Source organism: Athene noctua, chromosome 2 (assembly GCF_965140245.1).
Source record: "Athene noctua chromosome 2, bAthNoc1.hap1.1, whole genome shotgun sequence".
In the NCBI taxonomy this organism is placed as follows: Eukaryota; Metazoa; Chordata; class Aves; order Strigiformes; family Strigidae; genus Athene; species Athene noctua.
Window position 1 is genome coordinate 118,518,894 of NC_134038.1, and position 288,358 is coordinate 118,807,251.

At 39.7% G+C, this 288,358-nt stretch overlaps 1 protein-coding gene across 5 annotated transcripts; it reads left to right on the plus strand.

The window, feature by feature from the left end:
- The first annotated feature begins 121,240 nt into the window (after positions 1–121,240).
- On the plus strand, positions 121,241–234,149 carry NRP1 (neuropilin 1). 5 transcript variants are annotated; one of them, XM_074900007.1, is made up of 18 exons: positions 121,241–121,377; positions 121,551–122,039; positions 125,284–125,458; positions 167,511–167,692; positions 172,339–172,566; positions 179,675–179,830; positions 182,558–182,724; positions 200,192–200,347; positions 203,153–203,297; positions 204,921–205,252; positions 209,763–209,907; positions 212,815–212,919; positions 215,920–215,979; positions 223,092–223,229; positions 226,623–226,897; positions 227,402–227,495; positions 229,075–229,134; positions 230,341–234,149. In XM_074900007.1, exons 2-18 carry the CDS (start codon positions 121,973–121,975, stop codon positions 230,628–230,630), a joined length of 2,775 nt encoding a protein of 924 aa, XP_074756108.1. In that variant the 5' UTR covers positions 121,241–121,377; positions 121,551–121,972; the 3' UTR covers positions 230,631–234,149. The 5 variants fall into 5 exon arrangements, with proteins under 5 accessions (XP_074756108.1, XP_074756109.1, XP_074756110.1 ...); XM_074900008.1 differs by having other exon boundaries at positions 226,626–226,897; XM_074900009.1 differs by having other exon boundaries at positions 212,815–212,898.
- Positions 234,150–288,358: the final 54,209 nt, after the last annotated feature.

Here is a 288,358-nt window from a genome sequence, read left to right on the forward strand (position 1 = left end):
CCCTAACATCATTATGCTAATGCTTTGTGAGCATAGCACCTATGGGAATTTCATGTTGTCAGGGTTTTTTCTAAAAGGTATGTGTTATGACAGTGTATAATATACGCTGCCTCTGCTGCAACATTAAACTAAGGGATAGAAAAAAATTTAGTCCGACTTGCAGAGCAATTATTCAAAACTAAATAGAGCAGTCACTTTCAGAAGAGATAAGAACAAACCAAAAAACTCAGGTGCAAACCAAAATCCTGACATTTTATTTCACTCTCTTTCTTTTTCATCACTGTGCATGCCTGATCAGAGTAAATGTGGTCAGGTTGTCCCTTTCCCTCTGCAGAATTTGTTTTCTTTGTTATGACAGAGTTGGCCAAGAGGCATTAAATGACTTTCTGTTATGGATGGGGAACATCTTAATTATATATCCTAGGTTCAATTTTCCTTGTATACAACTGCTCACGTGCCCAGTCTTCCTGAAGGTGTTCCCAGTTACAAGTCCACTGCTCCTACAAAACAAATTCCAGGAGTTAAAACTCGGGCTCTGATTTATTATGCAAAATCTGTGATTACAATGCAAGTTGCTGGCTTCTTGAGAGCATAGTCCAGCTCTTCCATAATAGGGATTCTATGTCATAGAGTATTTTACTGGGAATGTAAGCACTTTAATAAGAAAAGAATTGATTTTGCAACTGGCACAAGATTCTAATGATTGAAAATAATGTATTGATTTTTTTTTAAATTAAAGCCATCTTTCTATTCTTAATGGAAGGTCCTGCCCTTCTTGAGATTTATCACCATAGGCCTTGGGTGAAGCTTGCAATTTTGCTCTTACACAGTGAACATCAGGGAAGGAACAGACTATTAAGATGGATGGGGTTTTTATTTTATTTATTTAAACCAGGTTAATGTTAGCTTTTTATGTGGACAGAGAAGTGCGGGCAAGAATGTCTTGAGAATTAGGTATGAATAGATACACCAAAGGAAGGAGAAGCCTAGACTCTATCCTGCTGTACCTAGTATACAGTAGGACTTGAAAGTAGTCCTTCAGGTCCTTCAAGACTGAAACTTCAGGCTTTCACCTGCCTTCCCACAGCTGTGAATGCCTGGTTGGAAAAGTAAGACTCAAGGCATAAACCTGAAACAAGTCACACTGTGCCTGTGACCTGGCTGTGTATTTGAAAGCACGAGAAAGAAGGAGGTAGAGCACTGAAATGCAGGTGTCTTGTATTGTTACAAATGTAGACTTGATCCTTTCAAGGTAAATTTGCAGGGTTGCACTGGTTTTAGGTGTTTCTCTGGGCTAATGCGTTCACATGTGAAAGGCCTGAGGCTTCTAGGACAGGTTCCCCAGCTGTAATGATGTTTTCTGACCTAAAATAATTCACAAGGAGATGGTGTCCCTTTCCACTCTTCGTTATTGTTGATGACAGCATTGCCTTTTTTTTAAGCCAGCATTTTGTTATTATTATTATTATTATTCCATTTCTTATTGTTTTATCAGTTTACAAGACTTACTTCCCAGCAACAAGTGGCTTTAATTTTTAAAAAAATACAAATTAAAAAATCCACATAAATTAACATGCCATTCCCAACAAGTGGTGGTACTATAACCATCACTAACCTGTCATTAGCTAATGATTAAAGGAAGAGACAGAATAATCATCTGCCTAAAGCAATGCAGCGGCGAGAGACACATACACAATGTTCCTCCCTGCAAACAGTATCACATTGAGTCTAGGAGACAGGAAGCCAACTATGGGAAGAGGAATCTGTCTTTCTGGCTCAGGAACAGTGGTTTCAAGGTCGTCCAGACTGTCTGTGTTATGAAGATGTTTTCCTTTATTCTGCATGCTGGCACAACTACCTAAAGTTTCTTTGCATCTGACACCTGGTGTAATCTACATGGTGAGCATGCTATGCCCAATGCTAAAAGCACCTAGACTGAAATATTCTTGAGCAGAGAGCATGGGTCAGACTTTCTCAATGCTGTAGAGCAGTTCCACTGAGGTAAGGAATGACTAAAAGCCGATCAACCCGACAGCAACGGTGGTGGAGCCTCAGGGTATCTTGTGGTTGTTTCTGTTCCACCGGTATTCACAGTCACTGTGTCAACAACACACAGAGGTCTCCTATTTGCGTTTTTGCCTATCTGTAACTTAAAGGCTTGATCCAATGTTCACGAAAGCCAATGGAAAGCTGCTTGTTTCAATGGGGTTGGTCTTTCACAGCACTTATGGAAATCAGAATTGTTCCACCTACACTCTGCAAGCCATGTGCAGGCTGCCAGGATAATTTATCTAGGCCCTGGCCCCCCCCACACCTCCCTCTTCGCCTGGGAAAATGTTTCCTCCCTGTCATGTGATGGTGATCTGGGAAGAGGGCGGTGAGAAGCAGCCAGGCTGCATTGCTACAGAGGAAGATGTGCCTGCTTGGCTTCCCACTTTTTTGGGGACATGTGATTCCTACCTGTGTTCTTCTACTCTACAGTGTGTGCAAAATCAGTCACGTAAGCATGAGTATATGAAAACCATGCATGTAGCAGCAAGCCCCCGGGAGCCCTGTGAATAGCCTCTGCTACACAGAACGAGGTATGTCCCCTTCCCTGCTGGAAGAGTTGGGTCCCACATGATCACAGTCAGAATATCACGTACCCAGACCGCAGAGACAGTGTGCTGGGTTAGTCTGCGGTCAGAGGGAAGGAGGTGTGTAGCTTTTGCTACTCCTGCTGTAACTGATTTTCCATTCTTTCATAATGCAGAATTCTCCCTGGGTTGCAGCCCAAGCCTTTCAGGAGGCAAAACCACTTGCTGAATGTCATGAAGAAAGCAAGTTGCTATGCTAAAATGCTGGCAGGAGTTCAAACCCAGCAGAAAGTTTAAAGCAGTATGAAAACACAACACAGAAAAATCGTGTGAGCAGCACTTTTTGTCTGCTGCAAATAGTCAGCATGCATTTGGGCAAATTTTTTCTATTATACAACAAAATGTTTTTCAAGAAAAGGAGAAGGAAAGTGAAAGAGCATTTTCTTAAAGGGAGACCACCTGGTATGAACATAGCCATGGTTGTTAGCTTTGGCAGTAATTAAAAGGGGGCAGTTATTCAGCGGCCTTGGCTTGTTGGCAGTCTCTGCTCAGTGCCTATTGCTCTGGTGTTCGTAATCACTGACCAAGGACACGCAGTAGGAAAATTAAGGGTTTGAATGGGTTTGTAAAGGGCTGACCTGTTTTGCTCTCTCTGGAGTGACTCTTTCTAACAAAGACACACAGAGTCTGCTTAACCCTGCAAAGTGCAGTTTACAGATACCTCCAACAAATTAGGGGTATTAGCCCGGTTACATTAATTAAAGCAATGTTAACAAGCACAGACTGCTTCTGAGGCTTGGCTAACTAGCTCAAAGCAAGCTCCTCTGTTTTATGCAGCTCAGACATACTTTCGCAGGGCTGCGTGGGACTTCGTCACTGTCACACACTGAGCACTTCTTCTGTCTTCCAGTGCTAACACTTGCTGTCTTGTGCCAACACTAGCTAGTCCCTCTATAAAAACACTCAGTTGCACATTTTGTAGCTTCTGTAAGCCATGTTCTTGGCTTAGTCTCCAGAGGCTGCAGTCTTCACTGTCTCTCTCCTGACGTGTCAACCTCCTGTTGATTTTTTCTTCTCCAGTTGCCTGCAATGCCTCCTTCTTGCTCCTTCATGACAGGGAGTTGATAAAGATTCAGTTTCCTTCCTCCTTACACTGTTTTCTCCCTCAGTTAGGGGACCTGTAGGTTCTAAATTCATACTTTCTTCTGGACTCCCCCATCCCCTCTTCATGCTGTTTTGACTACATTTGCCTCAGTTATATTTCTCGTGCCCTTTCTTCCTCCATATCAGTGTTTCGATTTGACCCCAATTCCCCCTCTTCTTTTCCTTCTCCCTGGCATAGTTTCCTTCATGTTTTAGATCAAATGATACCCAAATCAAGCCTTGAAGTTTGGCCAGGCGAGCAGTTATCACAAAAGGGAGCATTTATTTGGCCTTGAATTGCTGAGATGTTTACTTCTTTTAAACGAGCTTTCTCTTTTGAGCAGGCATGTGCTGCTAACCAGAGAGACATCAGCCAGTCCCAGGGGTCTGTCAAGGTGGACGGCATTGCAAGTAGCTGACTCCTGAGCACAGCAGTCCCCCAGATGCTGAATAAGGATATTCTTGGATGTGCAGCTATAGGTTTTGCATGCCCAGTAAATACAATTTCCTTTCTGTAGCTCATCTTCTTTTGCTATGGTTGGCAAAAGGACCCTTGATTCTCTTTTCTTTTTTTTTTTTTTCATTCTCCTGTGAAGTGTCTTGGAGGCAGGTCTCAAAAGTTTTAATAGAAACAAGATAACCAGCCTGTGTAATGGGCAGTTTCCTGGCAGATTCCCTTTTCTTAAAAGTACTGAGTTTAATGAGTTGAAACTCACACATATAATTAGCAAAAGGCTTAAGATACTACTCTCTGAACTTAATTGAATTTAATTTACAGTCTGAACAATTACATTTACATGTTGAAGCAACTGTTTGCCTTTATTTTAAAGTATTCCTCTTTTCTTATCCGCCAGGCCTTCATGAGGCAAAAGTTCACTCATTAAGCTTTGTGGTACGGGGACATCTGAATTTACTTGGCTTGAAAACTGAATCTGGGAAACGTGACCGCTGAACATATCATAAAAGGATTTAAGCTCTTCTAATAGAATAAATGTTATCAGCTTTTAAAATATATGTGCTTAAGCCTTAAAGAATGATCTGTGGTATTAGCAAAGCAACCTGCAAGTTCACCAGAAAAAGAGAAGGATTCACAGCAATTAAGCTGTGAACCATGTTTGAAAGAGGTAGGATTTTTTGTTGTGGGTTTGTTTGTTTATTTATTTATTTCTATTTCAGATTACTTTCTAAGCTTATTGCTATGGAAGAATCTGTTGCTTTAACGTATGTTTATTTTACTCTGTCACAAGGGAGTATTGAGAGAGTTTGTAATTTATATCTATATAAGACACAGGACAGTTTGTTTTCCTATGGTATCTCCTATTATACAAGCATTGCAGTTAGCCAAGAACATCATGCTTTACAGATCTGAACACCTTGGGCAGAAACTCTACTTTGCCAGCCAGAAGTCATGAAACCAAAGGCAGAAACCAGCATGAGGACACCAGGCATCTGACTGCAGTGTTGATCTTCAGAGCCCATTAAGGTAAATAAAGGCCCCTTCTGTTCTGTTTTGGACTTGGAGAGAAAATTCAGCAGCAGTTGGGGACTTTCTCCAAAGCAACAAGAAGCCAACTATTCATCAGAATTTAAAGTGTTGGAAAGCTGTAGATGGCAATATCCTGCAGTAGCAGGTGCAGAGGCTGAAGTTAGACCAAGCAGGGGAAGATGGAAGAGGTAAGAAAACATCAGCCTGTGAGGAGCAGAACGGCTCATGGTGGAGGCTGTCAAAGAAGGATGTGCTGAACAGGTTCTCTGCTGTCCTCCCCACACTCCTGTATCAATATTTTTGGAGAGAAACTGCTTCTTGCAAATACCAATTAGAGAGAACTGAATGGAAAAGTGATATAGTTATGTGGTTACAGGCTGTGCAAAGAAAACAGGTTTTACTCTCAGATATTTCAGTTCGGTGCTGCTTTGGCAAATACAATTGTGATCTAAGGTTAGCAGTAAAGACTGCTCTGACTCTGACTTTTTCTCTTGCCAAAGCTGTAAATGGAGCTTCTTACAGCTTCTCCTTACAGCAAATAGGCTACTGGACTTCACAGCTCGCCTGACCGTATTTCTTGCTGTCCCTGGCTCTTCAGAGCTAGGAAAGAGTCTCTGTCCTCTTCCTGAGCGTCATGGGTAGAAATATCAATATTCAGATTCATGATTTCAAATATGGTCAGAAGCCCCAAAAAGGAATCATTAAACCATCAAAGCAGTCATTCTACAAGGTACCTACTGTTTGTCTTGGGTAATCCTGGGGCAAGGTAAAGGTAAGGTATTATTGTTTGAAGGAATATCTTTGAGTATTTCCATGCTGCAACACACCTAGATGCAAGCCAGGTGCCTTTAGACTAGCCAGGCTAAGGGCAGCTGGCAGTGGCCGCAGCAGCAGCCACAGAAGGCCACATCAGCAGCCACAGAAGGCCACCTCTTGGAGTGGACTCTGATGAGTAAAGGCGCTAGAGCTCATTTAAAATTTCGTCCAGGTATGTCTGCAGGACCTGCAGCAACTTTGAAGTGCTGCCTGAGTATATACCTGGAGCAAGTCCACACTGTATTACATAGTTAAAATTGAAAAATCCAGGTGCAAACAAAAGCTGATTTTTTCTGAGATGGGTGAAGGTGCTTTGATTCCTGTCAGTGTCCGTGGGATTTGCTTGGTTGTGTCAATGGCTGACCAGGCCTGCAGATGTTCATACATTAAGTTGTCTCCTTTGCTCATTACACCTATATGAATAGTGACTGAGGAAAATCCCACAGACTCTCATTCCGAGGTACCACATAGCTCATGTCGTAAATGCTGTTGTCTTTTATTATATTGACCATTAGCATCAACATATACAAAAACGCTCATTTTAATTTGATAGCTCTTTCCAAATAGGTGTGCATGGGAAAAGGCCTTTTGGGAAACTCTTTGGCTTCTGGACCTTTGTGCAGCTGTTCTGCAAGTGCTGGTCTTGCTGTGTGGTAGCCCCACTGCCCTCTTTGCAGCCACGGTGGAATTTGCTCTGGGCTTTGTGAAGCCCTCCTTAGGGCTGTAAGGCTCTTACCTGCACACATGGCTTCCTCCCTTTCCTCTCATTTCAAACCCAGGAATACGTTTGCAAGTTTCTCAAGCTTCTTAGTCCTGTTGAAATGGAGGGGAAGCATGCTTACCCAGTGAGTTGGGTCACAAAGACGCACAGTGCCCTGGGATGTCAAGGACAGTTGTTTGGGTGCAAGGAGGAAGGATAGAGCCCTCGCGCCTTCTTTTCTCTCACACCCACACACCTGCTTATGTGCATAAGGACGCAGCTCTGATCCCATGCCTGTGGCTACACTGCTTCCTCTCGAATCACACCACCCACAAAGTAAGCAGGCTTTAAAACTTGGCATTAAGAAAAACAGAAGTAGATTTTCCTGCTGGTAAATTAATCTGCCAAGTCAAACCCGTCCCTTTTAACACGAAACTTTAACAACCTCTTGCATTGAGATGCCCTAATTTGAACAAGGAAAAGTTTGCAGAGAACTGAAACCTGACTTTTCACTCAGAGATGAAGCTATATACCTCTCTGCCTGCAAGCCCACGGGTATTTAAAAAAACCCACAAAACAAAACAGAATGTCTTTACATATTTAAATGAATTAAAATGAGCCTCCTCTAGATGAAACATTCAATTCAATTCCTTAGCTGAGTTTCTAAAGGGTGAGTTCCACTACAAAAGAAACTTATTAAAGAATAATGAAGACTGTCAAAAACCATATGCTTAAAAGCTAGTAAATAACAAAGTAAGGCTTTTAGTCATCTTGACTGGACAAGGTGAGGTCAGAAAGAAACAACAACACATCCAGCACCATGGCAATGGGCTTTTCATGCTTCTTGTCTTCAGCAATTGCTTTTTTAGAAAGAAGTCTTGCTTTTCTTTGGTCATACATTCTCTTCTGTTAATCATCGTCTTTATCCTAACCCTCTGATACACCAATTCTTTTTTATGCAATAGTTTTAGTTGGTGTGTTTCATTTTTCTTTCTTTTGTTTTAACTGAACCTATATTTCTCTCACTTGGAAACACAGACAACAAAATGAAAGAAAAGCATATTCTAAGCCACTGGTGAAATGCTTTTTCAAACAACTATATGTTGGGTGCATCCTGGGGTTGTCGTTATTTTCTTGACAGTCATTTATACTGAATCAGTTAATAAGTCAGATCTTATGTTAAACATTTTTTCCTTGTTTATTTTCCCTGCCTTAATAGCCATACTGTAATTGTACACAATGCCTTGAGCAAAATTTAATTCCCTGGCACTGGTTTACAACCGTAGAACATGTTTTGATGGGGATAGCTGTTGAAAAAAAACCCAACTTTAAAAACATATGCAGACATAAAGAACTGATCAGTTGACACCTAGTTTTGTGGGAATGAAGTAGTTGTTAATTGTTTTACTTTTGTTGATGTTGTTCATTCCTTAGCATATTCTCTTTACTTCTTTATAAGTAGGCAAATGATCAATGGTGATCAGGTGTTGTTTCATCTTAAATACTGTTTGACAGCCTCAGGGTTATCAGGAATCTCACTGCAAAATGTTCATAAACTTATGGTGACAATAACAGAGGCTTGGAGTACTGTGTCAGTTGTGTAAGAATGCATCTGAAATTGAACTTAGAAGCCAGTAGTATCTGAACAATCAACACTGAATATGTTATGCTTTTTTAAGTAAAGCAAATGGTTCTTCAATGTGACCTTGATGTGTAAACAAGAGGTAACTAATGAAGGCATTGGTGCAATTTCATGGAACATACACTTCCACCTCCAAAACCTTAGTAATGAAAATGAAAGTATATTTTGTTATTTTTGATGCCCATAGCATTAAAAAAAAAGAAAAAAAAGTCTCAAGTTACAGAGCCAGGATTTGATATCCAGAGAACACTGGAAGGTGTATAATGGCAGGTTGTTCCTGAGAGGTAGTGCTAATTCCTGTCCCTAGAAATAACATGGTGATGTGGTTCTGCAGCTTGTAACACTCATTTCTACTCCTCTCTTTTTCCAACTCTTTTACAGGAGCCAAGAAAATAATAAAATACTTTTATCCTTACCTTAGTATCCTATGTCTAAGCTAGTAAACAATGTGTCGTTCACAATGAGAAGCTATTCTAAGACTAAAAAGTTTTGTTTGAGTCTAATGCCAACACAACTGAAGATTTTTGATATAAACTTCATACATAAGAAAAAGAAATCATATTTAACATAGGGCTCTGTAATTTCTGTGTCAGTAGGGAGCTACATAATTGCTTTGAAAATATACATCATTCATTATATATGAATAATTATATAACTGAAAAAAGACATCACATAAATCATTTCAACAAAAGGGACCAACACAGTTTTAGCCCTAATGAGTGTGTGAGGTACTCATTTCCAAGATATAAAGTATATTTGAAGATAACCAAGTGAATTTATTAAATGTTCTATAAAGCTGATGTAGTGTTGCATACTTACGGTGACAGAAGTGTTTAAATTTGCTTTCCAGTTGTCTTACCCTAAAATCTTGTGAGGCATCCTGCCATGAAAACAGTGTTTAGGAAAAGGGAAAAAAAGGAAAAAAAGCTAAGGGTGGGAGGGAGGGGGGAAAGGAGAGAAGAAGGGAACAGGAAGAAGGAAGGGAGAGAGGGAGGGAGAGACATGGACAAAACTTGTGGCTCAATACCTAGAAAAGCATTTTAGTCATACCATCAAAGTCAAACAAGGCTTCCTAAGTTTTATTGCACGTAATTATCTCTTCCTGCAAATTTAAGTCCCAAACCTAATTGTTAAGCATCACAGGTAACATTGACAAGCTAGTGCAGTGATCTGTAGCATCTACTTAGTCCGTGTCATTTGAAAGTCAAACTGTGCTTATGAAGCAGGACAGCGGTTTGAAGGTCTCGTGAGTGCAGTTTAGTCTCCCTTTGTTGGTAGCCTAGTGGTAGCTACCTTACCTGCTGTAATCTTATTTGTCTCAAATTTCTGCACTGGAAAGCTAACAGAGATTTATTCTAATTTTGTTTGTTTTTCCCAAAGATGATGACTATTTCTAAAAGGATTTGTATGCTTTCTCACTGGACTTGGAAATTCACATTCAATGGGGTCTTGAAATCTTGTTTATTTTTAATTTCAAATCAGAAAAATAGCAAATGTTCTGCAAAACAGAATTCCAAAACAATTGTACTCTGAAATAGATAGAATTTTACTTTATTTTAATATTCTTTGATTATATTTACTTAGTTTATGCTGTCATGGTATGGCATATCATAATTTCTTAGTATGTTCCTTTAAAATTAAGTAAGAAAGAGCTGTACTCACATTCATTATACTTAAACATCTTTTCCAGATTAGAATCTACTGTTTATTCTTTAATGAAATGGCTGACAAAAAGCAGTTTAATTTAGAGAATAAGTCAAATAGTATACAAATTGTATACAAATTGTATACAAATTAGGGAGTTGATTATATTTTTAATATAATTTTGCTACATATTTTAAGAAGAAAACTTTTAATAAGAATACTGTTACTCTAATTCATACCTTGAATGACTTATCAGCTAGACTGGAGTGTGTGTTGTAGTGAAACCTTGTCAAATTCTTTCATTACAGCACACATGGGTAACACTGTGTTCCTGAAAAGGCAACACATTTCAGTTGGAACTGATTAACGGTTGTTTATAGTTATTTTTAAAATGATGTGAAATGAAGTCTTTTGTTCTATTTTCATATGATGTGCCATAATTTTACACTACTGCTGCTAACATTTTATGAAAAATTGTAAAAAAATAAAAACGAAGACAAGGGAAACCATCTAGAACTCATGCTGACCTGACAGGGAAGTTTTCATGTTGATAGAATGGTGGTAGCTATCAAATTTGTGCTTCATCATTCACTTCATTTACATATCTGCACAAGTGGCTGCACGACCTTGGCCTTTTCAATGTATGACACAAGTTAAGATACCCAAGTATGAAAAATTATGATCAGTGTTAAAAAGAATCAATAAAAGGGAAATCAGAGTTGGTAGATCTCTGTATCAGGTGCATGTTGACACTTAGGTTTAGTTTAGAGCTGAGCAGCAGCCATCAAGTGAGGAAGAGCACCCCCCACCCCCACCCCGAATCTTAGTCCACATTGAAATGAGACATTAACTAATGTTGACACTTTTAACACTTAGTCTTGCTGGCCACGTGCAGAAGGTAGATGTTCCAGCAGGCTGTGAAGAGGGCCATTCCTGCAGTATTTATGACTTCAGCTAGAGAGGAAGACATTTTCATGCAAGATTCTCATTTGAGTTTTGCAAACTCAGGGAGAAACACCCCAATTCAGTTCAAAATTTGAACCTGATGTGTCTGCACAGATAACAGAAACCTCAGTATCAGAAGGACACATTATAACTTGGCAAAAACAAGCCACTTTCCATGGGTTCTCTCAATATTTGTTATCTCTTTCTTCTTTTTGCTGTACTGCTGTAGATAATTTCTCTTGTTCTGTCTCACATTGTTCTTGGTTAGTGGCACTTGCCTGAAATTAGTTTCTAATTGGGATAAATGAACTGCATGTATTCATGGGGCTTGGGCAGTTGTTTTTGGCTTCCAGCAAAAGTAGTGAACAAGCAGATTCTGGTGGCTGCTGACAGCTGTTTCACATAGGCTCGTGTTATCAGGGCAAACACATGTAAACGATATGAATAAATAACATGCAAATGTTTATAAATTGAGTGAATTTAACTTTATCAGATTATCCTCGAGCTAGTTTTAGACCAAATTTAGTGGCACTAAATCCCTTAGCAAGTACCACAGAGTAATGCTTCTTATTAACACAGTGAAAGTATGAGTGAAAGTATGGCACTTTTTTTTTTTTTTTAACTTTCCACTTGATACCTACAGTGCAGGAATTTCTAGTTCAAGACAAAGCAAGGGCAGCAAGCAGGGTGTGCCAGCTATCCCACGTGTGTGCTCGTGGGAGCAGTTCACCATTCCATCCTGCTAACAAGATCACCAAACCCAGTACATACAGAGGTATGTTCTTATTTTCTAGCCAAAAACATTGCTGGTTTTGGCTTTTGGATGTTGTCATCTACAAAATACTGTACAAAGAAACATCTAATATGAACTGCAAATCATAGTGGGTGTTAATCAGTGTCTCAGTTTACCTGTATATCAAGAATGGTTTGAGAAATTGGAATCCTTCAATCATTTTCCTTTTTTTTTTTTTTTTTTTTTTTTGTAGTAGAAATTCACTGCAAAAGAAAGATTCATCCAAGATAAGTGATCTGAGTCCCCAGTGTCCTAAACAGAAATCACTGCAAGAAGCAATCAAACATATTTAGAAAACACTCAAGGTCTAAGTTAATATTCCTGTGGCATCTACCTCCAACTGAAGTATGGTGAACTTACCATTCTCTGGGTGGTATCTGCTCTTACAACTCTCCATCACTTTTCTGTAAAATTACTTAACACCATTGCAGTGGATTGCCAAATTATACAATGTTCTTTTTAGACCTGACATTTACACTGTGACACCTTCAACTGAGTTCTAGGCTGGCAAGTATAGTGTTGTTGCATAGTGATAGTCTTGTGTAACTAGACGGTTTACTTAACAATTTCCATTTTCTGCTTCTGCTGGGGTCTACTTTTGTCTCTGTTTTATTTATGTTAAATTGCTAGTTTCCCTTTAATATGTTAGATTGCAATTTATTTCTTCTGCTAAATATCTTTTTATCCATAATCCTATAGTGGCTAAATTAATCTGTACTGTTAATATCAGTGATACAATTACACCCTGAATGAATATCATGTATGGAATTCTAGTCTTCTTTTTTGTTTGATGTACATGAGAACTAACCATATAGGATTTTGATGTAAGTCAAGAACTAAAATATTAGAAATATGTAAATATTTTTACCTCTGAAAGTCCTTTGAGATTCACTAAAGATGTATACTTGTAGCAGAATTGAGTCACAGTGAGATTCAAAGCTGAAAACAAAACAAGTCTGAGCTTAAATTCCAATCAACAAAACTCCCTTTAAGTCCTTAAAATGAAAATATTACATGGTTATTGGTTTGGGGGTTTCTTAATAAAGATTTTGGATTCTGGTAGTTGGTAGTTGTTACAATAGCTGTTTCCCTTGCATATTAAAAATGTGTTTCATCATTAGCTAACATTTCCTGGCCTTCGGTCTTTTCTTATTGGGACTTCATCTGCTGAACTTAAGAATTTGCTGTAAGATAAACTCGCCCTTTTAGACCAAACTACCTCTTAACTTTTTACTTGATCAACAGAATAGACTGTTCTTTCTGGATTTGAAACCAGTCCAACACTACCTGTTCACATAATGTCTTACCTATGGACTGGAGCCTGGTTTGTTCTCTGCCTCGTATGAAATTGAGAGGAATGCAAATATTAACATGCTGTGCTTTTCACACCCTTCTTCCTTCCTCCTTTCTTTTTGTGTTTACTTTCTTTCTGCTTTTACAAAATTCTGATTACACCTTCTTTGAGAATAATGGTGTCATTGGTTGTTCCTTCTGAGAGGGCTTTTTCTTACCAGAAGTACAGTTTGATGCTTAAATGACCTTGGGAGTTAATCACTTCTTCCCCACTGGGCCTTAGATTTGGAACAAAGTAATTCTGGGAAAAAGATCTGGCAGACAAAATTACTTTCTTTCTTTCTCTGGCATATTGTCAAGGTATATTTACCTGTGATAAAAGCACCAAATGAAACTCTTAAAAAATAAAGTCTGCCAAAGTAACATTTCTTTCTTGCTGTTTGGCTTCCTAAGGGTTATGCACAGTTAAATGTTCATTTATGTGCTCAGAGATTAAAAAAATATTTCTAGTCTTCACTCCTGAGGAAAAGATCATAAATAAATGATCCCTCTCAGAAGAATTTGTATTTGACAATTTTTTCTCAGGACGTCTTGGTTGATACCAAGAAAATCAGATCTTGGGGGAAGACTGGTATACTCTCCAACATGTTACTGGATAAAAATTAGATAATTACTGTTTTCATTAAAGGAACTCATTTGTTGGCCATGCTGAGGCATAGATAGGATTTCTGCATGATACCCCAGTCTACTGATGAGGAGGAGGTGATCGTTGCATTCCTGTGGAATTCTGTGCCCGAATCATGTTGGCACAGACCTTGTGCCTGAAGCTCTGAGCCTGCAGTGCAAGCATCAGTGGATCCTGGCTTCTGTTTCTACATTCATTGATAACAACAATCCTTATCAACAGTATGGAAAAACGGACACTCCTGAAAAGTATATGTGTTATATTAGACATATTAAAGTCAAAATGACATTACAGGGACACCAGAACTTTGTGTTACATTGTCACAAGTATCAGTGTCCTTGCATATGCCTCAAAGTTGAGACTGCACTCCAGCTAAAAAGCACCATGTATCAGAGGTAGCAGATGTTTAATGGCTGCACCATTGACAATGTGTTTAACTGTTATTAATATTTATAATTCAGTAATGATAACCATGGCTCCAAAGTGCACTAAATGCACTATTGTTATTGCTTTAAGTTAAGCTTTTGTCTCAGTTAATTGGCTATGTGTCCCATTCCTGTGTAGCCCATATGGCAAGGCCAGGAAATAATATTGTTATACTGGAAAAAATGAGTGACTGCTCTCAAGTGACTCTTTGGTCTCCAGACAATTATTGAACTGACTTAAGCAGTGGTCATGCTAAACAACCATCGCTCAACTTTAAGGAAAGGAGTAATTAAACTACATTTAGTGAAGTTCCTAGAAACAAAAGAAGTCATTGCCCAAGGCAGCGGGTCACACAGCCAGGCTTAATCGGCTTAATCAAAAGCTGCTACCTGTGGCCTGAGAGGTTGACTGGTTATAACTGCAGGGATATAAGGCTGGCATGGCAAGCTATGGACAGGTATTGCAGCAGAAGAAATGAGTATAAAGTCATCAGAGTGAGAGAAGTAGTCATGGGCATGGCCAAAGAAAATGAAAAAAACATTGCATTGTCATGGAACTCAGTAGAAAGAAAGGCTGGGGATTTCTTAGCAGTAGCTAGTGAGCTCCAGGAACGATCCTGTGTTATCTTTCAATATTAAGAAGATACACCAAAGAACATACACAAGAAGTTTTCCTTCCCTTTCTCCTTGAAAGAGAAAACAAGGCTACTGGCATTTGGCTAAGTGGCTGTGCCAAAAGGGGTAGCAACCATGCAACTTTAACCTTATACAATCCTTTTAGCTGATAGTCTTAAACTAATTACCAGATCATTACAGCAGTACTACATACTTATGTCTAAATTATTTTTTTTTAAAATGTTTGTATTTTTAGTTAGGCTCCATGACTTTCTTTTATATAATTAGAGAAAATATTTTTCTCCCACACAAGACTGGATCTGACCAAAGGCAAAGGAGGACCCAAACATTGGATGAGGGATTGAAATAGCAGACTGCAGTTTTGCTTATATCTGTATTATGTAGAGAACATCCAGTTATGTTTAACATAGAGAGGCCTTTTCACTCACCTCCTAGGGATCTCAAGAGAGGAGACTGAGTTTGCTCAAGCAATCCATGGCAGTTTCCCTTACCAAGGTCTTCTCCCCCCTGCAAATCTTTCCAAATGTGCACTGCTCCTAGGCATCACTCAATGATCCAAAGACTATTTCCATGTCTGTTATATTTGTGGGCTGGACTTGGCATGTCTTACTTCACTGGAACGTTTTGGGGGTGCCATTGCCCTTATTCTGCATGAAAATTAATGCTAGCTGCTAATGCTGAAAAAAAGAAAAACAAAAGAAGGAGAAAAAAAGCTGGAAAGGACAATGCTACATCTCCTACAGAACTTGTTTCTTGACCTTTGTAAATATGTCCTTACTACTTTTTGCTGACTGAGCCCATTAGGGAACAGGTTATAGGGTACCTGCTTACTGCAGGTCTGGCTGGCTAATCCCCAGATGGACACAAAGGGCTTATAAACCAAAGTCTCTTCCTGTCTTTGCCCAGTCTGCTTTTGTCCAAGAATTCCCCTCCTTGATAAGCATGAGGGAGTTAGAGGCAATGATGCAGAGGGATGCACAAGAGCCGGGGGACAGTCTCTACCTGTACTGCATCTGGACCAGCCAAAGCATCCTCCTTGCCACTGGGTCAAGGCATTAAGTACATTGACATTCTGGATCCAAACTATGAAGAATTGTTAGATAACTAACTAATGATCACTGGGGGTTTTTTATAACTAACTTTTCTCCTTCAAAACAAATACTGGTAGCATTATTAATCAGTTTGTTATTAAATCTCACTGCATCAGGGTGTATTTATAAATATGTGACAACTTCATTTGTAAAGACATAAAGAGAAAATGAACAGCAATCCAGACATTTTTAATACTTTAATTAAAAATAATCAACACATAAAAACCAAAACACAAGAGTTAAAAAGAAAACAAGAATTTAGAAACTATATTAAAACAGGTTGTTAGCTGAAACTCTTCTTTTGTGAAGCTCCTGCAATCTGGAACTCTTTTTCTCCTGCCTCATCAAATCTCAATTTAAAACACGTTCCCTGTCCCTGCTCATTTCCTCTATTCCATTTTGGTATATATGAAGAAGTCATGTCTTGTTATTGGTTGAAAAGTGCCCTGTACTAGGTTCATACATTTGTACTTTAACAATATATTTAGCATATTGGTGGAAAATAATAATGAATCACATCTACATATTCATAAATGCAAATAAATGCACTCTCAACAGTATGTTCAACATTTCTTTACCCATGGCAGTCCTGATTCTTGAATGTTATGCTACTAAAATGGAGGGTATAATTGTTGATATTTCTGACATATATTACTCATAGTTCCAGGATCTTCTGAAAGCTGCCAGGTATTCAGGGAAATGTGTGAGTCCTAAAAGTTACATGAATTATGTATTTCTTATATGAAATTTCAGACGATCCAATATTTGTTATACCCTATTTGCTATTCATCATTTGCTATTCATTATACTTGTATTTATAAGTTTGAGTTACCCAATCAGGGAGCACAGACAATAGTATGTGATTTGGTTGACCAGTCAAACACTTCAAATAGTGAATAGATGACACTAACAATTTGAGAACAAAAAAATAGTCTGAAATCTGTTCACATAAAACTGTTCAGTGAATACTTACAAATAACAAATGTGTTTGTAGAAATCAGGATTGTTTCCAGAATGATTCATGAACTGCAAAACGGCCAGATTAGCAACAAACACTATTTGCAATGGATAATTCAATCAGTTATAGATATAAGAGAATTCAGCAAAAGCTGTGATTCTCCTCTCAGGAAATGTCAAGTAGCATTTTCTTTCTCTGCTCCACCATCAAAGCTGACTGGAAAACATGCTCTTTTCTTGCAAACTTCAGTTTGTATAAGATGCTAAGCAGTGCTTTTAATCTTAACAGCATTTTGCAAACCATTGTCATCCCTTTCTGGAGTCCCTAGGTATTTTTTTGCCACATTGATTGGCAATAAACTGAGACTGCATTTATTAAACCTGAAAATCAATGCCCATTTGAGTACCTAAATAATCAATCAATTTTGATACTTAACTACTTTTGGGCATCCCCAGAAAGATGATGTCAGGACTGGATCCTCTCCCCTTTCAATGTTTGTAGATTACCTGTGAGAGCCACAAAAAGGCCACAGAAGTTTGTGACTGTCCCTTGTCTATTCAGGCAATCAGACTAGTGGTATAACCATGGTCCACTGGGATGACTGATGACTGAGCTGTATCGCATAGGTACAAATTATTGTATGGATTGGGCAACTCTTCTTTAATAGCATTCCTTCACAGGGGGCAGGATTGACGCTCCCTATCTTTAGCCATGTCAGGGACTGCTCTACTTAGTCATCTAGGTTCCCCGAGGAAAAATACATCTAGACTAAGTTGCCTGGGACAGGAGAGGTACTGGTAGGGGACTGAATGATAAGCCTTTAGCAGACACATGAGGTGGGATTCATAGGGTTGTGTTAGAAACCCCTGATATTCCATGTGGCTTCCAAGGGTCTCTCCAGAAAGCTGTGGGTCTCTCCTAGGTCCTGTGCCATACCTGCACTGGTGTCCTGCATACCCTGAGTAGCATAAAATTGCATAAAATTGCACTGGATGTCTCTACACAGGCAGGTGAATTGCTCTAACTTTTATATTACATAGGAAACATTTTATCAATGTTATTGAATAACTGTTCTTAAATGTCTGCTCTTACCTGTGTTTTGGTCAGATCCTCAATGCCACTTAGAAATCATGTTCTAGATTTCCCTTGTTTTTTATTTAAAACACACAACACATCTTAGGAAAGATTAGAGATTTTATTTAGCTCTTATGTGCAATAACAAATAACCTGGAATAATATGGTAAGATCACACAGTTTCAGAGTATGAGATGGTGAATTTTCTTCTTTTGCTTTAATGACATTCACACTGTTGCCCCTTTACATGTGTGCAACCACCTGGTTCACAAAGCCCAGGAACAGAGGCTGGCAGGAAAGTCAGGAGAAAATTTGCAGCCATTTCACAAAAGCTGTGAATCAAATGCATGGTCCCACCCTGGCTCCTTACCTGCTTCATCCTCTTTGGAATGCAGGAAGAACAAGGATGTGAGACTACCTATCACTCACCTAACCACAGCTTTTGGGACATACAAGTTATTAGAGACATTCAGGTTACTTCTCACTCCTCCTCTCTCACATGTTTTTCTGCATGTATTGTTTCTTGTGTTCCTTACCAGCTCCCTGTGCCAAGCTAGCAGTAAAGCAGCCATGCAGACTGGGGAAAAGTGACACAAAGTGCTGATCGATCAAATATTTCTCGATTTATTCATATACTGTGTACAGTACCTAGTTCCATTTCCACATAAACTACTCCATCATCACTTTTATATATAGCATCAAGCTGCAAAAGCTGTATTAATTGTCCTGTTTCTTAAACTGTGAGAATGGTTTGTTCTTCTACCTACAGTTTAGATACATATGATTTTAACAAAAATATGCTGTATATTTCTAAATGTTCTCTTTGATGTGCATAACTATGTTTGTTAAGTAACAAACCCATGAAAATAGAAGGCAACAGAATGAAGTACATCAGGACAATACTGAAAAATTGTTCATTTTAGCTTACAGTGCTTGTCACAATGAAATCTCATCTTGAAATTCACATTTACATTTCTTTATTTATTATTTTAATTCTAGGAGGCTTTAATTTTCAGTCCTGGAAATGAGGACAAATTTAAAGTCAATGATTTGCTCACCTATTTTAGTGTTTGTTTTCTTTTTTTAATATATCTGCAATTATATCCTAGCCATGGAGCTATCTTTTTTCCTTTTTTTTTTTTTCAACAGGAACATGTTGCTGTTTTACAAGCCTTAAAGGATTTATTTTTTTTTTTTCCCCCAGATTAATTAAAAAAGGCTTACCAGGCTTGTACTAGAAAAAAACAGATGGGATGACTCTGTAAGTAGAGTCATTCATTTACATCAGAGCTTCAAGTGAGTGGGGCTACTCAAGTACGTCAAGTTATAGAAGTAAAGCACAGTCTGGACAGTAAAATAGACTATTGCAGCTAACCAAATGTTAATACTGGGAGTCCAAGAATGACCTTAGGTTACCAAATCTGCCAAGATGCTTTTACCCACCTTGAGTTGAAAAGTGTCACAGAGGAAACCCTGAATGTTCAGTGGAGAAACTCTTTAAAATAGAAGCATCATAATGTCTCTGAGTCACAGAGCTTTACAGAATGCAAAGAGGTCACGGCGTGGTCATCCCCTTGAGGAAATCTGAGTAATATAAAAATTTTCTGCCCTCTGACTTGACTGCATGGGTGGCTGAGCTATTTTACCACTCAGGAAGTCTTGAACAGCAAAAATGCTGATCAGAGGACAAAAGTTGCAGTACTGTTTTCCTTCCCCATTCAGTTTCTTTCACGTTTATTTTGATATTGGGGGTTTTAAATTGCATGGAATGATTTGGCTGATTTTTTTCCCCAAAATGTCATGGAAAGAAAATCCTGTAAGACTTGTAAAACAGAAAAGGTTTTTGCTTTTAAAAAAAAGTATGTGAAGGAAGCAGAAAGTGAATGAAATTTCAGAGAAAGCAAAGAAAGTAGAAAATGGGATAGCTCAGCCATATGTCGGAAGATGAGTGCTCACACGTGTACGTTTTTAATCGGTGTAGAAATAATATCTAAATATATGCAAACAGATACTCACACAGACATTTGTATAGTCATACAGTGATATTAGCACACATACATCTTTGCATTCCTTGTTCATCATATGAAATGATACATAATCTGACACACACCATGTCATATTCATATTTATTGATCTAGCTAGAAAACTTTTCGTCTAGCATTAGTGTTTTTTGATCATTTCCACAGTTTATTTCTGCCAGAATATAGTGTTTCTGGGAATAATACAGAAAGAGTCTTACTGGTTAATTGGAGGTGGTATATTTCCTGAAAGTGATCATGTTTGCTTTTAGAGTGCTTTTCATCTCAGCGCATTCTCAAACTTATCAACAAATTTCTTGAAATATGAAATTCTTTATAGGGGTGTTTAAGAATGAAATAAAAATCTTAGAAGTGATAAATTCATTAAGAGCTCCTCAACAAAACACATTCTACACCTAATTATCTTCTGGCTCCTTTTCAAACATTTATACATGGTAAAGGCAAAGTGTAGAAGAACTTGTTGATCTGGTTCCTTGGTTAGGCTTCTTCCCATCTACCCATACACAGGTTATATCTTGCCATTAAGATAAGATTTTTGGGATAAGGACTATCTCTTGACTCATATTTGTATGACAGCCAGCTCAGTGACTACTGTGAAACACAGCAAAAGGGAAAATGCTTACTCACAAGTCCATAGTTAAATGAATGCAAAAACAGCTTTTCTGGCTTAGGCCAGTGGTCCATCTAGCTGAGTATCTTACGTCCACAGGTAAAAATCCAAGGAAAAACAAGCATGTGCAATGCTTTGCATATTCAGACAGAAACTATTTTCAGCTCAAGGATTTCCTCATCTTGAATGAGATTTTCCTATTTAGTAATCTCCAGAGGGCAATTCTTGCAAGTATTTGTCCAGCTGCCCATTGATACCATGCCAATTTTATGTACAACGCCCTCTGGCAAGCTGTCCCACAGGTCCATCGTCCACCACATGGAAAACCACCCTCTTTAGTTTGTTCTGAACCTAGCCCTGTGCATGCACATGATGGTCCCAGTTCTCATTTTTCACAAAGAAAGTGAGCTATCAGTCTTCATGTCACCCATAATTATACCAAGATCTACAAAATCCTCCTTAAGTTTATTTTCCAGGCTGAGGACCTCCAGCCTATGCAGCTGATGTTTGTGCAGAAACAATTTCAGAAAAAAAGGGATCATCCTTGTTGCCCTTCTCTGGACCTTCTCAAATCCTAATACACCTCAGACATCATTTTATAAGTAGAACTGGGACTGCTTTTCCTTATGTGCATCACTTTACATATATCTACATTGCATTTCATCTATCATTTTATTGCCCAGTCACTCAGTCTTTGTAATACTTCACATTCTGCCCTTGTCCTACAAGTCTGAAGAACTTTGTATCATCAGCATATTTTCTTACCTTGCTACCTACTTTCTTTTTCAGGTGATTTTTGACATTTCTCTCTGAGGCAGTGCTGGTTTAACCAGCTTGTACCTGCTGCACACCTTCAGCACGGCTGGAACAGGTGTCCATGACCTGGACTGGGGTGACACATTGACCTGGATGAGGAAAGTGACCTGCAATTTTTTTGCTGGGCTATTTTTAAATGGGGAGGCAGGAAGAGCATAGGCTGATACTGCTGTCAAATATGGAAGCTTCCACTGCCCCAATGGTGAGGTGAATGAACAAGCTTAACCTTGAAATCATTGACTTTGCAACAGTCATACTTTTAAACCCTTGCAGCCACTGTACGCGATGCCCCAGCTGACAAGTAAAACAAAGGATAGGGAAAAGAAGAGCAGGTATGTGTATTCCTCCTTAGATTAAACATGGTCATGTGTACATCATAAGAGATTCCAGCTTTAAAAAAGGTAGGACACTAACTGGACTCTAAAAATGTTAACTCGGGGATCTTACAAGGAAGAAGATGGAAGAAATGTGGATCAAAATTAAGATGGGCTGGAGTATGTCTCTAAACTTTAGGCATTTTAATGTAGACACCTAAACTCTTCATTACAATCTCCCTTTAGCCAGCAAAGATGGGTATTTTTAGGAAGCAATACATACAACCTCTTTTGCATGTCTACATTAGAATAGATTCCAATTACCACAGTTCCAATGATGGTGATTACATCACCACTGACTAAAACAGCTGGGACAATTAGTTCAGAAGTAGGCATCTTCTGATGTTCTGAACCCCACCTTATGTCTTTCCACCTTGCTTGTGTCTAGAAAAAACTAAATAATAGTTGATAGCCCATGCATTGGTACTAAAGTTTAACCCCATGGTTTCTCAGGATGACTCCCTAGGTCATTTCAGTCATCCTAAGACATCCAAGGTAGACATCATGGACAACACCTGCAATTTTTCTTCACTTATCACATTTGTCCCAAGATATTTCCTGAAAAATCTGCTCAGCATTTCTAGCATGATCTATTTCATGCTCCAAGCTTCAAAAAATTAAAATCTAATTCAGAATATCTATAGCAATCTCAATGGCAGCTGTTTACCCACAGCTATTTGAGTAGCAGAGCCATTTGAAAGCAGTGACCAAAACTGTTTAGTAATAAAGAAAAATATAGGGTTTTTTTTCATTTCCTTCCCTTATTCAAAATCAATAAATGAAAGCTTTAGAAAGTTATGAACTACTGAAAACAAAGGACTGGAACGGAAAACATTATACAAAATTAATTATAGTGATCACTGTTGCCATGATTGTGATTTACAACACGTATCTCTCCTCGCAGTAAGAAAGACATAAAACAGGATATGAAATTAGTTGGAGAGCAATACTTTTTCTCTGTGTTTTCCTGAGTGCCAGACTTCTAAAAATTCTCTGACTGGGACCAGTTTCCTCCTGTGTTGCAATCACATTGTGGGTAGCTTTATGTCCCAATGTGAAAGGCATTAGATAGCACAAGTGTGTCAAAATATAATGTTAGCTAGTCTTTCTTAAGGCAAGCAAAGGAAGCAGAATAGGATGCTGAAAAGTGGGACAACCTTAAAACTGTGGGACATCTGGCTGCCCTGTACGAGATGGAGTCGAGCAGCTGCTGAACTGTCACAGGAATGCTCCACAAAGGCGCACAGGAATTGTCGTTCCAGATCAAACTAATGGTACCAGTACCAGATGCTTCAGCGGAAGATGTAAAACTTCCATAATAGGCAATTATGCAACAACATGTTGGTGAGGGAAGTTCCTCCTTTAAGTCTCAGACATTTAGCGTATGATTTATATCCTGAAGAATGTGGATTGATTTATGTCCTGGAGAAACCACAGTTATCCTTATAATTCATATAATGGCTAATCCTTTCTTTTGAAATATCTGCATTCTTCCTCTACATGTTAGGGTGGTTGTGTATTGTTCAGAACCAAATATTAAAAAATACTACAGCCAACAAATTCAAGGAAGAACATAGAGGGAGAATGCAGTGATGTAAATTACAATATGACCAAGAGGCCAGGAATAATCTCAAAAAATATGTGACACACATGTTTTCTCTTTTAACCACATGAGAGCATTAAGAATAGGAGAAGTATAGCTAACAAAGCACAGGTTGGAGCATTCAGGTGTGAGGCTGTGCGGATGGTGGGAGATGAGAATAAGCACTTCCAGTTGGCTGGATGAGGCCCCCTTTCCTTCCCTGTATCAGAGCTGCTAGCAGCTGCAGCACCACAGAGGAGAAGCACCAGCAAAGAGGCTTTCAAATCCAGTTTCCTTAGTCATTAAAATATATAATTCTATGATTCTATGATTGAAATACATCCCTAAATATCATTCTTCTCAGAGACAGAGATTGCATACTCTCATCACATGGCACACAGTCTGCTATTACCTTGTAGTCCAGATTTTAACCTGGCCATTGATGGGCTTCTGAGAGCTGTTAAATGATTGACTAAGCCAGTAGAGTTGTGTCATTAAGATGTCTTCTCTAAAGAGGGCATTAAATCACCATTGGTCAGGGTTGCTACAGTAGACTTAATTTTTTTTCTCTCTCAGAGCATGAGCATGTACTTTAAACTATTTATGTTAAGAAAATGCATGCCAGGATCTGAATGTTTGCTAGGGGTATGACATGACAGGCACACATGCTACAGCTGTGTACATCCTGCTGCTGCCAGAGACTGTATTTAATTTTGAACTACTTAAAGGAGTAGTTTAAGTTTTATGGCAACCCACAAAGTGCACCAGCATATAAACACATTCTCATCTGAGAGAGGGTTTGGTCTATGCTACCACTTTTGAGCCAGCACAAAATAGTAAAGATAGAAATGGCAGATATCCATTTAAACTTAAGCAGACTGAATAGCTAAATCACCCAAGTGTTTCTTAGATTATAAAACTGTGAGGAACCACTGTGCTAATCCAACCCAATCTTTCTGAAAGACATCCTGTTCTGAGTTACAGATTTCCAGAGATCCTTGTTAATTTCCATAATCCTTGTTAAATTGTTCCAGAGGTTAATCATCTTCTTCATAAAACTAATGCCTTTAAATCTGAATTTTTCCAGCTTCAGTGTCCATCTACTGTATCTTATTATGTCTTTGTCTGTTGAACTGAAGAACCCCTAATTATCCAGTGTATTTTCTCCATGGAGATACTTATAAACTGTGATTATGTCATCTCTTAACCTTTCCTTTGATAAACTAAACAGATTGAACTCACTGAGTTTACAATCCTTGTTTTCTTGTCCTTTAACCATTCCTGTACTTCTCCTCCAAATTGCTCCTCTCCCTTCCACAGTTTGCAGACAATTGTGTAAGATGGTGAACCCCAGACCTGGACCCATTAATGTAGTCACAGCCATACAGATAGAAAATATAAAGATGATATAGCAGCCCAACTCCTTCTCACTCTTCCAAGGATCACAAAAGCCATATTTGTTCAGTTATGATTCCCTGTTTACATTTTGAGACCTACCAGTTAGTCAGTTCTAATAAACTCAATATGTGCTGTGTTGATTTTCAGTCATTACAGTTTCTTAAAGAGATGTTTGCTGGGCGCTCAGATGAATGCCTGACATAAATCTATGTATATTGTATCAATGCTATTTACCTTTATTAACCCATCTTGTAATCCCATCAGAGAAAGACATCTGGTTGGTTTGACAAAAACTATTTTCATAAACTCATGTTGATTGACATTTAATATATTATGCTCTTTTGGAAGTTGCAGTATCCCAATTGATATAATTTCATAAAGAATTATTCCGCCAGCTGCTGAACGACTGTGCTCTGTCCCTGTGGAAATTCTGTGGGTCATTTTGTATTAAGTTGATTCTAGCTTATATTAAACGTATCTCAGACTTTTGTCATATACTATGTCATATACTATACTGTGCAACTATCACTGCAAAGAGGCTGCCTTACACAAGCGCAATGACTGGGGTAAGAGTGCAAACACTTCACAACAAATTAAACTAAGCAGGTAGTCTTATTTAAGCCTTAGGCTTCCAGAAAATCAGTCTTCCCATGTAAGAAAAACTCACTGCTCTGCAGCCTACATGAGTGTGTTTATTTAAAAAATATGTTAAATACATTATGATAACATAGGTCAGTATATCAAAGAATACATTAAACCCAAACCAGATTTCTCCAAAGCCTATGTCCCAGTGATAATGCTATATTAGTAGATAAAGAAAATTGCCATCATTTATTATAAAATGCTGTACCCCCAAAGCTTCTTAAAGGCAACAGAGGTAATAATCATTATTCCAGACCTGAACTGCAATGGACAGAACTGTAATAGCATGAAAAGTAATCAAAATGCCCAAAGTTCGTGTAGAATAGGTTTGGAAATTGGTAGTGGGCTCTAGGGCCCAAAAGCTTAGACCATATGATCAAATTCAAAATAAATTGATGGAAACTTACTACCTAGGTTTTCCTGGTGTTCCATAATCGTAAAATTAGGTCAATAAGATCATTGCACTTTAGAGCACTGCAGCATTTACTCTTTAAATTATGCATCCAGGTTTACTCTATACCCAAAGCATTGAGATGGATAATCCTGTAAGAAGTTCTACCTAAAACAAAGTGGTCTGCTGAACTGGAGTTTCTTAAATTAGATAGTAAGAAATAACAATAAAACCATGAGTTCCACATCCTCTCACCTTGATCCCCAGGATCTGGGCACACATTGCTCCCATTGCTGCAATGATTTCTCTCTGAAACCTAGCTAAAAACCTGTTTCTATAATGGATTCTTTTAAAAAACAGCTGGAGAAGGAAACACTATTATCCCTCACCCCTATTTTCCAGAACTTTTGGGGGCTGAGGCACTCATCCAGAATATGAGGTTCTGGGTTCAATTCCCCTCTCTGTCTAATGAATTTAAGCCCTGTTCTCCCAATTCCCTGAGGCACCATAGTCACTAAGGGCTTTAGGGGGCTTGTGAAGGGCTGTTTTTGTTCCCACATGCTGAAATTCTTCCACTTTATGTGATCCATTTAAACAATGAAATGGAAGAGAGAGATGGCTCTAAATCCCAGGGTTTAAATCACTCACAGGAATGTGTAACAGTAAAACATTATAGTAAATTAGAGAGTTCCCTAGCCCAAACTCTGTTACTTGCTTTCTCTCTTTCCCAGTGAATGTTTAAGTTAGCCATGTAAAGAAGAAGAACCTCAGGATGAGAGAATGAGGGTGTCCACACCTTCCCACTCAGGTTAGTGGTAAAAACACATTCCGGGAGACAGGAGATGAAGGCTCAAATCCACCTAGACCTAGGAAGTTAAACTTCTGTCTAGATTGGTGTTCTATCCATTGATTTAAAAAGTCACTTGCTGCATTCCTGTTTCATAGCTTTATTAGAGGCAGATATGATGCTAGGTTTGCTCTGAAAGGCACTGATCCTTGTAGGAGAATTCGTATGAGCTATGGCAAGATTTAGGCCAGGGACAGGACTTGAACTGTTTTGCAAGTCTGCCTAGAGTGGGAATTTAAGACAACCAAGGAGGATTAAGCTCACCAAACTTGAGTTGACTAACATGTAACGTGTTTAGTCTAAGTTGTCTGCGTTCACTCTGTAATGGATGTGAAGAAATAGATGCTGTGAGACAGCAAGTCACCCCAGCTATCATATAAACAATACCTTACACACATACCTGCTCTGCTCCAGTGACTATAGAAGGAGGCTAAACAATCCACTCAGATTAGACACCCCATTTTTAATGGCTCAATTAAGGCAAAATGAACCCTACTCTTGAAATCATCGATATACTTCAGGTTTAAGGGACAACTACTGAAAGAGTTGTGGAGCTAATTTGTGGATCTGACTACCTGAGATGACCAATCACATTTAATACTCCTTCTGGCTATGGTTGGATTTAAGAAAAAAAGATCTTGCTTATTTCTTTTGCAGAAATTCAAGATCATCCCTTTGGAATTCACCTTGCAAGTCCAGCAGTATATATATGAACCGTGGCTCGTTTTCTGTCACACATGGCTCCCCTGTCCTTTTCCCTTTGACTGGACCAACATAATCCAAAGAAAATGTTCTTTTCAGGGCTTAACTCCACTGATGAGGTGTGCTTAGTTGTGCCAGACTCAATGTACTTTACTAAGCTTCAATTCAGTTATCAACATGGTTGACCCAAAGCTGACCTGAAGGCATAAGATAAGGTCCAAGACTACCTCGCTAAAAGCAATCAAAATTTCTTTGTATTAAAGATAGCCACTTATTAACTGAATTTTCTGTATCCTTGTCTAATCTCAGTGATCATCAGAAATGTATCTGCTCTGACTGCTGGCCACTGACTGGTAAATTGATTCCCTTCCTGGCTTGTGATGAGTGACCACAGAGAGTGACTGCACAGAGGAGAGATATCTGGAATTTCCATTCTCCAGATCTCCTGAGTTCTGAGACAACTCTCTTTTCTTTCTTCCTTTTTTTTTTTTTTTTTTTTTTTTTTTGAGGGGGGGGGAATAAAATGGAAATGAACATTTTTTATTTTGTGGAAATTGACTTTTCTATTTAATAAATTATTCTGACAAAACATTCCAAAATAATGTCTTTCTTTAATTCAAGAAACCTTTTTTCTCTGATAATGACATAGTGTGGTCAAAGCTGTCAAAAGGGTAAAACATGGAGCAGAAAAAACTCATGCACATATTCCACCATGTTGTTGAGATTTGTTCTAACGTGGTAAAAAAATATGACTTGTCTATGGTAGCACTTTCATCATTGCTCTCAACAGTTACAAGATTACCTAGTAAATATCATGCATGCATGGCCACAGCTAGTGATAAAGAGAAATAAATAGGGTAGGATCAAGTACTGGAAAACCCAAATGATTCTTCCAGCACTTTTGTGTTTCTAAACATCATTGCCAAGGCCTATAATTAAACATATTATATTCCTGCATATGGATTAATGGCATAACCAAGTCTGATAGCCAAGCCCAAATTGTCATGTAGCATAGACTTGGTTGCAAATCACAGATACTCTGAATCAGATAGTTTCAAGAACTTTCCTTGTGATCTATCCAGGAACTTAGCTTGACCTCCATCAACATTCCAGTATGTTATAGTTAAAAAATGAAAAATTCAAAGATTGAAATTAAATGTATAGAGAACTGATTCAGCTATCATTTTCTGATACTGATAAAATCAGGTACAGGACATAGGAAATGCTTAATCTTCTTTCTTCTACCTCCTACTTCAATTTTTAAGGAAAGAAAGTCACGGTTTAGCATATACAGGGAAAAGGCAACTCATTTTCCAACTAAAACAAATATTTTTCTTAAACCAACTTCTATTTTCCCAAATATTTGACAGGACCAGACTGTACAATTCTGAAGAATTTTAGTCAGTTATGCAGATTGACTTTTGAAGTGTAAAATAAACCTTTACTTAACAGATGTCAAGAATATGACTTCGTGAGATAATGACAGGTTTTGTAATAGGTTGGTGGTGGTTCTTTCTAAGTGGAATGAATGAAGTTTTGGTGCCAACTCTACAAAAAAATGACAACATGATTATTAAGAATTGACTGGAATCAGGAAAAAAAATCAACAACAAAACTGACTGTACTTCTTTTTTTGTGTGTTTGGAAGTCACAAATTGCTCACCAAATTGCACAGAAGTAAAATTATGTTTAATTGGTACACTCCTTCTTCATTTGGGAGCTGCAGTGCAACTAAAATCCAGTGCCTGAAAAGACAACCTTAGACCTAGTGTTGAGACATCAGCCAAATCTGACCTCTTCCTTAGGATCATCTTCCTCTACAGGACCTGGATATCTTGATTCCATATTAATTTGACGACAGTTTCAAGAGATGACTCATCCTTTATCCAGTCAAGAACAGTTCACTGCCCCACCAGTTCACACGACTTCTACTTTTGGGGAGAGAAAGGAGAATCTACCATATTCCCATGAAACAGGGCTGCTCCTGCTGTCAGCACAGTCAACAAACACTATCAGAATGACATGAACACCCCCTCTAAATATTTCACACAGAGCCAACCCGTTACTGTGCAAAACACCAGCAGTGAAGGCTTGGAAAAGTTCATGCACCTGAGGTGAGTGGCACTAACTTTCCCTGCTGACTTAACCCACTGGTATTCGGTATGGATTCCAGAAAACCTTCTCATCCTCCAAAAATAGCCTTGTGGACTGTCATAGTGCTGTCTGGTTGCTGCGATTGTTCTATACTATCAGCCAGAGTATATCATCATGAGCTGGAAACAGAAATGTGGGCTTATTGCAGGATTCAGAGAAAAGATGAGGGACACTTTTATCTCTGATGGCCCCACACTGAACTTGCTTGACAGCAGTCAGGAGCTACTCTAGGCAGACCCGAGACTATGAGTTTTCACAGAGGCTGGGTCCCCTTTGGAAGGGAGTACAAACATGGACATGTGTACTGACTCTTTTCTCACTTGTTGGCCTTGTGCCTGAGAGCCAGACCTGCTTCTATATATATAAAAATTTTTGAAGTCCCTTGGGAACAGCTATCCTTTGCCAGTGAAGCCACGTGTTGCTCATCCCCCTGTCAGTGTTATATTGCCAGCTCCCAGCCCTGCCAGCTGACACATTGCTGAAGCCAGCAGTGGAGAGGATGGCCATCCATCCCCACGGGCCTGTTGGGTCACCCAGGGACCAGTGCTCATCACCTCTCCATCTCTCTCATCAGCGTCCTTCAGACTGGCCTCTCCGGTACTTCTCCTGTTACTCCAGCTCATCTCTGTGTCTGCCCATTTTTATTTGCGATCATCTTTCTGTCAGCTCCTCACTGCTTTGTTGAAATTACATATTTTCTCTCATATTCTCTTTATTGCAATTTTCTCTGCTGTTTCTCAAATTCCCCTTCCAACCTTCAGGTTCCCGTAAATCCTCTGGCAGCCAGTTTTATAACTCTCCTCCACACATTACTTCACCTTTCCTTCCATCCTATGAACACACACATGACAGTCCTCTGTTGCTCCCGATTTCCCAGTCTACTATATCCCTGAATATTCTGCACGGGGATGTGAGAAGGAGAATGATAAGGTAAAATCACCCAAAATCTTTGTACATGTGTACAAATACCATTGCAAGTCCAGGGTTTGAGGGGCCTGGTTATTAAAAAGTGACCATTAATACGGAGGTCAAATGTTATTTCAGAGCATCTCCTTCCCTCTGTCTCTGAATTGCTGTATTTACTTTCCAACAGAAGCTAATGAAGAAGCAGCAAATACTTTGCTCTGTGTAGGGAATTAATGAAGCAGGCCTGCAGTGACTCTTCTGGAGCCCTCCTCATCTACAATGAAAATCCATGTAAGTCCCCTGTAAATACACACCCTCAGCATTGCTGCTAAATGCATGCTATTTACACAATAGCCCATTACAACAGCCCATCTGTCAACCCTCTTTCATGGCCACAGGTGGAGGATGAAAAATTCTTTGAACAGAGCACTGAGGGTCTTTGGAGGAAAGCTTGTTTGCCTCTGTATATCCAGGCCTCCCACAGAGCCAAGATCTGCAACCTTCTGGGGCTCCCAGCCATGGCTGGCCTTTAGTCAAACAGTGCCCAGGGCAAGCCAGAATTTCATGCCTTTCCAAAACGCTAATTGATTGGGGATAAACATTAACCTAGAATTTCAGACGTGCACTCCAGTCTTAAGCATGCTGGGCAGCCACCCAGATAGCCCACCCCTCAGGCTAACCCTACTTCAAGAAGGTCACAGAAGTTTAGTTCATTTTATGGTACAGACTACAGACTACAAAGCATCTAAACATTTTTATTTTTAAGAACTTCCCTTTAATTCAGAAAATGATGGTGAAAATATGGCAGACAGAGGCAGGGCATGTCCCAGGCTTTCAAGATGGACTCCCTGGTTCAAAGATCAGAGCAATGAACCAGCACCTCAGTCCGGACTGCAAACTGAAGCCAAGCAATTATTTAGATCACATACACACTTACAGTGGCAGATAATCCACCCGTTCCCTGAACTCAGAGAGACATCTTGCCCTTCCAAAAATGTCATCACAGGTTCTTAGCAAATCTGGCAAAGAGTATGTGCAGTTTGAATACCACTGGCCAGAGTCCAACACAGAGCATGTAAGTCCTGGGCTCTCACCCCATCAACAGTGTGGGAATAAAGTTTCTAGGAGGCGGCTAGAAATCAAAGTAAGAATGACAGTGATTTTTGTGACACTCTAAAACTATTTGCTGAGATCTGTAAGGTTGCTACGCTCCCTTATTTTTTTTTCCAGAATGATTCCATTACTCAATGAAAAAAGAAACAACCCACACTGACACACAATTCAAGCTGAAAAAAAGCCAACATGTGACAGACTGTCCTTAAAGCCAGGTTGTCCCTTGCCTTGGCCATATGGAATGTATTTATTGCATTATTTTTTCCACTACCTTTTTTTTTTTTCTCATTCTGCTCATTTCAATGTTTGTTTATAATTCTGCAATATCCTTGCCCATCCCTTCTTCCTATTTTTTCTTTTTTTTTATTTTTTCTTTTTTTTTTTTTTTTGATTGGAAGTAATTTTTTCTGAGCCTTCTACCCCAGTTTCATCCTGGTAGAATGTGAAACCAGTAACAGTGAAGGTAAACTTTTGAATCCAAAGCATCTGAGTTAGTTCAAAATTAGGTAAAACTACCCAGACACCAAAGGTCCTCCTTTCATTGAAAGAAGAAATGGGAAGATAAGACACGAAGAAAGTGCTGCAGATAAACCCTCATTCAGTGCAGCATCACCATCTGAGAATATGTCCACACCTTCCACTGCAATACTACACCTTTGGCTGTTGCCCAAATCCACCGTAAGCAAAAGCACCCCAACACTGACATCCTAGCTCAGGTCCTGGAGGCAGATGCACTACATTTAAATATCACAGGACCCTAACAAAATAACTCTGCCCCTCAACATGGCTAATTATCAAAGACACAACATTATCCTGAAACCAGATGAGAAGGTGGCTTGGGAATATCTATAGTATGCTGTATAGTATAATATAGATATGCCAAATCAAAGCTACTGTTCGGTACAATCCTTTCTGTGAATGCTACTCCCACAAATGTCAGTCAGAATCATATTTCTGACATGAAGTGCCCAATGACAGCAACTGTGAAGTGTTTGGGAGGGTGCTGCCTTCCAACTTTTAAGTCTTTTATGTGTTTAAGATGTATAGCTCTCAAAAATAGAAGTTTTCCCTTTATTCTTTGTCTTTTCAGTCTTTTATTTTGCAACTAGGCATATTCTCTCCCATCTGCCTTCTCTCCTACTGATAGTTAAGTTTCTGCCTGTGGTGCATAAGTGCGAAGTAGGGGGTTATGTGGGTATGGATAGAGGGTCTATTAGACAACAGAGATTCTGTGAAAACATGCAACCCCGGAATATTCACTTTCATCAACCTAATCACCCCACCAGAGTCCTTACTGGCCTTACTGGCCACTCCAGGAGTGTTGAAATCTGAGCAGTTGGAGAGAAAAGTGTTCTAAAATCTGCCCCAGTAATATCTTACAGGGACATAGCAGCAGATCCATGTGCTTTTCCCAGCAGATTTCCCTCTGTAACTTTTCTCAGATGAATAGAGTTATAGCTCAAAAAAAACATGTCCTGGCTATTTCGTATGGTCTTGGCTATGGATCAGTTCGAGCTATATATACAATTTTGTCTGGGTGCTGCTCAGAGTAGGCTGGTAAACTGTCATACAGAATGCTGTAATTCTTTTATTCTGGGTCTGCAGTGTCTGCCTGTCTTATTTGTAGCTGATGGCTGAATTTCTGATACAATTGCTGAAATAGCCTTGAAAGGGGAACTGCCTGTAACTGATGTAGTGATGTCTACCAGCATTTGCAGAATCTAAATGACAAGCTCCAAATGCTAGCCTCATCTGGAGTAACATGTCCAGTTTTGTTTATCCTTGTTCCAAAAACACATATTAAAGTTGGTGCAGGCCAGGAAAATTACTCCCAGTTTGGCATGGAGAATAGATTTCATTTTAGAAGAGACTGAGAACAGGACTAAGTGATAATACAGACTTAAACTCTCCTTAGAGTACAATAGCCAGATCATGTCACTCTGCTTCCATACCACAACTGAGACATATCTGACCCATTCAGAGCACGGCAAGGGTGATGTTGGTTTGTCTGTATCAACACACAGATGTATGTTGTTTGTTTAGCCCGAGAAAGCAGAAGGTGTGTTTACATGGATGTTTTGATTCAGATCAATTTTGAAGCAGATCTTCTGATCTGATTGCTTCACCTTGCAGAATAGTTTTAGAGGGGACCAGATGGATTCCTTTCAGATTAAATTATTCTGGAATACATGATAAAAATTAATCTGGTGAGCTCCAGCTGCTAATGGGAGTTCAATCCATGGATCAGACTCAACCAAGCAGAGTAGGTAAAATCTCCAAAGTGTTTATAATGTGGATGTGGACTCCTCAACACCAAGTTTCATTCTACAGAGTTGGTCATATGAAACCATGCTTCTTGCTAAGGCAGACAAAGCTAAATAATATGTCTGCTTGCTGAGAAGCAAATAAGAGAGTCCATGCTAAGTATCACTGCCCAGCTAGATTGTTTCAAAGACTCCTTGTTTAAAATTATCTCAAGCATTTTCACACTGCTCTAAGTTGACAACAATGACTGCAGTGAAGAAATTAAAAAAGAATCATTAGAGTGATGAAGTTCTGGATCATCTTTTTAACAAGACCAAAAAAGGATAAGGAGTTTTAAAAAGGTTTTAAATTTATGGAATTACATAATCTGACTGCCTGTGTAAAACAGGGGATGGAGAGGACTTCGTCATCACAAGAGGTTTCTCCCACTTCTGACTACTTAGGAGGTGTCACTTGCTACATTTATTTCAATATGTGCTAGTGAAGAACTAAAAAATAGTGTTACAAATAGCAATGAAACAGGAAAGGATTTATTTGAAAGAGGACTTCAACTTTTTCCCCTTCCTATAGTAATCACCAAAGAGCCAAGACAAGGTCTCTAGCACCATGCAGGGAAAACCTGGGTCAAAAAGCCCTGAAGAAGTGTCACACCTGACTAAGGGAAATTAACTTTGGGGAACCCAAGAAATGCATCTTTGTTCTTAGGCCTGAACTAAATTCAGGCTTCAAGGGAAGCCAGAAAAAATATAGGACCATATGTGAAATGTCTTTGGAATATAGGTAAGCATTGTCACATGTAGATGGATCTTCTTTCACAGACAATGGACTTATTCCCTTTTTCAATCAGGAGAGAGGCATAAGGGAGTTTCCTATGACCACCTAATTCTTTGTCTTTGTTTACAAACAAAATTAGAGCAGCTCAAAGGTTGCTGTAAATTTTATGAACCGGTTCCCAGGGGGTCATATCTTTTGTGTCTTGTCAAAATGTACTCAGCTCTGGCACTTCTGTAACCACTGGTGTGTGATCTTTACCTCTCCCAGGTACATGCCCTGGTCTCTGGCCAAAGGGAAGGAGACCTGATGCCGTGATAAGTGTCTGTCAGGGACCCACCCAGCAGGAACACACCTCTTGCATTTCCTAAGGCTAAGGTGGCAGAAATTTGGTTCTGGCCATTTCACCATTCACCTTAAAACCTTTGCTAGATTATACTTGCTACACAGAGAATTTTGCAGAAAGAACCAAGTACAGAGACACCTCTGAACAGCCAGTTCCCCAGCAGAAATGGAAAAATCTCTGAGGTATGCAGAAGACGTGAGGTTTTATGATTAGTGAGCAGGACAGAGAGGTCAGGAACTCTGGCCTTCTCATCTCTCTCATTGACTTCCTCTGTGTCCTTGGGAATGTCACTTAAACTTCTGCACCTTAGGACTCCCATCTCTGAAAGGCAGATCATGAAACCTACCTACTCATTGCGATCTGATCATGTTTGTAATCACATCCTCAAATGGCAGGACTTTACAGGTCCTAAGAAACAATAATGTGGGCTGAGCAATACACAGAGTAAATAGCTAGAGTTCCACTATAAGAGTTATTTAAGGAAAGTGTGGGTGTAAGCCTAATGTAAGTAAGCAAGCCATGTTCAAGAAACACACTTTCTTTGTTTCATTATTCATTTCCCACTTGGCATTCAAAATATTTTGAGACTAATCGCTTTTAACACTTGTGTATGTTTTTTCCCGTAACTGAGGATGAAGTAGTTCATAAACGTTGGGCAAGTTTTAAACAAGCAAAGTAAAAATCCCTGAACTTTGGAAATTTGAGCAAAAATTAATATATTCTTTAAGGGGGTATTTTTTTTCTACTTACTGGCTGTGCTTGTGAGGAAATTAAAATAGCATGACAACTCATTTTTCAAGAAATGAGGAACTCCAAAAATATCAGTATGATTGTTACTTAATTCGTACCTTTTTTAAAAGTGATGTTTTGAGTGACCTTCTTAAAGGGAATGACACTAAAGAATATATCAGTAACAGTCTTAGGGAATTACATCAAGCACCATGTGTTGGCTCTGCCCGCTGTGTCTGCCCATCTCTTTTAGTGCCACAGCTGTTTAGTACTTGTTCATAATCAGAATGTCTATACGATTCCAACAAGAAGTAGTAAATCAAGTATCATAATCAGAATTATCTCCAAAGTCTAGCAGCAGTCACCAACCCTCTGAATGCTCTGCTACCCAGCATTTATCCTACATGTATGAAGGTCAGAGGTTGATATTAGGTCAAAAGATATATGTTTAGATCATGTCCAAACTGAGTGGATATGAAGAGAAGATCTGAGGCTGAAACCAAGACTCAGCTGGTTCTAGGACTAGTATTTTGGGAGAGGCTTGTAAAACATTCTGGGTAAATTTTCGTTCTGTAGAGGCATAATCTATACAAGCAACAGTATGAGGAAAATTTAAGGCAACACACAGATGTGTAAATATAACTGTCATTTCATATGCACTTTCAGTCAGTATCAGTCAGAACTCATGTCAACAAAAGTGATCTTGCACCTACCACTGTAGGCTGCCTGTCCTGCCTTTATGTCACCATTTTTTTAACAGATGCGTAGATAAGGTGCTTAGGGACATGGTTTAGTGGTGGACTTGACTGTGCTACGTTAACAGTTGGACATGATGGTCTTAAAGGTCTTTTCAAACCTAAACGATTCTATGACTCTATGATTTCTCTGATCAAGTTCATAAGAGTTCACATGGATGATTTTGCCAGCAGTGGGAGGATAGTGATGAAGAGCAGATACAGAAGGATGCTGGGACCTTTTAGTGACATCACTGACTAATGTCACTGTAAAATTGTAGCCTTAGTCTGCAAGAGAAAAAAACCCAAACTGTTTTCATGAAGAGGTAGGTTGTGTGACCTTTATGACTACAAGACCCATCTTTTTTTCTGTTCCTGTACAGTTTGTGACCATGGGAAAAATCAGCAATGAGCTTCCAACAATCAGATGACTTGACACCAATTTATAGTTTTCAATGTGGTTTTCATAAAGACTTTTTTTCTTGAAAAAAAATGGAGGAAAAATAGACTTTCTTTCACATTTTTGAAATCAGGGGAGTTTTCAGTTGTATAGACCTGGTAGAAATCTCATATGCAACACAAAGTCAATTTTTCATTTCAGATGTTCTTATGGAAATTCAGCTATTCTTTATGGCAGCTGATTTTGATCTGGAAAATGTGCTCCTTCTGGACTGAATTCAACCCAAAGCTAAACCACGGGGAAAGCTGAGGTTCAGAGCTTGGACTAAAATCGCACTAAAAGGGCACAAGTGCCACTGCTGAGAATTTTTTTCTAAAAGTCACATTCGGTTGCATCTCAGTAAAATGCCAGGTCAAATGCCTCCAGTCACTGTGCAAGTTAAATTCCAAGCAATATTCTGGACACTCTGAGGTAAGGAAAAGTAAGGACAAGTCAGAGAAGAGTGTGCAGACCAGTCAAGGGTCACACACTTAGATCAAACCCCACTTAGTTCCCTAAATGTACACAGGCAAACAGACCCCTTCCATCTCCACAGCACTGCAAAGCCACACTTCTGTTCTGTGACCCAGGTGCCAGACCCAGCTGGACAGCTGAATCTGCTGTCATCTCTGTTCAGAACAAAGGTGGGATAGATGAGCAGAGAGGGTGAGTTTCTCAGCTGAGCCCAACATCACAGCATGTAGCTGACCACTTACAAGACCTGAAGCTCTACAGCTCACTCACTAGGACAGAAGATCCTGCAGAGCATTGTCTTGGAGTCCTTGTCTCATGAATGTGTCTTCGATCGGCACTGTTTATAGCCCCAAATGAGGCAACCCAGGTGAGACAGAACCAAGGGGATATTCATGGAGACCCAATGATTTTCCAGAAAAAGTATGGATCCTGTACTTCTTGCCATGAGGCTGTGAAAGGGATGGTGTCACCTCAGGCACAGCCACTGCTTAGGATGTCCCTTGAGCAGCCTTCTATGACTCCCAGTGTCTCTTCCTTCATTTTACAGTAACAGTTGATATAGTTGTTTTCAATGCAGAGGCATTCTCCTTGTTTTCTTAGCAACATTTGTGAAATTGCCTCAAAGGATTAGTGTATTCAGTCAGGATTTATGAATGGGCTTTAAAGCAGAAAACCTGCTGTTGAATATCCATGCTCAGTCACACTTTGATAACCAGTCACTTAGACAGTTAAAATATAACTTCTGTGAGATGGGTTTCCTCCCACTTGGGCAATTACTACAAAAAGAGTTTGCTGACAGGGCCCTCTCACAACAGAGCCCTTTCTCCTGCTCCTCTGTCCTATGGCTTCATAAATCTCTGCTTGTGACATCATAATCTGTTGCTGTGGGAATCCTGCTGGTATCACAAACAGGGGATTATGACCTCAAAGTAGGAGCAAACAGAAAGAAGAGATTGGTTCTGTGAGAAACAAAACATCCTCAGGGAAGATGAATAGATCATCCTCCCAGACCTTTCAACATCAGGCTTACCCATGTCCTGGAAACCTGAGATCAGATTCCAGATTGCTGTCTTAGTAACCTCTTCTGCAGTGTCAAGAACCTACTGAAGACTGTCTTCACAACCTCCCACAAAAATCTGGACAGGGATGCAAGGCAGCTAGGCTTTTAGAAACAGTTCTTATGCAAAACATAGACAAAGATCTCTTTTGTGATGACAGTGTAAAACATGTTCCTACCAGGTAGGGTGAACTAGCTGTAATCAAATATGCTTATAAACTGAGCTTATACAAAAAAAGTTCAGTTCAACCTCTATCACCTGCCCATTTAATGACTTTATTTTCATAATTTCATCTTTGAATATCATGCCACAAGCTTTTAACCATATCACTGTGGACACCTATGAGAACGGTTCCCTGTGGGAACAGCTCCAAGAGACACTCTGTCTGAGGAGGGCACTTACACCTGAGCAGTTCAGGGACCCAGTGGGTCACAGGCAGGTGTCAGAGGTGTCATGCTTCTTACACTTGCTTCAGTAAGAGGGAGGAGAGTGCCTCAAGATGTTCAGTGCACTCATGGTATGGCTGATTGAGACCCCTGAGAGTTACTGCAGCTTTGGAGCTGATGCCAGGGCTCTCAGGAGTACTGCAGCTGGAAAAGGAGAAGGGATTTGGCTCTTTCCTTCATAATTTCCACACAGGGCACTTCCAATGTTTATCCTTTACTGCTGATCTATTCTAATAGAATGTGAAGGAAATGCAAGATCAGTAAAGGCATATGCAAATATAACTTTTTTCTTGTAGGTCATTGCCATAGAAACTATTGTTACAGGATCAAGAGACAAGGCCAGATCATCAGGGCACAGAAATTAGGGTCTCAGCCTCTTGGGTCCAGTAACATTAATACTTATGAAGATTTACTCCTTTTTTTAGACAAACTATTTTTTTTTTCTTAGTTTTCCTACCTGCTAAATGGGAATAAAAATCTCAATTCATCTCACTGAAGTCCTAGGAGGAAGCCTCATTATGTGTAGACAGGCAGCTGGAGAAGACAACAGAAGTTCTTTTGAGAGTGACTTTTCAATGAGGTTCCATTTCTATTGCAGGATCAGGCCTAAAGAGACTTTACATAACCCCAGCCTAGGGACCTTCCTCTGTTCATGTCTCAGGGCAATAACTGAGTGTCCCCCAGCAGACCCTTACTCTTCACTAAATATTAGATGTGACTAGAGTAAGTCTGCAATACTCTGTATTGTATCCTACATCATGTGCAATATCTCTGCACCACAGGCAGCACAGGGGGGAAGGAGGGAGATCCCTGGGATTGCTCTTGCAGCAGTGCTATTCTCAACTGTCCATGATGTTACCCCAGGCCCCACTAGGCTCAGTCTGTCTATTTAGTAAAATTAAAAATGTGTTCCTTCAAAGTAAACCACTCTAGCTGAGGGTGTAGTTTCTCAGTGAGCAATCTTAGACTGCACTGTAGCCTAAAACAGTCTTTCCCCCATGCTTTCTGCCTTATGTTCTTTGATACATCTCTTGTGCTGGCAGTAGCAATTGCATAGCCTCACAACACAGAAAACTAATTTTTTTTTTCAGTATGTTTTTCAGACAAATCAGCTTGTTCATATGGTTGATGATATGACAGCTAGCACTGCCCCAAGGGAAGGAAATGTTTGGTTAGAGGCAGAGAGGGAGAGCTGAACTCCTGCTTTTGACAGAAGCCCACATTCAGACTAGCCTAAATTGTTGAGGAAATGGTTCCCTTACCTATCTATTTGGTCATCGTACTCTCACCTTCTTCTACCCTCAGTCTCGTTCCTCTGGATAGGTACTGAAGGACTCCACTTAAACTCTGTTTCATTAGAGTTGCTTCCCAAATTTTCCTGGACAGGTGAACGTACAGGTAATGTGGAAGTCTATATTACATCTTGAGAGACTGCTGGAGTGGAGGGTACTTGCAAAGGCTGAAATAGTTGTTGAAAGCTATTTGCTGTCTGGTTTCTAGGAGACAGCATGACTCATTGCATCATTCCTTGTAGTCTGCACCTCTCAACCATTTATCAACTAACACACTTGATCAAGACTGATAAAAAATCTTTTAGAAAAATTATAGAGAGCTGCACTATAGAATGGGAACATTAAAGTGTGGAAATAAAATGATTGCTGAAGATAAGGTCTGTTCCACTAGCATTAAAAACGTAAGCTCACATTCATCACAAGGGATTTATTGGTGAAACTCCCACTAGTGCAAGTAATAAATGCATGCATAAATCCCTTTGTATCTTGACAATTTTCCCCTAACCATGCTTGGACCAAACTTCACAGTCAGCAGTCTTTTGGGGGGTGTGTGTGTGTGTGGTGGAGGGGGGTGTCTTTCAATTATTATTGACATGATTTCATTCAGCACTACCTAAATATATCAAAACTAGAAAAGAGTCTTAATTTTATTTGAAAAGTACCGTTTACATATGCACGTCATTATAAGAACAATAAATAACTGTAGCATCAATAGTAACAGTAATGGTCCAGAATATGATTTCAAAACCAAAAAAAAGCAGATTTGGTGTAGTAATCATAAATAAGTAATAGCTGGCAATTAACACATTGCATTTCAAGATCTGAAAGGGAAATGACACTAGTGTGATAAGGCTGTTTTCTGCAACTCATTTAAAATAAAGGTGTGAATGGCATAGATGACATTTCATAACTGTATATGCCCAGAGATTAGAATGCAGGAAGGCAGGCAGAGACATCATACCCAGGTTACAAAGGAAAGTTCAGCTACTGCTGTAGAATCTACAGATTCTGTCTTATAAAAACAGCGCTCTGAATGCCTTTTCTGACAAGGAAGAAAATGTTGTCAAACATTTGATTCATCAAATGTTATCTTCACTATACAAGAAAAGTATTCTAAGCCCTGACAAAGCCTAGGAAGCAGAAAATGAAACAAACCAGTACAACTTTACTGCACATCCAGAAAAAAACAAAACCAAAACAATAAAAATTACCACTGAAAATAAGAAAAATCTTTTTTATGCAAATACAGGGCTTTCATTTTGAGCCTGATGAGTCCAAAGGCTCTGTTCATGTTAAATTTTAAAAGGCGCAGCTGAACAATATGGATGACATTTTCCAGTGTGTACCTGCTTTAGAACTGTAAACCCTGGTTTTAGTTGGTTTAGACGGCTATGAGTGACATGTTCAGCATGGAGATGCTAAAAGTCATGGATGTGCACCAGAGAGTGCAGTTTCTTATCAACCAGATCTCCTCCTGAACCCAGGTGGAATCCAGGTAAGGGGGTTTGTGTGAATGAGAAAAATGAAGAACAAAACTCTGGCTGAGGTTACTGCCTTCAGCAGCCCACTCCACCTCAAGTGCAGCTGGTCTTGTAAATCAGGGCTCGACATTGCGGCGTTTCTAAGCAAACTGGAACAGGAAATGGCTTCCTCCTGACCACAGGCTCGGCTGTGCCACGGCCGGGCAGCCAGCTCCGAAAGGGAGCAGCCACCCATGCAGGGCAGCCTGGTAGACAGCTGGGGGCTGTGGCAGCCTGCTCTGACCCAGGCCCTCTGTGCTTGGACCTGATGCCTGTGACTCATGGTGAAGCTTGGCCTTCTTTTCCAAATGTGTTTTTCTTTCACTAGAAAGGCTGGCGAATGAAATGCTTTATCCAGCTCAAAACTTCACTGTTTTGTTTCAGTAGAATTTCTACACACATGCACACAAAAGGCACATGAAAGTATTTTTAAAGTATCTATTAGTTTAACCAGCAAAATGACTGTATCAATTGACTATGCAGACTGCCTCCTAATTGCCTCTGCCACTTTATTGGTAAGTCTTGGGTTTACCTTGGATATTCTAATTTAAATTATTTTAAATTAATACATGACCCATTTTGCTGGCTGTCGCTTAAATTCCTGTGCGTCTCTATCACAACTATTTATTGCTACGGCATGAAATATACAGAAATGGGGGAAAAAAAAAAGGCTGGCGCCTGGGTGATCTGTTCTCCACTAGCATGTGGGAGAAATAGGTTCACTTCCAAGCCTCTTGTTCCCCAGGCTGTCATGGGCACTGAGTGCTGCAGAGATAGCAGCAGCAGCTTCTCCAGCTGATTAACCAGAGACAGTGACAGACTTTAACAGGAGTGCTACCCAGCACTCCAGAGCCAGAAGAATAGTTGCCTCAAAATAGAAGCAGATGGGTCTGCACAAAACGATGGGACTTTGGAATTCAAAAAAGTGTGTTAGTGGGGAGGGAAAGAGGGAATTGTGTATCTCATTTTAAAAAGACTATGTACATTCTGTCTCTTACTATCTTTTCCAGCAGAAAGATAAGGAGGTCAGACTGTGCTAAAATATAATGAGCTGTGGTAAACCATGATTTTAAAATATGTTGAAATCTTTAATAGCAACAGTAGAAGATATTTACAAAAGTGCCATGTTATAGATCATTTATACAGGGAAAATTATCCTGGTAATAAATCCAAATAGGAACAAATGTGTTTTTTCTTTCATATTTTGGACAAGTCAAGTGGACTATGTGGGAAACAGAGAAATGTCCTATTTTACAAATCAAGTCTGAGTATGGAGCTGAATTTGAAAGTTTTCATTGAGATTTCCCGAGTCTGAAAGACATTTGCTGGTGTAAGAATCAAACTCTGAAGTCAGTAGGCCTGAGTCTCCAGCAGCTTTTAGATCAGGGTAACTCTGTAAACCTCAGTGAAACTGCTCTAGATCTGTAACTGAAAATAGAATTATCCTCAGAGGATGGCTTCCTATTCACTGTAGAAAAAACTAAGGATTGGACTTTAATTTATTGATCTGATCTCAGTATAGCATATCTGCATCCTAAGGGCGTTTTGCAGGGCTTAAGGATTGCTTTATACTGCTCTGAGAAGGAAGTCACTTGTTCCCCCACTATATCACAGGCATGCCGTAGCATCCTCGAAAACACTGAAAATTACACTTACCGTAGGATTCGGCTCATCTTTGGTTACAGACCCCTAGAAGTTCACACTGTATTAGAAAATAACATAGGACTGGACCCATTCTCCAGCTGTAGACTAACTTTTTCACATTCACATGATTAAACTCTCTCAGCCCTCAAAGCAGACTGACCACTTATTGAAGATGTGTCAGGCCCATGCTGGGCCCTGAACTGTGTGTGGGCACTGTCTGGGAGAGTGCTGGGATGCTACTGACGGTGCTTGCAGTTCGACCATATGGATGGTCATGCACCGGTGCACAGGGCTGTGTGATAACCTGGCTCAGTTTAGTAGTATAAAAATAGTCTTAGTGTCTGCTGCCTCTTAAATGCCCTTCTTAGATGAACTGATACCTGGAGATGCCCATTTCTCCTTACTGAGTTTAAAAAACATCTATGGTGACTAACCCAGACCTAGGCTTTAACTTTCTCATGCCTAAAGTGAAATGAAGTCTCTGCTAACTAAAGTGTTTCAGGGACACCATATACATCAATGAAAAAGAAAAAGAATGGCAGATTTCTTACTGTGTGTGCCTGGATTTAGTATCTGGTAAAGCTGAATCTTTGTGTAAAGATATAAAGAGTGAAAAAAAGGCAGACTCTGCCACGTGTAGATCGATGCAGAAGTAAGCACTCACTGAGGCAGGCGAGGTGCTGACACCACGCTTTTCTCCTGCCTGCTCTGTAAGCAATATAAACAGTAATAGACATTGTATCATTTTAAATTGCCTCCCCGTACATAATGCTGATTTTAGACCTGCTTTGAGCCTCCTAGCTACCATGAAGCAGAGAATATTTACTCTCATCTTAGAAGATTTTACCTGGCGAGACAGAGCGAGCAGCAGTCAATACCATTAGGGTGAGCAAGACCCTTCTGCACTCCCAGCTATTCTTCAGGGCATTGTCCCTGCAGAGTCCTGGGGAATCTCAGAATCAAGTGGAAAAACAGAGTAATGGCCATGTCAGTGCAGAGTGATTAATCATCGGTCAAGTCAGAGTTTGGGGTCCACACAGACACTTATCCTAATGTAAGAAGAGTAAGCCCCCACTTACTGCCCTTGTTACCTAATGCTTGACATGGTCTCAGTACTCACTTAGACCTGGCAAAGACCCAGAGATGCTGATACTCAAAGCTGCAGTTGCTGATTCTTTGAGTGTCCCTTGATGCATCTGATTAAAGCAAATGATCGATACTAAACTTTGAGAAAAACTAGTGTGGGGATGTTACAGATGACAGCCCATGAATAAATAACTCTGATAATGGCATTTGTCTTACTATAAGGCTCATTCATAATTTAGCAAGAAAAATGCCCATTAAAGAACACCTAGAATGATCACTGCCAATATAAAGAGTTAATTGGTTTCTATCTTCTGGGAACTCTCTCATAATAAGGTCAGTATGGAAAACTGGCTATGAACTCTATATAATGATTATAAAAGTATCTACTCTCCAGGTTACCTCCTCCTCATTTAGTCTTTCTTCAGCATTTTTTGGACGTCTGCCTTTGATACATGTTCTCTAACTTAGAGAAGAGAAACGTTGAGAGAGGTCCCATTTCTTTTTCACAAAAATAGTAAGATTTTGACCCAATCTCCACTGAAATAATGAGAAACTGATTTGGGTCCCAAAGTAGATATCATGGGACCCTTAAAGTAAATATTGCTCCTTATTAAGCAAATCAGTGTTGCTGTATGCTAAATTTAGAGGAAGAAATAACGCAGTTATGTTGGAGGAGTTATGTACTTTAATAAAATGTAGCTTGAATATTCATACTGTACAGTCATGTAACGCCTATAAAATGTTTCCTGCCCCACCACCACAAAAACTGTTTGCAGATGTCTTTTAATCTAGAAATAGTCTGTCTAAGGCAAAGGGAGAATGCCAATACCAGAGCTTTGCTCTAACAAAATACAAGTGGTTTGTATTTTCACATAAGGATTGTGCATATGCACTGGCACATCTGTTCACTACACAGTCCCACAGCCTGGAATGGATAACACTGACTTGGGGGATTAATGCCAGTCTCACTTGAATAACAAACACTTGTACTCTTAACAGTCTTTGCAGCACTAAAACAGGATACTCTTCTTTGGACATTGTGTCAAAATACAAAGTACCATCCGATTCTGCCCTCACTGAGTGATCACATGTTTCCATTTAATATCTTCTATTTAACAAGTATAGTATTATGGTGATGGAGCCAGAGTGTTTCAGAAGCATCCTGGAACAATACTCCATGTGGAAAATTATGGTGTCCCGTAGTGCTTCACATCTACCTCAACTATATTAAACACTACATAAAACAATCCAAATTCCAGACGTTCTCTCTAGATATTGTAAGTATACTATGCCAGTTATTATGAGATCAAAAACATGCCAAGACTTTAAATCCGTATTTCTAAATAGAAACTTCGGTTTCACGCAAGACTGAGCTCTCAGCCTGTTCCCCTACCCTGAACATGTCACAGCCTCAACCTTGAATGTGACCACAAATGTCACCACTGTCACTTCTCTTGAGTCAAAATATAGAAAAGCAAAAGCATGTATAACAGTGCACTCCAAATCTTTGCTTTTAGAGACCAGCCACTTCAGGTATCGAAATCCAGTGACATCCTACAGATCAGCTCATCTGGTACCTCTGCACCCAGACACCGGCAGTGCCTCTTCTGCCTCTCATGTGTGTGGATCAACATCAGAAAACAGCCATTGCTAATTGGCACTTTTTTAGCAATCAGTAAGAGAAATGGTTTCACAGGCCTGAAGGAAGACACCAGGGAGATGTGGCAGAGGGGAGAGAAGGCAGCCCAGCTCCCTTCAGGCCCACTAGCAGCAAGGTTTACTAAGATCTCAAACAACGCCCAGAGTTTGCATTGCTATCCCCTTGCACTATGATGCTTTATATTGCTGAGATTGCCCCCTCTCCTTCCAGTCAATTTCAGTCTCTTTTACCTGCTTAGGTTTGTAGGAGTGCAAAGAGTGGGGGCTGAGGTACCAGGACAGATGAATGGAGCAAAAGAGGAGCCAGGGCAAAGGGTGAAAGCTGTTTGTCCTGGAAGGAAAGGTGTTCCCGTGGTTCTGCCCCCCTGGACAGAGGTATCTCAGGACAGGAAAACACCTGTCCCAATGTAAGGGGAAACATTGAAGGGCAACTGCACGCACACACACACATACAGACACACACACACATATAAACACACACACACATAGCTATTATGGGGGGAAATTATGTAGGTTGGAGCCCCTTGAGCTCAGGCAGCTTCATCTCGGACCAAGGGGCTATGTCACGTGGGCAGTTTTCTCGTGGTTTTTCTTTTCCCCTGTGGCAGATGGGGTTTTCCTGGAATAATATGCATGCATTTACGTGCGCTGAATTACACTTTCCTCCTCTGGCTGTCCAAAGTGAATTGTGAAGGACTGAAGCATGCTAATGCAGAGAGCTCGCACTGCGTATACCATACAAGCTGTACTGGGGAGATTTTAGTCTCCAAGGATAGCAGCCCAACATACTTAATGAACACTGTTACCTTCTATTATTTCCTGTAAGACAAAGTGGAGAAAAATTATTCACTAAGGAGATCTGCATAATTAGGGTCCATCATTTCCTATAGATGGGAACATCACAGGCAAAGCAGAACACTTTTCCCCACGCTTTTAGCAATTCTTCTCAAGTGGCTGTTAGCTCCTTCACCTCTGGGAAGGGAGAAGGGAGAGCTAATGCCAAAGACATCTTCATCAGGAGAACTGCTTCCCCCTTGCTGCAACTACCACTGCTTCCTCAGCTTTCTAACTCCACATATTTTCTGCTTAGGAAATGTTCGGCTCAATTTCATTTTCTTTTATGATGTGTGGCTTTTATGTCAATTTATAAATCATATACTAACCACAAACTGAATTTTGTTCTGGCAGCTCAACAACAGTATGGTGGTCTGCCGAGGCCTGGTCTTTGCCAGGATCTGCCCGCTGCCACAGGAATGGCACAGACTGCCGTCAGATCAGTCTTTGAGAACAGTCTCTCTGGCTTTGGCCAACTTCATATTTTGCTCTGCCTCTTTCTCAGAAGACACTGTGTGAGGTTCACATGGAAGGGATTATTCAGCCAGTGGTCACTAAATGGGGAAGGGGGAGCCGAAGGGGATGTTGAATCATGGTGATAATTAAATTAAAATTGTGAGGGAGAGATGTTAGAAATGTACAGTCACAATTTATATGTTTTGTATTACTTTACCAGAAGTTAGTGGCATACATTTCTTAACAGTAAAATAATTTCTAGATAGTCCTGTAGTATGAGGATTCTGTAGAATTCACTGCTACCAAAAATGGGAGGTCCCACTCTACTCCACCCTTCCCAGATGTGAAACACTACCTCCTATTTAGGGCTAGCTATGGCACATATTTGAACAGCCGTTCTCCCTTCCCTGTGCTGGTTTAACTCACTACTCAGGCAGAAAACTTATTCTAGGAGGGTGGGGAAAGGGAAGGGACAGTGTTGGATTTCTGTTGGCTCAGTCAGTTAAAGCAGCTCAGGGACCCATCTAGAAAATGACAGAGCAAGTGTAAAGGAGAAAGTAAGGCCTTAGGGCTAGGAACGGTGGAGGGGAAGAAAGTGGAGAGGAGATCAACATATCAATAGCAGCAAACCTTTACAATCTCAATTGCTCTTAGGACAAGACTCTCCTTTGTATTAGCATGAATGCAGGTTATACCAGTCTAAAACAACACTAAGTTAGGGCATCATCACAGCAGGTTTCCTTTTAAAATCATTTCAACACAAAAATCACCTATAAGCAAAGGTTGGTGGGAGGAGACTTAAAATGTGCATATCAGGCTTGAGTTTACCTTCATTCTGAAGCGCTGAGCAGCTTAGCAATATCAGAGCTGGAATGCCTCACTTGAGGACGTCTAGTGGTGTGCTCCACCTTCAAAACTTTTCCCAAGGTTTTTCTCAGTTGGGTGTTTGCATTTATGTTTTTTGATCTCTACTGTTTTTCTTACTTCTACTGTTAGAAGCTTGGAACCTTGTTTGCCTGAAATGTTTAATATAGTTTTTTTACTTTTTTATGGGCTTTTTAAATAAATTATATGACAAGTGAACAACATAAAAATCTTCAAAAGAAAATCCTCAGAATATTACACTTTATGTAGAGTTGATCAAATTAGGATATCAAACAGATTTTCTAAAAAGTGTTCTTGTGACAACAGATGATCATAATCTCAACTTTTTGGTAAAGCACATGGACTGTATACTTTCCAGTTTGCTTCTTTTTTTCCTCTCTTTTGATTGCTAACATATTGAGTTATTTTATCTCCAACGTTCATCCACCTTTCTCTGATTAGTCACTCAATATATTATCTAAAGAATCATTTTGCACAGCTCCACACTCAAGTCCAGCAGAAGTGGGAAGTTTCGCAAATCATGTGAGAAAGCCTTTCCCTGTAAAGCTCTAATACTTAATCAGTCTCGATAAGTTTTGTATACAGTCATAAACATCTCATTTTTTTGCGCTAAAAGCTTTCAAAAGTTAGAAACCAGCCCCTCTGCATTCCACCTTTTAAAATGAAGATAATTACCTTCAACTCGACAGTAGCTGTAAACCTGAAAGCTACATCTAAATCCTGTGCTGCGTCTAAAGACAGACTGAAATGTTTTGTGCTCTTTTTTCTTCCAATACTGTTAATGCTGTTACTGCTTTGTAGATCGATAGTAACTTTTCCTACACAATAGTGTATTTTGTAAATCAGGGTCCTCTTCTCGGCAATAATAAACGGTCAGTTTATGTCAGCTATTTTTGTGATGTGCTCAGTTTATTATAAAGTATTCACCAGCCCACGTCTGTGGGGAGGAGTGGATTGTGAACAGGGATAACAAATGGCAGTCTGCCACTCACAGATACCACAGACTTCACTGCTTTGCCCAAAAAGCAGCTGCCTGACATTTCTTATCTCTTCTAAAGTTTCACACTAAATCGAAGACCTCGACAAGAATTTCCTGTCCCCTTGTAAAAACCCCTCACCCGAAAGCTGCTGGAAACTTGTGGCCTTCAAAGGTGAGATCTGAATATCAGCTCTCCCCTTGTGCCACTTTGCAGTACAAAGGAACCTCTGAGCTTTAATTGTCAGACAAAAGAGACTGTCTTAACCTACACTGCCCCTTTAATTAGGGCCTGCATGTGTATACATCAGTGACCTTTAATGGCAGGCCATTAGCACCTTTAAACATTACACCCCGATTGGTTTAAAGTCTGTGTGCAGAGGTGGTTTTCGGTATTAAAGGTCTCTTTAATCTAAAGGAAAGGATAATAAGATCCATTGCCTGGAAACAAAAGTCTGCAGAATTTCGTACCTGCTCGTTTCACATTGAAGACGTTGCCACTGAAACATCTTCCTCGATTCTGGTGTCTTTTGGAAGCTAAAGCCCCTTAGTGTTCACAAAATTAAACTGGTAAAGAGTGGTGAATAGCAGGAAAGGAGTGTAAACTGCAGAGGGATATATGTCTGGCCACAGGACTGTTTATGACTCAGCAGACCTCAGCTGAATCTCGGTAACTAGCTCTCCCCTGGGGCTCCATTACACATATGTGCTGGAACATTTCTCCAGCCCTTTGCCCTATGGTACCACCACAAGTGCTTGTGGGGCTGCAGATTGAACTGAGCAAAGGCAAAATTTCTGGGGAAAGAAATCAGCAAAAAACTCAGCCTAGACTTCTTCTCAGTGAGACCAAACTGGATTTATTCATTAATCTGCTTCATGACAAGACCCCATCAACCACTGAACCCACAGGAGCAGGGAGAGGGCCCTTGCGGTACAGGGTGAGGAATGAGTGCTGCAGGATAAAGTGTTGCAGTATTGTTGCCAAACATTTTGTGTTTAATATGTTGTTATGCAGAGTGAAGTAGTCTAGTTTAAACATTGAAATTATCAACTTAGTTATATGGAAAAAGTGAAGTACAAAACCCAGTAAAATACTGGAAGGATGGCCTTAGTTCTGTGGCTAGGCCTCCCTCTGCTACAGGATTTCCATCACCCACAGCTTTCCAGTGAGAAAGCCCTCCCTCTCGTTGTTGACAAACTCTAGCAAACATTAGCCGCCATGTTCCTGGTGACCATGACTGTTACGGTGATGTTTTTTCAGGCCTTTGACTAGGAAGTTGCTTTATGGTTCATTTAAAGGGAAGTGATCTGAAACATAAAAATTGATGTGAATAAATTCTACAATGCCATAGTAGTAAACTTACTCCCAGTTGGATCAGGAATAAATTTAAATGTAGTATTTTATAATGTAGTATTTTATATTACACTTATACATGGTCCCCTTCTAATTCACCACATGATTCCCCTGATAATTTCCCCACTGTTTTGCACCCTTTCAGGACAGGCCTTTCTGGTCATCTTCTGGTCTCTCATATGCAGATGTCCCAGAGACTAATTGTCATTTCCCACTTTATAGTCTGGCACAGAAGCACTTTCACACACATACCAGTGACAGAGACTCTGGGATCCCACCTATGCCTTTACCTCTCTGATCACTGTGAGTCTCCCATCTATCCCCTCCCAATGCCTCATAAAGATTTTCAAACTTGGTGCTTAGGAGAAAATCAAAGGCCTAGCAGGCCTTAAAACATGATGTTTGCCAAGCCTATTGAACTTCAGGTAGATGCCAGAAGCCCTTGGGCAGGACTTTGAGGAGTTCAGAGGTGCATAAGAGATACTAATCATCATTCCAGTGCTGAAGGTGCCGCAACAACTTTCGAACAAGAAGCTGGTACAGTCTGCAAAGGCGTCACCTCAAGTCATATTTTGCTGCAGATTCTGCACCTGACTTGGAAAAGATTTGGAAAAACATTGTGTGGGGGTCCTCAGGAACCAGGACTCTTCACTAGCCAGGAGCCTTTTTAGCATCCTGATCCTGTATAACCATTAGATGCTCCTTTCTGCCAACACACAAAAAGCTGGTGCCACTTACATTATTGTGACCGAATGTGAGAAAATATTCCTTTACCTTACATTTGCTTCTTATTTTCTTTTCCCCTGGTATCCTTACATAGAGGCTGTGGGCCAAACCTGCACACAAAACTCTCCTCTCTTCTCCCAGACTTGTTATCTGGCTTAGGCAAACACCCAAGTCCCTTCAGACTCCAAAGTTTTCAGTATGCATGCCAGGAACCAGCCACGCTTTGTGCAGTACTTCTCCTCTCAACCTCCCCCTGATTTCCCCAGGCTGCTAAACTCCAAAACAAAGTTTTCAGTTAGCCAGAGTCCAATTGTTTATCATAGCAATACCCACCAGGGTTCCTGGAGGAGTCACGACGATGAGAACCAGCCTTCTCATTTACTACCATAAGCATCAGAGAGAGCAAACATAGGCCAGCACCTGAACGCACATGTGCTGCTGGCCCTCCCCTGCCAAAGCCCAAAATAACTTTTTTAGGAGAGTAAAAACACAGTTAGTCACCAGTCACTACAGATAAGCATTTGTAATCTGACAGTGCTGGGTCATGTTTGCCTGGGAGATAAGTTGAAGGCTGAGGCACAGGAAGTACTCTGGCCAAGCTGTAATGTTTGTGAGGATGCCTGGCCTGTCCCCAGTTCCTGAATTAGGAACATTCCTTTTTCAATCCTGCAAGAGCTCTGGTGGCACCAGCCTAACTAATGCAGGGCAGATCTTTGAAAAGACACCCTTTTGCCACACTGACTGAGGACATGGCATTTATAATAGGAATTATCTATGGTCTTATTTAACAAATCACCTGTAAGGTGTTGGTACAGTCAGCTTGCCTATATAACCCCTGCTAAGGAACCATCACCAGCTGCAAACTCTCCCTTTTTTTCGTCCCATGAAAGAGCATCATTCACAAAGCAGTGTGCATCCCACACTGAGAAATGTCTGGGGCCTCAAGGTGTCCATCCAGAAGACCAGCTGTTATGGCAGAAAAGAACTCCCAGGCATCAGGTCTCTCAGGAAGAAATATTTGTGAATATGACAAACTGGAAATGGTTGGGACATCAAGATTTTCACTCGCAGGCTACTGAAAGAGGACAGAAAAATATCTGTTACACTTCTTACCTTTCAGAGTTGGCAACTCAAAGCATGTTGGTGATTATAGCCACTGAGCACCTTACTAACCTTGAGCCAAATAGGAACAACGGCCAGCAAGACTTTATAGACTCCCAACATCACAGCTTATATTTTCCAGAAAGATCTGAAGATTTCAGATTTCTAAAGATTTCAAAACCCAGAAAGATTTCACCAGAGGTAATGACGAGTCTTAGAGAGAAACCATGGGTCTCTGGATTTTCATTAGCTGAGCTCATTCAGCTGACATGGTAAAGCATAATCAGGTAGATGGAAAAGTCCAAGAGGATGCTCTGCATCCAGTTAGAGGGTAAAATTGCAGGGAAAAACAAAAAAAAAGTATTTTACACCCTGTTGTGAAGAAAGATTTAGTAGTCCTACCTTCTCAGTAAACAAAATGTCCTCACCTTGACTACAGCCTCTGAAGAATTCAGCCATATACAATGGCATACTACACCACTGGTGAGATCACAGCTTCTCTGTGGCAGGCAGAGACAATAAAATCCCTTCCCTGTCTCACTTCTAAACATGTTTGAAGAATTGCTTTTTCAGCATTCAGGGTCTTGGTGCTTGCAGCAGGTGAAGAGGATTTTCCTCTCCATGCATCCACCACCGAAATATCCCAAAGCCCAACTAGTTGGCACTAGGTATTCTGCATTTGAGCTATATTGTACTCAACTCTTTGCTCTTGAATGGGCATTTAAATCCTTCTTCTTGTATTTGTGCTACATCTATATTTTAAAGGCCTGCCCAAGTATTCATTGCCTGGTTTTGTTCTAAACAAAAGTACCTTTCTTGTGATTCAGAAGGCTTATTGCTCGTTTCACCCAGCACCTACAGAAATGAATTGATGAATGGGGGTCCCATGCAATGGCCTGTCCATGTGTAGCAGACAGACCAAATGTACTTGGATTGCTGGCAATCAAAGGAATTTTCCTACAGCAGACACAAATTTCACATGGAAAAAGATCTATAATTACAAATTACAATTAAGGAGGGAAGTAGAATAACAAGACATCCAAAATATATGCCAAGCTCTTTACAATTTATTGGCCATTTTTTTGACAGGTAAAGACATTACTTTTTTCATTATGACTGCCCATATTTTGTAATGGGAGGTATTGTGGCTTTCAGAAAGTTTGTGCTGCTTGGCAAATATTGTCATCCAGTCTGCAGGCCTTTGGCCTTAACTCCATAAATAAAGGAGCTGCTCTTAACCATGATGCTCACCACCACTGTCAGTGACTGTCAGGAGGATATCTCTGCTAAATACAGTCATTTACAGTGACTGTTACCCAGGTTGCCCTTAATAGTGGGTAGCTGGTTAATATGTCTAGTTCTTATGGAAGCCTGGGGTGAGCAGTATGGCTGCAGATGTCTGTTCTGTGGATAACTAGGTTAAGTGAGATGAATCTGAACTTGTTTGTTTGTGGTACAATCTCTTCCAATAAATTCACCTTTATTTTCTGCATCCTGAACAGACCAGAGAGAGTATCAGTGCAAGCCTTCTTCATTAAGTGTCTGTTTACATTCCCATCTTTGGGCAGATTGTTATCCTCCCAGAAAAGGATGCAAATGTCTGGTAAACTGAGTGTTTCAGCAACCTCCATCTTGGCCCCTTAATCTTGGAGATTTCTGATTAGCCACCTCCAAATGTCGCATAAACACTGAGGAAAATTTCCCTTACTGCAGTGAAAGATAAGGCATAATTCATGGGAATCTTTCCTTCAACTTGAATAGATTTTAGTTCACAGCCAGTGCTTTCAAATGGAATTGCAATTGGACAGCTGTCCATTTCCATGACATTTGCTAGTCTGGTACATGACTGGAAAGGATCTTAGATATTTGATTTAGTGGGTAAGTACTGCTTTGACTAATTTGGCTATTCGAGCTCGCCAGATGCAAATGTGGACATTTCAGAAAGCACCTGCTGTCTCCAGGGATATTTGTGAAAATGAGGTGCTGTCTCTCTAGAGGCTTATCTTGGCACACAAAACTCAGTAAACTAAAGCCCGATATTGCAAAACATCTCTTACTCTTTTACATGTCTGCTTTAAACAGAAAAATATTAAATATCTGGGAGACCAAATAGATCTTAATTAAGTTAAATCAGCTGAAGGGTGCAGAGAGAGAAAAGGGAGAAGAATATTTCAAACAAGCTATTTTTGGTTTTGCCCTCACAAAACTCTTTCTCTCTCTTTGTTTATATGGCTGGGCTCAGCCTCAGCTAAAACAGCTGATTCCAATAAAGAAGTACTGGCAGCTTTCAGACCTGCTTTCCCCCTTGAATCTAAGAGAAAAACAGAAAAGTTTGCAAACTTTTCCAAGTGGACCTGGAGGGGCTCACTTTCTAGAATTTTAATGTCTGGCAAGAGAACTCATGCTAATTATAACATCTCAATGTTCTCAGCTTCCCAAACCCTTTCCTGGCCTTTCCCCAGAGCAGGAGAAGGAATGTTCAAGACTTCTATTGCCAGTGAATGGTAAACTCAGGAGCCCCCATTTCTTTCCTTTCTCCAGCCGAATCCACACCTGCCTTGGACAGGTCCATCCATAACAGCTGTGAAATGCATGTTTCATCCTTGTAGCTTGCAATTGCTAAGATGTGAGACCACAGCAAATTGAAAGACTGTATCCTGCTAAGACAATTTGTCAGTCTTCATTTGTAGCAAGCTGTGTGGCAATACCACTGCTAGTTAAAGGGTCAGTATGACTTTCACTTCAAGTTACCTGTTCTTTTTGAGGGCCTCTATGCATTCCCACTTGTGGGATATAGAATTCCTTTTGCAACAAGCCACAGATCTGCCTTGAAAATCTAAGCCTGTAACAGAGTACTTGAGAACGCATGCAAGAATGACTTGATTACCTGCTCCTTATTAGACACTCTGTCTTCCCAACGACTGCATCCCTTCAGCAAAGAGCAGCTGGAAATCCAGTGTATATTTTCAGACTAAACCTTTCCTTTGCTTAGACAGACTGATTATGAGAAAATAGCTAAATGTTTTTGGCTCCTTAAATATTCTCCATAACAATGCATTATAAAGGACATGAATATGGCCAAACAGCACATGGGTTCATTGTGAGAGGAGCATGAGGGATCCTTGTCCCTCTGGAAAGCTGGGTACAACAGGGATATAATACGATTCTGGCAACAGATGAGTATCCCCCCAGGGACTCTGATTTGGACTCTGGGATTGAGATGTTCTGAGGAAGAATTACACAGCTGGCCTCACTTCCTTTTCCTAATGTATCTGTAGCAGATCATCCAGTGCAATCCCCTGGATGTCATGACGCACCCATATGCCAAGAGAATACGTAACTGCCCAGCTAGGAATGCTTTTTACAGTCTTTTCTGTACAGCAGAATAACAGAAGCTACAACCTGACCCAGAAAGCTTATCTTGTAAAAGAGTCTAATGTTCAAGCAGGAATTTTAAAACGCTTTAATTTTTTTTTTTTTTTTACTTTTACTTTCATTTTTTAATTATGCCTTCTATCAAGACCTAGTAGTTTATTTCTCATGTTATGTTTCTCCTCTGAACATTATTTTTGTCCCTTTATTTCTCAAGTTTGATCTTTTTTTCCCCTTGTTTTTGTATGCATAATGGCTTACTTATATGTTTAAAGAAAATGGCAAAGAAACATGGAAAATGAATATGTAGCAAATAATGTTTCAGCAGCTACCATCTCAGAGGGGAAATGGAGTAATCAAACAAAATGGTATTACCTTCCGAGCCCTGAAAATGTCTATATAACTTTGTATGCATTCTTCACCTTTTTTGCTGTTCCTACCTTCTCATATTTGTTTGTAATTTGGGTCCTGGACTCCTAATACATTATTCAAACAATGAATATCTCCTAATTTCCACTATCTTCTCTGATAACCTTGAGCCTCTTTTTATCTCAAAAACTAAGCAAACGAGCCTGTTTTATTTTTATATGCTGTTTGCTGAGCCTCAGCTAAGCTTCAGGTTTGAAATACTCAGACTTACTGGAACCATAGGTTTGAATACAAGCAGGTTAATCTTTCCAACACACAAAACTGAAGTGCAACACTGTTGCTCGAGGAATAAATTCTTTCTGAGAAGCACTCCCAAAATGTCAGGCTTTGCATGGACACCTTAAAATCAGATTTTCTTAGAGGCCTTCTCAAAGAAGATGAGTAAGTTCTGAAGACAGAGCCCCTACAAACCATAATCATCCACTAGCAGGTTCCTTTTTTTTAGAGCTCAGAAGATGGGGCTGCACAGATTTCTGCTGCATCAGTACAGCACAAAGGAAAAATTAGTTTCTCAAGAGAGAAATTAAGCCAGTTAGTATATCGTAAATCCAAACCAACACTCTAAACTCCACCCAAAAATCAATAAGCAATCATCATAGATCACAGGGTACCCAAAATATAATCATCTCAACACTCTGCCAGTGAACAGCTGGAATCCTTTTCTGTGTACCAACAAAATTATTCCAACAGATTTAAGAAGCAGTTTACATAAATCATTGTAGTGTGCGTTTGCACCTATGCATGAAGATCTCACCCTCTTGTCCACGTTCAAAGCTAAGAAAGATGTTCCAGCTACTTCTAAGACAATCATGGAATACCTGAGAATCAAATCAGACTATGCACTGGTACAACAAACAAACAACAAAAAAAGGCTGACAAACACCTACAAACCAACAGAAAGCTTCATTCCTCATAATAATCCCAAGGTTTTTCATTTTAATCTGGTTTAGCCGTAGTGACAGGATGCCAAAGTGGCTACAGTGGGATTGGGTCTAGACTATAGGGAAATCCTCAAAGAAGACCAAAGACAAAACAACCACCTTTTATTAGGGGAAGAAAAAAAAAATAGTAATACTAGTTTTCAAATAGGGAAAACAAAGTAACCAAGGACAAATTAATAGGATTGGGTTTTGTACACAACTTATTTCTTCATCCACTACATCCTTGCTTCCAGGGAACTCCTTTATTATGGAATAGCAATAAACTCTTCCCCCTACCCTTTGGGTCCTAGGAAAGTTATTTTTGTCATCTCTAAGGCCTGGCTGACTTCTCTCAGCACCATGACACAAGCCTCCATCTCCCTGTTGCTTTGCCAGGTTCATCCTGCACTTTCTCCTTCACATTGTGTCCAAATGTGCTCATAGGCCTGATGAGGAGGAGTCACGTCCCCTTTTCCCAAGCCCCACATCACTCAGCCACTCTTTCAAGGGAAGATATATATAATTGTGAATATACTAGTAAAGCAAAAGCCCTCCAACACAAGCCTCAATTAGCTTTCTTACATCCATGTGGCAATACCAGCCAGACCCAGGAACAAGGATTTAACTGTGTCATCCGCAGCAGAGAAAAGACAAACCTAATGTATGTCTGTTCACTGAAGGCAGCCCAACCAGGCATACATACCAGCACCTTCAATAGCTTGTTTTCAAGCTGAGCAAGAAAAAGAGCAGGATAAAATCTTGCAAAAAAGTAATTCTCAGAAGAGAGAAACCAATCATCTGACATGACTCACAAGGACTTTCTCTGGGTAAAGAATAAGAGCAGACCATGCACAGCACTTAGGTTTATAGGTATTTTAACAGTATCCCATGAATAGCTAAATGGATATGCGTAACTGCTCTGACTTCATCCATCAGTAGAAGAAAAGTCCTCTGTCAGCTAAACAAAGTCAGCCTTCACATTGTGCCCCAGCAGGAAGCCTTAATTACATATATATATATGTATATTAGATATGTATATGTAAGTGTACACTGAGATAAAACCTGCAATTTTTGTCTCATTGTGACCTGTCAATAAGCTTCATAAAAATTTAAAGAGCTAACAAAAACCAAAACTGGCCAACCCGCCCACCATGTCTCATTAACACAAGTCTTATCACCGCTGTTTTAAGCAAAGATGCTGGCCTGGGCTCTTGAAGTAACTGTTTCATTTACACAGGACCTAGTGCCTCCTGCTAAGACTTAATAGCTGTGAAACTCATGTTTTCAGCCTCCAAGTTATGGCCCAAATGTCACCAATCTCTTCAATACTACACAGAGCATGACAAGGACAAAAATGAAGCAGAAATATTGTAGCATTTCTGCTGGGAAGATACTGCACTAGTTCCACAGAGACAATGTCCATCTGAAAGCAGTCTGATTTTCTCACAGGTATCTCATGTCAGTCATGAAGTAGAGCCAGGTGGGATTTTCCTCCTAGATATGTGCAACCTAAATCAGCTGGGAGACTTAATAAAGACTACAGGCAATCAATCCCTTCTTTGCTTCCAATGTTGTGGTGGTATTTGCTGCAATCAGATAGCTTTTGTTTGACAATCCTCCAGGGAGGGCTCTGCCTGCTTTCTGGGTCTCTGGAATGGCTCTGGGTGATCCTAATCAATGTGGTCTCCAAGGGCAAAGTCACAGGGGGTGACATCTTGGAGTCAGCTCCAGGTCTAAATCCATCAATAGAGTGCCCATGAGAAGGGAAATTATCTTCCTTGGGGTGCAAACACGAGTTTCCTCCGTCTTTTAGAACAAGCCATCAGAACAGGAGTCCAGTGCTGACAATGGAACCATGACCAAATTTCTGATCAACAGCCCGGAGGGAAAAATATGCCAGTGTCCAAATCAGATCTTAGGTCAAAAAAGCTCAAAGACACTTCAGACTCCAAACGAGAGGTAACTTGCATCATCAGCTACCAGAAGGCCCTGCACCATAGTGAAGCAATGAAACAGAAAGTTTCCCAACTCATACCCCTTTCTCCTTTGGCTCCCCTTCTGCAGAGACTGAGTCCCTAGCCACCTGTCAAGTTTTGCCTTACCTCCTGTACTCTTGGCATCTTGTTCCTTTATTCCTACATCATTTGTGTGCCAGCAGAGCTGGCCACCCAACAACTCCTGTGAGACATCCCTCTGAGAAATGCTGCAGAAGATACCCAATTCTTCCAAACATTTTAAAGAGCCCTTCAATAGTTTTCACAGTTGGTGGTACTTTTTTAAGTCATGATTTTTTTGTCAGTTGCTAATCTGCAAAGAAGGTTAAAACCTCTGTGAATATATACACTGCTAAAAGTTCTATTGCTCATGTATGTTTAAGTTATCACAAAGACCTGTGAGAGGGGAAAGTGTCTCAACTTCTAATTGCGAAAGCAAAAATCTTCAGAAGGGGAGCAACAGAGAAGATCAAGGAGTTTGGCAGTGTATATATTCTGGAAACAAATTATTTTCATTTCTTTCAAGAGTGAATAAAAAAGAAATATTAAAAGAGAGAAAAAATCCCACCTTTTACAATAACTTTAGAGGTTATACCTCATCCTGATATTTCAGTAATCAAATACTTTATCAAGAAAAAGAGATTTTAATTTGCTATTTTAAAAGCTCCCCAGCTGGAAATAGTCTAATCTCTAAAGGAAGGAGTGCCAGATGCATAGGACAAGAACAGTAAAAGCTCTAACCCAGCAGTCTTCCTCTTATCTTCACTGGTAAGAGGAAATGAATGAGTCAGCAGATCAGAGAGGGAGAAATGGAGTGTGTCGCTCCAGTAGTTCTAAAACATATGAACCCAAGAAAGTATGTGAGTTATCAGGCAAACTTTTAATGTTAATAAAGAATTTCACTGGAAGCCAATGGAAGGATTTCAAGTTTGACAGCATAATAAGCCAGAGTTTCTTTGTACCAGTCATTATTTTGGATCTTGATTTAATAATAATACCTAGTTCTCACATTTTATTTTACATCATTTGACCAGAAACTGCTTTACAAGGAATTCAGTATTTTTACTGCTGTTAAACTGAAGTAAAGAATAATGTAAAAAAAATAAGTGAATCTTGTTTGATAAGACATTTCAAGACCTACAGGACAGTGCCATGTGATCTAGACTAAAAGAAAAATACCAGGTTTCTAAGTTCACCTTTGATTGATTACATTGCGCTGTTCTTGCAATGATAAGCATGTTAACTAAGATTGTAATGTGTTTTTTAAATGGCAGCAAACTGTCAAATGCCATAAGATTAATTTAGTATTGTAAAAAATGTTTAAAAATAAAAACTTTCTAGGAGAAAAATAACCAAACCCTGTTTAAAGTAAAATTTCAAATGTTTCATAAAATTTTAGATAAATATTCCATACATTAAAGGGTCAATTCAATTTCTTCTAACTATCAGTCTGACTGTAAAGCTGCAAATAACACAAATTCTCACAAAATTTCAGCTACTAGTTGCTTTTACACAACCTGGAATGTTCTCAAAACACAAGTCTCTTTCAAAGTACTTTGTTATTTTCACTTGCAGTCACAGATATATGTGTTAATTAAAAACATTTGTTCCAATTTGGATTAAAGATATTGACTAAACCATGTCAGGACTGCTAGGAGATTTGAATGTTTAACACCCCTCCTATTTATTTAACTTTGCATGGGTAGAATCTATGTAATATATATCTGATGACCTGTATATCATAGGTACCTGGAATGAACCCAAATAAGGGCCCTTCCCATTTTCTCATTTCTCCACAGTAAATAACTTGACTCTTACTAGTTGATCAACTGCAACAATCTAAACATTGTAGGAGGTTCTTTCCATTCTTAATTTCATATCTTAAATGGCACTGTCTAAAAGAAAAAGAAAAAAAATTACAGAAGATAAAAAATTACTAGTCCAAAAGGTGGCTCATGAAGCATGCAGAACTTTTAGCTTTCTTTGGTGGCCTGTGAGAAGATAAAATTAGGCACCAACAGTTTTCTTTTTGCTGTGGACTGGTTAGAGAAGTGTTGCCCTGGTATTTAGAGCACGTGAATTGCTTTTTCTGAGGAGCTCTGATATACTGCACAGGAGAGAAGACATCACAGATCCTGTTGTTACACAGCTGGTCCTCAGAGATGTAGGGTGAAATTCTCCTCCTCTGCAAAGGTCTACCAGGCAAAAGCCACCAGCTTTTCAAGGACAGTTTTTTCAAGTTCATATAGGGGAATCTGTTACCTACAAAAATAATAGCATTTATATCTCGTTTTAACCTTTTATCCAAGATCTGGTAGCGATCACAGTAGTATGCATTGTGATTGCATTGACTCTGTGCTCTCTGGACATGGATTCCCGTCTGGTTTTACTGGAATCACACTGAGTAGATACATTCCCTTTTCATAATGAAAATACATAAGCCCGCCACCTCCCTGATGCTCACCAGGCAGTAAGGGTGGCTGTCACAGAGAGAGGATGCTGCATCCCACACACACCCCTTGCTCCTCTCTTTGCTGCATTTACTTGACTTTCACTCTCACTGGCAAAGTCAAACATGGAAAAGTGTGGACCCATAAAGAGATTATTTTCAAATTCTTAGACTCAGAGCCATTAATAAGTACACCTTGAGAACCATTTTAAAAGAGCAGCTCCTGGATGTCCCATTGCCAGTAGCTAATTCTCATTCAGATGAAACAATGTGAATGAGACTCTTGGCTGCTTTATTAGGAGTAGAATCACTCAGGTGTGGCGTCAGCTTTTGTCCAAAATGAGCTTTCTCTAACTGAATGGCTTGATTTAACAGGGTAAACAGTGACCACCTGCTATTCTCTGAGCTGCAACCAAAGCACAAGGAGCACTTTTTTATTTTAACTAGCTTGCAGCCTGAGTTGCATATCCCCATGGATATTAATCAGCAATTTTAGAGCTGTAGTGCTATCAAAAAATGTAACATTTTAAATTTATTTTCATAAAGGGTCAAAGTGAATGTTAATCTTTAATGGGATGAAAATATGTCGTTTCCTTGTGAGAATTAAAAAGTAGACATAATCTATAACTGACTTATAAAGTAGATAATAAGGCAGTCAGCTTTAACCAGGAATAAAATATTTGGCATTTTAGAGGAGTATTTTCTATGAATTATTCGAAACACAGATAGAACTATGCCTTGGCTGTGAAATTATTTCCTGGCATTCATCAAAGCTCTTTTCCACTAATTTACTAAATATCTTCAACCAGTGATTTCTCTATTTATTTATTAAACAGGCCACAATACATTATAAGCCACATTGCCAAGATGTCTTTTATTTTAAAGGAATAATATTTAGAAACCAACTCTAGAATTAGAATACCTGGCTCTGAATTTCAGGCTGCCATTCAGGTATTAGTAGAGATCTTAGTATTTATACCTCACTCTTCTGCTACCTGTAGTGTGATTCCCACTCTGGAATTCAGTCTATGCTCTCTTAGATGATCTATTTACAAAACATGAAATTTCTTTACAAAACATAACATTTAAGTGCCTTACACAATTATTTGATTGGTCAGACCTTTTCTATAGTTTGGTCTTCTTAAAGTGAAATAGGCAAGAAAGTTTAAGAGTATCTGTATTTCCTGTAAAGAAAGAGAACATCAGTTCTGACACATACTAGGGAAACTCTTTTAAACTTCATATTAAACAAATATAAAACTGGAGTGGTAGTGCCAGTCACTTTTCCTCATTTTAATTCTGATTTAGGTGGAATGATTGATTCAGGATTTGCTAACAAGATTATGAATTGTTTATGAATTGTTATTTATTAAGATACTTCAAAAGTTCAGAATGCTGCACAAAAATATACACTCCTGCACAGAAATCACTATGTTCTTTTTGACAAATAATAGCCACTTTCTGGGTGAAGACAAAGCTCATGTTCAACAAGGCACGATCCTGCAACACAACAGAGTAAGGAAATGGGGGGGGGTGGGTGGGGCAACTCTCCCTCCTGTGAACAAAAACCTGCTTTTATGCCCTTTTTGTGATGTCTATTTACCTTCATTTAAATAAGGTTCAGCTCCAGATGTTCACAGCTCATGGCTGCTGTGGGACTTATGGTGGGACTTAGGCTGCAGAATGTGATGTTTTCTCAGGTTAGTTACATTAACTACATCTTCTCTGACTCTCTTTGTTTGTATACATCGTTGAGAAAGTAAATGTAGGTGTCAGGGTGCTGTGGCCTGCCTGGAGAGGGTTTGGAGCTGCAGGGCCTCACTGGGGCAGGCAGGGAAGGATCTGGCAGCTGGGGCCCATCCCACCAGCCCAGCCAGGGAGCAGGGCAGCTTCCCTGGGGGTGAGGATGGCCAAGGCTGGGCAGGACATTGGCCCATGGGGGCTCCCCGGGACAGGAGGCCAAGCAGGGCACAGCTGGGGCAGGGCTGAAGACAGCATCCCATGGCTGGGGCGGAGCCTGATGGTCCCAGCCTGGTCTGACATGGGGCCAGGAGAGAAGTCACTAAGGCCTGTGGGTGACCACAGGGCCCTGATGGTACAGAAGATTGCTTGTTACAGAAAACAAAAGGATTCAAAATTATAATTGTGTTGTCAGTGGTCTTTAGAACAAATATTTCTAGGTGAAACATAAGCAGATAGGAGACATGAGGATGAAAGTATTGACTACCCAAGGGCCAGTGGTCTGTTTTGTGCCAGCTGCAAGACAGTGAGGAGCATTTCCAAGCATCCCATTCCAGAGGCGGGAGTCACAGATTAGAGACACTTTCACATGATGAACATCTTCAATCAGAACTTGGAGAAACACTTTGGAAACAGATAAAGAACTTTAGTACACATTTGAAAGTGCACATCTTCAAGCCGAGGAACGACTGGGTGAGTAGAATTTTTTCAAAAGCAAGGGCATACCTATGTCAGTTCAATATGTACATTTCCATCATTATGTGATATCATTAACTAATGATCAGCTTCCATTCTGCTATACCCTATTTCTTTAAATAAGCAGGATACTTTTCCGTCTTTGGGTAGGTGACCTGAAGTGCTCTTAATAGATTTACTCCTTCCTAAAAAAATATGTAAATTGTTCAATTTAAAGAGAGAAGCTTTTTCCAACAGATCTTGTTTTGCTCAATCTTCTATTAACCTTTTTCAGTATCGTTGAGTATTGAGTTGATGCATTTAGAGAACTACCCACAATGGTTATATCTCATAAAAATATGTTTATAACCCATGACTCTGGACCTGGAACAAAACTTTTTGCACACAATTCCCTGCTTTCATTGACACTGAATCTTATATTGAGATGTTAAGTTATTCTCTAGTTGTCATGACTTGAGAGCTTTTGTAGCTCTTCAGAGTCAACTTCAAAACAGACTATGCCAAAAATGTCTATACGATGTAGAGACTTAACAGTGACTGGCAACACATTCATCCTCATTTTCAGATCCAGACTATGCTGAACTCACATATGTCCCAGTATTGATTTTAAGACGATTTTGCAAATTTTTGGGTACCTAACCCTTCTCCATTTCTCCATTGTATAAACATGTCATTTGTTCCTAAGCTTCTTTGATCACCCGTTAATCCATAAGAAAAATTCCCCCGTTATCCCATGAGTGCTTAGTTTATTTAAAAGAGATTTTGTCAAATGCTTTTTGAAAATCCACACACATTATATCCTTTGGATCAGCCATATCCACATGTTCATTTTTTCTTTTCTCAACTATAATAAAACTATGGCTTTCATCAAAAGCCTGTTCCCAAATATGTCGTATTCCTCACTGCATTACTGAATTTATTCATTATCAAGTTTTTAAATTTTTACTGTTTTCAGGAAATCAGATTTACTGATTCATATTTCCCAGGATCATGAGTGCAGACTTTCTTCAAAGTCTGATGCCATGTTTCCCATCTGCTTTTCTCTGACAATAAGATAGATCTAAACAATGATCACAAGTGTCAATTAGCAGGTTAACAATTTTATATTTACCTTTTTTTTAGAGTTCTAGAGACAATGCTACTAAGTTCTAGTGATTTGTTATTCTTGTGTATTATCTTATCCTAAAACTCTTCCATTGATGCATCAGTCTGAAACATTTCCTCAGGCTCATTCCCTTTAAAGAATGATTGTGATATGGGAATGATTCAGTCAGCTTTCCTGCAGTTGCTATATATTACTCAAATATTCCTATTATTTCTTAAGCATATCTTGGAACTAGACTAGCTTTCTTATTCTGATAGATTTGAATATGAAGCATTTTCTGCATCACTAAAGATTAGTTTCTTGAAATCTTTTTGGCATGTTTTTTGTGATTTTGTTTTTAACTTGTTAGGATTACGGTCCTTTCTAGCGACCTTTCACAGACATAATTTCCACTTTTTGCTTTTGAAGCACATTCCAGAATATACCTATATACTGTTAATTTTTTTTTTCTTTATTATAGCTTTCTCATTTATTTTTAAATTCATCCCCTTTTAAAAGGTTCCCTTTATTTACTTTTTTTTTTTTTTTTTTTTTTTTTTTAATTTCCACATTACGTAGAAATTTAGCAGGTGGGGAGAACTCTTTCTCTCTCACACGTGGAATATGAATACATACAATTTCTCCAGGAGAAAGGAGATCCTTTAGGGTTTTTACCTGAACAAAGAACACACAACAACAGGTTTATTCTTTATGTCTTCAGGTATGAATGAAGTACCTTTAAACAAGACTTTAATACATTTGTGGAAATTAATTAACAGTAGGTAGCCTTAAAATCTCACTAACAAAGCTCAAATATCTGAGCTGGAACTTAAGGGTCAAGACACTTCTAATGTCACATGATTGTTAGCTTTAAGAGAGTGGAACCTTACTCATTCCTAATTTTCCCATTCACTTAAGCCTGCTTAAATAATCGGGTTTTTACAGCTTTCTGTATAATTTATAGCCTGATAGTTCACATGTGATAAAACTGCAGAATTAATATAACTAACAGATATAATGGATTCTCTGATTAATAAATTCCCTATATCTCTAGCAATATTTAGCAGGCAGTAAATAGTATACTGCTTTTTGATTAGCATGTACTGAGAGACAATTTTTTCCATTTCAGATTATTATGGTTATTATTCATACAATTTTTAGGGATGAAAACTTCAAAAGGCTGGGCAATCTTGTTTTGCAAGAACAATAAGATTACCATTTTTTTTCTTATTCTTCTACTACCTTTTCACTTCTTTCATACATGCCTCTCAAGGGAGATCGTCCTTGTCCCACAAGATTCTCTACTCTGCCTTCAAGCACTAATCTATGTCTTTTTGTCTTATCTTTGTCTTTGACCTTGCAACCAGCTGTGTCTATTAGTGGAATTCTAGATTCACTAAGCATTTTGGCTGACTCATGTCAGTTCTTCCAGTGCCTTCCTACCCTCTTTCAAGGCTCCTTTTTTACCCTTAACTGCACACTCCTTCAGACAAACCCCATTGAGCTTCTTATTTTTGTCCCACAAAACTGTCTGTGAGACAATAGCAGATGCTGCAAAGTCTGTATAATAACATTTAACCTGTATATTTTTTGCCCTAGATCACTTAGTGCATTTGACATTGGACATCAGCAGCCATCCAAGAGCTGATTCCCTTTTTAGCTAAGGTCCTTCAACAGAGGGATCAAATATCGAAAGGAATGTCTGGGGCAGAGGGTAGGTCAGTCAATTGTGGGAACTAGAGTCAGAAAAATATTCTTACCAGGGCAGATATAAAAGTCGGAGGTTAAAATTTCTACTTCAATTTATGCTTGTGATTTTTCTAAACTGATTTGCCTCTCCCTAATTAATACTGAGAAATAGTCATGAGCAATATTAGACTGCCAACACTTAAGATAATGCTAGTATCCCCTCAATACACATCTACAAAAATTCACTCTTGACCAGAGGTACTTGGCCTTTTGTGCTGCAAAATACAACATTTGCAACTGTGACAGCCTAAGGGTTGAGTTTAATTTGCATAAACATTTAAATACATTTACATACATTTCTTCTGCAAATAAATAGTAAAACCCAATACTTGTTATTAAGACAACTGAAAATAGTAGGCAAAGGTTGTATTTAATGGAAAAAGAAAGAAGACAAGACAGAGATAAATTTATGCTACCTTTAAATTTTATGCAATGTTCTTTCATTGAATATTTTATTTAAAAACTAATTCAGTCTAATGTGAGGATGATTCCATAAGGAACTTTCATAATTTCATTCCAGATCAAATCATTTATAGCTTAAAATGGACTAAAATATGCCTTGTATGTTACTAGAGGTTGATGGATTTAAAATACTATTCACCAAATCTATACAAAGTTCTTATTTAAGTAAGCATTCCTTCCAGGAAAATACAACAAACAAACAAAACAAAAAAAAAGGGCATTAAAAAAAAGAGTTGTCTTTTTAATTTTATTATTATCATCTCTTTCCTTTTGTCCCCTCTCTTACCTTCTTCCACCTATTTCATTCTCACTCTTTTATTTGAAACAGCTCTTACACAGTTGTTGCAATTTCAGCATGAGAACATATTGACATTCCTGGGTAACCACAAGAATATTAAGAAGAGAAAACAGCATCTCAGAAAAGCAAAGCTCATTATAACAGCCTGTAGTGAGACCTGGCAGGACCATGTCCTAGGAGCTGCATGTGAGTGGCTCTTCTGAACATGACTTTTTTCCTCCTACAGGGAAAGGCCAGTTTCCAGAAAGATGCCCACAAAGCCGATATGGACTGGAGCTTAGTCTGCAAATGACAGGGCCAAAGGAATGTGCACCGATGATTTATGAGCTTTGTGATAGAAATGCAATGCAGATGGATAATGTAATAGAGTGCCTCCATAACCCTCTGCTTTATACATTTGATGATCCCTTAACAGAGGTGGAAGTATTGACATCCTAAGCTTGGTTATGCTTGATGGTCAGTGGTTGGTGCTTGCTATAGAATAGATGTCCCCGTCAGATAAATCTGTTTCTGCAAGACGTGGGGGTTGGCTCACTCAGACTGTTCCCCAAAAATAGGGATGTGACCTGTTTCCCCAGTGGAACAGTTTTTCTTATCCCTTTCCACAGACTTCTTTATGGGAAAAGGCAGTCAAAAAAAAGCACCGTGTCTTCAGGCTTCATGTTCTTAATACTCCTTTGCTTTTGTTTAAATCCAGTTTTAAGATATAGGTGTATATTTACTTCCATATACTTTATGTACTTACTGTATACTTTACTTGTAGGTAAATATATCTGTAGATCAGCACAATATATCTGTATGGTGCTGCCCAGATGCTCATAATAACAGTATTTTTTTCTCTGTCTCAGATAGCCTGTGAGTTTAGTTATAGCTTTTATTGTCTTTAGCTGATAAATGGTCTCTTCCCTAAATATTGCTTTCATTACACCAAGAGTCCAAGGCTTAAACCATAACATTGACATTGTCATACAGAGGAGAGCTATTTCACTTTTAGTGAGCAACAAAGTTAGTGATTTTGTTGGTGGGACTAATTAAATTTTTGTTATATTTATGTTGCAACTGAGGTAGCATGATCTGGAGATAATTTCTGGAGACGATCAGTTTTATTTAATGTACTTTAAACATAGTCAAGGGCATCCAGAGCTCAATATTGATATTTTTTTTGTTTTGTGTAGGTAGAAACCTAAGTAACGTAAATTATCTTCTATCAGTGTAATTCCCCTGAAACCAGCAAAGTGAGTCGCATTTGTACAAGCACAGTAAAGGTAAATTCAGACCTCATAATGTCTTCATTTCTATTCCCAATGCCATGCTATGAACTTGAAAAAGATAGATGTGTCTCTGTTTTCCTTAGTGGTAGCTAACAGCATCTTCAACAAGCATGTATGTTCCCATGAACATTGTCATACTTGATAAGGTAAGATGTCCATATTAGCATGGAACTTGAAATTACCACAGTGTGTTAAGTTATCTTTCTAAAATATTTCACCTTTTCAATAGTCACAAATGTTTTGCAAGGAAAAAGTTTTAATTTTTTGAAAATTTTGTTAGTGCTTTTTGAGGATTTTTAATATACATTTTGGCAGATACAGGAACTTGTCAAACCCATGTATCTCCTTTCTTTCCAGCTGGAAATTTTGCTCAAGTGGAATTTGAGGACTGTGCACACAGTAAGATTAGAAACAAGATTTTCCAGCGTCCAACAATCAAGTCTGAGCAGCAACAGAGCAGTATGGAAATTCTGGTTATGTCCACAGCATGTATGGAGATCAAGAGGGCGGCCATTCTTGCTACCCCAGAATGGCCCATCCAGATAGCATGACACTTCTTCCAAACATATAGAATAGTTGTGGGAGCACATGAGCATAAATCACATAGATCAGCTGCTGCCAGGATCTGCTGGGTTTGAATACTTCGTCCTGTCTGAGAAAACCTGGAAAAGGATATGTTGACCAGTCCTTGTCTTCATTGCCCTTGCCAAGGAGGCAAAGCAATGGACTTTCACTGGGAACTGATCCCCTCTTTCTCTCTAATACAAAGCACAGGCAGTTCCCACTGGAAAACAACTTTTTGCATCTAAATTCTCAGAGACTGGAGCACGGGACATAAGAGACTCTGTTCAGTGCCTTTCTCAGACAGAGATTATTCTGACTCCTATTTCTCACCTCCCAGAAGGGTGTCCTAACCATAGAACTGGAAATGAGGAGCCTCTGAGCTCCTCAATGCAACAGTCATGCTGTAGCTGTATTAAAATAAGCCCACATCTGTCTCCATGAACAGCAACCACTGTGATCAGACTGTTTGGCACAGTTTGACAAGGTGCCCAGAATTTAAGATTTAGATTTATAAATGCCTTCTCAGGATTTCTGTGCTTCCCAGGGACCTAGGAGACTGAGTCCCCTAGATCCCTGGATACCACTAGGCATCCAGTTCCCTGCTCCAGCTGATGTGGCTGCTTGTGTGCATGTGTCAGTCTTGTATGTCTGCACAACTTGCCCTGTTCTGGAGAGTGAGATGGGGTCTGGTATTGAATATGCATCAGGGACACATGGATCTGAGCCCATGGCAACCTTCACAGGAGTCCTGTGGAGCAGACAGAGAGGCTGTCAGACTGACACAGCCGAGTGCCTTGCATATTATAATCTGTTTTTTCCAGTCCCCAGCTGCCTGTGTTACTGACGGTGTTTGCCACTGGGGTTTAGATTTGTGACCAACTTCCCCTACCCCACGCCACCCCACCTGAGTCTTCAGATCTGTATTTATGCAGTCAGTTTAGCAAAACCGTATTAAATACACCATTACACCTCACACTGCCACTATTCCTTTATGTCTGTAATAGTTTAACCAGGGTCAATAACATTTTTTAAATGACTTGCAGCGAATGTGCTAAGTACTTAAACAATAGACTCCATCAGTTCCAGAGAAGCTGTTTTATTCTACTAAGTCAATTATCAGTGGTTTCAAAAGTCCCTAAATAAGTAGTTGTCTGACAGATCATAATGGCTCCTTCTGTTACTCTATGCCAACTCATATACTGCTGCAGAATAATTTTTCTTACTCTTTTGTTTAGGATTTGAAAAACAATCATGTTGAAAGGAAACAGAAGAAAAATTATAAGAATAATGGAATAAGAAAACAAAAGCAATTCTGGGAAAAATAAACTTCTTACTCTAAATATTGCTGGGATTTTTTAGCAGTGTATTTTGTTATATGAGCAAAGGATTTACCAAAGCTCTCAGTTCTCTGGCAATCACAGTAGTGTGCCACAGTTGCATTGGCTGAAATCATCTGCCCCTTATCACCGTCAGATTGGTATTCACTGCCAGCCCCTTTCACAACTGATGCTGAGCCTTGGGGAAACCACCTGGTTTCCTGTGCTGTAAGGGAAAAAAACCTCACTTCTTGGATCTCTTTATGACAGAAGCATCAAGACTGGAGGTAACACTGGAAAAAAAAAAAAAAAAAAAAAGTTTTATTAATGGGCTCCCTTCAGGTGTGCTATATCCTTTTACTTTCCATAATTGCTTTAGGGACTGAGCTTCGCTGAGTGTTCACAGAGGCCAGACTTAAGGTCAGACGTACAAATGGCTGTGGTGCTTGATTGTCCAAGGTTAGCTTGTAGGCTGTCCAGTCAAGGAAAGAAAGCACTACTACAAGGTCAGTTGTACCTATCCAAACCAGGCAGCATGCACAGTTAGAAAACCCTGTTAGAAAACATTTCTAACCATGTTAGAAAACTTGCCAGACAATTACTTGGATAACGTCTGCAAAGCTACAGGTTCTCCGTGGATGTCATGGACTATGGACAAGCAGATACTCTCTGAGATATCAGCGACCAGAGTTGTCAGCAACTTCAGGGATCAGGGCCAAGGGAGGGAAACGCTGAAGTGCTGAGGCTGCAGAAATGTGCTCTTTGTAGCCTGTGGCAGCAATAAACTGAATAAACTAAAGTCTCTGAGATGTTCTCATGTGCTGTCCCAGATACAGGAAATTTCACCAATAAAGATGTAGACTCTGATTACATGCATAACCAAGACCAAATTTTAGGTTGTGAAGAAGCCACTGATTCCCACCTGTAGCAAGGATAGAAGAGTGGGGGCTTTCCCCTTCCACTGACCATCCAAAGTATCTGTGACTAATGTGTAAAAGAAACTCAGTCATTTAATGAACTGAGGCACATACTCTTTTTTGGCTCCTTATCCAAATCCATCTGCTCCTTTCAGCCAGCATTATTTCAGTCTTGTATATATTGATCTTGAACCACTGCATCTACAGTCAGTATCTGCAGGCAGTGTGAAAACATTACGGTAGAACCAGTGCACAATGAGGTATCCATTTGGGTGAGGATCACCATCCTTACAAACACTGTTTGCATGGACTTCTACTATCTGCCTTTTAGTCAGCAAGCAGCTGCTAATTTAATAAACTTAGAGGTAATATATTAACTACTATAAAGGAAATTATAAAGTAATACTGAAATGTACATGTGCAGACCCCTTTCCAAGCAGAAATCCATTTCCAGCGGAATAATAAAAGAAAAAATCCATGCAAAATATAACTGCAAATCTTCAAAGAATAATTTAAGCTCGTTCTACCTGTGGTTTTTGCTGAGCAGAGAAAAGCAGCCAAAAATTGGGCCTAATGTTTTTGTTTAGGTTATACTTCATATGCAGTTCACCATTTGCCTTCATACCATAAAAACATTTTCAGAACCTTTCACTCTCTGTACACAATTTTTATTCCTACTATCCCATGCTTGGTTGATTTCCATACACAAATCCAAATATTTCTAGCAACTCCTGAGTCAATTTGTGGACAAGTTTTTGAAAAAAATATGCACTTATGGGTTTGCTTTCTTTGTCCTCAGAAATCTTCCCTCTTTCTGTGTGTATTGTGATAGGGGAAAACTGGAGGAAATAATCTGTCTCCTTCATTAGAATTCAAAAACAAAGTTTCTTTGATGCTTTGCTCATTATTTTTATAAATAGCCATAAAATAGTTCATTCTTTATCCATAATTTAAGAGATCACTGTGTTTATTTCCTTGTATTTTTTTTCCCCTGCAAACTGCAGATAAGGACTCACTCATATGTGGCATAAAGCTCTTTTTAAAAAAAAATTAGTCATGGTAAGTAATAGCTGGAATCTTTCAAACTTCTGGCTATTCAGCTACTAGATGATTGAGATGCAGAATCAAAAATTCATAATATCAAAAACTTTTTGCCAGACTGAGAAAAACAAGGGAGTATAAAGTTATATTATCTCAGGCACAGTAAGACAAGAAACAGTGGCATCCCTCAACTGAGAGTTTTTAAAAGGTTTATCCAACAGTACTCAATGAACATTTCTTTTTCTTAAGGCAAAATTATTTGAAATAGTTTGGGAATACTGCCTAAGGTTACTTTTCAGGGGAAAAAAAAAACAAAAAACAGAGGGAGATATATATTACTACTGCTGTTGTTTTAAATACATTTGACCACAGGCCATGAAGCAGAAGATAATGGGGATTTTTAGCATGAACATGTTTTCCGTGCATAATAACTAATGATCAAAAATGCATAGTCCAGTGATAGGAGACTATTTGTGGGTTTTCTTACTGTAATGGGAAATAGACTTATTACTTCTCTGAATTTAAGGAAGACTATTTTTATCTACTTGGCTGTTGCAGTCCAAGTAACCTCTATGTGAGAGGCTGTGCTAATGATCTATCTCCATACAGATCTCAAAACATCACTTTGGCAGAATAAGTCAAATTTACCTTGGAGATATCTGAGACATCTCTTCTCATTTTTTTTGAGTGGACTTGCCAGCCACACTGGGTTGTATATAGGCTATGAGAACTGTTGTCCATTGCTAACTAAATAGGCTAACAGCTTAAATGACCTCCTATCTTTTTGACAAGATTCAAAACATAGCTTTTTTTGAGCATTTTGAAAAATGTTTCCTGGGAGAACATTTGAACCTCTAGCAGGAGAGCAGGAGACTCACTACATTTTCTGAAAGCTTTTTCTTTCAGTCATTGGGATGCCTTTCATGGAAAGATTGAAATCCTCAGAGTTATGTCTCATGAAACTAATCTTGTGTCAGAAGAAATAACAACAAAAAAAAAAAAAGTCTGAAGATACCACAGATTTCTGTGCCTCACAGGAAGCCCCCCAAGATACAGTCCTTGGTCGTGTTTTCTGGATTTCCCTGTCTGGAACCTCTTTGTACCTCCCTTAGCAGCTTCTCTCTGCATTGTGCCTAGCCTTTCTCAGTCCACCACACTTTTAATCTTCTACTCACTGCTTCTCCCATTGGTTCCTTGGTAATAACCTTATTTCTGTATCTGCTTTCAGGATTTTACCTCTCCACCACGTTCCTCCCTTTACCCACCCACTTTCTTTTTTTCAAGGCATTTGTATGATTCTTTATTTTTCAGGATGCTCACGTGTCCAAATCTCCCCCCGCTATTTGCATGGCCCTTTCTCCTTATGCCCACAGCCATCTTCCAGCTCCCCATTAGGTCCAGTAGTTTAAGAGCATGAACCCTCTTCTCTCTGTATCATCATTTACCTCTCATGCTTGTCTCTCCCTCCTTATGCTGCTCTGCATACATTCTCTGGGCAGCTGCAGGAAAGATGAAATGGCCATCCACTTCCTTGCCTAGGGGCAGAATTTATTAGATGCTGAACCTTAGAAGGCTTGATTCTCTCAAGATAGTTCAAGAAGCAGGGCCAGATTCTCAAGAAATGGGTTTTATGGTCCAGACTACACAAGAGCAGTGTTCAGACAGGCAGTGTGGGAGGAACACAGAAGCAGCGTCTCTCACCTCCTGCAGCTGGGTGCTTGCAGTGTGAAGCAGAGGGATTGCATTCTCTCACTTCCCATTTCAATTAGCCTGTAGAATAGGAAGTACAGGTTTCTCTGATTTAACTGTTAAAACTGATTATGAAGTTGTATTGTACCCTTCCAGTTAGTGGAACACCAACACTTTTTGCCCTCCTCTGGCAGGCAGTGCACTAAAATACCCCTGAATAACCCAATCAAAGCATGATATCTCTGTAACTCAATGTTTTAGAGTTCCTGTGGCTAAAAGTCTGTTATCTGAAGTCTATTATCTGTATGGGCACATCACATGCTTGCAAATACACTAGGCAAGATGGAGAAAAATATGACCCTAAACTAATGTTCAAATTTAGATTAATATTTCCCCAAGCACTATTTCCATTAGTGCTAATACAGGAATGCATAGATCATAAATTGTCCTTTCAGGCTGTGACAATTCTAAATTTAGTGCCAGTGTTAATTAAGCAAGAGAAAATTAGGCAATGAAACAGATTTGGGGAGCAGGCAGTGGAAAGGGAGAGCTGGGTCATCAGTTTGAGGACTTTGGGTGGTAATAATTTGGTGCATAAACAATCACGAGGACAGACCTGAATATTTCAGTGCTTTTAATAATTTGTAGCATTTAAGGACAGCAGATTATTTTTTTAATTATTTAGATTCCACGTGAGTAGGGAATAATCTTGATTTACCCTTCTCCTGGTCTTTTCTGTGTTCACAGAAAGAGTTCATTTGTTACTCTGACATACGTGCTAATTACTATACCCATATGTACATTCTGCACATTTTATTGACTACTGTATGAGAGAGATTTCAGAGGGATTAATAAATGTCAAAAATCTTACATAAACATTTTCTTCTCTTTTCTTTCATGTAATAGAGGAGTCTCTTTAATAAACCCAAAATCAGTATAAGGTCACAATGTGTTTGGCTTTAAAACTGAAGTTAGGGTAAGTAATTACAAAGGGTCCACTGTGTTCCTTATTTAGTTGCATATAACACAGAACTGAATGGGATGATTAATAATCTTGTTCTACACTGTAAGAATGTCATTTATAATAGTTTATGTAAATACAGCAGCAGTATTAGTTGTTCATTTACCATTGCCATGTTAGCACGTATGGGAATTCTAGCATTTTTAGAAAGCAACAAAGCCAAGATCCTCACAGGAGTTCTGTGCTTAAATACCTTTGAGAATGTGGGCCCAAGGTACTAAAATAGCTTATCATTATTGAATGTTTAGTTAAAATTAGACAGAATACTGGCATGTGTAGCAATGTTTACTAAGAAGTCTGGGTTATACTGAGCTATGTTGGCAGTGGAGGAAGACAGGAGAGAATTAAAAGCTTTTACAAGATCACTGAACTAAAAAGAGCGAAATAAATAAAAATTTGTCATTGGCATAGCATAAATTACCTTTTAAAAACGAAAATAACTCAGAATCTAGTACAAGATATTATTTTAATTAATGTCAAAATTTCAATATAAATTAAGATATTTTTTTTAATCAGCATGATCTATGAGAAGCCTGAGAAAAAATGAGCTCTCTCCAGCTTTGTATGTAGTCCATGGTGCACTCTTATGACAGTAGTGAATTGGTACTTATTTGCAACCTTTGATCAGCAATGAAATCAACAGTAATGTTGCTCTATCATGTTTCTAATAGTAAGCTAGGTCATTAATTTAGAGCACACTAGATACGTCTCACCTTCTGCATGAATGCTCTTGTTACACATCAATTCACTGAGGCTAGAAAGACTTTTGCCTCCTAAGTATCAGTGAATCCAAAAGTTCATGAGCACTACATGCAAGGTAGATATTATCTTTTGAGAGAGGAGTAAAACTTGCATCACCATGTCCTTATGAAGACCTGATGCTAAATAAAAAGTATTCAATAATTTTCACTTTGGAATACAGCATGGTTAGTCTTTTATGAAGATGATCAGGTCCTGGGTTCTACTATGCTTTAAATTCATTATATGTTTTACTGCTATTCATAGGGATTTATGTTCAGGAAAAATAGCTAGTTTAAATCTATTTGTGTTTGAGATCTCATTAAAAATGGTGCATAAATGGTGTGCTAAACAGGGTTACTTTCCTGAATGAAAAGCCCTTGATAAGTAATTGATCAGGTAATTAATGGAAAGTGCTCATATTCCATACTGGAATGAATCGAGGCTGGATCATGCACTGTCATGGCCAGTGGGAGTTCTGCTATTGACTTCAGTGGGAGTGGAAAACGAAGCTATTTTGTTCCTCATTCAGTTTGGTTAATAAGATTTGTGCTGCAGGCCCTTTTCATGGAAATGCTGGCAGGCTTCTTATAGCATTACTGAAAACTAGACCCTACACAAATTACTAAGGCCTTTTGTATTTTAATGTCTTTTTTGTAATGATATTCAGTCCTTCGGGGCAGCTGCCTAAGAGACATTTGTCAACTTCACTTTGTTTTTAGGACAGATGAGCCAGAGCCAAAACCATAGACCTGAATAACTTGAAATTCCAGAGGAGTTTGGATCCAGATTCAAGCTCCACGGTTTGAGGCCCTTGCCAATTAGTGGGCCTAGATTTTAGCCTCTCATGGTGTGCCGTGCATTAACCACAAACTGGGCTGGTGCTTACAAAGGGGCTGAACATTTACTGCCGGTATCCTCAGTGCAGTAACCCAGATGTAAGAATACCGAAACCAGCTGAGCAGAGTTGAAACGAACGGCTCCCTAGCACAGCATCCTGGCTCAGACACTCTCCTATAGCCATTGCCCGTAAAAGAGTAGAGAAACAGGGCAAGCACACAGTGATACCTCCCCAGCACAGCCTCACCAACTTCAGCAGCACACCAGGGTGGAGTCTCTGTGTTGGCAAAGAGAATTTTCTTTGTTAGCACCAGCCACTCCTTTCTGAATTACCTATCACTTTTCCTGCTCCTCTTGCTCCTGAGGCAAAGAGTTAGAAGGGAGAGCTTGTGAAATCCCAGGGCTGCTATATATGCATGTGAGTGAGCTGAGAAGGGCAGGTCTGAAATATGGGTCATGGGGAAGAACGTAGAGAGGCAAAGGAATGGCTGCAGAAAGTCTGTGTTTGGAAAGACTCAGATCCTGGGCTCTAGGGTACCCATGATAGCTTTTTGCAAAAGTGTAACTACATCCAGTTACAAAATGTCTGGAGTTAAATTAGTATGACATTCTTGCTTAGATAAACCCATAATTTATAAATGCAATTCTGCATTTTTAGGACAAATTACATGCACACAGACCAAAAAGCAGTGATAGTAAGGGCAAAGTGTCTGAAATGTCTGTGAAATGCATGTGCAAAACTAATTAACTTGTAGATGGCATTTGTCCATATCCCCCATGTGATGCACGGAGAATCTCTCTAGTATTGTAGAATGAAAATGCTTTGAAAAGAAATTGCCCAAGGGATTGAATGTCTTTCCTTTACATTGTTTTTAAAAGGAAGAGTTTCTCGCACTGTGTTTATTTGCTGCTAAGATACTGTTACACTAGCACCATCGCAGCCTGTTTCTCACTGCAGTATCCAATAAATTAGATTGTTGCAGGGAGTATTAAAAATGTGCATACACTGCCTGACTAGAGCAATTTTATCTGAATAATGTTTTGTGACCTTTCTTGCAACAAAGTCCTGACAAGGAAAGCATAGATTTACCAGGCATCCTGGCTGTACTGAAAGACTGTAATTACTCTTCTATTTTATCAGTATTAACAGAAAGAGTTCCTGCCCTGACATCTCCTCTCCAAACACAAATGAAAAGTTGGGAAACTGTATGACTCAAGTAACGAAGTACATTAAATCCAGGTACTTGTTTCAAATCCAACAGTTGTGGAAATCATGGAAGAGCCGTTGCCATCAAGATGACTTTCCAACAGGCTCAATGAGATGGATTTGTGGCCTCAGTCCAATTCTTAATGGATAAGAGTCCACATTACAAAAAGGCAACACACAACTGGCAGTAATTGATACTCTTTGGGCACTCAACAGAGGAGCAGAGTATTGAATGAGCATGAAGAATGGACTAACCTTTCACCTCTCCCCCTATTCCAGGTCAGGGATGAGACATCTGATAGAGCCACATAGGAAGCTTGGGCTGCTGCTCTCTGTGCCATAGCCAAACAAAGGACTTCTTTCTTAACAAGCACCAGGCTGACACTTTTCATGAACTCTAAATTTATGTGAAAAATTTGGAGGCTTGAAAGTTAGTGTTTAACCTCAGGATTCTGCCTAAAGAGTACAAGCTACTGCTCCGCATAAAACCATGTTTCTGATTGCCAGCTGCATTAAAAGCTATTACACTAATTCCTGGTTATACATATGCATATATAATGTGTATGTACATGCATAGCAGGAGTAAACTTATTAGTTATTCATGTATGTGTATACATAATAGGAGAAGTAATGCCTTCAGCTAATATTGGCCAATGCTTATTTATAGGAACTTGCTTTCAATTACTTAAACAGCTTGCCAAAATTTAACTGTTACAGCTTAAATTTTCCATGGTGGGTGTCTGTCTCTTACTGAATTGGGTTGGAAAAGTTTTCACTCAAATGGCTCAGATAATTCCAAGAACATAGTTAGTAAAAATACATCCTGTTACTCATGTTAAAAACTCTTGCAATCATCACGTTGAGAGACTCTATCATGTCTGAGCTTTGGAGCTAAGGTTTGAAACTCCATAAGAAAATTGCTTTGATGTCAAGACTTATCTTCTATTACTTCTGTGGAAATCTGATCCATCTGTAATCTCCTACAAAACTAAATTCTCACACACTCATGTTCTGTTAAAATGTAAATTCTCCAAATACTCTATTTGCAGTAAGCATGCTGTCTTCTCATACAACTATGACATCTTGGGCACAGCGTATATTTGCCTTCTCTGTGGAGAATACCCACATATATATATATATATATAGTCCAAGGCTGCTCACAATGTCATTCATGCACATTGCATAAATCAGTCATGATAGCCCTATAGACCCATCTATCAGTAGTATTAGAGTCCAGCTCTTCTCAATGACAATGTAGTTTATTTTAGTTACAGCAGTGAGGACAGAAACACTTGCAATAAGGATCAGGAAGCACTTGCATCATGGATCAGTGCACTTAAGTCTATTCTCAAGACTTCTCTTCATCTCACAGTGAGCCCATAAGATACCAAATGCCTATTGTCTTAAAGAAGACATGCCCAAAACCAGCTGGGGGATGCCCTGATTAGTCTGTATGACTACAGCAGCCAACTGCTTTGACCTGAACTTTGCTAAACCCTCTGGGTGGATTGGATATTGCTCACAGGGTGCTTTACAAACAAGTTTAAGGAACCGCATAGTAAAAAGGATGAGCAGGAAACATATAGAAGGGTCATTAACTTCTGAAGGATTCTAAAGTGAGGAAGTGCTTGAATTAGCATTGTCCTTTCAAGAATCCCAGTGTGAAGGAATGAGGTAGAAATCTAGACTTTTGTAAGCACTGAAAATGAGAACGAGAAGCCACCGTATCCCAATGGGCTCTCAACATCTGATCACGATACAAACACACTGGAGGAAGTGTAATGACTTTGTTGGTGATAAAGGTTTGAGCAGTGTGTATTAAAAACAAAGGGCTTAGAGACATCACAAAGGGAATTGAGTCAGCTTTAAAAAACACTAACATCTAATTCTTCTTCTGTGAGCTCTCTGGATCCAGTATACTAAATAATATGAGGGCCAAATAGAAAAAAATAAGTTTAACACATGTAATCAAAGCTCTGTTTAAATGTATACTCAGGGGAAGGGCAAATTAAGGTTATATAGACTACTTGAAATCTGATATTTCCTCACTTTTAAATCCTTGTCTCTGCTAAAAGGGTTGGACAAGATGACCTCCAGAGGTCCCTCCCAACTTCAAAAATTCTGTAAGTCTAACATTCTCTTAATATAGTTTTTGGTATGATAGAGATATGTGTTTAATCTCCAAAAAAGGGCCATCTAGAGCAACTATATACTAATCCTAATGTTTCCCTTTCTGTGCCATGTTTTGAATTTCTTTTGTTATGCAAGCTAACCCTCAGGTTGCAAGCACTTTCCCACTTTGCCAGCCAAATTAATATGATGAAAGCACACCTGTAGGCATATACAGAAGCCAAGAACATTCTGTAGATCCACTATTTATTTAGTTTTCTTCTTTAGATCTTGTTTATTGAAAGAAAAAAAAAAAAAAAAAAACAAAACAGGTAGAAACAGGAAAAAAGTTCATCTGCTATATAGTTGCAGAAAAAAAAAAAAAAAAAAAAGCATAGAAAAGAACTAATTTTGTTACCTTGGCAAATAAAAAAGAATGTTCTCCACTCTGCAGTCTGTGCAAAGTAAGTCCCATAGGAATTATGCAAGCACATTCTCATGATAGTTATGATTTAGATTGCATTACAAAAGTAAAAACAATCATTCAAATAGACTTGGGTGCAGTGGTTTGGAGAGAAGTTGCCACTCTGCCAAATAGAAAAAGAGAGTGAAGGGGTGGGGGCAAGGGAAGAAATAAATCCTGCCAAAGTGAACTCATGTGAAGGTGAAGCCAAATTGCCCAGAGGTACAGATTAAATGCTCTTATGAATGTCCCAAATGTGTGTAAGCAAACTGCCCAAATAAGGTTTTGAACTGAAAGCTCAGGCTTCTGCTGGAAACACCCAGAAACACACAGATTAGATATTGTTTCAAGAAAAGGATTCTGGTTTGGTTGTCTTGAATGAGCGTTTGAAAATCACACATCTTCTGACCAGAGCACATTTTAATGCAATAGAAATGTTTCCAGGCTTTTTCGGTAATTGAAAATCAGCCCTTTAGTAATCCCACAACATGAGAGGTAGAGTGCAACAGAATTTGCTTCATTTTAGCCCCAGTTGTTCTCCGTTTGGGGTTTTTTTTAGTTTGATGTCCGTAACAGCCATTTTAAAAAATGGAATCATTCAGATAATTCTTTATTGGCCCCTGACTTTAATGAAAAATTCACAGGAGAAAAAAGTTCTTATCTTAAACATAGCTGCTGACTTCCGATATCTCATTTTTCTCTCACAATAATCCCAGTGTTCAAAGTAGGTATTGTATTTATCATCTTTGTATGGAGCTGAATTTCACTTCACTTTTCTTTATGGTCTTATCACATCGTTTACAAACACTTTATCTCTGTAACTGAAAATAAATGAAATCCTGGACTTTCGATGAAATGCCATGATGAAATGGATGGTCCAAAAATCTATATTTAGATGACTGACTCCTGTTTGTAGAAGACATGATAAATGTTTCATGCATATAAACTGAAGGATGATGGATTTAATGATCATAGTCTAACAGGGAAATGTTATTTCTGAATAATTAAGTGTTCTGTCATTTGCAAGTCTAAATAGTCCGTTGTTAGATTGTGCTTTTGTCTGTCAACAAACCGTTCCATTTTGTGAGGGTTATTTATCATTAAAACAATTGATGCAATGGAAACACGCCACCAGTATGTGTTGTTAACACATTTTGTGATACCTTGATTTAGATCCATATTTCAGGGATAGTTAACTGATGTATGTTTCTGCCTTAGAGAATAAATACATGAAAAGAACCATTGAAGGACTGGAAATAGATTCCTCATTTGAAGTGTTACATGTGAATTGTATTTTGTCCTTCCTAGAAATATTTTCAAAGCTAAAAATATCTTGGTTTTATGGCTCACATGGGCAAGGAGTTTACACTGGGGTGTACTGCCCAGTTTCCAGCTGTTGTTCCAAAAGGGTGTAAGTATCTGCAGATCATGATTTGTATCTGCTGGTTCTTATAGCAGTCCTGGGCACTTCAAATGGTATCCCAAATGGACATCTCTGTTTAGACAGGTTAATCTTGCCATGAGGAATACCTCAATGGGAAGTAGAGTGTGTCTGTGCTATTTTATGATTTTTAATATCTGCATCAACCACTGCAATCAAGACAGTTACAGTACTTTGATTTCCCCTGTTGTGCACACACAATTTTATTGACTCTGTGTAGAACTGAACGCCTTTTTTCTCGACATTCAGCAGTAAAGCAAATAATAAGAAACATGTGATGGAAAGTAATATGAAAAATTGAATTATTTTAACAAAAATAATCTGTGGCTATACATTTGGTTGTGTAAGAATAGGGTCTGATATTTAGTATCTGAATGATCATCACACCATGGGAAGGTATAAACAAAAGATTAATTTGTATTTTAATCACAAACACTATTTTCTGGGTTGCATTATATTTATAAACATTAGACCACTTTATATATCTTCTTGTCTCCTGTTTTTAATAGCCAGCTACTTTTTACTACTCAATCCCAAAACAATTTTAAAAGCATTTGGTACCTTTTCTTCCTGTTATAGGTTCAGGACTGAAGCATATGAAGGTGAGGTGATTTGCCCAGGATTACTGATAAAATATAATGAGGGGCCTCGATTTCCTGACTCCCCAGTCTTTGTTCTGGTCAGTGTGGCTATGTGAAATCTTCTCACACCAGTTTCTGTACTCTGCCAGACATGGAAGCTTTTTATCACAGCTTGGAGAAGAAGCAACAGTTTCTCCTTTTTACTGGCCAGTTAGTTATCTTTGCCATGAGTCTCTACTCTCTTCAATCATACATCCACTTGTGAGACTTGTGACTTCTACTAGTCAAGTAGAAATCTCAGCATGCACAAGTGCGGAAGCTGAGAGAGATACATCTGATCATCAGTGATTTCTCCCAGACTGTGGGCAGAAGAGAATTACTGAAAGTATTCCCATAGGTCTAGCACTGGGATCTATGGTTCAGATCTTGACAAAACTGGCTGATATACTGTGGCATATATACTTAAGTCTCAAAACTCTTTAGAGATTCTTCTAGTACTTTTCCCCTTGAGAGAGTCTTCTGTGTCACTGCTTTCCAGGTCATTTTCTTAATCCTGGGTGTAGACAGTAAAGAATGTCTTCAGCAGACCCTTGAGAAAACAAAAAGGGGAGGCAAGGGGGAAGAATATCCACTTCAAGAGAACTTTGAGTAGAAAAGTACTGAAAGGGTTGATTTTTTTTCTTTCTTAAGAGTAAACTGGTTTTGGAGTTTTTCTACAGAAGGACTTCCTCCTAGTCCTAAAATATACTAAACCCTCTAAATGATATTAATCATAAATCTCGATTTAATAAATGATGGAATTCATCGGGCCTAAGTTACACTTTTTTTCTTAAAAAGCATTTTGTCATGATTTTTCTTAATTGTTCCACAAATGTATGTAAGGTTAGCAATTATTTAGATGCATTTTACTGTTGAGACAAATGCCCTGGAGCTTCAACACTGCTTTCAGTACATAATTTTGTTACATTATAATTCTTCATTTATCTTTTTTTTTTTTTTTTCCATAATATAAATTCCTCGTTAATAGCAATTCTTTATTTATGGGAATAATCTATTCAATTCTATGCTCCATAGCCTAATTACCTAACAAAGATAAATTTTGTTCCTTTCAGAGCAGACTTCCCTGAGAGCCTGGATTTCAGCTCCATAAAGCCAGGACAGTTCTATAGAAATCTGACATGATTTGGGGGGCATCACCCTGAATTCAGAGCCATTACTTTGAAATTAAAGCCAGTAAGGGTGGTTGCTCCAACTGTCAGCAAGCACAGTTCCTTAATGACAATAATATAGGAACAGCGCAGTGTCTGATCTGTTCATTCAGTCCACCCTGGTCATGCTGAGGCTGTTTCCTGGATATCCAGGGACCTGAGCAGAAGCAGATTGCTGCCAGGGCATTGATCAGCTTCCTGATTGTTCCAGAATATGGGCCCTCATGCCCATCTTCCAGCCAACAGAAGAAATTGCCACTTACAAGGGAAAAATCATTTCTAGTCTCTCAAGAAAAAAGTAGTGAAATGTTGCTACTATTTTACTCATTGCCTGTACTCTAGGACCAATCACAACTTAGTTAGACAAGGCCCAGAACAGTCCTGATGACCTCTGTCTGTGAAGATATGAGCCTATAAATATCGAAGCAAACAAATAACCTTTGAGTTCCATTAGTCACAGAAATTAAGAGGCTGGAATGCTCAAGTGCTTGCAGAATCAGACATTTTGCTGGTAGTGTCCTCTAAATATGGCATAAAGAGTAGGTCTGGAGGAATGATTTCAGTAACAGTGAAAGGCTTACCAGCAAACCCATTAGAATTATTTTCAGAGCACATAGTGCATACTTTGAATATATCAAGTCAAGGTTTCAGTTAAATATGTTCATATGGTGTCAAGCTTAGCAATTTATTAGAGAATCTTTACCTAATTTGATGTAATTGATGTTAAAGCCTTTTTTTTTCTTTGCCTAAATATGCTGTTTGTGTATTCCTTTTAAATGAGAATAAGAAGCGGATTTGTAGAAGATGTTTTTAATTGATTCCAAAGGGAATACCTACAATGGAATCTGCTGACGAGTTCTGTGGGGCTCTAGACTCCAATCATTCAACATCTATATATTTAATGACAAGATACTGCAATGCTTAAAAAACTGAATTTAAATTATAAGCACAGATAATTTATGTCTGCTCTCTCCTAGTGTCTTATCAATAACCACCAAACCTCCAGCTAGGGCAGGGACCTGTGTTGTCTTAGAGACCCAAATTGCATAAAAAGCTAATGGGAGTAGAGCTGCTATGCGGCTCTTTAAAAGCTTGTCAGACACTGAGTGTTAAATCCTTGATTTTCAGTTACAGGGTGGAGATATCAGACAACATATACAACATACTGTATCATTTGCCACCCCTGGTTATCTTGGCACTTGTTCTTCCTCATTTTTCACATAGGTCAATATTTGTTAAAAATTAAATAGGGCTAATCCTTTGGCCAGCTTCGTGGTAGTCATCCTCTTTGTGTGAAGAATCCCACTAACTCCAGGAGAAATAGTTGCATGACTGAAAGTTGCTCAGAATTAATAATGATCAGGCTTGGCATTTGTAGCGTGATTTAAGGCTACCTTCAGGCAATAGGAAGCAAGACTCTTGGGATGCTGCTGGTATTGATTCACTGTGTAACAACTGGGCAAGGTGTTTAACAACATAACTTTAAAACAAAACCAGCAATGGAGTTATGCATCACATAGCTGTAGCATGATTTAATGAATGCTCCATATTACATTCTGTAGATTCATCTGTACAAACTGTATGTATTTTATTAGGATATATGAATGCGTAAGCAGGAATGTAGCCTATAGGATACATAAAGTAATCCATCACTTCTCTGCTGCAGTGACAGGAACTAAGAAGTATTTCTTCTGGTTTTGGTTACTATACTTCAAAAAGAGCTATGGACTAATTGCAGAAAGCCCTGAGGAGAACAACAAAAGCAATCAGAGGTGTGGAAAATATGATCTGTGAGGAAAGATTGGCAGAAGAGGGGATGTACAGCCTAAAGCAGGGAAGACAGGTGCAACACAGTAACAAACCTCAGGTGAAACTAAAAAGGAGACTAAAGCTACATGCAAGTAAGCATGTTCTAGCGATATACAAAACAGGGAAATGCAACAGATTTCTTGGGGATAATGTGTTGTTTCACCAGATTTCTTGAAGGAGAAGACATCTGCCTGGAAAGGCAAGTATAGTCAATGTGGTCTTTGGACAGGGACAGAGTAAATGAAACTTCACACTGCTTTGTAGCGCTACAATTCTACATCTTTGTGATTGAAATATGTTCACAAAAATTTAAATTGCTTTTGTGTTACTACGTTTTCACTGTTCTTTATCAGGTAGATAAAATTACTGGAGATATAGGCATCATCTGTACATGGAATCTGTAAACAAAGTCCTCTGCACTGTTTAGTTGCTATGCCAGGATCCCACCTATCATTGCAAAGATATACTGTGGCTAGAGAGTACCCCAGAAAAACATAGCAATTATACGTCTGTAGCTTAGAAAGTAGGGCAAGGCACTCTGCTACTTCCACCTCGGCAAGGACAGATGGAGATGCACTCTATCCATGCAGGCATGAGAAGAATAGGAGTGACCTGAAGCAGAAGGCCTGTTCAGACTGTCTGGCTGTGAAGCCCTGGTGAAATAACAGTTCACTTCTTATTTAACTCCTTATCTCCAAAACGTTTCCAAGGCCTCAAGTATTAGTCAGGTAAAGATCAGACAGAGTATGCCTTTAAAGGGTAAGCAGATGGGCACATCTGTTTGTTTGACAGGAAAACATATGTGTTGCTTGACCCAGCAAACGTTTCTTAGTGCAGTGGAAGAATTGCACAAAATATCTCAGACAGTAACCGAAAAGCATCCCCAGAAATAGCTCAAAAATTGGGATACGATGGTACAAAGCCCACATCAAAATGAGTTTGATAGTTCCAGCTCAGTTAAAGCAACACTGTTCAGCTTGATAACTGAAATTAGCTGTGCTACCTGTGCTAAGTGATTCTGTCTTGCTGTGTTACTCATGAGAGCTGTTTCTCTATTCTTTTTTCTTTTCAGTGGAACAGGTTGCATGAGAACACACTATGGTGGAACGAAACCAGAGCCAGCATTTTCCGAAAGGTATTCTACTCATCAGGGATTTTCTGTTTGTTCCTTCTTTCTGTCTCTGACAACAATTTTAACAGGTAATTGGGCATCCTTCTTGCCAAAGTGATACTGCAGAAGTTAGGTCTTAATGACTCAGGCCTAGCAAAATGTCTCCAGTCTTAGCTTTCAGAATTATATCATGCAGCTAGTTTCAATCTAAGCCTTAGTTAAGGAAAAAAAAAAAATTAAAAATCTATTCCTAGCCATCATAGCTCCAAAAGAGAGATATACGGTGGCTAGAGAGTACCCCAGAAAAACATAGCAATTATATGTCCCATGTCTAACCCTTGCAGTGAGATCTGCTGATAGTCTCAGTATCAGTAGCACAATTGCCTAGCATCAGGTGTTGGCACAGAAGAGAAAGATATCTTGCCTTGTATCCATCAGAAGAGATAATCTTTATTCTCTTTCACAAAGAGATTCTTGAGCTAGTCCTGGACAATCTGCTGTAAGACAGATCTGATTTCTGTTGGAAATATTAGCTCTAGTCCTACAAGCTGTATAATTACATTAGTTTGTTCCATGCCTGAGGTAATAAGCTCTGCCTTGCTGCTGCGTGACCAGCTGAAGCTTAGTACCACTCTAACTGCTGCACTAAAAGTAGTACCCGGCACTGGCTCAGCAATAAAAGCCTCACCCAGAAGAGTTTTTACAGCTTTCTGTTGGTGCCACTTTTTGACCCACAAAAGAAACAGACTGGGTTTTTGGAGGTCCAGAGTACCCAAGTTTCCCTGTAAAAGCAGTAGAAACTTTAATATTACTGAAAATCAGATCCAATGCCCATATCATGAGGGCATCTGGAATGCTAGTCGTGCAAGTCTTGCTTACTCACAGCACTGTCTCTGGATATTTTTACAAAATCTACATTCACAGCAGTAAAATATCTGTTGCTATGGGGCATCTGTTTATGTTTTTATGTGAACTGATAATAACACTGAAGTTCCTTCTGTCTGTAAAACTGGTAGAGCCTTTCAGTGAGTCTACAAAAAATTGCCAGTCAGAAGTAAGGATACTCCTGATTTTATATAAGAAAAAAAAATATATATGCGATAAATCAGTGAAAGCAGTTATCCAGGCAATTGCAAGTATGAATTGTATGTTTGGCACGTGTGCCAAAATACAGTTTTGTCCCTTTATAACTTTGTAAACCTAGCTCTTCTGTGAGCTCAGGACCCATATTACTATATTCAAGTGTCAGCTTTGAGATCTCATAGGAAAGTATCCTATGCTGGGTGGATCTCAGCCTGCATTTCTCTGAGCAACAAATGCCAAGCAAGTGTTAGAAATATGACATCATTCAAAACAGATAGGTAGATTTTATATGTTCCAGACAATTCTACCATGACATTCCCAAACCTCAAGCACTGCAAAAATACAATACTTACTATGAATAAAAGAGCAAAAGGAAAATAAAATAAACCAAACTGTAGTTACATGTAACTCACACACTGCAAACATTAACCCTGTGAGGCAAAATCCACAGGAACAGAGAGTTTCTTATAGTCCAGCTTAATTTGCGTTTGATCTTTTTGCCCCAAAGACACCTCAGCCCTACCATAGCCACGGGTACAGATGCTATTTGTTAACTGACCCCTTACTTTTACATTCCTTTAGAGAACCCAGTCATACTTCATATGACATTTGTCTGCCTCCATTAGCTCACCTTCAAAGGCGATTACACAGAAGTTCTCTAAAAATGCTACCAACAGTGTCACAGTTATATAAGCAATTTGTGATCCTGAATTTTTGGCACTGCCATGGAGAGTGTCTCTGAAACTGAACAAGGATAATGCCTTTACTTCAGAGCTGGATTCCACATTTTTTTTCCATTCACCCTGGGTTCCTGCCTTAAAAAAAATATGGATTTACAACCTACTTATTCTGGTTAGAGGTTTCAATTTGTGTCCAGTTTTTTTTCCTTTAAAAAGAGATAGGGTTCATGTTTTCTTACAGCTTCCCAACTTTGTTCTGTTCTGTGTCCAATGTAATTGCTGACAGATTAATGCCCATCTGTCACAGTTCCACACTGTTCATTTTTAGTGAAAATATTCTGTACTTACTCTTCTGGGTGTTACAACCTGAGAAGAACCAAATACAAATCTGTAATAATAACATCACCAGAATTAGATAAATATCAATGACAAGTCAAGGAAGTATTACATAGGCTGACATATGTGCTTTGAAACACCATAGTTGAGCAGAGTAAATTACCAGTGGCTCTAGGATAAGGGTGTGTGTAACAGAAAGAAACCACAAAGCTTGGGAGCAAAGACCTTGTAAATACAGGAAGAGGAAGGGGTCAGAGACCCAGAAGACAGACACATGTGTGGTCATTGATACAGACATGTAGCAGCCTAATGAATCTGCCATAATGGATAGCATAGCTGGAGTGTCTTTAAGATCTATCTATAAGGCAGCCACAAAAGCAATTGGTTGCCTTTATTCTGTACTTCAGAATCAAGTGTGCAGAACATATGGCTTAGATCCTACCCTGAACTCCCGTCTTAGTGCTTGGTAGTAGCATGATAGTACTTAGTACTATGGTAATACTGTCTTACTACCATAAACATAACTGTGTTTTGGTACATGACTGTGCATGACTGATCTGGTTACCTACCTCTGAGGACTGGCTGTTAGTTCTGAATGCAGCAACTGATGGAGGATGTAGGTAATCCATCATGAGAGCACATGATCTAGCTGCATTTCAGCCTCAACAGCCTAAGTACCTAACTGAAACATTTGTCTTTTCACCTTCACCATTGTAATAACAGTTTTAAGTATCCAAACTGCCTATGTAATCAGGAATCAGTTAGCCAAAAGGTAGTAACCAGACCTGTAATAGAAAAAATTGAACAATGGATTGAAAGGATCACAACCTTTGTTGGATAAAGGACATGGGAAAATGATTTCTCAACTAGAATCACAGATCTCACAATGGGGTCCAAATCCATGGACAGAGGATGTTTTCCATGTGTTGTCAGAAAATGCAGAACGAATTCTTGATGTCTAAGTGTTAATATGAAATGAGAAATTCAGTTACAGTAATCCAGTGAGTTCAAAATGTGAGCCATTTGGGTATTGCAGTGTACAGAAGAAGAAACCTGAGGTAGAATAGAAGATGCTGAAAATAAAATGAAACAAAAAACTGAGAAACAGAAAATGAGATTAAAAAAATAATTTTTAAAATGTGAAATAAAAGAAGCTGAAGATTAAACAAAAGAAGATTAAGTAAAATTAGAACCAAAGCCCAGAAGATGAACTATGGAAGTTGAAACAGAAGGTAGAAGAAAATTAACCCAGCTAATGTAACACAAAAGAATTCTGAGCAGCAGAAATGCTGAGGTTTCTAGAAAAAGGAACATAACATAGAAAAAAAGAGTAATCAATTCCCGTAAGAGGAAGCAAGAGCTAAACGAAAAATTAAGTGAAGCCCAGCCTACATTTCAAGTTGTACTGGAAGACAAGAAGAGAAGAAATCTGATTATATGCTGTGTTACCAGGAAATATGACAGTTTGAAAACATTTTTTAAAATACCAGCCTTAGAAAATAAGCATAAAAAATAGGTATTGCAACAGCTGTACAAGTGAGGAATAACTTAATTTGAATGGAGATGTCTGGTATGGCCCAAATTTTGTAGGACTTAAGGAGAGTTCACAAAAACATAATACAGTCTCTTCATTAAAAAGAGAATTCAAATTAGTTACTTTAAAACAAGCAGAAGAAACAGTAAAACTTGTGATCACCAAATTAATTTCCTAACCAAGGACAAATGAACAAATCACTGTTAAAACAGAACTGGACACCAATCATGCTAGAACAACCAAAAAAGGACTCAGCATCCTTAAACAGGAAAAACATAAAGATTGGCTAGTAGCACTGGAGGAATATCCAGAGCTAAACAGTGAAGATGAAACTTTAATTGATCAAGAAACCCCAACAAAGTTTGGCTGGACTTTACTTACTCAAAAATGCAAAGCAATACTAAAGGTAAAAGTATATTAAGGAAGGGAACTTGACAGGTATGACAGTTCATTTAAGATGCTGGTAAATTTTTGGTAAGTTGTTTCACACTGTGGAACAGAGCACAAATTAATATGGCCAAGGGATATACACAAGAAAAGAAATTATTTGGGACTGCAGCCAGGTTAGTGACTGAGAACACTGGGGAATATTTATAAAGAGGGTTTCAAACTAGCCGTGTATGAAGGACTAACCCAGGCTGAGAAGACCACTAAGCCCAGTAAATCCAGCAACCATGAAATTGGAGATTTTTGTGGATATTATTTGAAGAGATGAAGAAATTCTACAAGAAGGATGTGAGAATTAAAAACTCAACAGGCTAATTGGGGAGGGGGGGGGGGGGGCAGGAAACCTATTCAAGCGGTAACCTTTTCTAATCAATGACTAAAGGATCAAAAAAAATTCACAGACAAACATAATCATGGAAAAGATCATAATAGAAACAGCTATGTATCCAGCAAACAGGGTGAAAATGTTAGCCTGGTCCTTAAAGGTGCTGCAGACAAAAGAACAGGATGGCAAGAGGAACAGGAAAGAAATAGAGTGAGGAATTAAATGATTGATCGTTATTCTGGAAGGCATGTGAAATTCATGGAGAGAAGCCTACATATTTGAAGCCACCATGGAAAGCTGAAAGGTTTTTCAAATTTAAAGAGTTGCATACCACACAAATCAACTTAAATATTCCTCTGAACACAAATTTTTGAATTGTCAGCTGGAAAGTATCTTGGGCTAAACCCATGAAGACATTGGATTAAAAAATATATGAGTAAAATGGAAAGACAGAGACCTAAGTACTTTACTGAGAAGTGTAGGGGTGGTGAGAGGGACATTAAATAATATAGATCTTATATCCATATCTAGTGTATTTGCATTTATCATTGATGGGCCATGACATGATGAAAGCATTCTTACAGGGAAATGGACATTTACACATTTTAGAACATAATGAAGGAGACCCATGTTCTTTCTAATATCCACTTCTTCATTAGTTTCAAGTGTCATAAAAACAGCACAAGAATCAAACTGGATTATTACCTGGTCTATGTGATGTGCTGTTACGCAAAGCTGTTACAAAACATAATTTTCTAAGGCTTAAAAGAAGTGAAAATGAAGAAAATTCTGCTTTGGTAAGTTTTATTTCAGAAGGTTGCATACCTTTACATGAAATTTTAGATCATTGTGATTGGGAAAGAGGATAGTTTGTATAGTGTTATATTGGGAATATTTTAAAATAAGTGTGTATAAGTTAATGGCTTCATGTTTGTCTTAAGAAAATGAAATGGTAGGGGCCATAAATCCCCTAACTTTGGAAATATACTAATAATCAGAACACTGTAATTTTGTGTGATATGCAAGCATGTACCAATTTAGTAGAAAGATTCTTTTGTTTTCAAGAAGCTAATCAACTAGCTTTAGACATATCCAACATTTGTTCTTCTGCTTCAGGACAACAGCAGCAAATATCCATCACCATGAAGAATCACTCAATGCAAAAGTTATCTTTTCTGGTCTGGAAAAACCACATACTTTATGTACTTTGTCATGTGGTATCTTGGCAGTTAGACCACACTTTGTAATTGAAAACCAAAATTTATCCAAAGGTATTTGGTGCTCTGTGCACTCAGTCAGATGGATTCAAGTGCACAATCAAACATACAATTCTGCCATTACAGTAATTGAAAATAACACACAGGCTTTATGCTTGTTTAACTACTCCAACAGGGCCAATAGATGGAAGAAATTATGGAAAAAAACCTCATACTTACATCTACAGCGTATTGTTAAATAACAAAATTCCAGCAAAATTAGAAGATTGAACAAAACCAGCAAAATGTCACAACATGGGCATCACAACTTGAAAGAATACATGGTGATTTTTTTATGGGCTTATATATTTTACAGTCCCACAGCATCTGAACTATTACATGTTTTATATCCATTTACTGTATTATTAATAATAGAGGGTGAGGTCCTGCTGTGTACCTGCTGTGTATTTTGATAATAATTTATAAAAAACATTTGCATTTTATAGCAAGGTTTTTTGCAAATAATTATCAAAAAGTCAGTACCTGATGAAGCAAGACCAAAGCATTCAAAATACACTGTCCAGTCAGCAGGCACATAGCAATAGCCAGTCAACGCAAGTCAGGGAGTATACAGTTTAGCCAGCTGAACCATAAGACCACAGTGACCTGAATATGTCCCTGTAAAGGAAGAGATGTTTGTAACCTGAACAGAACCAAATTCGAACCCTTTAACTTTTCAATAATGAAATAAATACCTATAAATAAATGAAAGTGATATGTTGTATATGTATATGCTTTGAAACACCATGGCAAATTACTGGTGACTCTAGGATAAGGACATACTTAGCAGAAAACAATCACATGGCTGCATCAGAGACTCCCAAGAAAACCAGTGAGCAGAGACCTTGTAAGTACAGGAAGAGGAGGGAGCCAGAGACCCAGCAGACTGACAACATGGCCACTCATTGATACAGACACGTAACAGCATAATGAAGCTGCCTATAACAGGTAGCATATGTGTGGTGTTTTAAGGTGTATTTATTACAAGACTGCCACAAAAACAACTGGCTGCCCTTACCCTATACTTCTGAGTCACACATGCCCATTACATGGGTATGTACTGTCTGTGTAGTACCGTTGAAGTGACCTGTGTTTTGGTGTTTGGTCTAATATTTTGTCAATTGCATTTAGTTGGTTTGGTTGTATGCTTCTGAGGACTGTCTGTTAAATTTAGATGCGTGGGAGATGACTGTCTGAGGAGACAGATTAAAACTCTGCTTTTTGTCCTTTGCCTTTGAAGTTTGCAGTTTTTGAGGCTGTGTAGGTCAAGAAATTCAGAGTTCTATGTATAAATGTTAACCTGAGAAGGCTGGTCACCTCGAGACAAGGACAGATTTGAAGGGTTCAGAGGGCAATACAAATGAAAACACGCTGTTTTAGTTGTGGTGAAGCCATTGGCTTGGCACTATTCATCTAAGAGTAATTTATCATCTGTGTTAGGAAAACTGTGTTGCCGGAGCATTTAATGTGATTGCAGGGATGTTTTAAAATGACTCCCAATATGAAATGGAATCAAAGAAGCTTGTGGAGCTCTTCAGCAGAGAGAAATCCCTACTGAGTTGTATAGAAGTGCATTATAAATGAATATGGAGTGTCTGAGCTCTGACCAAATGCCCATTGCTAGCCAACTTTATTTTGTGGTGGATTGATCTTTCTTCTTCCAAAGCTCAGCATTCATAAATTGTTCTGGAAAACATCAAAGTTATTTGAAAAGGTCTATAGCAGTATAAGTTTCTCTATGCAAAATGGCTATTTAACAAGATTGCCTCCTTGAACTTTTCACATGATTGTGACAGCCACTTTCATTTACTAATGGAAGTTTTATAGCAGATTTTCCCACTACTCCCACATTTCTGTTTAATATTATTTTATGGAGAATACTTTACAAATTGGGTGTCTGAAACAAAGGAAGAGACATTTGGTGACATTCCCAGACTGCTGTGTGGCTTGTTAGCAGGGCTGCCCAAGAGCTAGTGCGGAGGAGAACCCCAGTTCACATAGACTGTAACACGGGGACGCACCTAATGGGCCCATGTACATGGGCATTAATTCAACAGTCATTATGGTCATTGCTGAGAAGCTCCTTTTGTGTTAGCCCTGCTTAGATTCAAATTAGGAAGAATAGAAGGTTCATGAGGAATTTTTCCTCATTATTCATGGTGCAAAAGGATGGGATGTGCGTAGTTAGGTTTTACAGTGATAATCGTCATTTAAGTGAAAAAGGAAGAGAGAGGATTAAAGAGTAAGTGATTAGGAAGGCATCTGAGGCTTCATGTACCCAACATCCATCACATTGTACCTGAATGAGTTTTGAAACTGATCAGGAATTATTTTCTCAGCTCACTATGCGTAGAAAGCATTCACTAGGTATCTTAGGAAACGTCTTGATTCTCCATCTGGAGAATCCCTGGGTAATTTTATGTTAAATGGTTGAATTCCCTCAGGGCAAGAAGTAAAAATGTTTTCAATTGCTTGATGAGAAAGTAGAGAGCAGAAAGGGGGAAAAAATATCTGGAGAAAAGAAGAGACAGCTAAGTGTAGAGTAACATTTAGAGAAACAGAAGTGTAAGTAACAGAAGTGAAGGAATTATTTATCTTTTATTTTTCCAAGTTATATGTGAAGTCTCTGTTGCAAAAGACAAACCTCAGGTTTGCCTGATTTACCATTTCTCATTTTGTGAAGGTTCATATTTTTTTCAGAGAGAAAGACAGTGATATTTCTCCCAATAAATAAGATTTTTTTTCACCAACAAGTTATAAATGTGTATTAAAATAAAATTGTGAAATGCTCTGACTTTACAATTTGGTGAAAACTCTCATTTTCACAGGCAAGCATCTTCTTTCTGAGCAGTATATATATATATATATATATATATAAAAATATCTTTTTAAAATTTTTTACCTTTTGTTCTCAGTGAAGTTCCAAAACTTCACAGAAGTTTGGTTTGGTTTGGTTTTTTATCAGTCCAAAATAATATTTTGCACATTCCTAAATGTGACATGATGAACACATCTCAACTTTTGAAGCTGGGTCATCCTTCTGAATCAGGGTCATCCAAGGTCAATGCACTATCCTCAGCAGTGACAGTGTGAAGCTTATGATTAATCATTTCTACACATGAGATAAAGACATTACACTGCATTTTTCTTCCAGATGCTCTCATTAAATTATACAAAAATTAGTGGGAAAAAAAATCAGTCTTGAGACACACAGAATGTCATGGCTCTAATTGAGATGGCTTGTGCTTACTTCAAGATTTAATTTGATATAGTGGTTGTACATTGTTGACTGAAAAAATGTTTTGATTCTGTCTGTGTGGTTTCATAGCAGCAACCTTCACTTTAATGCATACTGGCATCACTGTAATTAAATGTAATTCATAAAAGAAAGCTAACTTTAAAATAATTTGATTTTTTTTTTGTTTCTATATAAGATATAACATTGAAAATTTTAAGCACATAGTAGGCACAGCAGGAGCCAAACAACTAAATATGCAGTTCTGCCTCCAGACCCCTTAAATTGCCTGATGTTGAGGTACATCATCTACATCAGAAGGACAGAATTCCGGCAGAGTATGTCCTCATTCATTACTGTGGCAAGTAAGGAGATGCATGATCAGATTACAATTATACTATGTAAATGAAAAGGATCAGAATAGGACCTCAAAGACATATACTCTGGGCTTCTCAAGTAAAATAGTTCCTAAACATTATTAAAAATAATATGTGGCATTTAATCTTCTAAGAGTTGTAAAGAAAATGTCTTCTACTTTATACATTTAAAGGGAAAAGTCTTTTGTTCATCACATTGGACAGAACTTTTATCCTTAAACTGTCAAGATGATAAAGGCATCAGAATACATTTAAATTCCTTACCTCGGAAGATGGTAAATGATGTATGCAAAAGAAAACCAGAGTGCATGAGAAATTTCTTTACACAGTGTTTGTACCATGGAAGAAAGTTAATGTAAAAAAATAAGTGTGTCTTTTTAAGCTAATGCTAATGCATGATGAGGTCAAGTAGCAAGCAAATCCAGCCAACTACAGGCTTTTTTTTTTTTTTAATAAGAAAAACGCGCTTTTTTTGAGACACAAGATTTTTTTCTTTGCTTTTGCTTATATTGATGGACTGTGAAGGTCAAGAAGAGATTGATCCACAGAGGCCAGTAAAAGTTAGAAGTAATTTAATTAGAGTTGTCCAAATCTGAAATATCTTCTAATCCGATTATATACTTATTTCTTGAGGGATTGTGTGTGAGTATCTGCTATAGAAAGATGCTTTTTTTGTAATCTAAAAGGATTCAGTTATCAACTCTTTTTTAAGAAGCAGAATGAGTCAAGGAAAAAAAATTCCCCGGGTATTTTTCCATAGTTAAAAAATATAATATTTTATATTAATTTATGTTTCAAATTAACTCTGTGTGTGTATTTGTGTATATTATATCTACGTTACATAAAACAGTCTTCTTGAGTCCAAGTAAACGGAGACACTCTTGGTTAGATGTGTCATGTGAAGATCTTTTTTAGTGCTGTGGTACCTGCCTTCTGTAGCTGGTGTGATTCATCATAACGAAGGACATACTCGAGGACATTTAAAGAGATGTAATTTTGTCTAACTGTCCTAATATCAAACAGAAAAAATGCTTTCTGTGAAGAGGAAGACTGTCATCCATCAAAGATTTTTAAACCCTGTTTTGCCATGGTCATCCTTTTAAGGTTTTAAGGGTACAAAATGTACATTAAGTACAAAAACTGAGATGACACTTAACTGTGAAAGCAAATGAGGCATCATGTGAAGGTGAATACTCTGCAAACGAGAGCAGAAAGGCTGGGAAGCAAATTGTAGTATCCACTGAAGGGCAGCACAGTCTGCCTTGCAGAGCCCTGAGCTGCAGAGAAAGGACTTCTTCCCACCACCCCAAAACAGTGATGTTACAGAGAGGTTTCTAAGGATGCATCTCATCCTCAGTTAAGCAGGTATTGTGGCCCTTCCTAGCCTTAGGATTTGCCTAAGGTAGAAATCTTGAGGTAAAGTAGGTTTGGGTGTCCAGAAAGCACCGGAGCATGGGCAAATCCCTTCCTCTCCCTGTGTCTATCTGTAGTACCGAAACAGAAACAAAGTGGATTTTTTAAGACACTGAGTTACATTTTTTTAAATGACTCTCCCTTTCATTTCTTGGAAGCAGTGCTGAAATTCTGTGAAAAAACCCCCTTCTTGCACTTCTGCGAAATACCATTGTTATCTCTATACTGTCTTGCTGTGAGATTTGGAGATGTTTTGCTGACTGTAGAGATCTGGATCTTCCTCAGATAAGGAATTGAAAGTCCATCTCATTACCAGATGCAAATCTCCACTCTAAGGTCCACCCACCAACAGGTTAGACTGTTGAAGTACATTGAAGTGTAACTATCATACAAATCTGGTAGGGTCTCCTTGACATAAATGTTTGCAACACTGCTTTCAAAAGATTTATAAATATGAAATGGACTGGTGATGTTACCCAACATGATTAAGAAGCTCCCTAAATCAGCATGGCCACTGAGTTGTCCACAAATGGCACAGAAATACTTTCATTTTGATAAATAAAATATCAGAGATAAAAAGCCCTGTGCACTGACTGAGTGCTGTGCCTCCTGAGCTTTTACTTTTTTACCTTAGATGAGCAGTTGATACAAACAGCAATTAATAGCTTACTTTAAACGATAACTTAAGTTCCATGTGCTCAAGTGCTTTGCCAAGCAGGAGTGAGGTTAATCACATACTTAAAGATTTGTCTTCCTATTAGACAAAGAGTTCAAAGTTTGAAACGTATATCCATGCAAATCCAAGCCACACACCACAGTTTTGCAAATCAAGAAATGTGCCATGTTTTTTGGAGCTTGCTGCATCCTGTAAAGCAGACAATATATTTTTCTGTCTCACTGGTTATTTCACCAGGTGATTGAATTTCTTGAAAAGTATTGGGCAGACAATGCATTCCTAATGATAAATATGCCTGCATGATGACAACTGGTTTTACCTTGAATGTTTCTCTGGGTAGTGAATTTTTTCTAAACTGCTAATTAAATAGAGCTCAGTCTTCCAGAGGGGGAAAAAAATACTTTCCTAGGAGCTGTGTTACTCTATGCTGAAAGAGGGCTCTAAGAACAACCCCAGTGAGAAGTCGCACGAAAGCTTTTTTAGTTAAAAAAAAAAAAAAAAAAAAAAAGGCTGGCCTAAAAGAGTTTACACAGCTGTGAGTGATAAAATATAGCAGCCATGGCAACCCACTCTACAGTATTCTGATAATGCATCAGAAATGAGGCTATTAGAATTATTAATTCACATTAGCGGCTATTAAAATTACTACCTGCAGATTCACAGCCTGAAAATCTTTTTCTATTTCTAAGAGAAGGTTCAATTGCAGAAGGAACCTTTTTGCTAAATAGGTGCACTGTATTGTATGCTAGACATTATGGGAAGTCCAACAGATAATAAAGCTCACATTGAGCTTTATGTAGCTGCTTTGTAATGCAAGGGTAGCAGATGTAATACTTTATTCTTTTAATGATGGCAAAGAACCAATACAGCCCCAATAGCAGTAACAATAACTGGACTCTTACTGATTGCCTGGAAGCTAATACTAGAAATCCAACTTACTGTAGGGTATTTCATTAAATAGCAAGTGTCATACAAAATATTCTACTTTGGTAGGTAATAAACAAAGCCAACAGAAATCATCAGAAAAACTGAGCCAGACCCATAGAAAGGTTTTGTAGAGATGCTGCGGTGAGACTCAGGGAGTCCTGCAGAGATTTGGCTATATCCTTTCCATCCCCCATTAACTTAACTCAAAATGCAATTGCATGCTGTTTTAAGTAAAAGAAGAAACACTATTACACCAAGGCCACAGCGGGAAATAATCAGGGGGAACAGCAACATGGCAGAGAAAGAACATTTTATTTATGGAAATGAGCAGAAAAAGTAACACACAAGCTAGAAGCAGCCAAGTAGGTACCAGTAAAAATAACAAACAAGCAAAGAACATGAGCTTGGATCACAACCAGTTTTTAGGAATTCACATCACAGTCTATCTCCTTTAAGATCCCATGTACTAAAAATGGATATGACATCCAGTGTTCTTTCTAAAAATTATCGTTCTCAGAAAGAGAAGTGGAAAACAAGGGTGATTGCAAAATGAAATTTAGCACATCCCCACAGGCTAGACACAGCAAATGATGTAGGCATATACAATGGGGCTTGAGTAGCCTTTACACTAAATGCTATCCTGAATTCTCTCCCCCTGGTTGCCACCTAACTCAAGAACAGTCTGAGTTCCTTAGAGACTTCATTTTTTTACAAAGTTCCCTCTGTGCCTACAGGCATTCCTATCTACATATCCACAGAATCACAGAATCATCTAGGTTGGAAAGGACCTTGAAGATCATCCCATCCAACCACTGACCTAACACTGAGAGTTCCCAACTACACCATACCCCTCAGCGCTATGTTGACTCTACTCTTAAACACCTCCAGGGATGGGGACTCCACCACCTCCCTGGCAGCACATTCCAACGCCTAACAACCCGTTCTGTAAAAAAATACTTCCTGACAACAATATCCATATTTTTATTTCCTGTAAAACTCAATCAGTAATGCCAACAGGTACCTGGAATTAGATATTTATCCACCTAAGCTTCCTTTGGAGCATGGAATCAGGCTCTCAACAAATACAGACACTCTTCTTTTCAAACATGGTGGCAATTACTTTCCTAACAAATAAAAAGATAGCAATATGGTAATGAATTACAGACCTGGGGTTCATATCTTCCTGGGGATCTTCCAACTGACAGACACTGAATGTCCGGATAGCAGTCTCCCCAACACTCCCAAAGCTGTACATAGAAAAGTTTGTTTAGCTTAACTGTGCCACCAAAAAACACCAGCTGTGGGTGCACTTAGAGTGTTAAGAAGGTGAACATAGAAATCTGGTTTAGTCCAGTTTGGCCAACAAAATCAAAGAAATATTAACTCATTGGGTATGCCAGAAAATGTTTCTGATGGTCCTCCCAAGAGATGACCCAGTAACAAAAATATTTGTCAGTGACCTTATTTGTAAAATTTCCAAGGACTACGATACTGTGGTATCAGTTCCCTGCCCTTTTCCCATTTTTCCTCAGGCATTCAGACAAGCATTGGTGGATACGGTATTATTCATACAGATAACAGTGTCCCTGCACAACCAAAGGGCTTCATGCATGAACAAAAGTATTTGTTGTTTCTGTTTCACCACTTGCTTGAGTTCATGTCAGCAGGATGACTCATGTGCTTCTATTTAGCACGTGCTTAATGCTCAGCTGAGTGAGGCAGAGCCCACTGTTGCCAGCAGAGCCTAGCTTGCCAAGGAGGAGGGGAGAGGAGAACGGCTCATGCCCCATGGACAACCACCACACAAGCAACTAGGAGAGCTGCCACGGACGAAGTCCAACACTGCTCCACGCAGTGGGGACTGCTCTCCCAAGTACCCTCAGATGCAGCCATGCTTTGTTAGGTCACAAAATTGTCAGGAAAATATTTTTGCCTAAGAACTTACTGTCTCATAAAAGATGAAAGATCTGGCAGAAGTGGTTTGGTTTTGACAATGTTGTGACAGAACCCTGACCAGGTCTCAGACCTACCTGGCTGCCAAGTCTCTGTTGGCAGTCTCCTTAGTTTCCTGCCATTGCAGCTGCCCTCCTTCTCCGTAGCTACTATGGATCGTGGAGTCTCAGCACACCCCAGCAGGAGTAGGGCCCATCACCAAATATATTTTCTTTCCTCCTTTCAAAAAATGTGAAATTTTTTTTTGCTTTTTCCAAATTGCAGCTGGGAAAAAAAAAAAAAAAAAAAAAAGTTAAAGTATTAAAATATTCTACAAGACAGAATCACCTTTCTCTATTAGGTTGTGTGTAGTGGACTAATGAACAGTTATTTTTTCCTGTGTCAGAAAGGAGATTTTTGGGAAACATTTGAAGTGAGAGACAGAAGAAACTTTGCAGGGACTGGCTGGGGAGATCACATGAATCAGAACAGGCAGTAGAAAATGATACAGTCATGAGTAGGCGAAAAACACAGATGGAGACCCCAAAAAGCAGGCTGGAGCGGGCAGAGGAAATAGTGGAGGTGATAAAGCATTTCCCTTTTTCTTCTCACACACCATGTGTACATTCGCAGAGATCATCAGTGTGCCATGATGAGCCCCCTAAAAATGCACCAAAGTACATACCCCGGAAAGCAGCCCTGTACTGCAAGAACAGTCGAAGTATCCAAATGCATTCTTATTCCTTACAAAAGTTTCCATGGTTTAGAGAAAGAGTCCAGTTTTATAGTAAAATTTAGGTGGACAAATGCTGAAGGATATACCATGAAATTCTTCAGTGGGTCAAGGGAGACCAACTCAATGAACACATGGGATGCTCCCCATGATCCACACATCGCTACTCCAGAGCGGTTTTGCAGAGGGGGCAGACACTTCCACAGAAAAAGAGGCTTTCCCCACGAAACTATTTCTGCTAACAGCATCATCTGACCAAAACAGTTTAAAAATCATTAACTCCTATTTTAACATTTTCTGTGTGTTAGCCTTCAGATCATTCTCTTTTAAGTCACCACAAAGGCACAGCTTCCATACGTTGCCCATTGACTAAATGACTGCTGCTACTTTTAGTCATTTTGATTTTAACTTGATCTCATATTAAAATCTAAATGAGGGATGATTTCAATTTCTTCTTGGAGGCTGGAAGGAACAGCAATGTGGGACTGTACCAGCTGCAGCTTTAGAGCTTTATTTGGAAGGCTACAAGGACACACTTTATTTCCTTATGGATCTCAAAGGCCTGGACTAATTAGTACTTATTAGAAAACAAATTAGAAATGCATTTTATTTCTCCATATGGTGAAAGCAGGAGCTACAGTAAAGGGATAGGATATCAAAAGAGCTGAGGTAGTGATTTGCAATGCATAATCTATTTCACTAATTTTGCCTTCTCTTTTATACCTATGCATAGTCTATGAACAGGTAACAACTTCCTTGAATGTATACATTGTTCAAATCAATTCATCAAGTAATTTTTTGGTATGTAGCTCATCTGTGAACAATTCATTGCATGTATCTGATCACTAAAATTTAAAATTGTAGTGCCAAGAAATAATAAATATGGAGGTGACCTGATAATTTTTTTATTTGATAATGTGGATACCACTATGACCTTTTTTATGTGAGGGTGCTTGATTTGATTTTTTAATTTTCTGTCAGCATAAACTCTTCAAAAGTAACTTTAAACTGCTTTATTGCCAGTAAAATTGCTACAGAAGGAAAAACAGGCACTACCAGGATTAAGCAGAATTCAGAGCAGCTTAAGCCTTATCCTCACTGTTTTGTGAATGTTTCTCCCATGATGTATTTTATGTATGTAGAAGGTGATCCTGGCAGGTGAATAAACACAGTTAAAGCAATTTGATCTTTAAAAGTTAATGAATACCCAGAGAAAAAAGAGAAGTAATCCCCGTAGCTACTGTCAGAGACACATTATGGCAGCTCTGTCATAACCCATACACTATTTCTGTGTTTTTAAAAGACAGGAGCTTTAAGTATTTTGTGGCTGGAATAAAGAACTAACTGTTCATTACACTTTGCATAATTACAAACAGGAACACTGACCACTTTGGTGATCTCCTTCTGATACCGTTCAGCAACAGGACAATTCCAGTAATGACACCTGCAGAACACCACCAAGTAGATAACTGCATCCTGGTGATGCTGGAGGTCAGAACAACTCAAATTCACAGCTCTTACCTCTCTTTCCTGACTCAGACGTAGTGGCCACCAAGTTAAGCCATGCTTCTAAGCCCAAATCTTGACCTCTAACCTTGTGACTAGTATAGGTATTGAAAGTTGTTCTTTTCTACATGCCCGGAGTTCAGGTCTTTAACTTCTGAGTAGACTACTGATAAATAGGCTTTTATATGAACTGTTTCTAGTAACCTGCCAACCATCTTTGTTGTGAAAGTCGTGTCATGTGGAGGTCAGTATTGCCGATGTGCTAGGTGTGCTTTCACCATGCCCACCTACAGAACAGAGTGCCTTAGGGGAGCAAGAACAGAAAAGCCAGATTTGTTCATCCCGAACAATTTATCCCATTTGTCTGTTCTGAGCAATTTAAAATAGAGAAAATTATGCACAGATCGAAGTGAACAGAAGTAATTATGTCTATATGCATGCTGACCATGCAATTGCATGAACAATTGATTCCAGATATTCCTTTTATAGCCCCTACACCTGGCTGACTCTAAACTGTCATCTTTAGACCCCAGTACATGGAGGTCACACACAGCCTAGTTCCATTAGTAAGATATGTAAGTCCTTTGGAAACAACAATGTACCCCTCACACTACTAAATGCTCCAAGAAAAGGCATTCTATATATCTACTGGTAGAAAGAAATGTAAAAAGAGTCTATGTAAGCATGATAATTTGGGGGAATTGATTTTATCCCTGGATTAAATATTTTCATTCACTAGTTGTAGATTCCAGTCAGACATAATCTATTTTATTCCACTGAGAGGAAAAGGATAGGAGATCTGTTATCTTCCTTAAAATGTTTTTTGGCTAGAAAATGCTTCTAATTTGTATGAAGCATTACTCCATCGACTACATGCTTAATTTATACAAACTGTGCTTATGCATGGATCATACGTAGTTTTTCAAATTATTAGACTTCTCGACTTGTTTTTCTCTGTTGGTTTCCTTTACTGACAGAATAGAACTCACCTTTTAACCATCTCTTTTAACAGCACTTCACTAATCTGTAGGTAGTTTATAAACTCTCTTCTCTCTTTGAAAATGTTTTCACCAATATGTTCCACATTCAGAGCTGTATTTCAAAGTGCCACTTTAATCCTTTTTATCTTTCTGATAACTTAGAGTATTGGTCATTACTTGGCTATTCTGGTCACATTTCACTGTTCTTCACGGAAATCTCAATAGAGGAAGAATGCTTTAGGCAAAATGAACCCTGAACTTTTGTGTCATCAAAATCTTAATGTAAGTATATTGAATACAGCCTGCACAGCTTAACCTAAAATCATAAGAAACATATTCACATTATAAAGTTTGCACTAGCACACAAATGGAAGTTTTTGTTAAAAAAGAAATTTCATTTGTCAGTGTTATTTCTTACAACCCTGGGTACTTCCTAAATCTAATAATAAAAAAAATAAAAAAAAAAAACTTTGAAAATATTTATATAAAATCAAAGAATGTCAATGCAGATAAGATAACAATAAGAACTCCCTGCTCCTTCCTATACAAACCATAATGCTTTTTACTGTCCATAAACTATTAAATGATTTGGCTTTCTACAGTTACAAAGCTAGGACATTGTCTTCATGTGCCATATTTGAATACTTACAGGTCATGATGACACCATAAAAATTAATGTGCATACTCTATTTTAAATACCATTACTACTCAAAGGAAGCAGTGCTTACCATAAAATTGTGTTTAAATTAAAAAGAGGTATTAGCATGAGTTAAAGTGTCCTTTTCTCTTTTATTCTTTTAATACTTTATCTCTCAGGGATCATCAGAATACTACTTGTTTTCTAAAACAGCCATTTCTGATATAGGTACTTTGGTTCATACATTTCACATATATCCCCACATCATTATTACATTATATCATAATTTTTGTAGAGAATTTTGTCTTCTTCGCTTCACCTTCTGCATTAGTTATCAAACCTGCTGCTGTCTTCTGGTACAGACCTATTTCTCACATCTTAATACTCAAATTATTATCTTAAAATTCCTAGAATGAAGTTTTACCATGGCTTAGCTACTTTTGGCGCTTTTAAAATTGCTACTTATTAATGTTAATCACGTTAGAATGCTGGGTTTTCTTAACTAGTATAAGAGCTTACGTTTTTAATCTGAGTCTTTTTTTCCCCTCACAAATTTCCAGAAAATTGCTAGGATTAAAATACCATAAGATTTCCTTTCAACTCATGTGAGCCTGTAACACAAATTGCTTAGAAGAAAATCTTTTATCCCATTCAAAGGACATATGTGCAGACTGATGTAAAGCATGATCTGTAGTACATGTGTGTCCACTCCATCAGGACATTTGCACATTTTGCATGCTGCCATTAATAAAAAAGTAAGAACTGAGGGAATTTTGTTACAAGCAGCTATTTCTTCCCTTCACCTTCATCCTGTATCTATGTCATCACCCGTCTTTTATACACCTTTTGAGTGTCACCCTAGGTGAAATATATAATGCTTTTAAGATGTGCAGACCCCAAAGGGTAGTGAAAGCTGGGTCTCCATTCAGAAGAGTGAAGGTGACCCTACAGGGGAAGCCAAGCCAACCTACTTCATTGCAATTAATTACCTGAGGGAAAAGGAGATGGACAAATGAACTCTTCACCCTCAATTCCCTCCAAGACAAGCAGTGTTTCCACCTGTGGTCACACAGCTGGAATTGGAAGAGATAAATGTGACCTCTTCTCTGGCAATATGTCAGTCAGTTTAAGAAACAGCAGTTTTGAAGTTTGAAGAGGGACTTCATTTTGCAACCTGGATTTTGGAACAAGTTGAGCACAAATGCATTAGATCAGATATTTTTAATTCCTCATCATAACTGAAGATAGCATCTTTGCAAAACTGTATAGCCATTGATCTTCTTAAAAAGTGCATGTCTCAGTATTTGAAATTCTGTTGCTCTTACATTGCTCCACGATCTCCTTTCTAAGGGTCTTCAAGAAGGAAGATGAGGATAGATAAACCAGTCTGGAACCTTAATCTGTCCTTCATCCTTTTTTTCAGATTAATTTGTGTTAGGAGAATAGCACATAAACTGTTCTAGTCTCACTGATTGTTGGTTTCTCCTTAGTAATGGGCAAAATCTCAGATGTCTGTTTTAATTTCTTAGATCAGTCAGCAGACTTTGACACCTGTGGTCCTTGGTTGTGATAAACAGGATAGCTTTTATACTATCACTCACTTGAGTGATTTTGTTCTTTCCTCTCCAAATGTCAACTCCAGTTCCCACTGAACTCAACAGCAAAACTGCTTTAGGCTTCAACTAAAACAGGTTTGGGCCCCAGGAGATGAAAGAAAGTGATTTTGATCAATTGCTCATCTGCCCAAAGAACACTTTCACACAGGTTCTGCCAGGCTATATTTTAGCGCCCCTCCTCTATGTGATGCCGAGAGAGATAATAACACAATTTGGGCTGTTGTGCTATCGAGATGCAGATGACACGCAGCTCTATGCCTCATTTTCATCAAACCCAGATGGTGCGGCATCTTTGCTTTGCCTGTGCCTGGCAGAGATTAATACTTAGATAAGGGCAAGCCGACAGAAGCTTAATTTGGACAAGATGGAGGAGGTGCTATTGTGTAAGGGAAAATAGGTGTGATCTTTTTTTCCACTTCCCATTTGGGAGGATTTCAACCTGTAGTGCATTTGGATTCCTATTGCTATTTGAAATCACAGGTGGTTTTGAGGGCCCAAGACAGCATTTCATATCTGCTTCAGTTAGACATCTATCACATTTCTTCTGGCTTCAACAGTGCCACCTCCAATCCATGCCTTTGTAAATTCTAGATTTAATTATTGTGATGCGCTCTATATGGGGCTACAGATGAGAACCAACTGGAAACAATAGCGCGTGTTGAAACCAGCTGCTTGCCTGTCTGGCAATGGGAGCCGCTGAGCACATACTAGATAGCTTCTCTGGCAAAAATTCTGTCTCCCATCCCACCAAAGGGATGGTTCCCTCCCTGTTGAATCTGGATCCTACACTGAATTATGACCTGGGTCCTATCTGCTTGAGAACTCCTGCCAAGTGAAGTCTCAGAGCAATTTCTGACAATATAATATTAGAGCTCTAGAATTAAGCAAATAGGAGGCAGTAGCAATGCTTTTAAAACAAACAGCTCTCAGCTTCAAAATTGGCTTCCCCAATTACTCCAGCAGAGCTCAAATGTGTTAAGCTTGGCACAGTAAATGACCCTTCACTTTTCCCTAGCTTTGGATTAGCATCATGCTTATCACAAAGGACTGGTTGGGGAATCTCATAGTAATTGCATATGTATTCATGAGCTTTTCAACTTCATCATTAATATTGCACTAGAGTTATGGGCTCCCCATGAAATTACACTAAACTGACACCAAGAACTCGATCTAAACAGTCTTGAACTTGGGATTCTTATTTTAAAGATTCCATACGTGACCTATTGCTCCTAAAAATGTGTGGTTCAGATAAGCACTCCCAAGATTCAATAGTTTTCTGACCTGCCTCTTGGGTGAGCAAAAGTGGTTTGGCAAGCTCGAGAGTAGCCTTGTGTATTACATTTCAACACTTCTTTTTCTGGTTCTAGCTAAAACCAGGACCTACACAGAGGAATTCTTAGGACATTAAAGAACTCCTTTCGAATTCCAGAAGGACTTTTCCTTTAGTTCTAAGATGGGAAAAGCCTGTCATTTCTTATTGCAACCAAATCATCCATTACAGGGGCAGCTTAAGTAGAATACTGCAGTCAGAAGTTATACTACAACGTATTTAATGCAGAATACTGAAAAATCTTTTCTTTTAGACAAATTTTGTTATCTGTGTCCATGTCAGATAGTGCTATTCTCCATCAGTAATGAAATTGCCAAAATGGTGTAACATGCTGAGGACTAAGCTACAACTTTATGAAAGTAACAGTGGCAGAATCTGTTTTTTATTATAACACACCAAGAATCGAATTCCTTCATCCGTTGCTCCAGCTGATCAGTTCAGACTTTGTTATCTGAATACAATATCTTTGTCTCAAATATTCTGAGTAAATGGGATTTAGATGTAATTTATTATTCTTGGAAGGGAAAATATGTCATTATTTCCTATATAGACTACATATACCAATAATAATTTAAATTCCTAAAGATATGCAGGTGCTTGGATGGAAAAAGGAGACATTTCAATTCCTTGGTCTCTACTTTGCTTAATTGGATTTTACCGAGCACTTTAAATCGGCTGAGACTTTTGATCAACTGCACATCCACCGTCACTTCCAAGAGCTTTCACAACACCACAGACCTGAATATCTATCTGACAGACATATTTTTGAATCTACTAACAGTTCCTTACTAAGATATTTTCATCAAAAATGTAAAACCTTATAAAAAATTCAAATGTTTTTGTTCAGTTGAGGCCCTCAGCTAGAATAATGTCATTTCATGTCTATACAGCACGGTGTTGTTTTTATTTGGAGGCTTTTAATGCTACAGTGATAGTGATTTCAAAGGTTCTAGCTCCTTTTTAAGAGATAACTGCACTATTCTTGATTTTGATCTGTCACCACCTTGCCACAGTATGATATTCCAGGTTTCTTGTTTTGAGTAAATGTATTTTTTTATCATTGCAGCTTGATAAAACAGACGCCCATTTTGAACAATAAAGCATAAGTAATGTATTTCTATTTTTATATGTTTTCTTGGATATGATTGCAATTTATGAGAAAACCCACTATAATTATGAATGCAAATGATTTCACAGTTACTGCAACAGATTTTGTTTATATATGTTAAACTATGCTGAGAAAGAGCCGGCTTTGATCTGGGAAACTCATTAATGTCTTTGCAAAACAGCAATCAGAACATGGTGTACAGCAGCGATAGTGACCATGGTTCACCACCATGTGACTCAAACCACACCAGCTCTGAAATTCAGACACCTTCTTGTGTCAGCACAGAGGTGGATCATAGAGAAGATAGTAAGGCTTTTTAAATTCAATTATTTTTAAATTGTGTTTCTAGTCTGATACTCATAACACTGTAATTTATTAAAGAAATAGAACTGTGGTTTCTACCAAGGAAAGGCAGAAGTTCTTGTGAAGACTGATGGCGCATATCCATATCCTATGAAATTAAAAAGGACGAGTGTGCAAGCTTGAGCATTCAGCCCTTGACATCCGCTCTGCATTCTCCTTTGTAGTAGTTTGGACTACTCCCCTTACATCTCTTCAAGACAGAGCTTGGGTTCATCCTGGGGTTATTTCCCACCAAGGAACAGTATGGATGAAGCCATACCATGTTTAGCTATCTCCATCTGTCACCATCCTCCAACATTAACCCAGAAGACCTCGTACTCTCACATGCAACCCAAAATATTCACACAACACTCCAGGGCATGTGTAGACTCTCCACATCGCACTTATTAAAATCCCACTCCTGAGTCTGTAAAGCAGTTTCCTCGTTAGCAGCCTGGCCTATGGACCCAGTCCTGATGACAAGTGTTGTTAACACCACGTCAACAAATGTCTGTGGAGCCTGCCTGGCCCATACAGAGCAACTCTGCTTTAAGCATGCAAAACGAAAGCCCAGGAGGGGACGGCCAACCAGACATCCCAAAAGAAACATCAGGATATTGCACCATCCACAGGCCGTACTGGTAGCCCCACACAAATTCAGAGAACAACAAAGTTGTCCTCAGAGTGTCTCAAAGGCAATGTCTAAAAGACATTCCTTGCTTTCACCTTGCTCAGTTTCCTGATATCTATCCACATTCCAGTGCTTAACCCATTCATAATTTGACAAGATGAGCTTAGAAGGATCTACCTATGCCTTACTTAAGGCGTAAGGGATATCTGTGGGTGATACAATATACAGGGGCAAGATGGGCACCACACTGGAAGATGAAGGCAGGAGATATGGCATTAGAAGGGTCATCTCCCACAGCCTTCAGTGTTTCCTCAGAAGTTACCATCACACAGATAGGCTTCTACGGTGTGGTGGAAACATACGCATGCCCTTCTTACAGCAAATGTCAGATCCACTCCTGGATGTGGTGGGGGAGCAGACTGGTGCAGGAATATGGGGTGGTGCCCCTCTGTTCCTCTCAAAGGCACCCCCCAGCCTCCAGGTAGGGCATCTGAAACTATAACAGACACCGGCACCACTTCCCATTGACAAAGAGCAGTTCACACTGCTGGATGCTGAGACACTTCCTAGACCTTCTGCTAGCAAGAGCAGTTGGAAGCCCTGTGCACCCCAGCCTGGGGACACAGAGGAATATGGGCTATCACCTGGTAGCTGAATTTGGATGAGAGAGGCATGATGAATCCTTTGCATGTCCTCGTGCTCAAGACCCTCCCAGAAACCCTGCCTGGAGCATCTGCAGGGTCTGATCCCTGGGTATCAGCACAGGGACTGCTCTCCACACTGGGGAGCTCAGCAACAGGTTGTAGTACACAGGGCCACCCTTCACTTTGTTTGCTTCCTCTCCATGGCAAAAACCCTTTATCCAAAAAAGTAGCCCTTCATTTTGGTTAACTCTTACTTTTATAGTTTTCCATATGCTGGATAGCACCAGTTTTTGCAAAGGTGTAATAATTATCTGTACAGCTACTAAAACTATATACTAGCTGATGAAATGGGTCAGGAACTGTGCTCTGGCCTGATGGCAACTAATCCAGTCTCATTTACTCAAGACAGCTTTGCCCAGACTTCCTATGGGGAACGGTCCCTGGCCCATGCTAACTCCCAAACTCCACACAGGCATTGCCTGCAAGCACTAGCTCACACTGACCAAAACCTACTGAAATCATGCTGGAAATTGTCAGTAGTGTTCAGGTCCACACTGCACCCTAATTAGTTTATCAGTCTAACTATGGTCTGTTTAATTGACTAAAATATGAAACTATTTCAAGTTGATATAAGTAAGGATTGAAATGACTGTAAGGTGCAGAGCAAGACTCTTTCCTTGTTCTATCCTTTAGAAAAATAAACTGTTCTTTGGACTCGAAAATATGCTGTCAACTGAACAAAATTATTTTAAACTGTTCTAATATATATTGTTAGATGTCTTTATATTTTCCATAGGGCATAGGGAAGCAGCAGTCTCCCAGAAAAACTGATTTATTTCAGTGAGTATTTCTCAGGTAAATTTTCTGATTAGTTGCCAAGGAATTGTTTCTTTTCAATGTCTGTAATACCTTACTCTTCAATGAATGCTGATTATGGCTGGCAGCATTCTCATTCTGGGGCAGTAGGTCAATAGGTTAATATCTTGGCTAAAGGACATGAGTGTGCTTCACTTGGCAACGCTGCAGCATGCTGCCAGAATGCAGCAGCAGACAATAATAGTGAGCTTAACTTCCCGAGTAACGCTCCTCTTCACCAAGGGAAGCATCACACACGAATATCTCCAGCCTCCTTTAAATATCTGCTACTGTCCTTCTGCTGGGTTTTAGCATCTACATGCAGTCTTGCCACCATGTCTAGAGATACTAAACTTTTAAGCTACATTTTTATTTCTGAAAGCAGTCAGTGTTCACATTTCATCTGCAAAAATGTGGGCCTTTGGAAGGATGAGCACCAGCTCATCTCTGGTCTTCTTTAGCCATAAAATATAACATTTAAAAGGAAACGTTTTTTGTCAACACTGTCTCATCAAGAACTCCATATTTTTACTCAAAATACCACATTTACAAAATTAAGAACCATTCATACACTTTGTGTTAAAACTTTAATTCACCTCAAACTCTCCAAAACAGAGTGTCTGTACTTTACTTCAATGGAGACTTGAAGAGATTTTGAATATACTGATGAATGCAAAATGTATTACATTTATACTGATTGCACCAGGATCATATATGTATGCCGCAAGTTTATCCTGTAAGTCAAAACTCAAGGCAGTAAATATAAAAGAGGCATTTTCAATAAATCCAGTAAGTTCCCATCGTTCTCAAAAATGGTATTTTAATTATATTCAGGGAGTGATGCTGCGCATGTCAAAAAATCAATTTCATTAATTTTTGAACATTTCATCCAGATACTGTATCACAAAGGTCTGGCAGCCCTTTTATAATTATGGGTAATTGGGTGAAAGAACATTTGAATTTATATTAACATATGAACTTTCTGCATGAGGATGCAGAGCTTTCCAGCAAGAATGCTCAGTGTTTTACTAAGGAGCTGAAAAACCATCAGCTCCTATTTCGTGTAGTATGGCAGCTGAGGCTACTCAGTCTTCTTATAAGATTGCTTGATATCTTGCAGGATTAACCTGAAGTGGGGTTCTTGGCCATTGGTCACACACAGCATGGTATTTTCTGACGAGCTGAAATTATCTTCATTCCAGTCAATAAAAACCAAGCACCTTTTGGATTCATTACATGTATTTGCCAAGTGATTAAAGTGGGTTTTGACCTTTTTTCCAGTCTATATGTGGTACCTAGGTTTTGTCTGTTTATTACTCATTAAGATCTTTGTGATGGAAAAATTTGCCTCAGAGGAGAAGAAAATAATTGAAGGTTTTATGACATGCTATGGCATGATGAACAAGCCATGAAGGAAATTTTAAAAAAATCATAACATATAAATGTCAGGGAGTTTCCATTCAAACACAACTCTCACCAGAATAAATCAATTATTGTTACTAATCAGAGTCTGAAATAATCTTAAAGAACAACAGTGTGTGTAAGTTTATAACTACAGGGATGAAAAAGAAGACAATGTCATGTTTATAAATTCTGCAATGCTGACAAAGAAGCTTCAACACAGTAAAGCCAACGGAGCACTTGAGAACAAAAAAGCAATGTCTCCAGATAGATTTAGAAAAACATTGAATTTAATTTTTTCTTTCACAGCAAACAAGATGTTCTCTGGCAAATGAGATGAATCCTTTGTCAAGGCTGTCCAGATGGCCTTTGCGAATAAAATACTGCACACAGCAGTGACATACTTGTTGGACAGATAACTTACAGATTTGGAAACAGCCTGTTGGAGAGCTTCTTCATTAAACTAATAATGTTTCTGGTTATTTGGTTACAAGAAGCCAAGGCCCTGGTGACAATTTCACAAAAAGGAAAGTTTTAGCTGCTATGACAACCTGGGCAATCGTGTTTCTCCTCATGACAACCTGTCTGAATTACATAAAATCATGAACGCACAATGGAAACTAGATTCCAGAAAGGTCTCTAAGAAATATAAAACCATACCAGGGAGATTACAAGAAGTCTAATACAATGATTCTGTTACCCTTTTCATGAAATAAGATTGAGAAGATTGTGAGACATGTTGAAAACTGCTTTGGTTATTGCTTAGAAGCTTCTTCACAAAACTTTTTTTTTTCCACAAAGTACGTAAAAATTATTAAGTAAACTTTCCTCAGAATAAGAGTTCTTCAGTTGACTTTATTGGCAACTAAATGGTCCCAATATAGGTAAAAACATAGCAGGAAAAAAAAAAAAAGAAAAAAAAGGATGGAGAAAAAAGGGAGAAAAAGGGAGAAAAAAGACAAACACAACAAATTTCCAAGAAAGGTGAGGTCTTTCAAAACATAATTTCCTATTCAGTGAGTCCTTGTTCAGGCTCTCTTTTACTTTCATTTTCTAGACATATACCAGGGAGTCTCCCAGTCCAGTTTTGTATCACTCCCATTGGGTTTCTCTAGTGCACCCTACAAATTCAGTTTTTAAAAAATTTCCACCCATATTCCATAGTCAAAATGTCTTTCTGTTTTAACTGCATCTTCTTGATAAAGAAACAAAACAAAATACTACTCTGTGGGGGTTTTATCGAAGCAACTTGATGAGATACAACATTTCAGAGTAATTTTTCTACAGACATGGCAATAAGAAGAAAACACTGAAACATTCTGAAAATGAACCCATTAGATCAGATCAGTTATATTTCTTGCTTTCCACTTTCATGCCCCTGTAAATTTGCCCTTGTAGAGGCCTAAGAGCTTCTTCCAGATCTCAGTACATATTCTTAAGGTGAAAGACCAACAACTGCAAACATATAAACTGATTATATTTAATTTATTGAATAATACTCCTACCATTATATGTAATCACCTGAATAAAGATCTGTGTGTTAGGGTTTGCTTCCATCTCCTCCAATGAAGCTAACCGGTTGGAGGTAATCCATCGCCTAAGAGTTAATCCCTTTGAATATGATTCCCCGAATTTCTAGTTAATCCACTGTAGTCTACAAATGGGTTCTCCATTTCATGTATAACATCAAAGTATGCCAGTGTGAATGTTCTCTAGTTAATAAATAACCTAAACAAGCATTTAGCTGAAAAGCCATTTAACATCAGCTACAATAAGTGACAAAGAAATTTATGATAGAGAACATTGAACATCTCTTGAAGAAGATGAGAGATGACTGAGAAAGGGAATCTGATCTGTAACGAATGCAGTATGACTGCTTGTTTACAGCGACTGCTGCATTGTAGCTAAAGGGAGTGCATGACAGCCATGCAGTGTCCCTGTGACAGCTTCCATTTCCCTAATAACATCGCACCCTTCCTAGTATTATTCTATCAGATGTAACATGTATAAAGTAGTGCATATAATTTTCAATAATATGATATAATCATATGGGCCTTTATAGATGAATAGATTACATGAGCAGGACACTCATTTTCCAGCCAAAAATAGAGCAAGACAAGAAATACAAAGATACACCTAACACTAGTTTCACCTACTTCTTAATGATTACAGACCTTCAGTCTGGTAAAGCCTTACTTTGAAAGGCACTGCTATTTTGGCTTTTTGCAGCAGTTATCTTAGTGTAAACACAGAAATTGATATACCCATTGTGCAACCAAAGGGAAACAACTGAAGTTGATAAAAACAAGTTTATAATCTAAGGGTCCATTATCATCATACAGATCCTGCTTTTCTGCTTTGATGCCAGTGGAATTTTGTCATTGCCATCAAGGGAAATATAATCAGATTCTTAGTCTGTATGGGTAAGTTTGTTATGTATTACTTCCTTCATCACAGAAACAGCTACTTCAGAACCCCTTGAGTTGATCAGGAATTATTATTAAGGACACTACCATTAATCATATGCTGTGTATGTCCCCCACTTCCTATTTCAGATAAAAAGCAGATTACACTGAAAATATACAAATATTACTGAACACAGGGAGTGGGACAATCTGGAAGAAGATGGTGACCATACTTACATTCTGGCAGCTCTAACAATGCAAGCAGAAGAGGAATTAGGCCTAGGAGAGACCTGACGAGTTTGTTGTCAAATTGGAAATGGGAGTAGAATGATATGTGTGATGATTTGCCTTTGACACAGATGAAAACATTTGACTTCTGATAATCAGATAATCAGATAATAAAGCCTTGGGCTGTGCTAATTTGTTGGAGTGGAATGTGTTTAGACAGGATGATGAACATGTTTTGATAAGGCATTTCTGAGATGGCACAGTTGTGATTCTAAGGAGTTTGGTAAGATATTTGTAAAGTCACTCTAACAATGTAGTCAGTGTGGAGATGATGTAAATGCAAATGAATCTGGTCTACAACCAATGGAATATAGGATCTGAGTGTATTTTGCAATACATGACCATATGTAAATTTAAATAATGTATAAATCAGATGGCATGATTTATAAAAATACATGTATTTGCCATGGTTCTTTGGAGAAAGGTAAGATGTGCAGTGAAATAAGAAGGATCATTTAGATGCATGTGGTTGTGTGTGGAAAAGAGGTGTAATGTGAGAGGACGGGGTAAAAAAGCGTTGGGTGTGAGAGACTGAGTAGGAGGATAAAAGATGTAGGAGATAAAAGGGTTGAGAGAGGAGAGATATAGACAAGGGAAAATGTATGTCTGATCTTAAAGATAAGGGTAAATAGCTTTGGTTTAGTACAGTAAGCAACAGGAAGCCAAGCAGTGATTCGTATGGCCAAAGCAACAGGAGAGGAAATGACACAGAAGCCTAATTTTGGAGAGATTGTTGGGGAAGGTAGGTGAAAGAAAAGGAAAACATTAGAGAGAAGGTTATTGTGGCAAGGTTTTGGTAGTGGGGGGGCTACAGGGGTGGCTTCTGTGAGAGGTTGCTTCTAGCTTCCCCCATGTCTGATAGAGCCGATGGCAGCCAGTTCCAAGACAGACCTGCTGCTGGCCAACATCGAGCTCATCAGCGATGGTGGTAGCACCTCTGGGACAACGTATTTAAGAAGGGGGGAAGAAAACCTGTGCAGCTGCAGCCGAAGAGAGGATTGAGAATATGTGAGAGAACCAACTCTGCAGACAGTGCAGGTCGGTGCAGAAGGAGGGGGAGCAGGTGCTCCAGGCGCTGGAGCAGAGATTCCCCTGCAGCCCGTGGTGCAGCCCATGGTGAGGCAGGCTGGGCCCTGCAGCACATGGAGGTTAAGGGGGGAGCAGAGATCCACCTGCAGCCCGGGGAGAACCCCATGCTGGAGCAGGTGGATGTACCTGAAGAAGGCTGTGACCCCATAGGAAGCCCAGGCTGGATCAGGCTCCTGGCAGGACCTGTGGACCCATGGGGAGGAGCCCACGCTGGAGCAGGTTTGCTGGCAGGACCTGTGACCCCCTATGCTGGAGCAGTCTGTTCCTGAAGGACTGAGCCCATGGAAAGGATCCACGCTGAAGCAGTTCATGAAGAACTGCAGCCTGTGGGAAGGACCCATGTTGAAGTTCACAGAAAACTGTCTCCTGTGGGAGGGACCCCACAATGGAGCAGGGGAAGAGTGTGAGGAGTCCTCCTCCTGAGGAGGGAGGAGTAGCAGAGACAACATGTGATGAACTGACTGCAACCCCCATTTTCCATTCACCTGCACCACTTGGGGGAAGGAGGTAAAGAAATCAGGACTAAAGTTGAGTCCAGGAAGAAGGGAGGGGTGGAGGGAATGTGTTTTTAAGATTTGGGTTTATTTCTCATCCTACTTCAATTAGGTAATAAATTAAAATAATTTTTCCCCAAGTCAAGTCTAGTTTGCCCATGACAGTAATTGGTGAGTGATCTCTCCCTGTCCTTTGTCTCAATTCACAAACCTTCTGTTATATTTTCTCTCCCCTGTCCAGCTGAGGAGAGTGAGTGATAGAGTGACTTTGGTGGGCACCTGGCATCCAGCCAGGGTTAAACCACCGCAGTTATAAATGAGCACCAGACTATATATGAAGATATTAGTAGGTACTACTCATAAAGCAAATGTATTTCTATTCTCCACTAAATATTGGTATGAAGTCTCCATTTTCAGACATTTAATATTATGGATGGGTTTAATTTGCTGTGTTTCTTTTTCAGAATAATACCAAATAAAGGTGTCTCCATCCATTGATTAATCATTTGCCAAACTTAGTTTTTAATTAAATGCATTACTGTGCTATATGAGCGCATAAAGGAGTAAACATCAAAGTTGCTCTGTTCTGCTATTGTTAAAATGGGAAAAGTGTTTTTTCCTCTGGAATTTTAAGTTTTGTATTACATGATTTAGCCCAAGGCAAATATTTTTTGTGGCTGAATTATAAAGTTCTTGAGAAACAGGTTTATAACAGAAGTGCAGACAATCTTCAAAAAAGCATTATAAGCACCAAGTCAAATAAGCAAAGATGGGCCTGAACCCAAACCCCAAAGCTAGCCACTCCATTAACTTTTGCATACACTGGATTCAGATTCACTCTTTGTAACACTAACTCATCCTTGCCATAAAATCCCATTACTGATGTGAAAATGGAGAGCTAAACAAATGTGTAAGCAGTTGCAGGATCAGGACCTAAAATACCATGACTAAAATGTGAGAAGTGGATTATAAAAAGAGACTTCTGAATGTTTCATATGATGCCAGTTTATATTCAAGATGATTAAAGATTAAATATTTTCAGATAAATATATGTAAACCAAGGATAGAATGTCTCCACTCATCATTTCAGTGTAATTCATACATGGAAGAAACCTGTGCCTGTATCTGTGAACTAGAGAGATAAAGATGAGTAGAAAAACTAGATTGATGCCACTCATGGTATGATAAGAAAGAACATTAGTGTATCAGACTGCTATATTTCCTAGGTCTTGAGAATTCAGCAGAAAAAAAAAAAAAAAAAAGTCCCAGTGTGAAATTCAAAATAACCACAGAGCACTGAGGAAGGGCAGAAATCCTCTTCTGTGGACCACATTAGCCACAATAGAGGCCATTCCTGTTCAGCTGTCTTTGCAGCCTGGTGCACATCTCTCTGTGCAAGAGGAGAAAGCACTGATTTTTTGAGACATGTGCATGTTGAAATAAACCTTGGTATATGGATTAGTGGTTACAAGGTAGGCTGAGGTGATAAAAGCAACCTTCATCATTAGTCTTACAACTTATCACATTGTACCATCTCCATTAATGTACATGTTCTGTCTGCATTTAAGTGTTTGATTTTTCTTTCAGAGAATGGAAATTCTTTAAAATACAGTAGCTACTAACACACTGTGCCTGTAAATGCAGAAAGTTATTTGTGAATCTGATAGGAAAACAAACGGAGAAAACACTATGGTTGGTTGGTTGGTTTGGAGCATCTTTACAGCATATGACTGGAAATGAGTATTTCCTCTCTGCAGATTTATAGAAATTACCAATGATCAATGAACAATGTTAATCCCAAAGCAGGAAAGCCATCATTGTCATGCGTCAAGTGTAATTTTTCATATACATGCTCTCTGGGTATCTGCTTACTACTTTTCACTTACAGAATTAATCTTGGCTTCTGAGAGGGAGTTTTTAAAACAAACATGTATGTATATGCTTCTGCAACCCTCCAGTAAGCTACCATCAGCAGGTAATTTCTGTTTTCAAAACCAGATGTACTTTATTTTAAAACCTATATTGTCTCTCAGTCAGTCGCAGACTACAACGTGCTTCAGGACAGAACCAATTTATCTCAAGGACTGTCCAGCAGCATGAGAGTTTTAATAATCAGAAAGCACTGTTAACTCTCCCCTTCCCCCTTGTTCTGGGAACTTCTCTAAAAGAAAAAAAAAAAAATAAAAATAAAGGGGGTTTAATGTGCTAGCCATAAAATATACATCCCAATCAATCAAGGAAATGCATAAGTATTGCATATGATGATCCAGAGACTGCCTAAAGATGGGGAAATGAGACTGAACCCAATAACTCAGTCTGACTAGTTCCAGCCTGCCGGGTTTCCAGCCTGCCTGCAGACACAGGCATGGGCAGAAGCAGGGGCAAGGGCAGGGGCAGAGGCAGAAGCTAAAGCATGAAAGAATGCAGTGTACAGCGAGTGTAACAGGATCAAACTGCACTTTAGTGCACAATATTACAGAACTGCAATCATGGAAGAGAAAGGGAATGTCTGGCAAAAACTCAGAAAGTAGTGATGAGAGAGTATGCAGTATGAAACCGGCAGACAGATTTCCTACGGACTTAATCTCCAGACTTCAGCTGACCTTAAAGTCAGGGCTTCAAAAGGGCAGCAAGGGAGAGTGAGAGTGGAAGGCTTAAACTCAGGCCTGGAGACAAAGGGATGGAGGAGGCTGAATCTGTGTATGATTTCTGAACACAGATGTAACACATTTGTAGTTAATCTGTGTGGCTGCAGACTTATAACTATGTTTGAAAACTATTTCAAACATAGTTACATCTTCAGAGTGGACAGGGATTTACTGCTGCGGCTACACTTGGAGGATGACCCTGCCCCCAACTCTTTTCCCTCTGCATCCTTCAGAAAGACTGCTTGTGGAGTAGGTCCTCTAACAGGCCCTTTTCCTGATGAAACCTTAAGAGAGTTTGCCTCGGCTGTGCACCGGTATCAAACTGTTTTCAAACTCTGCCCTGGGAGAGTGGCTGACATCCACTGTCGGCCTCAGGTCCTTTTCCGAGGGCAGACCCATCTTTGTGGACCGTTTAACACTGTGTTTCAGCCTTAGAGCTCTTCTTCTAACCCCTACTCCAGCGACTGGCTTGCCTCCACACTGAGGGAGCTCAAAGTGCTCCACATGAAAGACACGGTGGGGTTCAGCTAGGCAATCCCCTCCTGGGTGCTGGGACAGCCTGTAAGGTAGGGCTGTGGGGTGAGGAAGGGACAAGGCCCCATAGCTGGGGACCGCCAGACCGTGCAGCCTAAGCAGCAGGATTCAGAGCCCACTTTGTGCCTCTCCCCTGGTGCCAGCGAGGCGGGGGGTGCAGATTGCTCAGAAGGAGACACACAGTCCCCGGTGGGGTTTCATGCCGCATAGCCTCCATGGGGAGCAGAGCTAGCCCCTGGGGCCTCCAGCACCATCTCACAGCCCCCCAGGAGGCTTCATGAAAGACAGACAGACTGGGGGGGCAAAGCCGCTAGGGAAGCTGAGAGAAGCGTGAATGACAGCCAGGGTGGGCGAGAAAGGAGGTGGGAAAAGGGAGGAGAGGGTTCGGGAAAGCCCCCCGAGATGCAGCAATGCAAAGGGGAGAAGGGCGGTGGGTCCGGGGCAGCCTGCCGCCTGGGGGCCCCCACTGCGGGTCCTCACAACTCACCCCACACCAGCGCAGCCAGCAGCCCCCAGGATCACAGGGTGTGGTGGCGTCCCGGCACTCCGAGGGACACTCGTGGGGCCGGGCTGCACACTCGCACGGAGCGAAACGGCGGGGGGAGGTGGCAGAGGGGGAGGTGGCAGAGGGGAAGGCCCGGGAGAGGACGGGGCAGGGTGCGGGTGTCTGCCTGCCTGCTGCCTGCCTGCGGGGCCGGGGCGGCGGGGCGCAGGTGGGTGACTCCGCCTGGGTCGGCTCTACCTGCCGTGGCGGGGGAGGCCGCCTCTCGTCCCCCCTCTCCCCCCCGCGTCCCCCCGAGGCAGCCCCCGCCCCGCCCGTGTGTCAGGGCTGGGGCTTGCCGTGTTTGTTTGCTGGTTCTTCCGCGCTGCCGATGTCTTGGGGGGCTGTGGAGGGAGGGGGGGGGGGGAGGAGGAGGAGGAGGAGGAGGAGGGCGGGGAGGGGGAGGGGACTGGGGCTTGGGAGACGGCGGCTCCTCGGCCTCTCTTATTGCCGCTGAGTTGCGCTCCTCTTCCTCAGGCTGCGAGCGGGAGTCGCCTGGGCGCTTCTCCCTTCCGCGGCCGGCCAGCCGGCAGCCCCCGCGGCGGCAGCTGCGCTCTCGCCCGCCTCCCGCCGGGGCAGGTGAGTGCGGGGCGCCAGGCACCGCCGGGCAGCACCGCCCCGGGCTGCCGGCCCCGCGGGAGCCGCGGCCGCGGGAGAGCAGGGCAGGCGGGGGGGGACGCAGTTCGCCAAACTCCCGCGCCCGGCTGGTCCCCGCTGACGGCCGCTTTCCCTTCTTTCTCTCCTCTCCGCAGAGCACACCCGCCCCGTCTCCCGGAGCCCGCCCCGGCAGAGCGCTCCCGAGGTGCCAGCAGCCGCCAGGATTTTTGTCTGTCTTGTTTGTGTGTTTGTTGGTTCTTGTTTTTTGTTTTTGTTTTTTTCCCCTCGTTTTCATTTGGCTTTGTAGTCTCGCTGGGAATGGCAGGGGCAGCGGCGCCGGGAGAAGAAACAAGTGTGGGGAGAGGGAGAGGGAGCCGGAGCTAAATGACAGGATGCGGGCGACTTAAGGCACAGAAAGAAGCCAGCTTCCCTCTGCCCCCGGGACTGCCCTTGCGGACCGTGCTTTCTGCTCCTGACTCCGGCTGGAGGATTTAAGACCTAGGAAGAGTTGTGCGTGGAGGGCTTTTTTTTTTGTTTGTTTTTTCTTCTCCTCCCTTCTCTGCTCTCGGAACGGAAAATGGATTGGGGACTTCTCCTGCACTGTGCAGCCCTCACCTTCACCCTCGCCAGGGCTCTGCGAAGCGGTAAGTGTCACGGGGGACGTCGGGTCTCAGCCTGGGCGGGCGGCTCCGGGGCTGGGCTCCAGGGGGCGGCCGGTGGGGCCGGCACCGACCTGAGCCCGGCTGGGGGGAACTTTCTGCCGGAGGCGGGAGGTGGCGCGGTCCGCACCCTTGCTTTGCCTTCCCACTTTATTTTCTGCTCTTCTGGCTTGTTGTATAAAGCAGGGTGCTCGTTCTCACTAGATCAGGACAGCCAATTATCTTAATAATGTTTCCTCCCGTAGGCAATTAAATAAGTCTCGCTTTCGATATCTGAAAGATAATGACCACCTTAAAGGGAAGCCTTTTTCTCCCCCCTCCCGCCCCTTTCTTTTTCCAAAGATTTCAGATTATCGTGCCTTCTGCTAGCTGTGTGCGTACCTGCGAGCAGTCTTCAAACGGAGAGCTCTCTAGTCTACCCCTTTCCCAAGTCCTCAGTTTACGTGCAACTTGCACAGTGCCAAAAGAGAACCTGAGCTTTTCTATGAGGGCTCAAGACTCCCTTCCAAGAGAGAAATCCCGTAACAAATGACTGATGTAGCTGGTGTACTATCAGGCAGCCCTTGAAAACACAACTAATTAAAAGCAACGTGCTCCTCCTTCCCCGAACAATGCCAGGGCACCGTCAATATTTCACTGCATGATGCATTTTTAAAGACGGTCTAAGTGTGAGACTGCTTGACGTTTAGCTCTCGCACATGAAACAGCTCGTGCGAGTTTTCCTTTCCTGACAGATCCTGAGCAATTATTATTAACTAATTATCAAATATTTACTTTTGCCTGACTGGGTCTTCAATCAAAGTAATTAAAAGAGAGCACCCTCCACTACGCTGGTATATTGTTTTAATAAGGGACCGCAAGTGGAGCGTCGTGGAAGAGTATTAAAATCGCGTGGTTTATGATGGAAGTTAATCTCTCAATGTGTGTTGAGGAGGCTGCTTAATTTAATCGGGACGAGCCGCCTCCCTCGGCGCTGTGGGGCTGTGGCAGAGGCGTGCGCCGAGCCCAGCCTGGGGACGCTCCCAGGGGTGCGCTTGGCTCACCCACCCCACACCCCCCAGGTGAGGGGCGCGGGCAGCCACCTCCCTGGCTCCCACGTAAACCAGGGCTACCCCGAGTCCTGCACCCTCCGAGGGCGGGGAGCGCGGCCCCCGGTGCTCCCGTTGATCATTTCTCCCCGTGGAAAGAAGAGGAGGAGTAGGGCGGGTTGCTGGGCAGAAGCCTCCACGGCGAGCGGTCAATGGGGTGGCCCTGCTGGAGTCACCAGGGCCATTAACCTCCCCTGTAACCTACCAGGCCCGCTAATGCCACCCTCACCTACATGCGGTACTAGTGTCCGCTAAATTAATTCATTAACCTTATTTAGAACTAATGGTCCGAAGTCATTAGAAACTGCTTCTCTTAATCAAGTGTGAGAGAGATTGCACAGAGCCAGGGAGTCTAGCAGACCGCATTATCTTATTACACTGTCACTTTCCCAGAAGTCGCAGATTAAGGAGCGCTGGTGGTAGCGAGTCCACCTCAGCGTCCTCTGAAGTGACTCTGTCAAGTGACTAGGAGCAGCCCTGCTTTATTTCAGGCATTTAACAGATGCCAGACTCTGCCATGTTGTTTGCAGGGCTGGAGTGGGCTTAATGAGACAGGATCACTTTCCGAGTGTGCTTACACAGGGAGGAAAAAGCAAGATTCCCTGAGAGCCCCAGACAGCGGATTAGCAAGATCACCAGTGACAGCTTTTGAGCTTTGAGCTGCAACGCCTTTTGTTCTGGTCAGAGGAAAACAGCCTGTTTTGCAAAAGCAAAGCGGAAATAAATAATAAGATAGCCTTTCCCAGCAACATGCTTAGCAATATGTGGGTCTTGACCATACGGCTGAGTACATATCATCCTCTTCCTTCCTAATTTATGGCAAATAATTTCTATAAAGAGGGTAGCTTTATGCAATTTTGATGTGCACTTCCTCATTCTTTTCCATCTGACCTGTTTTTCCTATAATAAAATCCTGTACATTTATAAATTCATGCTGAGAGCAAGGAATGCCATTTTGCTTTGACAGGGAATGTATTAGACACAGCACTGCAGCGTGTACATACCCTTATTGGGATGTAGTGATATATAGTCTTGCTTTTTAGTGTGGACATTTTCCCTGTGTGTAGTTTACTGCAACATTTTATTGCTCAAAATTAAACAATGTGTGGAGAAAGTTTTTTCCTCCCTGATGGTATATAGAAAGAAATCCATAGTAGTAAAAAAGTGGCAACACAAACCTGCACTGGTCAGTGAAGTGAGTGGCTGTGTAGGTTGGATTTCTTGTCCCTTTTTAGTATTCCTATAAACCTTAAAATGCAACCCTGACAATGCTGGCCAAAGGAGCAAGATGTAACATACCACATTTCACGCCTGGTGATTCTGGAAACTTTTGCAACTGTTTTGCTATTAGAACTAAATGTTTGTTGTTGTTGGGGGGAGGAAGGGACAGAGGGAAGAGGAAAGGATGTTGTTCTGGTCCATTACTTTGATGCAGTCTCCAAGCTTGAATAAACTTCCTTGAAGGAATAAATAGTGGATGATTTCTGCTTCACTAAAACCGCTTTGTTCTCTGCTACCCTGGGTTTGAAGGGCACAGATAGTTTCAACCTGCCTAGATTTATGGACTGATAAAACAAAGGGAGGGTCTGCTGCAAATGAGCTTGATCCACCAAGACAATCCCAGTGGTCAGTGACACAGACCAGGCTTATCCCATAGCTGGGTGGGGGGTCAGATGGCATCCTTTTAGCTCTCCTCTCAGCTTTCCTTAAAACTTTATACTTAAGAAGATTATACTTTTTGGAGATAATTGTTTCTTAGGCACCCTTCTGAGACAACACTAACACTGCTGGGAGGATGTGAGGTTTCAACACTGTCAGGGGCACTGTTTGCTCGGGGTGGGGGGCTTTTTGAAAGGATACTCTTTAGAAATGGGGTATCTTCTGCTATCTGCTCCCTGTCCAGGAGCTGGACTTAAGGATGCACGGAGAGGCAGGCCTCTTCCCTTCGGTAAAAAGTAGCAGAGATGCCTTTGCGTTAAAGGCATAAGGGTGCAGCAGAAGTTTGCTTGAAGGCGGCTGCACGCATACACACACCCGCACCCCGCGTTCCCGCGGCGGTCTGGTGGTTCGCTGCTGCGGGCTGAGCGCGGGTGAGTGCCGAGGAGAGCGGAGAAAAGCCACTCTGTTTGCTTCCCCTGCAGATAAGTGCGGCGACACGATCAAAATTGTAAACCCGGGGTACCTCACCTCGCCCGGCTACCCCCAGTCCTACCACCCCAGCCAAAAGTGCGAGTGGCTGATCCAGGCTCCCGAGCCCTACCAGCGGATCATGATCAACTTCAACCCCCACTTCGACCTGGAGGACCGCGACTGCAAGTAAGTGCGGGCGCCGCGCTCCGGAGCGCCACGGCGCCACCTGCCGGCCCGCCGCACCCCCGCGCCCGCGGACACCCCCCGACCCCTCCGCGGGGCTCCGCGCCCCGCCGCCGCGGCCGGGGTTTGCTGGGGCGAGGCGCAGGAGGTGCTCAGCGGAGCATCCGGGAGCCGCGGGAGGTTAAAAATACCTTTGGAACTTTGAGAGCTTCGTGAGATATATTTGCGTTCTGCCTGCCAGACGGGCACGCGGGTGGGTGACGGTGGTGATGCGCGTTCTGCGGGTGCGGTTAGGGTGAGGGGGTGAGGCACCGCTGTTGTGTTTGTTTGCCTGCTTGCTTTTTTGAGTGAGTCTCTGGACTCACTTCCCTTTCATTTTGTACCCCCACAACTGCAAACAGCCTGTGGCAGAAACGGGCAATTTCTAAATTGCCAAATCCTCTTAGCCTAGAGTTAGTCTGGCATTTACTCTCAGCCGTTAAGGGGCAGCGCACTGCAGGACTGATAGTCCTATTCCCGCCTTTCTCGCTTTGCTGCTGATTTATATAGCCAGTAGCTCTTCTTTCCCCTCCTACTGTTCTACAGTAGTACCCTGAGCAGAGGAAGGGGATGGCTGAGGTTCCCTTTGCTCCCCTGTGCTTGTGTTCCCTTCGACCATCTATTTCCAAGAGTGAGAAGGGGAGTCACAACCTCCCAGAAGCTGTTCCCTCCTTTTCCCCAAATCTGTAAGCCATGTAGCTTGCATGAAGCAAGGAAGATGGTCAGATCATTCCCCCCTTCAGCATGCCCTCTGAATTCAGCCTGCTTGTTTCATGAAGAAACTATTTTAGTGATTCATTATTTAAAAATTTCTGGAGAATCACAGGTTTTTTTATTCCCCTTCTGACAACTGCAAGAGAGTTATTGTTCATGAATGCTACTAGTCAAGGTTTTCTCTGCATGTCAGAAAGATTAAACTCAATAGCCATTGGTGTTTGGTATTTCATGGAAGTATTCAAGATTTTACAGGATCTGACCCTCTAAAATGATTCTCTGCATCGTCAGGAGTGGTTGTAACAGACCATGAGGTTAGGGTGTGTTGGACTTAGAGAAAGAGAGCAACTGTACTGGAGCACTTAATTTTTACCATGCACATCTTTGTTCCTATTATTTTATATATTGATTACTTAGATCACAGTGATTGATTTCCCTTAAAATTAAGTTCTTTAATGATGCAGTGTGGTGCTTAGTTGCTTTTTTGTTGCTTTTTTATAATCTGTTGTACATCAGCATTTCAGTACCATAGCTGAGTAATAATGCCGGAAAAAACCTATGCTCATAAAACTACACTGTCTCTTCATTAAAATGAGTTTTCACTGTGGCGTTGGGGCTGCAGCTCATATTCATGCCATATGTTCACACGCTGACTTCCCATTCTTTAATTCTTAATTTGTTGTACTCAGTGATTCAGTTCCCTGTGTGTTCTTGATACAGGTTTTGCTTTTGTTCTGTGGGACAATGCTAATGCTTTAAAATGTTTGTCTGTCTCTCTTTCTCTCTTAGATAGAGATTAGGAAATTAAATGAAGTATATTTCTGTGTCAAATCCTTTTTGTTCCTTGCTAGAATATATATTTTCCAATGCTGTAAAACCAGCATGGTCTTTGACAGCAGTAAAGTGGTGCACAGCATACAATTATTTGAAGAACAAGTAATCTTTGTGGCATAGTGTTGTGCTAAACAGTGCTGGGCTGAGCTGAACTGGGTCCAGCGAAGGGATTGACTCCCTCCCTCCATCCCTCCTTCTCAATATTCATTGTCCACTCTCCCCCCTTCATTATTTCTTCCTCTGAAAGGGGGCCCAGTGCACTAATGAGATGGTCATGGGTGCAAGGAAGTCCCTAAACAGGGTTGTTTGCATTGTCTTTGCAGTGTGCAGTGGTGATGCCTTTACCGTTACTTGGTCTATTCTGAAATGCTAATCTTCCAGGCTATGCTAAATTACTCAGCTGCTGCTTCACTTATATTTAAAATTGCTGTTTTTAACTTGAGAGGGATTGTATCTGTGCCAAAAAAAATTAGGACCAGAATAATAGAAAATGATTGCAGCAACAGGAATTTGTCAACAATCACTGCATTTTGAAATTTCAGTGTCTACTGACAAAATTCACATTTCTTGTACCAAATATTGGATACAACAGATTAATGCAATAAAACTTGTCACAAGACTTTTTGGGTTTGCAGCTAAGTACGTTTTGATTTCCTAATATACTTAGTTTATTAGCAACTCAGTTTGCAGTCTAGAAATGTGCAATTTAGGTTACACTCCAGTTTATTGAAAGGTTTAGCGCTGGAAATTAATAAGCACTTAAATATGAAATGCAGATAGAAAATGAGAGATAGGGGAATTCATGTCTGGGAAGAAAAAATGCCCCATACAATTAGAGTAGACTAGAAGAGAAGATTAGCTTGCTGGCCTAGCTCCCAAAATCCTCTTTATAATTCTGTTCATTGCATCTTAGACCTTAGTTAGTGTTGAAAACAACTTTAATAACAAGGACCCCCTGAGCCCAGGGAGGAAAACTGTGTGACTTTGGAAAGGTTACCTTCTTGTTCTGTAGTGCCAACAAGAAAATCAAGAGACCTTATCTAACTTTTAAAAATATTACTCCATACAGAGGGCTACATGTATTGAAATGTAAAACTGGTGAAAGGTTGTTTCTCTGAGGAGAATCAAAAGCAGCAAATTTAAGTATTAGCTGTTCTGAAGCTGTTCCCAGTTAGTCTCTTTGTATGCTAGTTTGGAATTAATTTTAAGAATATGCCCTTGATTTACCTACTTATTATGCTATGCCTTAATGAATAAGTATTTCTCAGATGACTCCTAATAAAATTCATATATGTATGATTTTCTGACGATCAGAACTGTTTGAGTTGTTTTAAATTTCAAGCAAACATGGTGAAAATTCCTGTTTCTCTGGAGGCATTCCAAAGGACTCAACTTTCACAGTTTTGAAGAATAAAGATACGCAAATAATTAAAAATATGTTCACACAAGCTAGGTTCATCTAGTAAAAAATCTTCTGGCCAGAACTACTGAACCAGCTTAGTGGAAATACTGGGTCTCAACAGGAAGTATATAATCACGTCAACCACAGATTGTTATCAAGGACACACATAATGAAAAAATACATAGTCTCTTTTTAACTTTTAACTTTAATGAGTGTTATGCCTCCTCTTCAGGAGGCCAAGAAGAAGAAATTATGGTTGTGCTTTAAGAGAAAAGTAGTTTGTGTTTGCCATTTTGCCTTTTCTCAAGCAAGCCCCAATAACAGCCATCCATTTTTGGAGTCAGCAACACGGTTAGAATGAATCCAAGAGACAAAACATATGGCTACATATTAGTTAAAATGCTCCAGTGTTTGTTGCATGTGGTAAATGCTTTTCAGCACTTAGCGCAAGCTGTACAAGTCTCGTGTTGCTGAAGTATCCTACTGTGTAAATGTAGCCATCTTAAATCTAGTAAAACTTTATACCTAGATAATAAACAAGAATGTCACTGATACAGTACTTTGAATTTATGGAACTTTTCCGGTTTCCCAGCAATGCACACTATCAGCATGATAATTTATAATGGTTTGTGACAAATGTTGCTGAGCAAAGAGGTGTGTGGTTACATTCAGATCAGATGTCATTATCTAGGGAGCAATAAAAATTTCACAGACACTAGGTTAAAAACATTAAGAAAATGAATGTGAAGCTTCAGAAGAAAAGGGCTTAAGAAAGGTGGAGGGTTGGGTAGAGAAAGCCCAATAGCGGTTTCCTTACTGACAAATTATTGACTTTGTTGCCAGACTTGACTGTATTGTTTCACAGGGTTTTCATAGATATACCACACAGCACAATTGTTTTATTGGCCATCATTTATAGATGTAGAGAGTAAACATCATCCTTGCTTGACAATTATAGAGTGTATACACAATGCTGTCATATCACTTGGAAAGGAAAAATTGCCCAATTTGGAAACATTCAAGTTGTAGAAGGAGAGATGTCATAGATAATTATTCTTTATATTGCATTTACCAGGGATTGGTTACACTGACGAGATTAGAGCTGTATAGAAATTGCAGTCAGTTACAGAATACAGAGCAAAAAATACCTATGTTTGTTTATATAGAAGAAAACAGCTCCTCCAGATCCTTGAATAAGGAAGAAAACATAGCTATCCAGACCTACAGAGTGAAACTGTAGCCTCATGGAACTCCTGTGGACCTTAATGACGTTAGAAATTCATCCATCCATTTTATTTCTAAATAATGTCAATGGATTTATGCTATAAATCTGTAGGTATAACAAACTGAGGCTGGTAAAATAAACAAGAGCAAGGCAAGCCATGGCTCAGGCTTTCTCTAGTTTCTGTGAGGTTTAAGCTTTCGTTTACTTTTGACTAAATCCTGGGTCCTATTCTTCCATGCAGCGACGTCTGCTTTGTGCAGATGTTGTGCCTCATGTTTCTCTCATGCAGAGGTGGTTTGAGTCCTTTGGGTTGAGCCGATGGGAGTAAGAGGAGCCCCGGATGGCAGGGAGCTGCCATGGCAGTGGAGTGGTGCTCATGTCCTAGCTGCCTGTCTGGAGGAGAGCCATCTATAAAGGGCATCGCTGGGCTGCCCGTCAAGCCTTGGCCATCAGAGGGGTCCTGTCAATGGCTGCACACACCATAGCTGCTTTCTGACTGCCCAGATGTGTGGCTAGAGCCTGGCTTCAGGTTTACCAGCCCTGAACTGCTCCCACAAACTGCATCAAGGACATCTCAGGTGTGATAGAGGGTCTGAGCCAAATGCAGACTTGCTGTTGTTGAAAGCGATGGGAATGTTGCCCTCTGCTTCCACAGAGCTGTCTCCTGGTACTCTTTAAGGCTGTGGGGAAGGGTGCAGCACAGGCCTTGTACGACTTATTTGTATCAGTTGTTTTGATGGCAAACATCAGTCAGAGCTTCCTAATTCCCTCTCTCTCCACCGCTGTTGAGCGCAGCAGGCAGTGAGGTGACTACAGCTGACAAAGCGAGTTAAGCAGCAGAGCTATCAAAGAGACAGATTCATTCAGGCCTGTCAGAGGCAGGGACCATATTTGACCACGGTTGAGCAGAGAAGTCTGAAGGAGCCAAGGCCTCTGAGCTTTCAAACAGAAATATGGTTTTAATGGCCTGGCCCCACAACTCTGGTCATCAGTGTTGGGCTTTTAGCGATTTGCCTCAGGACAAGGTACTCAAGTCAGGCAAGAATGCTCCCTCCTCGCTTGCTGAGGGCAGCTGGAGGAAGGCCCAAGCTTCCCTGTTTGTTCTGATATGAATTAACTGAATCACCCAACCCACACACCTTCAGCCACCACTGAATGTCCCTCTGCCAAAGCCAGGCTCCACACAGCTGCCATCGGGACGTGGCACCCAGCACCGACACACTGGGAAGGCTGTACCTGCCGAAGGGGCGGCATCTCCACCCCCTCATCTCCCTCAAAAATCCGTCCCTCAAAAGCTGTTTGGGTTTACCGAGAGATCATTTGAGAGTACTAAAGGGATGAAGGGGAAACCCTTCATTCTGTCCCCAAAACAAGAAACAAGTATTTTTGGCACACTTTAGGATGAGTCGTTGCAGTGGATTTGGGAGGACGTGATACCTCATGATTCTGGATGCACTTTGAGGGCAGTTCTCTACTTTACATAAAGCACACAAAAGGCTTTCTCAGGGAGCATGCTGCTAGACTCCAGACAGTCCTGCTGGTGACCAGGGCTATTCGATACCCTCTGGAAGGCTACAGTAAGCAATGCCAAAGGAAGGAGTCAGCCCAGAGCCTGCGCAGGGTCAGGGAAGCAAAAAATGCTTGTTGCAGTAGCCATGGAGCACGCTACCACACAGACACAAAGTTTCTTAACTTAAAGGTTTTGGATCATGAAAGTGTATGCAAGTATGTGCTCTTTGCTACAGCATTCAGCATGTATTTGCACATAAGTATTAGATGCACGTATCTAAAGATAATGCTGCTATTTTATTGTGCTTTAGAGACTAAATAAGACTCGAAACAAGTTGAAAATTATATTGTTTTTCTGATTACACAGTGTAATAAACTGACTCTTTTGTTGCTTATCCAAGCAGTTAACTCTTTTCAAAGTCTCTGTTGTCAAACTGTTTAACAATTCTTTCCTTTAGCGTAGCATTTTGGGTTTGATTTTTCTGAGGAAAAGGTACTGGGGAAACCATGACCAAACTGCCTGGTCATAGCTATAGAATCTGTGCTGGAGCATGTTCAGGGCTGAGATGTTGGATGCAGAGGCTGGTTGGGTGCATTCACTGGCACATAGAGTCTTCACTTGGGTCTCTGTACAGTAGCACATTACAATTATAATAACAAGCATATGCAGGTGTTTCTATTAATCCAGACAGTTAAGTGAACTGTTGCGGAGAGTTCTGTCTTGATGTGCTACAACCAGATACCCTTCAGAGAGGAAAAAATTTGGGGGTCAAATATGGATTCCTATGAGCCTAATTCTTCATCTTTTCTGTGGACAGAGATAGACAAATTCAGAACAGAGGACTGAGTCCTTTCTAAATTGAAACACAGAGCTGCTGGCATTAGCCCCATGAAACTCTCAATATGCTTTCAGTCAACCCCACCCTCTCTCCTCTCCATTCCCCTCTCCTGTGCTAATGGAATTAAAACAAAAACCTATGTGTTGCTGAAAATTAGTTTCTTAATTATAGCCTATTGCAAGCTATAACACTGGATCATAACTTGATAATTATGATGTAGAGATTTTTATACAGCTGATGTAAAACCAAATTCAATTATTTTCTGTTGTATATATTTCCAAAGAATGAAGTTATGTCTGAGAATAGGATATACATGCACGCACGTGTATATATCTAGACTTCTATATCACACAGAACTACTTGGATATAGACATATGTGTTACATGCACTTCTTTAAGACTGTGCATATATACACACATCTCTGCATATAGTATAGATTTCTTAGTTTATGTAGAAGTTCCTAAAGTAAATCTACTAATTAAAGCACTAATACCCATCTTAAGGCTGATAATTAGGTATAAAGAGAAAAAGAGACAGGATTAGTGTTCAGATCATGTTCCAAATGCCTCTTAATTGGGTGTTTGTAATCAATCCTGATTGCAAGAGGCAGTGGTTTGGCAGAATGAAAGAATGAAAAAGGCTTAGCCCTACTATTTTCCTGTTAGTTGACTTGGCCATAGTATTTAGGTCAGGATCCAGTGTCAAACAAGGTAATTTTGTCAGCCTTAGTCATCCTCATAAAACATAACAAAATCTTTTCTAATGATATTTTTTCAAGCTAAAAACTCTCTCAGGCTACGGAGTTATTTTTATCCAGAATCTTAAAAAGTGTTTTCAAGTGAACCACAGGAAAGACTTTGTTCTCCTGGCTTCTATCCACCACTGACTTCTGAAATCAGGTCTGAGTTCACTGTGGGTCTTTCATTGCATTGACCTTGGCACTTTTCTCACCAAGCCACAGTCTTCCATCACAAAACCACACAGCTTGGTATAATGATTATTTCTTATCCCAAGTAACCAAACAATTTTTTAAACAGGGTGACAGATTTCTCTCTTGCACTGTGGGAAGCAAGCACCTGGCCATTTCCAAATAGAGTTTTAATGAACTTCCTGAAGGAGATTTGAGAGAAGTTTAATAAGTCACCTGCCAACTTTTTGGGAGCATAGGTCATTTGCTTTTCTGTAGGAATTCACAAAAATGTGAGAATAACCCCCTTCCCAAGATCTAAACTTCCATGGAAGAAATTGATTTTCATGGGCAATATCAAAAGTTTTTAAAAACATAACCTCAGAAAATCATATTTCTGATTGTCTCTCACACATAAGGTACTGTGAAACTCTGTGATCCGCAAAGCTGGTTGTGAACTTTGTGAACTTTATAATAATTCATTTAAACAGAAAAGGATTGTGCATATTTAGACTCATCGTGTATGTTAATAGCATTACAAGTATTTTACGTAATGCTATAAAACGAAGAATTTAGATGGCTCAAAAGGACCATTGAGAAAACATGTCCATATGTGGAAGATACCCATTTGATGTGGTGATTTCTTTCAGAAGAAACTATGCACATCCCAGAAGCACAATAACCAGCTGTTGTACAGGAGAAACTGGGCAGTTGTCTGCTGCCTTCCATGCTGATGCGGACCTGCAGTGACCACATGCCCCATGCCTCCCCTAAATACAGATGGGCCGACACTCACACTGAATGAGAGCCTGGGCTAATCCCTTCCTTACAGTCCCAGCAGCTTGGGTTCCATTGCACATTTGCACTGTGGGCTGCTCCGTGCCCCCATGTGATGACACAGACGATCAGAGCTGTGGGGTGGGAGGGGGTTTGGAGCACCCCACTGTCAGTGGGGGTCATGCACTGCCCTCACAGCTCAGCCACTGCTTTTCATGAAGGAAAAGAAGATACAGATAGTCCTTTTTTTTTTTTTGTCCTTAAATTGGAAGTTGGTAACCTAGAGAAAAATAGAGAGGTCTGTTCACATCCTTGTGATTATTCTGCCTCAAGCTTTGAGAGATGCTCCCTCACAGCCAAAGTTTTGCTCATTCACATAAACAGTCCCGCTGAAGTCAATTAAAACAACAGACTCGCTTGTGCAGGGCTAATAGCTAGTACATACATTTATAAGAAATTAATAATTACTGTTTGTAACAATGGATTTCAGATGCTTGCAGAGTAACTTACAACACAGTAGAAAATTCAGCTTCATTCTTTTTTGTGCCCTCAATTCATAAATCACCACAAATAAGTTATCATTTCTTCTCCAGGTCCTTAGCTCATAATAGTGAAGGTTAGGGACAAATTGCTGAGTGCCTGGGTAAGAATCAAAGTTTGTCTTGTTGTAGGATCTTGTGCCAATCTGTCATTAAGCCAGACAACTTCTACTGACTTTTCTCTGATGTATTCATCTGTAACAAGGGAAGCAGATCAGCAATTTAGAAAAGCTTTAGCTTGATCACCATGCAGAAACGTAGGCTATACTGCCTATTTCCATAGTGATCACTCTCTTTGCCAGATGCAAAATGGGAGGCTTACATCCCTCATGCTAAAAGCCCTTCTTAGAGGAAATCCTAGGCTGTCGCTCCATTTGAGTAGCTTTAGTTAAGTCTGGAAAAATATGCAAAGGTAGCTCTTAAATAAAAGCTCTTTTTTCTGTTTCACAGCCATCTCCATAACCTGTTTTGGAGACAGAGGCATAAGATGTATTAACATGGCAGGCATGTGTTCTGATTGCTGAGTGTTTTTTGATATTCCCACAAAACCCCTGAGACTTTGTGTCAAAATTCTATAAACTTTATCTATTTGTATATTCATATCTGGGCTTAAATCCAAAACTTCTTTACATGCATTTACAGCAGACAATTTAGGTTCATTTCCCTGTTTTTCAGATGGCAAGCAGTTAAAGCAGGTACATGTTTTAACCACTCTATATAGTCTAACCTTCTAATGCATTTCAAAAGTTTTCTGTTGTATTTCAATAGCACATACACGACATAATGTAGGTATATAAAATAGATACAGGACAACACTGAGCTGCGAAGCAAGTGAAGACAGCTTCACTGATGCCAATAGTGTTGCACCTGCTAATAGCTCAAATACAAAATACCATAAGGATATCGTATTATGTTCCTTACTGGTTTCCATTTTCATTTATCCTCCACAGCTATACTAGATGATGGCTTTCAAACAGTATAATAGTCTTCTTTATCTCGTTTCTCTGACATCATTTTCAAGTTCCTTATTACTCTTGAACAGTGTAGCTAATAGTACGCAAATTGCTTCTCATTCTTCCTATCATAGCATGTCATTATTCAAGAAACCAGTGCTCTTCAGCCTTTCCCACACAAATAGCTCTCCTGCAAACTAAACTTAAAACTTACTTCCAAGAGCCAGTCTCACATTTCCCAGGCAATTAGAGCCCTTCTACTGGCTATTACATTTTTACTTTGCACATTTTTACACCTTTTTAACTAACTGTACCTGTGTACTCCTTGAGATTTGAATCTTTATCTTCTAAAGCCTAGTCTTCTTACACTGTTTTTTGTACTGATTTAATGATTTCAATTAACGTTTTGTTTGAGTATAGTTAAAACAACTCAGCACACACTGGGGGATACATGTATTCTGGTATAAAGATGCATTGTGTCGGTACTTTTGCAGAAATAAACCTTGCTAATGTCAGCAGTTTGTAGCAGCAACTATACTGCATTACCTATGATGGTTTCTAAACTGGTATAGCTAAAGCGGCTATAAAAACAATGTATAAACTGACTTCTGTTTTACATAACTAGTCAGAAATGCTAGTAGAGGTTTTTGGATACTGTAATAGGTAAATTTGTTAGCTAAAATTAATTCGATTGCCTTACTGATTGCAAGTTACAAATTGCAATAGAGACATATGTGTGTGTGTATATATATACACGCATTCATATTGGGGAACTTACTGAGACGTCCATTTTCTCCCAGCTTTTACTTTACAAAAAGCTTAGGCAAAGTCTCTAAGCTAAGTAGTTCTTCTGCCTACTGTAACTTATGCTTTCCAGGAAGGTTTTTTTTTAACTTGCCTCACTAGGCAGATAGATAAATTACTGTGGTGTGACCTTCAAGCACCTCGCTTATTCCATGGAAATTGTCCATATGCACGCTCTTACCCCGTGATATTCCATATGACGTGCAAGGTAGTTTATCCCTTTTCTTAGTTATTCCTCCCCCACCCCCAACATTACAAAGTAAAAACATGCTTATAGGTGTAACCGCAGCTCAGCTGACACTCTGAAATCAAACTCTGAGTGCTCTGAAAATAAACATCTGATCACTGAGTAACTTTTTCATGTCCCCATATGCTCAGCATAGAAAGGAAAACAGATCCTTCCTTGCCACATCCCAGCTTCGGCTCTTTCTCATCTGAAAGGTGTCAGATAATTTTGATTTAAATATGTAAAGAAAGGAAGCTGTTTTTCATGGGCCATATTCTTAATTTGTCCGAAGATCATTCTGCTGAAGTTAGTGGGGTGATTTGTATCAGTTGAGTGAGGAGCTGACTCTACATTTCTACAGTTCCCTAGAAAATTTCAGAAGAAAAGCCAGTATTGTAGCTGAAACAGCATTAACTCAGAGTGAAGTCAGTTAAAATTTTGCCATTCAGCAAGATAAGACTTTAATACTTGAGCAGAATGGGTAGGAACTTCTTAAAAGTAGGTGGAACAAAACCCAAAGTCCTTCTGTCATGTATACAAACCATTCTTTCCACTAACATCTTTGAAGTACACAGGATGGGGTGCTAGTACACTGTGGCTGTTTACAGTGCTAACTCTCTCATACTGCTTGATCTCGGCCCAGACAGTCATCATCTTTGTGCCTCAGTTTCCTTAGAGAGGATAATATTTCTCTGGTTTGCATATATTTGAGGATGTGCTTATTAGTGTTTGTGAAGTCCTTAGAGACTGCTGGGTGGAAATGTAGTGCAGTATAATAGTTATTTGCCATTGTTTTGTATTTGCTCATCTTCTAGCTGTTAATTTTTTTTTAACAATATACTGCTGTGTAAAAATGCATGTGGAAATCTTTTGACTTTCACAGAGAAGTGTTATCCAAACAAAAATAAAGAATAGGACTCCTGCTCACAAGAGACACATTTTCTGTGATGAGAAGAATCTATAACAGACACAGCACTAACTCAAAACTGAGCACCAAACAGCATCCAAACGCAAGCAATTCCAAATGTGTGCATATTGCCAGTACAAAACCAGGCCATTCTGCAAACGCAGCGTCCCCCTAGGAGTAGTGAACCTAAGCAGCAGCAACGCTAATGGCTGTCTTCTCATGTGCAGTGAGGCAAAGCAGCACTTTAGAGCTGCCTTGGGCAGCTGTTAACTTATTCATTCTTAAGTTCTATAAAGCTGTTATTGGGTGGAAGCAGATGACACAAAGATTTTGGGCCTGCTCTGTCTGCTGTTGGGAGAGGATTCCCCATCCTTGCACATAGAGTGAAATTCTGGCTTCCTTCAAGTCAATGTCAAAACTTCTCCCCAGTCTTGCTTGGAGTGAAAAAAAATATTTTAGGCTCCAGAAAACCCTTTTTTGAAGAGCACTTTTCTGGCACCATTGTATCTTGTACAATTTTTCTCAGTTTGGATGTTACTTTTCTTTCAGTGCACACAGTGCATGTAGGGGAACAAAGAGGCCCATGAGTTTTCAAATGCATTTGTACTGCTAGAACAACAATGAAATAAATAAAAAAAACCCCACAAATTTTCTGTTGTTAGAGTACATGTAATGCATGAAGTACTCTGCTAGGTCATCTACCTTGTTTCTTAACCTCCTTTCAGAACATTTCAGGTTGTTTTGTGGTTTGCTTGTTCCACTTGATGCCTCGGGCTTCCCTATCTCCTCTCTGTAGGTGATGTGAAAGCTCACTCTCATATGTAAAACACAGCGGTTTGCTTTCTCAATATTACCCACTAAAAATTTTGGACATTGTAAGTCAGGCCTCAGAAAATTGTAAAACTTTATAAAAATCCTTGTATCTCAAAAATTTCTATTGCTTTCTTTTTTTTTTTTTTTTTTCCCCATCTAGTATATTTTGGGGGATTTCCTCTGTGATAATAATAGCCAAAAAATTCCTCTGCTTTATATGAGGAGTTTGGCAATACCATGATACCAGCAGCTGGTGCTTTAAAACCTGCGACCAAATTTCATGATACTCGTGATAAAAATCATGAGAGCTGGCAACGTTGGATTCTTGCTAAAGTCCCAACTTCCTGATGCTGTTTCTCTTTTCAGTCACAGCCCTGAAACTCTCACTCAAGTGACAGACTTATAGAAGAAAAATAAAATTGAAAGGAAATGGAAGTATTAATTTATATTGATTTCACTGCTTGACTGTTTCTTTACCCCTCATTGCAGGATTAAACTTTCAGAAAGTAAAATTAATTCCATCAAAAACACCCCTTTGTTTTTACCACTCTTTTTTCTCTGAGTACACATGCAGTAGCATTAGGAGTGCTATTGTTATGAAGGCTACATGTTTGCTTGGCTTCAAAGCCACATTACACCAATGAGACGAAAATGGTTTGAAGGCCATTAAACAGAAGGGCATGACTTTTGTCTCAGGAAGACCCTGATCTGCAAATTGCTGGCATGTTTGTAATAGAGATTCCACTGGCTGCTGCAGGATCCTCACACTGTCCCACTACTATCCTCCAGCAAGCGAGTTGGAGGTAAATGAGGTGGACTGACAGAAAAAACTTTCTTATGCCATGTTCTTTTATGTATTGTGCAGGCTTAGGTTTTCATGGGATTGTTCTCTTGCAAGTAGTACACAAAACTACCGTGCAATATAGCTAACAATGGCATTAAGGGTCCTGTCCTCCACCTAACTATACCATTTTTGTGTCTGCATGTTTCTAGTGAAGTCAGTGACTGACTGCTTTGTATTTCCTTTATGGTTTGCATCCTTCTCTGCTGCAGTTAAAATAACTGCAGTGAGTCTAATCTGATGTGCACAAGCTGAGAAGTGGTCATATAGCTCTAAACTCACGAGCTGTTCTGAGGACAAAGCTAATTTTCAAAACATTTTTATAAACTCAAGGAAATCTTAATGTCTTTATTCTGTTATTACTTTAAAATAATAATCCCAAACTGACCTGGGAGCTATTACTCAGTGAGCACTGGCCCCTTGGAAGGTTTCAACTTGTCAAGTTTAGCCATTTTTTGAATGCACAGAGGAAGTCATTAAGGCACATCAGGCTGCTGATTGCTATTAAACTCTGCAGAGAGTTCTGTGTAAAAATCAATGCCATAACAGGGCTACAAGAATCTAAAAGGCAGGAAATGCGTTTCTTTACCCTCTGGTAACTCAAAAATGGATTAATAGATTTTGTGAAGCCTCAAAAAAAAAAAATCACCTATGAGCTAGGGGCCCAATGTAAACCTCTGTGACAAAATAATACCGCTCAGAAAGCTCTGAGCATGTGAAAATGGAATTAATATGGAATTGTCACTGCTGTAACCTCAACTGTATGTTTCTGTGCTGGAGAAATCTCACACATCTGCACATACGTGCATGCACATGCTTATTTATTGTATCCCAAGGAACACCTTTTTTGCTGTATCGCCACTAAGGAACCTGGAGGGAAAATGTATTTTTAGTAAAGTATGATCTTATATAGCTTTTGCCAGAAAAGTACTACAAGAATTTTCCAGATGAGTTCAGTCTCGGCATCAGCAAAAGTGATACTTAGATGTCTGGTGGATTTTGCCTGTGTGGGAACTGCACTGAAAGACGCAACAGTTCGCTACTAGTCAAAGACTTTTGTAGAAAAAATGTTTCTCATGGGAAAACCAAGTTTAAATCACAATAGGAAGTTTTATTGTAAACATGTAGTATATAAAGCAGGCAAAGTCCACTGTCAAGCTCTGAGGCCAATTGCCATGGAATGGCTTAAATTCAAACTGTCCAGTTCTCTTCCCCCAGCAAGAAAAGTGGTGGCATTCAATTCAATTTTTGGCATGCATTTCATTCAATTTTGATGATAAAATGTTGAAAATCTTTTTAATTTGCTTATTTTTCTTTGATTCTTATATGAAAATAAAATCTTACTGAGCTGTATTAAATTTGCTTCATTCTATCAGAGGATAATTGGGTTGGAAGGGACCTCAGGAAATCACCTCATCCAAGTTACTACTCAAAGGAATTGCATTTTATATAATACAAAAGCTAAAATGAAGCAACCCATGTAAAAACAAATATTTCCATAAAACCAAAGACCTAGTTAGGATGTTTCAGAACCTTTATTTCATGGCCTAACCCAGCCTTTCTGTTGAAGTAAATACTAGTTTCTCACCAGCTCTCCTTATTAATTTTAAAATTTTAGACTGCTTGCTTTTATTGAAAAGAAGGTTCCCTTCTGGTTTTCCATTTTTAAGGTACATGCAAATATCATGTACAGTTGACCAATCCTAGGAGGAGGGCTGAGGGGTAGGGCCATAAGCATGTCCCTACATGGTGGCTGCAGGGTCCCCGTCTGCCATCTCATCTAAGCCCAGAAAAGACCTTTTTTTAAAAAAAGAGCAGGAAGGTGAGCCATCTCAGTATCAGGGCTCAGGGCAGACAGGACTTAGGACCAAAATAGCCAGCTTTGGTCCAGATGGAGGTACGTTTTGCCCAAAGCTCACCAAGGCTGCAGGGGTCTGCCAGTTTCCACCCTGTCCTGGAGAGCCACCACTGTGCATCTCCCCAGATGCTTGTCAAGAGGATGTGGTCGTGGCCACAGCCAGCGTGGCAAACTCTCCCAGAGTATCCAGGCCTAAGGCTGAGATCTGGAGAGAAGGATCAAAAATGGGCTTTCTGTTAAGGACCGTATCAAGTGCATACAATGAAAAAGCTCTTAACAAGCAAGTTGCTAATGCCCGTTTTAGTGCATATGGTCTGGATCGGCTGCAGCGAGGGGGCAGATTGCGAACTGTTTCCCCAGCACGGCACTGAGGAACGAGGCTCCTATAACTCTCAATTATAGCAGGGGAAAATCCACTTTTCTTGCATGGATAATTTGGAAGTTATGAATCAGCCTGTTGTTTTTATTTCAGTGGAGTACAGACAAGAGTTGTGTAAAATGAGGCTGCTGCCTGTCTGTCAGGCAGCTGTAGTTTTTTACCCTGCAGCCTCTTTTAATGTGCATTCTTGGCGAATTCTGAAGAGAAGCAGTCACAACTGTGCACTCAGACGTTAGAGCAGATCTCATACGCTAGTCATTGAGCCGAGGACTTCACTCATGCATCGCCCTGTGTTTGACGCAGCCATTAAGCATCCTGACCCAGTAAACAGAAAACTGAATTGGTGTCTAAGTTAAAAGGCACTGTAAAAATAGTCTCTTGAATCATCATCTGTTTTTGAACAGAGATTAGTATTTTCTTGCAGTGTATCTACTTTTCCCAGGTGTTAAATAGACCATTTGCTGTCTGCTGGTTTTTAGGGTTTTTTAAAGTAGGTGTTAAAGGGTATTCTAGCCTAACTCTACAGGGTTTTAAGGCAAGAGAGACAGTTATCTGCAGAAAAAATGCCCATCTCTCTCAAATAATTAGCAATTATCTGTCAAAAAAGCTTCTGAACCAACTACAGTAAGAAAAACACTTTTCATCTTTGGCTTTTTCTGTCTCCCTCTTTCCCCCTCCCCTTCGCCTCCCTCCCACCTTTCCCCTAGCATTTTCTGAGCAGTCTTTGCCAAAGGAAACACTGATGAAAGTAACTTTCAGTGGCTGAGCAGTTCCCTCCGTCACCTCCTCCCTGTCCGCCCCCTAGATTGCAACAGACATCTGCCTTTGTACACACCATGTCAGAGTCCAGCAGAGACATTTTATGTTCGTTGTTTCTCCAACATAAATAAAAGCAGCTCAGACGATGCAAACTGGCTGTAGACATCCCATTGCTAATAACAAAGCTACGTTGGTAATTGCTAATAATGATGCAGTGTTTCAGCATGGGAATGCCGTTCTGGCTGTAATGTGGATCTGGCCTGAATAAAGTGACACAGATGGTAACATTATTGCATATTTCTTTGCAGTGGAAGTTGAAATTTTAGTGGTGGTGGTGGGGAACATTCCTACATTTCCTTCCAGTTATTTCTTTAATATTAGCAGCAGTGGCATACTTGATCTGTGAACTGTGTCAGTGCCACCTAAGGAACTTGAAGAGGAGTCTGCAAAGTGAGGAGAAGCAATTGTTTCCACTTAGCAAAGGAAGCACTTAGATGCTGTTTTGACAGAATTGCATTTGACTCCCTTGGCAGGGATGACCCATTTTGATCACATGCAACAGCCAAACAACAAACATTCAATTTGCAGTAAATCAGACTTTAAACATCTCTGTAGCTGCTATCTGAAAGACTGGTTGTGGAGTCCTCTTTCATGAACCAGAGCTCCCACATTTGTACCTCACTTGTCTGGGAGTGCTTCATTGCCTTTTTGCAGGCTACAAACAGCGGGAACACGTGGTTTGTGGGCTGGCTCCTGGGTTTCAGCTTCCTTTGATGCACACAAAGTACGTGCTCCTCTGGGAGTACCCAGCATCCTCCGTGCTTACGTGCACAACCACTTCAGCACCCTGGTGAGCCAAAAGCAGTGGAAGCACATGCTGCTACTCTGGCCTGACTGTAGGGTTTCCTTTGAAAGGTGTTTGTAAAGCTGTGGCAGCATGTCAAAGATAAGAGAGGCGGGAGTTGGTTGTACTTGCCAAGTGCCTGCCTTTGTTGGCTCAGTCCACAAGAGCGTCTATCCTCACTTTTGAACTCTCCGAACTTGCTGCATGTTCATCCACAAAAATCGCTAGCTCACCCAGACCTGGAGTGTCAGGGCCAGAGTTGTCTTTCCTGCAAGATTAGGTCACAGTATTAGATCAAAGTCCTACTATGCCGTTTTACACCACGTGGACGCAACAGCTAGCCAAGTTTCAAGTCCCAAGCACAGGTGTCTAGTAACTGTATGATGCACACATGAAAGTTAGAGACAGAAGCCAAAGTTACAAGCTAAATTTCATCTTTTACACCAACATTACACCCTTCTCATCCACCCTTGTAACTGCATTCTCAATTTAAATGTCGGATCACTGTTAATGTCTAAAACAAGCCAAAGAGGCTTTTTCCTGTCAAAAAAAGAGTGCTGCGTAGTATTAATTACCATGTGGAGGGAACATGTAGCAAAAAGCAGTTTTAACATGTGTAGGAAATAAATGCAGTGTATTTGCTGCAGAACTGCTGTGTAGCTAGAAGTGCAAGGCATGATCAGGAGTAATAAGGAAGTGTCATTTAGAAATTATTATGAGCTAAATAGTGAGAAAGTGCAGAAAGAGCACCTAATTTCACCTAATTCATCCTTCTAAAAGCTGTATGTCTCCTCTAAACTGGATATCTGGGCTTCTCCTGTGGCTTATAGGGAGGGAGATACCTCCAGCAAAAATACGTCCCACCTTAAGACTGATCACCAGGATAAATTATTTTTTCAAGGGGCCTTTATCTCTCTCCCCAGACTACTAAGGAATAACTAGCTCAAAGTATTTCCCTGGGTTTTACACAGATACTGTAAGGGGAATTGAATTCCACTCAAAGTCCTCAGAAATGGCTGCTCAAAGTGGACAGGAAAGCTGGCAGACTTAGATAGCTGCAGAAGCTCGTTTCTGTCATGGTGGTCACAGAGCTGATTGCCAGGGTTGCTACAATATGGCCCATGTCAATGAGGTAAAAAAAATCTTGCAACTGCCTGGAAATTGGTTGCCATGTCACAGGCTTAATGCACACCAAGCTGTACAATTGGTATAACAGAAAATGAGCACAAGACCTTTATGTTCTGTTCATATAGAAGTAAACATTTTTTTCAGGAACTGAAACTGTTGTCTCAAAATATATCGCATGTTGATGTACTTACAGTGTAAAATAGAGCTTGCTTGGGCAGGGTTACCTGCAGCTTCTATGGCTTGGCTCAGAGCCTTTTTGAATCTTGGTGGGGCAGGCTGACAGACCTGTGCTCACTGGTCTGTGGCATTCAAGGTCACTCCTGCAGAGCACATGCCCCACAGGAGCACACTCGTTAGAGATCTTCTATACCAAAGAAGGTACTTGGTAGGGCATGAGGATATGAGCAACATCCCTGAAGTGGAAGGGAATGGAAAGGTAAATACCAGAGTATATGTGCACATCACATAGACTGCCTAATTCAGCAAATGCAATTCATTCACTTGAGCTTCCTCATTCTTCTCTCAGCACACAGCCCTGTTTAACATATGCTTGAACCCTGCTTAATTTAATGTAGCCAACAGGTGCTTACAATTAGGCACATGTTTAGTAACGTGACTGAATTAAGGCCAAAATATTCCTGCTTCAACACATGAACAAGACTGCTTTTTTTAAGATGGAACATTGCACTCTAGGATTTGTAACCACTGCAGACCACACCACATTGATGATGAGGCACTATGAAATGTTTCTGTTCAGAAGACTGTTCACATGCATCCATTTAGATCTGAGTCCAAACCTTTTTCTTAATCAGGGTCAAAGCAATGGCTGTGTCTTAGGCCAGGGTATGAAGCCCAAATCCTGAAGTTCCTGTTGCTGCAAAACTCCCACAGACTTGAAACATGCAAATTGGATGCAGTTCATAGACTCCTGGCAGATTGTCAGAGCAGTGTCCTTAAGCTTCTGATGTTTTGTTAAATTGTAGTAAGTAGTTCTATAGTTTAAAATTCAGGAAAAATAGAGGACACTGCATTTTCACTTACAGTCTGATTTGTTATCTCTATCTTGTGTAACTAAAATAGGGTGGACTTAAGCAGACAAAGGTTAAGCAGTAAAGACACCAGCATTTTCTTTTGGTGAAGCTTTAGCCAAGCTAAGAATGCAATGCTAATCTAGAGTTGTTTCTCTTTTTCCTTAAATAATATTTTTATTGAGCAAGAAGCGGATGCCAGAATGGCCTTTTGATCAGCTAAAAACAACAGTGTCTCTAAGGGAATCTTTCCTGTTTATTGTATGCTGCTGCATTTGAAAAATGCTAGCCTAGCCTACAGCAGAGCTAGACTCCTTAACACACAAGAAGCAGGGCAAAACAGGATGAGGCCAAAATGGGAACTGTGTATCACAGGAACTCAGAAAGTCAGGAAGTAACAAAAGTAGAAATTCTTGATTAAAAGTGTAATTATACCAGCTTGTACAAGAGGATAATGGCTTTCAAATGTCAGCCTTTGTGCCTGTTTATAATGATACAGCTATTAAACCATATGTACTGTTCTTAACTCCATTTCTCATGTCAAGTCATTTAGGATCCACAACTATTTTGTCCACTAAAATCTAAAGTATTTCTTCAGCAGTGTATTCAAACAGTAGATTAAAGGAAGTGCCAACTAAAGCAGTGCCAGTCAGAACTGCTGCACAGTAGTTTAGAATGTGTTGGAGATTCTGTTATAAACCCCTACTTTCAAGGATTTAAATATGAGCCATAAAAATTTACTCTCAGAATAGAAATCAGCCAATGAGTGAATATTTAAACCTAATTTGTTAAAATAAAAAGACATAATTTTTGTAGTTTAGAAGTTTTATGTGTAAAAAGGAATAAGGTCTTAAAATATTTTTTGCTTATCTGTAACTGAAAAGTAAATCTATTTCAGAAAAAAAATCAATAGAAAGTTAACTCTTAAAGCAGTCAATGGCTTTGTCATTTCAGAAAATTAGTTATAGCAGAGATAGTCACAAACAAGTTACCAAGTTTTAAAACCACTGCTGCGCTGTTGAGCTTGGTCCAGCTCTGCATTGCTAGTGAAAAAACTCCCTTTGCTTCACTGATAATTAGATCAAATGCTAACTTCCTCACCAGGAAGTTAGCTTCTGGAAGGAAAACTAAGAGCTCTGTTTTGCAATCACAGCACTTGGTAAAATGCTCACCTATAATGTCAGTAAAGTTGCCTCCAAAGACAGGAAGACAGACCTTGTGCTGGTGTCACTGTGGGTGCTTTAGAGTTTCCCAGCATTTTGGTCAGTGTCAGTGCTTCTGATCCCGGGCCGTGGGATGGTGTATCTTCCAGACTGAAGCTGGTAATAACATGTTTTATAATTATAGGCACATGCCAACAGAAGAGCTATAGAATAAATTGTTATTACCAGATGGTTCAATGTTTCAGGGGGGGAAGATGTTAGCAGAGAATTCTGCAGCAGCTTCCGCAAGTCCTACCCAGTTGTTGATATTTATGGCCTGTTTACAAGATTTTCACATATGGCATTCTAAAGAGGTTTGTAACTTTTATACTCTGCTATCCAGTTTATTTATTTTACAAAAATTCCGCTCCAAAGGTCACCTATGCTCTGTCTGTCTCAGCAACGCCAGGCCTAGGGAAAAATACTGAACATAATCTCAGCATGGAGTAGATAAACAAATGTGCTTTTAAACATGGTAGAGATGGTTTTGTATCTTGTTCTCATATATCTTAGGCCCTCTGTCTCTTGGCTTTAGGCATGATTTAAATGAAAGCACTGTTTAGCACCTCTTTCACATTCAAATGATATATTTGTGTTCTTTTGTGTGAAAATGTCTGTGTATTTTCAACACTGCTCAGTTCATGTGAAAGCAGACAGGAACAAACCAAGGAGACAAAGGTTATGTCAAAATGGGTGAATAATACTGAAGTGATCATGATGCATCTATTCTTCTTTTCAAGATCTTCAGAAGAAACCCTCCTTTCCTTTTCCAGCTTCCAAGCAGCACAAGGAAGCTCATTTCAGACCCTTCCACCCTGACACTGAGTTTCAATCTCTGAGCCTCCTCCTCTGCTCCATCCAGTTCAGGCATGGAAGCCAAACCCAGTACTGACTTCCCTCCTTACTGACAGCAAAGCAAAATACCTTCTCTTTTCCTTTCCACATCTTATCTGTATACCTGAGTAGATCCTATGCTAAGTAATGAGTTGCAGGTGAAAGTCAAGTAATGCAAATGCTGCTACTCTTGTCTGGTCAATTCATTTTGCGGGTGCAAAAAGTGCTTGCACCCAGGGAAACCACAAATCAGCTTTTTTATTTGTATCCTAAATGTCACGGTAGCTGGGAGATATTAGTACCTCAAAGTTATATTTAATGTAGAAGACCGGTGATAAAATTTCCACAATTGATTGAATAGTTGAATCTCTTATTCACAAAAGCAATATGATTACAGGCCAACTATTATTTATACAATGTCTGATTTGTGATATATGTGTGTAATCAATTGCAAATTATGTGCTTTTCAAACATCTGCTGTAGTTTATCGTGAGTCTATTAGAGGATATCTAATATCCAGTAAGAAATGATGTGTTAAGAAATCCATCACCTCATTTCTGGCAGGAGGGCCTTCAAACAGAGACTGTCTATCTTCTTTGTTTTATCGACCCTCTGGATTTGAGGATCTGAGGCTTTCTGCTGAACCATTGTGAAAATACCATCATGATATTTTCATGTCTGCCAGAAAAAGCAGATATGAAAGTGGACAAAGCAGCTATACAGTATGCAAAAATGGGCACAGCTGTAAAACAGGCATTAGTTCAAAGCTATGAAATAGTACTGCTAGAAAAGTTATGAAATCCATGTTTTCAAGTCAGAATCACAAAATTATAATTTTCATCAGCTGGTAATATCACAAGCACTATTTCTTTTAGGAATACTGTCTGGGAGTATAGAGTCACTTTGCTCTTGGGAGTCCAACGTCCAGACTTTGGAAGTAAGAAGGGCGGTTGCTCATAGGATACATAGGGAGGTTTGTGATTTCTGGTCTTATGCAAGTTTTGTCAAAGCACCACAATTTACAAATTCCACACTCTTCACTGGAGGAAGAACACTTGAAACCGCTGTCCCATCTGCAAGGTATAAAAGCAGCTATTAAATATACCTACTGCTACATGTTTATAGGTGTACTAAGGAGGACTTGCCTTGGGCTAGGCCTCAGCAGGTTAAATTGCATCCACTTAAATTAATAGAGCCGTGTCAGTTTCCAGCTTCGGTGGAGCTGGAGCAGCAAGACAGGACACCATGCAGATCCTGCAAGCAGGACCAGAAAAGGTCTGTGAGAAGGACTTGAACATATTTTCAAATTTCAGATTTCAAATTGCTCTTTAAGAGCTGAGATTCTTCAGTTGGTAACACCTTTTCTCCTCCTGAGTATATTTGGCTCTACCAGCAGAACCTGCATCTTGCCATGCCCTCTGCTACCAAAGTCTGCAGAGTTTCACAAAATGCCAGAGAGGACATGCGATTGCAGAGTGTAGGTTTTTGGGGTTCCCTGTTGGGTAAGGTGTCTGCCACAGTCCTGTGCACAGGACAGCTGCTGCGTGGCTCCCTTGGAGCTCCTCATCTCAGCTGCGTGGCAGATTGTTATGGGTGTTTTTTTCCCTTTTTCTTTTCTTCTCAGCCTGGAAAAAGTTCTATTATCTCTGTGAGAATTTAACTTATGCAGAGACCGTGGGATCAGGACCGTGGCTTACTCTGTTACACCTAATTAACCCTGGGAATTCATTTCCACAACACAGAACTAGGCCAAGAACATAGGTATCTTTATGAAAGAAAATGAAGGATTTACAGTGAAGATGTGGAATATCCACAATTACATTTCATATGATACAAAATAATTAAGGGATATAAGCCATAATGGTTCATGGCACAATCCAAGTTCTAACAGATGGGGATACGATGAAATTTCCCCATGGGAAAGTGATTTTGTAATTGTAGAGGTGGGTGTATTCCATTTACTTCTGTATTTATTTTAGCTCTGTGTTTATATTTGTATAAACATTAAGAAAAAGTGTCAATCTATAACCTCTGGGTATTTTTACCATTTCTTTAAAACACAGAAGTAATTGCTGCATACTTCTTAAAGAATAAAAGGGGAAAAAAAATTAAACCCCTCATTTTTCCCCACCCACACATTTCTCTTCACTTCATATATCCCAGCCCTCAGATTGCCCCTCCCTCTGCAAAAGCCTGGGAAAAGATTCACAAGCACATGTGAAAAATGATAGTTTCACATGGCTGTAGTAGGTTCACATCCTTATTATGTAAATGAGTGGTTTTGGTTTGGGCGTCTCTTTTGTGGTTTTTGTGCAGATGGTTAAATACTTAAACACAGTGGGCCAAATTGTTCCTACTGGAATTTCACTGGCTTTGGCTAAACTACACCAGGAGTTGAAATAGGCCATGGAACCAAAATATATTTTTGCATATAATGAAATAGCCAAATGGATAATGGGATTGCTGCACAGTAGCAGAAGGGAAGAAGCAGCCATGAACAGATATCCCTTTGTCTGTTGGGTAATTAATGAAGTACCTGGTGAACGACAGATCTGAGAAACCTCACTTTGCTCCTGTGATCTGCACTTCCTCCAGACAGGTAAGCACAGAGCCGTGTGTGCTGGAATCTGATTAATTAGCCCAAGCCAGTTGTAAAATCTTTAGGAAACAAGTGGTGTCTGTTTTCTTTTGCACAGGATGCCAAGAGATGTATTTAAAGTGTGAGAGTCAAAGGTCAGTTTGACATCACATACTCTAAGAAAGAGCCCTCGCTTGGATCCCTGTTTCATGTTAGAAATACTGTCTGGGAGCTGTGAAGCTATTGTACTTGATAAGAGAAGGAGTGGGATTAATCTGCAGCAAGGAAAATTTAGGTTAAATATTATGAAAAATGTTGTAACTGTGAGATCACTTAAGCAAAGTAGCAGGCTGTCAAGGGAGACAGTCGAGGCTAGAAGTGACACTTTTCTATCAGAGCTGGTTTGGAGAATAATTAATAAGCATTTCTCTTTGAACAGGGGGAGGGGCACCAGGCTCCACTAGAGCTCTCTGCCAAACCAAATGAGCCTACGAATCTCACAGACACGCTGTGAGTTAATGCCTATGTACAGATAAAATGGAGCTTTCTGAAAGGACTTTTCCAGCCTCTTCTCAGCTTGTGTTACATATTCTAAATGTAAATTGATGCAAATACTTTGAGCTGTTCGCCACAAAGCAGTTTACAATCTCCTACACTCAATCTGACCCACTGGAAATTTAAGGGGTCGTAGTAATGGTTTATATAATTCTTTCAAAGCTAATTGGGTTACAACAGTGAAAAAGTCTGCTCCAATCTCTATGATTTCTTATGCCTGTTTCATATTTATTTTCACAAATGTCTTGTTATAGTTTAATATTTCTAAGTTTTTAACCAATCTCCTCCACTGTCAAAGTTAAAGAATGTGTTAACATTACATCCTGTGAGAAAATGCATGAGCTAGATGTATAGCTCAAGTTCTAAATATTCTGCTAAGGTTTTTATCTTCAGATTGTTCAGGCTTATCCGCTTGCACTGAACCAGCGATAATAAGGTATCTTTCTTTCTGTCTTTGCTCTGGAAAGATAAAATTTGTCATTTCCTAGCATTATATCCAAGAGCAGCGAATTGCAAAACAAATGCATTACCTCTACATTATTTTGGGGGTGCAGTGTGTGTTAAATTCATTTTCAAAATCAGATTACAGGAGGTTAAATCTCAGTCCTAATTTATGACAATGAAATTGGCAAATCATCTTAACAAAGGGCCAAAGAATTATTGCCTTGATAATAACAGAAAATTTTAACTTGGCAGTTTTATAGATTGACCCGTGTCTAAAAAGCTTTAGTAAACGTTGTTCTCCACCATCTCCAATGGAGTAGTGCTTCATAAAAGCAAACGTTCATTGTGCCCACTAACAGGGGTTTTGGCAAAGTAAAGGGAGGCACAGGCAACATGAAATTTAATCCATAGCTTTCCATCTACTGCATGCACCCTACAGAGCCACAACCCAGGGAATCAGAAGAAAGGGATCAAAAGGCTTTAAAAATGTCAGGCAACAGGATCTTATTTAAATTATTAGGTGAGATGCCCTCTTGCTTTTAACAATGGCAAAACATATCACATAGCCTGTTTTCTTCTCTCCTTTTATGCTGTTTTTGACAGGCGGGTGCAAATTGCATGTAGAAATTGTATTTTTGCTTTCCAACACCACTTTGGACAACATTTTAAAATATGTTTTTTGTAAAACAATTGGATATTCAGAGGTATTTGAATCATGTAGAAGCTGGGAGATTTGTAACAGGTTCTTAACCAGTATTGACTGAAATAAAACTAATTTGATAAAAAAACCAGAAACCTGCATTAGGTGAGACTGATAAGCACTTAGGGATTATAAGAAGGTTTATCTGTAACTCTATTAAGTGATTCAACTTTAAGAATTGTATATATCTAATTCACATATATAAGCCAAAAGGTTTTTTGAGTTTCCAACAATTGAAATTGTTAAAACCATGGAAGATGAGATTTTTTTTCTTGTTATTTATGTTCACTTTATTGCAGAAAGATAGATACTGTCCCAACTTGATGTCAAACTGCAGAATAGTAAGATCTTTCTCCCAGACTTTATGTGCAACCTCCATGCTGCTAAATCCTTGTGCACAAGTAGTCTCACTGACGTCAGCAAAAGCAGGGCTGTACAGTCTAATTCTTAAAATATCTCATGTACATGTCGATTTTTGATGCTGTTGTTTTCATCTCAGATTTTGTAAGGTGAAGCCTATGACTTGAGCACAAGACTGGCTGAATATTAAACTTCTCTAGGTTACTGAGTAATTCATGTTTCTAAATCATATGAGTAGTGGATAGTACTGATTTAATAAAGCACCAATCAGCCAATACTTATGTGCTTAAAATAGAAGAAATACAAATAGAAAGTCATCAATATACACACGATTAATGATCACACTTAAAAGCAGTTTTCACCATGCCTCCTAATCATGGATTTGCATGTCCTGTGAAGGATGGGCTCAAATGAGGGAAAAGAAGATCTCAGCATCATTCCGTCTTCCTCACTTATGTTAGTGCCTTTAGGATTCTTTTACAGAATAACACAGACATTGCAGATTAAGGAAAACAGGATGGGCTATGTTTATGATTCAGTTTGTATGAAACCATATTCACTTACCTTATAGCAGCTCCCTGATTTTCTTCTCACGAAGTGTGTTGGCTTAAGGTAGATGTGCAGGGGACTGCAAAATTGAACAGGACTTGCATCTTTAAGGAGTAAAAGCATCAGGAGGCAAAAAGCGTGTTGGACAGGAGCAAGCTTAAGTTCTGAGTGTAAAGGGCACTGGTCTTACTGGATGAAAGGTATTTCACATTCAGAATGACTTGCCATCGTGAAGTGTTTGCTAATGTGCTCGCTTCCTCTCATGTTGCCCCAGGTATCTAAGACAGTTCCTACACGGCAAACAGGGAGAGAGTCATTTATAATGTGACAGACTCATGCTAAGGCTGGCAGGGAATATCGTTAACCTCACAAGCCTTGATGTGACTGAAGAGGCTCGAGATCTGTATGGGAGACAAGTCTGAAAATTAACAGCCTCATTAATCAAATCACAATGTTTTGACAACTTCGTGGTGTGTATGTAATCTATCCTGTATGTGATTTTAGCTAAGGCTTTTATGCAACAAGACCTTTTTTGTGATAACTTTATGTGAAAAGACTCCACCCCACAGCACAATTACTGGATTGTATACTGATTTTCAAAGGGTGAAAAAGCATGATCAGCTGAAATTCAAATAGAAAATACAGGACTATGAAGCAGGTAGCACATCTCCTTGTTTCCTATTCTGTTTTACTGACTGAAGTATAATCACCATCATCACTTATTTTAAAAGTCTAGGGGAAAGGTGGCCAACTTCTTATACCTGAGCTCAGGTACAGGAAATACACTTCTTCAAAGAAAAAATCCTTTGAATCCACTTTCTCAGTGTGTTTAGTCAAGAGTGAAACAAGTGTGGATAACCTGTTGGGGCACCCTACCGCAACACACCAGAGTGTGTCCTTCAGATAACCAGTTGTTGAGAGCAGCAGGATGCTGAGCACAGGCTAACTCAGAGTCACTCAGTCTCTCAGATGTCAGACAATCATTTTCTCCCTAAAACCAGACTCTCCCTCAAAACCTTTGTTCTTCAGGCTCCTTGTAAGTACCCATCTTAAGGAGCTTAGGGATACATGGTGGCCTCTTTCCACACCTAGGGATTTATGGAGAAGGCCTATTAATACTTCTGAGTATTAATTGTGTAAATCCCTGCACATCTAGACAAGACAACATCTATGAGTATTTCTGTGTTATAAAGAAATGTTATTGCTTGTTATAATGTGCTTAGTAGAATGAGATTTGATGTAGTGGCAAGAGTAGCGAAATGCTGTATTTCACCATGAAAATTTTGAAAAGGAGGCTAGCAAAAAATGCATAGCATTTTAAGTCTCTTTGTCCTTCTGCATTGTCCATCTGCAAAGGTAAAAATTTTAAATCAAAGCTAAAAAGGGTTAGGAGCAAGAATGCAGAGCTGTCAACTATCTATTTACAAAAGATGTATTAACTCACAAAATCAGTGACGGTGTCACTAGTATTGTGGCCATCTCAGCTCATCCAGTGCCTTCAAACTCTTCCGGATCGATAGCTGATTTACCAGACTAGGAAACTGAGGCACATGGAAGTTAGCTTTACTGGATAGCGATGGCACAGGAACAGAGCCTGTTTTCAGCCTTCCAGTCCAGTCTCTGCCCACTTTCTCCTATCATCTCCCATCTCCCTAGGTGACCTAAGCCCCATCATACCAAGGGCCATCTAGGCTCACATTTGCTTGCATTTGAAGCGTGAAATCTCAGATCTCTAATCTCACAACATTATGGCCCTGTTAGCTACTGTATGGACAGTACAGAGCTGTAATGACACAGAAAGTTTTTAGGTGACTAAACAGGCAACCCCTGGTCAGCCCAGTTCCCTTCCAGTGCTCCTGCCTTCCCAACCAGAGGCTCTGATGAAAGCAGAATGACTCCCAGCTTTCAACCTGCTGCGTGGTGCACATATGCATCCACGCTGCAGTTGAAGGCATGACTGCGACATCCATAATGGTGCCAAATCCTTACCCAGTTAGTGGCAAAGCTGTGGTGGCATAGATTTTATTGTCCCCAGTGGGAACATTCAGCACTAAGCAGAGTCTATGACATTATTAGTACCTCACCCAGTTAAAGAAAAATAGTTCAGACATGTGTTCCTGTGTTGTAATCACATCTCCAAATGCAAGAATAGCAATTTTTGGTAGAGTTTATCACTGCTCTGAGCAGCACCATTAACGAGCAATGCTGTGATTCTCCCAGAGCATAATGCTGCGATTTTCCCAGAGCATAATGCTGCACAGAAACCTTACTCAGGTTCTTTCCAGCTGATACGTCCTTTTGCTGCTGGCATGAGAGGCTCTTCCATGATCCTTATCCCTATGGGGAAAATAGAGACAATCCTTCACCAGTTCCTCTCTTATCCCCTCTGCTAGTTCTGATTTTTGTGAATTCCCATGCGGAATTTTCACGGGGGGGAAGAGACAAAGGTTTGAAATATTTCTCAAAGTTCTCTGGCTGGTGTGGTTCCTACATTAGACATGTGGCAATCATGCAAGGAGGACACTTCATGGTATCTGTTTGAGGAGAAATGTACAGTAATTGAGGAGAAGCTGAAATATGGAATGTTATACACCAAATACGTGAAAATTCAGTTCACTGGAGCTGTTTCAGGAATCTGTTCATCTCAACATGTATTGGTACGATGAGTCAGGCAGAATCTTTCCTCCCCAATAGGCTGTTAGTCTCTTAAGATCTCTTTGTTCAGCGAGAGAGAAAGAAAGACTGGCTTTACAGTGCCCGCGAGACCAAATCCAGGTTAAAGCTAATGAGGAATGCATACATTTAATTTGTTAAAGGGTTTTTCTGCATGTTTCAGGAAAGAGGGGGGATTATTACCATTTCACCCCTGTAATAAAAAACAGGATCCTGTATCTTGGAAATGTTTACAATGTAACAAAATGAGGTTATGTTATGTTGTAAAATTTTAAAGGAGACTACGTGCTGACACCTAGGTTCAACAGCATGAAAGACGTGAGCTGTTCAGACAGGAAGGGCTTGTATTTAAAAATTATGAAAATAATGTTTCAGTTTGAAAAAAAACAAGTGCTTTGACAAAAAGTTTGAGATTCCCTCAACTACAGATCCTCCCCCCTGCCAGGTACCAACTGTTTTATTCAGAATAGAGGATGAACAAGATGAAAGTATCATCTGGTTCAAAACTGGGTGTGGTGGTGGTTATTTGGGTATTTTAGCACTGAGAGAGCAAAACTGCAGGCTTTCCTTTCATTAACGTGCTACAAGGTGACGGTGTCTGGCTGTACTGCTGGCAGAGGGAGCACAGCTCCAGGAGGGCACCTTGTGACCTGCAGTGCACCCCGGGAGCTGCACCACTTCAGACACAGCACCGGGAGCGTTTGCAACAGGACAGTGGAGGCTACACTGACAGAAAAAAAGTCCCTGATTCCTTCTGTGCAAGCCAGACATCTCTGTGAGCCAGCTCAGGGGGCTCGGAGTGAGGAAAGGGATGGGGCATTATCTCATTTCCTTCCCAGACTTCCTACTACTGTTTTGGGCAATTTATACCTTTAAGAATGCATAAGGCAAACAAACCTTGTTCTCCCTAGTGTGTGAAAGCCTGTCTTTTGCATTATTAAACTGCAAAGGGAAGCATGGCATTATCTTGCTCAGATTCTTTGCACGTACGAGAGAATCCAGCCCAAATATATTTCATGGCTTGTCTGTCTGGGTTAGCATGCTGCTGGCCGTGAGTAAAGGAGAGGAGAGAATCAATGCTTAATACCACAGAGTCCTATACAGATTGTTCTTGTATGCTTATCACTGCTGAGTAGACAAACAAAAGTAAAAGCATTAATAGATACCTGACTAGAAGTGTAAATGAAACAAAAGCCATCAAATCGGGATTTTATCCATTTAATTGCAGAGTAGGTGTTTTCATCACCTGTGTAATGGTTTATTGCTTTTCAAGGCTTATTTATTGTGACTGACTAATGAAGACTTAGAGCACCACTTTCTTATGGGTAACAAAAGGAAAGAAGTTGCAGCACCATTTATGTGTGCAATTCATTGAGTTACTACAGGTCTCCTCATATATCAGGTAATACATTATTACAGCTCCATGTCACACTGTCCATTTCCCTGAGTAGAAAGCAAGGACAGAAGCCTGACCCATTAAATCCAGAAGACAAACCAACATCACTATCCCATGCTTTCTCTGACCCAGTAACAACCCTTTCCTGAGACTCTGTTTTTCTGGATCACAGCTATCGAAGCAGCCAGGACAAGGAGCGGAGAGAATGGTTCTAGGAGAACATTACTGCTGACCTCAAAACCAGCAATTTCTGTGTTAGAGTGTCAGTCCTGACTTGGGTTTTGCACTGCCCTGATTTCAAAGGCAGGGGTCACCTCACAGCCATGCGACACTAGACAAGATTTAGCGTTCACTGAGCATAGGTCCAAATGCTCAGCAGATTCAAGAGAGTATATCTCAAGAAATTGCACTGATGAGGAAGGAAAAGGAAGTGAGAAGAAGACAAACTCGGTTCCGTCTAATGAATACTTCCTTGACATTTGTGCAGCTCCTGCTGGGGATCTGAGCTGGCGTGCATGTATGCAGTATGGTCCCAATTACTGAAGCCCACGAGCTGTGTATGTGTTTGTGTTGTGTGCATGTTCATTACCCTGCTTGCTTTCACAAATAAGTATTTAGTCCCAAAAGAAAAGTATGCAAAATTCTTTAGCAGATACTTGTGAATTCTGGCAGATTTTCAACTTTGTTTTCCATTTTAAAATAACATAGGCCGATGCCCCACTGATGCAACTCTACTAAACTCTCTAAATCTGTACCAGGGATGATGCTGATCTGTTGTGCACATTTTCCTTCCTGTAAGTCATTATCACATGCCTCTCTTTCTAAGAAAGACATTTTTATGAGAGGTGGATCACTGGGGTGGGTTTTTTTTGTATGGCTGGTTTGCCCCATGCTCCAGCTATAACAATGCAGTTTCACTAGGCGCTGGGTCATATGGCTGACCTCAACTAACAAGCTGTTCCTGTTTTTAGGCTACTGGGAATGTTTATTGGCCACTGTGTTCCTCCATTCTAAACACATAGTTATTTCTCAAGACCCATATAAATCATAAGGTCACAAAACTCATAAAAACTGTGACATTCTCTGTGATATAGGATACAAATGAACTAACTTCAGGCTTAGCAGCTTTAAACATCTATGGTATATTTTATCATAATATAAATACATTCATTGAGCTTATATATACTTTTTAGTTCAATGATACACACAATAAAATGGTAATAAAACTGCTCAATGGGACAAACTTTTATATACTGATGTTTCAAATTGGTACAGTTTAACTGGGAGCTCTATTACAAAAACAATGTACTGTAACTCTGTATGAAACTGAGTTTAAGAGAAATAGCGATCTGTTTGCAATAAATGTTAAGTATTCACGTACTTTATATATAAGAAAATGATGCTGAAGATGCTATTCAATTTCCTAATGTAGATTTCAAGACCAGAAACTCATGGAGAGGTCTGTACTAACATGCTGGATTGACACAGTGATGTGTGCAAAACCCAACTACACCTATAAGAAAACACATTATCAATAGGATTCATAAAGTCTGTACTGAAATTGGACAACAAATTAATAGAAAAGGATTGGCAACAATTACTTTAGTTAAATTTGCATAGAGGTTTCCGCTCTGCTTCCCTGTTCTCATTTGCTTTAGTTGTTTTGAAATGCACATATTATAAGCTGAGAATTTCCCAGGTTGCTCCTCTGCTTGAGAATGAACTTTGGAAAGAGACAGCTAAAATGATTCAGGTCTTCTTTTGTACAAAGAACGTAAAAATACACACAGAGAAACACACACACATACATGCATACACATGTCCACATTGCAAGGTAGAGGAAGAACTGTGGGACTCTTTCAGGCAGCTCTTCAACCACACTTACTAAGATCAGAAGGCTGGAATATGGAAGCACCATCCATGAGTAAATGTTCCTTGCACTGCTCTTGTGAAATATCATTTAGATTTCTCAAAGCCAGGGCTTCTTTAAAGTTGCCGGCTATGCGTACTACTCATGCTGCTTAAGGGTTGTTTGTTAAAGTGGCAATGTACACAACCAAATGATTTTGTGCTGAGATAAAGGACCACCAGGAAACGTGCAGACATTGTAAGTGGGTTGATCTATGAACTGCAAATGCTTTTTGTTCAGCTTTGTGTGCCTCCTGTGCCAGAGAGCGCTTCTAGGTGCTATGGCTAGGCACTTTGTCTTTCCAAGTTTGTATTGTATGAAAGTAAGGAGAGATAGTTTTCATCTTCAAGTGTTACAGCAGACTGCAAAAGGTCTTCTCAGCATTATGAGAATATTTAGCTAATAATGCCACACATTTCACACACTTTAGGACTCCATTTTCCATCCAAAAAAGCCTTGGAAGTTTTGTTCTCCTTTTTGTAACTCTTTTTTTTCTTTGGTGATAGCTTAAGAGAGCCTGCCCCCTTTCCCCCTAAAAAACCACAGGAAAAGCTCTAATATGTGTGCATGATTAAACACTGACAAGTCAAAACTTTCAACAACAAAGCTGTATTTTTTCCAGTAATTACACTTGTTTGTACATATGCCTAGTCATGAGGCTATATACAGGTTTCAGATACAGTCTCAGCAAAAATCAATCCACTCATTTACATGTGTCACACTTTCAGGCAAGGAAGACCCGTAGCAATCATTTTTATCAATACAGCCTAGGTTTGTGAAGACACTCATTCCACAGTGGATTTTTCACTTGACCAACTGTCTGCCCAAAGGGAATGTGGTGCAGAAATCAGAACAAAGGGAACAACATTGAGAAATATTAAGTTCAAAGTGCCTAATGCTGCATCCTGAATACTCTCTTAATATAGTTCCTAACTGGAAATAAATGAAAATACCCATCATTTTACTGCCTTTACAGAGCTTCAGGACATGGTTGCCATGGAAGAAAATTGCCATAACTTGTGTTCTAAAGCTGATACGTATGTCTGCAATTTCCTTTCTCCTTTAGCCTCTTTTAGTTTCATTAATTATGGGTGTTGCTTGGAGAGGTTGTAGACAGCACACAAGGGGCAAATATTTGAGTTTCAAAAGCATGGAACTTATTTTATGTTCTGAACTTTCACAGTTTCTGTGAAAAGCTAACATCTACCTAATACTTTTAAAAGTCAAGTTCCTAAGGTTATGATTAATATACCACATAGATCCCAACAGGATAATTACAAATTAATCAGCAGTTCAAAACTCCCAAATGGAGTATTATAAGGTTGCCATCACTTTAAAGCATTCCTTTTCTACTTTCATGGAAAGAAAAAGAAATCACAAACGATTCTGATCTTCATTTGATACAACTCTATTCTGTAAGCATTTGAGAAAGCTAAACTGAAGCTTCTATAACTTACCAATTAAGCAGGCTTTTTGGTGAATTGAGCAGAACATGCTAACAGCACTAATCCAACCACAAATCATTAAACTAGTTAGGCACATGAAAACAATGTTTAATGGATATAGAGGTGTACAGATAGCGGTTGACTCTTTGCAGCAGTGTGGGTGTGTATATATGCATGAGTCTCTGTATGCAAGTAATTTAGTCTAGTTCTCCTACAGAAATCACACAAATGTATTTGTGAGACTGTGCGAGACTTTGCAGTCCCTTCTTCCAGTCATTCTATCGCTTAAGAAAACTTCCAAGTTTCGAGCCTCTGTTAAGAAGCTTTATTCGAAACCCACAGAAGCCGTTAGGAATCTTTCCATTATTTCAGAAAGAGCTAGACTGGGCTCTTATATTTAAAACATGGTATCTGGCTATCTAGGCTTTGTTCCTTGCTGTTTGCAAAATTTCTGGGAGACTGTTGGCACTCAGTCTCTCTCTTCTGTCTCCACATATGTAAAATGAGAATGACAACTTTACCTCAGAGGAATGCTGCAAAGCTTCACGTATAAACAGATTGGCATACTTGGATGAAGTTGCTCAACTAACGAGAGGTTTCCTGATTGATGGGCATCTCTTGGGAGGTCATAAAAACAAAAACAAAACTGTGTAATTGAGTTTTCAGAAATAATTTTTTTTGGCTTACAATATCCAACTCTTACGCAAGATGACTGCTTGTGCCATCTTTTTTCTCCCTCCTATCACCACCTATCTTTCCAAATCTAACCATGCCAAATTAGTGGCTAGATACCAAACTAAGCCAAGGGATAACCCTCACACCTGAAATGTCCATAAGAAAGAATATAAAGCTTGAGATATAGTGAGTAATAAGAACATTACCTTTAAAACAATATATTTTTTTCCAGTTTCTTAAGCCCTTAGCTGACTCAGTGTAGGTATAGTAACTATGAAACAACCAGTAAAAATTAGACTGCATTTTATTTTGTGAACACTGGAAAGTTGGCAAGCGGTAAGATTTTGCAGTGAAATAGGGAGGTGAACAAGTTGTAAATGACTCTAATATCTTCCAGATGGCATATTTTACTTGGGAACTGAGTTTGGAGTAATTAGTGGCATGCGAATTTCCTATAAATACTAAACTTCACCAGTTTGACACTAGAAAGCTCCTTCGTCTCTGAAGTCTTTAAACTGCTAAGTGTTTCTTTTTCCCCCACTTAAAGTGGAAGTCATGGATTTGTAAATTTGTCTTATTTGACAGACAGAAACCTTTTTCCATGAAAAGATAGCATTTTTCTATGCCAGAAAGTTATGAACTGAAGTTCCTCACTGAAGAGGTTTAAAATTGAATGTTTCTTCCCAGAAGAGGTTTTCATTTTTATATACTGGGATCATTATATTATAATTTATTACATTATGTGGCAAGCAGTGAAATCAGTAGAGTTTGCCCTAACTTCAAGATCAAATCTTTTTCATTGGTAAAATGCTTTTTGCAGCTAGATGTGCTGAAGACCTTAGCAGATGAATTTTGCTTTTACTTCCCCTAGGACATGACAATACTAAAATAGCAAAACCTGGTCCACAACCTCTGATTCTTCTATGTTTTCTGCACGACATTGTTTCATTCATTCCTGGAGTGAATCCTGGTGTTCACATTTCTGTTGAGGAATTTTCCAGGTTTTATTTGCTGTAAATAGAATAGAACTAAGTAAATACAAGGTAAAATATTCTGTCACCACTTGCACCCTCTTTAGCCATATATCAGTGTAAACTGGCTTAGATCCATTGACATGAAGGGGCTAATCTCATTTGCAGCAGCTAAAGATCTGTCTACTGTTCTCAGTGGAGCTGTATAGATAAAACTGCAGATATAATATTGCTTATTTAGTTCAGATCTTCAGTTCTGCCAGTCCCAGGTATTCAAAAGGCATGAGCCAAACAACCAGAAGCATGTGATAAGATGAAGAATGATCAGATTTTAAAATAGTAGTGATTATTTTTATTACTTCTGGGTTTTGAACTTTTATTGGTTAAGGTGTGTTGTATTTCAGATTCCTCTGTTCAGCGGAGAATTAAAAGCTTAATTTTAAAATGAAAGGGCAAATCCCAATGCATTAGAAGATTGCAGAAACCAATGTAATAACAAAACTGTTGCTAACATTAGTCACCATCAAACTGTTACAGTGTGTAACTGTAGATCTTCATCCATGTCTTTGTTACATCTTTTCTCTTTTTCACAACAGCATTGTCTTCTACTAAAATAGACCCTCGCTAGTTCATTCTTAATGGAGACCCACTGTCAGTTAATGGCATTAGTAAATTACTGAACAGTGCCAAATTCCAATGGCCTTATTCCCAGAAATCTCTTAGGTTGACAGGGCCTTTGTATGAGTAACTTCACTGAATTTTGGCCCTGGGTGAAGACCATAAAAACACCAGCTCACAAAAGATCAATGGAAACAAAGGCCCCCCAAACTGACTGGGATTTCAGTAAATTACAAGTCGTTAATCGATTGCAAATTGTGTATTTAAATATCCAGCACTTTAGAGAACTGTGGGATTCAAATGATATGTTGTCTCCCTTACAGGGCTTCGTCTGCACCATGAATCCAGTACAAGCAAAACCAGTTTAAAAGTCTCCTACCATGGGCACTCACTCCCACCTCCCGCTTTCTCACAGAGTTTGCACTGCCTGACTGGTGCTAATTCAACTGTATGCTTGTCCATGCTCGGAGAAATGATCTGTTGCCCTTTTTAATAGTGTGTGATGGGAGTGAGCAGCCAGGCAGGAATGCACCATGCAGGACCCTGTGGCACCAAGTACACTTGGAAGGGGCAAAAAAAGCAAAGAAACCTGCAGTTCCCTGCAGTTCCCATGCCTTGCCTCCTGGTGTTCAAGGAGTACCTGTGCCCTGCTTAGGCCAGGTGGCTTGCTGCAGACCCAGCAGTCACCCAGGATCCTCTGAGGGCCATGTGTTGCTTTCATCTCCATCGAGGTGTGTTTTGAGGCCCATGCATGAGGAATTATATCCCCTCCGTATGGATACCTGCACTGACAGTCCCAGCTGCCAGGGAAGTCTGACATGTCTCTGGAGGAGGAGGCTGCCCCTCCAACACCCATTAGACAGGTCACCTTGCCAGGGTAGGGCACAGGAAGACCGGGAGAGCAGCCAGGCTGCATGGAGGCTCAGATGGAGAGCAACCCGACAGACACTAATGTTACAGGCAGAAAAGCAGCCTCTTTGGGTCTGTGCTTATTTTTTTATTTTTAACAGCATGTACTTCTTTTTCTTGTTGCTAATAAATTGGGATTAAGGTTGGTGTCCCTTGAGTGCCTTCAGTTATTAAGCTTTTAGCTCCGGGATACAGATTGCCTTGTGCCACAAGCACTGCAGTAAATCCCACACCTCTAACCCTCAGTCACTAATGGGGCACAAATCCACAGGGTAGAACAACTTGAAACTCTTTATTTAGATTTTCTCTTGCAATGCCTTCTGTTCAGCTAAAATGGAGCCTTTCAAGGAATAAATAAAAATTCTCTATAAATGAAAGGCAAAAGAAAGATGCATACTAAAGCAAATTCTCAGAACCAAAGATATCTGACCAGGGTGGGTAATTTGTGTCAGGGAGAGATTTAGCGTCTTGGTGGAAGTGGAATCAGAGTGATAAAAGAAACAGAGAGGTGGAAAACATTTTCATTCTAACAGGTGAATAACTGAAATACTCATAACCACCCTATAGGTACATATCTTAGTAGGCTGCAGAAAAGTATGGTGTATTCAAATGTAAATTATAGTTGTATACACTTCACTGATTGTTTCATGAGGTTAAATGGGAGTTATTTAGAATTCAGCTGAGTTCTGCATATGTCTTGGGAAGGAATTTCTTTAGGCAAAAGGTATAAGATCTCACTGTCCTAATAATAGGAAGTAAAAGTATATAGCTTGGCAGAGTGGCTGGCTTCAGCAGCAGGCAGGGCTTTCCAGCACTTTCACTTCACTTTCTGCAGCACAGCGTGCTGTGGTGCATCTCAGGGGTCACCAGCGTGTTTAGAACTGAAACCAGATGTAAGCACTGTTATCACCTCCTTGAAACTGAAAATAGAAAATTCACCAAAATCTGTACTCTAAAACTGTTTATACTTTTCATTGCCCACTGCTCATTTTATAGGTGTTGCTTGGCCTTTTCCACAAACTCATAACTTACACTTTCCAGGAAAAGAGAAAGGTTTTTGCAATTCCTTTAAGAATTTGTAGAGGAATTCTAGATCCCGTCATCTTTCTGATGGAACTCTGTCTCTGACATTGCTTTACTGAACCATAAAATTAGGACTGTCTAGTAATGGCATGTTCAGGCACCAGCTGGGAGGAGTGGGGGGAGTGTGTGAGCTCTGCAGTGCATTTCAGTAGGCTCCCACCCCAGAGCCTTGCGTGGTCCTTGCACACCCCAGAGGTGCAAGCAGAAAGCAAACAAAAATGGGATATATGGGAAGACACAGACAAGCAAAAAAGGGAATGCTTTCTGCATCATGGCTCCATGAACTGATCTGCTGATTACCCCCTCTTCTGGGCAGGCAATCTCCTGTTTTCACACATGGACTCATGCTTTAGTCTTTCACCTGAAACTACACTCAATGGCTAGTGCCATGTTTATATTTACATCTCTGTGCCATAAACCCTAAAGAACTATAATATTACAAGAAATATTTGCCACACCATTGACAGCAGTAACTGAGTGAAGAATTGCCAAGTGGGAAATCCAAATTTGCAAACTCAGTATTCTGGGCTGCACGCCAAGACTGTCTGGGCGCTGCGGAGGTGACACATTCAGTCTCCTCACAGGGATGCCAATGTGCCAACTGCATCCCTGGCACAGCATCTTCTCCTGACAAACTTATGGAGAAGAACTGCTACCAAGTCCAGAGGGAGATGCAAGCTGCTTTCTGAGCTTCCTTGGCAGCAACTCCATTTTCAAGTTGTGACTGTACTTTCTCCTATTTACAAGAACAGTTGTTTGTGATACTCTATGGTCTCTGGTAGGATTTTGAAAAGTGCAAAAATGACAGCAGGACGTTGGCTTCCAAGTATAAACTAGTAAAATCCAGAGTAGTTTCATTTCCCTAAGAAAAAAATAATATAGATACTCATTTACTGCAGCCCAGATATCAGATGTTACCGCCTGTGTGGGAGAATCTAAATCCGTTTGTTAGCTGCCAAGTGAAAGACTTGATCCTTAGAACATGAAGGTTGTAGCGCTGTTCTCTAAAGCTTCCCCTTTTCAAATTGTACTTTGTACCCATTGTCTCACAGGTGAACTTCTCTTCTGTCTGTCAGTAATTTTTCAAAGCAAAAGAAAAAAAATTGAGAAATTGTCCAATCTTCCACAGGGCTGAATGACCTATAACTTTAAAAATCCATTAGAAGAGAGCCTTTTAGTAACCAAATTGTGTCATTTACAACTGCACAGCAGCCAGAAAGAGCACCATAAATTACAATTCTGTCACTGTAAGAGACAACGGAAAGGTGTGGGCAGGCTATCTCTATAAAGGAGGAAACATACGAGAGTGATAGAATCTAATGTGATTTTTTTGCAAATTTATTTCATATAACAGCAAAATTGGTACTTACAGGTTAATTTTTTTTTGGCTGTATACAAAAGACTTAGTAAGACTATAGAAGATTATTTTTAGGGTGTTGCAGAACAAAAATACTAAATTCAAACCTTTTGGTATGTTGGGTTTTTTTTTTCCTTATACATGAAGTAAAAAAGCATGTAAAATTTTGCTTAGCATTTTCAGTTAAAATTTTCCATATAATTTAATAATTCAGAAATAGGATTCTTCTTGATAATCATTTGAAAATGTATCCACTGTTGAGGTCTGAGCAAGGAATGGTGCCTGGGAAACTGGTGAAATAATGTCATCATGGGGAGAAGAGCAAAGACTGTCGCTCAGATGCTGTGGTTTTATGTGATTGCTCTTAATGAGCAGTTAATTATTTGGAGAAAGGTTGTCTTGTTAAAAATTCTCAACATTAATTTTTTTCGTAAAGACTAACAGCCTGCATTCCTGAGTACTTCCAATAGGTTTTGCAGGATACCTAGAGCTGGTATTTTTAAGGATATTTCTAAAAAAAAAAAAAAAGAAAAGAAAGAAAACAAACACAGAAGAACTATTCTGAGGTCTTTTTACAACTCTCCTCCTAACTTTCAAATCCTGTTATACATATAAAGAAATTATAGAAAGAAGTCTTAATTTTTAAAAATGTAAAAAATGAAGTATCTGTAAAATTATCTCAGAAATGAACATTTCTTCTGTGTATTCCCTCCAATCTGAAATGGGACAGTGAAGCTAACTAGCTGAGCAATTGCTATGAGAAAAATGAAATACATAAGAGGAAATGCAGTTAACACAGTATTTCACATATGTTAATGCTTACAGTTCCATCAGTGTCAGCTTTATTTTCTACTTGATATACAGCAAAGCTGGCACACAGTTTTAACTGATGAGGTAATGTCATTTTTAATTTAAGGAGCCTTAAGCTGTCCACTTTAACTAGTGATATCATCTTTGCAGTTGTCTCATGGGACTTCATGTAAACATAAGTAATGTGCCCTGGACGGTTTGGAGCAGAGTTGTTAAAAATGACATTGGTCATCATGAAGACATTTTTTTCCTTTGATCTCTTTAAAAATGTCAGACACACTTTATTGTCCTGTCATTTTTAGGTCTTCCTTGTATATTAATACACTCAGAAAATTTCAGTGAATGTAACAGTAGAATAAAGGTCTAAGCAAATTAATGGCAACATTTTAATGTCAGTCGTAGTAGGATAATGAAAAGTAATTGAGATTGTCTGGCTAACAGCAACTTGCTAAATAAAATGGCAGCACGGGTGAGACACGAAGAGTCAGGGACAGAGAAAAGCCTCTCGCTGCAGTCCGAAAGAGGCCCAGAGCAGCACAACCCAGGCTCCAAATGCCACCACCTTTTAGGAGAAGATTAAACTGATTCTACAGATTGTGTCTGCTCCTTCTTCCTGTCCAGGGTCGAGTGAAATCATCTGCTAATAAAACTTAGAAAGAGACCTGTCTCTGCACCTGCAGCTTCTGCCTCCCTGTGACTTTTATTCTCATTTGTATTCTCTCAGCTGGCTCAGAACACCAAGCTGCTGGGCTCGCCTCAGTCCTCTGAAACCATATCTATCAGGCCAGTCCTACATATTGACATTTCTGGTGACAGGGCTGAGGAACCTTAACGTGACTGTTGCTCCCAGGCAAACTTTTTTTACTACCAATCATTATTGCATTATTGTATGCTTTTCATTTTAGAGCCCTTAGGAATGAAGCAAGTAACCAGCCTGTTCAGTAATCACATGCTGTACAAGTATGAATATTTTTATAATATGCGCTTCTAGATTCAAATACCTAAGCAAAGATGATTTGTAACGAAACAAGTTTTGTCTGAGCACAACCAAGTGCTCTGACATGTGGATTTTGTGATTTGCTCCAAACTATTTGTCCAGCTAGCAAGGAAAATAATACATATTTTTCTACCACTGATCTGAAACATGGTAGAGTTTTGAACAAAATCTAATGTTTAGGGATTTATTTATTATTCTGTGGACATATGTTTGGAGGACAGCATATGGAAATCAAAGTATTGTTCATAAAGAGCTCCAGCCAAAAAGACATTTTTGAATTCATAACAGAACTTCACAGTTTGAAAAGAATGCTATGCATTATGTATTGATAACAACACTACACAGACAAAGGAACACAATTTAATAATACAGAATTGTGCTCATGAGATTTCCTTTTTTTTTGTTAATTGGTTACTTTAGCTGACATTGTCTGCAAGCATAATGGACACCATTCTTCCTAATAGTTCCATGTTGCCAGATGATGTCTACAGACATAATGTAGTCCATTTTAATTATTTCATTTTGCTTACATCTTTCAGCATAATGCATTTTCCAAGCAAGCTAGCATTTTTCTTGATTATCTATGTTGTGTTATGGTTTCTAAATTAATTAGGTCTCCTTCTTTCCTGGAAGTTAAAAGTTTCTTCCTTCCATTTATCTACCAGGTATGATTATGTTGAAGTGATTGATGGAGATAATGCTGAAGGACGCTTATGGGGAAAGTACTGTGGAAAAATTGCTCCCCCTCCTTTAGTGTCTTCGGGACCATATCTTTTCATTAAGTTTGTTTCCGACTATGAGACGCATGGAGCAGGATTTTCTATCCGTTACGAAGTTTTCAAAAGAGGTGAGAAACAATTCATTGTTATATAGCTCATAGTCTGTGGTTTTGGCTTGCATCAAAAAGTTCACCATAATTCTTTGGAATGGGGGGAATCCATGGAAATGCTTGAAAGAAAATTTTATTACCCTTGTCATTCCAAGGTGGGGCATGTATTCAGTGGGCGTAAATCTTTATGAATCTAATGGGTCAGCTTCATCTGAGGATTGACTCCTCTGGCTGTAATGTGATAGTCTTCATCAGCTGTTTGCTTTGACCCTCTTAAAACCTTTTTCGTGATAATAATTACGGTATGATTTACAATGTTACTGCCTTAACAGCACTGCAACCTTCTGAGTCCCTGACTTATTTTGGTTAGTGCTTTGCTCTGCATTCCCAAGAGATGGCTGTGGGCTTGGAAAGGACCAGAGTACACATGGACAGCAGATGATGCTGCCGTTGCTTTCACAGATCATGTCTGGGAGGTAAAGGAGGGGAGAAGCTCACACTCACACTGTTCACAGGCTTATCCTGCTGGATGCTTGTGCTGGTGAGCACAGATAGGTATATGGGGCACCGAGAAAACCCAGAGAAACAAACAGTTCATGATTAACCACACCTATAGACAGTTCCTCTTTGATAACTCCCTTTCTGAGTCAGTTGCTAGAAGGGCAGTAAGATTTTTTTTTTATTTTTTTTTTTTTGCATACACTTTACCCTATAGCTGGATGGAAATAAGTAATTCCTATATTCCATGCCTGGAGAATACAGGACCAGAACCCATAATATATAGAAAGACAATAAGCTTAACTTTATAGAAAAAAAATACTGACTTCAACATCCATTTAAGGTCATATTTACAAAAGCAGGTCAAAACTCCAAATTTCCAGTGCACACCACTCCAAAACAGCGCCCATTTTCAGAATCCATTCAAGTCCCTTTTACACACCTAAACCAGAGCCAGATTTTCAGCTGTGTTCAGCACATGCGCTTGGTGGCAGCTGTACTGTTAATGAGGAGAAGTACCGTAGTAAAGTCTCTTTCTATTGCATGCTATTGCTGCTCTGCACAGTGCTAATTGGGGCCACAGACCTCTTGTTCACCATCTTCCCTGTCTGTAAATTCACTCTTGGCTCCCAGAAATTCTTGTGGTGACCTTCAGGGTCACATTTTTTGAAAGAACTCAGCATCCAAATGACACCAAGCTTTCCTGAAAAAATATCTCTATTTATTTTGGTGTCTTTAGGAGGTTAAACTCTTGAAACTGTGTCCTGAAGTTTCTCAGTGCTTATATATACAGTACCATCTTTCACAAAGAACAAGGCTGAAACACAAGAAGTAGTGAAAGAATGATCTGTGAAACAATCTATTTTAGCAACTGAGTGTTTTCAGGAAAAAAGCTTTTATTTATTTCCTAATAGTGTAGTAACAACTCAGAGCTCTGACAGGAACGTTGTGTTTATTTCCTTGTGTGGTCATTTACATCTCTCAATGATATACATTAACCATGTTAAGATGGCATTATGAATGTGATTTTACACACACAGAAGTCAAGAAACTCAAAATTATGGCTCCCAGAGCAACTTTAACTCTGGTTCATTCCACATAAACTGTATATTAAGGCAGGAAAGTTATCACCAGGTACAGTGTTAGAAAATGCTGTGTGTACACAAAGGATACAAGTTATAGTTTCTGTGGGAACACAGCCCTTTTTAACTTTTGAGTTAATGCGTATACGCTATTCCAAATTTATATTTTAGTATCTGTACCAAATAAAGCTGACAAGTTCACCCTGTTATGCAGGTGAAGCTCAGTTGCTCACACCAGACTAATACGCTTCATTTTAGCATATTCACAATTTAGCTCACCATTTCCCGAATGCGAGAAGTATTAAAATGATCCCAAGCTCAAGGTGCTGTGGTGCTGAGCTCAAGGCTGAGCTGCATTCCAGTACACAGTTTATTTTTGCCCATTATTCCTGTGAGAGCATCCTTAGTTTTTGAAAAGAAGAACTGCATTACAATACTGTATCTTAAGCTGAATTCTAAACCTTAAAATGTTGCATGCCATGGAAATTGTAAGGAGAGACCAGCACACTGTGACTATGGTGACTATGATAAATGAAGTATGGGCTTTGAGACTAAGAACTGCCTTTACTTCTCATCCAGCTCCTTAGCCAGAAAGACACCGAAGAAGTTGAACACCAGACTAAAACAAGAAATCCATATTGCCCAACTTTTAGCCCACCCAAAATGTTGATAATTTTTGCTTTGGTAGCCAGCCTATTTTAGGATGGATGAGTGGCCTGTTCATTAGGAGAGGATCTATACGGTTCACATTCAACATTCCTAACTGTAGTTGACTAAATTTATGGTGTAAAAAACAGTGTCAACCAAGAAGGCAAATGATTTTCTGACTCAGTGACACCTACAGAGAGCAAATTAAATTATCCCCAATGTCAATTCTTTTTCTTTGCTTTCTCTGTTGCCTCCTCTCTCACTTTCCTTCACTTCATATCTCCTTCTTAATTTCATACACATACACACATGTAGTTTCTCTACCTCAGAAGTATCTATTCTGTCAGGTCTCTGCTAGAACCCTTTCTGTCAGTTTTCCATGAAGATCACCCCATGAATTTCCTCGTACCCTCAGTGTTGATTTAATTCCTGAAGCTTCTTTACAGTGTCAATAAAGGGTCAAAATCTGTGGAGGGCATTTTAGTGAGGCAGCTCTTCTGAAAACAGTTTTTGTTTCTTGCACCAGATTGACTTGAACATGTTTAAAATAAAGCAAGCTGGTATTGAGATACCATGTGTGAGTATAAGGAGCCTGACAATTGTGCGCTCACAGAGACAGGATCTGGCTGTATTTAATAAAGCAATAATGATCCTGGCTTACATTTTATATTGCATCTTTTATTGGATTCCAAGAGGAGTACAGAGCACTTTATGCTATGAATGGCATAGCAAAGCTATTTTATTCTGCAACAGCAGCTACTGGTGGGAGTGAGGAGCAACAATCAGAATATAACCCTCCCATACACGACAAGGAGACAACGGAATGACAGGGAGAGAAGAGAAATATCCAACTAATGTGTAAGGGGGCAATTTAATTATAGGCAAAATGTAATTTCCCAAATTGGAATGGGTCAGGTTACGTGAGCATTAATATCTACATCTTCCAAAAGATGCCATGAAGTGTTCTGAATATTGATGTGATAGCTCAAGCATTTCCTATCAGTGTCTGCTGAAGGACAAAAATACCTGAACTGAGTAAATTCATTCAGACCTCTCTCTTGCATGCTGAATTTAGTTGGGAGGTAGCCAAATCTGTGGGGGGTAATATGTTTGGCACATTCACAAGGGAAACATTTTCTATGGTGAAATAAGAGTATTCATATATTCAACAAGCCAGACTGTTTTCCCTCATTGATCTGTGTTAAGCATTGGAAATCCTCTAAGGCTTCTGATGCTGGGCATCCTCATCCAAATTGAAACCTCACACACACTCATCCTCCAGCACAGACCTGCCTGTTGCAAACCGGACTGTGTTGCCTGTGTTCTTCCTCTACTCCAGGTCCAAAGACCTTCACCTGAGTCATCTTACTCAAACTCCCCAGGTCATCTGCTATCCAGCAATGCCCCAAATCCTGTAAATCACTTTCCATTAAGTTTGGAGTGTCAGAAGTCAGAGAGGGGTACCTGTGCTGACCTTGTGGGAGGATGTGTGGGCAGTGCCTGCAGCTGACTTCTGAGCACACCTGCAGATGTGGGATCCACAGAGAGGATTCCTGAGGGACCTAAATAAAGGAGAAAAGCAATCTGTCAGCAAGAGAGGGACTCCAGTTTTAGTCCCCTCTATTCACAAAGGCAAATCCAGTGTTCTGGCCTTTTATACCCTTGCATCTTTATTGCCACTTTCCTGCTCCACCAAGAGCATTGTTTGGAGCATCCCATTATGCCATGGTGGGGACATTGGAGAACGCTGGTGTGTCAACACTGACATTAGGTGACTTTTAGCAACACTGCCTGTAATCACACAGTTTATCATGCCTGCACTAACAGCAACATTTTACTGGTGCACCTGTGTCAACACCACTCAGAATGAGTCACTCACCCTTGGTACATGTACGAATTACCTTTCACATTTAGTTTGTCAAGGAGGCATAGGTCACATCTGGCAGAGTTACTGAGTCAGTGCTCCAGGAATCTGAAACCACTACTCCCTCTACTGAATTCACTCACCCGCTTTCGTAAAAAATTCTATTTCACCAATAAAAGCCTGTCAGCCATAAGATTTAAAGATTTGAGCTTGAAGGGACTATAATTATTTCTCTAGGGCTCTGTCGAGATTTCTGCAGCTTACACTTTCATTGTTCCCACATGACTTTGTATTTGTCATAATTTTTTCTAGAGCTGGTACAAGTTTTCATATTGTTCCGTACAAATTGAAAATTGGAGATCCGACAGTATACGTGAATTGTGCTTTAAAACCTGACTATCAATAATAGGAACAAGCTGGCTGAATGATTAATGCAGCGATTAAAATGAGGTGTTTCATTGAAAAGCCACCTTTGCTGCTGGAGAGACAATACAGCCTAATTTGTTTTCCAGCTAACTACTTTGCTTAGTAGCATAGTGTTAACCCAAATGATTTTTCTCTTTCTCTTGCAGGACCTGAATGTTCCAGAAACTTTACTTCTTCAAGTGGAGTGATAAAGTCCCCTGGATTCCCCGAAAAATATCCTAATAGCCTTGAATGCACTTATATTATCTTTGCACCAAAGATGTCAGAGATTATACTGGAATTTGAAAGCTTTGAGCTAGAACCTGATTCAAATACTCCAGGGGGAGCATTCTGTCGCTATGACCGACTGGAAATCTGGGATGGATTCCCTGATGGTAAGAGAAAAATGGACTGTGATATGCACAACCATTATTCTGTAGTGGGCTGCAGAAGGCATATTCTCATTTTCTTAAATGTCATCATGCCTGATTTATGTGAAACGAGTTGAATTAAAGAGAAATGGGGAAAATGCTCTGTAAATTCATTCAGTAAAGCATACCACAGTTTGAATGTTTTTTTTAATTAAATATGTTTAATTTTGAACAGTTGGCTTGGGGGAAGCCTCTGTTTTTAGAGGGAATATGTGGTGGACCTCCTACTCTAAAATAAATTAAATATGAAGCCTTATAATGGGTCCCCAAACTTTCACAGCTAACACATGAGTATTGTCCAGAAGTTTCCAACAACTTGCACAAACTGGACTTCAGGTACTAACCCTCCAGCTTATGCAGGAATGGGGTTACAGACCAGCTGTCAAAGAAGATAATTTCTTTGCCAGAGAAAACACGGTATCCATACAATTGAAATCACAGTGACTAAATGATTACCCAGGTCAGTAAACAGTCATTGAGTTATTCATTCAGGTGGCTTTGGTGACTGGGCACTGCAGGGTTCCTCTGTTATAGTGCTCTCTCTTCCAGCAGTATAAGCAAATCAGAAGGTTTTATCTTTATTTGTTAATTTATAGTCTGTGATTAGCTGGGCACATGTGTCAGGGTGGGTGTGCTTGGTACCCTTCTGGAACTTACTTCTCTGCCATCTCAGTAATTTTCCACTTAGCTGTTGACCACACTTGACCTTGTGCAAATTCACTAAGTACATAGCTAGATATTAGCTAAGCCTATAGAGCCAGTGAGGCCCGATTTCACCCTCCACCCTCATATCCCTGTTTTACACTGGGACTGATGTACAAAATTTCTGGTTTTTTCATATATGGCAATAGGTCCGCAAGATCAAGTCCCCTGTAAGTAGGGCAGCCATGTACCAGTTCTTCAAGGACCCCAGCTTGACAAACTGTGGCTCCAAACTAAAAGGGACTGTTCAAGCTGAATGCCTAACCTTTAGGATGCCTAAATGCCTATACAAATTGTGCAAACAGCTATGTAAAACTGATTGTGATGCCATTTTCAGTGTTTCTGTCTATGGCATAAGCTGATAGAAGCATCTTGAAGCTGTCCTTTTTTTCTTAATTTTGTAACTTGTAGCAAAATTCAACCACTGGAGATTTATACTGTTTGTGTTGGGCACTAATTACAGCTATTTCAGTTTTCCACTGGTGTGATAACCCATATTAACAGATTTTTTTTTTTGCTTTTATGAATAGCAGTGGCAGTTTCTACAAACTGCTAATCCTACATTAATATTTCATTTAAATGAAAACATATAACTTAAGGAACATATTTTAATAAGACATTTAAACTTCCCTGTTTCCCTAGATAAATCTGAATATAATTTTAATTAAAGCTTTTATTGATGCTGCAGCAAATAGGTATGTGCTTTTAAATGTATGTTTGTTTTTCCTTTCTCTTTTATGTTTAATGGGTTTATCATGGCTCTTTTCAATCCACTCCAATAAATAGTGAAGAAAGATCCATACCAGTAGCTGAAAGACTATTTAGTATTTAATGCCTCAGTTAGGAAAACAGTATTGTAACACTGCAATAACGATGTCTGGAACATTTAATAATAGGTTTATTTGTATATAGGCCAAATCTGTCCAAGCTGAATTCCTGCAGAACTTGCATTTAAACTGACATGTGAAAAGATGATCCAATCAATCAATTTATGTGTAATATTACCAAAAAGAAATGCATTATTGTTAGTGTCAGAGGGTTTCAAAGTGGTAATTTCCTGGTTCAAGAAAGTGATTGAGCCATACTGAAGAGCAATTAACAACAGACATTATTAGCCTTCCAATTCGCTCACAAACTGCCTAAACCCAAAATGATCCCCACATCCAATAAGGGTGTTTAGATGTTTGTAAATATTCAGCTGCACTTGTAGATTCAAAAGAAATGTTTTCTTAGATACAAACTGTTCGAGGTTGCAGCAGTTATAGAGAAATATTTGCTGCATCATTTCACTGTAGGACAATCCCTAGCCAGCAGTCAGTCTCTCTTATTTAACCTAACTTACACTACAAAGGCAGGAGAATGTGATTGCTTCTCTATAAATGCATCACAGGATGAATCCCTGGGAGGGAGAAGAGCTATTTCAACCTAAGAGCAAAGCTGACACAGGAAACCACTGGTATGACCTGGCCATAAACTGAAGATAGAGATTAAAAATTTCTAGATATGAAAAAAAAAAAAAAAAAGAGTATCCAGATAATCTTGCAAACCAAACCAAACCAAACAAAAAAAAAAAAAAAAAGGTGGTCCCTGGCCTGTTCTATTTGGTGATATAGACATAGCCATAAAAAAGGAAGCTGCATTGCTGCTCCCATGCCCAGTTGTGTTAGAGGTCAGTGCTGCCCTTGCACTACACTGATATAAACATGAAGTAGAAGGATTTTTTAAATGTTTGGAAAAAATTTATATCCTTCAGTTCAAATCCCCTGCTCCACAGCAACACAGCTGTGGTTTGCTGGGATGATGGCAGTGTTTTAACAGGACACAGAAAACAGTTAGTTGTGGCGGCAACCCAGACAGAATCAGATAGACAGCCCCCTGGACAAGCTGTTCTCACCCAGCTCTGGAAATTACGTGTCAGTGTTTGAGCCAGGCACTGTCAGTCCCTCCATTCTCAGAAGAGAACTGCACCCTACTCTGACCCGTCTCAGACATCTACTTTAAGGTGCAGTTAATTGATCTCTGGAGGTTCTTATCTCATGTGACTGTACTGGGAGCTATGGCTCACTCAGACATAAACTTTAGATACCTAAGTTCAATCAGATGAAACCCAACAGAAGTGAAAAATCTTTTCACTGCAGAATTTGACCAGCTACAGTCACTAGACATTGGCAGGAAATTAATTTTTTGTTTTCTACAGTTGTGATTTTTTTCCCTTCCTCTCTTAAAAGAGCAAAACAAAAGAGAAACGTTGTCTTAAACAAATTTTCACAGTGATGTTTAAAAGGATATGTCAAAATCAGTATGCTTCCATTTACATTTGACTTCTATGTAATTGCCATTTTTTTTTATGGAAAACAGTTTTCTGATAGACAATTTGCCAGAAACTATAACAGTCATTCACAAAGACATTAATCCTCAGCCTACCTGGTTGTCCTTTTATTGGATTGAATCTGTCAAGTGCTGAGTACTTGTGTCTGGATTCTGCAAAACATGTGCTTATCTTTGAATCATGTGAGCAGTTACATTGACTTCAAAAAGAATTCACCAAGGACACTTACGATTCTGAAGTTAAACACTGGTGCAAGTGGGTTCAGGAGGGGAATGACAGGCATTCGGGCATGCCTCAAAAATGGCATTTTGTTTCTGCGTAACTGCACGCCAAGGAGATCCTTTGGTCTGTTCTTTAAAACAAAGCAGTAAATGAAACAAACCCTGTTGGAGAATATTTGGGAACTAACAGGTTCACGTTGCAAATATTGTGCATAAAAGGGACCATGGTTTGAAGGATATAACAGGTGGAGTTAGAGCAGGAGAGTGAGTAGATCACAGAATAGAAATATGTGATTTTTCATGAATAAACTAGACACCTAAAATATCTTTGCCCAAGGCACAAATATACCTCAGCCAGCCTTGACTGAGAACAGTCCATTGATGATTTTGAAGAAAAAAAGCCCACTCAAAACAAGAACTAGCTTAATTGATAAATTGCACATATTCATCATGCAACTCTCTTTGAAGCTCTGTAGACTGTCTACTATGGGCTTAAAAGTAATTTAAAGTTTACATATGGTTTGAGAACCACAGGCTAAGCATTGCTGCTTCGGTCAATACCACGAGCGCTTCCACTGAATTACAGAGCAAAACAGAATGCTTTACTTCAGTCATTAACATCAGTGCAAATGAAGGTTGCTATTAATCTAAGTGAGTTTCTCTTCTGTTGTGGTTCCTTTCTACACTCTTGTGAGAAGCTATTAAGATCCAAGACTATACACAAGCTCAGTGTAGGTGACTACTGGATTGTGAGGATGAGATTAATTTTTCAGTTCTTTTCTCTTTAGCATCCTAAATTGTATGCAAATTTTTTGTCAATAACAATCATACTGCTGTGAAAATACTATCCACAGCACACAAGCATACTTTTAAAGATCAGCTTTAAAATTCAGTCAAATGGCTAGTTAACATAAAATTTCTTTTAATATTTTGGAAGTCTGATATACCATTTTTCCTTGCTTGTGTTTTGTTTTTTTTTTTTTAACTGAGTTACAAAAGCTAAGATTTCAACTGGATAGGCAAATATGTATTTCAATAAGTCTCAACATTTCATGATATGGATCCTCTTTGTCCAGAAGGGCAAACGGTAGAAAAGAAAGAAGAATTAGAAGGATAAAGCTTCTGTTTAGTCTTAAACCACCAGCCATATTCTGTATGTTCCATACTCAGATCTGTAAACCTTTAACATACATATTAAAGAATAATCAAGGATTTATTCGAGTTCTAGAATGGGACTCAGCATTTTGTGAAAAACAGGTTTCTTAGTTGCCCCTCCATCTTTTAACCTGAAAGTTAGTCAGTTTTCCACTATGTCATATTACACCAGTGGAAAGAGGGGCCAGGGTCTCAGAAATAGCTACAGCATGGGCAGTCAAATGAAGTAGCTGGCTCACCAAAATGCCTTTGTTATGTGGGTAATGTAGAAGTGTCCTTGAGTGAGGACATTTCCAAGTGACTCATATTTGGAGTAGGTCTTCCTTGGAGATGCTGACAAAGTGACATGATGGCCTACAGGTAGAGGCTGCAAAGATCTTTCTGGGCCTAATGCCTTTTCAGTACCTGCCGCCCTAAAATTCCCATTAGGAACTGTATATGGTCTCTTAATGGAAGCCCATCTCAGTTCATAAGGAAAGATCAGCAAGATGGTAAAAATAAAGCAGACAGCAGTATCATTCTCTGAATGATTCTCCACACAGCATTTAGTTGATGTGGTGACACCTGAAACATTTGATAATTTATTGTCATTCAAAAGTTTTCAAGACTTGAATGGAAAAGAACTTTGTATTAGCTATTTATGTAAGAAGAATAAGAATCTTTAGTTCATCCTGTTCTGCTCAGATCAATACTGCATTAGCTCAGTAGGCTAAAGTTTACATGTTGTGCAAAAAAACTCAATACCTCTTTGTGTTATATTCTTCAAGTTTTTGGCTCTTGCATCTACATAGCTAGCAAAGGGAATAGTACTGTGATAGCAGGGCCAATCTGTAGAAGACTGAAATGCAGAATCACTAAATATGTCTTAAAAATTATAAAACAGTGAGTCATGAGGAATCTTAAAGCCTGTCTGCTTTAAACAAAGTTCTCTTCTGTTTGTCATTTCAAAGCGGCTTCCCTACAGGAAATGGGAGGAGGGAGGCTCAGAGTGCCAAAACATGGTGGCCTTATCCTCCTTATTTTTTTGCAGTTCAGAGCAACATCAGCAGCTATAATGTTGAAAGCCATCGCAGGAAAGAACAGGGTTGGAGCTGTTTGCACACAGAAAATAAAAAAACAAAAGAAAAAAAACCCCACCTGCAGCAATCGGAGTGGGGACATTATTTTGTGGTTTTAAAAAGCCACTAATGATAACAGTGTAAAACAACTTTCTCACTCCAAATAATAAAACTGCAAAGCTTTAACAATTTGTAGGATGAGGAAAAATTCAACTGTATCCTCTATAGGGTGTTTCATTCTGTCAATACTTCATTGAACAACCCTGGTGGAAAAGGGTTGAACTGGCAGGTATTTTAAATGCCATGGGATTGCCAAGGCAACTGAAGACTAACTATGGCCAGAATATGGATTGAAAAGCACATGCTGGCAGCAAGAGCTATAACATCTGAGCTCCCTCTTTCTGGCAACTCTAGGGCCTTACAGAAATGTGTAGCTTACATAATAAAGTTATTCCAAGCTGGAACTGTTTTACTTGTTGGAAAATGCCAATAAATGACTAGAAAATTATGTTAGCTGAGGATTTTCTTTGAGCTGTGAATAATTAGGATATATAAACATTTTATATTTTAAACTGAAAGTGAAATGGACTTCCTAGAGAAATGACAAGGTGTTAATTTAGACCTGGAAAGCCAGTGGTGTAAGCATTAGAATGACATTTTGTGGTTATTTTCATGATTGACTCCATGGATGGGCTTTAACATTATCTTTTCTTATTGTTTGTAAGCACAGATGTACCACTATTCAACAGCCTAGGGACCTATCTGTAGGGAATGTTCAAGTGCTAGAAGGCCACATATGTTGGTTGTGAATTGAGTAGCTTAATTAAGGAAAAAGATTATCTCACTGCACAGGAAATCCAGAAAAATATCATAAACTGGTTTATACATTATTAACACTAAGAGAGATCATGTATGTGTGTATGAGTGTGTGTTCTGTGACATGGAGATATACTTAAGAAATCCTTGCTCTTTTGAAAGGATTAAGATTTTCCTCTTTAATTCTTTTATAGTATTCTTTAATATTGAGCATATGGTCAAAAGATCCATGAGGCTGTGCTGAAAGCCTAAATAGGAGGGCATAAAGAGTCATTGGTCATAGCCTCCATAAGAGTGCAAAAATGTTTTTCTAAGTTTGCTGTAAAATGAACAGATTATCTGCAGTATTGAGCATAAAACCTGGAAGGTGCTGTTTGAACTTCTGTTCCCAGAGCATCTTGTAGACTGGGTGGGCAAATCAGGGCGTTCAGATGTCCTTGTCATAAATAGGTGCTTCAGTAACACTTCAGAAGGTACTTCTGGTGTTTTGTGCATGTAATTTTGTGCATTGTTGCCCCCTCTGCACATTTTAAAGTACACATTTTGAAATCCTGGTTCTTTACATTTTCAGAGGTTTATGGAGTGCTATCTGGAACATTTTAAAAGTAAGATTACTAGGGTAGGATAAGCAATTTATTGTTCATTGCTATGTTATTGATGAGATTGTGATTTTGCAATGTTGTAGAGGTTCACTATTTCCTGCTGAGGGACTCTCCTTCAGAGGCTATTGTAGTGGCATCTATTGTTGTAGTAGAACTGGTAGTTTACTATTATATCCTGTTTCTTTGCAGTTGGCCCACACATAGGCCGTTATTGTGGGCAGAACAACCCAGGACGTGTCCGATCTTCAACAGGGATTCTTTCAATGGTATTTTACACTGACAGTGCAATAGCAAAAGAGGGATTCTCAGCAAACTACAGCGTGTCACAGAGCAGCGTATCAGAAGGTCAGTATTTATCTATCCTGCAGAGCTTCTTGGAACATATTCTCTGTTATGTCCCTTGCACACCAGGTGTTCCATGAAACTTTAAAGAAACCTTAAATAAATAAGATGGTGGGGAAGTGTTGGTTCTGTTTTGCCTCTTTTTTTTTTTTTTTTTTAAAGAACAGCTGCCCTTTGAAAAGCAGTGCAAGAAGCAGATTTCTCCTTACAGTTTTATTCTGCAGTATTGCCAGGAAGTTGGGATAATTATTGTGAAAAACTGTGCTGACCAAGGAAACGCAGGAATGCAGAGCAGTTGAACACTTGCATTAAAACAATGAAACATGAACAATGAATGCACTATCCAAAGCCTTCTTTTATTACATGGAATAAGCTTTGATGATCGATTTCTTGAATAAAAAGAACCCATTTAATATATGTGCTCTTGTTAAACCATTTCATAAGCTATCTAAGCTTTGTTCTCTGTCTTGTTTTTTTTTTCCCAGTTGCCTCATTTTCATGCTTAGCCCTTGGACAGAGAATGAAACTAAGTGAGGGAGACACAGGAGAATAACAGGCTGTGTTACACCATGTCCTTGCAGATTTCCTTGCTTTGCTCAGTGATAAAACACACACTTTAAATCAAACTCTCCTCTCTGTGACTGAGTTTTAAGCAGATTCACCCAGATTTTATGTACTTGTTTAGTCATAAAAGGAACAAAAGAAAAATGACTAAACTGAAATTATCCTCATTATTCCCCACCTCTCCTCTGCCCCTTGCCTCTTTAATAGCTTTCTTGTACATTCATAACCAGGAAGAGGGACATACCCAGCCTCTGTGGATGGGAAGCATCCTTCTCCATCTCTCTCAGATTGTACCTCCAGCTGGTTTGGCTTCTTCTTATGTAGGTGCTGCTCCTACCTCTTCATTAGCTAGCACAGGCAACTTGGATCCCCAAGTTCCATTTCCTCCACAGTCATCCTCCCTGAGCTGTAGAGGCATCATTACACTAGAGCCAGAATTAATACTATCTGCTATGCTGGGATACCTTCAGTTCTTAAACACAGGACAAGGGAACAGGAGAAGTTAGTGTGTGTGAAAACCCTTTTTGATGATAAGAGGCAACATTTTCTAGGATGCAGGCTTAGACAGCAGAATGATTCCTCTCACTTAATTTGAGTCACCCTTGTTCTTTGAGTTGTCAATACAGAGAGGGTCACCTCCAGAGTTACAACTCAGCCTACTTATCTCAGATATGTGAGATGTCTCCAGGAGGTGCAGGGAAAGACCACATGTCTAGACCTAGACACCTACTTTTCAGATATTTTAATGCAACTGCCATCTAACATGTCTTGTGTTCTTTGTAGTGGCTTATAACTCTCCTTCTGATTCCGAGCAGAAGTTAATTTGCTTAGAATCTAACCCTAATGTAATTCAGCTTCAGTACTTCACCCAAGACCTCTAATACACTGGAGCAACGTAGAAATGGGGGAAAGGGTGGTACGCCCTGGGAAAGGCAGTTTGGCAACAAGTTTGATAATTCTATTATGGCACACCCTAATTACAACTCTATAAAGCACCCTGATAGCATTTCTGAGAAGAAGTTTTTGGTTTCCAGGTAAAAGATTAAAACTTTTTTTTTTTTTTTTTTTTTTTTTTTTTAGAATATTGTAATGTTCATAGAAAAATCAGAACTCTGCTTATTAAAAGCTCATTTTTCCAACTCACTGACTTTGAAACCTCTAGCTCAGCACCCACCTCTCTGTTAGAGATATGTCAGCTCCAGAGAAGGTGTGATAAAAAGAAGTGTGTACCCAAATGTCAGGGCCTCTGCTTCACACACTGGTATTTTACCTTAAACTGTTAATGAAGGAATGAATCATATTTATATACTATGAAGTCCCTGAACAGAAGCATAGCCACATGTTATTTTCTCATGCCCTTGCAATAGGGTTGATAAACTTATGACAGCGAGGTACATGAGCAGCTGAGTCTGAGGATCCGCCTACTGTCACCATCCGCTCTTGCTTCACTGGGGGTTGGAGCCTTTCTTTTTGAAGAGAGAATAATTTAGTCTCCATGTCCTATCAGCCTGTGAACTCATTATAGCGACTAGGGTGTCAACTGATTTTAAATTATCTAGGTAATTTTTGTGTCAACAAAAAGGGATTGGATGGAGACAAATCCACTCATTTAAAATAGAGCATGTTACATAAGAGGTAATAATTCCCTTAGGTCAATAATCTTCTGACCTGGATTCAAATTCTGTTGATCTGTTTCTTTCCAGTGTCCAGGATCCACAGAGAATGGCTAGAATTTTAATACTTTTTATACTGCAGTAAATAGTTTTAAAATAAAATTATTTTATACAGTCATCTGGTTTGTCTTTCCTCGCTTTATGCATAATTATGAGTTGAACATACATTGCTTTATATTATGAATCCACAGAAATGCCTGTGCTACCCTAGAAAAGAGAATTCTATTGTCCTATATTGAAATGGCTACAATGCTGGGCTAAAAATATTTGTATAGCATTATTATTGCAGGAATTGCCATGGCAACTCGAATGACAGTATTAAGAATGAGACCATAAGTCCAATACTGCCTCACTTAAAGTTGCTAAAGAATTCAAAGTCACATAAAAATAAATTCTTTAGATATTCATATTCAAAGCAGGAAAGCGTTCTCATTATTCAAAGTCTAGATCAAAAAGCTGACCATAATAATGATGGTAATTTATTTTTCTTCAGATTTCCAGTGCATGGAACCACTAGGTATGGAGTCAGGAGAAATTCACTCTGATCAAATCACTGTCTCCTCCCAGTACAGCGCTATCTGGTCTTCGGAAAGATCCCGGCTAAATTACCCTGAGAATGGATGGACCCCAGGGGAAGATTCTATCAGAGAATGGATACAGGTAAAAAGATAACATTTTAAAGATATTATTAATAATACTCTGTGGAGTTTATTGAATGTGGAGAATGCAAAAGAAAGAAAAAAAACCCCACAGTACAGTACTTCTACATAATCTAAGAATCATTGCAAGTGAATAGCTCACATTCTCTATTAGACACACAAAAAATGCCTGACTCCCAAAGGTATAAAAAAAGAAAAGGTCAGGAAGATTAATTCTTCTGCTTCCCACATCTATTGTTTTTTCAGTCTTCTGGGCACAAATAACAGAGATTTTGGTTTAGTGGAAAAGTCAATATTAGTTTAACATGCACTTAAAGTGGAATGTCCCAGTAAACTGAGCATGTGCTATGTCTCTAGCTGATTGCAGTTAAGCATTAATACGGCATGGTGTTTTCGTGCACTCAGATTTCACCTCAGAAGACCTATGTCCCTTCTAGAATATGTTTCACATGAAATTAGTTTGGTGGTCTCTGTCTAGTAGCTATTCTTCCACATCCTTAAACACAACATTCATTAGCAAGATTGGCTGCCTCAGCTTTGCTCTGTTAATACAGGAGAAATCGTGCAAACATTTGTTGCCACAAAAAGACTCGCTTGCGTTCAGTCAGTCTTCTTGGGTTTGTTTGCTATTTGTTATCAGGTCCATAGCTTAATGGCACATGATTCCTGGACAAGTTAAATTTCTTCATAGGAATTACTATATACAAATAATCTATACTAGCAGGCAAGTATTAATATCATCAGGTGAAAAAAATTGTCTTAATTGCATGTTGACTTACACTTCTTAGTTGTAAGCTAGATCCTATTTTTGTTGTCAAAAGCTAAGAAAAAGACTTGAGCATATTAGATCAATATTACTGATATTGAAAACTTGTTCATATAGCTGAAACATTCCTCCTGCTTCTGTTGTTTTTTATAGGAAATTACTAACTGACATATAAAAACAATGCCTTATTAGCCGTCAATATGAATGTTCACATTGGTGTTTCCTGTGAGGTTTGCTGTCTGCAAGAAAGCTTAAAAACATGTTGAGCTGTAGTTAGTAAAGGGAAGAAAGAGGGGGAAATCTTTCATTTCTGATCCATGTCACACAATGGGACTCTCAGGTGTCCTGCTTAGGGGCCCCAACACATCCTGAGCTCTTGGCAACTTGGTAATAGTGTATGATGGAGCTAATTAGACTTCAGAGTGGCAAAAAATATCCTGTTGATCCTTTTTCCTTACCTAGGAATAAACGTTAAAATCTCCCCATCCTTATCTAAGTGCAAAGCTTGTTATTAATCATTGCCACTTGCAATCCATGGAATGCACATGGAATAGGGTGGAATGCATCAGAATCAAATTCCATCTGTTTCATCTGGCCAGAGGGCCGCCACTTTTTCTTTATTTCCTTCTTTTCTGCTGTCACTTACACATTTATGACTGGATAATCAAAACAAGAGAGCTAGTCAAATCTCATTCATGTGTTCTGTGTGCTTATTAACTTTATTAAGTTATGATGACTACGTACATATACATATAGCTTAATCCTTTCACTTAGAACTAGATCTTTCTCAGAAGTTTCAAAGGACTTTTTTTAACCGTTAACTTTTTTAATAACAAACATGTAACAGAACCCAAGCTACTCTTGGGTTTATGCTTAAAACAGCTCAGGGTACTTCAGGCCTCATGCCTCTGAATTTCTCAGCCTCCTTTGTCTTCTGTCATAAACCAGGGTGCTCAGGGGCTGAAACAACCACTGAGTGCAATTTTTAGCATCTTTACGCTGCCTCCAGCTACCACATCAGCCAAGAAGTTGGTGGCTATTTGTATGCTGTACTGCTCACACCAAAGCTCACACCTACTTCACCCAGTCCCTGGTTTGGAAAAGGCAGCATGAACCATTTCTCTGACCAGCCTAGCCCTAGGGCATCTCGTCCACTGCCCAGGGCCCATGCAGAGGGACTGGCACCCCCAAGCAGACTTCATGACAGAACAAATAGGCTGTAGCCGCCATGCCATCGCTGCAGAGCTGGGTCTTGTTTCTAAGACTGAGCCTACAAAGTCTTGCTTGAAGATTCATTGCATTGAATAGGTGTGCTTAATACATGTTGCAGAAGAACTGTTAATCCTTTCTACCACTCAACCTACTCAGCAGAAGCAACCGAGCTAGTTTGAAGATCGAGTATGCCATCCCCTGGCTTTTCACAAGGTGCAACAGATCAACTCATCTTTGGTTCTGTTTGTGTCAGGAGAAAGTTAATTCTTATACTTATTTATTATGGTTTAATTCAATACTAACATTGCTAATTCAAACTTCCAAATGTGTTCTAAATGTTTTCCTGTTAAACTTAATTGACAATCTTAAGGCAGGTACTAAGTGCATCAGACAGCTCAATAGCAGGGTCCTTGCACATGTAAACCGCCATCTTCCACAAAGGCTTGATGCCATTGGCAGTAAGCACATCTTGTGAGTTTGCATCTGGATAAAATATTGAAATCCTGTATTTTCTCTGTACAAATATCCCCAGGAACAGATGTTCATCCCCATAAGAGTTTACAGACAACCAACCAAGGACATGCAACTAATAAAATACTCTGAAATTACTTGTTTAAAAAAAAAAATCATCATATTTTATAAAAGGAGGAAGACACTTGTGTATGAAGGACTGAGGTCACTGTTCTGTTTTGTTCTGTATGCTATTGTAAACTAGTCATTTATGTGAAGTATTTGCTTTTGTGCGGTACAGCGTAAATGTATTTTTCTTGCACAGTGCAAGAACTCCAGAAAATATTCAACAGCAAAAAACAGTCTGAAGGATACAGCAATGCTGAAGTTGGAAGTTTTAAAGTGAAAATTTCAGCCTATATGCCCTTGTCTGGGAGACAAAGATTTTGTGCATATCAGTATTCATTAATCTTTTCACGATTGCAGGTTTCCATACCTGCACACACACGGCAGCTGGATAAGGAGTGATGTTTGCCTTCAAACTGTTAATATGCATATGCAGCTATGACATATATATGAGATATGTACAATCATACATGGGCAAAGCAGCTTGAAAATTCAGCTCCAAATTCTAATTTCCTTAGTGTATAATTTTTTTTGCATAGGGAAAATATTATAGTTCTCCTTTCCCTTCCTTTTACCCCTCCCTTCAAGGTTAATGTTTTTGCTAAGACAAAAGAAACAGAAACCCTCAGTTAAGTATCAGCAAAAGGAGATTGGTATCTACAGAGGACGTCTAGAGGGCATGCGATATGATTGTGTCCTTTGAGGTGTTGACGTCTTTTGGACCATTTCACTGCAAAGAATTAGGAAAATAGTGTTGGCTTGTTGTTAGTAATGGATTTGCATGAATTCCATCTGTGAAAGTGGAACCTATTCTTTGATGGAAAAACTAGATTGCTCCTTTGTGGCTTACAAGGTACAAACTCCAGAGTTCATCCGAGTGCCGCCTGTTTACGGGGCTCTGCTAAATGAAAGCTGTCTGTCCATTCCTTTCCTTGTTTATTCTGAAATCAATGTCAAACCTTAGATTTAAAATCTGCACAGTACTTTCTCCATTTTATTTTTACACTCAAACACACTTTTTAAAATTGCTTGACTCACTTGAGATTTGGAGTGACTCCATAATCAGAAACAGAGTCACTCCAGATTGAATTTCTTCTTTAAAAACACATTAATAAAGTCTGTGAATTTTCTAATATGAATGGAATAAAGATATGCATGAGGCAAGGACTGCCAAAAATAAGCATGAAGTCAGTTTACTGTCATATGGGATGTTATTAGCTCCTCAACCCTAAGCTCAGCCTACTTGTTTATTACACTTACATTTCACACACTTGACTGCCCTTCAGTGTGAAATAGCATAATTTAAAATAAAAAAATTAAAACAGCCCTTAATTTAATCAAGAGCAGGGATCTGCCTTTGCAACATAAGTCATTGTCCCTCATTAACGTATCCTTTCCCAGGAAAAATAGTATAGTGTTTCCATTTCTGTAATCTGAACAACAAACATGTTAATAGGTATCAATTACCAGCCAGTTTCAGTACTCAGAACCAGTAAGAAGGCTAGTGCAAGGGCTTCACATCTGGTTTTAGTGAAACTGTTCCTGTCTGTGGTATTTAAAATTTAAAGAACTCCTGTTATTGTGCAATTGGGAATCCTAAGGGAGTACAATGTTAATGAAATCCATAACGTGCAGGGATTTTATGATTACATTTTCAAGGCATTCCTTCAAAAGGGACGACTGATTTCTGCCATGGCAGCAGTAATTGTGTTTTTACAGAGTAGATTTAATGTTTGCCTTTAAGAACAGCAGTTTCGTTTACACTCATCTGAAAAAGTAACATGCAAAATCTTTATATTTAGGGAACTTTTTGCATCTTATTTTTGAAGCCTTTGAGCAGGACCCATGGGCTGCTATTCACAGCAATTCCTTGCACCTTGGGGACACCCTGATGGGTGGTGGCCAGCAGCCCCCCAGGGCAGCACAGGCGCAGGAGAAGCTCCAGGAGGGGTGCCTGACTGGATAGGTGCCGTCAGCTAAAGGCACTTGAGACCCACGTGTGTGTGGTTTTGAAGGGAGACTGATTGCCTATTACCAGGGTCCCTGGGAACCTGTGCTATCATCAATCCTTATAATGGTGTGGGTTTTCAAACCCGCAAGGAACAACACCTTCTGGGTACTTTTACTGCAGAATCTGTATGTTTTCTATCAAAATGTTTCTTCTAATGCGTATAACACAAATCTTTACACTCCCGCCAAGCTGGATGATGGCTTCTGGGTGGCACAATTTTTCTCTTATCCTGTAACACTGAGAAAGACCTCCAGCTTGCCCAGAAAGCGAAGCATGTTTGTTAATACCACAAGATCCTCAGTTCATATTGTGGCTGGGGTTGGATAAAACCATAAATCCAGCTTTAAGAATCCTAGTATCAGGTCAAAACTTTGCAGCCATAATCCAAAAAGCACTACTGTGTTATAAACACCCTCTGTCAGTTCAAATTTGTTCAAAAAAGTTTAACAGGGAGTTAACATAAATAGACTCTCTTCTCTGGATTGGGTATTATCTGTCATTCTGCAGCTGATATAGTATGCTAAGATGAACTCTTTATTGTGTGTTCTGGCTGATATGACGTAAATGGTTAATCTAGCCCAAATTTGTACTGCTGGGTTTCTCAGCAGGGTCCAGATCTGGTATCACATGGAAGCGGCTGGAGTCAGAGGTTGGCACAGGGAGCAGTTCTGGTCACTCCCTCTGGCCCTTGCCTGACCATCTTCACCTTGTCCCCCACCCATTCCTTTGGCACCTACGACCCTTACAGAGTAATTCTCTAGACCTCTAGACTGGTCAGCCCTAGAAATATGAGCTGATCTGGCACAAAATTCTCCCTATGCATCTTGCAGCATTTAGGGACCTGGAGAAAGGCCAGAGAGGTAAGAATAGGCCTCCTCAAAAAGCAACCTGGGAGATCCCCCTCGCCTCCACTGATTGAAATATCAGTTGTTTATTTAACACTAACTCTCCCATGCAAGGAAAATATACTTCCATTGATTTAAAACACTTCTATGTATACACTACTTCACCAGAATGAGAAGGGACCTCTGAGGTGGAATTTTCCTTCCACATTTGTCTTCATTCCTTTACATTTGCAGTAACCTACGTTCTTCATTATTTGCTCCTTTGTAAGTGAAACCCAGGAGCATGCATCACTGATGTGAACTGGTATATAGATTAGTACAGATTTATTCCCGTAGCACTTCTGAAAATAATTGCCGTTCATCATTTGGTGTCTTGACCTTTCATCTGTCTCATAGCTTATTTCCTTATCAGGTATTCACTTGAAAATATAGTCAGTCTTTATATGTGCTGCTGCACAGCACATTTGTTTCATTAACAGATTTATTCTTACATCAGACAACTGTTTAGGTTGACTTTACCAAGCAAGCTTATCTAAATATTTCACATGAAAGCTCAAGGAAGTGCAAGTCAACAATGCCTGTTATTTTAATTTTTATTATTTCTGTTTCTTTTGGAGTTTGATATTGCAGTGAAGTGCATCATATTACTGCACAGAATAACATGCAACCTGGGAAACCTCAGCCTCCCAGTTCTCCTAGCCTTTGAAGGACTGCCTGAGAGCTGAAGTTCAGAGGCTTTGTGGCAGGGCTTGCCCATCATTAGGGAGCATACTGACATGAAAGCACAAAAACTGTCAGTCCTTTGTCTTCTCTACCACTTTAGAATACAAGTCATGTATTTGGTTCATGTCATTTTACAGTTCATAACTGCACTCCCAAAATTACAAAACGCACAGTTAGCTTTGTGTAGAAAAGCGTTACAGTTATCTTACGGTCTTAACATACTTTGCACATGGGCAAAGAATGACAAAAGAATATTCCTTTCTGGAAATCACAGCCAGTACAGACTATGACACAGCGTAGAACTGGGGTTAATTGACCCAGCAGGATACATTCATACCTTTATTTACTGTGACATGGGAATAAATGGTAGAGTTTCACAAAGGCAAGTACTGAAATTAGACAAGAGGGAGAGGGAGAAATAAAAGGGCCCTACGAAGTATGAAGGTTTTTTTGATTATTCAAAGTGCTTTAAGAGCTATTTTAGTACCAGAAAGTTCCCAGCCATAGATTTATCACTCTGGGGAGGCTGAAGAGATGCTCAGAGAACTGTGGAAAACCATTGGCAGCCTTATTGCTCCAGAAGTGCAGGTGCAAAATGCAGTTTAGAAGAAAATCCACTCTACCTCCCTCTGACATGTTTCAGCATCAACCCTAATACAGAGGGGAGTCCTGCGTGGCTTTGAGCGATCCTGCGTGCAACATATGGAGGAGCAGCAGAAGCAGAGCCCCTCCGAGCCTCCACTACCAGCCTAATCATTATAATAGTTTCAGTTCTTTCAGGGGATCCATTATGCAGAGATCTGAGTAGTTTGTATATAACTCTGTAATTACTTATGCATCCACTTCCCAGTCCAGCCCTACATCCCCTCAACGGCTGCAAGACAGATGGCCCTTTAGAGCTGAGATAGCGAATTAAAAATGTGTCCAGCAAAAGCACTGATTCAGCATCTACTGAAATAATTTTGTAAATTTATCTCACTTTCACTAGTTGGTTCCAGGAGGGAAAGAAATTAAAACCTCTAAATATGTTTTTAAACTAAATACCACAGGTTTTTTTTAAATCACAACTTTTTCTTCTATTCTCTTTCACAGAAATTAAAGCCACTTTAAAAACTCTGTGCAAAATTATGCTTCTCTCTTTCTTTTTCTTCCATTCACCAGGTTCACATGTTTGGCTTGACTCAAAACATTTGTTATTGTTTTCTGGTTTTCAAACTGCCATCAAGCCAAAAAAATCAGTTGTTTGTGCCATTCTGCTTGGTAGGGGAGTTCTCTCCCAGATGGCTTGCAGACCCCATGGGGGCTGAGGCAGCCTTGCCCACCCAGCTACCAGGCACTGCAGCACATCTGCTCCACCACAGCCGGGACTTTCTGCAGATGTGAAACAAGCTATCTCAGAAGGAGATTTTTCTGAGTCCAGCAGAAATAAATTAATCTACAAGACCAGGCAGGTGTCAAACTGCGGGTGAGGTAGAGCTCAAGGCTAGAAGTTAAGTGACTAAGGGTAGTGGCTAGAAACACAGCCTTGGGTAGGAACGCACAGCTGAGGCATGTTACAATAAGCGGAGTTGTTACTGAGCTAAAGGTCTCTGTTCTCACGGGGCCAGCCCTTGGTTGGAGATGATAGGTGTGCTGCTGAGTGCTTCGCAGAGACGATTGTGCATTTTTATTCACTCTTTCCACACCTGCACAGTAGTATAAAGCTGAAGAGTTCATGAGTCCTGTGGGTCCTTCCCTATTCCAGCATCCGTGCTCCAGATTTTCTGTTGCTGAGCTATTATTTGCCTCCCCTGTCCTTGTGTCATCCTGATTTTCTGTCCCAGTTTAATTCTGTTCTGCCCGTTAGGTGACATTTTCACAGCAGTAGCAAAATAGGTAAAGTGGAAGGATAAATGAGATTTCTTCCAATTGGTAAATACCTGCCCTTCAGGAAGCAATTTTTCTTCTTTTCACAAAAAAAGAAAACAAGGAAAGGGAAAAAAAAAAAAGAAAAAAAAAAAAAGAAGAAAAAAAAGGTATATTTCAACAAGGAAATACTTCCATTTTTGCTTTACATCTAATGTTTTCATTCAAGATTTTAAAAAGGCATCAGAGTAAACTCCATAGCTGTCTGGTAAACAAAACCTACTAGCAGAGAAAACACAGTTGACCAAACATTAAGCTGAGGTTCGGTTCCTCTGTTTTCAGGAACAACTGGCTTCTCATCAGAGAAGCAGTGTTTACACATAACATCCACCAACCAGCTGTACCTATGTAGTCTGGTCTTTCTCTTCATTGCAGCCTCCTGTGTTGAACACTTTGGGCCAAACTCATTTGTGGTGTTGATCCTCTGAAGCTGCTAAAAAGATTGATTTGTCCTATCATGTATAAAACCAGGATGTATTTTAACTAGCCGTGTTTAGGTTATAGATTATTGTACTATCGACTAAGGTGGCTTTCAGCCTTAACAGAGACAGGTTCAAGCTCTTCCATTGCACATCATATTAAATTCAAGCTATGGGCTGACAAGCTGACATAGCACAGAATAATTTTTAAATGCTCTTATCAGGCCATAAAAATTAACTGTCTGTAGGAGTGTTCCCCCCTTTCACAATATGCTTAAATAAGAAAATACATCCTGTGTTTATTTTAAAAAGCCACAGCACTTAAAAATCAATAACTGTGCTCTTTACATAGCTGAAGGTAGAGCAACTTTAAGAAAAGCAGGGTGGAGGTAAACAAACCAGGCACCATTAACTGGCGGAAGAAACCCTGGAAATGAGATTCATTGGCCAGAGTTTGAGCAGTCTTTGTTAGAGAACAGAGCTGGGGGCAGCCAGTCTCCCTGGTTTGCTTTAGTACCAGGAGAAGTTATCTTGGTAGTCACTGGCCTGCACCATCCCCTCTGCTGTCCCGCTTCCTCCTCCAGCACGGGACAAGAGCACCATTCGCAACAGCAGGTCTTCCAAATCACAGCCTCAGAAGTAATGAATCTATACGTGTGTATTTCCTCAGAGCTATGAGGGACATACCAAGGCAAAAGCAAAATGACCTTTGCATGTACAGTCTTAGTCTCTCTTTTTGCACCATACATTTACAGTACCCTCACTACACCACCTAACTGCAGCTACCTGACATTCTTCTAGAAGGTAGCAGAAACTCATATTTTAAAAAAGCAGTGACTTGCTTGGTGACCCAGTAGTAAATTAAAATCATCATACACAATGTGTATGAAATAGAAAATCGAATTTTGGTACAACAAAACTGACAGTTCCATTTAACAGAGAATAAATGAATGCAGAATTCTGTGGTTGACTGACTGATTTAAAGAGACTGTGACGATTTTCCAAGATGAGAAAGCTGATCACAAGAAAATACATACATTTCTATGTGACACAGGTTATACACCTATTCCAAGTGCCAGTGAAATTAGGCTTAAAAAGTATTAAATCTTAGACACTGGCACTTTTTCCTCATTTTGTTGCTATTTTTAATAGAAAATTCAAAGTCTGAACTTTCAAAAATATCTAAGTGTAGCAGATTCCAGTGATTTCAGTGGAACTTACGTTGAATGCAGTATTTGCAGCACCAGATCTATCTACACCATCAAGGTGTGTCGTCTGAGACAGCAGACGTTTAATTCTGCATAGTATATCATCTCCTCACCAGTTTCCTACCCAATTAGCGTAGGTATGCTACAAAACAGGAAGAAGCAGAGGTTATTTCTGTGTGTTTACACATGTGTAATATTGTACTTACATTCAAAATACCAAAATGTATTAGAAATCAAGCCCTTCTGCCTGTACTCTCTGATGTTAACAGGACAGCAGCTGGCAAGAAAAAAAAAAAAAAAAAAAAAAAAGCTACAGAAGAACTTATAAGGCACAATTCAAGGTTTTCCACCCAAAGCCCCATTTTTCACATGTGAAGCACTCTGATAGAGAAGCTTTAGATTACTTGTTTGTCATTTGTGCATTAGTTGCTCAGTACATTTAGGGGAAAAAAAGTCCTACAATTATGTCCTTCTCTCAGAAAAGAGTGGTTCTGCAAGTATTGCTATAGAGTTTCCCTTTTCTATAGTTTCTAACACAAACTGGGGAAGGTTACATTCAAGCTGCACTAAATAGTTGTCTTCATTCCAGATCAGAGGATTAAGCTCAGGTTTAAAATTAAATGTAAATTACAAATAAGTATTCAGAAAACGTTAATTAAAAGTATTACGTTCCTGACTCATTTATTGCTCAGCAAGGGTTCCTAAGTATCTTAGCTGGAGAAAGGGGCCATTCACATTCCTCCTTTTTTGACCAAGTCATTGTACATGTCTTAGGTTATCCATTTGCAAGTTAATGTAGTGCCAAAGCGAAGGTTTTAATTTTAAAGAAGTAATATTTCACAGCAAGATATGATCCTGCAAGATGTAAACCAATCTTTTTCTAAAGCACTGGGAGTTAATCAGCCTTTCTCTTCATTGCTAGAGAGAGGGTTCGAATGGCATAAGATGCTGATTACTTAGACCCAGAGTCTATAGAAATCTCAATACGATTACATTTTCCTCCCTTTGTTATCAGAGTTTATTGTATCTTGGTGTACAGATTTTAAATAGTTTTCAAGTAAAAAAAAAAATTTAAGAAGGTATTTTCTGAGTCTTCTGAATAACGGTCGTGTTACATCAGAGCACCACAGGAATGCATAAGGTGGAGCTTGCAAATGAATAGTAGAAGGATCGTTCCCTATCACTGCATGTGCACTGGATGCATTTCATACAATACAGTGAGCCCATTTCAGGGGAGCATTGCAATGCCCTTGCTTTTAAACCAAACTCCTTCAAAGTCTCACATTTAAAATATCACACAGAGCTAATGTGTACCAGTGGCCCTGCTTCTCCCGGCCCACTCGCAGCATTTCTCTTTCACATTTGATCTTTATAGTTTCCATACTGGAGCGATTTGGTTTGCTGAATTCTGGAAATGTCTCAAGTTGAAATGCTAGTGTATTAACCTGCTGTACTGAGTCTCTTTTGTTTCTCTTTACCAGAGTGCTGCTTGCCAATTTTTACAACTACAGCAGATTTTACTATTCAAACAGAACCAGATGGAACACCAGTTCAAAGAACATGTCAGAATTAAATATTTCTTTTTTAATTAGTTGCTTCTGATTTATGCAAAAAAAAATTAACATAAGAGTGGGAGAATGTGCCATGAATCCAGATGCAACACAGCCCACACAAGCATTATCTTTCCTCTGTCAGAGACACAGAGGCCCTTTCTTTCATTTTTTTCTTGTCTTTTCTTTTCTCCTTTTTGTTTCTTGATTTCATTTTTCTTACACTTTCTGCATCTTTTCCTTCTTGAACCAGCCCCGTAATGATGACTGAGGTTCTCTTCTGTTCATCAGTCATACTTTTTCATCGTTATCTTAAATTTTCTCTTGTTGAAACTGGCCAATCTTCTTCTAAAAAAAAATTACTGTACTCAATACTTCAATCCCAGCACCAGTATCTGAATGTGATAACAACCTTCAAGTCTATTCCTTGTTTTCAGTTGGGAGAATCTTTACACTTACGTTTTTTCTGCTGCAGAAAAGGATTTGGGCAGAAGGTGAAGATTGTGAGGAATATCTCAGCTGCTAAAGAAAGTTCATTTCCTTTTTGCTGCCAAGCATTCCTATTTCTTTGGCATGAATGTTTGCTCATCTTCTTTTTCATGCTTCCCCATTTTTGCCAAGTCACATAAGTATCAGTTCAGTAAAGCATACTGACTGAGGACAGTTGTTAGGCACAGACTAGAAGCTGAGTGTGTGATTAGCTGCTTTTTCTTCTGGGACTTGCAGGATGTTGCTGTCAAGGTCAATGAGAAAGACTTCAGTGACTCAGGAGAGATCTTACTAACAGCAATATTTTCTCTTCACTTTCTTTATGGAGCTGCCACAAATATCACTGAGAATTTTGCACAAAGATCTGAAATGGTTTACAGCCTGAACTATTTTCACTTAAACCCAGGATGAATATTTACACCTTGTCATTAATCAAGGAGTTGTGCTCTTGTAATGACTACTCATTTCAAGGATGAAGACTTTTGGAAGTAATTTTCCAACCAAATTAATTAGACTATTTTCAGAATTTCTACTAGAACCTGTGCCATTTTACTTAGCATTATAAGCTTCTTTACTTAAAGCTCAATAAATAAAGGAATTAAATGATAGTTGTATATACATCATGGGAGAGAATGATTGGTCAAATCAACAGCAACACCTAATAAAAAAGATCAACTCTTGCTTAATTAAATATTTGACAGAAGAACAGTGAAGCGTCACAACAGTTAATCTGACTCAGAGCACTATATGCTATCTGGGGAAATGACACAGTTCTCTAAAAATATTTACTTTGGTATGTTGTGTCAAGTGATGGATTATACAGCTTTTCAAGCCACAAGAGATGCCCACAACAAAAAGCTTCCTGTTGTTAATCAAACTCCAGCACTTTATCCTTTATTTTCTCAGGCTGTTGAACAGACCTACAGTAGGAGTGTTAAAAGCTGGTAAAACTGCTCCCTTGCTACAATTCCCTCAATGACTGTATTTTATTTAGCAAGATAGATTTTCATTCTGAAAATAAGGTCTTCCATGCTATGACATATATGACGACAGGAAGCAGCTATATTAATTTCAAGTCATGTATGTTGTGTGTTGTTCTTTATCCGGCAGTTTGCTAAGATCTGCTACATGATACACTGTGCAAAGTTAAATGTTATTCTTTTTCCTTCTTCTTAACTGGTCTCTAATAAAATGTGTATGCTATCCCTTGCATATCTATGTCTTGAAAATGTGTCACCCACCCACATTTTTTGGAGACAGTAAGACAGCAATAAAAATATTTTTCCTGGATGCTGAAGATATTTCACAATAAATACAGAGGAAGTAATTCATGCGTAGAAACAGCTAGCATCTTGTAATATGGTCTTGCAGAAAAGAAATTGATTTTAGAAGTAGGAACAACTGGGGCTTTTTTTACATGAACACTTGTCTCCTGAAAAAAAAATACATACTTGAGATGTTCCTCATTTCTTGTAAGTTAGAAGCCCATTCCTATAGGCAAGTCTGTTCCCAGTCATGTACTTACGAGTAAAGGTGGTCACATTGCAGCACAGGCAATTATCAAAGGCTGTGTTTTTGGCTAAGGCCCTAAGGCATCATTTTCCAAGAGAGAGATGCTTTTTAATCTGAATGAAAGTGAACAAAATTTGAAAAAAAAAGAACTAGCAAGATACTGCTGTTAGTCAAAGCTGAAACTCTGGCCATGGAAATGAAATGTCAAGATTTCAGGTTTGGAGACAGCTGCCTATCTCAGATCACAGACATATAGCATGCAGTAACTTACAAAATCGCTTGCATCCTCTAAAATAAATACCAGATGTTTGTTTATCATACGCGCAGAAAGTTAAATGTCAAATAATTGCAGGGAAATGCATTTGATGTTCATCTTCAAAAGTACTGTATTTCATCACCACCTCTCTCCACAGTTCATTTTAACATGAAACACAAGTTCCTGAAACAAAAAGGACAAGAAGGCCAAAACAGAAAGGTAGTTGTTAAAGATTTGTATTACTGTCTCAGCTGGAGGAGGCTGGATAAACGGGTTACCTCTGGTCATGTTAACACTTGGAGACCTCTGTGGAGAGGACATACTAAACTGACTGGAAATTACATAGCCAGTCAGACCCTATAAGCAAAAGCCTCTAAAAAGCATAAGAATTCCTATCAGTTAGGTGACACAGCTGTACTAAGGCTACGGCCATCTGCAATGATTCCTCTGGATAATGTGGTACAGAAGGGCTGTGTCTTACCACAGCTACATTTTCGTACCTTCAGGTTCCAATTGTTAATAGCAGTTGATATGGTTGAACGTCAACTCTGAGCAGTCCCTGGGACATTTAGAATGTTTATTTTATGCACAATTTTGCATCTTACAGAAAGCCAAGTTTCAAAAGACATCAGAAAGGAAACAAAATACACCACAAAGTGATTAATGAAGGTGAGCTTAATAGCCCCTTAAGGTGTGTCATGAAGTTCCCAAGGTAGTATTCTACATAATTTATTTCTGTCACTTTACTTAGAGAAGAATATTGGTACTTTTAGAGCTTGATTTACAAACATACTTAGACACCACAGAGGGGTGCTCAGTGTTGCAATTCTGTTTGTATGCACCTGGAGAGGAGGAGTTGCTCTCTGGACAGAGACCACTGCAGAGGACTGTCAAAGGGAGGAAAATGCCTTCAGATCTACCCCTGTCCTGGACCCCTGCGCTGACGCAGAATTAGTACTAAAAACTGCAACTCTTCTGCTTCCCTGATGCTTAGCTCCACCTTTCTTATTTGCACCGCTTCTTTCTCACAAAACACTGATGGAGGAAGGTTGTTCTTTTTTCTCTATCAGCTTGTGGGCAAACACCCCCTCACATGTGGCAGGTCTGGGGTTACAGCTTGCTTTTGCAAGGTGTTTAAAGCTGTGGCACACAGCTGAACACTCGAGCCATCAGCCTTCAGGCACTCCAGGAGAGGACTGCCATTGACATACTTCCAGTTTTCAAGAAGCACGTAAAGATTTGCTGATCCAGAGAGAGCACATCTATTTGAAGAAATGTTCTCCCTAACGACAAGAGATGCCTCCCTCCTCCTGTACTGTATTACACAGCTACTGGAGCCAGGACCACTAATGAGTTTTCCTCTTCCCTACCTATAGGTAATAAATTAGAGGTCTTCTCAGAGTTTCTCTCTCTTTCCCAGTGAGCTGTTAACTACTGGCAGGAAAATTTCTGCCTGCCAGGTTTTAGGCATGAAGGTAGATGTCTATATCATCTTTGTGTTTAGGACTTAGTTCTGGGCAGTGGATAGATGCTGTAGGATATTCAGCACCCCAGAAGTTAAGGGGGTGTATTGAACACCAGCATTTGGGATCAAGCAAAACTGGGGGGCCTGAAGTTCTTTGATGGGACAAGCCCAAGTCACCTGAATGGACAGTGACTGATAGCTGTAATTGTTAGCTCAGGCATCAACTAATCAAACCTTCCCCTAAGCCGCTAATATTAAATTTTAAGTTGGCTTCAAACACCTAGAACTGTTGTAATAGGCCATTGCTTGACTATATTCACAATGAAGTACTTACTGTATATTAAAAAGCCCCTACTAGAATCATTTCAAATCAGCTGGAATGGTACAGGCTTGGGACCCTAATCATTTCAAAACTGAAGAGCTGTTTCAAATTGTAAGAGAAGCAGATCATTTAAATAACTTAGCTCTGCACTCCCTCAGACTTCCAGATTTTCAAGAGCACTTCAGCCTGGAAGTGAATGTAGTATTGGACATAACTCAGTGCAGCACACTTTACAATCAGCAGAGTACAGTTTGGAGAGCATTTGAAGTTAAGCTGAGATTGCTCAGTGCAATGATGCCCAGATTCCCCCATTAACTTTCAGATTGCAACAATCTAACATCTGAGACTCTCCAGTTACTTTAAATCACTTGATTGTTTTTGTAAGGTGGTGCTGGGGGTTTTTTATTTTTTTTAAGACTGATTTTTTTTTTATCACGACCAAAAAAAAACCGTTGCAGTATTTCACCCCTAATGACAGGGGCTAAAATGCTACATATAGACTTTACCAGCCTCAAAAACTGGGGCAGGGGCTTTGCCCTGAAAGCTAGTTCTATCTGTCACACACAAGGCTGCTATTCTTGTATTGGAAGACTTCAAAATGCCTTGCATATGACATGGGCATTGAGAGAGCAGCCAGTCTGTCCTCAATAGCACTTCCTTCAGCCTTTTGAGAGAGAATGCAGAGCATGTTGATTTAACTGCTCCAGCGCCTTTGGATATATGACATACATACAGGAAAAAGGATGCCTGTGGGACACAAGGGACATATATTCTGCATCCTGCGTACTTTGGAAATAATGAAAAAGTCTGAGACATTCATGGGGCATTCACTTGAGAAGGGTTAATTCAACCTATTATAATCCTACTAAAGTCTGGACAACTGAAGTTTAGGGGAATAAATTACTCTGATTAATAGTTTGTGAATGGTGTCATTTTATATTGAAATTAAATGGTTTGCTTTAGGAAACAAAGAGAAGGTTCTAGCTGCAGAGAAAGAGGCTGATGAATTTGATTTTAATTGGTTTGTTGTTATGGCCATAAGGAAATGGCAGGTGTTTCAAAGCTGTGATCACCAACCTGGCTGTGAGAAATTTCTGTGCCTAGTTTCAGCCATTTGGCAGCTGGACTTGTGCAGCGGGACAAAGGGGGTTTTTGCCAGCAGAACTGACTCGAATAGCCGTGCTCCTGCACCCCACATTATCCTCCCAAATATGCCTATACATCTTCTGTGATGTCACGTGATGAACTAGATAAGGAAACAGATCTGGGTGACAAATAACTGGTGGAGGGGAAGGTTAACCTTATCACTTGTCCATTTGGTTGCAGTGCAATTTCATGAGAGAAGGAGAATGCGTGGAGAGAAGGCCTCTAACATGCATTCATGTGCACACCATAGTGTCCATCTGTCCAGCAAGTTCAAAACACCATTATCTTCTAATTATTAAAGTTCACTACATTTGACAGTTGGAACAGAGCTATTGCACTTGTGCTAATGTTTCTTTCTGTTTTCTTCAAATATATCATAGGGTACAAGCAACTCATTTGCATTTTTCCCAACAAAATCACACAGTGATTTGTAATTATCTTGTGACTAGCTAATACACCATGGGATTCTTTTCTCCTCTTCTCTTTGCAAGTGATGAGCTCCTGGGTTTTAGCAGAATTCTTGTTATCGTTCCCTAAGTGCACGACTTTGATATTGTATGTGAAATTTCATCCCAGTTCTAATACTGCAGTCCTCAGGGTCATTCAGTTCGCACTGCATGACTCTCCTCTGTATTGACAATGCCTTGCAGCTTTGTGGCCTTAGCAAATTTCATTAGCATGTGTGCAAGGTAGTTAACGAAAGTATTAAGTAAGATTGTTCACCCGACTGGTCCTTCAGGAACTTCTCTAGTAACTTCTCTGCAGTCTGGTGGTTCCCACTCACACTGATGGGGTCTCTGGTTTCTCCCCCACAGAGGAAAGATAATTCTCTGACACGTGAATTGCCCTCCTGGCTAATTAGGCAAATGTTCCTATCTCCTGTGATGACATTGTTTACAAAAGAGGACATTATGACTATGTTACTATCAATAATATGTTGCAATTTCCTTTATATAAAATACTTATTTTTGTAAAACATAGGGGAGTGGGAGGGGCTTGCTTTTGTAGTGTTGTTGTGCTCTGAACTGATTGTCCTCATGTCTTCATTCATTCATTACCACAGGTAGATCTGGGTCTTCTCCGCTTTGTTTCTGGCATTGGGACCCAAGGAGCCATCTCAAAAGAAACAAAGAAAGAATATTATCTGAAAACATACCGCGTAGATGTCAGCTCCAATGGAGAGGACTGGATTACACTGAAGGAGGGAAACAAGCCTGCTGTAAGTCCTTTCCCTTTTATTTCTCTTCAGCCAAGAAATAGGTTGTTGAACTGTTTAGTTACTATCATTTATTAACAAAAGAGGAATAAGGTATCACAGGTTTAATCAGGTTGATCAGGGTTAACAACATCCCAAATCAAAAAGATTATTTATCCAAAGCCTAGAGCAGCTTAAAAGGGTGCAAAGTGCTGCCCTGTCTGTTATACCCACCATAATTTGTGTGATTGCTGCTGTTTCCCAGTTTGCCAGAGATTTTCTATGTGACCTTGAGAAAAACATTATGGGAAACCTTTTAAAAAATATGTAGATGTCTTATCTGCAGTGAAGCTCTGGATATGCAGTGTGTCAGTGCCTCGGGTCTCCATGCGTAGCTGTGATGTTTTGTAGGAGTGCTAGCAAGTCATTAGTAGTTTGTTAGGCTTCCAAGCATCTCAATGATGGGGGTCATGCAGACAGATAATTAGGCACATCTTTCCATCCTTATAGATTTTTATCACCTTTCCATTTATCAGTGGATTTGCTCTCTGTGACCTCCCAAGGAAACAGCTTTAGACACTTGTAAGAAAAATCTTCATTATCCACCTACCATGAGCATAAAGCTCGTTATTGAGAAGTCAATTCTGCTCGAACTCTCACATGAATAGTCCCAATGAGGCTGTGCCTGCCTTCCCACCTTGCTCAGAATGTGCCCAGGAGCAGCATCCCCAGAGTCTTCTAGGGGCTGATGCAACTGGAAAGTTTTTTGTGGTACCTCTCTTCAAAATAGCTTTTTTGTGACCCTTCTGTGAAGACCCAGAAGAGCTGTGTAATATTAAACTCTATCAGTGCAACCATATCTAGCTCTAAATATTTGGTTACTGCCTTGTCCTTGATTCATCTGTAAGTGCTCTGCCAAGTCCACCACATTTATCTAATCAAAACAGTAGCAGTGTTTAACACATACATCTTTCTTCTTTGAAGCACTTTGTAAAACAATAAAAAATGGATTCTGAAAGCTTCTCTTTGACAGGTATTATCCTCATTTCACAGAGAAGAAACTTTAGAAGGTCAAATGCCACAATATGGGCACTATATAATGATGCATAAAGTACAATAACTGGCTTGCTCAAAGTCACAAGAGGACCCAAATCTGTGGTTGGTATGAGACACGGGGTTTCCTGGCTCTGGCTCCCACAATCTGAACAAATGCCCCTTTCAAAATTAGACCATAGCTGTTTTTCATGACTAGCTTCTATTTGTAAACTCTCCAAGAGTGTATTTTACATGAATTTCTCTTGTACATGCTGTCCTTAATTAGTGAGAACACTTCCTAAACCTGTGTTATTTGTTCAAAGGTTTCGTAAAAAAGTCAGGTTTCTAAAATGTTAATATTTTGTTGTTGGATCAGGACAAGAAAAAACTATGCACCAATCTCCCTCTGACATCTTTATTCAAATGAAAAGTTAAGGAGACTTGGCTACTGAAGGAACAGCGAAAGCAGGCAGCCACAGATCTCTTCAAGGCAGCCCCACACCAGCATTGCGCTAACTACATATAAGGAGCTGTGTACTTCTGCGGAAAAACTCATTTTCTCTGTCAGATGCAGACCTTGAGAAAACTACAGCAGGTCCTCCCAGAGAAAAAAAAAAAAAAAAAAAAAAGTTGCTGAAAAGAATGTAGCTCTGTTTAAAATCTTTTGCTAGATATGAAACTCCTACATTAAATTACTTGAGATATAACTGAGCCTGATGAGTTGACAGCTGTGCGCTGCTGGCCTCTGCTCCAAATTAGTGGAGTTATTGCAAGTAACAAACAGGAAAGTAGACAGTGTGTGTGAGAAATCTTCCATAAAAGGAGAGGGGTTTGTATCCATGAAAACAACAGGAAAGTGGTCCTCTCTACGTGAGGAAGAAGCAGGAAGCTGAATCACCTTCTTTGGACTAGAACATTGCAAAGTTTCAGCTCTGCTAGGAAGGAGCGCATCTGCAGGATCCTCAACATGAAAGCACAGCACAATCATGTCCCTTCTTGTGGAAGTCTCATTGTTCATCTAATTTGACTGTTAGCCTCAGGGGACACAGAAAATCTTCGAGCCTGCTGTATAGATTTTAAATAGACTTCCATCTCAGTATGCAAGGAGAAAGAAAGTCTGAGTACTTGTTAAAAAGGATTTTAAAATGGAAGGTTAACAAAGCAAGGTTTGCACGATACACTCTGCAAAAAGCAAAATAATATATGCTTTTATCCTAACTCCATATAGGACTTTATGTGGTCTAATTGAAATCCAAACCTTTAATATGGGCCTGAGGTTCTGTAGCTTTTTGCATCATTCTATGAGCGTACAAGGAATAAAACTGCCCTAATGGGCCATTGAGGGATTCTTTCGGGACATGGCAGTCCTTGGGTGTCAAAGACCAGTGTATGTCATTCCTGCAGACAGATCTGGGCATTAGGAACACCTCGAAATAGGCAGGGAGTGGACAGACCCTTGTTGCACTCAGGTAATCTGCTCTCAAGATGGCCCTGAGCTCTCCTGGTCTGGTCTGTAGCATTATGGTGTTTTATGGGACTCTGCAGGTGGCAAGTATTTTTTAGTATCATTGAACACCTTACATCTTTTTTCTTCCTCCCCAAGGAAAGCTTATCTGTCTGAACAATTGTGTTAAGAGTTTAATGAAACAGTTCCACATGCAAGTCTTTTGTCTCATCCCTCTCTCCAAATAACCTTGGTTAGACCTTGTATCATAACCATCTGTAAAACACAGAATTCTAAACAACATTTAAGAGAAAACCTAACAAATATATACTTTTTCTTTCCACACAAAGGTGTTTCAAGGGAATAGCAATCCCACTGAGGTTGTTTACAGACCTTTTGCCAAACCAGTTTTAACACGGTTTGTGCGAATTAGACCTGTGTCTTGGGAAAATGGAGTATCACTGAGATTTGAAGTTTATGGCTGCAAGATAACAGGTAGGTCTTGGGAACGATTTTAAAACCAAGAGAATTTATTATGCCTATGCTGTGGGTTTATCAGTGAAATGCATCTTCACTATTTCCACCGTGGCCTGAATGTAGAACTGTAAAAAAAAAGCATAGGGAAAATAAAACACGACAACACAAACATTGTGTTATCTGAATGTTGTTCTGGCATTATCTTTTAGATGTTCAGCTTTAAGTGGGGAAAAAAAAAAAAAAAGGTTTTAATTACTATTCTTGCAATTATTTTACAGCTCCATGCAAAATACATGAGATACACAGAAATTTTGCAAATTACCATCTTGTTTTTCCTTCCTAACCCTCTAGTCCCTCTCTCTCATGCCTGCTATTTGTAGGTAGTTCGCAGCAGGTTTCCCAAGGAACTAACATACATAACTAGGTTTAAAAGCATTGCAAGGTACACTTAGATCTGAAGCCTATTAAAGCAACTAGACATACATAGTCAGGTTCCTGCTAGTGATCAGTATTGTAATGTAACTCCTTTATATCACATAGTCAACTACCAAAATAACTGTTCAGAGTGCTTTCTGAAGTAACGCAAAAGGCATTATTATCATCAAAATACTATTCAGAAAAAAAAAAAAAAAGGCACAAGCAGAATTTTTTTTAGAAGTCTTTTTTTTCCTAGTTTTAGGCTTTCTATAATTTCTACAAAATGGAGGTGTTTTTATATGTAAAGTAAAAAATACAAAAATAGAAAAGTTATAGATTAAATAAAATACTAATGATTTAATATTTTTTACAAAGCGATTTTTCTAAAAAATATCTAGCGTCATTTTATAGCACTTAATCCAGTTTATTTGCACTGCTTTTTCATAGTTCTAGGGATTATTTTTTTTTCCCCTTAAGGTGTTTCTTGACTTTCCCCTTAAGGTGATTCTTGAAGATGTTCCTGAGGATGGGTTTCCATACAGCAGGAAAATAAGAGTACCGATTACTCTGTTATAGAATTCCAGGTCATTCTATGAAATTTTTTCAGATTAGATGAAGGTAATGTCAGCTGAACTGCTGTTACATTCTATATTGGAAATCTTCATTCCTTGTTAGTAGCTTTTCCTACTTCTAATTTATATTTATCTGGGACCATAAAAGAAGCAACTATTTATCTTCTGTGTCATTTGAAAATGCCTGAGAGTTCAAAGAAATACATTTGGAAAATCTCAAGTAAGGCAATAAATTTTCTTTTACAGAATGTACAAAGATTTCCATTTCCAGTGTCACCAAAATTAAGTAATCTGCAACCAGGTTTTGGCTGACTTTGGAGGTTTTTCTCTAGGGAAATATTCACAAATTCAGATGTGACCCTGCACTCTGTGCCTTAACAAGAAGAATAGAAAACAAGAATAGCATAGGATTTTCTGATCCTTTTGGTTCCCATCAGGCCAGAAATACTTGTGGTATTTTGGTACTTCCTGCCAAAACTAGGATGTGCAAGTTTGAACAAATGAAAATTATATACAAATCCAAAGAGATTATTTTGGATATAAAAAAGAAATAAGTAATTGCTTATGATTGTTGAATTAACTGATGTGTCCTGTTTCTGTTTTGGTGCTTGTTCAGAGTAACTATTTAAATTATTTGGTTTTTTCTCTGTAGATTATCCTTGCTCTGGGATGCTGGGTATGGTGTCTGGGCTCATTCCTGACTCTCAGATTACTGCATCTACTCAAGTTGATCGAAACTGGATCCCAGAAAATGCTCGCCTCATAACAAGCCGTTCAGGTTGGGCACTGCCACCAACTACTCATCCATATACAAATGAATGGCTTCAAATAGACCTTGGTGAAGAAAAAAAAGTGAGGGGCATAATTGTCCAAGGAGGCAAACACCGAGAAAACAAAGTGTTCATGAAAAAATTCAAAATTGGCTATAGCAACAATGGATCAGATTGGAAAATGATCATGGATTCCAGCAAGAAAAAGATAAAGGTAAGGAGGAAAGCTCTGCACTAAAAGAGGTTGCATTAAAAAAAAAAAGTTTACCTTGAATTTCTACACATCTACCTCTGATCTTAGAAAAGGCACACGGTTGAGATGAAGCCAAGTAGGACTCCTAGGGCAGCAGCCCTGAAGGGATGCTGTGGGAACCGTCCCACGCCTGAAGGCAGGAGCTGGCCTTAGGACATTCGCCTCTGTCTGTGGCCAAGGTTTTGTTTATTCAACAGCTAGCTCAGACTTGACTTCTGACAAGGGTGGTGTGCCTCCGTGGCCGCTAGGTTACTGCAAAATCCCATGCAATGGTAATATGCAACACTGCCAAAAAAGTGGAGTTTCCTCTGCAGTTTTTCCACTGACTGAACAAACTTACTTGAGACACTGAATTACTTTTCTTTTGCTTCTCTTTTGTCTGAGCTGTAGAATGAGAATGGTGTTATTTAACTCAATGGGGTACCTGTTGGATTTCTGAACTGCCTGTAGACTGCTCTGAAAGCTTCACAGGCTCTCTGTAATGGTCTGATCCAAGTCTCTCCGAAAGAAAGTAATGAAGTTTTTGATATGTTATCCCATCCTGAGGGAAAAGTACTGTTGTACTGTCACAAGTGAAGTATTTTGGAGGTTGCTTGGCAATAAAAGGCAGCTGGTTCATAGGTTCAAGCAGAAACTGCAAGACAGGGGAGGGCCAAATGTGTTGCTGGTTTAGATGACAAGGAAAAGAAAATCAGCATGACTCAGAAAAATTTATAGGAATTTGCCTATTTTGGTTTGTCTTTGAATGTATGCTTTTCAGGACAAATTGCGTTGTTTAGCTTATTTCCCCCAAATCCCATTTGTTAAGTCTTCCATCCCATTTTGCTATCATTGCTCACAAAGTGCATTTTTGCATCAAAAAGACACAACCCTTTTTTAGTCCCCCTACCCTGTTCCTTGAGGAAACCAGTGGGCACGCAGTCCCATTCATGAACTGATGCTGCAGTGATGGGACGTTCAGGGAATAATATACCAAAATGTTCCCTCAAAAGGCAAACCGATGTGGTGCTTGGCAGATGGGAATCCTGAGAGTTGCTCATCTGTGTTAGTCAGAAAATTAGATGTAGAAGCTGTTTTGCTATATAGACTCATCCATTGGACAAACCTATGTTCCCTTAAAGGAAAATCTGAGTGGGCCCATGGATGTAGCTTTTCCAGGCACATTTGGTAAATATTGGACTTCATTCCCTCCTGTTTTAATCTCACTGAATATGTCTGCATTTTCTCACTTCTCATCACTTTTCATCATTTGTTTTGGGGATTAAAAGTAAATGAATTCAGCCTTTACAGTCAGCTCCTTTCTCTTGTTACCATGAGTTTTGACTTCATCATAAAGTGTGAAGAGAGTGTAAATCAACAATGGGATCTAACCATTTTCTTTCTAAAATAGATGTTGTTTTGACATGTACTTCTACATGTGGCTCAATGAGGGAAAAAAATAATGCCATATGCTTTCAAAGCAGTGTGCCGTCTGCTGCATGGCTTTCTGTTTTCTAATACAAGCACTTGCCATCATTGTCAGAAGTTAGCAGTTTGACAAGAAAACTAGTGTGCTAACTAATGCACTGAGCCCATCCTCAGCTTTCATCACTACCAGAAATTAACTTTCAAGATTAATGGAATGGAGAGGTCTGGAATTCAAATCTCTTGAATCTCTTGTGGTATAATTATAATCCTTCCCAAAAATTCAAGACATTTAATAAACTTTCTTCCGAAGCACAAGTTTCTTTAAAGAGAATCAGATAAATCCCATGATTTGGGAGTCTGAGGGATTTAAAATGTTAATACTGGAATGAAGTATTTTTAAATGTAAGTGGAGCTGGATGGGACAGCATGCTTTAATGAGACACAGCAGGAATGTGGATTAGAAACAGCCCTGTTATATGAAATGAAACACATCGTTTCACTTGGCTAAAGTCTTGACTTTCAGTAAACAAACAACTGCATTTTAGGAAAAGAAAGAACAATGACAAGCTAAACATAACAACAGAGTATGTCCAAAAGATGAAACATCACCTTGTTTCTCAACATGATCTTGTCATCCATGCCTGTAGTTCCTTTCACTAGGACTACAAGTCCTTCCTCTTTGGCTGACCCAATTTCTCCTGGTTTTGAATGTGCAGAATGTTTCCCGCTTTAGCCTAGCTCAAGCACTCAGAGGAGTGAACATCACAAATCCTCAAACGACCATGCAGAACCCCATTTTCATTCCAGACCCAATTTGTATTTCTTGTCCACAGTTTCACTCAATCTTACTCCATAAAGTCATCTTTCTCTTTCATACTTCTTTCCTCCTTCCACTTTTTTTTGGTTTCTTTACACCTCCTCTCATCATTTCTGGTAGAAGAAACTTCTGAATATCCTGCCATTTGGAACAACCTTTTTAGATTTTTCTGCCATGTTTATTTTGATTTCAGAAGATATTAAAAATATTTTTTTCCTCTCACCACTTCAGCTTCTCATTTGTTTAGCTATTATTTATTATAACTTATCTTTGTAACAAAGTAAAGCAATTTGTGACATAGCCTGCATAAAAGACACTGACAAAGTGAAGCTTTACTGTATACTCCTCCCTCCTCCCCCGCAAAGAATATCAGTATGTGTTTTAAATGAACAGTCAAAATTGAATCACAGGCAGCTCTGCACTACAAAGGACAATGATTCAATATAATTCTAGATGCTTATTGAATTCTAATGTCTATGTGTCAGTACTCCAGTACTGATGTCTTTTATAAAACAGTTTTCATTATTATATGTTGCTATTAAGACTACTATTAAAAAGGAAGCAAGGATTCCTCAGATACATATGTCTGTCTACTTTTTACACATAAAATGGCATTCATTCTTTCTCATATGGTTGGTAGCTTTTCTGATCATTTGCACTATATTGCTATTCAAATACAATAATACACAATTCCATGTTAATTAGATCTGACAGGCCATCTACATGTGAATTCTTGACAGCTGTCTTCCAAGCACTGGCAGAACACCAGGTCAACCAGTGCACCTTGAAGCTACCTTGGAGGCACAATTTCCCCTAGGAAGTAGGAGCAGAAGTATTAAAGCTGAAATTACTTTTTTAATTTAGTTAGTCATAGTCTGACGTCATCACTGACTTTTGCGACTTGCACTCCAACCAATGACCAGAAAGGTTTGTGGACCATTGGTTCATAATACAGAGGTGTACAGTAAAAACAACCAAGGCTTTTAGGACTGCACTGGCAGCAATCAGTTTACCTATGACTGTTTTGTGCTTGGGAAATACAGTCAGCTTTTCCCATGGCCTCTGTTTTCTTTGCCCCTGATCAACTTCTGTTCATTGCAGATTTGTTCTCATCCAAAATGAAGGGTATCTGGTGGTTTGTTCCTGAAGGCTTCAGGCTTCACAGCTATGAGTTGGAAGTATCTTATCATGGCACTCTAATGCCAAATTTGAACTCTAGTTCAAAGAACTTTTTAATGTTTTGCCATTTAACTAATTCATAGAAAAGTAGAAAATACTTTACTTTTACTTCATTGTCATATATGTTTTCATATTTTGTACTTTAGAGTGTTCTATACATTATATTCTGAAGCCATTTTTTACCATAAAATAGGGTAAAAATAACTCCTTTTGCCTATCTTGGTTTATAAACTCTTCATGGCAAGGACTGTTTCTTTGCACAGTTAATTCATTCTAAGGACCGATCATCTCCATGGAGGCACCTGAGGTGTAGCTATAAGTACAAATTATAACTTGTTCTATATGCAAAAGATCACTGACAAGAGAATCCAAAGGTATCAAAAAAATGCCATTGAGAGCTGCATTATGGCTGAAGAATCCAGAGCTCAACTCAGAGAAGAGATTTTTGTCTGAAATGTAGATTTGCTGACCTGCCTTGCCTGTTGGATTATATTGCAGTTTTGTCAGGAAGCAGCTTTCTTCTTTCTTTCTTTCTTTCTTTTTATTCTTATTCAATAGCAGGCTCACTGGAAGAACTCTTGCAGCTACTGTTCCTGGAGTTTAATTTATGCCTTTTGAAATAACTACAACTTGTGAAATTGTCACTGGGGGAAATCAGATTGAAATTTTCTCTTGAATAGTTGGATTATTATTGTAACCACTTAAAAGGTGACAGGATCTTCACCTCAGCCATTTTTTTTTCCCTGAGAAGTGTTGAAAATGTCACCCAGTTAAACCCCAGATCAGAGCGTCATTTAAAATCATGTCTCATTAAACACTCAGCTCTTGTTATGACCCTGATGGATTGGTTGCTACTGAGTTTATGAAAAATGAAATGTATTACTTTTCCGAGAAGCTTTAACTATGCATTTTCCATTCTCATTTAGGACAAGAATGCCTGACACTTATTAAGTGGTTAGAATCTGGCCTACTGCTCACCTAATTCAAAGACTAGAGAATGAAGGAAAAAAGATGATTGCTGCAAATAGCATTTTTATTTTAGCAAGTAACATTTGTCATGCTTTGCAGACTTTTGAAGGCAACAACAACTATGACACGCCTGAACTGCGGACTTTTGAACCTGTATCAACAAGATTCATCCGCGTCTACCCTGAGAGAGCCACACACGGAGGACTGGGTCTGCGAATGGAGCTGCTGGGCTGTGAACTCGAAGGTAATTGCTCTGCTAGAGATGAATGCACTTTATTATTTTCATAAATACATTCTCTACTTGGACTACTGCTGAACACTGCTGTGTTGGTACAGTCAGCATGTCGGATTCTCACTTCCATGACTGCCATTAGTGCTGTTTCTTAGCCTAATCAGTTCCTTCTCTGCAGACATTTGAATATGCCCAAGGCACAAATATTATTCTTTCTCCCATTCCTTTGTTGAATCACAGTGATATTTTCCACATGGTTTTCTGTTCCCTTAAGCAGCCTTATGATTATACTTTCGAGAAGCATAGAGCTATTAGGAGAGAAAAAAGACAGGAACTTAAATTTTATGTTACCATGATACAACCCTGGAAGAGATGTTTTCTGAGACTGCAGAGGGAGCTTGGCACTAAATATAGCAATTATGTCCCTTGTTCCTTCAAAGGATGTGAAAGTCACACCAGACACTATGATGGGCCATGATTCCTTGGCTGGACAGTGTCTGTGTTGTTCCTTTTGGGGGGTAAAGGGGCCCTCTTTGTTCTTTACCAAGCTTTAATTTTGCAAGAGTATGTAAGAGGTGAAAGACCAGGAAAAGCAAAGTTTAGACATTTATCCTTGGACTGTGACATGAAGTCAAGCTTTGACTCCTGTTATATAAACAATAATTATTTAAGTTCATAGATAACTACAGATAACGCTATGTGAATTTCACAATTTTATCTGGTGGATGGTGGTATAGTGACATGGCTTATAAACCACACAGCTTAACAATACACAGAATAACAAACTGTTTTATTCAGGGTTTCATATGATACCTTGTACAGAAGTAGCTGAACAGGCTCCCAAGACGAATGGAACGGACTGCTCTGCCTCCATGTCTTTCTCACCATTTCTCCCCCAAAGGCGGAAGAGTGGGAGGCATTTGCTGTGAGAACTGATGAGTTCTGTGCTGTTTTTTTAGTGAAGGCCACACTGAATAAGTATGCTTTTTACTTGGCCCGGAAAGTGGGGAGGTTGGAAATACTTCTTAGTTCCTGCAGGAAGTCCTCATTTCCTGTGGGAATACTTAGTTCCTGAGGACTACTGTACTACTTGCTCAGAAAAAAGAAAACCCAGCACCTGTCTTATGTAAACTCACAACCTGTGGGCAAAGCCCTTTTGGCCACAGGGCTCCTGTAGCCACCTAGATTTTGAGAAGTGAGTCCGTAGACCACCTTACAAGAACACATTGCTCAGTGAGCTGGGGGAGCCAAAGAGGAGACTGACAAGGCAAAACACCTTTGCTTTTAAGCAAACTGCAGCAGCAAGTACAATTTTCCTTGCATTTTCCTTTTTGCCGTGGCATACTTTTGAAGGGTGTTCACCTGTAGGTCACTTATGGGCAGATGAGGTCAATTCCCATTTACCCATGGGAGAAGCATAATAAGAAAACTTTGTTGTATAACTCTATCTTAAGGAGGGAGTTGGATGAAGAGAAGCCACTTGAGATTTACTGAGCAAGAAAGGAGTTGAGATGAGAACAGAAGCATGGAGGTGGGCACAGACAGGAGTAGAAATCAGCTCTCCAGCAGTAATGAGCAAGGGGAAGTTTTTTGTGTTCAAAGCATCCCAAGGGGCTTACATGAAATGATGGCAGAGATCTAGGCAAGCTTGAGGCTATAGAGGGGCATGAAGATCAAGATAAGAAAGTTAACTGGATGTAGAAAACTAGAGAACGCTCCAGAAGGGTTTTTAAAATGATGTGGGGAAGAGACACTCTGCATAATTCATAATAGGTACAGAACTGTTTCTTTAACTAGGGAGGAGCCATGTTTCATCCCAGAATATAGCTACTTCAGAAACTACCACCCCTCCTGACATTTTCAGGCCAAGTTGTCAGTGTATATGATCTTATGTGGCCAGCAGGCTCTGGTAGCAGTAGAAGGGCAAAGAAGAATTGACAAAGGGATGCATTATTGCATTGCTTATAATGAGAGTAAAAGATTGTTAATGAAAATAACAGTAGGTGAGAACAGACAAAAGCCTGCATCACATTCCCAGAGTGGTTATCTTAAGCCAGGGAACTATACTTCCAGCAGAAAACATAAACCTAAAATAACACCAAGTATCTGTATTCTGATTTTCCAGATGTGGTATGTTTTGCAGATACTGGGGTATAGATATGTTTTCTGGTATCTTGCACAAATCTCAAGCTTTTAACTGTAATAACAAAGGTCAGACTTTTACTGGTTATGCAGCAGCTACCGGAAAGTCATCACCGATGAGAAGCAGGCAGGTGGCCGGGAGGAATGACTGACATCACTGATGTCTTATTTATTTATAACTTCAACAAAACCAAAAGAAACTCCTTCCAGATCTCCTCAGTGAGCACAAAGTGATTCTACATTACACTGCCTTCCTGCCACTGTTACCAGGACTCTGCTCAGCTATTTCCTCTCTTACATGTGCTCTGCAGAGGGGTTTCTTCAGCAATGTTGCATGTGCTGGAGAATTACACCTTGAGCATGCACGCCTCCTCTTCCTTTGTACAAGTCCACTCACAGGCACTTTGGCCTGCAATAAAACGATGGGTTTTCTACCCCACACCTGTGTCCCAAGACTCCCATTCTGCCTTGCCAGGCTTTCACTCTTCATTGGTAGGAAAAACAAACAATCATCAGCCAGTGAATAGACAGTCCAGGGCTTTGCTGCCCAGCTCCACTCAGCCCTTGAGCTCAGATACAGCAGAGTGCCTTAGTGCAAGGAGGCAGAACAGATAGGTCCCATTGCAAAAAAATACTAACTAACCTGCAGAGTAGAGTGACTTCAATCCTCATATGCAACACATGAAGACAGCATATGGTGCTCATCAAAATGTTACTGCCAGTTGCATGCTGATTCTCCAGCACATGTTTTAACTGAACAACTGGGTTTTGTTTCAGCTCCTACCGCTGTTCCTACCGTTTCTGAAGGCAAACCCGTGGATGAGTGTGATGATGACCAGGCAAACTGTCACAGTGGCACAGGTGATGACTACCAACTGACAGGTGCAGAAACCATCCTCATTCCATTGCAGCTTCACTGTAGCTCATATCCATCACCAGTTACCAGCTAAACGCTTGCACTGATTTAATCACTCCACATAAATGGACATTGGTATGCAGTTCATATTGTCAGTGCTGTCAAAACATAGGCATCTGCCTTTTACATAGGACAATACTTTTGATTGTTTTCTCAGCTATGTAATTTTTGAAGCAAATAATAGTGACTAGCTGGAAGAGAGGGCAATTTTTTTGAGCAGGAATTGTGTCTAATCAAATGTCCCAATCAAACTTTCTCTTATTAAGAAAAAAGCTGGACAAACCTTTTGAGGTTTATTGTCTGAGACTGAAGAACTCAAAATGAAATATTATTTAGCTTCAAGATACGTATACACTTCCATACCTAAAATTTAGTATAAGACTCAAATCTCAGCCCCAAACCTTTCCCAGACAGAACAAGGTAGATTTGTTTCATCTAAGCATACTCACACATATACAACCAGAAATATTTCCATGAGCTTCCCCACCAACACTGCATTAGAGCCACAGAGGACTGATGTTCTCCAAGCTGCCACCACTAGCAGAAAAATAGGAGGGAGACATAACACAGTCTTCATCTAGAGCAGAGGAAGCTTGATAGTTTTCATATTCTCCCACTTTTGCACAGAACCACTGTCTTTCTGAGAGACCTGACACTGCACCACTAGGTTTTTGATCTCTTCCTGGAAGTCACTTACTCCACAAAGCTCTGGCCCTGTTTGATGAGATAGATCTTCCTGTAGCAGGTCTATAGATCTACAGTAATTGAGCTTATTTTTGGGCACAGTGACACAAGTTATTTCATCACTGCTCTCTGGTGCGCTTATCTAATAAATGTTTATTGCTTCTTATATCCATGATATAAAATAGCATTAAAATCTGCCAATAGCTGTCCAAGAGGACATTGGTAAACCTTAGGTAAGAGATTGGCTTTTTGGAGCAGCCAAGTAGAACATCCAACAGCAGATACAAATGGAAGTGCAGTTTCAGCACTGAACACTTTCTGAGCTTTGCCAGTGTCTCCTGTAACTGCATGTTGCAAATCATAAATTGAAAAACAGTTCTTGAGTGGAAAAGACACCGCACAGTCACTGTCACTGCTTTTCGAGTCAGTGTTGCAGATTAATCTTACTCTTTTTGAAAACAGCTATGCAGGGATTCTGATAAATTAGTCTGTATTGTGCTAAGGTAGCTCAGAAAGTTTTCAGTGTTACTAAACATCGTCAGTTTAGTTATTTTTCTGAAAGGAAAGAACCAGGTCAGGAAACACTGGGGCTTCCAGTAAAGCCCCGCACTGAGGGCTGTATTGCAAAACCCAGTAGGTAGAGACATATTTCACATAGATGGAGGCAGTGTGAGGGAAAGAGATAGATTTGTGCAAGCATCTTCCTGGTTCACTCGTAGTCTCTGCACTTCAGGGAGCTCAGGACTGCATCCCACACATCCCTTAGGGAAAGCTTATTGAGCAGAAGAAAGTCCCTCTGGCAATTTTTGCAGGTTGTGCCTAGGGAGCGGTTTATAATCTCTAAAACAAGGGAAGAGCCACCAGCCTTCCTGAGCACCAGCTCTTTGGGGGAATTGAACCTATTTCAGTACTAAAGTTGAAAATTGCTACATTGCCCTTCTGCAAAAGTGTAGACACTTTAGTATCATTTTTTGCTATACTACTTAGAAACCCTGAGCTGTGCATGCGGACACTGTAGGAACACTGCATTGTATGTATGATGTTACTTGCAACACTAAAATGCAGAGAAGCGATTTTACCAATAATTTAGTTGTAAACGTTCTTTTCTTCCTCCAAAGTGCATAGAAGGAAAGTATGTAAATCTCATGGCCCATTGAACGATAGCAGTGCAGTGCAGAGGGGGTTTTCTCAGTGCTTTACCCTCTTTCATCCACTCCCAATGCAAGTGTGGTGCCCGTGTTCTCATGGGTATGACTGTTAAAGTCACTTCCCAGATAGCACTTGCACATATGTGAGTATCACAATGAAGCCTCCCTCGCAATTAACTGTAATTGTGCTGTAGGCCAGATTCCTTCCTGCTCTATTTGGACCCCATACAGAGCTACTCTATTTGTGTGGCTTATAACATTTCCCATCAGATCATTCTCACAAACATAAAGCTGATATAGCTTGGGCATTCATTGTCATTGGAAGTCATCATAGTCATCCTTTCTATAATGCTTTAAGCACTTGTTTGCTGGAGAAAAGAAAAGCCATTGACTGGTAATCAGCACCCCACTGCGTATTTATATTTGTGCTAATTTACTTTTTGTTTCCTTTATCAATACAAGGCTTGCTTTAAAAAGTCAAGTATTTTAAAAATATCAATTAGTGAGTTTAGGAGAGGGCCATGACCCCACTCACCTCTTGTTCATCTGCCTGAAGAACACAAATGGGAAGTCCTTAATTCCTCCTGCTCTTTGAGACAGAAGTGAAACCTGCCTTAGACTATAGCCTAAAGTCAGGCAATTCCCATGCACCTCTCTTGTGAGCTTGGCTCACAATGCGGCTATGACACAACACACAGGGAAGACCCAGCATGGCAGAGGCCAGAGGACCTCACATCCCTGATATAAGAAACAACATGTCATGGGTGAATGCACAAACTCGTGACTGTTCGGAGGTGTTAATGGAGATCAGCTGCTGACTTCCCATATGATTTGGAGCAAATCAGTGTCTATTAAACAACAACGGCCACAGGGACAAGGTGAGGGTTGATCAATTGGTGCTCGCAAGGACTCCAAAGATATACAGCTTTATTTAATGATGACTTCTTGTTTTCTTTTTTGATAAAGGAAACCAGATCTTTAATGTCATATTTTCATGCTGAAGCTCACATACTCAGTTACCTGCATGTCTAATAAAGATGGTAATATTTCAGATTTATATATAAGATATTCCAAATGACTGCTGTGTCCTTTGTTGTGTCCCGTGTGTCATGATATGCATAATTTCTTTTCCAGGTGGTACTACAGTGCTGAATACAGAAAAGCCAACAGTAATAGACAATACAGTACAACCAGGTAAAAAAAGAAGTTTTTTTTCTTATTAAAAGCATAATAAATTCCATACCCAAATTTCATGCCAGAGACAAAATAATGAATTGCAGCACTTCCTGACTTCCCATTCACTAAAAGTCTCTGAAGTAAAGAAGCATCTGGTCTCTCAGCTCTGTACAGTAAATATTTTATTCCTTTCATCCACATGTAGACACAGCAGAGAACAAGATTTCCTTCTGCATCAGCAAATGCCAAATGCTGACAAAATTAAACTAACTTAATCACACAGTGCACTCTGTGGCATGTCAGTGACACAAAGTGTGCTTGCAAACTCCAGGAAAACAAAAACAGAGCCACACAGGCCCACTCACTATTTATATCCATGGTTTTACAAAACTAAGTAAAGTTTGCCAGTTTTCTCCACCAGGGAGCTGGCAGTTTTACAATGTTGTTTTCTAGCAAGTTTTCTCAAAATGGGGTTACATAAACTGCTACCATGAACTTGAAAAGGGAAAACCAAGTTGTCACTGGCAGCAGGTCCTTTTCACTTAATCAATAACTAACAGCTTTTAAAATCCTTAGTTTGCCGCTTCCACAGCTTTCATACCATTTTTTAATATCCTGTACAATTTACTGCGAGTGGGGGAGAGGGTAGATTTGGACAGAAAACTCCAAAAACTGTGAGCACGAGTTTAAAATCTTTTGCATTAATAATTGTGGAGCAGTAAAGAGGTCAGTTTTCAGTTACTCCCATTTCCTCCACTAGAGCACAGTCAGGCATAGTCTTGCAAGTGATTTATTAACGGGGTTGGGTAAGTGTTTATCATTGTTTCCTCAACCGTGTGATACAATCCACTCTTGCTTCAAATAAAAGAAAGGGACTAATGATGCAAAAGTTTCCTAAAGGACACTGATGGTGTCGACCTGACTAAGAGATAGAGGTGACTTATCTCAGATGTTGTTCCCTTTCTTGGTCTCTGCATTCTGATATTGCAGAGGTGAATGCTTTTACTCCTCTCAAAATTTGTCTCCAGGGTTATCCTGTTGGCTTAGTCAGCATACACTATTTCTAGATCTGCTCTGTTTTACGAGCAGAGGGATATCGTGGAGTACCAGTGCAACGAGAAACACGATGGCAGGCTGGCCTGCCTTCACAGGACACCTCTCCACACTGTTCTTCCACACTCAGCATTGCTGAAGGGCTGGAGGGCTGCTGGTGATCCCACAGTTTGGAAAGGGGTGGGGGATGCAAAGGAAGAAAGGATGCTGTGCAGTGGTTTATAGAGTGAAACATTTAAAATCTATGTCTGAAATTATCTTTTCGTTTTGTATTTTGCTGAAATGAAGGATTTTTACAGGTTTTTTTAAACTATCTTCTTGCTTTTAAACAAATTGCCAATTCATAAAGTCCCTCTGTGCAATGCAGTTTCCCTCCCTCCTCCCCAGTGCCAGCTGCATTTGCAGGTTGTGTTTAATCCCTTTGGCTTGGGTGGGCCTCTCCAGTAACAGATTGACTGTTTCTGCCAGAGGTTAAGATATCCTCATTTTCTCTCCTTACTTCCCTCCTGCACCACCTTTGCTTACTCTGTGATAAGCCAAGCTTTTTTTCTATGCTAAAGGAGTTTCTGAGGTTCCCTTCAGAGCATGCCAATGTTACTTCCCTGCATTGTGCTGGTAGGAACTGTTTCCTTCCGGGGAATAAGGGACAAGTTCACATTCCAGGCTCCCACATGGCAGCACATTACAAAGATCATAGATAGAGATCAGTCAGATGCTAATAAATAAGAATAAGGTTTCCAGAATCTCCAGTTTAAGATATAAAGGTTTCCAGCTGTTTCATAATCCCTCACTGAAAACCATCCAGAAAACTCTCCAAAAGGGGCAGACAGAAATTCCCCTCAACATGGGGAAACCCTTCCTGGCGTGAAGGTGGTGTAAGCATTTCCTTCTGCGGAAGGGGCATGGCTGGACCTGGCTGGCATGATGAAGCACATCAGAGCAAGGGGCCATGCAGCTGGAAGCAAGAGCCTGCTACAGCAGCCACGAATAACGTAGTTTAAACTGGTATTGAAGTTACAAAGCTGCTCCAGGGGCCCCCTGGCCCTCAGCTGGCTGAGGATAAATGCACTCCAGCTCTTTCAGCTATTCTCAAGCTGAACAAAGTATGAATTTAACTCACCAAGGACTAAGCCTTCAAGCTTCACCCTTAACTCCTTCTAAGGGCTGGTTTACTTTAAGATGCCAATACACCTTGAGGTAAATTATGAACTCCAAGCCAAAGAGCTGTTCCAGATCAGTTGCTCATTGTAGGCTCCAGTGGTAACCCAGCACAAGCTACACCTTGCCAGTGCTAGCCACAGCAGCTTATGATTGGGGACAGAGATTTATCAGCCCTCTCAATAGCAACACCTGCTGTGGCACAGGTACTTCTGTGATAGGTGCTAACGCCATGTATTGCTGTCCTCCTGCCTGCATTCAAGCCTGCAAACACTGCTAATCTTGTTATCCCAGACTAACATGCTTGCGTGTGTCAAAGCCTGAGATTATCCTATTCCAAACAGCTTTCATACACTATGGAAACAGTTAAGAGCAAATAACTGGAAAGCCTCCATGTATAAACAAGATTTCCATCACGGAGACTTTCACAGTTCATTTCTAAGGGGACTGAATTATAAGAAAATTAAAAAGAATCATGATTTCAAGCTGCTAAAAATGTTTAAAGGTTTGGGGGTTTTTTGAGAGGAACCAGTTTCCTCCTCAGAATTAAAAAGATGCTTTTAACAAATCTGTCTGTCAAGGTAATACCTTTCAGGCCTTAGTCCTAAGACTCAACAACATGTAGTCTTTTTGAACACATCTTTTTCAGTTCCAGAAGACTATTTGAAATGCTTGACTCTTAGCTATTTCCATACAGAGCAAGCTGTTCATTTACATTATGTGCTCTCAGGATGCAAGCTCAGTCCTTTGTAAAGCAGACAGTTCAAGAAGTATCTTGGTTTTCACACATGTAATAGCTATTTCAGAAAAATATAACTAAGAAATCCTGAGGTTAAAAACTATGCTAAGAAATCATTTAAAGGTAGAATAGGTCTGCTTCTCATTTTCGGTGGGACAACTTTGCATCAATACAGGGATATTAAAGCAGTTAAATTATCTACTATCATTTAAGGTAATTCTGTGCTGCCAGCATAAGTGATATAGAAAGGTGAAATGCAAATATGAATTAGACCAAATATACTACTTTGAAGTGGTCCAAATGCTGTTTGTAATTTCCCATTTTAATGTTGATTTACCCTTTGGCAAGAGCATCCTATAGAGAATTTTCATAGCATCTTTAATGCCATCATGCTCCTTCTTGCCTCTTGTTGGAGGAGTTATAAAAATATGTCAAAGTCTGTGGGCCACAAAAGATTAATGGACTTGCAAGAAACTCACTCAACTAGATTTTCAAATTACTTTCTTATTTGTGTGCAGTAATGGTTCCAGCTGTGAGCAAGATGTGGTCAAGAAGTACAGCTGTTGGTTATTCTTTGAGAGGATAAATCTGTTTTAATTCAGTATCACGTACCCTACATTTTGTAAAAGGCATATGGGATTTCACCACACCTCCCCCTCAGATTCTCATCTGAACTGCTGCTATTTGGTTACATAATAGCTCGTTTTCTTCATCTTCTCAATACACACAAACCCGGAATCAATCACCTATTAACAGGATAATTATCCGAGCAGGGGAATGGGCCAGCGCTGCAGAGAGAGCCCACCAAATTCTACTTGTCCCTACCTTCCTCCCTTCCACCGAAGATGCCAAGCTATAGTTCAAAGACAAAGAGGACAAATTGCTCATAGCTTACTGTGAGCTACTGTATCAGCCCTCTGGGACCTTTAATATAAGTGTTGAACTATTCTGTCTTTTGCTGGGGCACATCCATTGTCCTTACAACTAATGTACCTATCCTGATGCTACAAGTGCCCGTTATTAATTGACTAGCAGTTCTAATTTTTCTATTTATGGGTCCCTGGGAGAAGCATTGGAAGAGACATGAGAATAGACAATAAGATGGCATATTTAAGGAACCCATAAAATAAGAGCACTCTGAAATGCTTTGCCTTTGACCTTCAATACCATTGCTGTGATTTTCTAAGGAATACATTAACACAATCACTTTTAAGAAAACTATAGGAACCTAACAAGAAATAGCTCCCTGAGAGCAGGTTACTGGTCAAATTCTAGTCTATTTCAGGGGATTCTCATTAACTTCTGCATGGAAAAGAAGTTCATTTTTATGCTACACCATGCTGTCTGTGAGTCCAAAGCCAAGGAACACAGACATGGCCAAAGCATATCAGACTTAGGCCCTTTGCCAGTTTCCTGGACTACATATTTCAAAATGAAAGTGTAAGAAATTCTTTATTAGATGGTGCTGTGAAATTTATGTTTTGAAACTCTCCTTCTAATCCTAATGTCCAGAGCTGACTTCAGACTATGAAGCAAAAGGATTTTGTCACTCTCTGCACTTTAGAATTCACGATTAAATTCTGGATATTTTCCTTATCCATTTCAGTGTCCAGTTCTCTTTGACTTGTGTTCAGCCTTAGCAGCGTTCAAGGGAAGCAAGTATCACGCACATCATATGAGAAATTTTTTCCTTTGATCTGCATTGAACTTGACTGGATATCTCACGGTTCTCAGGCTATGAAATGGAGAAAACAGAATATTGTAATCTTCCTTCTCTGGATTCTTCACCCATTTACATATTTCTCCTGTGTCTTCTGCTCTTTGTTTTTATTCAGAATTGAACAATACCAGTCTTTCAATGTCTTTGTACTATGTGCTCTTTTATGCTGTGTGATATCTTCAGACTGATGTGATCTATGTACCACTGTTCTCCTTTCCTGTCGTTTGAATACCACACAGGCTATCGCTACCTTTGCATGATATAATCCTTTGGGATTAATAAATTTAATTTTGTTTTACATTTTCTAAGACCTTTTCTAAAGTTCTGTTTCATGGCTCTGATGTCAAAGTCATGCAATATAGCTCTCCCTAGGCCTCCTTGACAATGAAAGATTATTTTTCACAAACTTAAAATCCTTTAATTCATCTCAGTGTCACTCTGTTTCTTTAGAAACTCACCTTGATTTTCATATGTCCCTTTTTGGGCAAGATGTCTTTGATCATGGCCTCATTGTCTAGGAAAAGAACACCATATACTGAAGTAAGAAACGTAATAGATTGCCTTAATGCACGCACGTGCACACAGACTGAGTTCTGCTTCTTCAACATTTTCAGCCCAAAGAGAAATGATTCACCATGATCTGCCCCTTTCCTAGAAAGAGCTAGAGTCCTCCAGGAAACATGTTTTCTCCACATTGAATTCCTGTGTCAGACATTATTTGTTTAATTCATTTGTTCCAGCTAGGATGCTGTATTCGTGACAATGCGGAGTAGACCCCTCTGGAAGCCAGCGGGAGGGAGGGGGGAGGCGAGCAGGATGGGGCAGATGAAAGGAAGGAGTGAAGAATGAGGGCTCAGTGTGGAGGGATGCCACAGCACAGCCGAGGTACTGACAGGCGGAGGAGAGGGGCAGGAGCTGCCATACACTCAGACCTCTCTGCTAACAGAAAGAAATTTTCTAGGGGCCAGATGGGAGAGGGACCAGTGCCTGCAATGCAGAAATCCAGTGAGCTGAGTTAAAACTGTGTGTGGGATCAAGGACCCACCAAACGAGGACACAGCAGGCAAAGAGAGAATGATAGAGGAACCCTCTTTATAGCCATTCTGTCTCAACCTCCTCACCTGAGGTTTTTTCTGGTTGGTAAAATAATTAGTCTAGTTTAGTTGTTATTAAAATCTGGGTTGTCAGTTCAAAAGCCTTTGCAGGCTTTCCTGGGCAGCTCACTAAATGGAGGAAGTGTTTTCTTCTTCAGACTGGAATAGCTCCATCTCAAAGGTCTGGCCAGCCACAGGTCCCAAACGCACTTCCCATATTTCTCCATATTTTCCTACAGTAAATAAAACACATTCTAGGGGTTGCATTTTCTTTCCTGGCTTTTTTAAAATAATGGGCAAGGAGCACAGTTCTTCCCCCAGAGCTGATACTGATGGAAGCATAGAGTCCTTTGTTCTTAGTTCATACTTGCACAAAGCATCTCATTAAAGTAAACCTAAGTTATTTTTTTAATAAGGCTTGAGTCATGCCTGAGAAAAGACTTCAGGATTTGGTCACATTGCTGTGGGAAGGGTATTGCTCTACTGGGAGTTGTCATTGCTCAAGGTGAAGTGAAAGTTCATACCAGTGGGGTAGGAACCAAAAGCCCAAAAGATTTCAAACTGCTTCTGAAAATAAGAAATGCAAGGGATTTATATGCTATCTTTGTATAATCTTTCCATTCAAATTCCAAGTTCTATTGAAGAAAATAAGCTACTATGTATTAAACCTTTGGGCAGAAATGAAGAGAAGCTGAAAACAAGATATGATCTCATCCTGACCATAATACCAGACTTCCCTTCTTTTACATGGAGCTCATTTTGAAGCTTATTTTGAGTTCATTTGGCAATCAGCCACATTTGTTCCTTTTCTGTCTCAATTTGTCCATTTCAATGCTGCCATCTTGTGGGCCTACTTATCTGTCTGGAAGATGCTGAAGTAAGTTCCTTACTAAAGCCACGTACTATACATTTTACCAGAAATCCTTTCCTGCCAAGGACATTCCATTAGTGTTTCTGTCCTTTCTTATTTTTGTCCAAATCTTATTGTGAGTTGTTGCAAAACTTTGCACTGTTATGGTTCAAATAAATATTAACAACCAGAAAATATATCTGATAAGCAAGCCAGAGCTTTCTTTTTGAGTCATATGTGTTACAGCACAGTTATCAGCTAACGTGGGCAAATCAGAAGTGTTAATCTAACCACAAAAAATCCCAAAATACAGGTCATAAAGAGATAAGAAACAACCACATCGTTTACAAGAAACAGTCATTCTTCATGTGTTTTCCAATACGGCTGCTCTTACTATGGCTTCTCAGAGTTTCAACTATGAGTGGTCAAATGCATGCATTTCATTTTGAAGTACAAAATCTGCATTATGCAATTAATAATCACATTTCACCCCTCCTTTTCTCTCTTTTCTTGCAGAGCTGCCACTATACAACTTTAACTGTGCCTTTGGCTGGGGATCCCAAAAGACTTTGTGCCACTGGGAGCATGACAACCAGGTGGATTTAAAGTGGGCAATCCTGACCAGCAAAACTGGGCCAATTCAAGACCACACAGGTAATCATGAGTTCATGATTTAGCCATTTTACATAGGAAGAGGTTGTTCTGTTTCATACCAACCTTCCTTCAAAAACCATAGAAGAGTGAATTATATCTAAAATCTGTAGAGTTACAAAGATGATTAGACAACTTAATCCAATCCATTATATGTAGTCACAACTAACCATAATTGTCCTTTCTTTTGGGGAATAAAGACCATTTATTGTTAGAACTGAAGATACTCCCTTCCCCTGTCTTGCCTTTCGTTAACCATCATCTGGGGTAGAAAAAAATTCTGAATGACCACGTATTCTGCAAATATCACTTAAGTAATACAGTCGTGAACAAACCTCACGTTATTCCTGTTTGTAGTTACAGGGACTGCCCACCACAGAAAGGAATTGTAAGTGAAATTTCCCAGATGAACATATTTCCATGCCCTCCTCCTCTCCAGCAGGAGTTGCAGATTATAGCCATTACTTTGTTCACACACAGTTTTTTCAGAAATATCACCCGGGGAAATTGATTGGTTGGTTTTGTAGTATCAAACTCATGGCTCTGCATAATTAGGCAATAAATATGCTGCTGGCTAGTGGCGAAGGGAGGGCACTGTGTGACCTGGACTGCCTCTTGCTTTAGTGTTCTCTCGTGCATACGTGCAAATTAATCAAATGTGTTGAGATAAATCCCCCTTCCCACTTCTGCAACCCCTTTGCCTAATGAGAATGACAAGGAAATTAGACAAAATTGGACTTTTTAAATTCTGAGACACTTTCAATTGAACCTTAAGACAAGTACAGTAGTTTCAGGGAAAAAAAAAAACTTATAATACTTTGACTATAAATGGCATTGTACAAATAAATGGCATCAAATTAACTAAATGCAGTTAGCTGAAGTGAAGGCTGTAATGGTGGAAAAATTGATGTAGAGAAAAGTGAAATGGCTCCGTAGGCTCTGACATTGAAAGGAGGTTAAAAGCTGTGTTAGCCAGAGACTGACAAAATCTAGAAGGCATGCATAAGTAAAGCTCTAATTAAGACAATGAAGACAGAGTTCCTGACCCAGCACTGCAATAATATTCTGGAAATGAGAGCTATCTGCACTTTGCCACCAAGGATTATAGAGAGACTGAACCTGTCTTCAATCAAGAGATGAAGAAATTATATACTTCAAATGAGATTTTGTTGTTTCTGCTGGGCCCTGCTAGTGCAGAAGATTTACTTGGTCCATTAGCTGTAGCCTCAGTAAGTCTTACAGGCAGGCCTTTTTTCTCCTTACCACAGTCATTGACAATGTTTTCCAAAATTTTCCTTCAACTATAAGGCCACCTTCACCTGCCAGGTTTGTCATTTGCCTGCCAGCAGATACAGAATGAGTGGGGTGGGTGTGAACACAGACCACGAGCCGCCTGAATGGCACTGACATCCCAAACAAGCCCCTCAGTGTCATCGCTACACAGCGAGGCCACCCTATATATTGGGAGAACCAAAGTGAGCAACTTCCAGGCGTATCTGGCTCTCAGCTGCACATGTGTAAAGCTGAAGAAACTCCACAGAAGTGATCTTCAACAGCAGTTGCTTTAAGACAGCAGGATATGCTGTATGTCGCTTCAAATTATACATGTTATGATTACATCTGTCCAGAGTTAGGTCTTCCAACTGAGACAGCCATCCTAATGCTGATTATTTTCCTTTTTACCTCCCTTTGGATTTTCCTGTCACCATTCTTTGATGAGATTTGCACATGTTGTACTGACCTCTGCACAGAAGCAAAGTTGGAAAGAACGTACAGGCACAAGCACTCCTGCTGAAGAAGCTGGACAAGATGCTACCACAGTAAGATAGGAAAAAGAAATAAAAAGCCTAAATTTTTCGGTCAAGTTATCATCATCTTCCCCTATAAAGTTCTTTCAAAGTCCAGATACTTCCACATGCATACTGGACAGGATACCTCTGACTGCCCACAGAAAAGTCCAAACAGAAGAAAGTGTCTTTTTCTCATGTTAGAAGAAATACTTCTCTCGCATTTATTTAGGCCCATTCCTTCCAGCCACTGGGTTTAACCCACTCCCCTTTGTTCCTGGTTCACTTTTTACTACCCTGCCCTTCTTATGCTTCCCAGAGTAGCATTGTTCATCTTCCCTTCTTCACTGGTGCAGGACTATACCATTACAGTCCAGCAAGTCTCAATTATACATTATTTCAAATGTAACTCAAGAATATCATGTATAAGCAAAGACCAATTTGATAAAACATCAGCCTTCTAAAACATCTTCTCTTGCCTCTTTTTACTTTTTTTTTTTGTTTGTTTAAGCATTGGTATAAAGAGAGATATGTACACTTGTTTCAGCATTTGAAGTACAGTATTTCTTATTGTTACTTTTCTCCTTCCTACTTTCAAAATAACCATACATCAATGCCAGTAAATGCTGTCTCCATCCTTTTGTATGAGTGCATTACACATGCAATCTATTCTTACACACACCAGGATGAACTTCATATTTTTCCACCATAATTATCTGCAAAGAAGCTGTTCAAAAGCTGACTGGAATGAATGCCTGGCTGGTGTACATCAGAAGCACTTCTCTGTAGTCAGTATCTTACTTAGCAATTTTCTGTTACCAAACTAATCACACTCCCACGTGCTTCTCTCCCAATGTGATTAAGCAAGTAATTTTCCAAGTTAGTTATTAGGTGTTCAGATTTCAGTGTGTATAAATCCATTATGCTCTTCAGAAAATACCAGCCATAAGATTACTCTTTCAGGAAATGGTTCACAAATCTACAGAGCCCAATATATTATTACAAAAATCAAGGGAATAACTCCAGCACCATTTGTGACTATGCTCAGACTCTATTTAGGATCATTGTTTATATCTCCGTTCCTGATCTCTGACCATGGCTGTTCAAAGCTATTTTATCCTCCAGTGTTCTTCCCATTCTAATCTTGCCTTCTCAAGCACAGATTACTTTAAAGAGAGATTAAAAATTCCTCTTTGAACAATTAGTGTAAAGTAGGCCCTAGGGATTTCTGTCTAGCCTGCTGAACTAGGGTTGGTTCTCTTCAGGAGATGCACACTGACTAATGGAGCATATGCTGTCACGCTAAACATGCTTTCGCCTCCTTCCCTGAGCAAAATCAGACACCTTGTGTGTGCCCTGTAGTGAACATGTTGTTATGGTTCACTCTTGGCACAAAGCATCCCAATGAACAGCAAAGGAGACTTCCAAAAGAAACAGAACTCTCCTTAGAGCACATCAGCTTTCCTGGAGCTCCCAAACCAATGCCCCCTGAGGCTTGACCCATTAGTGTTGGAAAGAAAACAGAATGATCAGGTCTGGTTGGGGCTTCTTAGGTAAACAAAGAAAATGAAAGCTGGTGGCTATTCCTAATGCAGTCCTTCTGTCACAGTAGGAGATGGGAATTTCATTTACTCACAAGCTGATGAAAGCCAGAAAGGGAAAGTCGCCCGACTGCTGAGCCCCGTGATTTACTCGCAGAACTCTGCCCACTGCATGACTTTCTGGTACCACATGTCCGGTGCACATGTTGGCACCCTGAAGATCAAACTGCGGTACCAAAAGCCGGATGAATATGACCAGGTGCTGTGGACCCTGAGCGGGCACCAGGCAAACTGCTGGAAGGAAGGACGTGTTCTTCTTCACAAGTCTGTTAAACACTATCAGGTGAGCTTGGCTGCTTCTCGCTAAACTAAGAGCTGAGGCCAGTAAGACCTTGCTGGTATTGCGGGTTTTTATACACCATAGGAGAAAATGTCACCGAAGAATTTATGTAGACAATATTACACCTACAGATGAGGTGCTGTTGCTGTGACAGTAATAATAGTGGCGTATTTCTTGGTATCTCAGACAGTGATATAAGTAATTTGTTGTCGAAGGCCAAAGAAATAGTTTAGGAATCATTTTTCATCTGTCACAAAACTGCATTCTTGCCACAGTTTTGCTGCTGATGTAAAAGTCCTTAATGGAGTTATGACATTATATAAATTCACATTTGCATCTATAAAGTCATAAAGGCATGCAGTGCAGATTGGCAGGCCACAATCAAAGTACATGTAGATGCGGCATCATGACAAGTGAAGATGTGTGTTAACAACTAATTAAGATATCCTGAATGCTGCAATTGTGTATTAACAGGAAAACAATGTGAACATTCTCTTATTTTGCCAGGTGGTTATTGAGGGAGAAATTGGAAAAGGAACTGGAGGAATTGCTGTGGATGATATTAAAATTGACAATCATGTATCACAAGAGGATTGCCGAAGTAAGTATGAATAGCAAGAACATATAAGAGATCTCAACCAAAGCATTATTTATTTGGTTTTGATAGCTGTTTTTTATATGTGAGAAAGGGATAGATAATCATTGTCTATACAGCAAGTTTTGCACTGAAAACATCCTGATCTGACCCATAGCTTTATTCATAGTAAGTGCCACTGGTGTCACCTCAGTACCCCAGCAGCTGCAGTCTTTTGGATCAAAACTGGCATCTTACTGCCATAAGTCACAGCATGTTCATATTCTCACATCTCTCTATATATTTTAGGTTCCTGGTCTCTTTAAATTTCTCTGATTTTCCAAATGCTCTTTGCTGTTTTAACTCGAATCTAGTTTTATTTCTTCACCCTTTTTAGATGACTTACTACCAAGCCTACTTGAATTCTATTTTGAAGAACCATATCAAACCCTTACAGAATACACAGATAGGGTGAAATGGCCCATGCTCTGTCCTCTGCTGTCCTGTAATTCTGAGTTTGCTGGACTCGTTTGCTGTGGTCACCCAGACACATAGGACATGAAGTAATGTTAGAACATGGTCTTTTCCACATCTGAGCCAGGCTATTCCTGAGACGTTCTCTGAGTCTTTATTTCTGGTCAGTCTTGTGTTATTCCAGTCACTGCTGATCATATGTGCATTGCATACTGCATGTAATTTGGCAGCTGCAGCCTCAGATAAACACAAGCAACTGAACCCTTCATGATGGAGATGAAGCAATGACTTTTGTGTACGAGAGGGGATAGAACTGAGAACCGTCAGCATTAGAAATATAAACATGCCATGTGAGTTGGCGATACAACTGAGAGCAATAATAGAGGGTGTTCATCGTGTTTTGTAGCTAGTAGCCTTTTGAGGCTAACATGACAGACTCAATGGTAGTTTCACTGCAGGATGAGAAAATTGTACAGTCTCTTTTTAACACACAGTCCATCTCCTAGAGTTCATCATATGCCACCAGAGTGACAGTTACCAGGAAAGAGAGGCAGGATGCACTGCTTGGTCCTCCTGCAGTGTCCTCTGTGCCAAGAAGGGTGCTGGGACCACACTGGTGATATTCACCTGACTCCAAAATGAGGGAGGAAAGTAACTTCTTTCCTACCTCCACATGTTTTGGTTGTTCAGACCAAATCCTGAGCAAAGGCTTTGGCCTGTGGGCACTAAAGCCAAAAACTCAGTCTGAAGCTCAAACACAAGTGGTCTCACTGCAGTCAGTGAAATTGTTCTGGTGATTAACTATGCCTACATTGATGAAGTGTTGTGGAATTGGGCTCCAAAATTGTAAATACAATGAATGAGATGCTAATTCATCACACTGATTTCTCTTTCCCAGGCATGGAAAACCCCTGCTGATAACTAAAACTGTGCCAAGACTGGGCGGAGAGGAGTTTTTAAATCTTTCTTTTTTCTCCATTCATTTTCAGAGCCCATCATAATGAACAGTTCTGTCAAGCTGACATAATAATGCTCTGACACAGGAAAATCTGCTATACCATTATTGCCAGCATGATAGTCAATCAGTGTTTGTAACCCTAATAATCAATGTCAATTCTCTTTGCTTCATTAGAATCAACTGATGTGGAGAAAGAAATGGATGAAGAAGACGACCCAGAAAGTAATCAAACAGGTAAAAAATGTGTTATTGTTTAAAGGAATGCATTTTAAAGGGCATTTTCATGTGAATTTATGTATTCTATTTATTTATTATAGATTAGTTCACTAACTGCATATTGTATTAAAGTTTTTTGATTTATCTAGATCAGATTCTAAGAAGGCTTACATTTATTTGAAGGATTTAATAGTTTTATTCTTCTATGTTATATAATGTTATGGACCTTGTATTATTTATACCTATCTGAAACCTATAAAATTTTATATACTTGATTTGTTACATTGTATACATATATGTGCATGCACACTATAGCTCCTTAATATTTTGTTATCTAGAAGGCTTGTCCACAGCTGAAGAAACAGTTATCATTATATCTTACAATTTATGACTCAGTGTCATTTTCAGACCTGTCTGAAAATGTCATTTTCTGACCAGTCTACCAAAGTGTTATTATTTTCAATGATGATAGCTGTAAATGGATCGTTAAATGGATCATAATTGTCATATTATCCCAATAATGAAATATATTTGCATTTTTCAGGCAATGAGCTTAATATTTTTTCTGCTACAATCAACAGGATTGCTATCATTGATTTTGGTGAAAGTAGGGTTTGTCCAAAGACTTTTTGGCTTTTCCTGCAACAATTAGTAGGGTTTGCAAGATTATTGATACATTTTCATAAACTGAAAGGGTTGAGGGAAAATATTGATACCTAGTGAATATTTTACACAAGGGGGCAGAGCACTCTTCTATGTCTGTTCTGTCACTATTTCCATTTCAAGGTCCAAACCTGAAGTCAGTGAAGTGGAGATGGGTGCAAAAAGGCTGGAGATTCCCAACCAGTGTCTAAGGCTATAAACATTCACACTCAGCTGAGCAAGATTTAATTAAAGATTTTTGAGCTAAATACTGCAAACTGGCAAAATACAATCAAAAAGTCTGGTTATTCATTCCCAAGACTCCCACTTAATCCAAGGCAGAATCAGACCATTACTAACATGCAGCAGATTCAAGGATTGCAGAATAGTATGAAAAAAAAAAATATTTGATCCGCATTATAGTTTTCAGCTCTTTATGACCACCTTCTAGAAGCTAGGTTTTCAAATTATGTAGCAATTTATGTCAAAAACTTGATGTCCTTGCTCCATATTTTCAGCTCGTCAAGCCAAGTTCTAACTAGAATCAGTTCTGAACATTTTGCACTTCTTTACTCATTTCAGGGTTTACGCCTCCATACCATACAGGTGAGGACTATGATGATAACATCTCCAGGAAACCAGGCAATGTCCTGAAGACCCTAGATCCAATCCTTATTACCATCATAGCCATGAGTGCACTCGGGGTGCTTTTAGGAGCCATCTGTGGAGTTGTCCTGTATTGTGCCTGTTGGCACAATGGGATGTCAGAGAGGAACTTGTCTGCACTGGAGAATTACAATTTTGAACTGGTCGATGGTGTAAAACTGAAAAAAGATAAACTAAACACACAGAATTCATACTCGGAAGCATGAAGGTATAAAGCGACTGGAGAAGTTTCAGAGAATCGGGATGGAAGGACATAGCTCGGTCGTGCTGGGGAACTGTTGATCTTCTTTTACTGTACAGGCTGAAAAGTGCATTGATGACACTGAGCCAAGCTTTTCTCAGGAGCTTCAATGAGTGTGTAACCGATAAACATGGACAACAATCTGTGTTAACAATCTGAATCATGTACAGTCTGCTTTTTCTGTTGGTTTTATTTGAATAATCAAATGCTGGTGTTGAGACCAAGTATGATTGACTTATAGTTCATTTTGTCTTTCTTTCTCTCCCTCTTTTGTTTTCCGTTAATGGATAATTTTGTTTTTACTGTGCAAAATCCAAGATGCTGTCACAAAATGTATTCAGTAGGGTCCTTTGGATGGACATGCTGTCTGTAGCTCAGTGCCCAGAAAATATTGGAGTAAAAGCAATTTAGTGGACTCCTGCACCTGTATTTGTGTATAATTGCTCGTGTTGTGCATAGGCAAAGAAGGGTTAGGATGTTTTTGAAAGTACTGCTGCATCAGTACCGATATAGTGTGTCAGCTCTGTTTACGAAGCAATACAGTCAGATTTTATTGATGTTTTTCAGTGTTGTACTAAATTTTGTGCTTGTGAACTCCATAAAAGAGTATGTGCCATCATCAGACACAACTGGTAACCAAGTGTACTGCCTAAAAACTAAACAAAAAAAGTCCTTGGCACTGGCTAGTGTATGTCCTCTCAAGTGCCTTTTTGTTTGTACTGCTTCTCATTGTGTTAACATTAACTACAGCTCTGCTTCTCTGCAGTTATGCCCTTGTCTTTAATCATATTCTAATGGCTCACTGACTAAAAGAAAAGTATATTTTAGTGTAAGAAAGTAGCCTCAGCAAGGCAAGGGCTAATCAGATTTGACAACCTGGCTCGATTGTTCTGCTTTCTGTATTTCAACTTCATGTCTCTTGACCCTTTTGTATAAAGCTGCAATATTCCCTTTTATTGTTCTTTCATATAGAATGTATTTTCAAATGTAAAATCTCTCTCCCTTTCTCTTCTCTTTCTCTGTCTCTTTCTCTCTCTGAGTAGATTGCATAAGCATTTGCCATTGCCAAGGAAAGAAAACTGCAGCTTTAACTTGCTGGTAATGGCAAAGGATTTTATTAGAGTTTGTGTTAAAAAAAAATAAGGGAAAATTCTTAACTTTACCCTCCAAAGTCGAACTTTGGGTTTCTTCTTAACAGCATAAAGTGACAGTATCTTTTTTCCTGAAGTCATGAAACATGTCTTTTATTCTGAACAGCTTGCGTGTTAATTACACTAGGGAAAATGATTCCCTTACTGAAAAGATTGCCTTTAAAATGAGAAACTTTCCGCCTCCTGCCCCTACCTGAACCCAGAGTTCTGTTCTCTCGGTAAACGTGTATTTTCATGCTAATCAATGCTAATTGGGCTTACTCATGGGTAGTGAGGGCAGAATAAAATCCCACAGTGTATGTAGGGTATGTTCTTACCATCCTGTTATATCCAATTGGCATTTCATACCAGGAGGTTTCTGTTTGACCAGAAGTGCAGATAGTGACAGATTCAGTGAGCTGAGTAATGTAAGGTGTCGGAAAAAAATGTGTTTGATAATTATGTGGCAATTTTTAAATATTTTAGGACAAATATTATTGGACAAATAATATTCAACAGCCTATGCAGCTGGTCCAACAGGGTAAAGAGAAACAAGATTTTGTTTCCTGCAGGGGTCCGTAGGAGGAGGTGAGGGACCAGAGGGATCGCTCCCCTCCTGCAGGTGCAAGGGGACCCAGGGGACCCCCTGGGTTTTCCATGGTGACCCTCACGCAAAACAGCCATAACTGGGGAGGCAGTGGAAGAAGGCAGCTTTAACATTTCCCCAGGTATCTACCAACCAGCAGATAAAACCAGAGCAAACATGGGGAAAGGAATGTCCTCAAAGTGCTGAACTCATGTTTTTCCTCACTGAATTCCCCAAGTAGAGTCAGGGAAATGATTGTGACTTTTTGAGTTAGTCTTTTCCAAAATTGCTTTTGTAGTAGAGCAGTGAAGTATCCTGTCCAGGATTAGGGCTGAAGAAGGGCTAATTTAGCCTTGAACTACATAGAGTTACAGAATCCACCCTTATTTATCAATTAAATGTTTTGAAGCATATAATTTCACCAATATGAACCATTGGTAAAATTATATTCTGGTGAAACCAGAAAAATCTGTAGAAAATACACCAGTAGCCTAGAAACTGAAGAAAATGGAAGAAGACTGAAGGTAAAAATATGAGTTTTGAAGTTTAAAGGAACTTTAAAGGAAGACTGAATAGAAAAAATGGTGGACAGTTGCTACTTCAAAGGAGTCCTAAAGGCAAAGACTATAGTGAAAATTCAAACAGTCACTTCAGGTCATCAAACCTTAGATGCCTAAATCAGAAGAGTTACCTCCCCAGGCTCTAGACCTTGGGTCCTCCAGAAGGTGAGACAGAGCACCTAAAGCCTGAAAGTTAGTCCATGAAATGTCCCATGTGACAAACTCACTTTGGCAGAGGTAGAATTTTCATATGTATCTAACACTGACGGTAATGGTATCACAGCAGCTAGCTAATTAACCCAAAGAAAAAAAGGATTTTTCAAAACTATTTTCAGCACACCATCACCTTGTGATCCAGGTGTTAGGGTCTGTTCTTAGCTGAAAAAACTTCTAGTCCACTAACTTGACTGAGAGTTACATGCATATATTCACTTGAAGAGAAAATCCCACTGGGAAGCCCAAGCCCAAAACCTTTTGAAATATTCTTATGGATTTCAATAGATTCTGGACCAGCTCTTGGTCTTGATCTGTTTGAACAGTAAAGCTGGTGGTTGGTGGGTTTTTTTCTTCTTTTAACATACTGAGAACAGTGAACATAAAAAGAAATGTATCTCCTTTGTGGTCTTCAGACCTTAGTATGATAATGAGGATCTAGCACTGAAGATTTGATTTCTCTGAAGGTAATAGAATGAAAGTTGCCCTTCAATAAAGGAAAAATGATACTGCAACTTTACATTGAAAAGTATCTTGCACTGATAAATATATTTAAAAAAATTATATGTTTATAAAGTTATTAATTTGTAAAGGCAGTGTTACAAAATGTTCAGTTTATATTGTTTTAGATTGTTTCATAATTTTTAAAGTGTAAAATAACATATTTTTTTCTTTATTGAAAAACTATAAAAAATCTTCTGTAGTAAAATGATTTCATTTTACTGGTATATTATTGCTTCATGTTTTGTACCATCATAAAATTTTGTGCAAATTTTTTTTACAGAAATTTTTATTTTCTATGACAATATGACACTTGTAAATTGTTGTTTCAAAATGAACAGCGAAGCCTTAACTTTAAATGACATTTGTATTCTCAGACACTGAGTAGCATAAAAAAAAAATCACATAGAACTGAACTGTAACTTAAATTTCCAAACTATGACTACTACATTCCAAAGAAACAGTTGAATTAAACATTTTCATAAAATATCCCATACCTGATGTATTTTATTATACTAAAATGAATTGGTTTTATTAAACGGCTGATTTTATTTAGCATCTTGCAACAAGCACAATGTTTTAATCATGGTTACATTTGTTGGTAGCCAACAGACAGCACTTTGGTGGAACCATACATGGTTTAGGATGGACGGGCTAACCCTCTGTCTGCCCAGTTCTCTCTCCCTGCTGGAAGATGCTCCCACTACATGCCTAACTTTTAACCAAACAGCAGGAATTTAAGAGGACAAATTTGCCCCCACTGCTCTTAGGTTGTAATTCACCTTGCTGTCATGCGAAGCCCAAGCTGCCCACCCTATGTAGGTCATTGTGGCTTGCTCTTATGGCGGGTGAGATATACTGTGGAGTTACATCCATTTTTGACAAGTTGCCCCACTAAGTCTCTGCTCCAGTAGTAAGGTCTGTATGGATGAGCTCCCTGCAAATTCCCACTGAAGTCACCAGGATTTACCCAACCATGGCCAAATCTCCCAATGCTGCAAAGTACAAGTTGCCGATGGAAGCAAATGCTGCAAAGGCAGCTTCTTGGGCCTGATTCGACATTTAATTGGGTGCTAAACTCATCTGTGGAACCTGTGATCATGGGTAGGGTGACCTTCAAGAAGTTTTCATCCAGATCAGAAGCTTTAGACTGCCCATTTCCTGGTTTATCTAACACTTAGATACTTGTTTCTTTTTAATACTGAGCACTCTGTACATTCAAGTTTGTCAAATCCTTTCTTTACATGAACAATGCACATACTGTCAGTATGTCATTAGGTTGAGTACTCATGGAGATTTTACTTCAGTGACTTTACTACTTCTAGGAGAAATACTGTACTTATTACCACATATTTGATGATTGCAACACCTGAAGAGAAAGTATCAAATCTTGTGTCCTCAAGAGAGTGGTGTTGTGGGTACCTGTTTAAAATATGAGATGGAAGTACAGCAAGGCACCTGAGCAAAGCTTTCCTTTGTGGTCAGAGTAGGGCTTGCTCTCAAAAGACAGATGTGAAGGCTATTGTCCATATAATCACTAAACCTAAATTCCGTAGAAATGTACTTCATTGCATTCTGTTTGATTCTGTGGTAACCAGCCACAGGGCTCTTAAAGGGAAAATAAATGGCAATGGAATTAATTAGTGAGATAAAGAAATCTATAAAGGGAATCCATTGAGGATGAAGTTCAGAAAAGAGAAAAAAGTATTATAAGTTAAAAAAATTCTCTTCCTTTCATTTTGGGGAAATTAATTAGCCCAGGAGCTGACAACTACTTAGCACTAAACCTTCAGTTTTCCTTAACAAACAGGCTGCATAAAGGAAAGACAAAATGGTGCAGTGGGATCTGAATTACATTTCAGAACATAACTTGTAAACTTGAAAGAAAAAGAAGAGCAGATGGAAATAACAGATGGGTCAGCTACAGGCAACCAGTGCCAAGAGTGCACAACTCTGAGGCACAGATATTAGGGTCATAGTCTGCAAAAAGGGTCTTTGGCAGGTAGTGACAAGCAAACCCTATTATTATTTCACCTGTATATTCAATCAAACATACTAACCCTGAGCCAGCAGATACACAGCCATAGTGCTGAGCCCAGTCCCATTTCCTTACCTTTTGGCAGATGTAAAATACAATTACACAGCAAAAGGCAGATGTACAGGAGAGGCAGGGGCAGCACAGCTGACGTTTGGCTGGGTAAGGCCCACTGGCATCACAGAAATGACAGCAGTGCCCACCTGTACAAACCTTCCCACTGGACCAAAGCTACCAGTCCCAGTGGAGATGAAGGCTCCTCAGTCCTCATAAACTACCTTTTATGAGGCATATGAAGACTTAATGGGTGCATACTAATATAGCTCTAAATATGACCCTCATAAATCTTATCTTATGTACAATTAGTCCATTTCTAAGTCAATTCTCCTAATCTGCTTTGCTAAAGTCAAATGTTGAAGCTGGTTTCAATTTTCAGATCATAGCATCTGGATGTTAGATCCCAGAGTAATTCCCTTCCCATTCCTTAATTGTCCTCTCCTTTGCAACGTGTTATGCTTAATACCATATTGGTTCAAGCAACATTAATTTATTAGAACTTTAATTTCTTCTTTTATATCATTTTATGCCTCAAGTCACCCATAACCACAATTTTATCTACAAGTGTTTGTTAAATTATAACAGAGTGTATCTAATTTTTTTTTTGCCGTGGGATAGTTTGTATAGCTGTTTTATTTGCCGATTAGTCCCCCTGTAGACCCTAATTGCTTTTCTACAGTAGGTCAGTTCTCTATATACACTTCTATTCTCATAGCTACACACAATCAAACTCTAATCTTATCACCTCAGGACTGATAGTGTCTCAACATTTATAACTGAAAATCTCATTAAAAAATCTTCTGGCATTTTTCACAGATGGATGAAGTCTTATCATGTGTCCAAACCTAATTTCGCCTTCAATAATCATATTCTCCTATTTAAATTTATATTGTTTTTATTCATCTCTCAGACATTTGATTCATGTCCCTGTCATTGTACAGCATCACTGTGCACCATGCACTGTGTTTTATTACAGACAGTTGTGTTTCCATAATGGGTGAGGTGGGTCCTGGTTGAAAAAGGGATTGCAGTCTTACTGAAGCACCTTCGATACCAGAGAGAGATTAGGTGGTGCTCTCAAGGGGACAAGGTAAGGAGAAGGTATCGTGATTTTAGCTCAGAGGGCAATTGAGCACCGTGCAGTTGCTCACTTCCTCCTTCCTCCCCAGTGCTGAGAAGGAGAGAAACAAAAGACCCAGGAACTTGAAATAAAGACAGAGAGGGGTGATCTCACCCTTTAAGGCACAGGCAAAAGACAGACTTGTTAGGGGAAGGCAAGAAAAGAGGACATAAATTTAATACAGACACTAATAACAACACTTAACAGACAGAGTAGAACCACAAGAAGCATTACCACATCCTGAAAACACCTTCCCCCCACCCCTCCTTTCTTGCTGGGCTCAGCTTTGCTCCCAATATCTCTACCTCCTTCTCCCCAGCGGCTCAGGGGACAGGGAATGGGGCTTGCGGTCAGTCCTGCCGCTTCTTCCACCTTGAGGCAGGGGTAACTTCAGACATTCCTCCCCTGTTCCAGCACAGTCCCCCTCTCACAGGAGACAGTCCTCCACAAACCAACTCCGACATGAGTCCCTCCCACGGGCGTGTGGGTCACCCCCGCGTGTTGCGATCCTCCCAGCGCCAAACTACAGCAGTGGAGGCTTCTTCCCGTGGGGTCCCGGCCTTCTTCAGGCGCAGTCACCTGGGTCGGTGCAGGGCCTCCCACAGGCCGCAAATCAGCATCTGCTCCACTGTGGACCTGCGGGGGGGGGGGGGGGGGGGGGGGAGATATGGGGGATTCTCTGCTCCAGCACACCTCCTCCCCTTCTCCCTCCTTCCTTCCACTGACCTCAGTGTTCACACAGATTTTCTCCTCGCACCTCCTCCTCACAACTCCTCACAGGTTCCGCTTCTTAATAAATACGATATCACAGAGGTGCAGCTAATCGGCCTGGCCTTGGCCAGAGGTGAGTCCGGCTTGGAGGCGGGGGAGCTTGGAGAAGCTTCTCACAGGGGGCCACCACTGTAGCCCCCTCCTCTGCTACCAAAAAACTCCCGCCATCCACGCAAACCAGGACTGAAGGTTTGGTGGGGTCTGGCAGGTGTTGCCATGAAAAACACTGAAGGATTTATTGATGAGAGGCTGGAGGATGAAGGGCTTGCCTGAGGAAATAAGTATTTCAGGTGACATGAGCTGCAAAGGGAATTACCAGAAAACCCCCTTGTTCATTTCTTTCATTTTTCCCTCCCCCCAGTAAAACTTCACACTTCTGGAAAAAATGTCTGCATTACAGAAATGTCTCTGGCAGCTGCCATGCACTTTTAAATCCTCAGGCATGGAAGAAGGGAGTGGGGGTACCAACCCGTCTGTCAGCTGAACCTAAATGGTGGATTTCTACACTCAAAGGGGCAACAGGTATGGATGTGTCTTTGAAGACACAGGCAGCACCACAGGACTGTAAGCTTGGCATTTTTCATGCATCATTTTCATCTTGAGTTCCTTTATTCCCTTTCCTCTGTAACATGTTGGTTTATGTCATTTGTTTCAGAAGTACATTGCCTGAGCTGAACTACTGTTTTTTATGATTTCCTACTGTTAGTATATTTTTCTTTAGTGCAATTTATGCTTCCCTCACTGTTCAGACACTTTTATAAACATCTCCCTGTGCATTACTAAGGCATGCATAACATAAAATAACCCCACCCGGTGACACTCATATCCCATGTCAGAAGAGAGAACAGCCCACCTCATCCCACACCTCCTCTTCCACATTCCTGCCCGGGTTTTGTTCTCCACGTCAGCAACCCAGACACTATGCCTTTAATAAATAATCTACCTTTCAAGGAGCCAAATGTTTTCTACATCAGGCCTAATATCTTTGCATTAATTCATTAATTAAATATTGAAACCAATTTTCCTACTAAATATTTACTTACCAGCTTCGTAACTGTTAGCATACCGGAGTGGGTCACTCTCATTTCTAGATCCCAGTGTTTTATCTTTCTCTCCTTTTAACCTTCTAATATGATTCTGTGTCTCAGCTCTATAAGCAAGGAAAAAAAAAAAAAAAAGAAAAGCAAAAATTAAGGCATAGCTGTGATAGTCCACTTTCTATCTATGTGACTGAAAGAACTTATTGAATATGTAGAAAAAATAAATTTCTTTTAATTTTGAAATATGTTTTTGTGGAGTGAAGGAGAAAGCCACCAGACTGGTTGGAGGTAGTATTTGAGATGTCTGAGCAACAGTACGGAGGCAGACACTGGATCCTTCTGTAAACTGTCCTGTAACATCTGAAAAGGCTTAACTCCACAAAGTGGTGGGAGCACAGGATTATCAAAGTAGGCAGGCTGTGAAGGTAATGATTTACCCCAAGCATGGTTGACAAAATGGAGGAAAAGCAGGAAAATACTTAGTGTTAAGAGCAGAACAGAAAGGACCTCTTTATTCTAGATTCTATTAATTTCTCTTTTAATCAGTCCTCAGAAGATGGGAGGCAAAGCAAGGAATAAACTCAACTACAACACAGTCCCAGCTACAGCTCATGTTGACTAATTCATGTCTTACAGTTATCATGCAGCTCTGATACTGAGACAAGGAGAAGCTGGTTGGCACCACCCTCTGTGTGAAAGATCTCTGACCCTCAACACCAACTCCTTTGCATGTCCTCCAAACGGTTACATGCAGGAAGCGATACAACTTTGTACCCATTGCTTCATATTCAAATGCATTTTTTCTTGCTGTAGGCCATTAATATCTTCCTTTTGCATTTCTTTGGCCTTGCTTCCTCTTAAAACAAGTCCTGCTAAACAAGTCACATTTCCGCAGACTCTCTGTCTTGTGTGGTGCAGGGTATCCCAGTTCCCATTTATCAATTTAGGAAGCCCAGTGTGGGACCAATCCTCCCATTCTCTCAGCTGATGCTGCTCTGCTGCCCCAGCCCTCGTGGCCTGCTGGTTGTTTTGCATCACTATCTTGTTTGAAGTAGGAGGTCATTGAAAGTTCACTTGAAATCTAGACTCTTATTTCAATGCCATAAACTGTAGGCGACTAAGGATCATCTTTGCTACTTTTAACAAGCCTTTTCACAATCTATTCCCTTTTCTTCATGCATACTGAGGTCTTAAAGTGGTCAACTTAAATCCATATATCTTGATAAAGTGGCTGAATTACTGCCGCTGAATGGTAGGCCATTATCTACAATTAGTTTATGGCTCTTAATAGCTATTATTGAAAAAGATAGATTTCTCTATAGCAAAAGTGTCTTACCAAAGATCCTGTTAGTAGTCTTGCTTATGAAAAGTTAAATGGTAGCTGCTTTCTGGAAAAGATCAGGCTGAAATAAACCAGTAGCAGTTTATTACTATGGGTAATAAATAGTTTATATGCATTATGAAGGATGATTTGGTTCTTCTTTGACAGGTACTGTACGTAACAATGTAAATGTGCACAGTACTATATAGACAAACAGACTGAAGAAATGCTGTGAGGATGTCACCATCTAGTTTAAGAGAAAAATACCAAACACTTGTCAGACACAAACAGAGGACATCGTAACTTGTCTCAGAGTATCAGCTTTTCTTTTTCTGTTTACAGAAGTATGGTGGTTAGAAAAGTTAGAATAAGTGTGTGCCAATTCATTGGAGAAAACTATGGATTTATGAATCTCCTTGAGGAAGTATCTTCTGATGAAGGACATGAAGGAGCAGAGAGTAGAGGCAGAGTAGATGGGGTCATGAACTTCATTTTACTTCTCATCATGAGTAATAGTGCTAAACTGATAGTCAGTCAGATCTCTCATTTTCTTTAATTTAACGCTATTCTTCTTGCTCCTTGCATTACTGACCCCACATTATAACTGAACCATGTGTTTTATTACAATGCTAAGCACTGCTTTAAATGCACATGAGAAGATTTCAGTACTTTTTATACTGCACATTTATGTGTGGTGAGTTTTGTTCTTTTCACATAAAGAACCATTTCAGAGCTAACAACTTGTATTATTTTAATCAAGTCTCGTTTCACACAGGTTGTGAACTTTAATACAGATTGCCATTTCTTCTGGTCTTCAAATATAATGCACAGCTCAGCACAAGTCTGACCTTTGTGATTTCATATTGGCTCATACTTGCTGAAGGCCCTTCATTAGACACCAATAGCGACAGAGCTTTCAGCCTTTTTACCAGCTTTCTTTGGAGCTGCTGGTGATTACCAATATATACATTTTAGCAAATAACACACTGTGTGTGTATTAAATATAGTAAGCACACATATATACATATCTTCTGAGGTGCAACCATGATTCTACAACAGAAGATGAAGAAGCACTAGAGTAGAGAGTTTGCTTAAAGATAAAGGTCCATATGATTATTAAACATCTGAAGGGTTTAGTCAGGTTTGGGAATTCCTTGTGACAGAGTAATGCACTTAGAAATGCAAAGAGCATCTCTATAGGAAGAAGCATTTTCAGGCTGCTCTTACGCTGCTCTTCTACTCACTTCCTAGCTCAGATTTTACAGGCTAACGAGAGAGTTTAATATTTGGCAAATATTTTCACATACTACTTTATGCATATAATAATTTTTGTGCTAAAGAAATTTGTATTTAATGTTTATATTGTGATAGTGCCTACAGAATAACAAAATGTGGTCCCATAGTGCAAAACAACATGAAAAGATATGGGAAATGTACATTCCTACCTCACAGACAGTAATGTGGCTGCTGTCAGTGTAGATGGTTCTGAACCCAATGTCTTCATCAAGTGCCTTTATTGCCAGCTCCGTCTCTTGTATTTTCCATGGTTGTTGATGTTTTTTGTGACCAATACATCAAAAGTATGAGATGTTACTACAAATGTGGTCAATTAGCCTTCAAGGGTAGCATTTATCTTATCTCCCACTGGCTAAATTGGACATCATCTCTGAAGTGCAAGTTATATCTGCTGTTTCAAACACCTACCTGAGGATGGGGTGAATTTTCCTCTTACAGTATCAGTTTTGCTTGTCTAGAGAATAGTTTAAAGGCCTATATTTTAGATGGGTAAAGTGAAATGAATAAAATTTCCTATTTCTAATTACAATCAAACAAGTGGTGATTTTGTTTGGTTTACCCAGGGACAAAGATCTGAACTGCTTTGACCGGTTTTTGTGATAGTTGATTTTGACATCTGAAAGCCAATGAAAGGTCCACCTGCTAACCAGCTAGCAGAAGCAAAACTTAACCATTTATGGTAGGAGTCTAAAAACCCACTGGTTCATTTTCAGTAGTGGAGGCAAATATGTAGTGTGGAGGTAGGCAAACCGATGTGTGAACATTGGTGGTTTTATCACTGTGTCCTCCACTGCTACTTACAGAATTATGATATGTCTTGAAGAAGTCTTATCCTACCTTCATACTTAGGCAGATTTGGATATGGTCATGTCTTTATTCAGAGTCTAGAACTAAGAATTAAACCCAGATTTTTATAGGCTTGTTAAAGTTACTTCTTAAATCGGTTTTGCTCTGGCTGCTACTAGCTAGCTAATTATACTGTACTCCTATAGTGCTGCAGTTCAGACTATCTCACAGTCATCTATTCATTTTCTCACTTCCTCATGTTGTGTTTTGGTTTCATTCTGATCTACACGTATAACTTCATACAATGCTGTTTTAGATATTTGATCCACCTACAATTTTTTTCTCTTGTACTCCTTCTGACTACGTGAATAAAAAGCATGTATTTCAGAAGAGCAGCTCTTTATTCTCTCTAGGAAGCCCCAAACTTCCGCAACTTATAGCTGTATTTCATAACTTCCCTTGCATTTCCAACCATTATTTTAGATGATTCGTTAAGTATTTTTCTCAGCAAGAAACACACTTATGTCCATGACAGGCAGCATGAAGGATGACCGAAAATCACTGTCTACTTTTGATACAGAAGGAATCCTAGTGAGCATACTAATGAAACTTGACAGAACCCTGAAATGACCTAGAAGAAACTATCAGAAGTGTTAGTAAGCATTATTATAGATATTATTATTGACACCTCTGTGCTTGCAGTGAACCTCAAGATCTTTTCTGATTACGTTTTATTAGGAAAACTCTTTTTTTTTTACCTGAATATGCATTTTAACAGAAGGGTCATGACATGTCTTCCTTCTTTTTGCATTTATGTGGGCAAACATGACAGGCCCCAGTATATGTCATGTAAATCACCATTCTGATGAAGTTTGTTCTGAACTGTTTGGTGCTTACTAGACCAAAAAGACAGAGGCATCCATATTATCTCCATGTTACTCTTCAATATATTTGGGTATCTCCATATTTAATCTCTTCCAAGCCCATTTTCTGTTTCTCTGTCTTCACTGAAGATAAAGATTTTCTAAGTCTCTCTTCAATCATTCTTTAAAAATACCCTTTTTCTTTTATGATTATTGAGTCAGTGTATGTTCTAAAACAAACATAAATGCATACAAGAGGCAGCTGTGATCCCTTAGGTGCATATGTTCTCAAATGGCTGGAAGATATTGTACAAACAAAATCTGCAAATGGGAAATGGCTCATCATTTCCAAGCCCTTTAAATAGGAGTAATCAGACATCCCAAAATCTGCTAAGCTATGCTGAAGCTAGAGAAAGCACTGGGCAATCAAAACATGCCTGCTATTCCTGATAATGGCTCTGTCAGACCTAATTCTATGGGCCTTACTCAAGTAAAACAGCCCAGAAAATCAGATGGAGCTTTGTGTGAAGGGGAAATGTTCAGGGCCACTGTCCACTGTTGCCAGCTGAAAAACAATGCCAGTGTCTTAGAGGACTATTAGCAGATAAGTAATAAGTGCCATAGCAAAAGAAGACTGTAGAAAAACATGAAAAATGCAAAGTAAATGTTAACCCATTGTAGAAGCAGAGAAAACTGGTCATTAGTAATTCACACAGACTTTCAAATATGAAATAATCATTATAATCTTTTGCATAGAATGCAATTTTAGCTTTTATCTTTACAGCTTAGATATAGGTCCCAGCACTGAAACTATTTTTTATATTAAATGCAGTATAGTAGTTGATGTTACTGTATGAAAACCAGGATCTGTAAGTTCATAACATACATTCAGAATGTAGGAAAGATGGCAATGTAAAAAGATGGCAAGTTTCAAACACGTACTGTTGCTAACAAATATATAAAGCTACTTTTTACATAATTTCCTATAGCAGCTCCTCATTCCTCAAGCAGTTGAAATAAATTCTAATCTCTAGACATGTTGTTAGGAGCATAACTGCGTGAAGATACTGGTTCTCTTTAGGCACCTAATTCACAGAACTCATTAAATGTCCAATGTAGCTGTTCTGAATTACTGTTTGTGAGAGCTTATTTCTCTCAGTACAAAAGAAACGTTAGAAGACAAGTCTCCTCCTCTCCTCCCAAACCAGTTCCAGTGCTCAACTCCTGTTGTAAATGTAAATGTAAATTACTGATGTAAATTACTATTCAGTGTAAGCCAAAGTCTCAAGAACTTGCTGGCTTGTTTGCTATTGGCAAACATATTGTGATCATTCAGCAGTTTTTCAGATTTTTTTAAAAACTCTTTTGCTCTTTATTTCACTGGAAGGAATGAAAACAGAGGCAATAGATTAACATGCACATAGAATTTGTCCAAGATTTTTGACCCAAATGGCCATCATGTACAGGAGCATAAATAAGTAATTCTTTAAAATACATCTGTAAGATCTGGCATCATCTCAATAGTCCACACACAACAAGACTATATGACTGTAAAATGTATTTGATGGCCATTGGTAGTGACAGGACTTGTCTTTTTAAATTTCTTCTCATCTCCAGAGTAATTGAACTCTGCTGCAGCTATTAGAAGCTCGAGTTCCACCTTCCAATACATCATTATCTTTTGATTGTAAAGACTTCACTCTTTTACAAACACCGAAGAGCAACACAGGTCCAACTGAGAATTAATATTCCAAATACCATGGCTATGTTTAGACCTCTAAAACTAGCTACCCCTGTGGACAGAATAAAAACATATCTTGTCAGCCAATCAAGACTGAAAGATCCCCTGAAGCAGGGGTTTGGCATTGTGAGAACATTTTTAAAGCTTAGTTTGAAACCTGCTTGAGCACAAATTAAAGTACATTGAAAAAGTTACTGAAGAGCACTTAAAATACTATATATTTTATATATGACCTTAGATTCTACATGGACAGAATGACTAAATGAAAGTGAAGTAGTTTATTAAGCAGAGTGTGACTGCAGTTTCCTAACATATGTCTTCATCTCTGTACGGATGATGGTTTCTATTGCTTTCTTGAGCTTGTGAAATAGAACCAGTTGTCATCAATGCTGTTGGCTTTGCAGTGAAAGCATTTGGTTGTGTCAAATCGTCTAGTTTTTCTAACTGTTCAATGCACAGGTTCATCTCTCTCTTTTCTGAAGACTTTGCACTGAAGGCCTAACAAGAAGATACACAGCTTAGTCATATTACTGCCTTCAGCACTTAATTAAAGAGGGTGCTGCTAGAAAAGTGGATTTAATCCCAGTGTTTTAATTAAATTCTGGCTTGGCACAAATCCATCTGTCTGGATTCAATTGGATATAGTTCTCTTTCCTTCTTGCTCCAGACATTACCGTTGCCTGCTCCCATTGAACTGCTGAAGTGATTCTCCAATTGCATTCGAATGCAAATAAAGGCAGCCCTCAAATACAGAAGGCCTCTTGCATATAAGGGATGTAACATCAAAGCTACTATTTAAGACTAAAGTGTCCCACCATTTACATGTTCAAATTGTCTGAGGCAGGCAGCTGTGTTCACAATCTGATCCCATACTGAGTGTGAAGGTGTCCCACACATGGAACTCAGCGCAGACTACTAAAATTAGTTTGGAAGGGCATCAGCTGTACTGAGAGCAAAAGCCAAGTTATCATTTCAAAATTGTAATGGACAAGTTTAGACAAGGTGCAATGACTTCATTATGAATTACAGAGGGGACAGAGATTTCCCCCTCAGAGTGCCAGAGAGGGTGAAGCCAAAATCCTGAATGTATTGAAGGTGGGCAGTATTTTGCAGCTTTTCTTTCAAAATCCTACATGGTTAAACGCAAAAGCTTTCAGAGAAGTAGATTTCTTGGGGGCAGGGTTGTAACAAGGAAGTTACAAAACTTCTATTAAAACATGTCAGTAGTCTATAGGTGGTAAACCTCCTAGTAGTGGAGGGGAATTGAGTATGACACAAGGTCACAGTTCAGTTGATCTTATGGTGGAAAGGGCTCTGAATCATGTGGGTAAGTATAGTCACCAGGCTACCATTCTTTCACCAAAAAGAAAACAAAGCAACACCAAATGGAGGTCTAATTTTTTTCCACCACATACAACAAATTTTAAACCCTGATATTATTCTTGAAACAAAAACCAAAACCAGTTATTTGCTGTCGCTTGCCAAAGAGTTGGTCAGGCGTACCATAGGGGAGAGGACAACGGTGGAAGGAAGCAGCAAAAGAGGCTTAGAAGCAGGAAAACTGAAAGGACTAAGTTAACATCCTCCACAAAACACCAGAGAAAGAGATCAAGTGCTGAGTCACAGCAGTGGGATTCATCTTCATCTTCTCTTGCCATCCAAAAGTGAGGTCTAAGCCAGCCATCCAGATTTCTTCTGTGAGTAGAGATGGGCACCTCCAGATGGCAATTCAGCTCACGATTCTTGGATGTCTATCTTAGGAAAAGACGAAACCCCGGTGTGCTCCAGCAGCCGTGTGGCTATATGCCATCACTGAGTCAAGGCTTCTTAGTTAATTAGAGTTGAAATGTCAACATATGCATCGCGCACCACTCCCACAGCCTTAATACTCTCTCACATCTAACTGTTACTCATCTTTTTACTCCCTTCTTCAGGCATAGGAAACAACTGTTGAAAGATATTTAAACTTTTAGAGAGACTACTGCTGGTAAGGAAAGAGCACAGAGCATGTGATTCATTATATTTTAGAACTACTGAAAAACAGACTAGTCTCAGCACAGATACCGGTCTGTACCAGTATGATGGCTCTGTTTCCCCTTAGGTGACATATGTGAAATATTGAGACTACACCCCCTCCCCACATGAAAGCAAATACTAAGAAGTGCACATGTTTACCAGCCTGAAAGTTGTGCCACTTAATACCGTTACAACCTGTCAGGCACTTGCCAGTTTCACTCTCTGCAAAGAGCATTTTGCCACTCTCGGTCTGCCTAACCATACTGATGTTAAAAAGAAGACTTTTTGCCATACAAGGAACATTAGTGCCCAAGAACGAGATATTAAGGGGGGGGGGGGGGGGGGGAAGAGAAAAGACATTTCTTACTGAAAATAACTGCATAATTAAGGAGTAAATCCTACCACAATGTACATTGTTAGGCTTGTTGAACTTATGTGACTCCAGCACATTATGAAACCTGGCAGGAGGCAAATGTCTAACTCAAAGTTGCATGTGCCCAGATTCATCTTTATAGAAAATTATAAAATAGCCAGAGGCATGTTTTGTTTTGTTGTTTTAATTTAGGGTTTGAAAAAGCTGATAGATCCACAAGGCTTCATACTGAGCAAATTCTGGAGATTAAAAAGCACCTTCTCAATTCACCTAAACCTCAAGTGCCCAATAACCCGTGCTGCTAGGAAACATCCCATTCTCAGTATTCAACCAGGTGGTCCAGGGAGTGTGTGGTTAGCTTGCTGCTCCCCTCTGCACAGAGCCACTTGAGGCATCTTCCCAAAGGTGAAGTGATGATCCATGTCTGTGCTTTTGCCATACTCCTTCATGACTTCTACCTTTAAGAAATACCAATGACACTGGCAGGCAATTTTCTTTTCCTTGGTGAGGCAGTTCCCTCCTCTATATCATGTTGTAGACGTCTTGTTACTTTATGAGTTACTTTATTATTGTGATTAGTCTTCAGTCTCTTGGAAGGCTGCAATAGGGGCTGACTGCCCTCAGAGATAAATGATTTAGAAGTATTTCTATGCTCTAAGCTCCTCTAACATCAGTTAGACTATTAGTTGGGCTATTTCTCATTTTACACTGGTATGGGGAGGTGTCACAAAAAAGAAACTGATAGCTCTAATCAAATGATGACCTAAGAATTCTCTGTGATCTTTCACCCACAAGACCAAGAAACAAGTTACAGGCACTAAACATGAGTCCTGTCAACTTTCATCGATCATTTTTCCCCTGCTCTTGGAATAACTATGCCATTTTTCCACTCCTTCCCTGCCTACTAATTCCACCATATCTGCAGGTGGGATTGATTTGATCCCACACCTTCCGTGGCAGTACTAAGAAAGACCACAAGAGCATCTGAGAATGAGAGAAGCCACTGACAGCCAGATTCCCTGCCTGTGCCTAGCACAGAGATCAGTCTAGCTGTGTAAGAAGATGAAAGCACTTCTCAAAGTGTAAATAGCCTCCTCTCTTCAAGAGCTAACCTCCCACAGTGGTGCCTTCACTTTGCAGTCCCAGCACTTTGGGACCACAATACAGGGTGGCCAAACAACTCTGTGTGATCCACACACATCTTGCCGGCATCCCCAGCCTGCTCTCATTTTCTTACACCACATGTCCCAGAGCTGGGGGAAGAACAGCAGGTCAAACCACAGGACGGGGAAGACTGCAGCTGGCAAGGAGGCCCCTTTGCTCATGGAGGTCTGCTGGAAGCAGGAGGGATGATTCACATGTGTTTGCCTCTCTCCAGCTCAGGGAGCTCCATGAGACATGCAAGGAGCCAGCAGACTGCAAAACATGCCTGTGCCATGCAGTGCCTGGAGGGAGGCAACATGTGGCACTGTGGTTGCTGAAGGGGCTGCCTGCTGCCACAGCCACTGCTGGCCAAGCAGGCATCAGCAGGGATCTACAGCAGAGGTGGTGGGCTGGCAGCTGCCAGGTGTGATCACTCAAGCTGTTTGGAGAAGTGCAAATTTGGTTGAGATGGTGAGGCCTTCAGATTGTTGGGAGGATTCGGGGAGGTAGAGGGGTATTGTGGCAGGGTCTGGGGGGACCTCTGAGTTAGGGCAGTGGGACTCACAGGGAGGCTGAGGGAGACACTGCGGGGGAGAGGGGCTTGGACAGATGAAAATTTTGGATTGTGGCTTGTAGGACCTGGCAATCTGGGAACCCTGTCATAAGCATTTAGAGGCACTTGGGGTTCTGTCTTTCCCAAATGAGCACTTGTAAGTCGCCTTGATGTTAATGAGAATTACATGCACACATCAGGGAAAGAATAGTCCCTCTACAATGGGCATGTGACAGCTAAAGTGCATCAGTCAGCAGGGAAACAAAAGAGGTCATAATTTATGTAAAAGGTTCATTTTTAATGTAAATTCTGCCCCCAAATTCTCTGCTTACCAGCCTGAATCTGTGGTATTTGGCAGTGGAAAATGAAAGGGGTGAAAAACTCACTGCTGGCAGGTAAATGCATAATGTGATAGATTGATTTAAAATCCTTGTCATCTTTCTTTTTCACCTGCATACATAACGATCCTCTGTTAGTCATTAGAGCTCCTTGTACCTTCAGCACTCTAAAAAAATATTGGCTTTGAAATGATACTTCATTGTTAAGGAATTTTTGTCAGCTAGTTCCATTTATCGACGTATCAAAGCCATTTTACAAGAGATAGGCTCCACTTTGGCACCAATAGCGCATACATTACGTGCCTTGTGAGGAGTTGCATCTCATTCCAGCACTGAGTGGAAGTGCCAAGTGCCACCGCGGTACATAATGAGACATGTCACCCGGCATTGGGGACAGCAAGGAGACATGAATGAATCGGTCCCCGATGTTTCTCCTGGCCAGAGATGAGAGGAGCAGGGACATGAGGGGTCGTAGCTGACACATGCTTAGGGTGAGACTGCACAGAGTAGCTGAGGACTCTGCTGTCAGAGCCCCTGGGGTGGGGGTAACATATGCCACCAAGCTGCATTTTTCTGTTGATCTATTTACACCTCTTCCCCAGACAGCAAGAGCCAAGCCAGGAAACACTTTTCTGTAGCCATATGTGTGTCTGCAACAAGGTTTTTTTTCAGCATACCGGTGATAACTGGGGGTGTCACACTGTTTTGTGAGCAAAATTTTGTAGCATAAACCACAGAAAGACTACCAAGCAACTACCTCCAAAGCTGTTCAAGCTGTCTTGTGAATTAAATAATTTTCCTTTGTCCTTTTGTTTAGATCTTTACCTTGTGTTGCCAAGCAACTGCAATGGGAAAGTTAATGGCAAAGCTCCCCTTTTAAACCAGGCAGGTAGGAGGTCTTTGAACTGAGGCGATCCGGTATGGAAAAGACAAGGACTGAGAGAGGAGAAGCAGCCCACGGTCGTCTGGATCTTTGTGTATTTTCCATGCATCCTAGAAACAGAGGATTCTGCAGTAGAGATAGCCAAAGACAGGGCTTTCCAGTGCACAGTTTATTACCATGTTACTTCAAAGAAACTGAACCCAGGTGCAGGCTACACAGTGAGAATGTCAAAAAGAAAATATCATCACACCAGTGATTTCCACTCCAAATTATGCCACCAACAGGATATCCCCTTCAAAAGGAAAATCTCAACCCAATTCACTGGCACTCAGATACCCATAGCTTAATCCTCTGTATCCCAAGAAGGAATTCCTGCCCCCATTAAATCATACTGAAACTATAAACGATGCCACAGCTTCCTGCCAACAACACCTACTGCACCTTCCGGATTATAAACTCAAAGCCCACAGGATCCCTGTGAACCGGGACATGTATTTTTCAGGCTGAAGGTTCATCTCTTAAATAGTAAAAGAGGGCCTCAAGACACAGGGGAACTTCTGCATCATACTGACTCCCACACTCAATTTGCACAACTCACTGAACACAGTCACAGGACTCAAGGAGTCCTGACCATTAGGCACTTCTACCCACCACCATCAAAGACTCCCAAGCCTGGTCCTTTCCATTCATTGCCTTGCCTTTTCTTCTAGGAATATTATTAATGATCCCAGTCCTGTTTTCTAGTTATACCATATAACATCCACGCCTCTCAAGACGAGGATTTCAAAGGACTGGTATTACTTTTAATTACATGCTTCATTTTGTAAACTCTTGGGTTTAGAAGGCATTAATTAGATTGGCCTAGTTAGCAGTATTTTCAATTCATGATTTTACTATGCCTTGTACATTTGGCATTTCTCCCAGGAGCTCAGCTGCTGGACTCAGGATGCCGCACAGGGACACTTGCAGCTCTCTTCGCACAGAAGGAACCCTGGGAAAGTCAAGTTTTGCACCTGAAGGCTCAGAATAGCACCAAAAAAATATTAGTTAAAAACTAGCCTCTTGAGTTTTTAAACTAATCAGGTCAGTACAACAACATTAGAGGTCCTGTTTGACCTTTTTTTAATACCAGTAATACTAAGTTGATTCAGTGTGAGCTCAAATTTTTAAACCCTGGTCTAGACAGAGCCAAAACAGAGCAATTAATCTCCAAAAACTATATGTGCTACTTGTGCCTCATTTAATCTCTGAAGACCAATAAATGCATTAGAAGGAACATGCAAGAAGTGTGCATGGAAGTTAGACTCAATAAGAAGATGGTTTAGTGTCTGCTGGGAACCAGTGGAAGCATGGAAAAAGACAGGAGAGAGGCAGAGAACTACTGAGGGTTCATGGGATGAACTTAGCAGTCCCAAATGGAGGATGAGAGAAGTCATCCTTCATTAAGGGTGCAGACCTGGAAAACAACCTCTCTCTCTCTCTCTAAGTGGCAAACTTATTTTGCAGTGAACATTATTCTACGTTCATCATTCTCCATGTTTGAAAAAAAATTACTACTGCAGATGAAAAACCGTATCATGATAAATAGAAATTGCAATCAAACCTAATTTTTGTCACACAGTGTTATGAGTGCAGTTGTGAAAGTTGTGCTGAGGCTTGGCTAAAAATATTCCTATTGTATTTTTTGAAGTTTATAGACTGATCTGACCCGGCAGTTCCTGTGTTTCTATCTACTCTAGTATCTTGTCTCTGAGAAATGCTAACACCAGCAGCTTCAGAGGACAAGAGATGAAACCTGTCACAGTCAAGTGGCACAGTTTACCCTATAAAAATATAACCCAGAGCCGTAACAGCAAAAGATTGATTACTGAAGACAGACTAGTTCAGCTCTAACACATGCCCCATATGCAATAATAGCATACTATTTACAGCTCATGTGCATTAAAATTCAAAAAGTCTTTGCTTTATTACCAACGGCATCATGGACTTCCAGCAGCCATCTTATCCACAAGCTGTCAACTCTCTCTCGCTACCTTTTTCTGAACACAGTAAAGGTTGAGTTATTTAACCTAGCAAAGTAAATTCAGTTGCAAGCTATAAGAAATAGGAAATGCTCCTGTAGGTTTAAAATCAAGGAGATCCAGATTTAAGATCTCAGCTAAAATTATAGAAAGCTGTCAATGTGCCAACATTATAATGTAATTGTATACAGCCCAACTCACATTACTAATATGGTCTAGTATTTCCTGCAGATTTTGTTGGAAATGATCCAACATTTTTTTTCTAGTTTGATATGTTTGATTTTTCTTTTAACTGAAAGTATTTGTGTGCATATGTATCATAAATGACTGGTAGCCCCTTAGTTCTCTTACTTCTAAACAGGAAACTACACTGTAGATTTTTCCTCTAAGATCTCTGATAAGGTTCACACATACGTGTACATTTGCATATATATATATATATATATATATATGTCCTGGTTTGGGCTGGGATAGAGCTAATTTTTCTTCTTAGTAGCTAGAATAGTGCTGTGTTTTGGATTCAGTATGGGATTCGGTATGAGAAGAATGCTGATAGCATACTGATGTTTTTAGCTGTTGATAAGAAATCAAGGACTTTTAAACTCCCCATGTCCTGCCAGTGTGCAGGTGCACAAGAAGCTGGGAGGGAGCAGAGACAGAGGAACAGATCCAAATTAGTCAATGGAATATTCCATATCGTACAACACCTTGCTTGTGGGCAAGGCCAGGATGTGGGCTGGCCAGGAAGCTCACTCTCTCTCTTCCAGGACTGCAGTTTCAGGATTTTCTCTGCTCTGGGATCACTAGCTGGGAACAGGCTAGACATCAGTTGGTGGGTGGTGAGCAATCGCACTGTGTGTTACTAGTTTGTATATTCTATTATTATCTCTCTTTTTTTATTTTATTTCAATTATTAAATTGTTTTTATCTCAATTTATGAGTCTCCTTACCTTTACTCCTCCAATTGTCTCCCCCATTACCTGGAGCATGGGAGGGCAGACAAGAGGCTGCGTGGTGTTTGGCTGCTGGCCAGGTTTAAACCACAACAATATACATATGTACATGTGTGTATATAGTTGTTAAAGCCTGTGGTTTTTACACTTGTATTTCTGTGTGACAAGATGTGTTCACACCTGACAAGCCCCCTTAGCAGGAAAGACAGTAATAAAATTCTCTTCACAAGCATTCTACATCTTCAGAAACACCTATCACCCATTAAAGCCTTCCTGGTGCTTTGCTAACCTACCTTAATTAATTATATATATTAATAAGAATATTCTGTGGCAGATATAGAGATTCCAGACAGACCATAGACAAATCAAATGGGATATTCTGTGGCAGATACAGAGATTCTAGACAGACCATAGATGGATCAAATTGGATCCTTAATTGTATTTTAAAACGTGCAAAGTATAAATAACACTCCTGAAGATAAGAGGGCTAGGAGTATGTTGTGCTGGGGTCTGTCCTCCCCAAGAGGCATAAGATAAGGATGCTGGAGGTTTCCTGGAGGCTGGAAGCTGTGCCTGGAGGCTGACAGGAAGCCACCAGGTAAATATATGCACAGATCTCAAGAAAAGTGCCTCATGAGTTTCATGTTGATTATTCTCCCTGCTCCCATACACCAGTTCTCAATGGACAAAAAAATCAATGTGAATGACCGTGTTTCAGGTACACATAGGTTGTTTGCCTAGAAGCACCAAAGATCTCCTCTGAAGACACCAGACTTAGCCTGAAAGAGGCCTCTGCACCAGGGCCAGTTGCCACAAGAATGTGGAGAAGACAACAGGCCACCTCCAAAGAAACTTGTGGAATAAAACAGAAAGAAGTCCTTGTAAAGCCTGACATGCTTCTGCTTTTCTCACCAGCTGGCAGGCAGAACTGACAGTCTGTGTTTCTGGAAGTCTGAGCTGTGGAGCCTTCTGGTGCTTAGGAGATAAGGACAGCTACTGAGCCTGTGGAAAAAACAAGATGCACGTTCTGAGGATTTATACTGAGCAATTTCCTGGATACATCAACAATTGTATCACACTATCTGTGGCCAAGCATACTGCCAGATACTCTTTGAACCTCATGGTCTCCTCCGATGAATAAGATATTTTCTTTAGGTGGTAGACATGACAGGTGTGAGGAGCTATTGGGAACACAGGAATGAGCTATGGAAGAGTGTGTGTGTAGCCACGTCAGCCACCTTTGTGTGTCTGCAAAGAAGGATGGTATCCCCCTCTGAGAAATGCTGTGCAAACAGAATCACAGAATCATAGAATCATTCAGGTTGGGAAAGACCCTTGGGATCATCGAGTCCAACCATCAGCCCTACTCTACAAAGTTCTCCCCTACACCATATTCCCCGACAGCTCATCTTAACGACCCTTAAACACATCCAGGGATGGTGACTCCATCACCTCCCAGGGCAGCCAGTTCCACTGTCTGACCACTCTTTCTGTGAAAATTTTTTTTCTAATGTCCAGTCTAAACCTCCCCTGTTGGAGTTTAAAGCCGTTTCCCCTTGTTCTGTCACTAATCACCTGTGGGAAGAGACCAGCACCAACCTCTCTACAATGTCCTTTCAGGTAGCTGTAGAGAGTGATGAGGTCTCCCCTCAGCCTTCTCTTCTTCAAACTGAACAGTCCAAGCTCCTTCAATCACTCCTCATGGGATCTGTTCTCCAGGCCCTTCACCAGCTTCGTTGCCCTCCCCTGCACTCGCTCCAGCACCTCGATATCTCTCTCGTATTGAGGTGCCCAAAACTGGACACAATACTCCAGATGTGGCCTCACCAGTGCAGAGTACAGGGGGATATCACCTCCCTACTTCTGCTGGTCATGCTATTTCTAATACAAGCCAGGATGCTGTTGGCTTTCTTGGCCACCTGGGCACACTGCTGGCTCATGTTCAGCTGCTTGTCAATTAGAACCCCCAGATCCTTCTCTTCCAGACAGCTCTCCAGCCACACCTCCCCAAGCCTGTAGCGATGCAGCTGAGCACCCAGTTCCCCCTGACATTTCTTCCGCTGGCTTCTCACACTAGTAATTTTGAATTTATCAGAGTGAACTGATTTTGCTATTTGAACCTCCCAGTTATCTTTGTGCCATTTTTTTATTCCCCAAGAAATGTAGCTGGTTAACACAAAACACCATAACCAGGAAATAAAGAGCTTTTCACTCTGTTCCCAGTTCTGGCACTGCCTCCCTCCGTGCCACTGGCATCATCTCAGGGCTCTCGCCCTCACCATGCATACACAAGATTGTAACGCTTGCACAATTGGAGGAACTTGCTGATTACATTTGACCAGCCCCATAAAAATACCAGAAATTTTAAGAGCAAGGAACTCTCTATATGCCATATGGCATTGATATTAATATATCGATAAATTCCTCCCTAACTGCAACAGATGCTCAAGTCTGTAGTTTCACCATACAGTACAATGAATGCACTGTTGTGTCTTTTTCTGTGATCAAGAATAAGCCAGATGCTTTTCCACAACATATTGGCAGAAATATGGTGCTATACAGCCAAAGAAAGCAAACTTTACCTCCACTACAGATGAGCCTATACAGAACAGCTTTTTAAGTCTTGCTTTCTTAAAGCTGATTAATTCTGACAAAGGATTTACCTACTGATAGCTATCCAGATGATCAAATACTGCTGGAACAGAGACTGATGTACTGTCAAGGAATATGAAACTCCCCTAATGTCACAATTATATTTTTCTTATTTTTTCTTATAATGCCATTAGACAAAGGAAGCAAATTAGTGATTTTCATTTTTCCTCTATTAACTATTTCTTTGCTTTTTTATCATCTTTATTCACCCTCATTTATCTTCCTTCTCACTTCCTCAGAGAGCAAACAGAGCTAATCTGCTTTCCTGGTTCCCTCATTAAATATAATTTTAATTATTTTTACTTCACCCTTATCCATTAGTTCTCTAAAGTTCTCTTCCAGCTGCATATATTAACACCTCACTATTCTAACCCATTCTCTGCTGCAAATATCATCACCTAATTTTGGCACTTGAATCTTTGCTCGTTGATCCTTTAATTGGCATCTACTGCTGAATTCCTGTGGGGCTATGCTCTTTCACTACTCACCTCCCCAATAATTCACATCACCAACTCCTAAGTCTCCCTGCCTGACTATATTTCAGGATGTACTTTCACAAATGGTTTAAGCCACCTGAAGACTATGTGGCCACCTAGAAAGAGTTATCCTGCCATCCCAACGTCCTGGGGTGTGTGTTCCCACCTCATTGCTGGTACTGGCATTACCACTTGTGCAACCACACAGTCAGCTGGACTACAACTGTTCTTTCAGTTCTTTGTGGGTTTTTTGGTAGGGTAAATTTTCTGGCAGATCAGTTAATGCCTGACCAAGGGAGACAGGAGGGCTATGAGCAGAGAGAGAAAGGCAGGGCTGTCTCTTTTGGCCTCAGGGCACGAGGATGGATTTACAGCATGCATGAAACTGCTGTCTGATAAGTGCAAAAACCGCACAGTGACAGGATGAAATGTGCATTTAAATTCTTTCCAGATACCACATTTCTGTTTTAATCACAGTCACAGTTTTATGCAGGCAGTGCATTACCCTTTTGGGTAGGGGGTTGCTATTTGCTTCACTGAACTGTTGAATTTCACCAGGCCTTCAGTTCAGCCAAAAGCAAACTACACAACAAGAAATGGACAGGTCTTGCAATCCTTAGCCATGAGCTTCAACAAGAGTTTGTCTGGATGGGAGGAGGGAAAACCGCTAACGAACAGGTCTAAAAATAAATGCAAGGGTTTCCTGACATTGTTTGCTGGTCTTCTTTATTCCGCTTATGAGGGAAAAAGAACAGTGGGATTCAAACTGCATTTTAGTTTGTTGTTAATATTCAGAACCCAAGAAAATATGTATGTTATATCAGGACTCAGAAATTAGAGTGGGTCTTCACTGTAGCCATGATGACCTTCACTTCTATTGTTCCTGGGGTTTGTGAGAGAGAAAAGAAATCACTCACCATTACCAATACCCCTTCAAATTATGTTACAAGTTTAGATATCCAAAGACTTAACACTTGAAGGATAATTTTTACTCTGAAAGCTAGACCACTTTTATAAAGAAACCAGTATGCTACATTTATATGTAACATCTTAAACTCCTACACATCAGAGAACATAATGAAAGCTCTAATTGTTTCTTTCAGTATCTTCAGAGAACCTGTCAGAAATTCTCCCACATCTGCAGCAGCCAAATACACAACTTTTCTAGCAGTGTATCTATCTATGTCTTAGGACAGGCTTAAAAAAGAAGCAGCAATATTGATTTTTCAGAAATCTATACAAAAACTATTTAGGTTCATCTATCTTGGATTCCATAAATATAGAGCACAGCTTTGGCTGTTAGATTCCCTGATACATGCTGAAAGCTAGTAGTCTGAGTATGTATTTTCTCCTTCAGAGTATCTCATCTGTCCTAAAGAGGTTCAAAGAAATCCACAAGTTTTCCTAATGGTTTGCAAAAATGAAAACGGCCATTTCTTACTTTTTTTTTTTTTTTTTCTGTTGCACAAGAGGTATATAACAGGTGAACTCCATTGGGGTCTGGAGGTATCTGGTGTCTGTTGTACTGATGTAACAGTGTACGAGTTATCTCACTTTTGCCCTTCTGATGCTCTCCCCTATGTTGCCATGGGGGAGCGAGTGAGTGCCTGTGTGGGGCTGAGCTGCCTACCATGCCTACCAGGGTTAACCTATAGAACTTACTCCACTTTTTTTGCTCTCCCAGTCAGCTTTGACTTCATTTCACAATTTAAGATCCCAAGAGATCATTGGTTCACCTCATATGACATTCAGTACACAGAAAGAAAGTATAATTCACTCACAACCTTAGGTCAAAAATAACTTGCTTGACTAAAGGTTTCCAGCATGAGGAACAAGGGCCAGTTTAACTGGTGTAATTTGCTGCAGGGACAGCTCCTCACTTGGCTCACTGCTCCCAGGTGCTCTTCCCCTGCCCCAGCAACACCCACAGGTGCTCCAGCTGTTCCCCACAGTGCTCTCAGGTCTTTTGCTACATCTCACACTTCTGCTGGGATCCTGCATCCTTTTGGCCTGGGTGAGCATCTATCCATCACCACCCTGACTTCTGCTAAGCAGGAATTACAGAGGCCCAGGGCCACAGTGATGCATTACCTGCTACTCTTTTATCCTTTAGTTCCTACACATCGAATCACACTACTTTTGTTTGTGAGGGGGCAGAGTGCCTTGAACACAATATGAAGATGCTATCAGCATTATTTCTGTGTACATATCCTGTTTTGGTCCCTTTTTCTTTTAGATTCTGCCCTCCCTGTGACTTCACCATGACCTTACCACTTGCTCTGTGTGAGTGCCTCTGGTTATCGTGTGTCTACGCTCAGATGCTTTCCTGTTATTGCTTTACCTTGATCTGCTGTGTGTTTTCCCAGCAGACAAAATACAAGTAGGAGAAGGCTGAAGCTGTAATCAAAATACATTAATTTGGAAGTATAGTATCTATCTGAGGTACAGGGGAATGAAAAAGACCTCACAAACAAAAAGGTATACTAGATAGAAGAGAGTATGTCCACAGGTTCCCATTTTTCTTTTCATGTAGTTTAATGTGACAGTTCAGCTCACAGTGACAATCTGGGTGCTATCCTTCACCACTCTGCTCATTAGCTCAGGAAACTGGCTAAACATTACATAAGACAACTTCAGAAAAAAATCATCTATGGACCTAAGGCTGCTGCCATTTGCCTGAATTTTTACTCTCCATCTCACCAGCTCAAAGCCTTTGTTTTGCTGGAGGGTAGTGTGCACCTGGCTGGCTGGTGAAGCTGGCGCATCCTTGATGGGGGGCAGAACACAGAGAGGTGCCAGCCAGCCCAGAAGGCCACTGTCTCCTCTGCATTGATGCAGAGCCTGGTCACCAGCTCAAATCCATTCTCCAGCTCCTGTTCCTCTTCTGATGATATAAGTACTTGATTAAGCCCCAACTATATCAAAGACAAACTTGATCTCTGAACCATGACATGCTCTAGGGACAGTGAAGTTTTCACAGTCAGGACAAATCACACAACAGAAGCTTTTACAGTCAGGATGGAGCTGGGAACAGAACATTTTTGGATGCTGAGCACTGACTACAGACATTCTTCTTCATGAGAAAAGACCAGTCTGAAGTCTGATTCATTGCATAAAAATAAAAATTATACACAAATATGTCATTGGGGGTTATCTGCTATAAAGCTATGAATATAGTTTAAAGCTGGAATGGACTTTGATCATCTAAGCTGATCTTCTACAGGGCATTAACTATTGGAATTTCCTGAATTCTTGATTTAAAGAAATATTTTTACAAAATTTATTACAAGCCTGTGACTAATTATCCTCCTTACTACTAAACTGTACTTTTATAAGTGAAAACTGAGATAAAATTTTGTTGTTCTATAATGAATGTAACACAGTAAGACATGGGTTCCTTTTCTCATAAAACACTGAATTTACACGTTAAATTAATATCAAATTGTAAATATGTAAACAGATATTTTTATTGTTGTGACAGCCTTTAAAAATAGTGAAATACATACAGTGTTGGCATTACTGAAAACCTGTGTAGAAACCTGGTTTGTATCCAAAGTAACTTAATCTCTTTCCAAAATGCATTATAAATAAGAATTGATTTGGTAACATTTTAAAATTGTATTATCAAGAAAGCCAGGTCTAAACGTACCATTTTAACTTGATTTGCCATTTCTCATTATCATTTTACTATTTATTTTGTCCCATTTTTCAATTCAATGACTTAAGTATTGCCCTTGAGATGCTCCTATTTATAGCATATCTTAGAATTTATTAGGTTCACAAAAATTCAGTCGATGATGTTGACCTTTACAAGAAAGAATCACTCAGACTCCTTAATTCCATTTCTCTGCATTGCAGTGGTAGATATCTTTCTCCATTTTATCCAAATTTTACTTATTAATTTCACTACCCTAAGGCTGCCTCAAACTGGAGGACGTTTTCAAGCGTCAGTTTTTCATAGCTTCTTTATTAAATGCAAATTTTCTCCTTTTGTAGTTTTTCTTTTCAATGAACATTTAGAATTACAGACAAATAAACTATCTAAGAAAAAAATGCTAGTTAGTGAGCTCCCTTTATAAGGTATATTCTGCAAAGACAGAGAAGCCTTACCTTCCACAAAAGCATGGCCAAGTCCAAACCAGGGCTCAGAATCAGACTGAAAGAATGACCATCTGGGTCACCTTACAGTAATGTAGATTATCTACTTCAAAATTAATAGAAAGACCAGGAGCACTAGAAATACCAGCATACAGGGGGAAAAAAATCATCAAAACTGAATTAATTTAGTAGATTACAAAGAGGTTAAATAAAATGTCAGCACAGGGAGGAACATACATCAGTGAAAAACTTCAGCATACCAAGTAGATAGTGTGACTACTGATTCACAGAAAAGAAGGTGATGGCAGGTTAATTAACGACATTTCATGTAGCTGTAGAAAGATCACAAAAGGAGCAGAGGCTCAGAAATGGTAGTAAAAGCTGCTATATTTTAACTTTCAAAGCCAGAATTGGCACGGATTTTGTTTGTAATTGCTGTCACTAACTGCTGTTTCATTCTGTCTTTTGGGAGTATGTGCCCAGTGAGCAATGCCTCAACACAGAGGTTCATTTAACAACTCAAGAGAAGCTAGAAGGACCCTGAGCCCAGACAGAATCGCATTATTTACTCAATCAAAGCCAAATGCAAACTCAGAAGTTCCAGTGAAATAACATAACACAGAGAAGAGGCAGGTATTTACCATGATCATAAGGTGATTTTGCCACATGGAAGGGTCAGGACTGCTCATAGTTCCAACCTTCCTTCTCACTTTCTTATGATTATGAAAAAAGAGGCATAATAGCTTCCTCTTTGCAAATATAACATCCTTTCTATCTCTCAGGGCATCTCTGCTACCCAGAGTCACACCACAATCTTGGCTACTAGGAAAGCCACCAGAGCAGACAAGTATCCCAGCCCCACTGAGGCATCACAACACAAATGTTGTCCAGATCCAGATGGCGGAAAACTCCTCTCTGGTTTAGACAGTCAGACTTACCAGTTTACAGCATGTATTTTCAGATATACAGCTGCTACCTTACAGAATCTGGGGGGACTTGTAACCATGCCTACAGTATGTGGTACTCTAGGAGAAATCCAGCAATGATAATGATCGCAATTACAGTACCCAGTGTCTACCTGGTAATAGTAAATCAGTTTATTACTATACAAGATAGGGATAAAAGATAAGGACCATTTCATTTTGTAATACACAGATTAAAACAGAGATCGGCAATAATAAAATTGCAATCAAAAAACACAAGGCAGGAATATATCCTTCTAGGTTATACTTATCAGTCAAGATTTCCCCAGTTGCTTGTGTGCATGAGTTAGCTTGTGAGGCTGGGCTATTTGTCTCCTCATCCTGAAGGCAAGGGTTTTCCAGAAAGGACAACACCTTCTCGGTTGTTATGGTTAGAGATGGCTGACCCTGCCTGACACCTTTGCCAGGCTGGAAAAATCGTTTTTATCAAGGTTTGCCATGCAGCAATGTGAAAAACTAGGTTATTATCCTTTCCATTCTTCCTTGATGTTTCCATGAGTCACATATCCATTGGATCACCCTGCTACTTTTCCCAGGAGGGTTACTTTTAGGAGGGGAGGGTGAAAAGGAAAGAAGGGTGAAATTTGTCATTTCATAGGCAAGTCTCTGGAGTGTGCTATTTATGGGACACATCTACCTTCTCACTGACCTTGCCTCCTTTGCACATATATATATATACATTAGAATTTATTAACTATGAATACATTAGGCTCCAGGTGCATAACAAAGTGTCTAGAAAACTTATTTTAATAAAGTATCCAAACAGCATGTCCAGATAATGCCTGCAATGTCCCCATATGTCTCACTGCACAGATCACACAACTTAGTGTGTCCTGGTAGTACGACCTGCAATAGGTATCATCAGCTACTTTCATTATCATTTAAGACAGGACAAAATAGCAAGCTACTATTAAGTTTTTTCAGTATCCTAACTGTTGTCTTTGATACTTAAGAGCATAATATTTTAATTAAGGGGTTTTTTTCCCATTATGGAAATAATTTTGAAGCAACTTTCCTCCTGGTTGCTTAAGCAGGTTCATTACAATGCAATGCAATTTACCCAGCTGGACAGGTCTGCAGGTGGCCAGAAACCCATTAGAGAGGTATCTACCTACTACAGGGGAAACTAATATTCAAGAGACAGGAAATCTCACAGGGACTTTGATTTTGCCAGGCATTAACACAGTTGACTGGGTAGCAGGTGGCTGGAAGCATAAATTTCCCTGTAACTTATTTATTAGGACTCCCTTGCCTCTCTTCTTCTAGAATTATAACATGCTCTTGGCATTGATAAACCCCAGCAAGGGCACACTGTAAAGACACAAGTAGCAAAGTCTTCATAGATATTTTTTATCTATTTGACCTAAACTATTTGAGCCATACTGGAATCTTATGTGGATAGGGTTTTTTCTTTTCTGAGGAGAAAATAAAGTATTTCTATGATGCGAACCTCCTCATTTAGAAATAATATATAACTGCCTGTCTTCCTGAACAGAACAAGAGTCAAATAGGAATTACATTCTTCTGTCACAGCTCCAAACCTCCTTTCAGCCAACTCTGCTTGGAAAGCTCTCCATCAGCTTTTTTTTTCCTACACCATAATCTGTTTTTCCTCTGTGGCTTTTTCCCCTCTTCATGTTTTCGTGACGTTCTCTCTTCCACTAAAGCTCGAGCCCCAATGCTCCCCATTTCATTCCTGTGAAAATTATTTGAGCCATGACGTTTGGTTTTCACTAAACATATACCTGTGTACTGTTTATATGTTTCAGTTATCTAGTGCCCCAGAAGAGCCCATCTGTAGTTTACACTTCCCTGGAAGGAATGCTCATAACCACACTCAGCAGCTCTAAAGAGGTTTACTTTTGTGTATAACGAGAACCCAGAAAAGAAGAACATTTTCTGTTCATTCTGGGAGGAAAAGCATAGAAAGCTCTCTCATGAGTGCTTTGGGGCTAGTTATTCAAATTCCCTAGAATATTCTGAAAATTTCAGCATTAATTCACAAATACCAAGGTCTGTGTGATTGCACTGCATCACATATACAGTACCTTGTGAACCAGCACTCACAACACCCTCAGTTTCACAGCACATTCACCTGTTCTGCTAGAGCAAAGTAGAAATGATACATCTGGACATTTTTTTCACAGTTCATGCAGGACAACCTCATATTCTCTTTCCAGTCCCAAGACCACAAGTGCCACATGTGGTTGTCTGTGGATTTGTGTAGGATGTGATGGGCTGATCAGGATAGGATACTGCAAGGGTCCCTGCTGGCTGACACAGAGCTGCCTTAGTCCTCCCCGCTCACTGTGCCACACATGTCCCATGTCACACGGTCTGATGCACCACTACCTCCCGCACTGCAGAAAGAGGTCCTGGAGAGGCCTGGGAGTAAATGGAGAGCTGCGGTATTCATCTTCCAAGCCCCAAATTTTTTGGAAAAAGCATTGCCTTATGCAAATTGAAGAAATACTTCTTCCTTCCCACTCCCTGCTAACACCCACATATCTTTTCCTGGAACTCATAGTCTCCAAGTAACCAACAGATCCAGAAATTTGATACAGTTACTGTAAGTGGTTTGGAGAATGGAAGTAGGTCTTATGTCTGCTTCTAAGAAATTTCATTAATAAGTAAACGTATCCATAAATATTCTGAATAAAACAGGGGCAAGAAAGACATGCATTTCAGCCACTTAGATGCAGGAAAAGAAAGAGAGGATTTCTTTTCGCAGCCTCTTCCTGTAAATTATATGGGAGAGCTGCATAAATCTTCTTTGACCTGGTTTACCCATACACTGTTTTCCTGTTAAAATATTCACATACAATTAAGTGTCCACAGGCAGACAGATAGGAGCAGAGATTGTGGAGATGTAGGAGGAGTCTGCCACAAAAACAGACTTCTCCTCACAATACAGGTTACAAAAATGTCTAAAACAGTCAATGTAAATTTAATCTGTTGAAAATTGGCTTTAACTTATTGTCATTTCTTTTGTCCTTTCTCCCAAATCATTCCAACTTTTCTCTGTTAAAGTTGGCACATGGGAAACAAATCATTACAGTTATTTCTCTTTTTCTCAGCCCTTTAGTACCACACACCGTTACTAGAAAAATCCTGCTGGCTTTATTCACACACATCTCATCTTAATGACAGTCTAAGGCCTTTTAAAATGAGCCGTTAAATAATAAACTCAACCACAAATATACAACCATTGCAATAAATTCACATTAGACATTCAGACACTATGGCAATAAGAGGTTAGACGACTAGAAAGACACTTTTAAAGACACTTAAAACACAATTACAAAGGAAATTCTATCAGCTGTGCTTTCTCTTTTTAAAGAAGAGAAGAGAAGAGAAGAGAAGAGAAGAGAAGAGAAGAGAAGAGAAGAGAAGAGAAAAGAAAAGAAAAGAAAAGAAAAGAAAAGAAAAGAAAAGAAAAGAAAAGAAAAGAAAAGAAAAGAAAAGAAAAGAAAAGAAAAGAAAAGAAAAGAAAAGAAAAGAAAAGAAAAGAAAAGAAAAGAAAAGAAAAGAAAAGAAAAGAAAAGAGAAAAAACAAACCCAAACAACCCCACTGTTTCTTCAGCACCTTCAGTTCTTGCCTTCTTTCCACATGGAAGAGAAAAGGGCCACTTTGCAACCTCCTGACCCCAAAGAAAATGTTTACATCAACCTCAAGGACCTCCTGGATTTGGCCCCAAAATGTTTTCTTCATAGCTGTGTTGTGTAAATGAGCCCCATTTCTCCTTGGGAGTACACAGGGCAAACAACATCTGTGGAGACCTGCCCTGAACCTACATAACAGGGTTCAGCTGTGAGAAGGGGTCACCATGGTGTTGACTATGGGCAGCCCTGGGCTGCTGTTTCTTGGCATGTTGGAACTGCCCAGACCAGCAGTTCTCTCCACTCAAAATACACCTGGGGGTGAACAACTTCTTTGGACCATGTTGTGTTCAGAACCAGAGATCACTTGTGTTTCCTTCCATGAGTAACTGGGCACAGCATGCAGTCAGGACTGATGGCAGGTCCAAAGCCTTTCTTTTGCTCCTTCCCCCCTGTGTCTTGTTTTTCCCACTGGCATAGGTAGGAATGAGGGAAAGCATTGCCTCACTCAGACTGTCCTGGAGGCTTGTGGTAAAACCACTAGCCTGGGAAGTGGTAGATGTTTCTTAGCAAATGCCATTGCATCCTCAATAATTGGGCACTTACCATCAAAAAACCAATTATGTGCTTAATTCTAAATCATCAAGACACCAACTCCAAATGGAGCCAAGTGTCAGGCACCTCATCATCATCAGATACATCCAAAGACATAGTGTTCAATGTTGGCTAGTCTCAGAGCACTTTGTTCCACATGCAGGAGCCTTACATCGAACTATGTAAGATAGTAAGCTCCCTGTTTAAACAGTGGAAAAAGCGTTTCATACACATGCTCTACATAGGTCTTCAGGCGTACTCTGTCTCTGCAGTGACTGCAGAAGCCTATGCACCTAATTTCAGCAGTCTGAATTCCCCCTACCAAGACTAAACACTCACGAACACAGTTTTTCACTACCTAAATAATGATGGCAGGTGATCAGAATCTGGCCTAATACCATATAAAAGTCCCTAGAAATGAATCATCCCAAAAAATGTATTCAGCTTAATTATCTGGTAGTAAAACCAACTTTGGTCATGATGTTGATCCTTTGTGGAGTGAAGTTGATGCAAGTTATAGATTTTACTTGTTTCTTCTCTAATATGCTTTGTCTTTTTTTTTTTTTTAAGTTTTCCTATTGCTTTTTTCCCCTTAACATTTAGGCAAAACTATCTCATTAAGCTCAACTGAGAACAATCACAAGCTCCATTAGACCACACTGACAATATATGGCTTTAATTATTTTTTCATAGAAAACTCTCACACTGGAGCAGAGTAACAGAGTGGTTGTGATATCTTGCTACAGACTCTTACATGGGAGTGTGTGTGGTGGGAAGCGGGCCTGGGGACAGCTGATGGAGAGGCAGGAGAAGACAGAACTAGTTTGTTGGGGGTTTTTTAAAGAAAAGAATCTTGGTGATATATTTCTGTATGCCACATATGCTAAAAGCACTTCCATCTTTAAAGTCATCTGGTCAGAATTATACAGCCAGCACGCACTAAAACCTAAATCAGGTCATTAGTTATTTCTTGAGATGATAATCATACTTTTATTAAAACTTTTAAGCAGTTTTGAGCTGATAGATTTCCATAACACTTAATTTGTAAGCCACATTCTGCTATTCCTGTATTTGCTGTTTAGCCTATCTTATGGCACAGTAAAAAGTCCTGCCATCTGGCAGAACAATCATAAACTTCCAAATTAGAACATAATTCTATACTTTCTTGGTTTGTTTCCTTGGCAAAGCTTTTGTCCCAAAATATTAATTCTCCTTACAAACTAGAAAATATTTCCTAAGATATTTAGAGCCAGAAAAACTTTGGTACAAAGTGTCTCTTCTCACCAATTCATGCTTCTTCTAAAAGCAGGGGAAAATAAGCCTCAGCATCCTTAATGCTCTTGGCTTTCACTTCATCAAGGCTTTTCTGTTTAAACATTCAGTATTGTTGATATGAGAATTCTTTTGCTGGCAAGATGGTTTCCCTCTTTCAAGGGATCATAAAATAGTGTTATGCATTGAGAGGATCTTTATTCATATACTATGCAGCAGAGCTTATTCCACTGGCAAGCTTGCTGAGGTCTAAATCTTGGCCTGCCTTTTTCATCTCCAAGATATTTGCCATTACTTCATCTCCAAAGAACTGTATTTTTTTTTTCTGCAATCTCCCCTAAACATACTTAAAGAAAAGGCTTGACAGTAAATCAGTTTAGGGGCATACGTGCACCCTGTAAGTCCACCCCTCAGAGAAGCCAGCACATCCTGCATGAAGTCTCGGGGTGGGACAAGGACAGCTGCACTCAGATTTTTCCACAGGCAAGAGGCTGCAGCCCATGGAGGTGTAGGACAGCTTTGCAGGGGGCCGTGAAAGGCTGGGTAGAAAGCTCTTTAGTCTTTCAGTTTCCTCACAATTTCCTGATATTTTTTCAAACTACCTGGCTTGGTCCTGTGAATTGGCATAACACCGTTGACTTTCTGGCAATTTAGTGAGGACTTCAGACCCATTGTTTCCACTCCAGACGCCACTTCCTTAAAATAAACAGTTGGTGTATAGTGAGTGTATAAATATGTACAGAACTCCAGAAATTTCCAAAATTGCAATTCGATTGTTCTAGTGTGATCTCTGGTTCTCAGGTACCCTTAGCCCTTGTCAGTGAAATCCTGATGGTGAGGAACAAGATGACTTAACTACCTTGAAATTAAAGTTTCAGCCTCAGTGTTACCTAGCAATATGTGCATCGAAAGCATTATGTTTTAAAAGCCATTTGAAAGCATGGGAAGGTTGCCAGCCATTCAAATATTTTCATAGTTCTGATTTTTTTCCAGCTTCCCTGATAGGCACTCAGAAATGAGACCAGCCTTCCAAGGAGGAAAGACAGCTAGAATCAAGACATCTCCATTTATATATCCTGAAAACTTTCCAAGCAAAGAGCTGTACCTGGCTTCAATTTGGGCATGTGGGTGCCCTCACTTCACACCAGGGAATAAGTGCCTTATTCCACTCTCTGATACCTGAAGGAGGCAGGTTCCTATTGAATCAGATGGACTGGAGCCTTACAGACCCAGCTTTTGTAAAAAGGAGGTTTGTCAGGACGTCTCTGATATGCCTGCAAGATTGCCATAGCAATTATACTGTTTACTGTGGATTTCTGCCTCTTCATCCTCACTGTGAAGACTTGATCTCAAGGAATATGGAAGTTTAGGAAGCCATGGTAATCTCTGAAGGATTCACCTGTGAGCCCCAATTCATCTTTTTCACCATCACTTCATAGATCTGTCTGCTCCAGACCTGTTACCTTTCTCTAAATTAAATCCTGCTGATGGGAAAGGCACCAGCTGTCATTTGGGCTGATGTCCTCTACTTGCTGGTTGGTTGTATATCCCTTTGCCATGTGCCACCACTGCTTCTGCAGACCTTGGGACAGGACCTGTGATTTTGTACTAGGGCTGTTATGATGGTCCTGCTCCAAGATGGAGGCTGCTAAGCTCTAACATAACAAAAATAAATAAATGAAACCCTGAAGCAATGTCTTGCTTCACATTACAGAGCTCAGAAGATCTTTATCATATGGTTTCTTCTATGTATGTTTATTCAAGAGAGAAAATTACTTCTCACACAAATGTGACTGGCCATGGTAACTCATCCTGAACATTTCCTTGGAAATGTTCTCCATTTTAACATCCTACATTGCCTCCTGTGGAAGCATCTTCAGAGATGAACAGAATAAAATAGGAAACAAAGGATCACTGAGGCCGAACAATGTGGAAGGTAAGAGGAAAGGGTAAATAACCTTGTAGATATTTACTTTTCCCCTCCTGTCCCAGGATGAAGCAGCCCTTCTCTTCAAAGTGACAACAAAACTTCTCTGCACAACCCTTGGTATTATTCCTTCCACCACTCGTAACTATTCTCTAGACACTGCCTTAAAGAACCTGCTCATTTAAGCTAAAACCCCGTGTTTGTACTGAAACACAGAAGTAGCTCATTAAACTTTTCTTAGATAAATTGTTTAGACTAAGTAATTTTCTCCTTTCCTCCCCTTGTGTTGCCAGCCTATTGTTTATAGCCAGCACCCCAGGCTGTGTGTGATGAAAATGCTGATGTATTTCCTGAGTTACAGACCCAAGCTTTATCTCATCTTTCATTTAGGAAACTGGCTGCTTTAACATTTTATACTGCTGTGTGCAATGTTTATTTTTTCCCCATTATTAACATTGTATAGGAGGATGTGCCCAGCCCCATCAGCAGTTTGTTATATTGTGCAAACCATACACATACACACACACACACACACACACACACACACACACACAAAAAAAAAACCAAACAAAAAACAAACCATAGTGTAATAGTTCAGGGAAATCTACACACAGAGTTCACAAATTTCCTTTGATATTGGAGACAAACTCTGCAGAACAGTGTCAATGTATAGCTATGTTCTTCACACACAGTCTTGACTGTGGAGTTTGCTGGTATTCTCTGCCATCTTTTACTTCCATTTTTCAATCAAAATCCACAGGGTGTGACAAGGAAAACTCCTGCCCTTTTCACAAACCTAATGATGATCACTGATTCATATGGAATCCTCTTAGAAAAAAAGAATTCCTACCCAGGTTTTGCTCTGTTTAAATTCCAGGGGAGAAATTACTAAGCAATGACTCACCCGATGGATCATGAAAGCAGTGAAGGGGACCAGGGGTTACACATGAATCTTTGACTAGCTATTCTGGTCAATAACAAATTAATTGGAAAAGTCAGAGACACAGTCCACGATTTAGAGAAGCTATGTTTAAGAGAAAAAAACCCTGAATTTCCAATAGGATTTTGATTTAAATCCAAAGAATGTACAAGTGGTTAGGAAAAAGAGGCAGCTAGTTATTCTTTTGTCTACAAGAGATACCTCTTGAGCTAGTTCAAGTTCACTGATTTTTTTAATCAGTTTTTGCAAAGCATATTTAACTTTTGCTTTAACTACTGAAAGAGGTAAGTACTCGAAGAAAAAGGTGTTAGAATATTACAAAGATGATCAACAAAGTTTGTAGGGGCCAAAAGCAACTGAATTAAAAGGTATAAAATTGCCTGTTCAGGGCCGTGTGCTGCCCATGAGGATAGCTTCTAAATCTGAAACATTCTCACATGTGGTTGTCACCACAATTATTTTCAGCTACTGCTTTTATCAAGTATAATGGAGTCACTTCATGTGCACAGTAGATTGCCCTGGATTTCTGAAGGATCCCAAAAATAAGCTTATCATATACATCTAATGTCAGGCAGTTCCATTATTTCTTAGTGGTTCTATCAATTGCTGTTCTTGAACCACTTCACTTTTAATAATAATAATAAACATTTAAATAATAATAAGCATTCTAATAATAAGCATTTTCATTCTGAACTTTACCTACAACCATAGAATACCCAGAAAGTGAATTACCGGTTCAGTCTTTCTTTCTACACTGTTTATCTACATTTGCTTATGCTGACCTTCCTTTGGAAAGAATTATCTCTCAAAAAGAATTTATATTTACCTAAACTGGAACAAAGCAGCCTGATAAAAATATGACCTGTCAAAATCCAACTTGACCTTAGACTTGCTGCTCAGGTCTTCTTCCTTCCTTCCCTACACCCAGTAGTATTTTCTTTCTCTAATGCAAATATTTTCAGCTCCTTTTACTGTTCCCTTTTTCAATACCTCTATTCCTCATTAATGCACAGAACAATGTATGGTTTCAAATGTTTGCCCTGTGGTCGTCCACAAAACTCACGTAAGCAATGCCAGAGCTAAATGACGATGTCCAAGATGTAGTTGTCTCCATCTCGGGTCATGCAGATTAAATTTTCTGAATTTTCACACACTTTTCTTTATAACCTTGGCAAAGTTCAAACCACCTTGGTGTTACTGCATTCCCTGCAAGTTTCTCAGCTCTCCAACTGTATTTTGTTTACACCATTTAAAATTAGACTCTTACTAACTGTGACACCCATCTCAAGGTATTCAGTTTAGTTATTTTTGGATCAATAAAAACAGACATACTGGAAGTGAGACATACTAAACCAGAATAGTTTATAAAGATGAAGTATGTAGACCACTCTTCTCGTTGTGAGGATGGTATCTCCTGCAGGGCCCCTGGACACGAGGCCTGTGCAATACTGAATCTATATTCAGACCTCCACTATATCCAGCTGCAATGCAGGGACATTCAGTTCATTTGCTTTAAGCCAAATTTCTGTTCTTCAAGCTCAGGGGCTGTCACGTCATTGATGTGATCCTTGTTATACTCTAGTGCAATCCACAGGCGGTATTTAAACCGTGGTATCTATCTATAATCTGAAAGAACTGGTTTAGTGCTCTCCCCTCCCACTGTTCCCTTTCTTCCTTCCCTTTCCCAGCCCTGGTGCCAGCAGCACAGAGAGGGCCCCGAGGCTTCACAGCCTCACACCTTGCCAGCGTTTTGCACAGGAGGCAAAAGCCTACAATGGTCTTACAAGCACAGGATGTTGGACACCCTTAGGCAATCCTCCTCAGAAAGTCTGCTTCGTAGGAGGAACACTAGATGGCACACAACAACCGCTGTATTACTTCTTTTTTGATTCAGGAATCAAAAATTGGTTTCAAAGCATCAGCCTGAAATGTGACTAAAGGACTGAGCGCAAAACATGAGTCTAAGTACGCTAGAAAAACCCACTGGGAAGATAACCTTTCCAATAAAACTTCACCCGACTTCCTCCATCAGAATTATTTTTCTATTTATAACTCTGCCTAACTTGGCAACTTCAGAAAGTAAACACAGATTTTATTTAGTGGCTTGTTGAGAAGCAAGGGAATACTGCCATTTCAGTACAATATAAAGTAATAGAGTGGCGCACAAAGTAAGCCCACTTGGCTCAGCAACCTCTACAATTCAAAAGACAACTGCTGGTACAAGATTCAAATGATCTAATAACCTATCACATGGATTCTGTTAAAGGATCTGTGCTTCCCTTTGTAAATAAAATCCAGTACACACTTCCATTTTTTATATAGCAAGAAGTATTTCTTCCTTGTCCTAAAAGGCCAGGAAAAAGATACATTTTGCTGTTCCAACTTCTTATGCTTTATTATAGAGGTGTTTAACATGGGTCTGTTCTAATTCCGGGAGAAAAAAAAAAAAAAAAAAAGATTCTTTTGGTCAAGAGAATCCTTTACATCCTGCTGTTCATAAAAACACAGCATATAACAAGGAAAATCATTTACAGGACTCTTCACACTTCATTTCCATTGAAGAAATAAGTTCCTGGTGCCACTTCACAGATTTGTCATATCAGCACAAAGTGGTTCAACTTCTGCATATAAGTGAGGTGATGATTTAACAGAAAAGATGTGAACTTTCAACTTCCTGCAAACTGATAGTAATTGGCACAGCTTCTTTGGAAAACAGAACCTTGCTCATGATTACCTGATAGAGGTCCAATCCTAAACCCACCTAAGCAGGAAGCTGTAAACATCCATTTACTGGTGGAAGAGTGCAAATCCTGCCTTGTGTGTGTATTAATAAAAACTAGTTGATGTTGGGGTGGAGAAGAAAGACTTGACCCTGAATGATTCCCCTTCTCCTCCTCAGAAGTGAACTAGAGAGAGACCTAGTGGCCTCTTAGGAGGGGACTCTTCTGCGAAAGCAGCCTCAAGCTGTAGAGTCAAGACCAGTATAAAGCACCTGCCACGTTGGGAAATGACTCATCCGGGGAGAAAGGACCTTCAGTACTAACCAGACTCCCTGGCAGAGATGAGTGTTGGGTTTTTTATTTTTTTCTTTCATTTCCATTCATGTATTTTTGCATGGTTTGCATTTCATGTTACCTGTTTTCAACTGTGCAAACACGTAGTTTTATTTGGTTTTAACTTATTCTGGTTTGTGTCAAGAATAACTTCTGAGCACCTGGTTGAACTTTATGGTATTCCAGTCCTCCAAGATGACAGTCTTTCAGGATGTCAATCCTAAAAAAACAGGGTCATGGACATCTCTCCCATACTTCTCCTCTTTGCCTCATACAATAAGGCATGTTTCCATATAGGGAAACATAGGGACCAGTCTGAGATGGAAAAGTAGATACCTTGGTAGAAGAATTTATGCCTGCAAGTATCATTAACCTAGAAAGCTCTGCAGCATTAGGTAAAAAAGAGGGGGAGGGAACACAGATAAATTCATGGAATTTTTAACGGACATGTAATAGTAATTACTGATATTTTATTTTTCAGTTTGAAATTAAACTCCTTTCCTACCAAATATTCCTGCCAATTTGAGTTAAGTAATATCTGTTTCAACGATGCTGTGGTAAGAAAACTGATTAAAAATTTTTAGTACTATGCAAATCCATATTCTGGCTTACACGGAATACACTTTCAAAAATACTATCACAAAGTTGTGTGTGTTGACAACTTGCTGTAACAGCTGCATATAATTAAGGGATGGAAAGGAGCTAAGTATATGTAAACAGTTCTCCCATCTTTTGTAAAGAGTCATAAATTTTTATGTTACTTGGAACTGTACTTGGTAATTCTATGTTTGTTGCTTGAAATAAATGGCATTTTTATTGGATTTGTTATTTATTCAAAAGACTTCATGCAAGATATTAGCTAAACATATCCACTTCCATATTTCTTTCACCTCCATACCATACTACAAATTTGTCTCATAAAATCTTCAGTTCTTCAGAAACAGATTTTTAACGGCATCACATGGGAACTTAATATCAGTGAATTAATAAAGAGTGATTGCAAACTTCCTAACAGTATGGGAACAATTGGACACACCTGTCCCAAGGACAGAGAGTAAGAAGCAACTTCAGGGCCCAGGATCCTGTGAGTGGGATCAGTCGAATGCCAGTCCAGCTCTACCACTTTCAGAGCTGCAGTAGTACCTCCATGCGATGTTGACCTGTTCCAATTGTACTGGACAGATAAGAAATAAGTGAAATAACAAAAAGCCATTCCTTTACAAAGGCATTGAGGTCTCAGAGCCAGATGCCTACCAGACTGTTTGAGAGTGCCCTTGGGGTCTACTTGCATCTTTAACATATATACACCTAAATACTTTTCACTAACTTTCTTGAAAATTGGTTTTGGAACCTTAGTAGCATATATTTTAATAAAACTACACATAAAATAAATGTCAATATTTTTACTAACATTTTCTCTAAACATATCCTACTATTCTACTCCATATTTTGTTCTATCTACTGTCCAAGAAAAAGTGAAAAACGTGACTTGGTCACAGTCCAGAGGAAACAAGAGCGGATTGGAAACAGGAGTGGTGTGATCTAGGCTGTAAACTGGCAACAGGCTTCAGGCTGTAAATTGCAAACACTAAAAGAACATGCAAGGGCTGTGGTGGATTCCCCATCAGTTGAGGCTTTCAAGTGAGGAGTGAAAAGCTCTCTGAAAGATAGGCTTTATTCAAACAGGCATTTATGCAAGGCTTGTGTTATGCAGGAGATAAACTAGACGATCTCAAGGATCCCTTATGGCTTTACAGTCTATGAATAAAGAGCCTCTTTCACTATAACAGACTCAGTATTTCAGCTACTTTGGACCCAACGGTGGTGTTGCGGGGCTGCTACAAAGCAGGAATTGTGTCAGATACTTCTAATGCCACAAAGGCCCCTGCAGAGCACAATGTGGGACAAGCGTGTGAAAGAAGTTCTTTCAGTGCCCCATCAGGTCAGCTGTTGGCGCACAAAGCAATGCTGAGTAAAGAATTACAGTATCTTTGTTCTATTGGAACATTATGAATCCCTTTCATTGACATACCCATGGACCCATTAAACGTGATATTATGGCTGCACAAATATGAAGTCTTCCAAGACTGATAAAAGGTATATAGGTCTTCTGGTTTGCCATTTAATGCAATCATTACTGTTTGGGGGGAAGGAGGGAATTCGGAACAGAGTTGAACTTGGTTTACAAGAGCATGTTTTGGACTCAAAAGTTGAGCAAAAAAAGTTACTTGGTTTTTAAAGGGTAAAAGAGAAATACTGACAGGTTGTCTGCTCTGATTTCCAAATTAGAGAAAAATTGCTCTATTAATACAAGCTAGCAAGTATTAATGTCTAGACAATAGAAGAGCTGGGTTATAAAAAAAGATCACATCTGGCAAATGAAGACATTTTGTTTCTTATTATAAAAATGAAAGCAATTTCATAGATGCAATCTGCAACAACTTGATTTTAGGAAGCACTTGTAACAGTAACCATGATATCTTAAATGGTGAATGCAAATTGGCTTGAAGAAACCCCAGGTATGTCTTGACTGTAGCTTCTGCAGTAATTTTGGCTATTATGCAGATATGCGTAAACTAGCTTTTCCCAATCTACTTCAGATATTACAAGAAACATAACCATGACACCACAGAGCTCAACTCCAGTTAACCACAGAGCCTTCCTAGGTGTGTACTGCAAACCATTCTACGTTTCACTTTGGCCATTTCTATAGGGCTATCAGTAACCAAGCTAATTTCAGTTGCAAGCCAGCTCAGAACATTTTGCAGTTAACCTAGTTATAGCATTCACTGAAACACAGGAATACTCAGAGTAGCCGGTGATGAAATACAAAATAATTCTGAACAAAAAAATTCTGAGCTGGAGGAGAAAAGAGTGCATGTCCAACAGGAAAACTGTTATAAGTCTAATTTAAAATATTTATTAAAGATTTAGAAGAGGGATAAACAGTACATTCTGAAATTAAAATGATACTAGTTTACAATGGGTTGCATATCTACAGCTCACATAAATCACCAGTTATTTCTGGAATGTACAAAATATCTCAAGCAGAAATATTTGCTCTCACAATCCTTTCTCAAAACCCAAATTCTTCTCTTGTTTACTGGGGTAAACTTCAGTTCAAAGGTTACTTCTTGATATCCTTCAAAAATAAGCACATTGGATATGTCCTTCTTCATGTAGCTTAGCTTTATGGGTGTTTATGTTTCTCCTGTTCATTAACATTAGGGATAAAGGCCAAAGTCCTCAGTTCAGTAAGGCAAAAGCTAGGGAGAAGCAGAAGAGGAATGGTCCCAGTTCAGGCTGGATTTTAAGCATGCACATTCTTTCTCTCTTCAGACACTTTTTCTCCCCTCTTGCTGACAGTGCCACAACAATTAATGAGTAAGAGCTTCCTCTTTGTTTCTGCACCCTCATTTCCTGCTGCTTCCATCCTGTAAACCTCCTTCAGGATTTTCAAAGTGTTTTTCCACTCAGGCTGGGAGAATGCATTGAACTGAACAGACGGTGGGGGAGGCGATGTGGAAGAAGAAATAAAAGAGGAAGTAAGAGAGAAAGGTGAGAATGTATGGAAAAGGAAAGGGCAGGTATAAATGAAATGAAGAAAGGACATGAATAAACAAAAGAATGAGCAGTGGTGAACAGCAAGGTAGAAGCAAAATGGAGGCTCTACTGCTTCCCATCATTTGTGAATACTGGTCCACGGAATGAAAAAAAAATAAAATCAAAGCACTCTAATATCTATTATTAGTAAGAAAATTAAAGCCAGTAATTTCTCCAAAATCTAGCTGAGCTGGTAGTGTCATATGACGCAGACAAATCCTCCAAACCCTGATGCTACCCTGGCAGCTAAACGGAAGATAAACTGTCCTTCTACATGCAAAGGTTCTAAGGTGTATTCAGTGAGTAACTAAGGAGTACAGCTGTGAGCACAGGTCTTAAGAAAACCTCATACTATACAATCTTACATCTTAAAAACAGATAAGTTTCTTGTGTGGCTGCATCTCCAACACTGTGTGCATTTCTGAACCCTCGATGAAAAAAAATGGAATGGTTACCTGTACCACAATTCATGTGGTACAGTCTAACAAAGACTGTTAGAAAGCAGGACAGAGATCACTACTGATCTCGCATATTCATCTCAACAGTGCAGACTTCATATAGCCTCAAATATGTTCCCTGAATAATGGGGTTGACGTATTCCAGTTACGTTTTTTAAAAATAGAAAACATAGGCTTTCTGCACCTGAGAAAGTAAATGTCCAAAACTAAAATAATGTGCCCCAAGCAGTTTTCTGTACAGCTTCTGTACGTAACTCCCATAATAACACAGCAAACATAGGCTTGGGGTGTGTTTTGCGCTGTGTTGTAATCATCCAGTTTGAGAAGGATTCTCATTTTCCTAGAAAGGGACTAGGAGGCCAAGCCACAAACCTTTTCAAGAGACAAACCTTTTCAGTCACGTTACTCAAAAAAATTAGGGGAGGGACAGTTTCTCCTCTACTCACAGATCAGGTTAGTCAGGCAGACAAGTCTGTTCTAGTAGAATGTAAGGATGTCTGAACATGCACTGGCAACCTGTGTACCATATCCTGGACTGGTAAGCACTCTTTGAAACTGCAGTGTCTCTCACTTTTACCAGTATTCAAAGAAAAATGCAAAGTAATATCTCTGCCACTTTTTAGAACAGGACAGAGGCATCGAACAGGACAGCTGAAGCTGATGGGTGTTTTCTGTCAGCAATTAAGTCTCCTAGAGCTCCAGATGACCATCTGAACACCCACGCTGCACTACCTACATGTTCACTCAGTGGATACAAGCTGAAGCTGGCTCTCTTCATGAAAGGCTCATATCAGCAGCCAGATCTGCACCTCTGACTCCAGGCTCTGGATTTCCATCGTGCTGTGTCTCCAGATACAGCTGTAGGATCAGGGCCCCAGGCTGTAATTCTCTCAGGGCATGGAGGGTGTCTTCCTTTTAGTCTTATTTTCTGTCTGTAGACTGCCATCACATATATGACACCAATAACAAATTTGTTTCTTCCTAAAGAGTTTCAGTCATGACTCTTGGGTCATCTTTTCCATCCTTCTACTGCATGCTTCCATCTGAAGTATTCCAGAGGACTCTGTAAATGATGAGGCATAAGGGTTTTATTTCTGGAGTCTCTTCTACGGAGAATAAACCCGGGAATTTTTTTTCCTTGTACTAGTCCAAAAACATGGTTTTGCTCTATTTCCGTTATTCTTGATTCTAGTATAAGCTTTTGGATACTCTTAGAAAATTCCTCTCCCCCCTTGATGTCAGTGCCCTTTGAATACTTACAGACATTAATCCTCCTCCCTCCATTTTCTAGCCAAATTCTGCATATTTAAGTTGGTTAATTTTCTTATGTAGATTGTGACAAACAGCACAGGGACAGAAATCTCTTCAGAAAATTAAGTGTCTACAAATTTTACAAAAACAGGCAGAGGAGAGAAATCTGTGAAATCTCCTTACACAGAAAAAGGCTGCAAGATCAGCCGATGTCCTGGTAGGCAGCAGAAAATGTATTTGGAAGCAAATCTACAGCAAGAGGGAATATATTATTGCTTGACAGCAGAAGAGGCTTCAACAAGGCTTTGTCCTTGTACATCAAAAAATGTAAGAATGATTATACCACAGCCACTTAATCTATTGCTGTGTCTCCAGCAATGATCAATAGCCTTGGGAAGAAGCAGAGCAAGCAGACACAGCCACTTCCCCAGAAGTCTCCCTCCGGAGCCATGTGGCTTAGGGTCACAGTTCCTGTTCCTACTGCCGCCCAGGGAAAGGATGCTGGCAAGATCCAGAAAGCCAATACCTGCATCAAAATTTTTATGAAGGGACAGAAAAGCAAAACTCTGCTTACAAGCTCTACTAAAAAGTGTCATTAAAGCTAAAATTAGCCCAAGGTCACACTAAAAGATAGTATCTCCTATCTCCTTGTTTGGTGCCATAGCAAAAACAAAGGAATTTAAACTAAAGCTAATTAGAAGATTACTTCTGCAACCAAATTTTGACCTCAAAAAATCTGCATTGTTGAATGTGAAATGGTCTATCTGGAATAACTTTTATTTGTCAGGTCTTTGCCAAAGCCTGGGTTTCTGAGGAAGCCCAGTGGATGTGGGCTCGACAACACCGGAGGCAGCAGAGCTTTACAGTCCTGTGGTCAGGTAGAGCTCCAAGATGGGAGACAAGCAGGTCCAGCAACTTCTGGCCCACCAAAATATTTTTAGACAAAGCTGGGGAAAAAAAATGTTTGAGGTTTGGTGGGTTTTTTTAAAATATACATGCTGCAGATGGAAAGTCTTCTTTTTAATCAGTTGCAGTAAACTCAGTTGACTATCTCAGTACTGATGTGCATCTCTCCCCTACTGGACTCAGTTTAGTACAGTGAAGAAGAATACTAGAGTTTCAGGTCTGTTGGAACTATTTCAATTTTCAGAAAACTATGGGAGGAACATTTTTCCTTTCTTACTTGCCCAAGAAAACAAGAGACAGGAGGAGAACCTACTGCCAGACATGCCTTTTCCCTGCTCTCCAGTAGAGGATTAGTGTCTCTGTGTACAAATGCAGGTATTTTTTATTCCCTTTAAAAAGCTGCTACCTGTTTTTTTCTATTACTTTCATGTGAAGAATTCTTACTTTTAAAAACTATTTTGGCAACTTTTAGTGGAAAAAAAAAATCATAGCATAACCATTCACTTAACAGTGTCAAAATGAGACAATCCCACATGAAGCAATGTTGCCCTGCCTTGCAGAATTATTACCCAGAGGAAAAGCACACCACACCTATTGTGCAGTTTCTATCTTCAGAAGCCTCTGCCAGGACCTTTAGGGTCGTGTTTTCTTTCACTATCTATACAATTGAGTAACATAAAAAATATGAAACTAGTTCTGTATTATTAAAATAGAAAATTAAAACAAAATATAACATAAAATAGTTATTGAAAGTATTAGGAAAAAATCTATTTTGACATGTGAAATATAATTGTTCTATAGCTTCTGCATTTTGCATTTTGTTCTTTATACCACTATTACGTTAAAAATATTATCTGGCTAACATACCAAGCTTCACAGAGAACTCTAGATTTAGAAGCTCAGAAGAAAATGAGCCCAGCTTTTGCAAAACCAGATGCTCAGGGTATCTTGCAAAACCAAAACCATGCTCAATTTCGACTAATTTCCCTTTTCATTATTACAGTTTAAGTCAGTCTACGAGGACAAAGGACTCCAGACTAAATAGGTTTACCAAACTATTACAACCAAACTGGTAATGTTTGCTAGTCATCCCTCCTGGATAAAGTTCATGGACTTGTAAAGGACCTAATCAAAATCCTCTGCACAGTAGAAATGTGAAGAGAAAGACTTGGAAGTCTGTCAGGGAGGAAACCGCTGGATTTACACTTTAATAGATCCAGTGGTTACAATAGAGATGTGGGAAATGGAGCTGACACCCCCCCAGTTTCCATGGAGTTTCCATCAAGCCCTATTATTTATTCAGAATCTATTTTCCAGGAAAACAGCCAGCCAGTCTGCAAAAGTGTTTTCAAGAAAAGAATTTTCAAAGAATGGTGGAACAACAGAATAAGCAGTCCACAGATATCAGGTAGCTAGTTTTTTCTTTTGACTTACCTAATTTGCATGTTTGAATAATAATGTCAAACTGGTGATACGCCGTTAAAAAGTAGCATATAAGTAATATTTCTACTTCGTATGACCAAATCATATTTCTACACTATTTGCTCTTTTTTTTAGCCCAGTTTAATATATAAATATGAAATCCTATCACTAGAAACAGGTGTATGTATGTGTGTCCCGTAGTGGTTTCCAGCAAATGCGGAAAGAGATGAGACATGAATATTTTTGGTTGCCTGAGGAATATTTTTTACAGAAGAATGTATCTCGAACTACTAAATGGCATACATTTTTTGCTTTTTAAGGGATGTCTTTCTTTGGAGCTCAGTTCCAGCTGCTTCTGTCTGGCGCTCTGAAAGCCTTGTCTGAAGCCAAAGGTTAAACAGGGGATGGGGCAGCATGAGAAGAGATGTCAAGGAAACACAAGATTTGGCCAGTAGCACCAGTAGCCAAAGAGACCACACTAGCTGAGTGGCAGGGAAAGCACTCAAGCAGAGGCACAATGCTTCGGGCAGGCAGAGATGGACCAAGGCTGACAACCAGCAGCCTGGCATGAGGGTTTGTGTGGAGGGTGATCTGGGGTGGGGACATGGTACACTTGGAGTAGAAAAAGGGTGGTGAAACAAAAATGCTTTGGCAGTCATCATGGGACATTTACTTGCTGAGATAACTCAAACCACTGAGGTAATATGAAGAAAATGGCATAAGCAGAGGACTGCTGCATTATGCCAGCAGCACAGCATCATCCTTCATGCTGTCAGAAATAGGGTGCAGCAACCCTAAATACAGCAGTCTGCATGCTGCTGCCCAAACACCCCATGGGAGAAGGGAAGAACAATTTTGTTGCACAATATATGTTGATATCAAATTGAAATGTTACCATACCTCATTTAAAAAGCAAGGAAACCATAAAGATACACTCAGCAGAACAGGCTTCACTAGTTTCTCACAAACCCACGTGCTCACTAAGGTTCATGTTTTCTCTAGAAAAATCATGAGTAGTGGTGACATCCAAGGGCCATACAGAAGCATCAGTTACAGCAATTATCTATCAAAAATCCAGTGTGACAAATCTTACTCATTTCTAGAACTCATACGAACACCAGTGGGGTATGAAACATGGGAACTTAAATGCTGGTATGAGACACGTCACTCTTCTCAGAGAATGTTGTAACAACACTACTAAAGAAATCAAAAGGAGAACTATTTTTGTCCTGAATTTAGCCTATCAGGTTTAGCCTATAATGTTTTAATAAATCATTAAATATCTGCTTCATTTAGATGAGTTATTTAAATGTTCTGAAACAATACTAAAACAAGATAATATAGACAGTTACCATTCCGATACGGTTTTTAAATGATGATTTTTTAAATGCTGGTTGCTTCCTAGAAGCGGATGAGAGCAGACACTTGAAAACCTTTATAAATCATATACATACACATACATATGTTTCTATTTGCCTATATACAGACATAAAGAGATAAAAGTTTAGATTCCATTCACACAATAATTAATCCACCTTTTTTCCATCACTTCAAGAAATGTAAAACCAGAAAATTTTGTCTTTTATTTACAGTACTGGAAAGAAAAGAAGCTGATGGTAGGTGACATCTAAAATTTAAGGAGCCAGATGCAAGAATTCACATTCTTTCCTCAGCCAGGAAAGCACTCTGTGTCATTGGGGGGACACTCTCGCTGGATATAAGCTTGGAATATTAGACTTCAAATACCACATGCTGTGAGAAGCCAGTCAATGGACTCCTACATGAAATTATCTCCATATTGTGTAGTGTGGTGAATGAGAACTCCTCTGTCATATAGCAGATCATTTAACACAACTGTCCACAGATTTCCTTTAAGACATAAATGCATCTAAAGAGGTGCCTAAGCACTCTTTTGCTTCTTGCACCAGTCTATCCATCTTACTTCCTCCTCCAGTGATCAAAAGAATAAAACAAATTTCAGAGTACTGCAGGGTCAAACTGTAACAAATAACTATTTTTGAGTGACAGAAATATGCAATTATCACATAACTGAGCATTTCTTTTAGTAGGTGATTCAATAATTTCTGCAAAAAGATAAAACTTTTAGAATGACCTCATTAAAAAAAAAAAAAGTGTTAAGTTAGCTCATTTTTCTGTATTCAGGAAAAAACTTATTTTCAGAAATACCACAGTGCTCTTAAGGTTATAAATCCAGTAGGAAAAAGAGTAAGGTGATACAACAAGCTCAGTATATGGGTTTATCAGTGCTGTGTCATTTGGTTTTACTCCAACAACTGAATCAGAGCAAAGGACAAACCTTCTGTTGCAGGTAAAGTGTCATAAGCATGTCTGGATCTTTTCCCACAGGCGAATCAAGTTCCTGTATGCACTTGGAAATAAAAAGGCTGTTCCTAAAAGTATGACTGAAACAAAAATGTCCAGATTACAAGAGTGACAACCTTCATTTTCACTTCAGACCTGTCCTTTCCCAAGAAAAAATAAAAAAGCTTGCACATACACAATACACCACTTGTATTCAGTTTATCTCCACCATAAAGGACAAGGTATAACAGATTAAATAGATACAGAAACACCCAAGGGCTGCCTGGTATAAAATTAAATTTTAAATAAGGGAGAATAAGTCACTTGAAAGCCTTAAACATTTTGTATAAATAACCTGTGATGCTATTCAGAATCAGCTGAGCTGTAGGCATCATCTGCCCCAACCATGAGTCAGCTTGAGTCAGTTCAGTGTACTTTTATGGTACTATCACAGTCAGAAAATACAACTCTCAGCAGCACAAAAGAAGTCTCTGAAATATGAAACAAGTATTCGGTGGGAAGGCATTCTCTTACTATAAGCTGGCAATGAAATTAATGGAATAAATAAAATGCCAGCATACTTACAATTTCTGTTTCTTTATTTTTAACCCAAACAGGGCACAGAAATCAAGCCCTAAAATGAAAAGCAAGTCACATGCTCTTAAGGCCAAACAATTTGAAACTCTTTGTGAACTGTTCCTTCTGCACAGCATTTTCCGACTGTGCAAAGAAGTACTGTGGCAATATGAATTCAGTAAACAGGGAACGCTTCCAGCTGTTTGCGTCCCTCCCGCTCCCGGTATGCATAACATCCTGGCTGGTAGAAGCTATACTTGTGTTTAAACATGATAAGACTGATTTACATTAGAGGAATGTTTCTGATCAATCATTCGTGCTGAATAGTCAGTGACTAAGTGGAAATACTTCACAGAGAGCACTGCCGAATAAGAACTGAGTAAGAAGTTTATAAAACTTCAGGACGTGGCCAACAGTTTCTAATCTACTTAGTAGACAGCACGCAACTTCCTGTAACCGCTTACATTGGGCACACACACATTTCTTCCAGTACTCAGAAAAGACTCAGTATTTGTAAATATGGAAGATAAAAAGGTAGGGAGAGTTTGGCGTATATAACTTTGCCAATGAAAAGTTAGCTGCCAAGTACAAACTGATTATTACAGTCAAAGGAGAGAGATATGAGACTTTTTAGGCACTTATCTTCAGGCAGCATGAATCACTCTGTCCACTGACTTTGGTATCAGCCTAGAAGCTAATTAGCTGCCTCTAGCTGAGATAGATACCACCAAAAATTTTGGTGCTGTCCGCTTGTAGGATGGATCATTGGCTGATGCTCTTTGTCAAACTGTCAATACCTGTAGGTCCAGTGGACCTATGGAAACTAGCAGAAGCAAAGATCTGCTTCTAGGTCTTTCCCAAGTTTACAGTCCAGCACCATGAATACGACAGATCTGCTCCTGGAGGCTCCTTCCAGAATAGCTTTATAGTGCACAAATAAATATTTACACCAGTAAAACATTTCTCCTTTGATATTTGAAAAACAATAGAAGAAAGCAATCGAATTTTAAATAAAGTTAGTCTCCTATGATGTTTTCCTAAAGAAAAACTTAAAAGAAGGTTTTTTTCAGACAAAAAGGCCACACTGTTTTTTAAAAGATCTGTGTTGCCAGTAATGTCAGAAGATGATAAATGATCAAAATAGATATGTTTCAAAGCTAGTTTCGTACTTACTATTAATCATGGCTTTTAAGCTTACTATGCTGGATCTGTTTAGACAATGAAATGACACAGGCCAATTTTAATTTAGGGTTCACATGTTATCAGCTCAGTGCCATGACATCTGAGAAAATTATTTGAACTGAATAACATCTTCTTTTTGTTTCACAGCTTTTTACAATGTTAGCATTGCAGTACTTTTAAGGTACTAGGAAATTTATTAATGTCACCTTAGCAGTGTCCCTGTAAACCTAAAAAAAACCAATGTGTAGGTATTACTGCCTTCAGTCAAGGCCAAATTTCTGTTTATAACCTCCTTTTATCTATTATACAGCTTTGCTGTATTTATACATCAGGCTGAAGGCATCTAAGAAAATCATCTGCCTGAAGTTGTATGCTTTCCTTTGGAAAACAAAAATGGACACACCATTTCCAATAGTGTAAAAATAAGATACAAAAAATGAAGGTCAAGTAGTTCCTGCAGCCTCCCATCCTTGAGGCAAAGGCCTTTGAGCCATGAGAGGTATCCCTGGCCTTTCTTATGACAGCTTAGTAAATCAGGCTACTTTATAAGACTGGACTCCCTCAGTTCACACATACGTGATAGAAACACTAGCATTTCACATTTTCCAAAGCTTTGTCTATAGCAAGCAGACTCCAATCTGAAAAGGCTGTGGCTGGGCAGTGTTCTCCTGGAACTGCAGGTCCACCTTCAGAGGACTTTGTGTGACTCAACTACCCTCAAAATTAATCTTTCCTGAAGGGGAACAGATCAGTGCAGCTAGAAGGCATAAGCATGAAGGCACAGGTGCCACTGGTGAAAGGGACAGATCAGCCTCCACACCACAGACCACAACAAAGGGTCTATTCACAACAGATTAGCACATCTGGAGGGTCACAGATTAAAATGGGGAGGAAGAAAAGGAAGGACATGATAAGATGGGGCTAGTGCTTAGGGATAAGGTGTAGTTGAGAACTGTCAGTGTTAGGTTAATCGTTGGACTAAGTGATCTTCCAGGTCTTTTCCAACCTAGATGATTCTGTGATGGAAGATGGGTCATACAGGGAACAAGCTTTTCTGTGATATAGATACTAGCTGAGCAAAGAGAATTAAGATTCACATTTACTGGCTTGGAGACAGTTTAATTTTAGCTAAGCCTCAGCTACAGCAGAAAGGCAATGCCACATATTCAAGTATGTGGTTGCAGAAAATACCACAGATCCTGAGTAAGCTGTGAGGCAAAAGGCTGAAAGCCAAATGCCTTTCCATCACCCAAGCCATGGGACATCCAGCATGGCCTACGTGTGCATTATCCTCATAGTAACTTTAAAATACATTTTTTATCATGAACTAGACTGAAAAATTTACTCCTTGGAATGTTCCACCTCGTTCTTTTTGAGCCTTTCTAAAAATTGCTTGTGAGCCTTTCCAGTACATATTAGTTCATTGACAACAACCTTTTCACTTTCATTCCTTGCTGGCTCATTATACCCAGCTGAGATCAGAATGGAACTTTATAACAAGTTATAACGTCAGCTGTGGCCAGAATATCTACTGCCAAGGATACCAGCAAATTACAGTATTTCTTACCGCGGTTTCACACCTAGGGTTTAATTAATTAAGTATTTCATTTCAGAGCCTGCACCTCCAGACTGTGAAAATGAATTTTTCTCTTGATGAGTCCTGGGACTCATACAGTTTACTGTTGCAAAATACTGCAATCGCCAGCAGAGTCATAAAGAACGGAAGAAAAGCTGGGGGAATAGCACAGCAGAAAGTCAGAACTGCTTTGTATTAGCCTCTGCTTAGATGACAAGGTAGTGGGATAAATCAATATTCAAGCAAAACTGCTATTAACATCCAGACGTAACCTCTTAAGAATATAGAAATTTATGACACTTGTGCGAGAAAGAGGACAATATACGGGGATCACTGAGAGTGCGCAAATGAGATATTTTGGCTGTAAATCACTGGTATCTTCATCCAAACATCATTACTGCCAAAATGTTTTAGATATGAGTCTAGGAAATTAAAAAAAAAAAAAAAAGTCAGTGAAACAAATTATTTTAAGAAACACAATCATGAGAATAAGTCCAAGTGTGTAGGAATGGGGAGGATAAATTGGGGGTTTCAGAACAATCTCAATATAGGATTCTCTTCTACTTGACAGAAATAGTATTATGAAAATATTATGTTCTGCTTTTTTTGACTCTGTTTTCTATTAGAACAGCAAATCACCTTATACAACAGTGATTCTACTCGTCCAAATCTCCTTTCCCAGGAGTATCATTTTTATTTGTTTCCTTCAGACTTTATTTGTCCTATTTCTTGCCTTCTAGTCTTGCTTAAAATCTGCTGGTTTCTACATAGCTCCCCTTTCCCCTATACATCAATGAACATAAAATCTGTCCTGACTCCTGCTCTACAACACAAAGACTCTCACTGCTAGGAGATTGTTCCCCTCTCCTACTTTTTCTGCAGCAGATGATATCAAAATCCTCCTCTCTCATTCCTATCCCTCCTCTCCTGTATGAAAGTCTGAATTTTAGAAATTTCATGAAGTAGTAACTACTGCACTTAAAATGTTGCAGTGTGTCCCTCACAGTAAAGTTGAGGCAGAAGAATTCTGCAAAGGAAAGCTCTCACAACCCTGCTTGCACACTTCTTTGGGGGCAGTGGAATTCCTTTTTTTTTTCCCCAAATAAGCATGAGCTGCTTGTTTCAGCAGTGGGAATCCCCTGAGAAGGAAGGAATGGACTATGTGAGCACATGATCTCAGACCCTCACAGAATAAAAGCACATGGTAAGAATTAACTAACTGCTGAATATCAGAAAGTTATTGTACATTCAGAATTACCCTCCTTTGGGGATATCTCTAATCTCCCACAGGCATCTTTTCTTGGGTAATTAAACACTAAAATATCTTCAAGCCTGAAGTTTTTAAATCAAGATCTCTAGAAAACATGCTTTAGTTTCAAGCAACGTAAGAAGCTGGTGCAGAGACCCTCTGCATTGTGTTACCATGATCCTAAGTGTTTCCTTTATACATAAATCTCAAAGACTTTATTGTCCTTACTTAACTCCTGCTTACTTTCTTACTGTGGAACACAGGAGGAACCTGTGCTTCATGTCTAAGGATGAAAAAGGATTCCTGCCTTGCTTACTGAGAGTCAAAATACCTTATAGAATTTCTGCATCAAACAAACAATCTTCACAATGACATAGGAGTCCCACGAAACAGCTTTGGAAGAAATGCATCCATGTGACAAGCAGGAAGGAATGTTTATGCTAAGGACATCAGGGAAAACATGGAACTGTAACAGGAACAGCTTAGCCTATCCAGACACATGCACAAAAGGAGGAGAGACCAGCTTTGCAGGTGAAGGAAGTGCAGAAAAAGAGTCAGGGGAAGACGAAGGACCACAAGGCGCAGTGCAGCTATGATGAAAGCCGCCCTCAGCCCCTCCACGCTTACAGCCTGCACCATGCCCATGCAATGGATGGCATGGGCCAGTCCCACCAGAAGGGCCATGTGCTCTCGCTGACCACTCCTGTCTCCTTGCCTGACAGCCTAAAGAGGACAAGTTACTTTTTAAAAACTGCTGAGCTGAAGGAAAGGCTTGGTGGACTCTGACCTTTTTAGGCTTATGCTAGACACAGGACTGTTGATTGAACAACTTGGAGATCTAAGCGTTGATCATAAACCAGGTGTTAAAGTATCAGGCTGATTGCAGACAAGTGCCAAACATTGCTCCCGGACACAGGAAACAAGTCCAGCAGGTCATCCAGTGTCTTGCAGGTAGACAGTCTTGGAGAGCAAACCTTTGCCCACAGACTACAGTTGACCACAATCTTCCAACTGGGCGTATCTGTGAGTCACTTCACTCCAGACCTCGTGTGGGGCAGGAGAACCTCGCTCCAATGTAAACATACTGGTCCATATAATGGGCACATTGTACATGGCTGACAAGCTGCCGGGTTTGCTCACTGCCTGCCTCCAGAGAAGTGTTCCTCATTGCTCGTGAGGAGACAAATAGAATCTGTTATTGAAAGCAATTACCACAAACATTTAGCACCATCACTTCCTGCACTGAGTGGCCC

Bases quoted from the DNA above. Each gene is read 5' to 3' on its own strand.
- NRP1 (XM_074900007.1), top strand. From the start codon at position 121,973: ATGGATTGGGGACTTCTCCTGCACTGTGCAGCCCTCACCTTCACCCTC. The intron at 179,831-182,557 runs GTCAGTATTTAT...ATTTTTCTTCAG, and splicing joins ACAGAGCAGCGTATCAGAAG to ATTTCCAGTGCATGGAACCA. The intron at 223,230-226,622 runs GTAATCATGAGT...CTTCTGTCACAG, and splicing joins GCCAATTCAAGACCACACAG to TAGGAGATGGGAATTTCATT.